We start from the raw sequence: 288,358 nt of genomic DNA, 5'->3' as shown, positions 1-288,358 counted from the left end.
AAACGGTTTCACATAAAATGATCTATCTCCGTCAATTGTTCGAGTTTCTTTAAAACATTTTGTTAAAGCATTCAACAAGTGCATCTTTCAAAAAATTAAATAAAAAAGTTTTTTTTTTTTTTAGTGTCCTGGTGCCTTAATGCCTTATTTAGGATTTGATCAAGGGAACATGGAGGCGTTTGGGGGCCCCCAGGACTAGGGGCCCGGGCGGACCGCCCCCCCGCCCCCTTCGCACCACCCCCCTTAGTCCGCCACTGGTCATTGTCCCAACAATTTAGATTAAAATCAGTAGCTTTTAATGCCAGGTGTTGCTCCTGGCCTCATCGGACTACGGGACTATATTACTGTAAACATACCGCTATATGTAAATTTTGTAAAATTCTTTTGATATAGTTATTATTACATTTTCCTGTTTATTTTTGCTAATTTTATTGGCATTATGTATATCTCTTTCATGTATAATTATTGTTTATAATGATCTACCTTTTTTTCGAGGATGACCTGTAAATAACGCGACAGTATAAATCTATTTCGCAATTTTCTTCTTTTATTGTGTTTTGTATTATTGTTTTTACAGAGTTAAGTGCTTGCTGGTAGCAGAACTGAACTGATTTCTTTTTTTTGTTCTGTCCGGTGTACCCCAACTCTGGGGTGGCATAAGACCTCGTCCGTGCATACCCATCTTGGACGACCATTTCGCGATGAGGGATTGGTGCCGTCGCCTGCCATCAGTGCCTCCCCTGAGGCCAGGAAGGGACTGAGGATGGGCTGATCGTTAATTGGTGACCTTCCGCCCTGCCTCCAGGTTCTCCGACGCTTTCTCCTCATGGTCTTTGGTATCTTCCCAACCCCAACTTACATCTTTCGTCGAGGCACAACCGGTTTCCTGGCTTAGGGGCGCGGAACCTGATCCTCGTGAAACCTATCCAATGCCCTGCTTTCTCTCCCTAGGACTGTCTGGAAGCGGGTGACGACACCCCCTCACAAAAAATGAGGTGTACATTTCACCATTTTCTTTTGTCTCATAATTTTTCATTTTTGCAGGTGGCTGTAAATTATTATTTTTACCCGTTATTGTTGATACCTTGTACCTATGACTTGTTACTAACCAAATAGAGTAGATTTTACCAACAGGTTACTAATACGCAGCACTTGCATACTGCGAATAACATTGTATGCATGGACATTTTGGAGGTCTTGTTTTGAAATTTTAAATGTAGACTCGTTATATCAAAAAAATTAGCGTCCTTGAGAGAGCTCTGAAGGGGTACCATCAGTACCTAAAACAGGGCGGGGAAGTGGTGGGCCTCCTCCAGAATGTCCCAACAATATTTAAAAGAAAACCCTTTAGTATTTTCTTAAACGGAAATATTTTAGTATTGTTTAAAACAGAAACCTTTAAAACATATCAGCTTAACCGGCTAGTAGCTAAGTGGACAAATGCGTTGGATTCCCACTCTCGAGTCGCGAATTCAAACAACTGCTAGCTAAACCCTCCATCATTGCACAAGCAACATTTTCCGCTTAAACAAAAATCTGAATATTTTATAGTTCTGTGTCATCAAGAAGTTTATCATTTTTACATTTAGCCACGACCACCTCCGACATTGGGGCCTATGGAAAATTTGATGTATTTCTACTGTGTTCTCAAAGTGTACCATTTTCACAGCATCAAAAAAGATGAATTTTGCCTAAAAGGAACTAATTTTTAGGTTTAACCTCCCTACCCCTTATATACGGCCTTTCAATTAAAACTTAATTTGAAACATTCGCGCCAATTCTTTGCAAGGGTATGCAGAAAAATCGAACGTCATACTATCATCATACACACTACTCCTCGATTTATCCACACTCTCGTCTTTGAAATGATCATTTGTTTCAAATGTTCTTTCATCCATCGCACGTCGTGTATTCTCCTTGCCCTTCTTATTCGGTATTTCATCCAATATCTACAAATCATCCGAATAATATCGAAGCACATAGCATTTCCGCAAAAATCTGTCAATTTTATATCATTTTTTATTTTTACTAAAAAAGCACCCTTGTGGGTCGAAGAGCCATAAAAAAGAGCGAGAAGAAAAATATTTTAGTTGATCAATAATGCAGCTCACAAGAAAAATATACTTTTTATTTCCATTTTCGATTATGGCAATTGGCCAAGATTATGGTTGGTTTTTCTATGGGTTTGTTTTGTAAAATCAATACAGGATCTTGCGGAGGTTTGACAGGTGTCAAAAATTAAAATGGATTTCAACGTAAAAAAGTTAGTAAAAGAAGCTGGCACAGCTCTCAGCAGAGTGGTTCAGGTAAATATGAATATTAGCTTCATATTCAAATGGTTTCTACGTTACCATAAGTATCAATACATTCTTGTCATTTAAGGCGTAACGAGTGACTCAGAATTTCTTCCTTTATCTGAATTCACAATTTCCCCATTATATTGAGAAACAAACGATATTTATTTAATAGAATCGCATATAAAAATGATAAGACTAAGGCACGAGTTTGTTTTACGTGAAATAAAATCGCATGTTTAATTTTTGCAGCTTACAGAAGAAAAATTGGGTACTTCTGAAAAAACAGAGCTCGATGCTCAGTTTGAGAACTTGGCAGAGAAGTCTGACCTGACCAGGCAATGGACCGAGAAGCTGGTCAGAGACACAGTGGCCGTCCTCACACCAAACCCTGGCAACAGGGTAGAAGACTTTATATTCGAAAAGATTGAGAAGAAGAAACCAAATAGATTGAGTAATCTGGAATATCTCGGTTTGGATATGATTGAGGTTTGTCTACAAACTTATTACTTCACTATTGCCTGTTAAAAAGAATATTGTTTACTTGGAACAGAGATTTTCACTGGTGAATTAAGATTCAGATGAAGTATTAGTATTTATTTATAATATTTTGTGTTATGTAACTTTAGAGAAAATAAATCTGAACATTCTGTGCCGTTCATCCCTGATATGTTATTTGCAGGGGCGTGCAGTTCAGCCCATGGAGGCTGTAAAACTTTGCATAGATTTTTTTTTGTTTCAATAATACTTACACGAAGAATTGTTAATTATCTGTCTTCTTTTCTTGGGGCATGCACAGCTTAACAGCCTCTATGGACTGCAACCCCTTGTTTACATTCACCCATATAGAAGTCACTTCGCAGATTCAAGTTCTAAATATGTTTCCTCCGTCCTACAACAAAGTTCACTTCAAAAGCTAAGATCTCTTCTTCCTCCCTTAAAACACCTTTACACAGAGTCTCCAGGGAAACGAAAATAGTTAAAGGCCCTAGAGGATTTCCTCAGATATTTATTGACCCTTTGAGCTATATTTTAGAAATGTTAATGCTAAACATAATTATATGTTTTTAGGCTGGCAACGAATTTGGCTCGGGAACTCCATATGGAAGTGCCCTGATCAAGGTGGGGGCATACCAGCAGAAGCTGGGTCAGTGCGAGAGAGACATGATTGGCACAGCGGGCCTGTGCTACATACAGCCTCTACGCAAGTTTCTGGACGGAGAGATGAAGACTGTCTTCAAGGAGAGAGGTGTCCTGGAGAGCAAACGGTGAGTTTATACTTCCCGAGTAATCAAGCCATAAAGGTATTATGATAAACATAGAGCCAGTGAGATGGTGATACACTCAACATTAGAGATTTTTCTAATGCGATGGAGTAGGGATGGAGGGTGTTGATAGAACCTTTCTTTTCAGATCTAGTCTTCAATCGTAGCTTTTTTATGTGAATACTGCACAAGTATTAAGGATTAACGCAAATCAAGCAATGTTTCGATTCCTGATGGTGGTCTTTATTTAGTTATTTATATTGTAGAAACAAAACAATACATTAGTTAGAGTAATGAAACAATTTACAGATATTAAAAAAATATTTTTACAGTGGGTACCTATGTTATATTTCTTTGCAATTTCTCATTTGTGATAGGTATATTTAGTAATTACCGGGTGACGTACGCAAGCTGTGTAGTGTATAAGTGTGTTTGTAGGTGTGAGAACTGGTGATCTGTGAGGTGATAGGTATTGAACAGTTTATATCATTGACATGATGCTCCTTTTCAGAGGCAGCTCTAGAATTCCAGAAGTTAAGGTCAATCGAAAAAAAAAGAATATTAAATGTCAATACATATTGCTAATGCGTAGTGAATATTATAAAAACGCCAATGTATGTAATTAATTTCCTGGTACTCGCACATATTCTGAAGCCGGTAGTACAATATTGCTTTATTTAAGATTGTTCATCTAATTATCTACACATATAACTAATTAATGTTTTTTTCTTTTGAAAGATCTTTTCCTCCTGAAAGTTTTTAAATCACTAACTCAATTCTCAGTCCATTGCTTCTAAGTAGATTTAAAAAGTAAACAATTAGAGCAAAAGTACTTATATGTTCATTTTATTGCACCTGCAAAACCACTGACAAAAATTATAACTTTTTGTTTTAAAATATTGCATTTAACCTCATTATTTTTCTCTCTTAACATAAACGAATTGTCACTTTATTTGAATACGTTGGTTATGATTCAATGAATTGTTTGCGATTTCTTTTAATATGATATCCACAGAATTTGACATTTTAAATTATTCCATGCAAATTACGTCAACAATGGAAAACATAATTTTGCAAACTAATATTCAAGTTCAAGATGGCTATCACACAAAAAACTTTCGACTGACATTTTTCCACATCTCCCTCTAATACCTTAATAATCCTAGGTCGTAGATATCTCTATCTCACTGCGGTCATGTCCAAAATGACCTTAAAAATAAATTTTGTGTGATACTAAGCATACGTCAGACATGATATTGTTTACCTCCTTTGTCTCTATAGCCAAGAGAAAGAAAGGCAATTGGTTTGGGTCTAAATTTAAAGTGACCCACGGTAGGTACATACGTACGTATAGCTTCTCATTTGGACGCTAGATGCCACTAAAACGAATCGAAAAAATCGAAAAAAAAAATAATCGGGTAGTTTTTTAAATCCTTTTTTTAATATTAATACTATTGCAGCATATTTTTGGGAGGTCATTGACCAAATGACCTTCTTAGAAGAGCCACTACTGCTCCTTTTAAATATGGGCAGTGATTCTGTAAAATTGACCATGTTAGAGTTTAGACAGTTTAACTAGGATGATAATGATCGTATCGGTTTCATGATAACTCCTCAAAATGACAATTCAACACACCTATAAAAAGTGCTATAAAGTTATGAAAAGTGATGAAACAAAAACTAGGTTAAATAATTACATATTTGAAAAGTGATATGAAAAGTGATGAAACAAAAACTAGGTTAAATATGTAATTATTTAACCTAGTTTTTGTTTCATCACTTTTCATAACTTTATAGCACTTTTTATAGGTGTGTTGAATTGTCATTTTGAGAAGTTATAAAGTTTTAAATATGTAATTATTTAACCTAGTTTTTGTTTCATCACTTTTCATAACTTTATAGCACTTTTTATAGGTGTGTTGAATTGTCATTTTGAGAAGTTATCATGGAACCGATCGTATCTACCACTCTGGGTAAGGTATGTAGTTAAAGTCATTTCAACAATGTTTCGATTCCGAATGGTGGTTTTAAGCAGGGCGATACTGGGCGTATCGACCACTCTGCGTAAGGTAGTTAAAGTTATTTCAAAAACATTTCAATTCTGAATCTTGATTATTCGGGCCATACTAAGTTCTGCAATTTGGAAGTTATTAACTACAATGTTTAATGCAACTATGGTTAATCTTAACCACACATTTTATCCTACATCGAACTTTCATAAGTATTACTTGACTCTGATGTCAGCGAAATAGCCCACGAAAAAGTTATGAAACATGTTCTTACTAACTTCGCTTATCTGGCAATTAATTACCTACAATTTTATGCATTACACAAAATTGAGTCTAAAACTAGCATCACAAAACTAGAGTCTAACAGTCTTATTAAAATTGATGAACTACCGTGTATGTGGAAACCTTGCTAATTTAAACGTAATATAGAAACTGGCATAATAGAGTTCATGGAAAGATGTATAAGATAACACACAGTAGCACGAGGGAACCAATAATACAGTTCCGATTTATCACATAAAATACTGACAGACTTTTGTAGAGCTATCCATTTATATTTTATTATTATTAAAAGATGCAATTATTATTATATTGATAATTTTAAGGCTTAATAACCTGTACTTATCATTTTCAAAACAGGAAGTTTTAAGTATGCCATAACAATAACTTGCTACTACAACAAGGGATAATATTTTTAATGCTGTATACTGATTGGAATTCTGTAGTTATAATAATATTACGTATGTATGGGCATGTAAGCACTTAGTTGAATATTGCATTCCTACTGAATGAACAGTGTTGTGAACAATCGATTGTTGATTTCATATATTTATTAAATGACTTCAGCATTATTGGATAATATTTTCAATTATTTTAAATGCGTCGGATATCTACCCAGGTATCATGCTAATCCTCTTTAATCCCCTGCTAGCTAAGTCCTCCATCATTGCACAAGCCATTTTTTAAGATGATGGCAGGAGGTTTTCAAATATTTTCAGGTTATTCGTAGCCTGGGAATGTTTGTCTTTCTCTTTATCCTCAGCATGGGAGATTACAGTGAGGATATTATTATCTCTATTTGTGTCAAAAAAGAAAGATAATATAATGTTGATTATTATTATTAACAAATAATAAAATGAACACATTTTCAATTTAAATGGAATAACTTTTGAAGGTTATGGGTTTTTTTTTAACGTAATTTTTTATTATTTTTGGAATAACAATGAGTAAAACCTCAAATTGTAATATTTAATTATTGAAGACGATTCTTTGAAGACAGCGATTCCTAAACGAAAATTTGAAACAGAAAAATCTGAAAAAGATACGTCACCTCTAGGACTTGAACTCAGTTGGTAGAGAGGTGCCACGGCAAGGCGAGGGTTCTGGGTTCAAGTCCTAGATGTGATCGTAAATTTGGGAAAAAAATTATTGTGAAGATTAATTTATACTTTGCACAAAAGAAGGAGGGAACCACTTGACTGGACTTAATTATTAACTGGCAGATGACATTATTATTGCTTAATATTTTCAGACTTGATCTTGACGCGTGCAAAAACAGAGTGCGCAAAGCTCGCAGTATGATTGGCCAACAGTCTGTAAGTCTAAATGCTATTTTTTTAATAAATTTTCTATGCTACCTTCTTCATAATTTTTTCTATATCAGCACTGTTTGAAGTAAAAATGTTTCCTATATGTAATTTAAGACCTACCCCAAAAATATTAAAATGATGAAAATACAAAAAATCTGTAATCATTTCATTTGTTAAATTATTTTTTCAAGTTACAGATTCCTTTCGCACTGCCGTGAGAAAAATCCATTCACTGTTCGCGTTTCGTTACTTTTTCCTGATTTTTGCGATATTCCAGAATAAAAAGGTTTTCATTGGTGTTTTTGTAGTTGTGGAAAATCACCAATCAGAAAAAAAAGTTCTGGCGCCACTGAATGCAATTGTTGTTACTAAAATATTATATTGTGACACTAATTGCAATTAGTTATGGACCGTATAAAAATGATTATGGATATCAATGGAAGAGTAACTTCTATATTACCCATTAAACATTTTATTTTTATAACGTTACCATTTTTTTGGGGAAGGCCTTTGAGCTGTCATGTTTTTTAAAATGTTCTTATTATAACCAATGATATTACAAACATATAGACACATTATTGTCTCGCTAAATGTGGCAAGTAACAAACAAACTTACGTTCCTAGTAAATTCTTATTTCATGTAAGACGAAGATAAACATTCAAAGAATATGGGTGTGTGAACGAAATAGATATAGAACCAAGCAGGTTTTATGTATTTAAAAGTTGCATTGAAAGGTACATTCTACATCGACTTCTCCAAAGCTTTTGACACCGTGAATCACGATATCTTACTCATAAAACTTGCCCAGATGGGTTTTTCACTTCGGATGTTAGAGTTTTTTAAAAGTTACCTCAAGAACAGAAAACAATTTGTCACTCACGGAATCTTCCAAGCTGCCGAATTTCTTGTTTTTTCTGGGGTTCCCCAAGGATCGATCCTAGGGCCTCTTCTTTTTTCCATTTTCATTAATGACATTGCTGAAGTCATTCGTTTTTCTCGCTTTCTGCTGTTCGCTGACGATCTAAAATTATTTCTTCTAATAAGAAATATTGAGGACTGCCTGCACCTTCAAGCTGATGTTGATAACATTTCAGAATGGAGTCAACGAAACAAGCTTCATTTCAATGTCATGAAATGCGTAGTTCTGACTTTCACCAGAGCATTTAGTCTCACATACCACAGGTACACTATGCTCGGTCATAATCTCAAACGAGTTTCAAACATAAAGGATCTTGGGATTATGTATGAGAATAAGTTGACATTTCGTCCTCATATCGAAGGGGTGTGCCAGTCGGCCTTAAAAATGTTAGGGTTTGTTCTCCGAACCGTCAGAGTATTTCGGGATACCCGTGCTCTGAAGATTTTATACTTCTCCCTGGTCCGCAGTAGGCTGGAGAGTGGTTCGCTTATCTGGAATCCTCATGAGGCGGGGTGCTCCCTCATGTTGGAGAGGGTTCAAAAAAAGTTTCCAAGATTTCTTTACATGAGGGAGTACGGCCACTATCCATGGCTCTACCCGACGAACTTTCTTCTGGGCATGCTGGGACTTCACTCCCTGCAGCTCAGAAGGGAGGGGTATGCCGCTACCCACTTATTCAGACTGCTGCGAGGCTATATTGAGAACTCAGCCATTTTGGAGCGCGTGAGTCTCTATGTTCCAGATGACTATCTTAGACAACGTCATCATAGATTATTCTATCTTCCTGCCTGCAGAACTAACCTGCCAATGGTTCTCCCGGTAGGGAGGAGTATATTGCTCCTGAACCAAATCTCCTCCGAGATTGATATATTTGGCGTCAGTGAGGAGAGATTCAGAAGGGAAATTCTTCTGATTCTTGAAAGAGTCTCTCCACATTGACGAGATCTTTCACCACTGCCTGAATTTTTTTTGGAAATTCCACATTTCTTGAAATTTCTTTTTCTATGTATAAATACTTAAAACCATCTTTTGTAAAATTTATATAACCTAATTTCTTATATGTATTAAATCCTAATTTGTAATTGTGTAAGAAATTAATAAAAAAATTATTATTATTATTATTATTATTATTATTATTATCACTGGTGTGATTAAGATGACAATACGCTTAAGAGGAACGGTTGCATGGCGTTTTTCATACAAAATTTAAACTTGAATTTGAAGCCAAGATACTTGACTAAACTGAAAAATTGTTTTCTTTTTATTATTAAAAATGTAGCAAATATCTAATGCTTAAAAATTATTGAAAATAAGACAATTTAAGAATTCAGTTTTTCTTGATGTTAGAGCCAACATTGACATTTTTTTCCTAACTGTAATTATTAAATTAATTTTGTCCTAACTTATATGTAAATATAATGAAATATAAAATTAAAAACTATTATAAAAGCATTTTGATGGGCTTAAATTTAAATTACAAACGACCGATTAACTTGGAACACAAATTTGTCACATGTAAATTTAAAATTTCGACCCAAAAATAGCTAAAATAAAATAAAATATTTAATTTTATATTTCATTCTATTTACAGAGGAGGTAGGGTAAGATATTTTTTGTAATAATTACCATTAATTATTATTAAATTGTCAATGTTGCCTCAACAATAAAAAAAAATTGAATTCCTTAACCCCTTCAGTAATCATTTAAAAATTAAAAATGGAAAAAGAAACACCTTTTTTTTTATCAATGAATTTTATTTACTCAAAATACATATCCTCATATAAAAGCCATTTCGGGCTCAAAATGGGACTATTGATGTTGTGGAAAAAATAATTAAATTTTTTTTTTAGTATGAATTCCGAATTCTGGCACATAATAGCCGCCCGAGTATACTCGGGCGTGGTCCTTAAGAGGTTAATGGCCTATATTTTATAATTTGAAACACAAATACTTCTGTGCAGCACATATTTGTACTAGGTATTTGCTATACCTTTTGATTAAAAAATAATTATTTTGTTATTTGATTATTTTGGCTTCAAATCCAAATTAAAGTTTTGTATGAAAAAGGCCGCGCAGCCATTCCTCCTTAACCCCTTCAGTAAACATTAAAAATTAAAAAAAAACAACCTTTTTTAAATTATGAATGAACTTTATTTACTGAACATATATCCTTTATAAAAGCCATTAAGGGACCAAAATGGGATTGAACATTGATCTTATGGTGCTTAGTGTGGGCAAAGAAATTCATAAAATACATTCATTTTTATTTATATACAGGGTTTTCCAATAAGAGGTGTTATTTTGATATTCAATCGTAAAAGATCAGTGTGGCACGTAGCGCCGTCTTGTTGAATGTAAACGTTGTCCAGATCAGTACCATCCAATTCCGGCCATAAAAAATCATTAATCATCTCTCGATAGCGCAATCCATTCGCCGTAACTGTTGCTCCAGCCTCATTTTCGAAAAAGTAATGTCCAATGACTCCGCCGGACCACAAACCGCACCAAAAAGTCACACGTTGAGGATAGAGAGGCTTTTCAACATTAACTCTTGGGTTTTCCGAGCCCCAGATGCGACAATTTTGCTTGTTGACGAAGCCACCGAGGTGGAAATGGGCCTCATCACTCAAGATGATTTACATTTGATTCACTCAAGTGAATTTTAATAATTTCAATGCGTTGTTGAAGCGTGTATCGTTCCATTTTTATTAATGGCGTAGTTTCTACTTGTCAAATGTCAAAAAATGACAGCTTCAAAAGTAACATCTGCCGAAATAGCGGGCTATTCAAAATAACACCTCTTATTGGAATACCCTGTATATTATTATAATTTTTTTTTTTTTAATACACGCAACCTCGCTTCTCAAAACACTGTGCAGTACGAACAATGCGTGTTGTCACCCAATTTGCGAAGATTGGGAGATAGTGAAAGTGGTACCTCGTTTAAAGCATCGCAGCTGTCTTTTGTCTCGCTTCCACTTACCATAAATCTTATTTATTTTCACCAGAGTGGTTTTTTCTGCAGGTAGAGTTTGCCCGAGTTATCTCAGGTGTGGGATTTTTCACACATATATACTCGGGCGTGGTCCTTAACTAAAAAGAATATGGAACACTGTATAAGACTACCTACTGTCAGTAGGTTTTGCTTCTTATACTTATGTGTTGCTAAGTTAGGTATCTCACTTTCTCTAATGGTGCTAAAATCTTCAGGAAACAAATGAAATATTATTTCTTGGCTTTTACTAGTGTTTGCCATGTAATGGAAACACTATCCATTAACACACTTTTTTGACACTCATTTACACAATTTGGTTAGAGATAGCACACAACCTCAGGTGGCACATGACAGTTTAGTACTGAATCGAACGGACGGCAACTAAGCTAATTACCGTATATTTTGCTTGCCACTTTGAGATCTCTTCAACATGTCTTTAAGTTTTGTAATGTCATTGATTATACCTTTATATTCGTTTCAAGTCTTTTTAAATTTTGCATTATGTAAGGTAGGTGCGGCGAAACAGCAACAACGTTTATGAATTTCACAATATACAATGTATGTTTATTGATATGTAATGCAATATCATTAACATACTTTTGTAATGTTTAAAACATTTTTAAAAATTCATCAAGAAAATTTTCAACATGTCACAGTAGCAGAAGTATCTTCAAAATTTAAACTATGCAAAGCATAATTTTGTAGTGAAATTTTTTTGTAATTAAAACTAATGAATTTCTATTTTGTTTTAATGCTACGAGAAGGATGGTATCACACCAGAGCTAATGTTAGAGCAGGTAAATAAATATGTCTGAACTTCGATTAAAGTGCTGCTTTGAAAAATGACTGGCTTTTAGAAATGCTTTATATTATTATTAAAATGAATGTGTTTGTTTGTGTTCCTCTCTTCTATCTCATATTTAAAAATATTAAAGTAAATTTATTAAATGTTTATTCTCTCTCCCTAGTATTATTTTCAGTTATATGCCTTGATGATTTACATTTTTTCTCTACATGTTTATACATTAAATTTATTTCATTCTGAATTGTCTGTCTTGACTTACCTTCTAAATTTAAAGAAATTTCTCGAATCTTGTTAAAAATTCAAACAAACACCGACTCGATATATTATTCGACGATAAAGATACAAAATATTTTTGTTTGGACTGTCAAAAACTCTAAATACTTGTGTTTGGACAATCAAAAACTCTAAATACTTGTGTTTGGACTGTCAAAAATTCAAAATACTTGTGTTTGGACTGTCAACAACTCTAAATACTTGTGTTTGGACTGTCAAAAATTTAAAATACTTGTGTTTGGACTGTAAACATCAAAAAAATCTACATTTTGAGTGTCAATAACACAAAATACACATCTTTTGTTGTCAACTATTCAAAAGATATGTACATATATTTTGACTGTAAACATTGCAAAAGACAAGTCTTTTTTCCTTCAATTATGTTACATATGTATATATATCTTAGATTCATTGAAGATATGCTAAAATCAATAGGAGTATGATACACAGATTTCAAAGAAAACCAAAAACATAATTTTGACTAAGGCATTTTGCCTCCGACGGCTCAGGGTATCTAGCGTGGTCGATCGGTAAAGGATTTTTCGATAAAGTCAATAACTTGTCATTGTTCCCGAGCACAACTGCAGATCGCTAACGCACAAACAACAGTTCTTGTTGAGTAAATTAAGAACACTTAGAAAGGGTTGTTTAGGAGAATTTGAAAAATTCTTCAAATTTCAAAGTTAATTTCCAAGTTCTGTGAAAAAAATGTCAAGTTCTGTTATTATTTCAGTTCTGTCAAGCAACTAAACTATAATGATATAATAATAGAACTTAGATAGGACTTTCGCAGAACTCGAAAATGAACGTTGAAATTTGATGAATTGTTCAAATTCTCCGAAACAACCCGTCCTTAGTCTTTGTGAACTGTTGTTTAATAATAATAGCCATTTTTTTGAAAAATCATCTCAAGGGCGCTGTAAAGCTTGTTCAATATGCAGTCATACTCGGGAACGATGACAAGTTACCGACGTTATCTTTATTACTTTATCAAAGTCTTTATCGATCGACCGTGCTAGGTACCTAGGCAGGCCAATGAAATTGATTCTCTTCTGTTCAAGAAAGTATTTCGATGTTGGATCAATTTCACCCGAAGTAAGTTTAATTTTATCTTATTTCGGGCAAACAGACATGCCCTCAACACACTTCTATCGGTTTATCTCTCAAGTGAGACTGTATAAATTACAACTCTTAACTGGCACAAACTAATACAAAATTGTTGGCTTATTTCAGGCAGAGCGTGACTTGAGAGTAGCACAGTCGGAGTTTGACCGCCAGGCCGAGATAACCAAGCTGCTACTGGAGGGTATCGCTGGCTCCGGGGCCGCCCACCTGCGCCATCTGCACGAGCTGGTGGCCACGCAGGTGCGTCACTATGCGCAGTGCCACCACATACTGCAAGAGTTGCAGAAAGATCTCGTTGCGTGAGTTATAACTTTATTGATGTTTTATACAATATCCAAGGTATTTAGCCAGTCAAAGATCAGCAATAAAAAAATTGGCTTAAGATATAAATCGAATTAACCCGTGGTTTACCTGAGTAGCCATCCAATAAATACCAGTTGCTTGGGCAAGCTTATCACGGCGCCCTTCGCTATGGATCTTTTAGATTGATATTAATCACCAATTATGATAGCTTGTTGACTATGCAAGTTACGTGCATAGAATCAATTTAGTAAATAAATAAATAGTTGAAAAAGGAAATTCGGAAATATTTCTCATATTTTATGGAAATTGGTAAAATTTACTTATTTCAATGAAATTCTCTTACTAGATGATCAGAAAAATTATAAGGATTTCATGGATTCCAAATAATGTAACATTTTGTAGAAATCTACTTTTTATTGATTTTCGGCATTCTTGAAAACACATTAGTAAATACAGGAACTATAATAATCCCTGGTTTCAAGAATTTGTAATTCATGGGCAAATAAGAATGCTCCATTTAATTGGCCATATCTCTGAACCAATCATAATTTGTCCAGTTCAACAATTCTGTGAAATCCATCAGTATCCATCCATCAAATGACTCGAATTCGATTTAACGAATCGGATTAAATCTAAACCACGGGTTAAATCCCTGATTTTATTCCCCCTTTCAATGCATTGATTGACCATAGTCCAGAGTCTTTACACGATAATTGGACGCTAACTGACTGAATTCCTTGAACGTTTAAAACTTAATATTTATATGTGCTTCTTAAGCCATGTACTCATGCTGTAACTGTAGCCAGGCTCTAGTGTGTACATGATGTCCTCACCACTGTAATCGCAATGGCGAGCTGACGTAGAGCGCCCTTTTATTTGCAGCAAAAAATCAATGATAATAGTTACGGGAGAAACATTTATTTTGTTTATAACTTTCAAGTGGTTCAATAAGTTCGTTTACTGTTAATTAAGCGTCTTTACCGTCCGTAGAAATGAATTGTTATCATTATTAATAGCACTTTGTAATGAAGAATTGGTAGTATTTTTGGTTAGTAGGGTTGGGTTAAAAACAGATTAGATCTATATTTCAACTTTTTTTGTTATTTGTTTTTGGGGTGTTATGCCGTGTTGCGCTAACTCCTTCTTTAGCCAACGTTTCGGACAGCATTGCAGTGTCCATCATCAGGGCAGATGTGTTATTTGAGGTTGTGTTAAAATGTGAGCTTAAGTATGAGGTTGAGATACCGTGTTGCCAGCTCCAACCCTCTGAGCTAACATTAATGTATCATTTTTTTTTATTATTATTTAAAATGGTTTTTATTCGTTTAGCTCTGGTGTATCCGTCAATTACCGGATACCAAGAACTATTGAGCTTAGCTCCATCGTCTCTATTAATGTTTACGGGATTTTTATGAATTTCAATGGCTTCCGTAATCAGCCGTGCTCTATAAGTTTTGGGTCTCCCCAGGATTTCAGGAACAAATCCAAAATAATGCCCGGTGTCAATCAAATGCTCGGCAATTGCCGATTTGTCAGGGTGGCCAAGTTTACAAGCTCTGAAGTGTTCTGAAATCCTTTTGGAGATAGTCCGCTCTGTCTGGCCTATATAGACTTTGTCACATCCGGAACAGCTGAGTTTATACACCCCATCTGTTTCCAGAGGAAACTTAGTCTTTGCAGACCTCAGTAAGTCCTGTATTTTAGTTGTTGTTCCGAAGACAGTCTTGATATTTTCCTTTCTCAATAGCCTGGCAATTCTGTCTGTCACATTGTGCACATAAGGCAGGAAGGCACAGCCTTTCGACTCTTGTTCAATTCTGTCTTCGTTTGGTGCAGATTTGGCTCTTATGATTTGCCTAGTCTGACTTGCTGGGTAACCGTTACGCTCCAGTGCATCGGTCAGCTTCGTAAGTTCCGCTCCGATTTTATGTTCTTCACATATTCTGGTCGCTCGGGTCACCAATGTATGGATAAGTCCTCTCTTCTGCGCTGGGTGGTGGTGTGAATCAGCGTGTAAGTACCGATTCGTATGGGTTGGTTTCCTATATACAGTATGCCCTAGGCTACCATCGTGTTTACGCATCACCTCCACATCTAGAAAAGGCAGGATTTTATCTTCGTTTTCCAGTTCCATTGTGAATTTAATTTTGCTGTGGAGAGAATTAAGATGGTCCAGGAATTCGTTTAGTTTCTCCGTTCCATGAGGCCAAATAGCGAAGACATCGTCGACGTAGCGCCACCATACTTTAGGGACAGCCAAAGCTGTGTCGAGTGCCACTTCTTCAAACTTCTCCATAAAAAAGTTGGCTAGTACTGGCGATAACGGACTGCCCATCGCAACTCCCTCCAATTGCTCAAATAGTTCACCCTGAAACGCAAAGTATCCCGTTTTGAGGCAGTGTTCAAAAAGTTTGCAAATGTCTTCCTCATATATCTCCCTGAGCATTGTCATGGAGTCTTCTAGAGGCACATTTGTAAAAAGAGACACGACGTCAAAGCTGACCAGAATATCTCCTTCCTCAGTCTTAACTTTCTTGAGCTTACTAATCAGATCTGTTGAATCCTTAATCCACGATTCGGTTTTCCCAGTTTGCATCTGCAGTAATCTCGAGAGGTATTGGGAAAGTTTGTATGTAGGAGCACCAATAGCGCTGACAATCGGTCTCATTGGGATTTCCTTTTTATGTATTTTTGGGAGACCGTACAGGGCAGGAGTTCTAGAGGCTTTTACAAAAAGCTTAGACCAATCCTCTTTCCTGATGCTAGAAGCTTTCACTAGTTCCCTTGTCTTTATGTCAATCTTGTTGGTGGGGTTGTTTTTAATCTTCTTATAGGTGCCTGAATCGCACAAAAGGTCTTCCATCTTCTTTGTGTAGTCTGCCGTATTAATCACGACAGTGGCATTTCCTTTATCGGCTGGCAGAACCAAGATTTCCTCATTGGCGCGTAATTCTTTTAGGGCCGCAAACTCTCCTTTCGTGATATTGGGGCGGGGTATTTCAGCCCTTTTCAAAATATGGCAAGTCTCTTGCCGGATGTCCTCTGCTTGCACCTCTGACATTTTGTGTACTTTCATCATTGTATGTAGTGCATTCTCTACACCACATACGATGGATTCCACAGGTATCTTTTTGGGGGCCACTGCAAAATTCATCCCCTTTGCCAGCACAGACCTGGACCATCTTAATTCCTGGACCTTTGCCTGGACCATCTTAATTCTCTCCACAGCAAAATTAAATTCACAATGGAACTGGAAAACGAAGATAAAATCCTGCCTTTTCTAGATGTGGAGGTGATGCGTAAACACGATGGTAGCCTAGGGCATACTGTATATAGGAAACCAACCCATACGAATCGGTACTTACACGCTGATTCACACCACCACCCAGCGCAGAAGAGAGGACTTATCCATACATTGGTGACCCGAGCGACCAGAATATGTGAAGAACATAAAATCGGAGCGGAACTTACGAAGCTGACCGATGCACTGGAGCGTAACGGTTACCCAGCAAGTCAGACTAGGCAAATCATAAGAGCCAAATCTGCACCAAACGAAGACAGAATTGAACAAGAGTCGAAAGGCTGTGCCTTCCTGCCTTATGTGCACAATGTGACAGACAGAATTGCCAGGCTATTGAGAAAGGAAAATATCAAGACTGTCTTCGGAACAACAACTAAAATACAGGACTTACTGAGGTCTGCAAAGACTAAGTTTCCTCTGGAAACAGATGGGGTGTATAAACTCAGCTGTTCCGGATGTGACAAAGTCTATATAGGCCAGACAGAGCGGACTATCTCCAAAAGGATTTCAGAACACTTCAGAGCTTGTAAACTTGGCCACCCTGACAAATCGGCAATTGCCGAGCATTTGATTGACACCGGGCATTATTTTGGATTTGTTCCTGAAATCCTGGGGAGACCCAAAACTTATAGAGCACGGCTGATTACGGAAGCCATTGAAATTCATAAAAATCCCGTAAACATTAATAGAGACGATGGAGCTAAGCTCAATAGTTCTTGGTATCCGGTAATTGACGGATACACCAGAGCTAAACGAATAAAAACCATTTTAAATAATAATAAAAAAAAATGATACATTAATGTTAGCTCAGAGGGTTGGAGCTGGCAACACGGTATCTCAACCTCATACTTAAGCTCACATTTTAACACAACCTCAAATAACACATCTGCCCTGATGATGGACACTGCAATGCTGTCCGAAACGTTGGCTAAAGAAGGAGTTAGCGCAACACGGCATAACACCCCAAAAACAAATAACAAAAATACTTTTGGCCGTGAAAATCTTAAATCATATATATTTCAACTGTGTTCAATTATAATTGTATTGTGTGTTGTAATAATTTATTTTCACGACAGACATTTGTATATGTAACTCGATAGTTTTGTGTCTATTATTACATTATGTAAAATATGCTTGGGTTATGGTTTTGAATTTAACACAAATTTTGATTTCATTACTATATTTTAATAACAATGTAGTAACTTTATTTGCACGTAAAATGGATGTCTTAATGTGGAATGGTTATTATTACATCGGTGTTTTAATTTTTTTTTCTCTAAATCATAATGAGTAACAATATAGATTCAAGAACAATTCGCACTGCATGTCAATTTGCTGAGATGTAATTTTATAGAACACCGTACGTTTAGAAAAGAACTATGTATTAAACACAAAAATTTATAGACGGAAAATAACATAATTTCAATCAACAATGTTTTATTTATGCACTGTTTACATGCTTTAATAATAATAAATAATTGATAAAAATGGAGAGTTCAAGAATAATACCATTGCACTTAATGAAGTATTTTTTATTAATAATACATACTGATAATGATAATTGTTTAGCATCGAAGGAAATGTAATGCACTCTTTGATTATAATTGAAGTAAAACGACAATATGCTCAATGTTCACTTTGTATATATTTTCAATGTTATGCATAATTCTTGTATTTGAACAGAATCTAACACAAATTTCACTTTTGCACGAGTGTTTATATCTTCTTATTATTTTTAATGAGCTCTTCTTTCCACCGAGCCATCTTGAAAATGTTTTACGAATCATTTGCTTTTAATGAATATTACATGCGTAGTAAAATGAAACGTCCTTTGCAGTGAGGTCGATGCACCTCGTCTCCGAATCAACAGTGAAGATTACGATTTGGAAGGGAACCCACAACCCACCATGCAACAAGCTACTGACTTACAGGAAGCTACTGACATGCAACAATCTTCTAACAGCAACAACTAACCCCGCATATTAACCACACCTTGACCTAATGCATGTTACCACTAATTTATATTATTTAACCAACTAATTACCTATTGTAACCCTTACTTTTTGCTATAATCTCATTCAAAATTATATGAATTTACCTTCTACTTTAATATGTATTCAACTATCTAAGAATATCTTCGTAACCCTTTAAACTTTTGCCCTAGTTTTTTCCTATTTGTATAAGTGCTTTATTCATTCGAAAAAAAAATTGTCATGTATAAAATTAACAATTTTTGTATCGACTCTTTTCTACTTTTGCATGTTTAGTTGCGTTATTTATGTGTTCAATAGATTCTCTAAAATAAAGTTTATTCATTCTAATGACGTGAATACATTTGCGAGTCGAGCCTGGAATTACGGGAAAGGAACGAAGCAATAGCAAGTGGCTTGAAACGCAGCTTGCAGGTGCTTCGTTCATTTTCCACGATTAGAGACTCGGCTCGCAAATGTATCCACATCGTAATAAAGCTTGCAGCCTGCTAATTGTTCTAGTTTGATGATTTATCATCAAAAAAGTTATTATGACTTGCAAAATCTATTGAAATATTGAAAATGAAACGCTCTTCCAAAATAGTTATGATGTATTCATTTGATTAAGTTAGTGTTTTCTCTAACAGAGCCAGTACACATTATTTACTCAGAAAATTATAAGACTAATTTAGTTGAAGGTTAATGACATTTTCAATACAGTGAAACACTCTTAAGAAGTTTTCCAACGGTCCTGACAAAAAAAACTTCCTAAGTGAGATCCAAATTTGGAAATTTTTTTAAAATTTAGATTTTTTTCTAGTATTCTATGCATAGTTATTAGTTTTCTTTTTTTATAAATATAATAGGTAGAATGAATTAAAAATATTTTATTGTTTCCGGTTACAACAACATAACTTGCATATTTTTTCAATCATAGCAATCACAAAAATTTCGAGCTGCCACTGTGTAACTCGCTTGATCTGCTTCAACAAATTTGTACATTTTAAGTCTTTTGATAAAAGGTTCATTTTTGGTATCTATCTTGTGACACTACTTTCGGTTTATGATGTTTTTACTGTTGAACTTTTAAAACCTCGGATGGGACGCAAACAATAATAACAAAGTGATAAATTTTATGACTTTCGAAAAAAAGGGACCTTATCAGTTATAGTTTTCGTTTGTTATGGATTCACCAACGAACTTTTAAAACTTTTTAGGGGGGAAAAAAATCATGTTTCTTGCAGTTTTTTGTATGGAATTTCGTGTGACAAAAAGACAAAACTTCTTAAGTGTGAAAACTTCTCAAGTACGAACATTTTAAGCGAGCTTCACTGTACATGAATCTCGAGTGCATTGCAATAAAACATGGCCTTGATATTGTTCACCAGTTTGTAGTTGAAAATGTAGTCATGAAATTGGGACATATTATACCATAATTTTTAAGAATTAAAAATTTCATTATAAATTTTTTAAGCATTTAAATGTTGTGAATTATAATCATATATTATACACAATAACCAAATAATACTCGTAAAATTTCTCTTCCTATCTTTAATCTTTATATTATTATTTATTAATATTAATTCTTTGAATCTCAATATTATTGTATTTAATGGTTCAATAAAATACATATTTATATACTGTTGAAAATCTGGCATTTTTATTGCTTCTATTCAATTATTTTTTACTATTTAAAAAAAAACCCTTTCCCTGTATCTCTATATTATTAATTATATCTTACCAATACAATAATTAAGTTTTTCTGAGCCAAAGACCACTAAAATAATTTATATTATAGAGTGAAATTACCATGAAATACAAAAACGCTATGTTTATTAGGAGGGATTTGGTTCAAAATAAGTTCTAGCTCTACTTAATTATAATTTGTGCTTAAAAGTATTTATTTTGAGGTTATATGTAGTGACCTAATATGTATTGGTGGTGATGTATTAATCTTGCATGTGTATGTATTATTTATAAGTAACAATTATTTTGGGTGAAGGAGTTATCTATGAGTGCAAATCAACTGCTCTGAAAGGAAGTACGTGGACTCAATGTAATCAATATAGGTGCAGTGTAACTTTTGATAAATGTACAGAGTGTCCGTGGGTAATGTGCACTAACTTTGTGAGGTGATTCTTTAAGATGGTAGAAGTAAAAAAATAATAACTTTTAATAACCATTAATGTTTTCCCACACAAAAAGATTTTTCCTATATTTTTTTTCATACAAAGATTTCAACTTTTTACATGACAATTAACATTTAGACGTTGGAATTTTGATAAAAAGTTATTAATATTTTTTTTACGTGTACCTTGTAGAATATCACCTCCCGAAGCTAATGCACTTTTTAACAGCATAGAAAATTACACCAACCACATCATTTTTACCACGTCAATAACAAATGTGAAAAAGCTTTTAACATTCTAAAATAAATCAATTTGAAGCAGTCAAAATGGCGCTAATGTATTGAAACATAATTTTGTTATGTTATAAGTTATGATGTACCATAATTTTCTGATATGATAAGGTTCACAAACCGCGTAAGAGGCGTATCTGTGTAGTTATTTGTAGTTCTTAGTGCTATACTAACGATCGATGTGTATTATTTTAGTGTCAGGTTTGTAAAATAGTCGAAAGACAATGTATTAATTTGAATGAGACGATGGTTGGTGGTTGCTGCAGGTTGGGGGGACCACAGCCGTACGCCGCCGTCAATGTGTCGGAGATTCCCGACAGCCCCCCGGGTTCGCCCCGCTCGCAGAAAGCAAGAGTTATCTATGATTACGATGCCAAAGACTCTACAGAACTCACTCTATTTGCAAACGAGGTAATGTTAAACAACTTAAACTAATCCAACTATGTACTCCTGCTTAATATCTGACTTCGCCTGAGTTTCACGCTGTTTCAGCACAAGCCAAAAGAGAGCAATTATTTGAGTAGAAAATTTATTTTAAAAATATTGCCTTTTAGAGGACTCCGCTGTATTGCCGTCATAAGCAAAAAGGCAGCTAGGAATGTGCAAAAGTCAATGCTGTGCAGGCACAATGGGAGCAGTCCGCTCCGGGAGCCAACTTGCCAAGGTGCTAAGGAGCCAAGGTGCTGATAATACCTAACACCTAATATAGCGCCCTTGAGGTTAGGTTCAGGGGAGGCCCTGCTTTCTCATGTACTTTTTGTTATAATAGGTGACAGATCTCGTATTACAGTATGTGACTTTGGCTAATTCCTAGCTGCATTCTTGTAACAGCAGTATATGTAGTAGTTCCAGAGAGGTTGTACACAACATTTCTTTATAAGATGAAGGTGAAAAGAATTTTTATGACCAGATTACACTGAATTTTTCCATTAGCAAGAGTTTTGTGTAAATAAGTTTAGATCTTTAGAGCAGTGTACGTACAGAACAGAGCACACAATAAGAATATGGGTTGAAAACTGGTGAAAAAATTTTGTATTTGACTAATGAATGTTGCCTTATTCAGTCATACAAAAAAACTCAGGTAGGCAGGTACCTACCCAGCATAGCCAAATATTGTGCAGTCTCTGCAACATGAATGTTTCTTTATTCTTTGTTTGTTAAAATTTCAGATAATTTCTGTTTGGGAGTGCATGCTCCCTGATGCCGAGTATATGGTCGGGGAGAGGGGTCTCCAGCGCGGGAGGGTTCCCAAGTCATTCCTCGAACTTCTTCAATCATAATTTAACTATTTTTAATCTCAAATCTCATTGTGTTCTTATATTTTAGTTATCCGTAACATATTCCACCAATACTTAGATATTACTATTTGAATTTCATCGATTCAAACGACATGTTACATAATACCGCTCATTATTTAAATAATATATGTAATCTATATCATTTTCCGAAATATTGATAGCCAAAACACTATTTATAGGAGAACAAAATATTTCAATATGCTTGCTGTAACCACATTGAGTGAATTAATTATTTATATATATTTAATCATTGAAGAAGGTTATAATAATAAATCTAAATAAAAAAAAAGGTCAGTGGTTGAGTTGGCGTCGTGTTTGAGTCCCACCCAGGCGTCGTACGTTCAATTCCTCGGCTGGCTAAGTCCTCCATCACGACACAAGCAACATTTTCCGCTTACTGTGGTGGTAGTAGGAGATTTTCAAATATTGTCAGGTTATTCATAACCCGGGAATGTTTGTCTTTCTTTTTTAAAATAATATCAAACAGAACAATAAAAAAGGTAACGGTCGCGACTGGGAATCACACCCAGGATCCCTGTCTTACCGGGGTAATGTCTCTAACCACTCGGCCATTGTGATCTTTTTGTCATTTTTGTCGATTTCTTGTTCTGTTTCATGTTTTGTTTAGCTTTATTAGTATTATCTTCTTCTTTAATGATTGAATATTACATTGGTGATAATAACCTTCAAAAGTTAAAAAAAAAAAAAATTTGTATATATATTATGTTCAATGTTGTGATCTTAATATTAAATTGAAAAATCAATCAGGATTGCATGGAAATCTGCGAATGATTATTGTTTTATATTAAACGAAGATAAAAAAAGAAAATAAACTTGCTAAATAATTCAGTAAGTAAGATGATAATTTTTAATTTTCAAATTATAATTTTGAGAAAAAAGAAAATAGTATGATTGCAAAAGCTTTATAGTTATTGTTGTGCTTGGTAGATTCAAAATTAAACCAAAATATTGGTTTTGTTTAAAAACACAAACATAAAAAAAAAAGAAAATGGTTACATTTTCTGTATTTGGAAAAAATACATTCCTAACTGTCTGACAATAATACGTAAATATTTGCAATAAATATTATTGTCAGAATGCTAAATAAATACATTATATAATAAAGTATGATTTGTTGAATGTCTCGGGGTGTAATGTTGTCTCTAGAAGAATAGAATGCATATTAATACTAGTTCTAGTTGTAAAATCAATTTTGATGTCAATTCACAATAAGCACCTCTTTAAATATTTTGATTGTGCATTCTCGCATATGCTATGATATTTTTCAAGAATTAATGAATTGAATTACTCATCAATAGTTTATTTTATAAAATTATTTGTGTGTTCCCATTTATAAACTAGTTCTAATCTTATCATCACTTCGACTGCTCCGAACTTCGAATTCAACTATGTGTTAACCGTAGACATCCAAATTAATAGACTAGCTCATCAGAGAAACGGGAACGAACCAAGTTGCAAGGAGCACGGAGAAGGCGTGACCGTCTCCCTTTCTGTAAATTATCGATAAAAGAATCTGACAGTATTCAGGCAACTCGCATTGTAATATCGCCATTTAGTCTGTGAAAATGAATTCTGCTTACGAATCACTAGTCTTTTTTACAATGGCGCGCAAATTGCTGGCTGCTTAAAAAGCTTATCTATAAATCTCAAATCGGGTGAATAAAAGTTCGGGCTTGTTTCCAAAACTGAATATTTTAATTATACTTTAACAAATGTATTATAATTTACCCACCTCGTACATTTTTAGAACCATCGCAACCCGATTTGAAGACGGTTCGGTTTTTTAACCACCAAAGTCCTATATTGGACTGCGCTGCAAAACCGTTGCCTTACTTTGGCGTACTTTACTTTTCTGCACAGAGTCTGGTTATTTGGCGTTCAACGTACGTCTGATATCATTGATTATTTAAAACATTCTCGAACCCTCCAGGTGCCAAAAATATGGTCACATGGTTTGCCTCCAGCTCGTCAAAATGATACCATTTGCAAGTCTATTAATTTGGATGTCTATGGTTTTTAACTGAATTTTCAATTTGTTTAACACTTGTTATGCTGAATCTAATGATATATAACCTGTTATCTGATACTTTTTCTTCTTTGTTGAAAAGTCCAGGTAGCACTGTCCAAATACACAGGAACTAGTGCCACCAGAGTTCTAGTGCCACAAATTAGAATTCTTACCTGGATTTATTAATGCAAAATGTAACTAAATTTATATATAATATATTATATACTTTTTAATTTTATCTATGCGGTTGTCGCATATGCGATCCCCGTACGCAGATATCGCATAATTATGATCCATGAAGTTTCACTGAAACACGTACATATATTGTGTCGAAATGTGCCGTCTGAAGGGATTGCATTGAAAATGTTAAATCTGAATTATTTTTAGCAAACGGCGATTGAGAATAGTTTGGAGTTGTCGACTTTTAAAATAATATTACATAATATAATTGATCCATAAGTCCATCAATTTAAGACCTTTGAAAAGTCTGCTTGTTTATCTAATGGTTACTTACACCTATTCCCAATATTTGCTCATATTTTAGATTAATATTTCATTCCCATTGTTATGTATATTTTTAATAGGAATATTTTATTCCAAGGTTGTTTTATCAACGTGTTTGAATGATAGAGATCTTATATTTATTGATTATATTTTTTAAATTTACTTTTATTAGATGGAGCACCATTATGACTAAATGTGATGATAAAATTTTAGTATATTGAATATAGTCAATTGATCAACAATTTTAATTATTGTGTATTTTAGGCTAATAAAGATAATAATGTGTGTTATGAAATGATGACAATATATTCGTGTTTGAGCATTTATCAAGAATTTTCTGTTAAGATTTTAGTGTTTATTGTCCTTCAAATATGATATATTACTATTCTTATGATTATTACTGCAATATTTTATTAAAATAATTAGGATAAAATACTTATTTCCTATTACTATATAATAGTCAATCTCACTGCAATAACTTAGTAATATTATACACTTGTATAAGTTATATTATACACTTAAATAAGTTATATTATACACTTATATAAGTTATATCTTACACTCATATAAGTTATATTTTACACTTGTATAAGTTATATTATACACTTATATAAGTTGAATTATATACTTATATAAGTTATATTATACACTTATACTCGATTTCTTATAGAAAATCGTTTGCTTTTACGATTTTTTAAAAACTTTATTGATATTAATATATCCCTTATTCAAAATGTAACAATGCATATCTTGTGCTTTCATTTTTTAATGAAACTCTAACAATTAATTACAAGTATATTATAATAATACTTACTTAAATAATAAATTTAATGTTCTGGTTCAATAAATATTTAAATCCATAAAGTTTCTGGTAAACGAGCAAGATAACTTTCCTATTATTGCCTGTTGATGATTAATTGCCTTGGCCGTCGATAGTCTCGCATGGCAAGGTATTGGCCATCAATATTGTCATGTCCCGTCAAATTTGCCGTAATCTATGACAATTTCACAACACAAAAACGGACTCAAAAGAAATTTGTAAAAACTTGAAAAATTATTTAAATATCAGTTGTGTTCAAAATCATGACAGTTTTGGTAGCAAGTAGGTGGCGAACATAGGTGCACATAATAAGTAACAGAGCAAGAAGGAAATATATTATTCGCCTGGCAATACTACCGTTGTTTTTTTTTTTCACATTACTGGTTCATGGAAATAATACTCAAGAAATTATACAATTATAGTTCAAGAAATAATAATAAAACTGTGTGGTTTTAATTTGTTATGTTTTGAAATCTGGTAGCTGAGTGAGCAAATGCTTTGGGTCCCCGACCCAGGCATCGAATCTTGGACACATTGTTTCTTCTAACTTAATTTTTTTTTTTTAAATTTTAATTAACTCCACACAGGAGGCCCTGAGGAATATAATTTCCGCAGGGCTCGTGTCATATTTGGGGATGGTGTGTAAAAGGTATTTTTTAGGAGAGCAAGGTGTAAACACAGGTCTCTACAAGTCCTGTGTTGTAGGAGGGAAGAAACACAGAGGTCAGAAAATCGTTCCATAGCCAAGCTATTGAACTCAAGAAAGAGTTGTAGAAACGATCCATTCTCATATGACAAATGTCAACCATGTACAAATCTAATATCCGTAAAGACAGACTAGAATAGGCAATACACGACAATCTTGACCGAAATACCTTGCCAGCAAGAAATTGCCATAAAAAGTTGCTCATTTACCAGAGCCATAATAATTATATTTTGTACTGTTCACACTGTTTTTTAATGTCTGAAAATACTCTTTATCATCTTTAATATTAAATATCATACTTCTGATGCTACTCCTGTTTACACATTGAACCGTTAACTATTTAAAAATTAATATTTCAATTTGGAAAAATAATGTAATATATTCGTTACCAGATTAATTATTACTGAGATTTGGTGTATTAAATCAATTATTAATCTGTCAATTAAAACTTAATGACTAGAAAGCTGTTAAGAAATTATACTGAATGTGTAGAAGTAATAATGTATGTATCGAGCACCAGAGATCTGAATCAGTAGTGCGCAATATTATATTGCTCTTGGTTAATGGTTAGTATGAATAACCCAAATAAAATGTACCCCTTTATGAATACTGACAATAAATTAATTGTTGGATTGTTTGTATTATTTTTTATTACATTTACACTGAATACTAAATAGCTGGCTCAAGTCTGTAGGAGTCAAGACGATTTTGCAACAATCATGCTGACCTCAGCGGCCGCTTAGCTAATGTGTCAGCCATAGATATAATATTAATAATTAGAGTTTATTTCAGAATGTATGCAGATGTAGTGCGATGCAATATATTCCATATTTTAAAATATCAGACAAATAATAAGAATACATAGATAAGCACAAAAAAATGTGGATGTCTATGGAGGATATTCAAACATCTCCCTTCTCCAGAGGGTTATCAGGGGGACTCCATCCAGGCAACCATGGCAGTGATGATAGTGTTATTTGATTGGCGTAGTCTGCGCCATAAGCTTTCCATGTGGTGGCGGAGAAGCGCTCTGAAAGAGTGCACTCGTCTTCTCTACAGGAACTTTTCCATAGTGCTGCGTTATCTCGGTAGGCGGAATAGTTAGCGATAAGCATTAATATAAACGACTTTTAGCTTATGCCTTAAGGGTATGATAAAAGGGTAAGTTTATTTATCAGAAACATAATATATCATTGAAGAAGAAGATAATACTAATAAATCTACATGAAAAAGAACAGGACAATGAAAAATAAAAAGATAACAGTCACAACTAGGAATCAAACCTAGTTGTGACCGTTTTCTTCTTCTTCAAACATATAATATATCATTGAAGAAGAAGATAATACTAATAAATCTACATGAAACAGAACAGGACACAGAAAAATAAAAAGATAACGGTCACAACTAGGAATCAAACCGAGGATCTCGTCTCACCGGAACAGGCTTCTTAACCACTCAACCATTGTGACCTATTTATTAGACGTCATATGTGTCAATATCAAGATTTGTTTTTTTAAAATTATATATTTGTTGTCCCGATAAGACGAGATCCTAGGTTCGATTAACACATTGTAGTCGAGAGCGTCAAACAATAGACTCTAGCCTATAGCGGGTGTTTTCCGCGATTAGCGCAAAAATATATCGCTTCAGCTAAATCTTCACCAGAATGGGCAGACAAATTATAAGACATTTTTGAAGGGTAAAAGAAAATATCAATTAAATATCAATTAAATAAATTCCACTAAAAAAACACGTCTGTTTTGTAACTCTGTATATCATAACTAAAGCACGTGTATATTAGCGCCACTCTATCTTCACAAGTAACGAGTGCCGGGAATACATCCAATTGCTAAACAATTTTTGTGTTATCTCTCATTCAGGAAATGATTATTGTAATAACATCCTCTGGATTATCTCATAAAAGTAAAGGTCCAATGAATTTATAACACGTCATAAAAATATAATAGGTACTCATATTCCCAGTACAACTAACAAACAATCTTTGAAATTTAACACGGTAAAATTGCCTAATTATTGCAAGAGTATGTGTGTACATTAAAGAAACAACGGCTTATCTTTTTTTGTTATATGTGTGTGTAGTTTGTAATGTCTTCAAGCGTTTAGATTAAATAGTAACGGGAAATAATAATAATAATTTTCCTTCCTCGCCTTTGAAGTGGAGCCGGCGTAAAGGGTATTTTTACCCGTCCCGCCGATAAGCACCAGTCGGCCGCGCAGGTAAAAATACCATTCCCGCTCATAGTGTGTTAATAGTTGAGACTGTTATCTTTTTTTATTCTGTGTCCTGTTCTGTTTAATTTAGATTCATTAGTATTATCTTCTTCTTCAATGGTTATTTAACAGTTGTGTAAAGTTTCAAACATGCTGCTAGTAAGGCCCTTAGTGTGTATTTATTTATCAACCGAATAAAACAACTTGTAATAATTAATTATTAAAAATACTAATTTCGGTTGTGACTCTGTCTGTCTATAACTCCGGTTCAATGGTCTTTAAAGCCTTTGTTTTGATTTTAAGAGTAATTTTCAAGATTTTTGTCAAGTGTAGAATTAGTGTAGAATTCATACAAGCGATAAAGTATCTATCCATAGTATAATATTTTTAACAGAAAATATTTTATTGCCTATTTTAAGACTATCTGTGATTTTTCACAGGTCTGCGCTAGTTCTTAATAACAACTAATATGAACTAAAATACACCTTATTTAGTAACTACAGGGGCTGTTCTTCCCTTAGGTCAATTGGCGTTTGATCCCCCAAAATTATAACACAACAATAATAATAAATTATGTTCATCAAAACAACTGGTCTTATTCTTAATTTATTTGAAATGTACCGCGAAATAGCAAAGCTGCGAGCTGCGGCGGCGATGAGCAGTGACATCTATTGTCTCTAATAGAATCTTTGTTTCACATGTCCATATGATTCGCTGGGCCAATTTAAAGAATGTCCCCGGCTTTGGCATCTTCTGTCCCTATGCGCCCCGTAGAATAAACGAGATGGCACTATGTCTTTCATCTAAGTAAAAATTAGGTACCGAAGAAAACTTAGGTCATGGTCGTGAGGGAGACGGCACGATAAATATTATAAGTTTTAAAGGGTTCCATGATAACTCAACACAGTGACAATTCAACACTCTTTTAAAAAGTGATATAAAGTCAATAGAAACGATGAAAAATAAAAAAAATTTAAACCTAACTTAACCTAATCTACTTAACCCAGTTAATAAAGTTTTTGTTTCATCGCTTTCCATGAATTTATATAACTTTTTAAAGATGTGATGAATTATCATTTTGATGATTTATCCGGTCACCGTTTTAAAGCAGTGGTGCCCAACCGGTAGCTCGAGGGCACCTGGTAGCTCGCGGCCTGTTTTCTAGGCGCCCGTGAACAATATTGGTGAAATAAATTAAATAATCAATAGCTAAATAATCACACCTTAGTTTATTTTTGTCAAAAATCCATTTATCGAAAGCGATGTTTCACAACTAGCTTCGTTGATGGAAACCCATTGCTTCGTTAACAAAGCGAAAGCTGAATTAGAAATTATTACACTTCGCAGTGATATCATCTTTAATAGCACAGACAATTGAAGCGTCGAAGTGTTCACTCTCATGGACCCTGTTAAATACAAAAATGTGAGTAACTGTGCTCTCATCGTTAAAGCATTTTTTGGGTCAACATATCTATATGAGCGTGCTTTTTCTCAACTAAAAGTAATTAAAACCAAATACAGAAGTATGTTAACTAACGAACACGTCAAAAATTGTATGATTTTGGGTTGCACAGAAGATTACCAACCACACTTTAAGAAGCTTTCTGAAAATATGGACAGCCAAGTATCGCATTAGTTTTTTGCTGTTCCGGTCTATTCTGTTTGAAGTGCAGTAAGTGTTAACATAATAAATAAAAAGCGGAGTAATTGTATAATGTAGTTTCCTTTATATCACTTATGTTTTTTTATTAACTCTGCGGTGCCTGCGTGGTGTATCGGGATTTTCAACATAGACCTTGGAGCAATACCAGTTGGGCACCACTGTTTTAAAGAGATGGTAACATAAAAATATGCCGGTTTTTCATTTTAAACGCTTGTCATGTGTGGAACAATCGTTGTTTTTCAATTGGACAGTTCGGGAAAGGTTTGGAATAATTCTTTATTTTGTTATCGATGTAGATTGAAGCCAAAGAATAAAACAAAACAAGAAACGTAAAAGATCACTGTCAAATAGAATCGTAATTCTAAATTTAAATGGAATTGATAAACATCGCATCTCTGCGCCGCACGGAACCACCATACTCTTAGCTTCGCAACCAGTATCTTTGGATACTGCGGACCGGCGTTTTAAACACTTATTTTATTTTCTTTAATGTTGTGCACAACTACATTAAAACGTATCCTATTTAAAATAATTTACCGTAAGTACATGGATTGTGTAGTTATTTCCAATTTACTTTAAGGCGATGCCGTACGCAGTAATGCAAAATAATGTGTTTTTGGTTTGAAAATTTGGTCGCCTAGAAATGTTTCAGATGCTTTAATTAAATACTGCAAGTAGAATACATCTTGGCCTTTGAAATAATCGAGTATTTTTTAGATAAGTCTTTTTATAAGCCCAGAAAAATATAATGTATAAGGCCTATGAAAACTGCTTTAAAGTTCAAAATCTACTACTTACGAACCCATTTTCGGTTATGATTTTATTGTATAATGTGGCAAATTAAGTTTATTATAAAATGATCGAAAATAAATTAAATATTTATGCCTGAACATCCACAAAATAAAATAAAAGGCACTTTTTGGTCTTTTTTTTTCTTGCATAAATCAAAACAGGCAGATGGTGTTAAGCGGGAATTTAAACCTTATCGCTATGTAATGGGCTGTTATTGATAGCGGCTCGATTTAAAATATTACACGACGTAGTGCATCGCCTTAACATAATATTATTTTGAGTAGCGGTCTCATGACGTACCTACCTACAAATTGATATAGATAATAATATATGGGCATTTTTCTAATATCAGATATAGTCATACATTTTTTTCAAATAACCTACAACGCCTGGATCCCTAGAGCCGCCTCTGAGTAACTATCACCAATCCCAGCACTACCGCTGATGTGTTTAAACTTCAATGCCTTCTCTCGATCTCACCTGTGTGTCAGCACTGGAAATTCCTTCACCCAGGTGATAGGCAGCCGCTGGTGAATTCTATGGATCAGCATATTAGCGGACATTGGCTTCTTCAGTTTGGTAGAGAACCTCACGTAGGGTGCGTCCATACTCGTTTATTAACCTACTAAGTACCATACTGATGCGGGACTAGGTGATGCAAGCACACAACGCTCATTGACCGCCTCAAATCCAGTATGTAGATATGTATAATGGACAAATTACTTGTTTTTGATAAAAACAAAGACAAAGCTGAAGACATTAGTAAGATATTAGGTAAGTACCTTTAAAATGCCATTTCCATTTTTTTTAAATAATTAATTAAGGACAGGTTGTTTCAGAGAATTTGAACAATTCATCAAATTTCACAGGACTGTGAAACTTCTATTCAAGTTCTGTTATTATTTCAGTTCTATCAAGTAACTGGCCTATAATAATAGGCAGAGTCGGTCAGTTTCTAGCTTTTTGGAGAGTACACATGAGTTTGAGTTTCTTAAATGTAAAATATGATTTAGGATTTTCATGGTCAAAGTATTTTTATTATTTGTTTCTGAGTTTCTTAAATGTAAAATATGATTTAGGATTTTCACGGCCAAAAGTATTTTTATTATTTGTTTTTGGGGTGTTATGCCGTGTTGCGCTAACTCAGATGGGCAGATGTGCCATGATGATGGACACTGTAACTTTGTCCAAAACGTTGGCTAAAGAAGGAGTTAGTGCAACACGGCATAACACCCCAAAAACAAATAATAATTTTTTTTTAAATGTAAATTTTAAAACAGAAGTTAGTGCGTAGGAATAAGTTCTTGTAATATTCTGGGTGGGGAGGTGCATATGAAAAATTTTTAAGCTCTGTAAAAGTGGTACAAAAAGTAATTATTAAAGTAATTTTGAAAAAACAACCAACATTCTCTTCAGCATCATTGTTCAAAATTTTCGAAGTACCAAAAATTGAAGACCTATATAAAAAAGATGCAATATTACAAATATATAAAGAAACTGTAATAAAAAAACTTAAATTTAACTCATCCTTAAGGCATAATTTTAACATCCAAATTCCTCTATTTTCAACTCAACAAATGCACAATAATTACATTTACAAAGGCATAAGATATTTTAATAGTCTTCCCGAAGAAGTGAAAAAAATACCAGATTTTATTTTATTCAAAAAAAAGGTCAAATTTATCTTTAAAAAAATTTAATATCACCTTTCAAATGTTATAACTTCAATTCATGTTACAACCAAAATTAACGTCGCAATCCTCTTTTAAGTTTATATTTATTGTACTGTATTATGTTAATTACTGATATAAACATGAAATAATTGTGAAATAACTCCTACGCCAAGCTCAAGAGCTAGCACTCTTCATTGGAGTAGAATTTCAATAACATATGTTTTTCACTATTACCTAATTTTATGTACAATGTAACAATGTTATAAGTTAAACAATAAAACAAAAAAAGAATTAAAAAAAAAAAAAAAATAAATAAAAATAAAATTCTGTACGCCGTGAATGTGTTTTATGTGTAAATATTTTTTAGGTGTAGGCAGAGGATAGACTGCCACACAACCTTGTCTTGGCACACACACCTTGCTTTACAAATATTCATACAACGCCTCATACATACGTCTTCTATTATTCTAGCTCCTGACCAAACTCAAGTATTCCTCGCGCAATCCTGCTTATACCATTCACATCCGCAACATGTATCTTAACCGTTTTTCACAAATTTGTCAGTGTGATTTTATTATTCTAAAGAATATTTGCAAGGGTAAAATCGATGGTAAGAAATTATCACCGTTATGTTAAAAATGCATTCTTTGTAAATTTATTCAAATGTTTGTCAAATAAATGAGAAACAAAGTACAGTTAGGACGGGTTGTTTCGGAGAATTTGAACAATTCATCAAATTACAACGTTCATTTTCGGGTTCTGTGAAAGACTTATTCAAGTTCTGTTTTTATATCGTTGTAGGCTAGTTGCTTGACAAAACTGAAATAAAAACAGAACTTGAAAAAATCTTTCACAGAACTTGAAAATGAACGTTGAAATTTTATGAATTGTTCAGATTCTCCGAAACAACCCGTCCTTAGTATTGCATTTGTTCACAAATTAAATTTATTTAATAAGATGCCCCACTGTGTAAAAAGCCCTGGAGTGATTTTTCAGGCGACCGACAGGCTTCGGTTACATTCTTCACAAGACCAGATGGTTGGGAACATGCGAATCGAAATGAACTATGTATTACAATTTATACAAATACAAGCAGGGGTACCCCTTCAGAACATGCGGAATTTTTTAATCATTAGTATGGGGGAGGTTAATATAAATGTAAAAGCAACAACCGACGCCGGAAACACTGGGAAGATTCATAATATGCTGAGGGTGGCCACACTGGACCGGGTGGAAGGGTAGCTAGGTTCTCTACCCTTGGTGGGCAGTCTCTTCTCGACGCAATCTCTGACGAATACGCATCTCTTGATATCACCCGCGATTTTCAAAGTGTAAATAATACACGAACTTCCAAAAGTGTCCAACACTTTAATTTAACCCGTTATATAAATATGAGCAGCTGACAAGAGTCCCACTTGTCCGAAGCCAGTGTGATTATGGCAACCCAATTGAGATTGAATGGAGTCAGGAGTGGAGAGAAAGATATGGCTATGTATTCAGTTCTCATCAGAGTGATACTAAGATTGTCTATCACTCGTAATGAGGTTAGATTGTTTTTCATTGCTAACAGATAGACAATTTACATATCTTGATACATAAACATACATATTGACAGCCTTAAACCAAAGTTTTGTGTTCTATTAAAATCCTTCATTCCATTTGGCAGAATTGTAGTATTTTTTTTAGATTTCACTATATGCAGCCGGTAGCAACAGCTAACAGTAGACCTTGTTTCTTGTTACAAACAAGGGATATAAATATTTGTGTGCGTTACCACATAATCCTAGATATATTCTATATGGGATTGCATGGCAAGCGATAGTGTGAGATAGGCCAAGCCCACATATTCCTCGTGTGTAATAATCTTGATTACGGAGTGCATGAAAGTCACACACACAATTAAAAAATATTCTCGCATTTTGATGGAAATCAAACAAATTAATAACCATATTATGTTATCACACCATGAATGATAAAATGCTCGATTCCATCAAAATAACATTAGAGAAGACAAGCGATTCAGATGTTCAGTGCAAAACCACAAACAGGAATAAATTGAAGCATATAGGAATGAGCTCCAGGTTAAAACCACAAGAGAACTCTTTGAATGTTCCATAGAATTTATGCAGAATAAGGAATACTTAATAATTGGGTTAAATAAAAAGAATCTCAGTATGGTGTAATTTTTTTTTGTATTTTCCTTAATTTATCGTACAAATATTGTAGTTTACTTCTTCTTGGAGACACCGACGGTTCTTCCTCTCCTGCCGGTGGTCTTGGTGTGCTGACCTCGCACACGCAGACCCCAGTAGTGACGGATGCCTCTGTGGGCGCGGATCTTCTTCAGCCTCTCCAGATCTTCACGCATCTTGGAGTCTAGTGCGGATGAGGTGAGCTAAGAAAGAATCATAATTGTGTTAAAGAAAAAACAACAACGCTGACATAATTTAAAAAAATACATAAATAAGTTAGGTTAAATGACACAAAACAGTAAACACATCATCACTGACATTACGATGATTCTATAGACATTTAAGGGAATGAACATAATTTAAAAATATATAGAATCTGAATTGTATTTTACTGCAACATTACGCGTAGTAATTTTTTTTATTAAAGTTACCGAATTCCGCCTCACACAAGTGCAAATATAAAAAATAATAACATTTGATTTAAACTTAATTACTACAAGAAATAACTATTTACGTCGGGGAGATGAGAAACATGCACAAAATATGTTCTTAGTTTGGGTTATTTCTATAACTTAAGGGTATTTTTTAACCATCAAAATTAATTCGAAAATTTGAACTTTAACCTGTTGAAGGTCCGAGCATAAAACAGAAAAATATTAGTGGAACCTAAACATATTATAATGTTCACATGTTTTCCAGAGACCCACGGACATTCCACTGGTTAATGCATCTTTTACTATCTCTCCAAATATAAATAGTTGTTTCTTGTAGTAATTAATTTTAAAACAATATTTTTTTTCTCAAATATTGCATATTAGGGGTGAGGCGGAATTAGGCAATTTTACCAATATTTTTATGGTGTAAATGAATATCATAATCTATATTGCTTGTTTTTTTTTAACCGTTTTTTAAAATAATACATCACTGAAATATTTTTTTTGAAATAATCAGTGGTAGTTTTGTTAGTAATATTGTCGAGAACTAGTTTCACATCACACACTGACCCCTTTGCTCCGTGGCCAGACCGAGATCTGCCCCTCGGTAGGAGGGGGCCGCGAGGCACCACTTCACAGTGGGATAGGGGCATTGCGTGACACTTACAAGCCAACTCTCGTTGATCTAGGGCAAGCTAACCAGTCTGCAGGACAAGATGTATCCAGCAGGCCACATGCTGCACAAATTGTTAGTAAACAGACATACACAATCATTACACCAGACATTAGACGAACACAACGATGGACGGGTCATTTCTAAGCTATAATATAAACATAATCGATAATGAGTGGGTATGATTGGATTGATTCTAGAAACGAAAATAATCTACTTTATACAGTAACTTAAAGGGTGTACAATTGTTTAGAATTTTCTGGCAATTCTTAGAAATACAAGAGCACACAATCTCATTTATTGACAGTATTGTGGAACAGATCAATTGTAACCCAGTAAGTTTTCACACTCAGTTTTCTTATGGACCTGAATGTGTATTTGTGTGTACATGGCCATAACTGACACTATATTTTGTGCACAACACACCTTAACTTGAAAATAATTGCAAAATACTGAAATTTAAACATTTTCAATTGAATTGAAAGAGAGCACAACTCAAACTGCAATTATTATGTTACTTTCAAAGAATGTAGTTTCTTGAATAAAATCTACTTTGGGGCTAATCTAGTGAGCTACAAGTATGATTTGTGATTTAGTTTAAATTAATGGTTTGGGGAAAAGAAGGTTTAATACCTGTGTGTATTTGCCATCAACAATATCCTTTTGCCTGTTAAGGAACCAATCAGGGATCTTGTAAATACGGGGGTTAGACATCACAGTGATGATCTTGTCCACCTAAAAGAAAACATATTTCATCAGAATATAAATCAAAAACAGAATGAACAATATGAAATGTATAAAAATAGAAAGTTTGATTGTCCAATCAGATCGAATTTAGCTTCAGATTTGTATCAGTCGGCAATTCCTATCAAAGAATTAGGATCATCATTTTGGTATTTAGTTATTGTCTCATCAATTCGGTAGTATGTGAAATCTAACCGTAATAATGCTTTGACGAAATTGTAGGAAAGTTAAGAGATCACCTCAGTTGACCTCAAACAGGCAGTTATGGAAAGAAATTATAAGTTGCCACAGCAACACATTTATTTGGCGGTCGCATTTTATAACCACACCGAGTCGCAATAATAAAAAATTGGGACATATTCGATATAATTTAAGTCATAAGTGGAATTACAATGGACAGTTACTAACCTCTTCTTCGGTGCATTCACCAGCCCTCTTGTCAAGATCGACATCGGCTTTCTTCAACACTACGTTTGCGTAGCGCCGACCAATACCCTTGATGGCGGTCATGGCAAACATCACCTTGATCTTGCCATCGATATTCGTGCTGAGAACACGAAGAATGTGTTGGAACTTCTCCGGAATGACAAGCGACTGGAATAAAACGTTTTGAGGTTAGGAAGTGTTTTCACCATATAAACAAACATAGTGATGATGTTTCGAGTAGTCACAGCGAATTACAACGTCAGCCACGAGTTACGGAAAAGAAAACGTTAGATTTACATCAATTTAATGGATTCGCCGAAAACATAACGAAATATACACGAACGGCATGACAAAAGTTTTGACGTTTACGGAGGTTTGGTAAACTGGTAGAAATACAGCACTTTATTTAAACTAAACATATTTTAAAAGTTTTTAAGATATCGATAAATCGTAAATAGTGGCAGATGACGCCGATAACAAGAAACAAACGTTAAAACTACATATGAACCAACCATTGTCGGGCAGGCAACGAACGAAAAGAAGTAAAGGGAAGCGGATACGATTTTGTTGAACCTCAATATTTCTTTTAACTTTGAAGATGATTGGCTAGCGAACTAACCATTATTTTTCGTCGACCAATGATATGGCTTGAATTTCGTCCCGAACGCGATAACCATAGAAACATAGAAAATGATGTAAATGTATATTGTCGATGCCTGTCAAAGTGACAGCTCAATGGTTGACAACTAACAGTTACAATATTTGGTACACAAAGTGTCGTAGGAAACGTTAAATATGTTTGGAAATAGTGAGGTCATGGATGATGATCTCCACAAAAACTTGGAAGACGATGAGGTCCAAAAAGTTCTTCGAACTGGTACGGACCTTAGGGAGTATGCCCAACAGATTGACTCCGAACTTAAGATAGCAGAGCAAAAATCCATACAAGACTACTTAAAGGAAAGTGAAAATATTGCCTCTTTGCATACCCAAATTGAAAGTTGTGATAATATACTTGAAAGAATGGAAACAATGCTTTTGTCATTTCAGGTAACTCCAGTTCATTTGAGATCTCGTACTAATTTTTGATAACCGTTCAAAATAACAGCTTTGTTTTTTTTTTCTCAGAACGATTTAGGAAGTATAAGCACTGAAATAATGACTCTCCAGAAAAAGTCTGTTAATATGTCTGTACAGCTTGCAAATCGTCAAGCATTAAAGGGACCTCTTTCGTCTTTTATTGAGGATATGGCTGTTTCAGAGGCACTTATTATGTGAGTTTTTATTTTTATTTTACGAGTAAATAATAAGAATTCACAACTTAGTGAATGTTCATTTGTAAATTGTAACTCTTATTTGAAAGGTTATTTAGAAGTCTCCAATGCCTTTTTCTTTCTTTTCAGTGGTATTATGGATATTCCTGTGACAGATAAAGAATTCATGGTACAGTTGATTAGTCTCAATCAAAAAATAAATTTTGTAAAGGAACAAAGTTTCAAAGAAACACGGTCAGCCAATGACGTTAAAGACATTTTAGAAAAGCTTAAAATAAAGGCAATGGCCAAGATACGAACTTACCTCTTGGAACAAATCTACAAATTTCGCAAACCAATGACAAACTATCACGTACCGCAAAATGCCATGCTTAAATATAAATTCTTCTTTGAATTTATCTTAGCTAATGAAAGAAACGTGGCTCAGGAAATATGCAACGAATACATTGACACTATAAGCAAAGTCTACTTTTCATATTTTAAAACATATACTTCGAGACTAAATAAACTGCAGTTCGAAGAAGCAGCGACTAAAGATGACCTCATGGGGGTGGAAGACACGGCTGCTAAAGGATTCTTCCACAAAACAACCCTGAAGAATAAGAGTACTGTGTTTACAATTGGAAACCGAGGAGACGTGTTAGCGCAGCAGTTAGAAGCACCGATCATCGTACCACACGCACAACTAAAAAATAAGGTAATAATTGAAGAAATTGGGATAAAAACCTCAAAGGTCCACGTTTTACCAAAATTTTTCAGTTTGTCTATGGGTCCATACAATGGTTCTTGTTAAATATTTATAAAAAAATCACATGTCATTCAAATTGCTGTCAAATAGATGGTACTTTTGTACAAACAGCAATAGTCCACAAAATTAGTTTGAAAACTGGAAATTATTGGCCCAAAGTGCCATTAGATTGCTTTTTACCTCTGTGTGGCACTATAATCACTTACTCTTTGACGTTTGTGAAAACTTTTCATAGTAAAATCTTTTGTAAAAACGGCAAATAATTTCACCGTTGAATTTTCTCTAAATATGTAAAAGAACAAAGTTGCTATCCGCGTCTGTCTGTTTGCGTGCTTAGTTCATCTAAACTACGCAACGGATTTTGTTAGAATTTTCACTATCATTTAGAGAATTTATTCCGGAAGGTTTATATATATAATACATGCATATTATAATTATAGAAAGTAGAGAAAAAAACAATGTTTTGGAAACAAGTCGTAAAAAAAATATTTTCGGGTGCTTACATTGCTTACTTGTGTGATACATCAAAATAATGTACTACGAAATTGTATATCTTAAAATAGTCTACAGAAAAGTCCGCAATGGTCTTAGTCTATCTCCCAAGGATAACCCCCAGCAACGTCGGGTACCCGTCAGCTAGTTAATTAATATTTATTTATACATATTTAATTCATAATATCTGTTAACAATATTCAGTGCTTAAAAGCTGAATTTATGATTTATTATTGAAAAAAAACATCAGTAGAACCATGTTATTCAGTTTAAATTCTCACCTGAAAGATAATCCATTTGTGAAATTGAAGGTTTTTGTCCCAAGGTCTATTGCAATGCATCAAATTTTTTCATACTGTCCTATTCTTTCAACGACTATTATAATCCCATCAAACTTTGCCTGTTTCTCTATAACCCGGAAAACTTTTCCGCTGCTTGAAAACAATGTTCCTAAGCCAAGACAATCTCTTATGATGTACAGCCTTTGGCCAGGGCCGGTTCTGTGCAGGTGGAATTGGAGCAGTCCACTCACTTGCCAAGGAATTTGATAATAACCTAACACAGCACCCCTGAGGTTATTATAGCCAGGCTCCATTTGGTTCAAGGCCGGCCCTGCCTTTGGCATTCTACTCCTTTAATCACCAACTAGTTATTATTGTACATGTTAACCACTCGAGTGATTGGTGTCATATATATACATTAATTATTGAAGACAATATTAGCGATTCTTAAATGAAAATTCGTAACAGAAAAATATGTCACATCGCTAATATTGTCTTCAATAATTAAATATTACAATTAGAGTTTTTACTCATTAAGTTATTCCAAAAATCACATAAATATTTACCATAAAATGTTTTTGCAAACTATATGATATGCCAAAAATCACTTAAGTAATAGTTGTCAGGATTATAGTTTATAATATTATATTTATTCTCTGTACAGTCAGTTTGACAAGTGATAATGTGTAGCAGTGGCTTTTTTCTGTCAGAAAAAAGCCACTGCTACACATAAAAAGAGGTTTGTAAATAATAAAAAAATATAGGTTCTTATTTATAGGATGTTCATTTTATTTCAGTACCCATATGAATCATTGTTCCGAAGTCTCCAATACGCGCTTGTGGATAATGGATGCCGGGAATACTTGTTCTTGGCAGAACTATTCCATGTCAAAGGTTCACAGGCTCAGGAACTCTTTGACAGAGTACTTGGGAGAACATTGTCTTTGATGATTGTAAGTAATTTATTTTGTTATTACATTATTTTCTTTTTTAATGTGAATACTGCACAAGAGTCCCAACTGTTCTCAACCGTCTGAAGCCAGTGAGACTATGTCATCCCCAATTGAGGTATTTTGTGAGGATGAAGGTATTGGGGAGGGGAAGAAGGTGGGAAATTACCTATCTATTCTGATCTGGTCACCAAAGACGGCTAATGCCATTTCAATTCTAAATGGTTGTCTCTCACCATTTAATTTTTAATTAGTTGTGAAACAACACAAATTATGAAATAAAATTTACTTGCGCACGCCGGGATTTGAACCCTTGACCTTCAGATTCTTGGTCAAGAATCTTACCCCTCGACTACTGAGGCCGTCTTATAACTAAATGATTACATTCTACATTCTTGTTGCATGTTCAAATTGATTTTATGTTGAAATGTTTATTTTACAGAAAACAATGGAAGCCTATGTGCTGGAATGCTACGATAGCATAGCCTTGTTTTTAAGCATACAATTAATTTTAAGATATCAACTGATGTGCCACAAAAGAGCCGTACCAGCCTTGGATAGGTAAACAAATCAAATCAATGATTTTTTTAACTTCATTCAAAATTTTCAATGCAATTTCAATTTCGTCACTAATTTAAATGTTATGATTTCAGGTACTGGGATTCATTACAATCAGTTATTTGGCCACGTTTAGAATATGTCTTTAAGTTGAATATTCAAAGTGTGAGGGATTGTGACCCAACAAAGTTTGTGAATAAAGAAATGGGACCGCACTATGTAAGTTGAACGATTATACTTTTTTTAATTAGTTTATAAAGACAACTAACTAATGGGAAGTTTACACAGTGCTTTTTTGTCCAGTTTACATATGGGTCATATTTTCATTTGGATAAGGGATGAAAAAAAGGATGTGTTCTATTTTGGTACTGATTTTCGTACAATTTAAGATGGCAGACATTATTTGACAACTGTTGTCTGTTATTGTTTTACTTAACTATATTATGTGGAAATGTTGCATGTTTATTTAGTTTTGTATTAAAAATATTGATAAAAAGTTTAACCGTTTGAGTGCCAAAAAAATGCATACAGTTGCTTGTAAAATGCCACCAAAAAAACATTATTTTTTATGAAACTATATATTTTTTTAAAACCCCATAAATTCTTTGAATTTTCAAGGATTTCGATGATTTTTTCGGTGTTTTATTAAAGAATATTGGTTTAGAATCACGCGGAGGAGGATCCCGAAGTCCAGGTGTTTCGAAAAAATGAGAATTTTACGTACAGACGTACGCGCGAATCAGAACACGACTGACGCAATCGACGGAAATCGACGATCGGCAATCTTCGTTAAAACACGAATCGACGAAAATCGACAATTGGCACCCAAACGGTTAAATACAAAAATAAATTTAAAATAGAGAGGTGCTTGGGAGCACTTAATAACTGGCCGCTACTGGTTCCGATATAGTTTCTACATGGGGATCTGTATGAAAAAAAGCATTGTGTAAAACTTCCACTAGCCATTGTTTGTAAGGTTCATTAAACTTAACAATCAACACCTGAACACGCAAATATATATATCACATTTAAAAAAAAACCATTACAATGCAGTTTTGCACTGTACGAAAATCAAACTCATAACCGGGCAATAAAATGTCACCTTCGAAGACTATTACACTGCATAAGCTGTTAATGCACAACTTGCTTTCATATAGCTTTGCTAATAAACATGTTTTTTATACACAACTTATACAACTGATAAACAACCATTTACCATACATTATTGGTTGTTTATCAGTTGTGTAAAATTTAAAACAAGTTTATTAGTAAGGGGAAAAGTGTTTATTTTATCTTTTACCATATAATTGAAAAAATTTCAGATAACCCGGCGTTACGCAGAGTTTTCAGCAGCACTAGTGGGTCTGAGTGAACAATTTCCGTCGGAAATATTAAGTTCTTTGTTGCTGGCCCTTCAAGATGAAGTCCACTGTTTTATACTACGCATGGCCGCCATATTCCCGCAGAGGGCTCACCAGCTCATATTCCTGATAAACAACTACGACATGGTACTGGGGGTGCTTATGGAGCGGACCAGAGACAACTCCAAAGAAGCCGAGAGCTTCAGAGAACAGTTGCAGGCCCGGAGCAATGAATATGTAGAGGAGATATTAAGTCCACATTTCGGTGGATTGATGCAGTTCGTCAAGGAAGGAGAACAAATGATAGAGCGGGGACAGTTAGAACAAGTAAAAGCCCAGGAAAGGAAGAGTCTCGCCCTCGTCGCTTCCTTCTCGGCCGAGTGGAAAAAGCGATTAGAAGTTATTAACCGCGAAGTATTACTGTCGTTCCCTAATCTCGTCACTGGTTCAGGACTGCTCCAGCTAGCTTTAACCTCACTCGTCCAATATTATCACCGCTTCCATAAACTCTTGACGCCGAACGCGAGAACACAATTAGTCAATATTCATGTCATTATGGTAGAACTGAAAAAATATAAAACCAACTATTAAATTTGTTTTTGATGCATTAGTTAGTTAATTATGTGAATTTTTAAATTTCCAGAGGATTTGAAATCCATTTTTAGTGACCGTGGCAATATGAAGTTGTGTTCTTTTAATTATAAGGCCTGTTACGTAAACGTGCCTGGAGGTTGAGAGGTAAAAATGTCTCAATTATACAGACACTAAGGTCCAGATGATGAGATTCACGTCAGTCGGCAAAAACTGGCAACACTCGGCAGAATTGTGGACATGCTTTTCAACAATTCATATGGAATCCGTTACATGTCAAGTTGTGCAGTTGAAATATCAATGCGTTTTGCAAGTGCTTCTCGTGCATAGATATCCAAGTACATATTTAATTAATACTTTGTCTTGAAAACGTTTATGTACAGGATCTCAAAGACAATCTCTAGCCTGTTCATGTTGTGATATATCATACTGCATTTTACCTCTCATACTTACTCGGGTTATTGGTGTGAATGGCCTACATTAGCACTGTGTAATATTATTACTTTAAGTTGATATATTAAGTTTTAGACATTCCCTTTTTTCATTCTGATATCAACTTGAAATTATTGTATTATGTAACATTTATCATTGTAATATATTTATTTAATTGACAATCATGTTATTCTTTCAATAAACAACATATTCTTATACTTGTTGCATATCGGGAATTGAATACATTGAAGTCTAAGTCCAGGCAAGTAACAAAAACAAGTAACTTTAGTTGCGGTGACAGTTAGCAACCATTTGAAAATTCGAGTCTCCCTAGTGTCGCGTCACCTCGTGTGCGCACCTCCATATAATATGGATTTTGATGCAGCGACGCAACTGTTGTTCGCCAGCGTATCTTTAAGATTACTATTAAAAAATCAGGTAAATATACAGAAATTAGGGAGACGCTTAATAAGCAGATTTGGTTTTAAAAATACTTTTTAGTAGTTATAAGTAACTTCTTACAGGCAAATAATTTTAAAGAGGATGTGTTTTAATGCAGTTGTGCACACCGATAGTGTCAAAAGTTTCACAAACAAAAATTGGTAAAAAAAGTAAGAGTTTGAAACACCTGTCCGCAGTATCCACAAATGCCCAAAGATACTGGGTGCGAAGCGAAGAGTGTGGTAGTTCCATGGTGCGACGTTTATAAATTCCATTTATATTAATACTTGCGATTCTATTTCACAATGATCTTTTACGTTTGTTTCATTCTTCAACTTCCTAACAAAAACAAAATTATTATTTAAGTATATTAAATTCTTTTATCCATCTAGTACACCACTAAACAAGCAAAGGTCTCTTCAAACTGATTTACCTGTAACTACTCGTAGATTACGATTTAAATGTATAACATCTGCTTAGGTTAGGTAAGGTTGAAAAAAACAACTTTTTTTTTTCTAAATTGAGCTGTTTTTCTAAAGTGATCATATGTAGTAATCATTGAAATTATCTATTTCTTAATGTGCAATCAAACTAATGTGAAAATTTGTCACAAATTACATCGATAACAACATAAAGAATTATTCCATACCTTTCCCGAACTGTCCAATTGAAAAACATCCATTGTTCCACACACAGCAAGTGTGTAAAATGAAAAACCGACTTATGTTTATGTCGCCATCTCTTTAACATATAATATTCATCGTGGTGTCTCCATCACAGCCATGACCTAAGCGTCCTTAAGATTTCTTCAGTGTCTATTTTTACTTTAGACGAAAGACATAGTGCCATCTCGTGTATTCTATGGAGTGCATAGGGACAGAAGATACCAAAGCCGTGGACATTCTTTAAATTGACCCAGCGAATCATATGTACTTGCAATTGTAAAGTTCTATTATAGACAATAGATGTCACTGGTCATCACTCGCCACCGCCGCTCGCAGCCCTGCGTTAAAAAACCAATTGACTTAAGGAAACCACCCCTGTGATAAACAGTGGTTTTTCTGTTAAAAGTGTTTTTTAACTGTGTCCCTATTTTCTGTATATTTACCAAAAATCATTTCTCTGAATATTGCTACTTAGAATATATATTGTTATTATAAATATTATATAAGCACATTATCCAGTAAGACGGTACAATTTATAGAAACATAAATTTGCAAAAAAACAAAATATTACAAAAAAAGACTAGTGCACCGTGAAAATTTAGCATTGGCAGAGAAGAGTCAGACAGAAAGCCTTTCACCGCTGTGACTAGCACTGAGCAAACCAGTTGTCTAGAGGTGCTATTAGGAAAGGACAGTCAGACAGAAAGCCTTTCGAACCGCCCCTGTGATACACGGTGGTTTTTCTATTAAAAGTGCATTTTAACCGTGTCCGTATTTTCTGTATATTTATCAAAAAACATTTCTCTGAATATTACTAGCTACTCTAGGGAAACTACTTAGAGTAAAAACCAGTAATCTGTAGGCACTATTAGGAAAGGACAGTCAGACAGAAAGCCTTTTGCTGCAGTGACTTCAGTTAGCACTGAGCAAACAAACGAGTCATCTAGTGGCACTATTCAGAAAGGACAGTCAGACAGAAAGCCTTTTGCTGCAGTGACTTCAGTTAGCACTGGGAAAACAAACGAGTCATCTAGTGGCACTATTCAGAAAGGACAGTCAGACAGAAAGCCTTTTGCTGCAGTGACTTCAGTTAGCACTGGGCAAACAAACAAGTCATCTAGTGGCACTATTCAGAAAGGACAGTCAGACAGAAAGCCTTTTGCTGCAGTGACTTCAGTTAGCACTGGGCAAACAAACGAGTCATCTAGTGGCACTATTCAGAAAGGACAGTCAGACAGAAAGCCTTTTGCTGCAGTGACTTCAGTTAGCACTGGGCAAACAAACAAGTCATCTAGTGGCACTATTCAGAAAGGACAGTCAGACAGAAAGCCTTTTGCTGCAGTGACTTCAGTTAGCACTGGGCAAACAAACGAGTCATCTAGTGGCACTATTCAGAAAGGACAGTCAGACAGAAAGCCTTTTGCTGCAGTGACTTCAGTTAGCACTGGGCAAACAAACGAGTCATCTAGTGGCACTATTCAGAAAGGACAGTCAGACAGAAAGCCTTTTGCTGCAGTGACTTCAGTTAGCACTGGGCAAACAAACAAGTCATCTAGTGGCACTATTCAGAAAGGACAGTCAGACAGAAAGCCTTTTGCTGCAGTGACTTCAGTTAGCACTGGGCAAACAAACGAGTCATCTAGTGGCACTATTCAGAAAGGACAGTCAGACAGAAAGCCTTTTGCTGCAGTGACTTCAGTTAGCACTGGGCAAACAAACGAGTCATCTAGTGGCACTATTCAGAAAGGACAGTCAGACAGAAAGCCTTTTGCTGCAGTGACTTCAGTTAGCACTGGGCAAACAAACAAGTCATCTAGTGGCACTATTCAGAAAGGACAGTCAGACAGAAAGCCTTTTGCTGCAGTGACTTCAGTTAGCACTGGGCAAACAAACGAGTCATCTAGTGGCACTATTCAGAAAGGGCAGTCAGACAGAAAGCCTTTTGCTGCAGTGACTTCAGTTAGCACTGGGCAAACAAACAAGTCATCTAGTGGCACTATCCAGAAAGGACAGTCAGACAGAAAGCCTTTTGCTGCAGTGACTTCAGTTAGCACTGGGCAAACAAACGAGTCATCTAGTGGCACTATTCAGAAAGGACAGTCAGACAGAAAGCCTTTTGCTGCAGTGACTTCAGTTAGCACTGGGCAAACAAACGAGTCATCTAGTGGCACTATTCAGAAAGGACAGTCAGACAGAAAGCCTTTTGCTGCAGTGACTTCAGTTAGCACTGGGCAAACAAACAAGTCATCTAGTGGCACTATTCAGAAAGGACAGTCAGACAGAAAGCCTTTTGCTGCAGTGACTTCAGTTAGCACTGGGCAAACAAACGAGTCATCTAGTGGCACTATTCAGAAAGGACAGTCAGACAGAAAGCCTTTTGCTGCAGTGACTTCAGTTAGCACTGGGCAAACAAACGAGTCATCTAGTGGCACTATTCAGAAAGGACAGTCAGACAGAAAGCCTTTTGCTGCAGTGACTTCAGTTAGCACTGGGCAAACAAACGAGTCATCTAGGGGCACTATTCAGAAAGGACAGTCAGACAGAAAGCCTTTTGCTGCAGTGACTTCAGTTAGCACTGGGCAAACAAACGAGTCATCTAGTGGCACTATTCAGAAAGGACAGTCAGACAGAAAGCCTTTTGCTGCAGTGACTTCAGTTAGCACTGGGCAAACAAACGAGTCATCTAGTGGCACTATTCAGAAAGGACAGTCAGACAGAAAGCCTGTCGCTGCGATGACTTCATTTAGCTTTGGGTAAAAAAACTATTACGAATACATTCTACACTATTTAATGTAAGTTAATTCCCACAAAAACAGCTTGACTTTGTATGCAGAGAAAGGTTCCAAACCCAACAAAGTGAAGGCATTAAAAATACTTTTTTTTCATTATTACATACATATTATGAGTATATAGGATGCAGAATTAAAATACAGTATGTTTACTGTTCGTCCCATAGTGGAAGATTCTTGCAGTTTCAACCAGTGATTGAATTGATTAATTAAATTAATTGATTCAGAATCGAGAAGTCACTTCAATTGACTTTAACCCTTTTGTCCTATTCTCTCTTCTTCCCATCACCTACTTTCCTTTATCTAATAATATTCCCCAGTGGAATTATTGTGCAATGTCAAAAAAAAGACATGATAAAATGAAAAAATGTTTTTATTTAAAAGTTCTCGATTTATTGTTAAAACTGAAATTGAAATATTTATTGAAAAACTGAAATATTGTTAAAACTAAATTAAAACTGCACTTTTCCTGTAAAGGTTTTTGAATAATGATGACTCGGATGGAAAAAAACAATGAATAATTTAAGCTTAACAAATTTAGCTACTATATTTATGAATATTTTATAGGCAATATAAAAAATATTTTAGCTAAAAAAATATTACAGTTTTCATGATTAAAAATACCTTATTCAATTGCAGAAACAAGTAGTGCAACTATATACCAAAATATACAATAAAAGTTGTTAATATAACAACTTTTTAAACATTAAATACACAAATGGAGTGGCGATTTCAAATATAAGACAAAAACAGCCCTTACCCAAATACATTTTACTTTTTCTCAGCAAGTTTTGAAAAATATTAAATTCCATTTGTTAATAAAATCCGCTTGTCTACGCAAGCTCTGTTCAAAATAAAAGCTTAGTATTGTAAACTGGATAACGAACATAATCAATTTCAGTAATAATTTTTTGTTTTTAAATAAATATTTAAATTACATTTTTTTGATTAACAATACATTTAGACTCGAAACTATTTTACCATCCAGTATGTAAATATGCACCGATTAATATTCATTATTGTTAAACACTTATCCTGTATTAAAAGTTCTAATATTCTTACAGTGGACTAAAAAAGGTACTGCTGTAGCAGAAAAAAAACACTTATTTTACAGCTGAAAATCGTAATTGTTAACCAGTATGGATCAATAGAATCATCATCGAGCCATAAGACAATTACTAAGGACGGGTTGTTTCACAGAATTTAAACAAATCATCAAATTTCAATGTTAATTTTCAAGTTGTTATTATTTCAGTTCTGCGAAGCAATTAGTCCATAATGATATAAAAACATAACTTGAATTGGGACTTCACACATCTTGAAAATTAACTTTGTAATTTGATGAATTGTTCAAATTGTGTGAAACACCCCATCCTGATAGTTTAATGCTGAAAATAATCATATGAAAGAAAATTATGTATGAACATAAGTAGGTTGTTATTACATATTGCTTTCCTGTGACGACTTAAATATTATTACTTAAGCTTAAAAAAAAAATGTCATGCTTAAAAATACCTGTCTTATTGTAATGTCATTCATTTAGACGACACAATACCCTAAAATAAGATCAGAAACTTAACGATGTAAGTGAAGAATGCATCTACAAAAATGTGAGCCGCGAGCAAACCCCCGTTTTTAGAGCCTTGCATCATCTTAAGATAACTTATATTCAAACTTATAAAGAATACAAAATCACATTCTCCCAGCAGAATCAGCTTGATGATGAATCGGATTTAGTGAAGAAATATTGACTTTGTAGCTCACACTGCAAAATGAAATACCTGCAGAAGTGGCGAGATTAGATCTATTGATTTGTAATTGCAAATCATCGGCTTTCTATGAAAACCTTGTGACCATCTTTTAGACTAGCAGAGCAAATTTTTTAGTTGTGTCTGACACAAGGAAAACCCGACATAAAAAGTAAACTTGAAAAATTAATCAAAATTAACCTGAACTATTTTTGAAGTTATTCAATTTTTACACTATGGTAGTGATTTTAAACTACAAAGAGTTGTACGATATCTATGTATATAAAGAACTTGTCCTTCAAAACAAGAGGAGGATCACTCTCTACATGATATTTTGAAAAACCACCCCGTCCCCTTTTCCCACCCTTTAAAGCAGAGCAAAGCCCAGGCAACGCTGGGTCCTTCAGAAAGTATTATACATAATTAGTTTTCCGTTAAGTAAAAAAAGACTAGATAGCATTACAGACATCATTAATAATGAATTAAAGGGAAATATAATACATTCTGCGATGAGTGTTAAGACAGAAGTAAGAAAAAAGTTTTTTTATTTAAAACTGTATTTATACAATCTGACTTCTGACACTAATAATAAGACTACAAATTTACATCCATCTCATTATCTTGAATTTTTTGTTTTTTGCTCAGACTAATGTTATTAGTATTCTTTGAATACGTTTGTACACCCCATTTTTTGGAGTTTGTTTTGATGAGGCGATTCCATTGGCCGTGGGTTCTGAAGAACAGCAATTCGTGGAGCAGACTCCTCGTGTGCTCGGAAACTGGCTGCTTTGGTTGCCATTTCATAATTGAGCCGATTAAAGACAGGTTTGTTTTTGTAAAATACGTCATGCTGGATATCAAAGCGTCTTCTACGAGAGGATCATCTGAAATCAAAATAACACAATCAGTATTATTTATTTACACTAATGAGAAATTGTTTATTTTATATAATCACGCTAAATTAATTAAATATTAATTTATTTTTATATTAACCCCACATGGGAGACCTTAACTTTTTCGCCGCTACGCGCATCAATTCATGCGAAAATAATTCGTGCCCCCAGCGCTACGCGCATCAAATCATGCGTTTGACTTTAGCGGCTGTATACTACGTAAATATGCGACGAATTTAGCAGAAAACTGAACCAAAAAATAGTTCAATCCTTTATCTTACTGACATCTGGCGTTTGCTGGTTAAAATATAATAAATTGTTTACATAAAACATTGTGAAGGCGATGATTCGTTAAATCTTCATTCAGTCATTTGAATGTCGCGCCGCTGAACCGTTGTGTCATCCATAGTATTTCTAAGGTGATCCAGTCTGCTTTGATAGACTTATGCGTCGATGTAAAATATTGACCGATTTCTATTTTGCGAATTTTTTTGTAATTTATTTTTCTGTGGTATATTAGTTTGTTTGTGAACTTAAGTGACGTGAAGTGTTTTAAAAATAGTTATTTTACTCAAGACTTTTTGATTGACTTTCTTTTGTGATTTTATTTCTAAATTTTGTGGACAACCTAAATTGTAATATATCTGTCTATATTTATGGGCTTACCTTTTATATATCAAAATTGAACTCCCTTAAAAATGGCAAACCGCAATCTTACGGAAGACGAAATTTATGAAACATTTTTAGACATTGACTCTGATTTAGAAATAAGTGAAGATGATCAAGATATACCAATTAATGAAGAAGTTAGTGACAGTGAAATAAACGCCCCCGGGACAAGCCAAGATCATGACTCTCGTACACCTAACTTAGACTATACCGTAAATGCAGACTGCTTTTCTTCTTGGACCTCTGGTCCATTTATTCCAATAGTTCATGAATTTGATGAATTTGTGTCAGGTTTTGATCCATCCACTTTATTTTCTGGTAATTCATCGGAAATTGACTTTTTTGAATACTTCTTGAACAAAGAAATAGTGACAAAAATAGTGATCGAAACTAATCGATATTATATAGCCACCATATCAAAAGAAGAACCTTCCCAAAAATCCAGACTTCGTAAATGGGTTGACACATCTGTCGAAGAAATGTACATTTTTTTTGCACTGTTAATGTTAACTAGAAACCGACATCTTACTATCGAAGAACACTGGTCCACTGACCCATTGCTCGCTAGTACAATTTTCGGAAAAACCATGTCTAGGGATCGTTACAAAATTATATTGCGAATGTTACACTTCTCAAACCCCGACACACAAATTCCTGGTGACCGACTTTACAAAATTAAAATCCTAATTGACCATACCCGAAAATTGTTCAAAAAAACTTTGATACCTTATGAAAATTTATGCATCGATGAGAGCATAATTGTTTTCAAAGGGCGTTTAATTTTCAAACAATATATACCATCCAAACGTCACCGGTTTGGAATTAAAATGTTTGTATTGTGTGACGTGAAGACGGGTTTTATATTAGACTTCATTATTTATTGTGGCGAAGGGACTGACATAACTGACTCTGAATGTCTCGGGGTTTCGGGGGCTGTAGTAACGACACTACTTCAAGATTATTTAAATAAAGGACATAATCTTTTTATTGATAATTGGTACAGTAGCCCTCAACTATATGATTTTCTCCATGCGAACAAAACCAATGCGTGTGGTACGGTGCGGAAGACACGAAAAGGCATGGCAAAATTTAATAAACTTAAAAAGGGTGAAATGAAAGCACAACATCGTGGACCTCTGTTGGCTTTAAAGTGGTGCGATAAAAGAGAAGTTCACATGCTAACAACCTTACATGACGACTCCATGGACATGACGGGAAAAGTTGATTGGAAAACTCGTCAACCAATTATGAAACCCAAGTGCGTTCTAGACTATAATAAGTGTATGGGTTCTGTTGACAAAGTGGACTTGATGTTAAGTAGTATTAATTGCCTGCGAAAAACAATTAAGTGGTATAAAAAAGTGGCCTTCCATATTATTGATCTATATTTATTGAACTCTCATATAGCTTTTAAATCAATTACAAATAAAAATGTTAGTTTAGCAGATTTCCAATTAGCCGTAATACGACAATTGTTGCAAAAATATCATGAAACTTCCCGATCTGAGCCTCATTCTCGCTCTTCACACGATCTACCTCTGAGACTAACTGCTAAGGCATTAGCAAAACATATGCCCCACCCAATAAAGGGAAATAATAGTCAAAAACTACACCGAGCCTGCCGAGTATGCGCCATTTCTAAAAAAAGGAAAATGTCCCAGTATAAATGCCCAGAGTGTAATGTGACATTGTGTGTATGGCCATGTTTTAGAAACTACCATGAAAAACAAAATTTGTAAATATTTCTCCTCGTGTTAACTTTTTATTAAAACTTTATTTGTTAGTAGATATAATAATAAAAATAATTGTGTTTTGATGATATCGGCGCAGTGGTCCAAATCCCATCAGACCGGGTAAGTAATTACTATAAACAATATAGCAGTGTGCATGCGAATGGCGACAGTTCTTGTTGATTTCTTGTGATGCGTCACTGTTTATAATATTATATCTGTATCCTGTGGTTTATTGTTTATTTATGTGTTTCAACAAACTTCAAGAGAATTAATAAACCTTTTAAGATAAGCAAATCATAAATCTGTCAAGAAATAAGAGATTTATAGCTGTTTAAAGTGGTAGGTTTTGATTTTCAAAGTGAGTACCGCGTACGAGTGTAATTTTCGGTACATTTGATCGCGGTGAAAAGGTTAAAGAACTGATTTCCATCAGTCTGATGTCATCTTTTCGAATGCTGCCTTTTTCAAGGAAGAAAAGAGTACCTGGGTCTTGAAGAGATCAATGTTGCAGGAGGGAAAAAATACAGAGGCCGACAAATCACAGTCGAGCAGTTGAACACAAGAACAAATTGTTAGCCAGGTACTTCCCAACCATCTTCCACTTATCTCCTTCCTCTCCCCATATTATTCAAGCCTCACAGGATAACCCAATTGAGGATGTCATAGTCTCACTAGCCCAGGTTAGCAGTTGGGACTCTTGTACAGTATTCACATTAATATGGCATAGCATCTTCCATTAAGTTACCGGTAGCCTTGTTCTAGTATCTTTAGGTTTCTAAGACAATTAGTTTTTCTATGGTATTTGTAGATAATATTATGTAATTACCTCCGTGTTGCATGCGATTCTCAAATATCTTGGTGATGACTTGTATGTTGAGGTGCATGGTGTTGGAGAAGGGGCGCATCAGCGGGCCGATGAGGTGGGCGGCCATGGCCCGGCTGCGGGGACTGCCGCTCTCGTCCAGTAGTCTCGGCAGCAGCCCGTTCTGGATGATGTGCTTGTGGCACCACTCCACCCCGAGCCTCTTGCCCAGTAACACAAACGCCATGCTGACGCTCTCGTTGTAAGGGCTGCTTACATTATCTTAAAAAATGCAATATTTAATTTTAAAAACCATCACGCTGTATCCCCGCAGCAGTGGGCAAAGAGAATAGACCACCACACAACTCTTCATACTCTTCCATTGTTCAGACTAACATAATCCAACCCAAGTATTTGATTCACTCGGGCCCAGTTGTTTCGCAGAAATTCAAATGTGACAAAGTATTCAATTGGCATTCAGCACCATTTCGTTTTTTGACATTTGAAAGGTCTCACTTAAACGCAGATTCTAGATGCGCTTCAGCTTTCTATCAAATTGTAATAAGTTGACAAGCTTAACAACATCATGGTCATCCTCTTCTGCTTATGCAATTTGTTCAAAAGTTGAAACAGACTTAGAATCGGCATTTCACAGAAACCTTTCGAATGTCGAATAAATAAAATGGCGCTGAATGCCATTTGATGACTTTTTCACGCATGAATTTCTGCCACGGGCGCCCCGACTGCTTCTAATGTTCATATTCTCCTGGCATTCCTATGCCTAAGTTGCTCTTACACCCTCTAGCGGAGTACATATAAATAAATTGAAGGTTTATGTTACTTACATTTAACTCGTTCCAGAAGCAGTTTCAATATTTCATCATCTGTAATGGATCCTGTTGCATATCCATATTTTTTAAACAAAAGAATTTTCAGGGGTTCTGCACAGAACAGGCTTTTAGTACTAAAGTGGCTCAGGAGGAAGTGCACAATCACTATCATCAAGGGATCTTTCGCTGAAAATTCAAAACATAAAATCGTTAAATCTTTGTAGATTATTTATACTATTTAAACACATTATCTGGTAAGACAGTACAGTTAAAAAAAAATCATTTTGCTAAACGCAAGTAGGTTATTACAAAAATATAATCAGCTGGCGCACGGCGAACCCAAGATTAAAAAGGAATCTGTTACGTCCTTAATTTACCCATTTCAGATATTACTAATTGCGCCGAAGCAGATATCACAGAAATTACAGAAAAATTGTTAACAAAATCACATCACTCGACATAAATGACTAGTATAACAACGATATGATAATGTAATTGTATTGTATCAGCAATCCAATAACATGTAGTGAGCATGAGATAAGCCCTCTCCTTATCTAAACAGGCAGGCTTTAGCAGGGGTGCCTGCTGCGTGGCGGGTCGGATCAGGAGACTGGTAGAGGGAGCCGCTCCGACCTCTCCAACAGGACTCTCTCGACCCATCGCCTTGCACTGCAGTGGGAGGGATGGATTCGTATAGCTTTCACTCCTGGACACATGACCCCCAGATTCCTACCCACCCTTTACACCTTTTTCCTTCCCAGAACTTCCTCTCCTTAAAACGTCCCTCCACATGGAACCACCAAAGATGGCATAGACCCTGAGGGAATGAGTTGTGGAGCTAATGTACAAAAAAAAACAACTATGTAATTTGATTGGTACTGCAAAGACCAATCTTGTGAATTGTATAAAAAAAAAGACTTACCGGCTAGAGAAGTGCTGTGGGGAAATAGATTTGGCCAGGATTGCAGTGCACAAAATACCACGGGGGCAGCACTGAATGACAAACAGTACAATGCATCCATGCAGAAAATCGTTAGTCTGTCTTTTTGTCTTGTGAGCTTACAAAGCAGTGCATAAAAACATGTCAGAATCTTCAAAGTCACAACATGTGGAGTATTGTTTAAACGGAAGGTCTGATATTCTATACCCCTCATGACGAGTTCTATTAAGCTAGTTTCGTAGTGAGGAGGCGGGGAGTTGTGGAGTCTATTCAAGAAGTTCAGGAGTCGGGTTTGGTACTGGTTTGGTACAGTACTATTCATTCCGAATGGTACATCTTTATGCCTATTGTGGTTGGACAAGAACTCTACGATAGCACATCCGATGTCTTCCACCTGTTCATCATAAATGCTTTCAATGAATTCATCAAGGTTTCCTTCTGAATACTGACTTGCAAGATATTTCTCGAGTTTTTCACACAACTTTTCTGGTTTGCAATCTGAAATTAAAGTGAATATGTGAATAAAGATGATAATTCAATTTATTCATCACTACATGGACAAAATTTACAGTTAATAAAATGTATACTTACAAGTTGTTGGTACACATTTCCGACTCTTCTTTTCTTGAATGTAATTCACAAGCATTGTTTTAAAGATTGGATTGCCAACATCTTCGTTATTTTCTTCTGAGATTCTTTTAGTTTTATTCATATTCCAGGAATTGTCAACTGGTCTATTTATATTTGTTTCAAGTCCGGTAGTAGGCACATTAATGATATTTAATGGTATTTCAGTAATCGTTTGGATATCTTCCCTCACATTACTGGCACTGTAATTGTCATTATTGGTTGGTTCTTGTATTGTAACAGGAATTACTGGCAGTTCCGGCTCTGGAAGTCTTCTAATTATTTCTGGTATCTTTTTCCTTATAAAATCCCTTTGTTGAATTGGTTTACTCATATGAAGTTTTGACATAACTATTTTGGCATTCTCTAGTTTTTTAATGTTATCTAAATCAATTTCGGTTACAATATTATCACCTGGGTTTTCCACAGGAGAATTAGCTATCCTATATGAAGAAATCTTCATTTGAGGACAGTCATGCGCATTAATCTTCAAACGCTTTGATGAGGGAGAGGCCACATCAGTTGTATTACAATTGGTACTCAATTCACTCACTGATGCAAGTCTTTGACAAGGTGATGACAATAACTGAGCTGGATTATCAAAGGTTTTAGTTTGTCTGGTGACCCTTTGATAAGTTTCCTTCTCTTCCTGTATTGACAGTGCAGTTTCAACGTGATCTTTTTTACTTGTGTATAGAGAAATCCTTTTTTTACTTTTGAGTAAGTGATTTTTATGGCCATAATTATTAGTATTTACACTAGATTCACTCAAAATAAGAGACTTTTTAGGATCATCAATCACGTCAGCATTTGTCTGCGCAATTGCAACACAAGAATTATTCTGATTGCCAAAAGAAGAACTCGACTGGCCTGACTTAATATTGCTTTTACAACTCGTTCCTCTTTGTATTTTTATTTTGGACAACGGTTCCAGTGATTCAGAAAACTTTCTTTTTCTCTTATTTTTTTCTGGTTTATGAATATCTTTTTCCTCCTCGATTGGGTCATCATTTTCAGAAATATGGTGATCTTCAGTATCTGAGAAACTCCTTAGACCACAAGATTGTTCATCATTTACTTGAGCGCATTTTATTGTTGTAGTAAATTCAGAATCAAAACACTTATCAGTCCTCTGCAGCTCACTTGAGGCATTTTTTCTATTATTAATATAATCATTTTTATCCGAGAAGCTCGTTCTAGGACTTTGTTTTGCTCTGGAAGTTTTAAGCTCCTTATTGCTTACAGTGTTTTTGAAATCCGAATATTTATCTACTTTTTCCACAGTAACTGATGTATTATCTTCCATACTGGGCTTCCTCCTAGATCTGCAGGTTAGTTGATCAATATTTTGGTTACTTTTGTCAGATCTACTAGTGTCAGAATCTGAGTCAACAGTTTCCGCTGACAAAGTTTTCTTTATTTTCTCATTACGGTGATCTTTTTTTACCGGTGGACTTTTCTTTAACCGGCGGTTTTTATTATCAATCTTCTCGTTTTCAGATTGATGAATTATGGAATCAATACATTTACCGACTCTCTCCACCTCGACTTCATCATGTGATTTGCAGGATCGTTGAACTTTCTTTAGATTATATTTTCCAACCCTACGATTATCTGAAAGTTTATGGAATCTTTCTGAGTCAACCGATGAAGAGCGTTCTTCATCACGTGATAAACTTGTTCTTGGACTTGATCTTAGTTGGCGAGTTTGCTGATCATTCGTTGTGTCATCATCAGACTCGAAAAGGTCTTTAGAAATAAATTTATTTGAAGATTTCGTTTTCTTTTTGAATTCATGTGAAGCTGAAGGATAGTGTTTTGGTCGATATTTATCATCATCTTTGGCATAGATTTCACCCAACTCTGTATTAATAGAGGGTCTGGGAAGAGGTTTACTTGATCCAGGAGTAGGGCTAGATTCTTCATGCTTGGATGGTGCTGGAATAGCTGCCGGTGGGGCAATATGGTAAACGGTTCCCGGGGCAGTATTAATAATTATACATCCCGATTGTTCAGGTAATGTTAACTGACTATTGCCCATTGAGTTAGAATTATTTAATATAATAAGTTGTTTTTCATTTTTCTGCGTCTCTTTGACAGGCTCATTATTTTCAGAGTCTCTCTTTTTGGCAGGAGTTGACATAGTAGCATTCATTTTTTTAAGCTCTTGTTTTATCATTGTTTTGGTCATAACTGACAAGTAGGAGATAAGACCGTGGAAATTTTTCTTCTTTTTCATTTTAAATACATTTTCTGGTTGTTTATCTTTGGTTTTCACAGTAGCCTCGACTACTTCAGCTACGGGCAAACTATCCACTTTAGAATCCATGACTTCGTTGAATGGAATAGGTGATACAATTTTGAAGGGATGACTTGCCTTGCTTAAAATATCTCTTACTGTAGAATCTTCTATTTCTATATCGTCCGTCAGTTGTGCAGGTTTCAAATTGTCTGTCTGCAATTCTTTAATGGGACTGGTCGCAGCATTTGCTTTCATAATCTTCCTATCAAGGCAAATTGGATCAGAACCAACATTGGTGGTTTTAATTAGAAGTGGAATTGTGGAGGTAGAGGCATCTGCGTACTGCTTGGGTAAGTATGTAAGTTTGTGGGAAGTGGGCAGTGTGAAGGCGAAGGAAGGGGGCGCGGGGCTGACGCAGGAGTCCCGGGTGGGGGTGGTGGCGGTGCTGGGGTACTTCTCATCATCAGAAGTGCACACGGAGGATCCCAGCCCCATATCCACAGAGGAAGCGCAGCTGAAGGGACCATGGCTTTCATCCACATCTAGAACGCTTGATTCATCCACATCTACATCTTCTACAATGCTCTCTTCTCCAACTGTGTGTGACTTTGACCTTATTAGTTTAGCGTAAATTTTACATTTGTTTAGTTTTTGTTTTTGGGATTTAGACAGAGTTCCAGTGGCAACACTACCTCCAAGAAAAGTAATAAAATCATAGAGATACAGAATTTTCTTCTCATTAGTGGAGTTCAGGCGACATATTGTTTTTTGTAATCTTACATTCTCTGCCTTTGCTTGTGCTAGTTCTTCTTTGTAGTTTGCATTGTTCAACTGTGCATCCACTACGCCTGCTTCAATCTTAGTTTCTAGAGAAGCCGTTAAATTCTGGAAAGAACAAATACTTTATGGTATGGTAAAAAGCCTAAATATGTGTACAATATTTTTATGTATTGAATTTAAGCATGATTTTTATTTATTTATTTTACGCCAATTAAGGCCTTTACATACATATATAACAATATTTACGAAATTATACTAGTAAATAGTGCAGGAAATGTTTAAAACACATATTTAAAAAAATATTGTTGAATTTGATCCACACAGTGTATGTAGGTACAAAATATAAAAATAAAAAATCCAAAATATTTTTATTCTTTCAGCCGATAAAATACTATTAACGTGCAAAATACTGTAATACTGTCAAATTAAATAGCTTTATCAAAATTTTCCCCTACTTGATGAAAAAACTTCAGTAAGGTATGCTTATATAATGAAATTGATGTACTTGATCCTTGTGGTGATTTCTCGCGAAAACAAAATATTATTATTATTACTAAATATATCAACAACATCGGAGTATTTAAAATATAAAAATAAAACTATTTGTAGAGGACAACTATTACAAGACATACCTTTAATTGTTTGATGTGAAAAGCTTGTCCTTTAGCTTTGAGCAGTAATTCATCATATTCAACTTGCATAACTTCATGCTTCTTGGATACCTGATCATAATCCTGAAAATGAATAATAGATTGTCACAAAAAAGGAATAAAACTTTTGTGCCTATTAAATTCACATGTTACAATATTGATAGACTGCAAAGATATCATTGTCAAGCTAAAGTAGATATTTCATTAAAAGAATACTAAAGTTACCTTATTCAAAGCCAAATTTTCAATGAGCGACTTTTGGAGATTTTCCTCATTTGAGGAGTTCTCTTCTTTCAGTATACTGATTTCCTTAAGAAGTGTATCGCGCTCTAATTTAGTTTCGTGATAGAGATGAACGACAGACCTGAAAAATGAACAACATTAATATTTTGAGGTTATCTTTTAGGATGTCAATTAAATTGACTTAACGGCGGGAAAGGACAAATTTGGTTAATTTATATTATTACGGGAATAAGATTAAAGAAATTAAACTTACATAGAGTCCATTATCTTCTTCTTAAGTAGCATAATATTAGTATCTCTCATGTTTATCTGTTCATGAAGACTCTGAAAGGTGTAAAATTAATATTTATTATACAACGTTGATCGTAGGAGGTAACATGCCATTTAAAAATTAATGGAATGAGGATGTTTGAATACAAATCAAACTAAAATCACCACTGTGTAATATCAAAACAAACGATTCGTAACGTTTTAAAAAATAACCTAAATATCGTTTTTTAAAAATGCCGGCACGAACCTTCATGGATTCTATTGCCGAACATTCGGATAGAATAGCATCCTCGATTTCCATTTTTGATGTTACTTAATTAACAGAACTTCACTAAACAATTTAACGATTCATAATAACAAATAATACAAAAACCACCGTCTAAAGACAGAAACATAGGACAGAAATGTCACAAACGCACACTAGAGATGTAGAGATGTTCGCCATTCGCCATCCCTGTTCCGGTTACATATTTAATTTGTCCCAGTGACTTGGCGGTAACTCGATAGCCTAATTTTATTTTCCTGCGGAACCAGTTCCTTTTGGAACTGGAAACTGAGTTGAAGAAATAAATTATAGCTTTTTGTTATGTGCCAGGGAGGGTTCAAATCTTTAAATTTAAAAAAAAAAACAAGAAACAGGAATCATAACTTTTATAACTTTTTGTTGTTTTGCTATTGCCCGTTACTTATTCCACCATTATATTTTTCTGAAAAACACTATTTTTATGAAAAAAGAAGGCGGGTGATTTGGATCATTCGAATCAGACATTGGCGCCAGTGAGTTAGTGGTTAGCATAAATAAATCCCTCACGAGGTTAGTTTGAGAAAGACGACATTATAGCAATACAAATAATAATCACTCGTACAATACAATCAAAACTTGAGTCAACTCACAACTTCACTTTTCAACATCCCTGAGAAAATCGTCGTTTCTGTCGTGTGCCGCCAATCTGCAATTGGCCGACATTATAAACAAACTAAGGCCCGGTCGGGCCCGGTACATAAGTCTGTCCGTATCCTCGCTCAAATTCAGCGGGCTAAATCTGCCGCTCAAGTTTTGATAAGCCGCAAAGTAATTCTCTTTTTAGACGCTAAGGCGCTAGCAGTAACATGTAAAATCTGATATTTTTACATGTACGTGAATTGCTTTTAATAAGTATGAATTATTATATTCACCGAGCGATGAGGAACGTTGATGTTATTTATTTTCAACCTAAAATAGTGTCGTAAGGAATTTTTAAAGTTTCAACGTCAGGGCAGTTTGTTTTCAGCGGTTAATTTCGTGAATAGTTCACGACTCTGTCAAAACAAATACTATTAAAAAATATTATTTTTGTATTTAGCACCATGCTGATTTAAGTGGGGAACTTTGTCAAAAATCAATGTATAAAATTAACCCGCCTAAAAACATTTTAGGTTATACTGCCGTCCTTGACATTTTGAAAGATCGTGTTCTCCTATGAACCTAAAAAGCCTCAGGTCCAGGAGATTTCTCGATTACAAAAGAAAGCACAGATATACCACTCACGTAGATATTAATTTGGTTTTACGAAGAATTTTTTTTTATATACTGTTATAGCCCTATTTTTGTAAAAATCATCTCAAGGGCTTCGTACAAATATATTTCTACAATGATCTGTCTTATTACTAACTATAGACTGGACATATTATCAACTTATGACCAACAGATTGCATCCACCGGTTCGTCGATCACTAATACAAAACAATATTTACAATGTATTTGATCAACGAACGTGATGCTGCTAATGGGCAAATATTAAAATTTATTTACATCCTGTGCATGCAAATAACTGGACAATACTTGAGTTGAATTACCTGGGAGGTCACTTGGAAATATAACTGTTCATTGTCTATTAGAGAAAATTATACACAGTACGCACGCAGAGGACATAACTGGAACACGTGTAATTGGAAATGATTTTATTAATTCCAGAATTTACATTATTAATGTGTATCTTTAATCTATTCTTTAATTTCATGGACAATTCGTGCAATACTCATAGATCTAATAAGCCCAAATATAATGATATTTATAAGGCCTTTTTATTCATGGCAATACTGGTGATATCTAGGCTTGCGACTTGCGACCACGGATTATGTTCCAAGCCGCGCTAAGCTCGACATTCCAATCAAGCCGAGCTTAAAATCAAATAAATGAAAGTAGCCAACTTTATTCAAACCACTTTTAAAAAAAATATCTTCATATTTCAAAATCAAAGGTTTCTTAATTGGGATACAAAGAAAAAAAATCCAAGTCTTTTTCACATTACGTTTGCATTTCAATTTGCAAACAAATTTGCAATAAAAATTTTAATAACTCCTTGACACTAACCACAATTTTTATTTTATTAAATGAACCATTTTCTTTAAATTGCCTTCGTATCACTTAGCTGTCATACCATGCAAATGACCGCCGCCGACCACACCGTAGCCATTTGTCTCGAGCTTTCCAGATTAGATTACCTGCCATCTGTCACGATTGAGATTTTTAAAATTATTTTTCGGTGAGAGATATTAATGTTCGTCAACTGGCTGGAAATATAATAGATCAACTTGGGCTCCTACCCGGTAATACTCCTTTCAGACATGGCGATTTCAGTTGATCAACTCTCTGTTGAATGACACTTGAAAGCTAATACTTCTTCACACAGAGCGATTTTCGTTGATCAAGTCAGAGTCGAATGACACTTGAAAGCTAATCGACAAGTGCGAACAGCCTTTCAACAGAGTTGATCAAGTTTTTAGTTGAACGACGAAAGTTGAAAGCCCGTCTTTTGTTGTTTCATCGTTCGATTTTCCCGCCGAATCTAAACGTGTGAACACATGTTTCAAGTCGCTTGCGATTTTTAGTTCCCTGCGCTCGAAAGTAGACGCAAGTAGACGTTAGACGTCTCTACTGAGTGATTTATTTACGCGTACCTAGTTCCTACCATCATGGCATCTACTTCAATGAAAAAATGCATTAAGTGGTCGGATGACACGATGTCTAGATATGTATGTAAAGGGCTTAATAGGCGTAAAATAAATAAATAAAAATCATGCTTAAATTCAATACATAAAAATATTGTACACATATTTAGGCTTTTTACCATACAATAAAGTATTTTTTCTTTCCAGAATTTAACGGCTTCTCTAGAAACAAAGATTGAAGCAGGCGTAGGGGATGCACAGTTGAACAATGCAAACTACAAAGAAGAACTAGCACAAGCAAATGCAGAGAATGTAAGATTACAAAAAACAATGGAAACGACAATCCGGACTCCAACCATTAAATATTGTCACGAATTCTTCCGTTCAAGATTTTAACATAATTAACTATAGTATTCAAGTTAAATACCCTTAATTCAAAATACAATTGTATTATTTTGTTTACCACGTATTGGAACGCATTTATCTCTCTAAGAAATCCACAGGAAATAAGGGTTAATAATTTGTTTATAATACGACTTACCAATTCATCATCTTAGTGCATTACAAATAATTATAGAAGCAAACACACTCACATGCAGTAAAATACTCATGTTGTTAGAAAAACCACACTTTCTACACTAAATGATTTTAACCGCATTCGTGTCCCGACGATGAATTCTTTGTTGACGCGTCTCCTAACTTTTACTGCCTTGACTATATTCCAAAGCTGACTGATCCTGACTATACTTGATCGTCTTCGAACCTTGAACCTCTGACTCCCTTGACTCTATTCTGTTGTCCCAACCTAGACTCCCTTTACCGTCTCCCCCCGCTTTCAAATCCTGACTATCTTCCCGTGTCTCCTAATCCTGACCGTGTTCCAACCTAGACTCCCTTGACCGTCTCCCCGTGCTATCCAATCTAGACTCCCTTCATCTCCCCCACCCCCTCGTCTCCTCCCCCAAATCAACTCCGCCCTTCGCCATTTATCAATTATCTAATTTATGTTTCCGAATTCTGAAAATTTTGTAAATTCAAGGACAGAATCGCACTAAAAGACCACATATATTATAAACTACGTAACTATAATTCGCGGCGCATTTCCTACGTAATAAGTCACTTATTAACATTGCTTAGCGGAGTTTAATTCTTTCTTATTGACTTTGTTAGGGTTTTTTTTCTATCCGCCCCAACCTGCCAAATTCATTGCGACTGCACTGAAATAAATCTAAGAATTCAAAATACCATCACGGAGGTCTCTGATAAACGCAGTGCATGTTCTTAGTTTTTTGCTAGCATCATAAATTCAAGGACTTTTTTTTAAAATAGCTTTAACTTCAACATCTGGTAACGTCACTATTTCGTGAAATCAACTCAAAAATTCTTTCTCATGACAATAAATCAATAAGGTAGGTGTTGCCTGCCTACTTCAAATTTTCCTCAATCCCTCTGTTTGGTTACATTTCATCCTTTGGCGTAGATAAAAAAAAACGACACGCCCCGGTTCTCTCCAGTTCCCAGTACCTTAACTAGATGTCACTTCTGATCACGTTTTGATTGGAAAAACCAGAATTCATTAATTCCTACAATAAACGGAAAAAAAAATATCCCAAGGCAAGTTCATCACAACGTTCGGCAGATATATGCAAAAACAACCCTCACGTACCTATATACAAACATACATAATTACTACACTAAATTTTATATATTTGCTGAACTCGAAACAATAAAAAAGATTTACTCCAAATTCCTGTAATGCATACTAATTTCGGTCAAAAAATTGTACAATACTCTTCCAAAGAACATAAAAATGTGATACTCAAACACATTTCAAAAAGAACATTATAATTTGGATGAAAAGTAATAATAAAGCCTTTACCGGTGCCCTCACCCAAATTCGAAATTAATGATCCAACAAAAATATTGAGCTGGAACGTATTGGATTAGAACGTTGATCACATCCACACCAATAATATAAGTGTAGGTATATTCATTTGTGTTTAAATTAACTTTTAAAATGACCACATTAACACAAGCTAGCCGCTAGCCTAGTGAGGCAGGTTATGAGAAACCTCAACTTTATCTATCTGTTAACATGTATTCTGAGTTATAGTTGCAAATTTCTTAAATAAATATATTATTAATACTATTGTGCATTTTTACTGCCAAGTTTTCTTTACATGCCTTTCTATACAAAGTCTGTCTTTTCTTCTTAACTACTTCATTAATTTAACTTAATAATTTTCTTTTCTTTTCTCTACATCATACTATTGTGATATTTAGATGTACTTTAATTGCAACTTAATATATAGTACTGCTCTCACGGGCAGAAGCTTCTTGAGAGGCTCGAGGACGATGCTGCGTTTTTACTTATGACAGTAGAGTAACACTATTATGCGAACACCTCAACACAGTTTCTCCTAGTGAGGTGTTCATAAAACATTACGTACTTCTTAATTCTTACATTAACTTTATATGTTTTATAACTCTAGTATTAAGAACATATTTTTAGTATTACTAGCTAACTAACTAACTAACCATCACGCCATTTCCCCGCAGGGGTAGGCAGAGAGGACGGACCGTCAAACAACTCAGTCTTGGCACACACTCCTTGTACATTCACATTCATACATCGTCTCATACATACTCTTCTATTATTCTGACTCATGACATGGCCCAACTCAAGTATCTTATTCACTTGATCGTGCCATGTCTTCCTCGGGTGTCCCCGACTTCAGCTACCATTCGCGTTCGCGTCATATATTCTCCTTACATTCCTTTCTTCGCTCGTTCGCTCTACGTGACCAAATCATTACGCTTACATCAGCCTTGCACTCTTTGCTTTCCATTAAGCTGCTGCCACACGCAAAGCTCACATCAACAGATAATATAAAGCACAATAGCGCTCGCCATACAATCCCATACAGACCCGACACACGTAAAAAGATAACGCGCTATAAGTGTGGTTCTGAACTTCGCTAACCGAATTTATTTTACGTAACCGCTCCCGACGCGATATTTGAAAAGTTATGCGTCCCCCTCTCCGCCGTAAAAAGGAGAGGGGGTCATTTTAATTGCGGAGCTACCGACTAAGTTCCGTGTTCCCTTTGACAGCCATGACATAAGCAGCCTAATAATGCATTTCTTATTTATTATGTTAGCTCATATCGTCATGTGTGCTAGTAAATTTAGAAACATAAAAAAAAAACTTTATTTTGCAAACATACTTAACATATATTTAAAATATAAAAATAATCAATATTTGAATTTGAAGTAAACAAATTTTCGCCCTTTCAAAATTAATCATATTTTTAACTCAGTATGTTTATATGGTAATATCATTCGGTTTTTTGATAAAGTTGGACGGCCTGATACCTACATAGAGAAGCTTCTAGTTTGTTCGTTTTTTGATTGTTTTCAATTGTTTTCCTGGGTAATCTGGTTTGCTCTCGTCAGCTCTCGTGCTCTCTTCTCGTTCCCTGCCCTGGTGTTGGTCCTTGCCGCCTTTGCCTTCGACATTTTTGGAAATCGACTTGAGCTTATTTTACAATAATTTATTATATGTCGCTTTCGTCGATCGGCGTGCGAACTGCGAATTTCCTGATTCGACGGAGAGGTTATGTCAGGTTATGTGAAAATGCGCTATTTACGCGCAGATTGTTTAAAATCTAAAAAGTTTATAAATAGCATTTATAATTATATAGTTGGCGGCATCATCATCTGAGGATGAGCTGTCCAACAGATCCAGCAATAGGCGACAAGTATCATCCATTTCGAAAACGTGCTCAAGCTGTCAGTAAGTAAAGTTGTCACTTTGACAGATGAAATTATGTTCCTCGGCCGCTCTCGAATTCAACTGACCCCCTCTCCTACCATAGGAAGAAATATTTGATAGCGTCGTGTGTCGGTAGAAAAGATGATGCGCTGTACATTAACTTTTGATGTGAGCTTTGCGTGTGGCAGCAGCATTACAAATTCATTGATCCATATCGTATTCATTTGGATTCTTTTTTTGGTTCTACGGTAAAAAGTAACTAAAAAGCTGTAAGTATTTTTCTCTCTCATTTTATTTCAATAAAAAAATAACAACATTCATTGGTTCTTAATATTTACAAACTTAATTATGTGTTTATTTTGTTACAATTAGTATTTACATCATTAAAATTAATATCTTACGCTAAACAAACTAGTTTGATATTATTGTTAAATGGCTGATTAAAATACAATTTTTTGGATTTCATTTTAATCCCTTTTTTAAAGTGAGTTTTTGAGTTGAAAAATATCTTTTATACTATTTGCACGAAGCTTCACTGAAGCCAGATAGATAAATAATGGGATTTTTGGATTCATCAGCTTTTAGAGAAGAGTGTCTACTGCGTGGATGACCCCGTTGGTGGCTGGGATGTTGTGGGTGATGACGTGTCCTGCGTTTACCTTGATACGACCTGAAAACCAAAAAAATAATAAAAAATACACGTACATTATAGATTTTTTTAAATGTGGTTCCGTGCAAGAGTTAAAACTACGATCAAGGCCGGTCCCGTGCAGGCGTAATTTCAGCAGTCCGCTTTGGGCGCCAACTTGCAAGAGCGCCAAGGAGCCGATAACCTAACTTAAGTGTCAGCTACACTACTCGCTTCGACGCTTCGACGAAGTCCTCGACGAAGTTAGCCGAAGTTCGAAGTGCGGGCCCACACACTCGTGCAACTTCGCGAGTAACGCTTCGACTCCTTTGGCTCGGGCGCATTTACCGACAACAATCGGAAGTCGGGCGAAGCGAAGCGAAGTTGCCCGAAGCGAAGTGAAGTTCGTGCCCACACTATCGTATTCGGTCAACTTCGATCAACTTCGTGAGTAGTGTAGCTGGGCTTTAACGTAAATAGATTAACCACTCACTAGATCGATATCTTCGGGCTCTTTGTATGAAACAAATTGGTCCTAAATAACCATAGATATGCAAATATATAGACAATACAATTCTCTACTTATTATACTATACACCAATGAAAAAGTCTGAAAGTTTATTCCATAGACCTTCCACGCTTTTCATTGGTGGATACATTTCACGGTTCCAATTTTCGATCGGAGTTACGCCCCTCTGGTAACACCTAATGCTAGAGCCGAATTGCGAGAATGATGGGAAAGGAATGATGCAACCGCAAATGGCGCGAAACACCGCTTGCAGTTGCTTCGTTCCTTTCCCGTAATTCGTGGCTCGGTACGCGTTTCGGTTCGCAAATGTATACTTACCATAACACAGCGCTAATAGCGTTAGGCGCCGTTTGCATCGGGGTCGGCACTGACTACGAGATACCCAGTTGATGAGCGGTTTTTCAAAATTTTCCCTCTTTCGGGACAATTTGTTTTTTAAATTGCTTTGAATCGAAAAGAATATTGGTGCAAAATCTCAGATATTTACTGTGAGATGAATAATAAATATAAAAAATGAACAATTGCAGAAATTCCGGGACCAACTACCATATGTTTTCCTCTTTGCCCAGAATACTAATGGAGGGAAACAATTAAACCAAGTCAGTGGACATCTTCAATTTATCTTTAAACAAATATAAAATGTTGTTAATGAAGCTATTCAGTTATGTACAATAAAAAAGTATATTTCTTAATATTCAAATGTAAATGCCCGAAAAAGGGCGTTAATGAATTAATAAATAAATTGTGATTTACAGTATTTAATTAATTATTAAAAATTCGGAACAAACGGATCTTGGTAAAACATTTGTTGAGTTTTCTCACTTCGTATGAATGTTTGGAAGAATAGGGATGGCTGTGTGGTGTGGGAAAGAAAACAGGAAGAGCGTTGAAAAGTAACTGATGGGCCTAGATTCTCAACGAAGTCATTCGAGCGGGTCGAACCATTCGTTGTTCGAGTGGAATGACTTTTGACGTTTGGCGTATATAATTATGTACCTTCGACGAGATTCAAAAATAAGAATGTCGACCATTTTTTTGTACTTTCGACACAGATTGCGAGCGGCCTGGATTGAAGAATCAAAACCCTGGTTATTCATTTAGCCTTTAATCGGGCGAGCGGGCTTTTGCAACAAAACAGAACAATTTTATTATCAGAACAATTTAAAAGATATTTTCTGGTTAGGTAGCTAAGCTAGTACCTATGTACCTACGCATATAAAAGTATTTTTTAGTAATGGTATCATCGGGCTGAGATGGTAAAAGATGCATTAAAATTTCATTTTAATTAAAAGTTCAATATTTCTCTCGCTAAACAAATTTTTTTAGTAAGGATTTGACATTTCAAAAGTTTCGTTTCAATCTAAATACGCATAAATTACTTAATTAACTCAAACTAAGAACCTAATAGTTTATTTTGTGCATGTAAATATATGTTTTTTTATAATAATTGTTGAAACGATGTGTATTTTCCATAATCTGTGTTTATCAAAAGTGAGGCGGTTAGGTAAATAATAATTTCTAAAATAATATTTTAATAGTACCTACTACGTATTAAAAAGTGCTACTTGAAATATGTTGATAACAAAAAACGGGGTGTACATAATCCTTAGAAAAGCGCATTCCCAACATAAAGGCCCGAGAAATCAGCTTAAGGCTGCAAACTGGGTCAACAAGTTGTGCAAATTAAAGATCTGGATTTTAGGCAGCTTTTTCGTGAATGCATTTTTCATTTGAAAGCAGGTTGGATGGGCGATGGGAACCTCACCCCGAGGCGTTAAGTTGTAAAGCAACGAATTTATGCATTTATTTAAATTCTTATGGTGAAAAGTATTTACTGGTGATTTATGTTAGGTTAGGTCAAAAGAGATGGATCCATTGGAGTAGTCCGCTCCGGGCGTCGAATTGCCAAGGCGCTGATAATACCTAACAGTCCTAACACATCGCCGTTAAGATTATTTTTCATTAAAACAGCGCGAATGAAATTACAAATAATCAGGCGTTTACTGGTTTTGGCAAGAGCGCCAAAATTAGACTCGTGCCAGGCGCGTTTAACTCATTACACTGGTCGACATTTATTTTTTTAAGTGCAGTCCCTTAAGCATAGCTAATTTTTTTTATATGTGTTTAGTATCCATAAACACGAAATGAATCAAAAAAAAATTTGATAGGTCAGGTTTTTTTAGTATTTACCAAAGTTTTTTGACATTATTCTTCCATAGTATGACGGGTACTTACTTAACAATATGTCAAAACTAATTCAATTTATTTTTTTTTGCTCCTGATTTGCGCTTGTGAGTATCTTGAGAGTCTCTCTGCAGGGTCCAGCAATAGTCTGCTAGCATAGACGGACTCCACTTTCCTTGGTATCACTTTTCCATAGCCGCAATGTCCTGGTGAAATCGTTCGCCGTGCTCCCCACTGACATCTCCCATATTTTCGGGGAAAAAATTCAAATGAGAGTGAAGGAAGTGTATTTTTAGTGACGTATTACATCCCATATTGAAGTGAAACTTCTTTAGGCGCGTAATGGATTTTCGGGGACGGAGTAAAACCGAGTCAGGATCGACACGAAAATGCGGGTACCCCCACCACCGCTCACCGTTCACTGTCCCTCTCTCACCATATGCGCTTGTTGAGGTGGGGGAGCCGCTCACGAACGTTCTCTCTCTTCTCTTCTTTCCTCTCTCTCAGACACCAGCGAACTGCGCCACGCCAAGCATCAGCTGCTTGGTTAGTATACTGCGTCGTGAGTGTAATACGAGTGAAATACGTAATTGATTGTGGTTCATACGGTTTGGTACAGAATTTCAGTGTTAAAAATGAGTAGTGACGAGATAGAGGTGATGAACACATCAGTGGCACAAGAGGAAATATCCCCTGAGAATCACCAAAGAAGAGGAGAGTCTGATTCACACAGTGATGACATTAACATAAGGTAAATATAACCTATAAGAGTTGATAAATATTTCACAATATAGTAGTATAATTATAAGGAGTTAAATTGTCATTGTAATTTCTTTGTAATTTTTAATTGTAATATTGTTATTTATGTAATATTGTATACTTGTGAATAAATTGAAAATTTTTGGAACTATACATTAATCGAACGTCATTCATCTATAAGAAAATATTAGAAAAAGCAAATCCATGCTTCGTCGTTGAATTATTTAACCTCTAATTTTCAAACTAACCTAAGAGAGAAAATAGAGATGATGAAATGAAAATAGAGAGAGAGGAATACTAGAAGTTTCACTTCTGTCTTGCGTAGGCTTGACACACCCACTTTTTTTTTTATAGGCCATGAGCATTTCAGACACAATGCTGATATGGTCTTCACTTTTATGAGTTCCAAGAAAGTTCTCGACAACATTCTTGAAGGCTGACCAAGCGGCTAGCTCGACTGGTCTCAACACTGTTATAAAATTCGGATCAGTGAAGACCTCCCTTATTTGTGGTCCCACGAATATTCCTTCTTTAATTTTTGCCTCGCTGAACTTAGGAAACTTTTGCTTTAAGTAAATCATGCCATTTTCATCCTTAGACAAGCCTTTTACAAAAATTTTCATCAAACCCAATTTAACGTGTAAGGGTGTAAGTAAGATATCTTTAGATTTTACTAAGGGAGCATATTGAACATTCTTCGTGCCAGGCTTAAGGTGCTTTCTAGTAGGCCAGTCCTTCCAATCATAATGGATTTTCTTGTCTCTACTGTCCCACTCGCACAGAAAACAACAATACTTTGTGTATCCCGCTTGCAGTCCTAGTAGGAGCCCTATTATTTTTAGATCACCACATATTTTCCATTCGTATTTAACATATTTATATTTTGTTAACAGCAGCTTGTTGTCATAGTTCTCTTTCATGTTTGCAGCATGACCAAGTGGAATGGATAATCAAAAAATCAAAAAATCAATGATAACTCACGAATAAATATGAATCAATACACATTTTAGTAAAACTTAAAACCCATAAAAACCTGACGTGATAGAAAAAAACTAATCACATATATGAAATCAGCGTGAAATTTTCGTTAAAGGGACAAAAAATGTGTTGACCAGTGAATTATCGGTCCTGGGTATCGATTCTCCAATCCAGGTTGCTCGCAATCGCCGTCGAAAGTACGTACATTTGTGTGAGTCTCGTCGAAGGTACATACTTACATACGCCAAACGTCAAAATTCATTCAACAAGTGGGTCGAACCACGCCGAGTAATTGAACTCACGACGCCTGGATAGGACCCAAATGCGAAGCCAACTCAACCACTGACCGATGCTAGCGACCATTACATGTTTACTTCGGAGCGACGGTAGCGCGAACAACTCCAAACTGCCGCGCAGAAAAGTAAAGTCCAAAAGGAAGGTAACGGTTCCCAGCGAAGTCCATTGTGAGACTTTTCTGCATGGCGGCCTGGAGCGGCGCTTGGTACCGTCGCCCGTCTCACCAAAGTGTACGTGTGGATGAACCTGTACTGATGGAAGATTCTGTACAAACCTGATGTTTTCTGCAGCGTGATGGGTTTTCCCTCCATGATGCTGTCCTTGACCTGGTAGTAGCGCATGCCCGCGCTGAACAACGTGCCGGGGCTGACGTGCTTCATTACCAACTCCTTGGCCTTTTCCTTGTCGGTTAGCGTGCTCTGGAGATCCGCGGCACTGAGACCCGAGAAGGCGCGATCGGTCGGCGCGAACACGGTGAATGTTTTTGCGTCTGGAATGATAAAAGTAATAATACTAATTATAAGACTAGAAAAAGACTAATTACGAACGTATTTTTCCAAATTTTATAACATTATATCAATTGCTCAAAACACTGTTGCAATGAATATTTTTTTCATAACATAAGACAAAGTTCCATAATTATTATTACAATATCTTTAAATAACTATTCCCAATAGGATAAACCTATATATTTTATTTGTTTCGTTTTTCTTGGAAAAATTATTCTTTTCAATTGTAAAGAAAGAACGTAAAAATGTAATTAACCTTAGTAGTTTCGTATTATTTATGTATGTATTTTTGTACGCATTTATGAACCTCCCACGTCTGTCTCGACACAGGCATTTTCTAGTGGGATAGACATGAAAAAAAACTTACAATGAAACGTTGTATCGATAAAATCGTAATAATAATGACAAAAAAAATCGCGAAATAGGTTCTAATTTCTACCTTATTTATGTGTAGAATTTATTCAAATTACCAATGATATTTGATATAGGTACTCTTGCTTTCAGAGGGTCAGGGGGGGACTCCATCCAGGCAACCGCGACATTGATGATTATTGTAATCGTGGACTGTATACATTGGCGTAGTCTTCGCCATAAGTTTAGTATGCGGTGTACGAAAGTTTTGTACATCCAGGAACATTTTGCGTAGCGCTGCATTACCTCGGTAGCCAGAGGAGTTAAGGTAATCTTAGACTACCCGTAGTTGTTATTTACAATTGTAGCGTGATATCAATTGATGTGAGGAGAGGGGACAGCTGCAGCGTGCAAGTAATATGCTGTCAGAGAAAGTGTCTACCCACGCAATACAGAAATAACATTAACGTGCGCTATTTGGTCATGTTGTGTAGGACGAAAATAAAGAGAAACTCAATTCAAGCACACTGCTTATAAGGATTCCGCAAAGTTCCGATGAAATCTTGAAAATTATCTTATTTTGTTGAAAAACGCTCAGATAATAATAACCACTTTTAGAATAAAACCTCACACGCTTAAATCTAAAGTTTATTATTATAAAAAAATGTTTTTAGAAAAATGTTTTTTTTTGTAACTTGGCGAAACTTATTTATATGTGCTTTACTAGTTTCTCAGTACCTACTTATTGTTGTTCAGTATTGTCAAATAGTTTGAACCCCTTCTTTTCTCCACTCTTATGGATGTGATGTGTGCAGATTTATAAGTTAGCAATTAACTTATCCATTCTTAAAGATCTAACCATAAACAAAATATGCTGTTAACTGCCTGCCTACAACTATGTGAAAATATGTGAAAATAAATAAACTTATCCTCAGTTAGTTTGAAAATTCGGACCCTTGAGAAGCTCGTGGTCACCGGCAAAGTGGGAAGGCAGGAGAAGCAGAGGAAGATCGCCGATGCGATGGGCTTCGGTGTCAACAGACTGCTTTACCAGGGTACCTAATTGGATCTGGAGAGAATGTCAGCTTACCGCTTCCCGATAAGGAGTCCGCCATGCCGCTGGAAAACAGCGCCTTGAGGAAGTTAGAGAACCTCCTCTCGCGGTCAGCTTGCAGGGTCTGCACGAGGTCCCCAACAGGCAGCGGGAACATGACGCGGTCCACGGCGTGCGCGATGCCCTGGGGGATGTGGATGTCTTGCTTCTCTGTGATCACGCGGGCACCATTCACTGTGGTCACCTGGTAAAGGAAATTAAGCAAAATTTATTGATTTTACATCAAATTCATCATAGGCACTACAATCCTTGGAGAGTATCACGGAAGAAAGATTCCTACGTGGAGAGTACTGACTGTCTCTAAGAAATGTCTCCTCTTTTGGCGGTCTTTTGTTACTGTGATGTATGGTAATAAGTTGAGTATTTAAGCAATAGATGGCGCTAGTCATAAAGCTTACTCCAGAGTCTGTCAGATAACGATAGAGTTCAACAGATGCTTGTGAGGTTATAGTTACAGGGAACAAGCTTCTCGAACCAGAGAATTACCAACGCTCGGGTAATAAACACTATGAACAGTGTAGCTAAATACAGACCTATTATTTGTAACGTAAATAAACACCATTCTAAGTAGAACCTTTTACTTTTTAACAAAGAGTTCCCAATACCTAAATCTGCGTTCACACGGAACCGTTTAGGTGTAGGCTTATTACGATCTCTTTGGAAGTATAGCCGGCCCTGAGCCAAACGGCGCATGGCAATAGTAAAAACCTCAAGGGCGCTGTGTTAGGTGTTAATACCAGCGCCTTGGCTCTTTGAACCTTTGGTGCCTTGGCAAGACGGCTTTCGGAGTGGACTGCTCCAATTGCATCTTCACAGGGCCGGCCCTGTGGATAGCCCCTATCCTTACCCCATGCTCTTCCCAGCGGAGACGTCCCATAATAAAATATGTCTTTGTCTTCCTTTGTTCATTTGATTTTTCAAAAGGCATTATACATAATTGTGGACATAATATAAAATCAGTATTCTGCGAGAGAGTAGGCAACAACAAATTACAAAATGCGCGGCGGTGTTATGAGGTTTATCTGTAATTAGACGTTTCGCGGTTATTACCGGTAGTTACCGCCTGCAAATTAAAATTTCGATGAATGTTGTTGTATTTATGTCCTTGTAGTTATTTGATACATAAATATAATGGTTCACCTTAATTTCGTTCCATTCCACGTCGTGCATATCGTACTGGTTTACCCTCAACTGTGTTCCAGCCAAAGAGACTCCCGTCATCTCGTCTTGAAGGTTTGAAATTTCGAAAGAGCCGGGAATCACGTGGTGCAATAAAAGCTGCAAAAATAAAATACAGAACAGTAAAAACACCCATCTAATCAATAGGTGGTATTAATTCATAATTTAGTTATTTTATTCAAGTAATGTATCGACGAAAATGTGAGGGGGTTGAAAAATAAAATATTTTCCTAACTTTGTTTTTAGAGATAAATATTTTCAATTATTATAAACTTTCTATTTCAGGTGTAAAATATCGAATAAAAATACATAAACAAAATATCTGAATATATTTCATAAAAAAATATCTATATTCAACAACTGAACTAAAACATTCATTCTAATAGAATTAAGTCTATTCAGAAAATGACGTTAATATTATTTATTATTTAGACATTTTATATTGTTACCATGTCATTTCATAAATGAGAAATTATTAATAAAATAAGAAAATACTTACACCACTTAAAAGTCTGGGATTTTCTTTGAACTTTTCTTCGGCCTTATCCGGTCCTCCTAATTGAATCAACAAAGTTCTGAAAGCTTTATCTGTCGGGGCGAAAATTGTATAAGGCCCCGTTTCATTCAAAATGGTATCTAATCCAGATTGTTTCAAATACTTTGCTGTAGCGAAAAGTCCGTTCTCTTTGAAGATTTCGATCAAACCGGGACTAGCACTGGTGCTGGTGTATGAAACCTGGGATCCAGCAGTTTCTGGCACCGGTTTGGGAGTAGTGGAACGGGCTACTAAGTTGGTGCTCGGGTAGTAAGTACTCGAACTTGGGTAAATAGAAAGTTCATCGTTGCTGTAACTTGAGGAAGTCGGAGAACTCAGATTTGGTGAATATAATGCAGAATGTTCCGTTTTGTGACTATTACGCGTTGATCCCGATGACTGGTCGAACTGGGAAGTCGACGGAGTGTACATCTGATGACTGTTGATAGTTGTGGGAGGGGGCTGCGTGTATGTTGTCGAGCTTGGTAAATTTCTCTCCAGCTTTTCCGCACGACTAGACTTATAGCTATTGAGTGTAGTCGGATAAGTGGTTGAATCATAATCTTCCGATAAACTAGAAGGACTTCCATTATGGTTAATAGAAAGAGAAGAAGGTGATGGTGAATTGTAATATTTCGGCGTTGTTGTAGCTTGAGAGTGTAGTTTAGTGGCTTCGAAGTGGTCAAAAGTACTTTCTTGTCTTCTTGGAGTTGTAGATTTCACATAAGTAGTCGTTGGCCTCGGAGAGTACGCGGTGGTTTTTCTTTGAGAATGTGAAGAACTGACTTCACTTGTAGAGTGTGTAGGTTTAGTTGACCAAGATGATTTGGGTCTCTTTGTAACAGGAGGAAGTTGAATTTCGCCTTCCTTAATTTTTGTCAAGATGCTATCAACATCTGGAACAGCGTCCTTCGAATCTTCATTTCCCTTAACACCCTTTACTTTGTATGTGCCGTCATTTTGTTCTTCAATGAACACAAACGTAACTTTCTTCTCATTTGGCAGGTTTCCAACTTCTTCGAGTTTTCCATTTCCACCTTGCTTTATAATTTCATAGTTGGCTCCGGGAGGTAATACATCTTTGGTCAACTCTTCAAAAGAAAGTTTTGTTTGCTTTGTTGTCTGAGGTGTTCTTATTTGGTTGAGGGAAGACGATATTCTCTGAGACAATGTTGAACTATCGGCAGATAACGGAGTAGCTCCGGCAATAAGATTGGGATCAGTTGTTTTGATGACTTCAAATTTCTCTCCGTTAGGTAATGATATTTCCCTAGACGTGAAGTTTTTACCATTGATTTCGTCTGAGTTTTCAGCTATGGCAAGCTTCAGTTGCTTGAGAATATCTTGTTTTTGAATAAATTGCAATTTATTGGGAGCAACATCCCCTGAATCCACATTGCCATTATTTGGCTCACCATTTTCGTTGAGAACAGATTTTAGTTGTTTGTAAATCTTTTGTCGGTTTGCTTGTATGTATAACTCTTCATTATCACTTTCTGAGCGGGACTTCATTCTTTGACGAGTTCGGCTTTTGGTCGATGGCCTTTTCGGTGCCGGTTTAGTAGTTGTAGTGGGACGAGTAGTTGTTGGATTGAGTTGTTCATGTTGTTTAATAGCTTTCTGGAATAAATCGATTTCGTGATCCAAAATTTCCCTCGGCTTTGATTTTTGTGTATAATCGTATGTTGGTCTGGCGGTCGCAATAATTTCTTCTTGTTTCTTCTTTTGTTTGATGGTAAAGTCTTCATGTAATTTTGCTACCTTTTGTTGAGATTTTTGTTGTTGTCTTTCAAGAAATTGCTTGTGCTTTTGAATAATCTTTTGACGTTCTTGAAGATCTCGGAGTCTTTCCAAATCTTGTTTTCTTTCTTCTTCTAGTAAGCTCTGTAACTGGCTGCCTTGATTCGAAGAAAATAATGGAGTTGCTCCAACATTATTTTGGAAAGCAATGTGAGCATTATTTTGATTTGGGGGATTAACAATATGCAAAGTTTCGGGCACATTATTTGCTGATACTAACTGACTGTTTTGTTGATACCTATCAAAATTGTAATTGTTTGACTGCTGTGTGTCTTGAGTTGGGATAGTTGGGAGGAACGATTGAAGAGTAGGAGTCTGTGGCTGAAGCTGGTGACTCGATCTTACTGATTGCAATTCAATTGGGTTTCTCTGCTGATGGCCGTTTGTTGGTTGATTGAAGAAATTGTTTTCTTTTATCTGCGGAATCTGTTGGTATTGTAGATTTGCTTGTTGTGGTTGTTGGTGTAAGATAGGCTGTTGTAAAAACCCTTGGTTGTTATCGATCAAAGGCTGTTCAAATTGAATCTGGGATTGAGATACGATTGATTGAGTAGCTTGTTGTGGAATAGTCCTGAATTGCACAGGTTGCTGCACATTGAACTGTTGTGGAGTTTGGGAAAATGGAATTGGTTGATTTAAATTTATCGATGATTGTTGAAGAGGGAAATTGTTTTGTGGATATGGTTGTCTAATGAAATCATTCGATGCACTTGATTGCAGACCAAATCTTTGGTGATTCAGTTGAACATCACTCAATATTTGTCCTTGTTGATTAAAACTAATCTGTCTTCTTGGATCAGCTGATTGCTCATTCTGAAACAACAACAAAAAAATTATTAGCCAAATTTAATATACCTACATAGCAAAAAAGTAAATAAGTACACCACCGTGAAAATGTTAAATAGGCAATAATGTTTTTTTTGTGTAATACTTTGAGTAGTTTTATGTTAAATACTTCTAATGTAGGTCATCTTCAAAATTATGAAAATTCTGAGATTAGTGTAGGCACAAGAAGTGGAGAGTGAAGAAATCGTTTTTACACTTTTTTGCATGTTGCGCCATTTGTAGATATGATGCTCAGAAATACAATAATTATAACCGTTTTATATAAGACTAGCAAGAAAAGTTGCTGTGGCTCAGTCGGTCTGTGCAGATAGAGAAACCACAGCGTGTGTTACTTTTACGTCAAGCATGTTTTCCCTATCACATGTGACATCTGAATATATAAAAACACACGCGTATTCGAATGTAAAGTTGTGTCAAAATTCAAAGCAATCGGTGAAGAACTTTAGGAGATTTAAGATTTTGAACAAACGAACATTTAGATTTTTATTTATATAGATGACAACGCGTGGCGATAAACTCGACAAAATCGCTTCGCAACACCATCATTATAATATGTACTAAACATAAATAAACCACTCACGTACTAATCCTATCTAATGTTCAGTTCAGAAAAAATTTCTTAAGTACGTACATTTTAAGTTCAGAATTCCTATTGATTACATTAATAATGTCAGTTTGCTGAAACAATTGCATCTAATAACACTGTCTGACAGGAGAATTATTTCCGTCCTGGTTGTGTTACACAGAGTCACCGTTGTCACTATTTAACTCCAAGTGTCGACTAGGAATACAAGACAAAATATAACATTCTTCTTCAATACATACACGACCGACTATCGGACACACTCACTGACCAATAGGATGCATGATCTGGGCAACAAGTTTGGGGGTGCAATTGATTTATTTATTGACTCCATTTATAGAATTAAGCATAATCTATACAAACACTTTGTCGAATCCTATAAATTAGAGTAGCGTTGATAAATTAGTTTTAATGATTTGTCTTATATGTAGTGTTGTTGTAATTTTCATTTTTACTTTATGTTACTCTTACGTTTTACTAATATTACTTCATATTTAGTTTTTTTTTAAAATTTAGTTTTCTTTTTTAATCATTTCTTAATATTTCCTCGTTATACTTGTAAACACAATTTTACAACTGTGTATTTTGTACCTACTTTACAATGGATTACATCTATTTACCGTCAGTATCTCCTGTATAATACAGATATTCTCCTATGTACACTGCATCATGTATCACTTTTATGTAAAAGCCTTTTTAGGCGTATATATATTTATTTTCACATAATAATATACGGCACAACATGTGCCATTCACATACTAAATTACAGAGAATAGTACAGCAACATAAGGAATGCAACAATATAAATGTAAGTATAATGGTATAATCAGTAAATAGTAGTAAGGTTAAAAGTATGAAAAAAAGAGATATAAATAAAATATAAGTAGCAATCTGTAGTATAGTATTAAGTCAAAGTAAGAAATTATATGCAATAATCTACAATAAAGTAGTATAAGCAAGAATGAAGTGCTTATAAAATGTCTGAAAGGCATTAAGAGTTTGTAAAAAATAGAATAAAAATATTTAGAAAGGTATATACTATTAGAAAATGAAAAGAATAAAATATATACTATTATAATATGAAAAGGAAACAAAAGTAATAAATGGGAGAATCGCGTGTATAATAATAATGTGCGACACTGCTTGGCAGTCCGATAAAGTTTTACATAGTACCTATGATGACTATGATATATACAGAGATTTGCAAAATGGGTACCCAAAACCATTTGAAATGCAAAATGGAAATGGGTCAAAACTTTTCCATTTGAAAATGCAAAATGCAAAATGGTTTTTAGAAAAGCATTTCAAATGCAAAATGCAAAATACCTATTTTCAAAATGCATTGAAAATGCAAAATGGTTTCTCAGGTCAAACAATTAAAATAATTATAGAATTTTTAAACATTTTTTTCATTTAATAATGGACATCAATGTAGAACAAACATATTAGATGATGGTAAATCCAAAAACATCATGACTACAGATTAATTATTAAAACAGAAAAAATTTGCGCGGGACTAATTATGTTATTTAATAAATAATATTTTACGTTGCCAACGTAAAAACATAGAAACTGCTATCTAACATTTAATATTACAGCGTCATGGCCCACAGTGGGCTGAAAATCGCCTTTCATAGACATAGAGACTTGAATTTTCAAGGGTATTTTTTTTGGCTAGAAATGGATTCTGCTGATCATGTTGCTGACATTAAAAAGTGTTTTTTTCAACTATGAGGATTTAAAAAAAAAAATCGCAAGTTGCGCCACAATAGTCAAAAAATTACAAAAAAATAGTAGTATATCTATGTGTAGGGATATAATGGCCAACCTTATGATTCCAGATATAGCCTCATTTTTAATGTCAGTGACATTTTTTTGACAAATTTTTCTTAAAAAAATGATAACTCCTTCATTTGTACACGCAATTGCTTCATATGAAATTTTATAGCATAGTAATGATCAGTAGAATCCATTTCTAGCCAAAAAAAATACCCTTGAAAATTCAAGTCTCTATGTCTATGAAAGGCGATTTTCAGCCCACTGTGTGGCCCCATGTTCAGTATTTGAATCAGTATTTTTTGTAATTGTATCACTCAATTGCCAGGGCTTCTACCAGGGAGCAACTTGACAAATGTAAATTATCTCTCATAGCGAGGTTGAGGACCGACTGATATTTGGGGCTTATGAAAAAAAGATGAGTGGAGATAACGGGAAGAATGTTCCAAAAAAGCATTTAAAATGGAAAATGCATTGAGAAAAGCATTTAAAATGCAAAATGCAAAATGGTTTTTCGAAAAGCATTTAAAATGCAAAATGGAAAATACCTATTTTGCATTTCCATTTGAAATGGATTTATTTGAAATAAAGCACATCTCTGGATATATAATGCACTGATATCAGCTTCTACCTATCGAGTAGGTACTAGTAGTTTTTAATCTGAAGTACATAAACATTATGATGGTATGGTATTACTCGACAATTTTTGTTTTATGCATCTTTTATATGATAATAGACAATCAGCGTGATCGATGTTGGAATATTCATTGCCTAATCTGTGCAAGCGATGGATTATTGAATTTTGTTCTGCGTTAGTTCCAGTATTGTTGCAATAATAAGGTGACTTGAGTCTAGTTGGTCTACAGGGAACATGGTAGTTTATCAACAAAGTTAATTCAGGGGAGTCAAACCGGTGATTGATTATTTTAAATAAAAAATTAGATCATTAAGTATTCTTCTATGTATAAATAAATTTTATATATAAATAAATTTTGGTTCAAAAATGTTACCTGAATTTAATTTGATAATGCGTTTATAAAAAAGCCGTTGTAGGTAATGTTGAATTAAATAAATTATTCTACTGATGTCTTTTCCGAGATCAGATCTTTGATTTTGTAATAAATTAATGATTGGTCTGAATTGTAATTATGAAAATTTGATATTATTATCGCAACAACGTGCTGACATAGATGCTTATTTGGAGAAGCTATTTGAGATTAGCATTTTGCCGACGAAGTTCGTGGATAATTCGTGCACCAAATGCAATATTGCAAAAATTGAGAATGTACTGTTAGAAACGTATTAGTTGATGCCGCAATAGTAATGTTAATCTTAGGAACAAAGAATTTCTGTTCAGAGTTAATGTAATATATTTCTACCTGGACCATCATTTTCACGATTACTTGTAGTAATTAAGACCAATTAATTGTAATGTTATATTGCATTCTATAGATATAGAAGCATTAGCTTGAGGCACTTACGAAATGAATAATTATGATACACAACGAACGCCTCGAAGATTACAACTCGCTTCGTAGAGAAGTAATGATATTTATTGTTACTGACTTTCTTACTGGGAAAAATAATAATATGTATTGAATGCAAATTGTGAACATTATTTGTGTGCATATATTTTGTATAACAACAAACAGCACGCCGGCGTATTATTATAGGGCCATTGTAAATGTGCTATTTATTAATGATTGCAGGTGTTTCATTCGGGTGGAAATTATCTGTTATTATTATTATTTGATCAAACGAGAAGAAATTGCATTCGCAACGCGTCGTATTTATAAACTAGTGTCGAGTCTGTAGTACCTTACATACGAATTACGTCCAACTTGAAAGCATGCTGTTTCAAATAAAATATTTTAATATCATCATTTCTAAAACTTTCACTATAACACAATAATTATGCTGTGTCGATATTAGTTAAGAGAATGAGTAATGACAAAAGTTTTGAAACGGAACACTTTATGTATGATTGATCGGCAATAAACCTGCAATGCGCCGGGCCGGCAGAAAGCTCACAATTTAACACTTAGATAAATATTCCAGTGATTATTAACAATGAGAGTATGTAATTCCTTTTTCAATCCAGTCTATCATTCGCAGAATCAACTCTACGATATGGAATAACCACTTGGAGACATTCTTGCAAAACTAATTTCAATTATCTACAATCAGTACAAAATTCTTTGGTTTGATGACTAGTTCCAAAAAATATTCTTTTTTTTTTCGCAAAAAGAAAGAAAATATTCTCGGATTACGAATAACCTGACAATATTTGAAAATCTCCTACTACCACCCCAGTAAGAGGAAATTTTTTGCTTGTGTTGTGATGGAGGACATGCCAGTCGAGGAATTTAACACACTAGTCTTGGGTGGGACCGAAACGCGATGTTAACTCAGCCACCGACCGGTAGAAATTGAATAGCCATTTTCTTAATAGTTAGTATTATAGTCTAAACCAGAGGTTCCCAAAGTGGTCTATATGGTATGGACCCCCAGGGGTCGACATCGGCTTGCTGGGGTCTATGTCAGCGAGAAAAAATTTTGGGGGTCCACGAGATTCAAATTGGGGTTCATACGACCAGACCCCTATTTACCTCAAGTCAACATTTAAGAGTTCCGTAAATGACAGAATAGACCTAACACAAATATAATAGACTGCGAAATTACTTATTTGATATTTGTATTTTTATATATTCGTAAAGTTGTTAATCGAGGTATATAAACAGAGTCTACATTCATTTTCTCGTCAGAATTAATATATTCAGCAAAACATTGGAAGCCGCGAATTTTCCTAGTTCCCCAACTAGTTTTTGAAAAACGTCCAGGGTAATAATGACGTTCAATATTTAAATGCACTTCACACGAACTTAAAAACTAAAGTTTGAGGACATTTTGACTGTGGAAATTCAACGTTGAAGAATCGGATATCATGTGACAAGAAGAACTGACCGTAATAAGCACTGAAAAAGAACTTAAGGGGCAGTTCTGTAGGGCTAGCTACAGAAAGAAATTCCTGTTGCTTATCCTGCTTCATTTTCATTTGGTGTAATACCTCACAAGGGTGCCCCTGTCTGCACAGTGTAAAGACAGAGCAACTATACCGCCACCCGGTTGTTGGGCAGGCAAGGGAAGGGAATATTCTTACTAAAAAATAAATTATTATCACATGGTACGTTAATAGTTTTAGGAAAATTCAATATTTGGCAGGCAGGAGGTCTACGGAAAAAAAAATTTGGCAAGTGGTCTACGGGGCAAAAAAGTTTGGGAACCTCTGGTGGGTAAGCGTTTAGACTCTAAACGCTTACCCAACTTTCTCTCCCACCTCACAACATTTCCCAATTCAATGCTAAAATCCACCTGGCTCTTGAAAATAATTAGTGTGTGGTAAACACAGAAGCCGGCAGCAGCTCGAGAACGAGTCGTAGAAACGACCCGTTCTCGTGTGACAAATTTCAACCATGCACAAATATTGTGCACGCTTGTCGTGATTACCAACTATGCACTATTGAAATATCAGTATAACAAGGACGGCATTCTCACCTGACGCCTAATGTTTGCAAACCTATCAAACGAGCCGCCCGATTCTGATCAGAGTCAAGGGTTTTTTCAAGAGTTCTGATTCAATTCAATTCAGTTTATTCATTTTAAAAACATTATTTAATTGTTAAATTTTAATGCGTTTTTAAAATACATTTGGTAATAAGAATTCTTACGTTAAGGCAATGCACTACGTAGTAATTCAAAGTCATGTGTTTTTGGTTTGAAAATTGGGTCGCCTAGAAATGTTTCAGATGCTTTAAATAAATACCGCGAGTATAATACATCATGGCCTTTGAAAAAATCGAGTATTTTTTACATTAAGTCTTTTTATAAGCCCAGAAAAAAAAATTTATAAGGCCTATGAAAACTGCTTAAAAGTACAAAATTTCCTACTAACGAACCCATTTTCGGTTTTATTGTATAATGTGGCAAATTAAGTTATTTATAAAATGACCGGAAAACATTTAAATATTTATGCCTGAACATCCACAAAATAAAATAAAAGCCACTTTTGGCCATGTTTTTTTCTTGCCTAAATCAAAACAGCTGGATGGTGTTAAGCGGGAATTTAAGCTTTATCGCCATCTACGTAAGGAGTGTTTCAAAATATTACACGACCTAGTGCATCGCCTTAATATAAACAGTGTGTATATCAACTAAACCAGTAATAATAGAGCTTGCTTTTTAAAGGCAGCTTCATTGATGCTAAAAATGTCGATATCCGAATTTATTCTGTTCAACAGCAAGATTGCTCTCCCCACAGGCATGACCATTGGCAAGTTAGTCCTGCAGGCTGGGAGATAGAATAGTCTATGTTGTCGGTGACGTAGATAACCATTGGGAACATAGAAATGAATGCTCTCCATGATGACCGAGTTTTCAAACCATCCACGAATCAGTCTAAAGAAATGTGTAGCAATGCCCACATCCCTCCTGACCCGTAGATAGTTCATTCCGAGCATACACAAAAGAAAGTCAGTGAGATAGAGCCACGGTAGCCATACTCCCTCATGTAGAGAAATCTCACGAATTAGGAATTAGAGGCTCCAGAACATAGGTGGCTGCCAAACTTAACAGGGAGGCGCCCTCCAAAGACCTCCATTATTGCAAAAGCAACATTTTCCGCTTATTACAATGGTAGTAGGAAGAATTAAATGTAGTTGGGTCTTTCATAAACCGGGAATGTTTACCTTTGTATGACTTAGTTTTTTAAATGAATTATTTATTAAGTATATTTAACTCCGGCCCTGTCTCTTGCATAAATTGAAGATTAGCTACTTCTCTGCATGCCAGAGCGAGAAAGCGCACCCAAAGCAAACAATCAAACAACTCTTCACTCAATTACATTTCAACTGATTCATTTGTTTTCTTCTGACCTTCGTTCTCTTTCGTAATGCTCACTCTCCGAATGTGAAATCGCCTTTTTATTTGATTAATAGTCTCGTGACTTTTGACTCGCAACTTGTACCTACCAGAGCTTCACCAGTGGTTTCTTTTGGCTTCCATGAGTAACATAAATGTTTCACGAATGTTTTTTTATCATGCTTTATGAGTAAACCTATTTGGAAACATTGTTTGCCTTATCATGTCGAATGTAATGACATCAATATAATGTAAGTCTACGTGGGTAATTATTCATGACATTATTTTTAAAGTTTCAAGAACGTGAAATCGACAAATTAAGAAATTTTTAAACAGGTTGTTTTTAGATGGGTATCCTTTTTAAGTGATTTAGTAATGCTTCGAAGCGTGATAAAGGCTCCGTAATAAGCGTTCAAAAAGAAGAAGAAGATGATTTAAAATAGATATGTAATTACGAATGTTAGAGAGAACGCGCTAATTAAAAAAACAAACAAGATAATAATTAAGAAGAGACAATACCCTAAAATAAAGCCAGAATCTTAACGACGTAAGTGAAGCAGCTGTGCACAAAAATATGCGACGCGCGGCCCTAGTGTATTGCAGAGGCCTGCGGTTGAATTTACCCTATCAAATCTAAAATAAAGTTGGAATCTTAACGACATAAGAGATGAAGTCGCCTAAAAACAATATTGTACGAGACAATATACTGTCCGTACAATAGCTGTAGATACGAAGGTAGCTGGGTACACTTTTCAGCGTTTTCAGTCTTGGTAGATGCTGTAGAGGTTTTGTGGTAGAGTTTAAAGCCACGATCAGAGAGGAATTTATTTCCAGATCTGAACTGACGAAAAGAATTTATTACTGGCAAAAACTGAATTTACTACTGAATAAAACACTTGAAAATATTTCTTGAGACTTTTGGAGACTTGGAGATGGTTCTTCAGGAGAGAGGATTCTCTTTCAGAGGTAGTTGTTGAACTGGCTTTGTATGGAATTCGGTTCTCTATTTATAGAACGTTTTCAAATCGAACCCTCTCGGAGGCGTTCTATCCTCTTTCGTGAGGAGTTAAGTGGTTAGGTATTTTTCCTCTCTGCAATTATCTTGTTGAGAGGAAAGTTATATTTTAATATGATACCTTTAACCACGTCAGTTCAATCTACCAAAACCATCTCCCGCAGTCCCGTTTATTTATTTTATAAATAATTATACAAATTTTCATATTGGGTTTGAAGTTAAATATCTTTGGTTTGAACATTTCCCAAAGGGTAACAAATATAGTTAGATATAATTATTCATGTTATTGTATTAGTATATAATCATTTCTTGATGTTGATATTTATTTCGTAGTTATATCTTGCATCATTTTCCCGTAAATCCAGTCTGATGATATCACAATTAATCACATTTGAATCTGTTATCAGTGTTTGATAAGAAAGTCAAGGTGACATGCTGGGCTGTGATTGGTTGGAGACGGCGGCCATCATGGAATTCCATCCGGGGAGTAGTGGAGGGGGTCCTACGTAAATACTGAGTAGCCTTCCTAGCCGCGGTCACTTCGTGGGTTGGTGTGTCCGAGGGAGGTGATGGATGATTATTTTCAGGTGTGTTTCAGGTTCTGCTATTATATTGCTATGTAATTATCTTGATTAATCACATATAACACATCATTTGATTGAGTTATTTTGATGTAAAGCTTTCCAAATGTGTCGGCGACACGGTATCAAGCGGTTTCGGGGTTCGAGTGTTCTTGTGGTTTTTGCGTAAATATGAATTCTCTTGCAAAATTCTGGAGGTCTGGATACGTATGATACAAATATGAAATCGATCTTTCCGTGGGGTTTATTTTAATTATTTCTGACGAACGTATTAATCCCTCGAGATTAATACGATCCCTCGAGAAGTTACTAATTCATCGTCTAGAAAAATAAAATCTGGTGCTTACCGCTAATTTTATAGTTGAAAAATCGTTTTATAAAATTTTCAAATCGTTTTACATAAAATATTTTGATGGTAAGGTTCTGTTTTTATTAATCTTAAACATTTGAGGTTTTAGTAATACGTTCATCAGAAATAATTAATCGAAAATTATGAAAATATACAAAAAATCTCACGACAAATGCCTAAGTTGAATTTAAAGATACACTGTGAATCTTTATTTTTCTACATGGTAAATAACAAAAAAAAAAGTTTTTAATAATTTTCGAATGCTTTACGATTTTTTTCTATCGAGGGAATTTAAAAATAATTACTGTTTCGACTTTAAAAATGAATAGACATTATCTTAAAAAGCAACATAATTTTTGTAGGGAACCTAACAACAAGTGTTCAATAGAAATTTGCTATAAATCAGCAGAAGTTCGGAATGCGGAGGCTTAAAAAAAACGTTTGTTCGAATGCTTGGCCCCGTGGTCCAAGGCGTCGGGTTCACACTCGAACGTCGCGTGACTAATTTTTTATTTTTTTTTAACTGTTTGTTGGGAAAAATTCACGAGAAATCAAATTTTGTAAGGATATTCGTAACCCAGAAAAGTTTATCTTTAAAAAACTTGTGCCTAAACATGTCTAATCCTCACCATGCTCGTCGGTGTTTCTTTGGTTTATCAATAACAATAGATGTAATAACCACGGAATAAATGGTAGAATTATCCGCTGACGTCGGAATAAATATTCGATACTTTGTGGAATTATCATTAAAAATAATATCTGTCTCAATTTGAGAGGTGGGTATGGGTATCGCCGCCCCAATAACTATTTATCGGATAGCCAAAAAATGGGTTTCCCAAAAATGTTTCACATCATTTGATGAATTAGCAGGGGTGCGCGGTTTCATGGGGTGAGGTTTGTCTAGATCTTGGCGACGGATGCGTTTGCCGAATCGGGAGAGACTGGTTGAGGGAGACCTCTCCAGCCGGACTGTCTCGATCTATCGCCTTGCACCGCAGTGGGAGAAATATATTCATACCCCTCATACCTTTTCTCTGTCCCACACCTTCCTCTCCTTTCTGTCTATAAAAAAACCTTCGACCCAGCATCCCCAAGGATGACGTAGGCCCTGAGGATTTTTTTCCTCATGGCCTCCTGTGTGAGAGCTAATGATTAAGATACTACCGCTGAGAGCTGCGTTGTTTGTGATGTGATATATTATATCAGTTTATACTTTATCTAGTTTATATTATTGACATCACCTGCTTTCTATGTAAATACCGTTAGCCTAGTCCATACTAAGCAAGGCCTACCAATTTATTTCTTATTCTCTCACAACTAAAGAAAGTAAATCGGAAAACATAGTACCTATAATTATGCCCATACTTATCTGTTTGTTTACTAAAAAGGCTTGTCCCAAGACAAGCGGTAGGCACCTACCCAATTAGTAAACGCGTACCCCCAGGGGTGTGGACACATAAAAACCCCTTGCTTGCGATATTTTTAACAAGCTCAAATAATGTTTTATTTACAACATTTTGGACGGGAATACGCATGCCAGGCTTAAATTTTTTCAAAGGGTTTAAATAATTAGGATCATTGGTATAACAATTTTAAATGGCAATTCTATTGTAGGTACAATACGTAAAATCGATTCAAAACCGAAATCTATCTCCGTAAACCATTATTTCGAGATAAACTAAGTTGAATTTTTTTGCATTTTTGCACAGGAAAAATTGATTTGAATGCGTCGAAATTTTGTAAATGTCTTTGGAATGGTGTGAGTTAGAGATGTCATAATTTTGCATAAGTATAAAAATTGAGTACCTACTTCTTTTAGACTCTAATTCTCTACTCATTTTTGCCAAAAAGTGGAGATAGATACAATGTCTCAGCATAAGTAGTTCTGTGAACAGTAGACCTCACGTCCAATAAAGTACAATTCTGCTTTGTAAGTAGGTACTTAAACATCTAGGTACTTAAATACCCACCTATTTAATTATAAACAATATTTTATTTTATGTTACTTACTTAGGAATTATAAAATTTGGTCTATAAAAATTCTTTTTTAAAACTTTTTTTAGGCAGATAGGTACCATCATATTACAAAATGCGATTGAGAAAAATCAAATAAACATGATTTGATAAAATAATCTTTACTGAACCATTAAAACGGCCACCATATTGAAACGGAACGTACAAACACACCATATGCAAATCGACCGAGTTAAAACAGGACTTCGCTGTGCTCAATCTATTAAACGCCATTGATATTGTCCCTGTTCTGACTAACGACATTAAACCGATAACTGTAGTTAAAAACAACGCGTAATTCTCAATATGAAGCCATATAAAAAGGTTTAAGGAATGAGAATATTGGCAATTTGACAGAACAAGATCGAATGTGTTAAAAGCACTGAAACGATAGAAATACGCTGTGGGCGTGTACTTGTGCTCGAATTATTTTTTTAAATTTGAAATTGATTAAACATTTTAAAATACCTATCTAAAAAATGGTTTAGGACCGGTTGTTTCGGAAAATTTGAACAATTCATCAAATTTCAACGTTAATTTGCGAGTTCTGTGAAAGTCCTATTCAAGTTCTGATATTATATTATTATAGGCTAGTTGCTTGACAGAACTGATATAATAACAGAACTAGAAAATATCTTTCACAGAACTCGCAAATTAACGTTGAAATTTGAATAATTGTTCAAATTCTCCGAAACAACCCGTCCTTAGTGGTGGTTTTGAACTTACTTAATTATCAATTATGATAGACATTGGTAAAAATACATACTTTTAGACAAAAAAATTGTGCGGAGATAAATTATGCATTACGTTGTAGGCCGTTCTAGTAGACTTACTCTAAAGCTGAGGATCCCAATCTGTGGATGCTGAGCCAAATTTAAAAGAAATCGTTTGTTGTTTTGATGTTTAAAAGATTTGTAGCAATATACTCAAACTGAAATAATACATTTCTTTCCAAAATATACAAATTAATTGATTCTTTTTAATGACATACAATAAATTTTAACTATATTTACTACTAAATACTCTGAATTAAAGATAAGCTAATATTTTGAATCATTGTTTGATAATGTGAGCCTCAATGGGTGCTTCAACCGCGCAGAGGCCTCCATTTTACAATTTAATAATATTAAAAAAAGTAATAATAAATTGAAATTAAAGAAAACAAAACTGCGATGAAATAAAATAAAATACAATAATATTTTGACGTACGGTTGTAAATATAAATATATATATATATATATGTAAGGTTAGGATAATCTAATAATATTTGAATTCTTCCAATTTCCATATTGCTTATGCGATGATGGAGGTCTTAGCTAACAAATAATAGAGTGGGAATACAACGCATTTCTTCACTCTGTTAATCGAGAAAGATTTTTCCTATAAAAAGATGGGCAAAGTGTATACAAAGTTTGAGAGCCTCTGCCAGTGTTAAAAGTTATAACAGAAGGTAATACTATTTGTTATTTCATTCGACGTAATAATAGTACTCATTGTTAAATGTTTTGTAAGAGTGAAAACTGTTCGGTGATAATAAATCAAAATAATTGTTCAAGTCCTCGATTTTCTCATGGCAGAGTGATGCTTATCTTCCCACGTGATACGCAATTATTTAATAGAGTTGTTCAATTTCACCGACTGCACTTAATTTGATTATAAATTAGATTATGTTATTCATGTTGAATGTTATCAATCTACTACGAATTCATACTGGTGATATGGGCTACTCCAAAGCATTTACACGCAACTAAATATTTTTTTTGCTAGTAGTTTTGTGGTGCCAAGTTAGTTAGTCCGAATAGATTAATTTATTTTTAGGTTCGGATGTAATTTAACAATCTCTTAAGCTCTAGGTATTATACAAAAAACGACGTATGTAATTTATTGTGTCCTTGATTATTATTTGAAAAAAATAATAATATATCAGATATCTGTAAAATGTTGACTTTTGTGGTTTCTTTTGTCTGTGCTTTAAGCACCCATTTAAAACTGTTTACATTTCTTAAGCTGTTCATTTCTGGTATAAAAATATTGATTCCTGTTATTACAATTTCGCCCGGCTATGTCAGGATATCTTCAGACTTATGCACGCTTAAAACTTGCGCTAGGATAAGGGTAGAATTTTTGTAATAAGTTCATAAGTTTTTAAATCATTTGCTTCTTATTGGATTGATGAGGTTACTTTATGATGTACTAACTTTACCCCGACACGCGTTGCTGTGGCTCAGTAAGTCTGTGCAGACAGAGAAATAATATCGCGTATTGCTTTTACGTCCAACAGACGGCGCTTTAAAAAAAACAACATGTTAGTCAAACAGAGAGCGCTGTTTGTTTTTTAAAAACATGTTTTTACCTGTCAGGTGACATCTATAAATATAATACAGGTATAAAAAACCACGCGTAATCGAATTCTACGTTTTGTCAAAATTTCAAAGCAATCGGTGAAGTACTTTCCAAGATTTAAGATTTTGAACAAACGAACATTTACATTTATATTTATATAGATAGAAAGATTATTTTTCATTCTATCAATATTTTTTTAATGTTTTATCACTTTGTTAAGGCGATGTATCACGTCATGTAACATATGAAATCAACCGTCTCTTTTGATTTATGCATAAAATAAACATAATCAAAAAGTGTGTTTAATTTTATTTTGCGAAACTTCGCAAAATGAATGAACTCAGACATAAATATTTTAATATTTTACGGTCATTTTCTAAAGAACTTAATTATTAGGGACATTGTACAATAAAACCATAACTGAAAAGGGGTTCGCAAGTCGTAAGAATGAAATTGTTGTTCTACTCGCAGTATTTACATAAAGCATATAAATATTTATAGGGTTATCAAATTTTGAAATCAAAAATATACGAGCCTTAAATGTTCCTAATAAAAAATAGATAAATAAATTATAAAGTGGTGCGTGTTAAGAAGGGATGTTTTTGTTCAATTTTCCATTTCCATGGGTGTAAAATCGTGTCTAACGAATTTATCACATAGCCAATCAGATTAAATTATGCACATATCAATTTGGTATAGGACAAGAGAGTAAACAGAATATTGAAAATGCCGCGATTGGGACTTGGCCAGATCGATAAATCTAACTCTCTTGATAGTTGATAGCTCTCTCTCTTGTAGGGTGTTGTGTGAAACTAGGTGATTTCTATTGTTGTGGGTATCGGCAGTGCAGCGATTTAATCACTAATTCGTGATTATTTAGCTAATTCAGACACATGATGATTTGCACCGGTTGAAAAGCTTGGCTGGAGAAAATTACCGTCGGACCCGTCATGATACGCTGAGCCCGCGGTAGGTATTTATAAGCATAGAATCAACAGATGCATTGTAGGCAGGTTATAACAATGGAGATGCCTCAGAAATGCTATTATTATTTTCACGAACGGCGGGGAAAGTCGTGTTGATTGTCTGGGTTTGCACGTACCACGTACGTAAGAGATAATGTGAAATTCCTTGTGGAGTAGAAGCGATGTTGGAGCTGTGGAGATGAAAGTGAACAGCAAACATTATTGCGTGTTGGCGTCTCCGAAATCACCGCTCTTCTCTCTTATGCGCCTCTGGTAGATTTTAGCAATATTTCAGCACGTAAAAGCAAAATGTTATAAAAATTTTATTTGCCCACTCTCCATACTGGTAATATCACATTCCTAATATGATAAAAACATGCTGATAAATATATTTATATATATATATATATTTTTTAGAGCAAAAGTTCAAATTAATTAATTAGTAGATATCGGATTATATGCTGAATCCATCATAACGAAAAAAAGCATAAATATGCGATAAGCGTATACTGTCTGCGATCAGTAAGAGAAGAGACAATCAATATTTTGATTCATCTTACAAAAAATTCTGACAATATTTTAGACGAAATTTCATTTGAATCGATCGTAAAAGTAATGTCACCATTGAAAATTGCAACTTTAACTCTTTTTTCGTCGATAAAAACACTTAATTTAAAAGTACAAGCGCCTCCATTCAAATCTCGAAGAGTTCAATTATAAATCTTTTGATACGGATATAAGAGTTTTAGTTGCAATGACGGTGTATAATTTATTATCTCAGATGCCATTAGATAATACGTTGATGACTTTTTCCACTTTATTATTATCATTGTTGATTGTTACAGGCAGCTAATGATCTCACAACTGGATGTCGATTGCTTGTAAATGGTAACTGGTAACTTGTATCTCGTCGCGCTCTAGAGGAGATAATAATGGATCAGGAAGTTCTAGAAAGTTCCGCGTGGAAAGGTCTACGACCTTTGAAGGTCACGGAGACGAAAAGAGAGTAGCATCACCAAATAAATGACTGATAATTAAAGAAACCAGTTATTTCGGCTCAAGGCACTAAAATCCCATCCATATCGGGTGATTAGATGTTAGTCCCAAAGTTGTTTCGCTTTCTTTGGTTGTGCGAGTCTAGGCTGCGATGTGGACCACTTTCGTATTTGCGAACCCTCTCGGCGACAAGGAGAATATATAATATTTTTGCACGCATTTTACCAAATTTGCCGGACATAAACATTTTATAAACTTTTTTTTTTCAGACTAAAGAAGTTAATATTGTTTTAATTGTTAACCGATCAACCAACACTTAAATGCATATTCAACATTTTACAAACACACATGATTAAAGGTAAATGTTTATCTCAAAAATATTTAGTAGGATATAAAAGGGAAAACTCATAATATTTGGTATTAAAAAAGTTGTGTGCAATGCCTCTAAAGTGACGAGGACCACTAAAAGTCGACGACTATATTACAATAGTCAAATTGCATTATAATACTTTTGTGTAATGAGTGCAATAGAAAACCGACCATTTTAAAGAAAAAAAATACTTTTTTTTTTTTTTTTTTTATTAGTAAAAAAAAGATACATGATGTACATTACACAATATTGAATATGGTACAGTTATTAATTACATAATATATGTATTTGATGTACCCCCATAAATAAGCAGGGCTTGTGTGTATGGGGGTGTTGTTATATGGAAGTACAACATGGAAGCATACATCATGAAATATTTTAGTAATATCGTTAAAGAAAAAGATAAACAAAATTGGACTAGAGTGTGACCCTGTGAGACTCCACTTGTTGGATGTTTTTTCGGGCAGATTTTATTTTTACAATTTGTTGCCTACCTGTAAGACAGCTTTAAAACCACGCTAATATGTTGCCATGTAAACCAAGTTTTTTATAATTTTCAAATAAGAATTTTATTGGGAACTGTATCAACGGCTTCTCTAAAATGATACTGGTAACATTGTTTTCATAGATATCTAATTAAATAGGAAAGAGTACTTGTGATTGGTTTATTTATGGAGTACTTCTACCTGACATAAATCCAAACTGGTTAGGTCATATTAAAGATTTTATTTGTGTAAAAATATTGTCCAGTATTAGGCTTTTAAAGTTCTATGTACTAACGTTGGACGTCTGCGGACTTTTGTGAACTTCAAATGTATTATATTTCTGGGAATTCAAGTGAAAAAGGATTTAAAAAAGATTTATATGTGAATTTGAATACTTTATTAACTTGATTTTGCTGCTGATTACGCGTTAATGAAATGTCGTATAATACCTATCATATTATACCATTCTCGTAATAAAAGTGAAATGTGTAATTTTAATGCTCCAATAATATTATAAAACTCTCGTATTGTCGAGTTGAAAATACGAATAATTTGTGTTCATTCATTATTTATCAAATCCAATTTTATAAGTAGCTTTACGCCACAGACAATAAGTTTTAATTGGCGCAATAAAAGCACTTAAATAGGTTTTATTGTTTCCCAAATTTTGTAAAACCTTAAAAGCATACAGTTCTGGTAGGTACCCAATAGCACGTAATTTGCTGTATGACGTAAATTCATTCAGGTTTCTTGTCTCCTCTCTTGGACCTATTTTATTATGAAATATTTTAATGAAATAGATTAGGTTTAACCTCATTTCGTTTTAGAAAGATTCCAATGGCATTGAATATTTGAATTTATCCAGAGCTCTTAAACATAAAATTGTTTTCATTGTATTTTGGGTTAACCTTTGTATCAATTTATTTTTGTGCATTACATGTTGAATTGATTGAAAATACATTATGGCCATCATAATATAAAGAATAACACTAGAAGTGAATTCCATACAAATCTTAATGTTCCATTAACACCCAAGACACTGTTGTTTATCTAAAAATATATTTATTTATATTTAACGCCCAGTAACGTAGTACAACTTTTTGGTGACAGATAATTTTGTAACATTTAATTAATTTAATTTAATTTAATTTTTGAAAAAGAAAGACAAACATTCCCGGGTTACGAATAACCTGACAATATTTGAAAATCTCCTACTACCACCACAGTAAGCGGAAAATTTTGCTTGTGTTGTGATGGAGGACTTAGACGGCCGAGGAATTGAACACACTACGCCTGGGTGAGACCCAAGCGCGATGTCAACTCGGCCACCGACAACATAAAAAGATATAATAAAAACAAAATTACATAATTATATATTAATAAAAAAAAACATATATAAAACATATTAATAAAAAAATAGTGATGAAATAGATTTACAAAACACAACAGAAGAATTTATTTTTATGTGTGAACACCGCACAAGAGTACCAACTGTTCCTAACCGTTGGGAACCAATGAGACAATGCATCCCCGATTGTGGTATGTTGTGAAGCTGAAGGTAGTGGAGAGTGGAAGGAGATGGGAAAGAGGAAGGTGGGAGAATACCTGGCTATTCAAATCTGATCATCAAACACGGCTAAAGCCATTTCAAGCAACTGCTGAAATTCTGAATGGTGGTCTTACACCATGGCGATACTGAGAGTATCTTACACTATAGAACGTGCCGCAAGTGTACTAGTATAATTTTCTTGCGCACGCCGGGACTTGAACCTGCGACCTTCGGAGTGGTAGTCGAAAGCTTCACCCCTCGACCATAGGAGACAAAGGAAGGGTTGTTTCACAGAATTTGAACAATTCATCAAAATTAAAAGTTAATTTTCAATTTCTGTAAAGGTTTTTTTCAATATCGTTATTAGCCAGTTTTTTCTGAAACTGGTAAATAACAGAACTTGAAGAGTACTTTCACAGAACTTTAATTATAACTTTAAAAATTGATTAATCATTTAATTTTTGTGAAACAGACCGTTCTTACACTCGTCTGGCATCGTAAATCTCATTGGAATTTTGTAAACACAATTTTTAATTTGAAATTTAATCCTCGATTAGGCAAATATTTGAATCATGAAACACGACCAAATAATATTGTGCCCTATATTATAAGGCACTTCTTGTGTTATTTTTTATTCTATGATCGCAATTTAAAAATTGTGATATTTATTAATCACTCACTTTTCATTTATTTACTCATTTTTAATCATAGTTAAATGATCCATATTGCTACAATTTTCATTCTATTTTTAATAATTATTGTCTTCTTCTCTGGGATTTTCCGATGCAAAAATGTTAAGAACATGTTTTGTTGTTCAATTTAAAATTAAAAATACCTTTATTTGAAGTACAAAACATGTATTAAGTTATCAAAACAAATATTCACGTTTCGTGAAAGTGAAACATTTCAGGTTACGAAGAGCTTTGAACTTTGAACCCACATTCTTGTTCAAAAAATAATATGCTAGATTAGAATCTTGTTATTCAACACAAAGTTCAAGGTAGTAATTAATCGAAAGTTAGAGAAAATAGACATCAACCTTCTACAAGAAAGTGCAGACATTTTATGATTGTTTTAAAAATAGTAATAATTTACGTAATGCATTCAATATCCAATCACGTTTAGAATTTAAATGTTATAAAGTAGCTTTTATTCCACCCGTAACGGCATTTTAAAAATTTAATTGAGAAGAACTAATTGAATCTTTATACATTTATACAGACATTAAACGCCTTTTATGGTGTCAGTGTGGTGTTTAAACAACCGACAACATGTGTTTAATTGAAGTATTAATTAACCGATTGTCCGTTATTAATGTTCTACTTGACAGGTTGGCGTTAGCGATGAACGGGAAATTAGAACTAAACTCCCTGGTTTTGCATTATAATATTATCCTAGCTTCAAGTTATTTTGAACGCCTCACTGATTATGAAACAGTACAATTGTGTGGTTTGCAGTTCAGGAATAACGGAGACGCTGGTAAAACTACAATATAAGCACATTAAGGCCCCGTTTGAAAGATAGATAAGTATGTACGGAAGTTAAAATGAAAATGGTGAAAATATTTAATAAAACACGAATCGTTTAAAATAAATGAAAAATCTCTCGACAAATGCTTTAGTTGCATTTAAAGAAACGCGGTGATTTTTTTCACGCCTATAACATATTAAATAATGGAACAAAACGTGTTTTTAATAATTTTCGGAGCTAACTTTGCGATTTTTTTCTATCGATGGAATTTCATATAGTTAAAGTTTTGGCATAACAAATGTATAGATATTATTTTTAAAATTAACATTTTTTTTGCTTTAGATTTAACTAGAAACTCGTTATAAATCGGTACAAAATGGGTTGCGGGGGCCCAATGCGGTTCACCAACAGGTTCAACAATAACATCCCTTATGTAGATGGCGATATGGTTTAAATTCTTGGTTTACACACGGATAATACTTACTGATATGAAATACTGTTAATTGATTACAAATCTGTTAAAAATGGGGATGCGGGCATTTAACGAATGAATTGAAAGAGTTCCTAACAAAGTATCAGTCAAAAGCAAATGTTTTATGAGAACGACGGAACACGTGTTCATACAAATACTGATATTGATACTGACTTATATTGTAGCATTCCGTCATGATATCTATTAGGAAAAGAACACGCACACTCGATATATTCTGAATGACTAATATTTTATCAGGAAGTTAGCTTGCTGTCACCAGCCGCCGGTTTTTATTTACGCTATACAAAAACACGTCAAAAAGTGTGTTTTAATTTATTTTGCGATGTTCAGGCACAAATATTTAATTTTTTACGATCAATTCCTAAAGAACTTAATTTGACAAATTATACAATAGATATCCGAAAAGGGGTTCGTAATTGGAGATTTCGAACTTAAAATCAGTTTTTCCAAGTCCGACACTTTTTTCTAGACTTATAAAAAGACTCGATTATTTCAAAGGCGAATACGTATTCTACTATTTAATTAAAGCACCTAAAATTTTAAATTAAAATACTAAATTTTCAAACCAAAAACACACGATTTTACCTAACTTCGTGGGGCTCCGCTTAAGTATTAATAGTGTATACACACATTATATGGCAGCAGTTCATTTACAGTTGCTATTTACTGTCTGCGAAACCTCGGTGCAAAATTAAGGTCATTTCCCTCAAAGCCTGCCGCGAAAGGCTGTGTTTTTTAAAAACTAAACCAATTATTTATTAGTTGTTAGTTGTGAGTTGTTATTACGTGTAATTCTAGATGTTCAGAAATGATAACGGTAAATTTTAATATCTAAGTTTCAAGAATATATTGTGTTCCTTCTATAACACACAGAAGGGTGGATTTTAATAGTTAATTCAAGAATTATGAGCCTTCTATAACACATAGATGGGGGTTAAAATGAAAAAAATTGATTATTTAAAGAGGGTGTTTTTGATTTTTATACAAATCTATAGTTCTTTACGAGACTGATGAAATTTGGCACAATTTGATGGAATAATGACGTCCTCCGTAGGGTAGACGTGTAATCTGACAGGAAATTACTTAAATTATCGGATAAGGGTTTATTTTTTAGACGAAACAAAATGTATGCGATGATGCTGTAATATTTTTCTCTGCGTATTTGTATATTATAGTCTCACGAAAGGTAAATCTGATACTGGTTATAGTTAGTAACGCATAACATATGTATAAAAAATACAATCATCAGAAGAGTGGAGTCTTTTTTGATGAAGGAATTATTAAAACCTGCATGATTTATTACATAATTCGAATGAACCTTTCACAAGAGGCTTCCTTCACAAGATAAATTGATTTCATAATAGTAAATCTTTTTTTCAATATAAATAGAACTGACTCACTTGTCTACTCTATAAACGTTGTTGGAGAGCTTATGCAAGCACGCGGTAGAGAAACATTAAATAAATGGTTCATGATAACTCAACACAGTGACAATTCAATACACCTTTAAAAAATTATATAAAGTCATTAGAAACGATGAAAAAAAACGCGTACGAATGCTCCCCTTTACATTTTATTAACCACCAGTATATCGAAATTCAATTTTTATGAAATAAAATATAGTATTACCTTTTAAAATTATTGTGCAGACAGCACAATAACATATTTTTCCTTTTATGACGTATTCTACTTCTAACAAAATGAAATATTTTTATAAAGTCAACATTATAATTAATATTTTATTGCAGAATCATGGTGCGAAAATATAAAAAAAGGGTACGCGTACTCAAGAAGTGGATGAAGAGTCCATGAATTTAGCAATTAATGATGTAATACAAGGACGGTTGTCGTATAGGAAAGCCGCGTTAAACAAAACTTCCATATTTCGAACCTTTTACTGCAAAAAATATTACAAGTGTATTTGAAAAGCCAGGTATATGGCCGTTCAATGAAATGGCCTTCAGAAATGAAGATTTCGCTCTCATTGACGTGTACGCTTCAAATAATTTGGTAAATGTGTCACAAAATCCGGAAACAATTACTGTCGCTCTAGAACTACAACCTTCCACCAGCGTGTCATCGACTGATATGAATGAGTCAGATATTCGTGCCTTCTTCAGCCTTCTGTGCTCCAAAATCCTCAAGACATTGTTACCGGAACTGGCGAACCTTCCACCTTTGCGGCTGAGGCACAATCTGAACCGAGTTCTTATCTTCCCATAACACCAGAAGTCATAAGGCCTTATCCTGCAGCCGTTAGAAATAGAAAAACCAATAAAGGAAGAAAACCGGGTAAATCCCATATATATACAGACACACCTTAAAAAACTGAACTAAAAGAGAGACATAAACGGAAAAAATTGAAAAATAGAAAAGAAAAGGAAAGCCAGAGCCGAAGCAGTGAAACGTAGTTTGAAGGAACTTAATTCAAGACAAAAGAAAATAGAAAGCGATGAAGATTCAGAGAAATCTGAAGGATCACAATTTAGCTTGCGGGAGAGTTCAACATCTCCAGTTGATTTAGAAATGGACGGAGAGACTGATGATCGTGGTATCAATAATAATTTAAATGTAACAGCAGCGAAAATCAAAGATAATTGTAATGTTTCGGTAAAGTTTAAAAAAAGACCTCTGTTGTTTATTACGTCGAAAAAGTTCTGTCATTATTCGGGTACAGAGATGAAAATATCTTATCTTCGGAAGCAACCGGGTTTATCATGGTCATTTTTTTCCCTGATATAGAAGACATACACACTCTGTATATCAGCGATGTCGCCATGATCCTCCCTGATCCTCAACCACGAACGGGCTGATTTATTTCATTTAGACTGATTGTAAAGCTTAGAATTATCGATAAGTAAACTAAGGATGAACGAATTTATTTTTTGTTATTTTTCTAAAGAAAGATTTATCGTCTATGAGTCAAGTCACACATTATTAAATTAGTTCTTTGATAAATAAATATTTCTATAATAATTAATAAAAAATTAACGACTTTAATGGGCTTTTTAATTACCCTGTATGAATCTACCCCATGGCGTACGATAGTACCCCACCTACTGTACGAATGTACCCCGTACGTGGGGTACGTTCGTACAAATATCTTATCGTAGAAAAATGGCTATAACCCTTTAACCTTTTGACATAATAGTTTCGGACTTTTTTGTAACAAACTACAATATATTTGTTACACTTGGGTACATAAATTAGATAAATTCGACAATTAATCACAAAGTAAAAAAATAAAATCTAAAAAGTGTACGAAGGGTGACTACTTTCCCTACAATCTAAAATATGTTGTCTCTTCTACCTACTTCTGATGATACAATCTAAAATATGTTGTCTCTTCTACCTATTTCTGATGATACAATCTAAAATATTTTGGCTCTTCTACCAATGGAAAAGAGCATTCTTATAATTTTATATTAAATAATTTGAAAGCTTATCAACAATATTTCTAGGATAAAAATAAATTGTCCGCCAAACATAGATTGTTTACCATAGTTATTTCGAAAGCTTCTAATTAGGTTCTGAATTACGTTAATTTATTTCCACGCCGGTCAATGTAAAATTTCATATCCTGCCAAAATAGGAATTCAATTTTTAGGCACAGACTGTTAGATCAGACAATAAAATATGAATTGAAGTGACTGCCACGTTACCATGTTGTGTTTAAGCAATTAATTAAGGATACCTACTATTGTGTATCTTAAACTAATTAAAATGGGTTGAATGTTCACACAAATATAATTATTATTTCAATTTCAATTTGGGAGGTGGGTATGGGTACCGCCGCCCTTGAAACCATTCATTGAATAACCTACACCTCTGCCATAGAACACCCCAAATGATTCGCTACGTTTGGTGACTTAGCCGGGGTGCCAGATTCATGGAGTGAGGTTTGACCTCTACAACCGGACTCTTTTGACCCACCGCCTTGCAACGCAGTAGGAGGGATGGTCGCATACGTCGCTCCTGGACATAGTGACAATCAGATTCCAGCCCGCCCCCCCCCCCTTCATGCCATTTTTACTTCCCAGAACTTCCTCTCATTCCTTTCTTTAGAAAGACCCTTCGCACACCATCCGCAAAGGTGAAATAGGCCCTAAGGCAAATTATTTCGAAAAACCGTACAAATTAGCACGAGGAGTTAATACATTGTTATAATTAGTACAGTATATTATGTAAGCGAGTAAAAATTAAACGATTAATCATCATTTTCCAGATAACTGTGCCAGGTGGGATTCCGTCACGCTTTGTCGGGTTTTAGCACTAATAAGACAAGACAATCCACACCAGAGTAAAAAAATATTTGAAAACGTTTGATTACCTTTAAATATTGTAGACATTAAATAACGAATGACGATGTTTCCAATGTTTTGTTACCGATGCAAATTGATTCGCCGCTTATTCGACGGTATGGAAACGTTTCCACCCAATTGGTATGGTAAAAACGTTTCATTGGTGAAATAACCGAAATGGACTCTCATGTAATGACACCAATGCGTGATTGGGTTGGCAAATTTAAGATATCGTCAAATGCAAACAACGAGCAGATACTATTTCATATTTGCGCTGGAGTTATTACGACATAAAGCACTTATCCCCATTCCTGAACGTGTTTATGAGTAAAAATGAACGTTTGATAATAGTAAATTGGTACCCAGCGTTGAGTAAGGTGCATTTTGTTTTTAATTGTAAAAAATGTTGATTGATTGGTTGATTGGTTGTTCACGAAAACAAAATGCAACTAAACGATTACGGAAAATATCGGCGTACTTGCTCTTAGATCACTAATGGAAGAATGTTACAAAATATTGTGAAAGTTACCACGTTTTCAAAACATATCGTCACTTAAAAGCAGCGGTGCTGTAACAGCTCAAATCATGTTTTGAACATCCCCTAAAATCTCTGTCATTGTTATGATACAGCATTTAGAAAAAATCTAACTTTTAAACAATCCATAAACCATCATAAATTAATACTAATAAATGTTTTATTATCTTCATTTTTTGTAACAAATACAGATAATGATGACCTCACTGGAATCTCCCGTGCTGAGAATTTAATTTACATCATATTAAAATTTAGTAGTATGAATAATATAAAGTAATTGTAAATATATTATGTAGTGTTTTTTTTCTTAAATAATTACACATATATTACGCGATGTTGAGTGCAGTCTAGTGGTTTCAGTTTCAGTCTGTATTTGGTGTCAGTATATTTTCTATTTCTGATCTCCCTATGTTTGGTATCCAGCTTTTTATTTGAGATTTAATTGTATTTTTTAATGGGATTTTGTTGCAGAGTTTAGTACCAACGTACAGGAAGCTTTTTCCCTAATGTTTTATTTGTAGTTGCTTGTTGGATATGTTTTTGCCCTAATGTTTTATTTACAGTTGCTTGTTGGATATGTTTTTGCCCTAATGTTTTATTTGCAGTTGCTTGTTGCATATGTTTTTGCCCTAATGTTTTATTTGTAGTTGCTTGTTGGATATGTTTTTGCCCTAATGTTTTATTTGCAGTTGCTTGTTGCATATGTTTTTGCCCTAATGTTTTATTTGCAGTAGCTTGTTTTTGCCCTAATGTTTTATTTACAGTTGCTTGTTGGATATGTTTTTGCCCTAATGTTTTATTTGCAGTTGCTTGTTGCATATGTTTTTGCCCTAATGTTTTATTTGTAGTTGCTTGTTGGATATGTTTTTGCCCTAATGTTTTATTTGCAGTAGCTTGTTGGATATGTTTTTGCCCTAATGTTTTATTTACAGTTGCTTGTTGGATATGTTTTTGCCCTAATGTTTTATTTGCAGTTGCTTGTTGCATATGTTTTTGCCCTAATGTTTTATTTGTAGTTGCTTGTTGGATATGTTTTTGCCCTAATGTTTTATTTGCAGTTGCTTGTTGCATATGTTTTTGCCCTAATGTTTTATTTGCAGTAGCTTGTTGGATATGTTTTTGACCCTGAGATCTAGTGTTTCCAATAAAAGTTCTAGATGTTATTATGTTAAAAGGAGTATTGTTTTAGAATAAAGTTGTTTAATTGACAAGAGGTTGATTGAAAAAAAGAGGCAGTTAAAGACTTTCATAATAATTTTCATTATGGCTTTCAATTGTATTAAAAGTTTTAAAAGGGTCGAACATAAAAATCAACATAGCAACATCCAGACTTGCCCATTCCCAACTCCCAACTGCCCATTGAGATTCCCGAATCACATACAAAATACCACAAATTTTATAAATTAGCTGCTGACCATTCAATCAATTCACACTATTAAATTGCATTCTAAATTCGATCACAAGTTCACTTAGGTAACCTTCTTCTATCAAAAGTACAAGAAATCTTCTATTCGTCTGTGGATAATTATTTTCCACATTTCTATTATATAATTTCCAATAAAAATAAAATTATATGAAAGTAAAATACTCTGTATACACCACTATTTAATCAAAAAAGATCGACATGTTTCGAAACCACTGATTTCTTCGTTGGGATAAACGTATGTTTAATTTTCATATAATTAAAATTACGCTACGGGTAATTATGCAATTACTGAAGAAATAATATTGTAGTTTCAATTAGTTTCTAGAATTATATAGTTCGAAATATTATTAAACAAGAATACATTTTTTGTAGTGTTGCTTGTAGCGATAATATTTCGGTATTTCGTAAACTCCAAATGTTTATTTTTGAATTTCACTCGTGCAGATAATAACATTGATAACTACTGGTATCATTAGTAAGAGCACATAATTCAGTAAGTTTTGTGGTAACAACATACTTATATATCGCACTTATAGGTAAGAAATACTAAGAGCAAAAACCAAATATTTGTCGCGTCTTAAAAAGTAAATTGCTGTGTAATGGGAGTGAAAAACGATAACTTTTTCACCTTTTTACATTTGGTTTTATAAAGCAACAAGAAGTTGGTCGATATAATAAGAAGTTGTCATAAAAATAATAAAACCATTATTATACTCTGTACGTCTTGTCAACTTTCTTGATGTAGAAAATGAAATTGATGATCAGTGTGTGGATCAGTAATTATTCTATATTAAATATGAAAAAAATGTGTTTATAGTAGTCACTCCTCAGAATTGATTTAATTATTTGTCTTTTGGTGTGCGCAAAATCCATTTTATTTATTTTACTGAGAGAGTATTTTTTACATCGACTGCAATCGGATATTATTATTTGGGCTCGAAACTGCAGCGCTTCGGCGACGTTCAACGAAAGCTGCGTTCTAAGCGTTCGTAATGTAAGAACTCCATTATTTGACCATCGACGAGAATATTAGCGATTAGCAGAAAAATCAGAAAAGTTTCTTGGATAAATATTTCCATTTTACTGTAATGAGTGACATCTATTGACTTTTCTGCGAGTCTAGAATGAATATTTTATTTTTGGAATAACTTAATAAGTAAAACCTAAAATTATAATATTTAATCAAGACAATGACTGATTGTCAAACGAAAATATTAATAATACAAAAACAGAAAAAAGATAGTCGCATTTCGGAATCGGACCTATTATTTGAGTTCAATCAACTAAGAAGTACAACTTAGCACGATATTATTATGAATAAAGTATATATTCCATTCAAATTTGTTTTGTTATAGTTCAGTTTTAGTTACATACTTTTCACAAAATAATATCAATAATATAATACCTGATATTCATCACGGACAGATTAAAGCAAGTTAGTTCAAACGCAGTATTGAAACTGTAATATATTTTTATAATTAATGAGACTTTTAAACTTGTATTGCGATAGCCTGAAAAAAAGTTTCTTCTTTCTGATTAAGGGAGTATATATTATATATATTTTATGTTACGAAAGCGTAACACAAACAATAACTCCAACATTGTCTTCCTTATAACTAAAGCAGTACTAGAATCCCTAGCGAAACAAAGAATTCCAATTAATATCCCATTAGCGAGAAGTATAAACTTCTATGAAGCCATCGCTTGCTGTTGTTACTGAGATTATCTTTCTCTATACATCAACTTTCATATAACGTTCAATTGACTTTCGATCGCTTTTGATAAATTCATTATAAAAAAATAACACTAGCGAATGTTTGTAATGAATGTAAAACTTTAATGAGATGTATGATAAATAAATCATTTTACTTTCAACTGTAGAACGAATATATTAATTAGGTTATGCAACGGCATGTTATAAAGATACAATAAATAGTATGAATGGAAATGATAGCTCAAATCATCATTTTTTTTTAAACAGTCGCAAATGTTATTTTTATTAGAATGTGTTGCACGTAAGACCGTAATACAAATGTTTTATTTTATTAATCGTTAATTAATGATAATGAATATTTTATTAATTAAAATGTAATAATTTTAAAGTCAGTTTAACTAAAAAGAATATGTAGTGATTTTTTTCATAAAGAAAGTCAAACACTCTCAGGTTACGAATAAGATGGCAATATTTGAAAATCTCCTGCTACCACAACAGTAATGGAAAATGTCGCTTGTGTCGTGATGGAGGACTGTGCCAATCGAGGAATCGAACTCACGAGTGGGACCCAGATGCGATGTCAACTCAGCCATTTATAAAATGTTAGATTAATAAAATAAATGAATAGTAAATTAATTTGGATTATTTACTATTTTTTGGGTTTTCAGGATCGCTTTATTTTTGTTGTTGTTATATTAAATAATTAAAATTAAACAAGAAATAGTATGGAAACCATAACGTATTTTTTTGTTTTTCATAATATTATTGAAGAAAAAAATATTGATAATTTTCATTTAAAGTAGTTTTTTAGTGGTATTTATTGTGTGGGTTATTTTTGCAAGTATTAAAATAAATATACATATTATTTGTTTAAATTTAATAATGTGTGAAAGCTCACCCTAAATCCTGTAATTCCGAACACTGGCACGGCACAAATCAGGCAAAACAACGCCACATAAAGTTCACACAAATTTCGCATATTCGCCATTTTGTCTCCCTATACAAAAAGCGATTCGAAAAACAAATTAGCGTAATGTCATTCCTCACACATGAACTAAACTGTTAAAAAAAGTTTATAAAAATAAAAAAATTCTAAATTCGAAGTGGTATTTTTTAGAGCGTTCTAGAGGCGTGCGACTGCAGCACTAGCTTCCCGGTGAATGTCGGCACGTTCAACCACCATTCGGTTAAGAACTTTTCTTTACTATGAAGAGTGAAGAGTTTCTTTCTCCGTGGCCTACCACCTCTGAGGTTCGGAGAGCGGCCAGTTAGTAGGCAGGCACTGTATGCAGGCTTCACCGCGCCAGGAGTGTGTGTGCAGTACCTACCTCCGTGTCTCCACGAAATAAGAAAGTGAGTCTCACACACATGCGATGGACATGGGATGGACGCATTATATTGAATTTTGCAGCTTCACTAGGTAGCTGCCTGCTGCGGTGCAAACTGAAGATCGGTTATTGAGGTCAATCATATTTTAAACGGCGAATACTCGTTAAAAATATGTGGTTTGCTGAAATAATCGATGTTTTCAAACAGCTTAACATTTGATTTTAATTGGAATCCCTTTTGGCACAAGCGGATTCACTGTCACACATCATATTAATTTAAGTATTTTGTTGATATCATTAACCAATTAAACTATGAAATATTTAGTACTAACTTGACTTAAGAATACAAAACTTCCATGTTTCTAAAGAGCTTCCTCCAGACTTTATTAATCCAGTTTTATTTATGTAAATTATTGTTTCCAAATTTGTTTAAACTTTCTAGAACATTTAATATTTAATGCACATAATATGGATATTGCGATGGTGATTATTTACGTTGACAGGCTATTGTTGTCACAACTATCACAAGGAATTTCATACAAATTAAACACATAGGTATCTACCTAATCCATAGAAAAAAATTATTCGTGTATAATGTTTTTTTGTTTGTTTTTTTTTTATTATTTATGTTATTTATTTCGTTATTCGTAACTAAAACATTACGCCGCACAGTGTCCCGAAAAGGTGTTTCTGCGGACATTGTATGTTTATGAGTAAACTGTTTGTTATTGTTCGTGAAATTTTCTACGGTCCTTCTAGATAAATGTAGCATTAAGGAAACCAATATTTGGTTCCCGATATTCAGGTTAAGGTAGTGAAAAAGTTTCTGAAACAAGGAAATTTTATGGATTTAAAGATATATTTCCAATTATTATTATTATTATTTTTATTTAGCCTACTTTTAAGAAAGTTTAAGATTATTGTAGTACTAAATAAGTAAGATTATTGTAGTAAAAAAAAAGTTTTTTTTTGAAATTAATGTTTAAATACTGAAAAAAAAACCTGAAAATAATATCAAAAAAATTACCGCAAATATCTGGAAATGAAATTTTGCCACCTCTTACTAGAATCACTATTACATATTTTCTAAATGTTGGTTTCCTGGAGAACCCAGGTGGACAAACTTTATTTAAAAAAATAATATTTATTTGTAAAAAAAATCATGTAAATGGAAAAAAATATATTTATAACAAAAGCCAATAAAAGTATTAAATGTAAAATAAACTATATTCGAGTCTTCGAAATACGCCAATATTAATTAATATTATCAAAATTTATATTATCATAATTTGTCCAAGCCGGTTACATAAAAAAATCGAATCGCATCAAGATAATCTTCAAAAAGTATTTTCAATTCTAAAAAGTGTTAATTTCATAATATCGTCAAAATTCCCGATTTTCCATCGGTTCTATGGGATGAAGACACCCTTCGCCGTTTCTTCGCAGGTGAAGGCAGAGCGAATAGACCCCCAAACAACTCGGTCTTGGCACACACATTCATACATTCCTTTCTGTTATTCTGAATCTCGACATGACCCAACTCATTCGCATTTGCATAATATATTCTCCACTCATACATGGTACTACCACACATTCGCCTGAGGGATATCATTTCTACAGCATTCAATCTAATTTCATCCCTCCCCTCCCAGATAAAACATACATCTGAATGTATCAGCACTCCATTGTGGACTAAACTAAATTTTGCGAACTATAAAACACACAAAAAAGAATTAATTAAATTCGAATACATTGCAGTATTTACAATGAAAGTGGATCATAAAATCACTAAAATTACTTTAGTTATGAAGACATAGTATCCTAAAAAAAATGTAAAATAAAATTAATAAAAAGACTGACGAAATAGCAGCTTATACAACGTGAACCATTAACGGAGAGCGATCGATTTATTACTTATTATTCGAAATATAATATATTAAATGGGTTGTTTTTGCAATGGTCTGGTGGCCGCGAGTTTCGTGTCTAAGCCCGACACGACCATTATTCACCTGTACCTGGTGTATGTTCTTATACACCAGTTTGCCAACATGTGAAGTGTTTAGACTGTACGTATATTGCTATACAATTGTAAACACATTTTAATTGTAGAGGGTGGCTTAGAAGTAACGTATACTGTATTCAATTCTGTTTTTTTTTTAATTAACCCAACACGATGGGATACGTCCTGAGAGAAATTATTTTCTTCAGGGCCTATGTCATCTTTGAGGATGAGTTCTGCGAAGAAAAAAGGTATGAGGGGTGAGTAGGAAACTATGAGTCAAAGAGTCTCCCCAAACAAGCTTCGTCCGATCTGGCCCGCCACGCAGCTGGCGGTCAGGCGCATCCTGAACCCACCTCACCCCATGAATCCGGGGACTCCTGCTAAATCACCAAACATATTGAACCACTTGGGGCGACCTATAGCAGAGGTGTTGGTTATTCAATAAAAGGTTACCCGGGCGGCGGTACCCGCACTCGCCTCAATTGAGATGTCCCAATGAGGCTAAGCTTAAAAAAATTTAATCATTTTTTTTTTATCATATCATGTATCCCTGAGGATTATCTAATATACTCTTCCACATAATCTCTTGGGATATTAGTGCAGAAGGTGTATTTTTGGAGTGTGTGCAGTATATCAGTTGCTCTTTATACTTTATGTAAATCCTTGCTCAAATTTAAGCGGGCTAATTCAGCCGCAGGTTTGGAACTAACGCTCCGGCGCTAGTAGTGACAAATGCCAAATTTTGTATGATTTTTATAAGTATGTAGATAAGTAAATAATTGCAATTCTTGCATTCTTTTCTCTCTCCGAAATTTACGTAAATTGCCCTTTTTCTTCAGTATGAACTTCGACAGTTCATTGGCGATGAGAAATGCCGAAAATATAGTCGATTATATTCAATCTAAAACAGGGTGGCATAAAAGGGAGAACGTGTTGTTTTCAACGGTCAGGTAGTTCTTTATAATTTCATAATGCGACTCCGGAAAAACAAATACTTTTTGTAATTAGGCTCTTGACATATGGCACCATACTGATTGATGTGGGGGGACTCAATCAAAAATCAACTTTTAAATTAAGCTCGCATGAAAATAAAACCGTGATGACGATTTGATTTTGTCATTACGATGACATCTTCCTCTATTAAAATCACAGACAAAAGTGTAATATTGGTGAGATCTATGCTATGACCTATAAAAGATTATGTCCTAAGCTCGCCATAACAACCAGAGTGAAGAAAAAGAGCGACTGATATACCGGCCCTTAGTAAAGGCTGGAAACCATAGAGACATGTCTCAATAAAAGTACCTAAACGGAAAAAAATATGAAGAGTGTTGTTCTTTTGAAAAAACGTGTATAAAACTATATATATTTAGTAAAATCAACCGGGCGATTACTATCTTAGGTTTTTTCATGTAAATGTACGTTACCCGCCTCACTGGACACTTTATTTTCTGAGGCGTGTAGAGATAAACCTCAATGAAAATAAACACAGGTGTTTAAAAGACATACAGAAAGATATATAGAAATGCCGGCATATCTACGACGACTCATTCTTTTGCGGAAAATATCAAATTGGAATGTTCACCGTGTCTCCTGAATGTGTGCATCGATGCCGAAGGAAACCGATTATTCAGATAAAACCTTAGGTAAAACAGACAAAAAATCCTTCCTGTCGACCATGCTTCATCGACTGCACTTCGTCGATGATTGGCCGTTTTTGTAAAAATTCAAAGGTTTTTACAGGTGTCTAGGTCTAGAGTCTATATTCTAGATACTGAAAATTCTACAGGTAAAGATAAGGTAATCAAGTATACTAATTTAGGTTGTAGATCTGTCTGTGATTATAAATACTTTTAAATTTGTTTTTTTTTTTAACGATTGTTTTCCAAATAATTTAACAAAAAATACATATCTACGTTCTTAGAAAAACAATGTACGTACATATAAAATATTAAGTTAAGAGAACCCATTAAGGGCCTGTGTAATAAAATAAAAAAATACTAATAAAATAAAAATTGAAGCATAATTTTTAAATAAAATACTATGGTACAATATCAATAGTTACGGTGTAAATACTAAAATACAACATCAATACAGTCAAAAAACTTATAGTGTAAATTTTGAAGTAACGATGTAATAGTGAAGTATTGTTGTAAAGAAGAAACACAAAATGTCAGGACTTAATGTGTTTTTTTTAAGATAAAATAACAGGTAATACATACATAATAACAATGTATAGATATAATGATCTAAATATTGTTGTGCTACATATTACTGTAGCGAAAAATGAATCGTGAAAGTTTGCACAGAATTTAAAGGAATCGTGAAAGTTTCCAAAAAATTATAGGAATCGTGAAAGTTTGCAAAGAATTTATAGGAATAGTGTTTAAATATCTACACCATTAGGCCATAAATTTAATAATTCTTTGACATGGTATGATATTATATTAATCATTTGTTTTTGTTTTGATAGAAGATTAAACGTACGAGGACCAATAAAACTGCCATATTATGTTTGCATTAATTTAAAATTGTTTTGGGGTGTAAAATAGTTCATTTTAAAAATTGGAACTGATGTGTCGAAATTCAAACACAACCCGTAAAATACCTACATAATAAAACTCTTGTAAAACTTGTATAGTACAGTTTTATGCTATTTCACTTCAAGTTCGCAATATAATAATCAATAATATAATATTTTTCACAAGAAAATTATTTTTTTATTGTATTCAAAATATGCATTTGTTTTGTTTAAATTTCTTGGAATTAATCTTGATAAGTTCAGCCAGATTTCATGATTTTTCAAGGGTCTGCGCTAGTATATGATTACAACAATAGTTTTTGGTCTGTGGTTGAAATTTCTTAGGGCGCCTGCAGACGAGCAATTTTATTTGCGGGGATAGTTAGAATTGGGCACACGAGAGAAATTTTATTTGTTTTTTTTTTTTGATTTTTGGAATAGTCTTCCAACGGTCGCCTCAACTGAAGTCATATGAGGACGCCCTTCCAGATTTCTGTTTCTATTTTGATTTTTGGAATAGTCTTCCAACGGTCGCCTCAACTGAAGTCTGTCATATGAGGACGCCCTTCCAGATTTCTGTTCCTATTTTGATTTTTGGAATAGTCTTCCAACGGTCGCCTCAACTGAAGTCTCTCATATGAGGACGCCCTTCAAGATTTCTGTTCCTATTTTCAAAATATTGTTCTCATTTTCAGTGGATTTTCAATAAGATTCATTTCAATTTTGTTCATATTCATGATTGAGCTTTAAAACTAATTTCAGAGATGCCGCAAGTATTTTTGTTGTTTGTACGGGTACACCCGGTACCCCTTTTCGTATGCAGTACACATCTTAGTATCGAGTACCTACGTGCAGTCTCGCCATGTTGCAAGTCCATTTATCGACATGTACACGTAAAGTAAGTATAACATTCCTTTGAGATAAGTGGGTCACAGTAAAAGCGACATTTAACGCATATTTTCATCGCTAAAAGAATAATATGACCAATTTAATTTTATTATGAAAACTGGTTAACGATGATTGGTAAGTATTATTATTTATGATAATTATTTATTTGATTATCATTTTTATTTATCTTCCCAGTAGGTGAAACATACTCTAGAAATGAAATGTTTATCTAAATCTAACGTAACATAACATTTTAATACTTACTGCTTTGCATTAGAAATGTGAAGTTTCATATAAAAATAATTGGAGTCTTAAAACCCCTACAGACCACTCCATTTGGATGGTTCAACCGTTGAGTGTTAACTTTATCGCATCTCCACATCGTTCAATTTTATGTTCAACTAAACCAGATTGATAACAATCGCTCAACGCCCATTAGATTTTAGTATGTAATTTTTAAAGTCATATAGAATATTATCCAGAAGGCATACGTACTATGTACATGATCTTTGCTTTACTTGTTCTTTTCTTTCATGAGATTTCACGAAAAGCAATACGGAAAATAAATAAACATTCAAAACCATAGAAGAATGATTTGAAACAAAGATATTGCTTATTATTATGTAGACATCAGCATAACATCTATTAAAATATAATATTTAAAAAAAAATCATGATTATTATTTTCATACTTCATACACACAGTAGACATTATAAAAGAAATAACATTTTTGGATGTTACTAAATAGTCAGAAATATGGCAACACCTAGAGCATAACCGTAAATCTGTCATTTGCCTTTGCCGTCAACAATTCATTGAAAATACACGCGAAATTCATAATACCGAATTCACGTTCACAATCAGTAATAAAGTATTTTTTTCAATGTTTTAAATTCGAAACGAACTTTCACGTGATTTAGTTATGTAAATCAATGATAGACGACAGATGTCAAATAACCTTCGCTATCTTAAACTGTACGATAATCGGTACCAAAATAGAAAACATCCTTTTTGTCTCGAGTGCATATGAACAGACGACCCATGTGGAAAATGGACGAAAAAAAGCATCGTGAAAAACGCCCTTAAGACTTCACAGTATTGACGGGCTCAGTTTGCCCAGTTTCTGAGAGGCTTGGCTCAATGTTCAAATAAGAGCATTTTTGCCCTGCGGCTAGAAACGAACCCGCAACCTCTAATGTCATAATGTAGACCACCACGCTACAGAAGCCGTATCTGTCTAGATATCTCGCCTATATGCCTCTGTCTATAAATATTATCTTTCAATGAAAGATAAAATTAAAAATACTATTTTCGGTTAGGATGTCTCTTGTTCGACGAACTCGGAATATATTTGTATTTTTTAAGATTGGATATGATTTGTGTCAATAAGTTAGAAAAGCGATAAAGTGCCTACCCGTAATATAATATTTTTTGACCAGAAAATTATTTTAATTCTATAATTGAAATGCATACTTCTTTTGTTTAAATTTAATAGGGTTAAAAGCAAATTCAGTCGGCGCTTATTATCAATCCTACAATTATAGTATTATTAATTACAATATAATTTTGTTTATGACTTTTATGAAACAGCAGCCATTTAGTTGTATCCATAATTTATAATCTCACCACGGTTAAAAACACACGAATATCGACTTTAACCAAAACCTCCCAAAAGATCACAGTGTATCCATATTTAATTGATGCTGTATAATAAATTATATTAACTCAGATGACTTAATACGCTTTATTACGGCTTCCACAGACAGCCAATAATAAAAATAAATCATAAAAACATCATGTCGCAAAGTCTGCCTTTTTATAGCACTTTTAATTTCGTTTCCGAAAAAAAGAATGCATCCATTCACTCAACAAACGCGGTTTAATATTTGTGCAATTGTAATGTTAGGTCGAATCGCATTTCGCAAAGCAGGACATTTGATCAATTCAAATCATTTTCAATATAAAATTTGATGAAACGAATAACAGACCAAAAGTTAGTAGAGTGGAAAATTGGCCCTCGGTTTTAATACAAAAAAATATATTATACAAATTGCAGCGAACACCCGGATGGAATGGTACAGAAATATGAACCAATTTTATGTCAGATTGTGGTTCTGAGATTAGATTGAATGGCGATTATTTTGCGGATAGGTAAATTGAAATGAATTTCTTGGCTTAAGGCCCCGTAGTAAGCGTTCAAAGATGGTTTTAAAGGGAGATATGTAAATACGAATGTTAGAGGCAGCGTGTTAATAATTAAGCGAAAATGGTGAAAATATCAAAACACGACTCGTCTGAAATAGAGCAAATATAAATCACGAAAATAAAAATATTGACCATCTTAATCTAATTAAGAGATGTATACCAAAACACCGCCATTTTTTTGTATCTATCCGATCACGATGTTCGTGAACCAAAATGTTTATTAACTTTGTTATTTTTAGCGCCAACTTCCAACATAGCAATCAACGACCTCTAAAATACAAGCTTCCATAAAAGCGCGGCTGTAAATAAAGAAAGTTAAAAATATTATTTATACAATTGCGAAACTGTGATGGGAACTCACAACAAAGTGTTCGTAAATAAAACATTATATTACTGGGCATATCGTAACCCATCTGATTATCGCCTATAATGGTCAACAATAGAGTCAATGAGAGGCATTCTCACCAACTAGCAACTGCCTCAAGTTGGGCCGGATGTGAGCTATTTCCATCTCAACCGTCATGACAAGAAGTGGGGAGATGCGCACATAGAGATAAATGTGTATTGCTAATTTATTTAACTTTTAGTAAATTCGTTTTTTTTTTATATTTCGAAGATAATGATAAAAATTACGATGCAAGATAAGAATAAGTTTGTTGATCCTAAAAATATTATAATAATATTTTTAATTATTGAAGACAATATTAGGGATTTCTAAACGAAAATCTGAAACAAAAAAATAAGAAAAGGATACGGTCACATCTAGGACTCGAACCCAGGACCCTTGTCTTTCCGGGAGGGTCCTGGGTTCGAGTCCTAGATGTGACCGTATCCTTTTCTTATTTTTTTGTTTCAGATTTTCGTTTAGAAATCGCTAATATTGTCTTCAATAATTAAATATTACAATTTGAGGTTTATTCTTAGGTATATTATTAAGTTATTCCGAAAAAAAATAATATTTTTACCTAAATTACGATAACTTACTTTATTCATTAAATTTAATAAAATTATCTGATCGCAGAATTATTTCCGATTTAACCTGTTTGTATAAAATCATTAATTCAATGTTTGATACCCCTGATTTATTATATGATGATATCTTTTCATACTCCAAGCAGGTCGGTTACAAGACAGTACCTACCATATTATTGTAGCAATTCTATATCAACGTCCCAATATCACACTCCTATGTGACGGATTCAACAGCTAGGAAACAAATACTACGATGTTGTTGATATATTTAGTACATCAATTTCAATATATAAGCATACCCTATTGAAATTTTTTCATCAAGTAGTGGAATATTTTAATAAAGGTATTTAATTTGATTTGACTAACATATAATAATTTTGTCAACTGAAACAGAAAAATATTTTGGATTTTTTATGTTTTGTGCCTGCATGCTGTGTAGATCAAGTTCAGTGATATTTTGACTTAATATTTATTTTTCTGCAATTGTTTTAAATAGTCGTTTCCTGCACTATTTTAATGTATAATTTCGTTAATATTTTTTATATATATATGTATGTAAAAGCCTTAATAGGCGTGAAATAAATAAATAAATAAAATATAATCCATTAAAATTTTTGTGGCGAGTTTGAGTACCGTCGCCCCAGGAATAACCCGAAGTGATTCGCTCCGTTTGGTTATTTAGCAGGGACCTGCCCTTTGACTTCTCCAACTGGTCTCTCGACCCATCGCCTTGCGCTGCATTTGGAGGGATTAATTAAAATGTCCTTCACTTCCGAACACACTGATCCCTAGATTCCTATCCAACCCTCAAACCTTTTACCTTCATATTCTTGCTTGCCTCCTCCAAAAATACTTTCATTTTAACTAAGTACTTTATAAATTCAACAACAAACCAAATTACATATATAGCATTGAATACTTGAATAACGTGGCATGTTTTTATTGTTGTTGTAATAAAATAACATATACAGGGTGTATCGGCACGTACCCGACAAACTTTAACCAGCTTTTCCTTTCACATTTGGAGTAAAAAATGATATGGACACTTTGCTGTCCGGTAACATTTTTTTACAGTTAAAAAAAAAAATGAAAAAAAATCCACACTCCGTCACTGTCATTGGCATTGTTTCTCGTGTTCAACAGCTGTTATTAGCAAGCGTGTCAAAAAGCGTGTTCGCTCTTTCAGACACACTAAATAATAATAGCTAAAAATGAGACGAATGGTGCCATGCCATTTCGTTGCGATCGTAAAAGCGCGCTAGTAGGTACGTACGTATATTATTCAACGAAACTCGAATAAAATATTGCCAGGTGGGTTTTCAAACTTTGACAAAGAATAAAACAGTGGTGACATGTGGTGAAAATATGAATTGTAATTTTTTTATTAAAAAAAAATGTTACCGGACAGCAAAGTGCCCATAACATTTTTTACTCCAAATGTGCTAAGGAATAGCTGGTTAAAGTTTGTCGGGTACGTGCCGATACATCCTGTATAATAGGTTGGTACGTCGTCTGTTGAGAAGATCATACGGCTTCATATTATTATTAAATTTAAGAGTAGCCGACAACTTTCGATTCTCATTACATTAGCGGCGAGCATCTCCGACCGGATTATTTGCGGTCAAATTTCAGGCCAACGGCATTCAGATGATCCCCGCAGGTGTCCGCCCCGCCACCACTACTTACTCCGGTCGTAAACATCGGCGGCAAACATTCAAAAAGCCTTTCCTATTTATCATACACGCGTTATAAATTAAGTTTGTTGTTAATTAATAAAGATAGTGATGATAAATCAATTCACGGTTTAAAACAACAAATTTTTGTTTTTCCCAAGAAGACAGTTGAAAATTAAGAAGACATATTTTTTTCGTATTATTCCAACAATTTTAGGACGGAATGTTTCAGAAAATTTGAACAATTCTTCAAATTTCAAAGTTAATTTTCCACTTACCAAGGAGATTCTTAGGACGGGTTGTTTCGGAGAATTTGAAAAATTCATCAAATTTCAACGTTCATTTTCAAGTTCTGTGAAAGTTATTTTCAAGTTCTGTTATTATTTAAGTTCTGTCAAGCAACTAGCCTATAGTGATATAATAACAGAACTTGAATAGGACTTTCACAGAACCCGTAAATGAACGTTGAAATTTGATGACTTGTTGAAATTCTGTGAAAAAACGCATCCTTAGAGTGATTTTTCTCCATAATCCAAATACAATTACATGTTACTAATTCTTGCTCAGAATAGATTTATAAAAAAAAACCAGTTAGTCCCAACTGCTCTCAACCGTCTGTAGCCAGAGAGACAGTGGCATCCCCAATTAAGATATGTTGTGGTGCCGAAGGGAGTGGAGTGGGGAAGGAGATGGGAAGAGGAAGGTGGGGAAGTACCTAGCTATTAATATCTAGTTACCAAAGAAGTCTGAGCCAACGCAATTTCAAGCAACGTTTTAATTCTGAATAGTGGTTTTACACCAGGGCGATACTGAGAGCATCTTCCACTCTGGAACGTGTCGCAAATATACTATATATTATTTTTAATTACTGGGATTTGAACCCGCGACCTCCAGCTTGCTAGTTGAGAGCCTTACCTCTCGACCACGGAGACCTTCGAATTTAAGGGATACTTTAGGGTACAGAATATCTGGTTTCGTTTTTACACAAATATAGCTTCGTTTAATTAAAATAATTAGATACCTTGTAGTGCACCTAGAAGGAGTAACCATTTGTTACTTACAACTTACAACAGGGCGGGAAAGCGGTGGGTCATCTCAACTGTATCGTTAATGTCTCGTATCCTACGGAAATGTTTACTTTGACGACTTTACTTTTGAGATGAATACTTGGCTAAAGCTTATCAGTGTAAATATTTCCTAATAAAATATTAGTCCATTCAGAATATATCGGAACACATGCAGTTGCGCTTTTCCTGATAAATATAATGACGAAATGTGACAATATTAGAATTTTTATGAACACGTGTTCCGACATCTTCATAACACATTCTTGTTTTACTAAGTTTGGTAAGAAATCTGTCAATTCATTCGTTCTGCAGCCCCGTTTTTAACAGGAATATGAATAATTTGACCAGATTTTACCGTGTAGGTATAGTTAAAACAACCTTAAGCCGGGCTTAATGCTGGTATAACGAGAGGCGTAAGAATCTAGTAAGTGGGGTGGATTGTGTATGTGTACTACTGAATCCAAAAATTCACAAATATTTATTTATACGTTCACAATAACGTGCCCAATTTTAATAACTTGATTGTGGCAGATGATCGTAGCTCTAGATGGCAACAACATTCCACTTACAGTATGAACACTCCAATATTACTTTTTCATTTACAAATATCTTACAATTTGCCTCATCTCGTTTTCGAAAGCAAGATATATCGTAAATAAGGGTGACTTTGTAAAGTAAACCAGGAGACAAGCAAAAACTTCCCATTGAAGAATGTCATGGTGATAACTTGAAAACGATTTTCGTGTTCAATCTCGTGGAATTTCAAACATACACCTTTTTTGGTGCTCTTTCAAAATATTGCTATTTTGTCATTAAAAGTGTGCTGACCTAAGTAATGATAAAAGGTCGTTCTTTATTAATCTTTATCAAACAAGCAATAATTCTTTGCTTGAAATACCCAAACAAATTGAAAAAACTTTCTAGAAAGAATAAATACCGCCGACGAGAATTGAACCCGCATCCTTCAGATTGTCGGTCATCTGCTCATTTCCGTCAGTTGCATTTATTCAATTTGTATGGGTATTTCAGGAATATAATTATTGTTTATAATAATTTGTTATCCTTTGTGCCATGCATAAAACCTTGTCTTATAAAACTTTGGTTTATCAATAGTTTCAACAATTCCCTTATTTCTCTAAAAAATAAATATTCTCACTTATTCGAATGAGTATTGGACATTGTTCCATTCTTTCTCCCTTTTTAAAATTCACTCTCTTGATCACGTATGTTTGGCTGTCCCTCTCTAAACAAATATCTTCTCTTCTATCACGCCTTATCTAAAATTGTCTCCCCTCTATTCAACATCTCATCTCTTCTATGTCTGAATTTGACTAAAATCTTATATTTAATTTTTAAATTTTCCTATTTAATCAAAATTAATATGTAAATTAACATTCACTCTCTCAATAATTTGAAATAGTGGCCTAGAACACCCTTGGAGGATGAAAGCAAGAAACATAAAAAAAATCCCAATATATTAATATATAGGTAAAATCTTACATACTTAAAAATAAATAGATGATAACTACCATGGTCGAGGTCGTATTTCAAAATTCTCGAGTGTTTTTTGCGGATTAAAAAGATTGCTTTCTCAGTCACATCATAGACAATAGAAACAACTATTATCTATGGTCACAATGTATTATGTTGAGAACTCAACAGTGAACACTAATTTACGTCATGAGTTATGACAGCATAATGGGTACTCGTCACTCTGCCATTTGTTTGGAGATAGTGCAGAATTATTATTCCGAATTCTTTGTCTATATATTAAACCGAATGACTTGTGGATTTGTGAAATCAAAAGTTGTTTCGCTCCAAAGGTGTTTTAATTATCATCTCTTAAACCTTTGCAAAAGTTCCATAAAGTGAAAATTTGTCATATAAGCTTTTGAAGACATCATTAGAAATCGATTCGATGCGAATTAAATTTTATAAATAAATTTACATTTAGGTATGTCATTAAAATAGAAATCCTTATCTTAATATTATGAAGTAAGTTTTTATTTCTCAATCCAATTTAAATAATTCTTCATATAGAATTATTTAGTAAAATTTACTTTCCTTTGACGAAATATTTGCATTAAATTACTAATCTTAGCTTCATGGTTATGAGATTAAATGCACGCCATTACTTTTATTGGATTTAAATAAAAAAATTGTAACATAATATATTTTAATCAGATCAATAACTTTTTTAATCAGTATTTACATTATGCAACTGAAGGTGTAATGTTATGAATCAGAATGAATCGATTTCAATAAAACCAACTTAAAATTCAGTGGCGCGTCAAAACTCGGACATTTGAGCAAGCGTGTAAGCAACTCATTATTTTAACTATACTAATGCAGACCCGTGATCATAGGATTTTCTGATTTCCTGACACATCAGTTTGAACTTTGAAAAACGACAATTAAAATATTTTTTTTGTTAAAATATTAAATTATAGGTATATTTGGTGATGTGGTAAGTACTTTATCACTTCTCTGATTTCTACACAGAATTAGTTCAATATTTGAAAATGACAGTTAAATTCAAAACTAAAATTGTGTTTTGCAGCACTAATTTTAAAACAAATATTAACTGAAGTAAAGTACTTTCAAAAATATTTTAATTGATTAATTTGTGTTTTTTCACGAATCACTCCTTTAAAATAATATATAGTGTATTTGCGACATGTTCCAGGGTGGGAGATATTTTCAGTACCATCATGGTGTAAGACCAACATTCAGAATTGAAACGTTACTTGAAATGATTTTGTCCGTGTTTGGTTACCATGTCTGAACGGCCAGGTACTTCCACGCTTTCCTCTTTCACATCTCCTTCCCCTTCACACTACCTTCAGCTTCACAATATATACCAATTGGAGATGCCATAGTCTCACTGGCTCCGGACGTTTGGGAGCATTTGGGACTCTGAAGTATAAAAACATAAAAAAAACCTATTCGATAATCTCTTTAAAAACCAAAAACCAGGATTTCTTATTTTGTAACTTATTAGGCGTGGAATCGAAATTTTGACTACCTATTTTACTGTACATTATTTCCATCAGAAGCTATGCAGTTTATAACACTTTTTGTGATCTATGTTCGAAAATATACCATTTAAAATAGTTTTCGAAAAAAAAATCACATTCGAGTGACACTAGATTGATAGATAAGATGATATTTTTTTACTTAAGAATTTCTTAATACGAACGTACCTACCTAAATTTCACAGTATTTCAATTAATTTGATATGGTCCCAGGGCTTGCTACGCTACTGTTAATATAACGGGTTAATTGAATGTTTATTCACAGGGCCATGGAGGTACAACCGACAGTTAATGCATCATATTGTCTAATACATAATATGATCTAGTATCGGCATACTTCGAGTTTGAAAATGTAATCGACGTCGGAAACCAAACTGGTTTACATAATATTGTAGTACCAACTGGTCTAGAGGTGACATTGACAACCTACCAATTATAAACTGTGACCTAGAGAAGTGAATACTGGACACTTACAGTGAGCTTTAATGATCGATTTTCAACAATTAACCCTCCTTGAACCTTATAATTACTGGAACCTAAAGATAAAAATAATCTCTTCGAAAATATCTCAAAACAAGAAAAAAGATTTATAACACGAAGATCAAACGAATCATACCATCTTACATAGGTGATTTTATGTCAAATCTTTAGAACTTCGGATGATTGATGTATGACTATAAAATTAGAACGGTTTTGCTGGTAGGAAAAGTTATTAGGTTAAAAGCTGACCACCAAAGTGTCTTTTGTATAATCAGTCTGCAGATATTCGTATTCGTGGGTGGTGCCTGCAGTTTCCAGTTACTAGAGACCTATATAGGACATATAACTGCTTCTTCTTCATAAATAGGTAATAGGTTTGATACAAAAATATAAATTCATAATATGAAAATGTTACCGTACGTCAAACGAAAGTGAAATTATCCGGGTGAGGGGTAATCGGGTTTTGGGTTGTGTATGACCTGGTACGGCGGTTGACGGCACGCGTCGAGAAAAATGGTTGATTGACCCAGCTCTATTTCCAGGCTCTCTGACCGGGTGTGGTACCGAGAACGTGTACACAAACTGCCTTCTTACGGACTACCCACATCCTCGTGTTAGTGGATTGCTGGATTTATGGAGAGGTCGATTCAGACGGTTACTGAAGGTTTCATCCCTTCCTCACATTCAATAAACACTGGCGTCCCACAAGGATCGGTTCTGTCTCCGATTTGTTTTTGTTGCACGTCATTTTGTGTGCACCAAAAGGACCAAGGAGTGTTGGGAGTCCTAAGCCTATGTGGCCGGACTGAGTGGAATTAAGCACTGTATCATTAGACATAATTAATCTCGTGCTATAGCAGGGATCGGCTAGATGCTTTCGAAAGGTAGAGGAAACGTTTGTCAGGGTTCTCCAACGGTTTTTTAATTTATTTAATCTTATAAACGCCTATGGCGCTTTTACAATGGGTACATAAAATGGTTACAATTGTTTTACACAAGGGTTAGTTATAAACAATGGTTGCATAAAAGTCGATAATGATGATGGTTATTCTGTTCCGTCAATTTTAATGTCAGATTTAGTTCAGAAATTTTGTTGCTGTTCAGAAGCTAATAAACAGGCTGTTCTTGCATACTAGTAAGGGAGTTATGGAGATATAACGTTCCACTTGCGGAATTATAGGCAGCTATAGACGTTCTGAGCTAGAACGTCTATATCTATAAATATCATTCTACGTCCACGAGTACGTGGACTAATAAGTTAAGCCGTACTTAGGTGTTTAGGGCACTCCCAGGGCTAGGAGGTCACCGGCCTGAAATAAAAGCGTCCATATTTAGCTGTGTACACAGAGTTATTAATATACCCCCGAAGCAAATAAGGTTGAGTTCGGGGAACGGAGAAAGGAACAACGTGTGAATATTGGTCTATAATTAGAAGCACAATGATTGTAAAATGAGTGTTTTAATAAATTTCCAAGAAAGATTTTTTTAGTTGAGGGCTAATGATCGCATATAATTTAGTATAATTATAGATAGGCAGTGTTGGACACTGCAGCACATATTTGCATGAAAAAGTCGATCGTGTGAACGGTGTAAGTATATGCGTATGCTTATAATACATATTTCGGATCGTTTATTTTTTGTTTTGAATTTTTTAATTCATTTTTAACCCATTTTTATTGAATTCACGGTAGTGGTATGAGAAGTAGATAGTATTATGGCTTTGAGATTATTTGAATACCTCTTGCGAAAGTCAAATGTATATAAGTTTTCCCTTGAGTGGGTTGGTTTTTGCAAATCATTTATTAGTTCAAGTATGAATTTATTTATTAATTGGTATGCACGTGGAAGAACGCATTGATTTTATAGCGGCTTGATGGTTGATGTTATATATTTGCAACTACCTCAACAGAAACTGAGAGTAAAACTTGAACTTCGTTATAAAGTTCGGTTATTATACAGTAAAATGTTTCATAATTTACTTGCTGTGTGGAATATGAATGGAGCAAAATCAGTGTGTTGTAATTTGGAATGTAGGTACCTTAAAATTAGTTAGAACATATCGATTATAATGTCATGCAGTTTATATGACACATACGTATTCTTTTGTTTTTCCATATACACATTCGTATTCTTTTGTTTTTCTATTAACACATACGTATTCTTTTGTTTTTCTATTTACACATACTATTCTTTTGTTTTTACATATACACATACGTATTCTTTTGTTTTTCTATTTACACATACGTATTCTTTTGTTTTTCCATATACACATACGTATTATTTTGTTTTCTATTTACACATACGTATTCTTTTGTTTTTCTATATACACATACGTATTCTTTTGTTTTTCCATATACACGTACGTATTCTTTTGTTTTTTTCTATTTACACATTCGTATTCTTTTGTTTTTCCATATACACATTCGTATTCTTTTGTTTTCTATTTACACATATGTATTATTTTGTTTTTTCCATATACACATCCGTATTCTTTTGTTTTTCTATTTACACATACGTCTGCTTTTGTTTTTCTATTTACACATACATTTAGATTACGTATTTTCCACTTACTTTTACCACCAGCCGAGGGAAACGTGACAAAGGATCTGCTTTGTCCGTACCACCCTTATCATTTAACGGTTCCCAGTGGATTACCTGCCTGGATATTCCTATATGTTTTGTAAAGGAGTTAGGGATATCAAGTCAGGTCGCACTGAAAAGCATCGTTGAACGATTAACCGCTGACGGAATGGTCGATGGTGGGCAGTTATCATTGAAACCTACAGCTTCTGCGTAGGTACTATGTACCTTCGCTAGTTCTGGTCAAGTGCCTTTAGTACATGCCTGCGCGGGCTATCAGCATGTAAGTGGTCAGTAACTACTAACCAGCCATGTAAATGTAAATAGCCCCGTGCCCTACTGCACCGCCCGACCGCTGTGGAACAACTTTCAATTCCATGGGTGAGTACTGGGCAATCTGAGCACCTACTGCAGATGAAAACTGCACTGGCAGACTCGATAATTGCTCGATCACAACCAAAATAACTAGTACGATTCACGTGGGGAATTTCTAATGCTATAACTTAGTTCAAAGGGTCGTAGATCAAAGATTGTAGAAAGCAGTTATATTATATAGGTTATCGGCATAAACACGTTACCATTAATCAATACGATTTTTTTGAATGCTCCTCATAGTCCTTATGGCATTTGTACCGGTTCTTGCAGTGGAAAGGTGAAACATGTGATCTGGTTTCAAAATTGTAAAAACAGGTTAAGAAACGCTAATAAATTTAACAGAATATTTAAAATCTCCCTGTTTATAATTCTTCTGGGCGTGTAGGTAATCATTGTAGAAATGTATTATGTATTTGTACAGCGCATTTGAGGTGATTTTGGAAAAAAACGGCGCTATACAAATCATCAAAATATTATTATTATTTATTGTAATCGTTATCAAAAATATTAATTTCGGTCATGTGTTTGTCCTATTAACTCTGGTTCAATGAACTGTCGAACTCAGATTTGCTTTGAATGTAAGTCTCATTTTAAACTCTCTGATAAAAGACTCGCTTCCGGCTCGACTTTTATTTTTAAAATTTTTAATTTTAGAATTTTAGACAGCCCTGATTTATTGAGCCTAATCAACCTCAAAATACCAACTATCAGGTATCAGAACTGAGTAATTTAGATACTCACTTGTACCTAGATAACATCCAGATGGCAATAATTTGGCAGAAATTGTAGATATTTTCAACTGCGCGGAATATAGTTACAAGAAGGATATAGTAATATACCTCAATAATATTAATAAATAAGCTAAGTATTTTTCATTGAATTTTCGTATAATTAATTCGCAAATTTTTATTTATTGATTAATGTTGCACTAAACTATTTTGTATATCAAACGTTTGTAAAAGCCCATAGGAGCGTAGAATATATAAATAAATAAATACTGGAACTGTTTGCGTGAAGAATTTAGACAAGCGATGGTGTATCTTGGTAGGTAGGTAAGTAAATTAGTACATTATTTTGAAAAAAAATTCTTAACATTCTGCATCAATTTTACTTTCAGCTTCGCAAATCCCACAATTATAATATATTTCACGGGTCTTCGCTATTATAATAACTTTAATATCATTTTAAATTATTCTAAAATTAATTATCAACCAAATGGTTAAAACTAATTATTACAAATATTGCATTGTGAACCTATTGTCTCCAATATTGTAAGTAAATACCTATATGTACGTAAGTACCGATATCGATTTTTTTAAAAATAGAATCTATTGAGAAGGCAGAGAGTTATTGTATTTATTAGAAGTTCAGAATATTTATCAATTTTTTAAAATAATTAATAGAACAATTATTACATATGTCTCATCATGGCTAGAAAGTAATAGACTCTTCTTAAACTATAATAAAACATTTTACCTAACCTTTTCTAAAAATAGTAAAAATAAACCCCCTAATAACCTTAAAATTCGAATACATAACGTTAACTGTAATCAAGAAATGTGCTCATCTTGCTTTGAACTCGGAAAAGTTGAAAAGATTAAATATTTAGGTATTGTTATTGATACAAAATTAAATTGGCAGTCACAAATTAATAATACCGTCTGTAAATTAAGATATCTTACATACACATTTTACAGACTAAAAGAAGTGCTCAATGTTGAAAAACTGAAAATTATTTATTTTTCTTTGGTGCAATCTTCACTCATATACGGAATAATAGGATGGGGCGGTGCGCTTAATGCACATATCAAACCTTTACAAATAATTCAAAATTATATCATCAAAGTTATGTATAGTCGGAAAAGAACATTTTCAACGGATGAGTTATACAAAGAATCTAAACTATTCTGTCTCCGTAAACTATTTATTTTGCAAACTATGAAATACATCTTTAAAAACAAAAATAAATTCGAAATAAATGAAAACAGAACCAACATTAGAAATAATAATGTATTTTATACTCCCCAAACGAACACAAAACAAATGCAAACACACTGCAGTTTCATTGGAGTGATAACTAAACTTCCTCAATATTTAAAAGAATTAAAATTATGGCTTTTCGACACAGCAGTTGAAACTTTTTTTATTTAATTTGTATCAATTTATATTTCTCATAAAATATTCACCATATATTACAATAAACACTTATAACTTCACTATACACTATTATAAACACTTTTTATACAAAATGTAATCTTGTTTTTATTTTATATGCCCACAATTTGTTTATTTCTAGGTACAATAAAATAATAACTTAAATATATTACCCACGCACAGGCTGCGCCTTAGTGGGTTCCCATTATTCTTATTGATTTATATAATATTGTATGTAATTAATGTAAAAATTGGGAAAAATAAAGGAATTAAAAAAAAAAAAAAAAAAAAAAAAAATTACGCTTCAATCTAAGTTGTTTAAAATTTAAAACTGTATTGTATTAATTATTTTAAATACGTTTACTCATAAACCGTTCTGAACAAAACGTTCTAAAAATAGCTTACCGCCAGGGTATTCGGCTCCTAAGTTTATAAGTGGGACAGACAAAAACACAATCAATTGTTTTACTTAAGAGTGATTGTATACCTGACAAAATCAACTATTTAATACCAACGAATACCAACCTACATTTTATTTTAATAATTTGTGTTATTTTACAATGTACATAAGTATTATATTTGCGGCATTTTCCAGAGCGTTAGATACTGTCAGTATCGCCCCGATGAAAGACCACAAATCATTATTTAAATTTAGACCGCAGAACGGGTATTATTTATTGAATAAGTGAATCTACCTGGCTATTCAGATTTGGTCACCAAACACGGCTAAAGCCATTTCAAGCAACGTTTCAATTCTGAATGGTGGTCTTACACCAGGCGATACTGAGAGTATCTTTCACTATGGAACGTACCGCGCATATACCATACGTATATTAATTCATTAATTGTGAATAACACAAATTAACCAAATAAAATTTACTTGCCCATTCCGATATTCGATCCCGCAAACTTCGAGGCGAGAATTTTACAGTATAGTGTACAGAATAGCATAACCTAAGCCAGTGGCCGTTTGGCTTGAATAACTGAAACCGATTTATACGTTGAATATTGGCTTATGACATGGGAAGAGTCAATAGCGAACCATGATAGCGCCATCTGTTGGGATATTTAAAAGAAGCTTTTAGTTCGATGTTCTACCGTATTTAAAATTTCAAATAGGCGCCAGCAGACGGCCTGTTTTAAAAGTAATTTAAAAATCTAAAAGTTCTTTCTTAAATTGTAGTATAAAAAATATTAAATTAACTTTAAAAAATGGAAAAATATAATACCAGTAATTTATCGTTTAGTTTTGTTAAATAAACGTATCCAAAGTTTTATAATCTGCATTTTAAAAACAAGTACAATTAGAGTTTATGAAAAAAATAAACTACGAACCTATTTTATTTATTTTTTAGTTTTTTTTTCGTACGTTTAAAGAAAACCCCTTCAGGTATTTTTTGACGATATTCAGCCTTTAATAGTATTTTTTAAAACGCACGTATTACGGTCTGAAAAAGGTCATATTTTCGATTAGATTTTGATAATTACTAAGCCTATGTTAATTTAAAAAATGTATAAAATTTTTTTTACTTGTTGAAAACACTATCATAATCGATTTGCTTAATAATATAATCATTATTTTAAATTAATAAAAAACTACACTCGGCCTTAAGCTCAGCACTAGCGATGAGTCATGACTCATTATTTTCAGCTCAATATTTTCGTAAGGCTCAAAGAGTCTACTCAATTGAACGACGGCTCAATTGAACGGGAGCCGTGAGCTCAGAGCGTATGAGCAATAAGTAATTCATTATGAATAATCGTACGGCTCTTGGCACGCCACCTCTTAACAAGAGAAAAATAAGATGTTAGGTAGTTAGTAAATATGGGTACGTACCTACGTCCAATTTCAGATGTTGGACTGTCAGACGCCGTTCACGCCTTTAGTGTGTAATAACTAAATATCTCCTGATAAAAAGAGTAACCGTTCAATTGAGCCGTAGTATCAATAATCGGGAATCGAACGAATACGGCTCATAAAAAGAGCTAGATTAATTGTGCGGCTCGTTTATGAACGACTCATCGCTACTCAGCACTTCAGCGCCTGTACTGCAGTGAGTATCTTTTAATGGTTAACAAATCTCCTTTCAATCTGTTAGTCGGAAACGCCAAGATAATTCGAGAAGGTGCTATCAGTCTTGCTCGACGAAAGGAGACCCATCCACCGTGACCATTCCAGACCAATGCCTCTGTCTCCGTAATGTAATGTAATGCTATAATGCGGGGCTTAGCTGTCGTTAGTTGCGGGTTGTGGTCTGTCTTCGGCTACGAACACATAATAATAATGACAAGGCGGTAGACAAAGCTGAAAAAATGACAATTAACTCATGCTCCAATGTTGTTCGATAGAAGCAAAAAGTTTGATGACAGCTGCCTGGAATAAATGGAACTATTGCACCATTTGGAACTATTGCACCATTTGGATCTATTACACCATTTAGAACTATTGCATCCCTACTCCCATTGGAAACTATTAAAAAAATATTAATAAAAATCATCTTAAAAAAGCCATATTACTATCCAACTATAAATGTTTTTCAAGATTTCCCGGTTCCCCCACTTACAAAAATTTATGACAAAATTGCACTTCTACAAATACATAAAGATTTCTTTAGTAAAAATAATTTACCACAATTGAATATTAGCAAAAGAATAATATCTGTTGGAGGACTAACCGTGCCACTAGCACGAACCACAACAGCACAGCATCACTATATATTCAAGGGTGTAAAATTATTTAATAAATTACCCCTTGATATACGATCGGAAGAAAACTACGAAAAATATTAAAAAAAAATTAAATTAAAATACTCTTGTACCACCTCATTACTTTACTTATTGTTTAGAAATATGTTTTTGCCTTTTCAATCCTTTGAATCATTTATTAACTAACCTATATTTTTATTACTTTTATTGTTATTTTTTGTTAAATTACTAATATTTTTTGTTTAATTTAAACAAATGTAAAAATATTTTATTGTCCTCTCCTAAACACAAGCAGCTGCTTTATTAGGAGAGCGATTGAAATATTGGTGTTTATATTGTAACCTTGTTTATATGTTTCAATAAATTTAAAAAAAAATAAAAAAATTTTGGAACTTTTCTGCCATTTCATACAAATTTGGTTTTCTTCATTATTTTAATATAGCTAAACCCATAGGTAAATAGATATTTTTAGTACTTTAACTATTAAATTTGTCCTCAAAGATGATATCGGCCCTGAGAGGAAATATTTTCGTCAGGGCTTCCTGTGTGGAGCTACTGTAAAAAAATAATAATATAGATGTGTACATCGGCATGGTTAACTTTATACTCTGACAAACATGGCTTTTTGGGCACTCATTCTTTATTTATATTTAGACTTACGTTTAAGTTTGAAAGCAAAATAAAAATATTATTAAAAATACAATTGATGTGTACTGTGAAATGAAACGCAGTTAAAACTGTTAATTAAAGTTAACTGCTAAACTGGAAATTGTACAAGTAGGGCGTATTGAATAGACAGATACAACGGAGTTTGATATAATAACAGAGGTAGAATGCGTGATACTAGCGAAGGTACCTACCATGCAAAATATTGTTGTATAAAACAATCCGATGTTAGTTCATGTAATGAGTATTCATTTTAATTATATGGAATCTAGTAAGTTGCGTAAGACATTATTTTTTATTTGCTTTACTTTTCCGAGCAACTTGCATTTGACAATATAATGATTTTAACCTACAAGCGGCAACTTTCTTTCTTTTGTAAAATATCTGAGAGATTATTTAATCTTTTGTTACTCCAATAATTATGCGGCAACATCTTCGTTTGATAGTTTCTTCGTGACTTCAAAAGTAATGTACATCCTAGAATAATAATAAAAATTTTCTCCTTGATATCATAACCGGAGTAGGTACAATGGCTTATCGTGACAAAAATAAAAATATTTTTGGTTGCGTATGAAAACTTTATCTTCTATTGTAATTTTAACGATACATGCGCGTTGCGGTGCTTCAATTCTATTGCGTCACAAATGATAGTGATTTTATCGTCCAGATCTATTTTTTTTACAAAGACATGTAAGATTGTATAATTATTTTTTCAAAATATAATTAGCTATTTTTTGTTTTCCTCGAATTCTTATAAAATACTGGTATAATTTTGTACTTTAATACTGGTATAATCACGGCGGGTTCGGAGGTTGCCGCGTACTAAATGGTTTAAATCACGGCGGGTTCGGAGGTTGCCGCGTACTAAATGGTTTAAATCACGGCGGGTTCGGAGGTTGCCGCGTACTAAATGGTTTAAATCACGGTGGGTTCGGAGGTTGCCCCGTGCTCAGTGGTTTAAATCACGGCGGGTTCGGAGGTTGCCGCGTACTAAATGGTTTAAATCACGGCGGGTTCGGAGGTTGCCGCGTACTAAATGGTTTAAATCACGGCGGGTTCGGAGGTTGCCGCGTACTAAATGGTTTAAATCACGGCGGGTTCGGAGGTTGCCGCGTACTAAATGGTTTAAATCACGGCGGGTTCGGAGGTTGCCGCGTACTAAATGGTTTAAATCACGGTGGGTTCGGAGGTTGCCCCGTGCTCAGTGGTTTAAATCACGGCGGGTTCGGAGGTTGCCGCGTACTAAATGGTTTAAATTACGGCGGGTTCGGAGGTTGCCGCGTACTAAATGGTTTAAATCACGGCGGGTTCGGAGGTTGCCGCGTACTAAATGGTTTAGATCACGGCGGGTTCGGAGGTTGCCGCGTACTAAATGGTTTAAATCACGGCGGGTTCGGAGGTTGCCGCGTACTAAATGGTTTAAATCACGGCGGGTTCGGAGGTTGCCGCGTACTAAATGGTTTAAATCACGGTGGGTTCGGAGGTTGCCCCGTGCTCAGTGGTTTAAATCATGGCGGGTTCGGAGGTTGCCCCGTACTAAATGCGCAGATTTAAAATGTTAACAATATTCTTCCTGAAGTTCTTTAAAAGCGATTAACAAAGCCATCGATTATTTTTAAGACTAAGCCCTAAGAATGAAATAAATCATAGTTTTTGTAAACATTAAAACACAGCATTGTACCGAAATAGATATAAATAAAATAAAGAATAACAAAAGAAATGTCCTGTAGGCGTGGTTCGTGATCCAAATGTAAGCCCAATTTGGGCCAATGTTTCCATACAAAAGTGTGTTTCACAATGATTACGAAATTCAAATGGGATAGCGATATACAATTTCAGAGAAGTTTTAGAGAGACAGATCGCGTGCTAAACTGTTTAGACCCATAGGGTACTAAGTCAGTAGCACATTTGTTTCCATTCAAATTTACATCGAATGCACTAATTTTCTTCTTTTTGCAAGAAGCTATATTAATTTGCAAAAAAAGATAATCTCGGATAGAGAATCTCTAAATAGTATAAAGCAAAGTCGCTATCCGCGTCTGTTTGTGCGCTCTGTTCTTCAAGGGTTTTCACTATCATTTGGAGAATTTCTTCCGGAAGGTTTATATGTATATATAATACACATATTCAATATTTATTGTATTTAGATATGTATATAATATTGAGAGAAAAGTCGATGTTTTGTAATTTAGTCGTAAAAAGGCTAACGCTTGTGATGAATCAAGGTCTCTCCCGAGGTAGATGATATAATCCGTCATAGTAGCGCTATCTGTCGGCACAGTCGCATATGAATTACAGGGAACTGCATACAAAGGTGGGGGAGTTTCCTTTAGGGTTGCGACGAAAGGGGAAGGCGTGACTTTCTGACAGGACAAAGGGAATTACAGATAGGGGGCGTGTTTAGGTTTTGATTTATATAGCATCGACCTTGGAAATATTCCCACAAAATGAATAGGTGAACGAACGGGGCTAGGATCAAGGTTAAATCACTTGACATTCTAGGAGTTCACAACCTTTTTTGAACGCATAACTTCACTCGGACGGAGCGAGATTTGGTGGCAACAGGCCTGTTACTCGAGGTTAGAAGAAGTAAGAGGGTTGCCAATTTCAGACACTTGAGGGTGTTGATTTTGGAAAAATTTCGAACATGGTTCTGCGTCATTTAGTCGGTAATAACCATTATCGAAAGTACTTAATTTTATACGTGGCTTATGGAAGACGAAAATACATTAAAATTAATGTATAAACGTTTGGCAGAGGAATTATGACCGAGTACATACGGGTTTGTTATGAAGGGAACTTGAGACCTCTGATTGATGCGAAACGAGTTGAGGGACGGAGAGAGAAGATAGGCGTGTGACAGAATCATTTGGGCCAACACCCATAATTGCAGGGAGGAATCGTGAAAATTCAGTAATAGTTCTTAAAATGAAACTGGCCAAAGAAATAAACAGGTTATCAAACCGATGCGACCTCGGACGAAAGGCAAAGGGTGAGCGACATGATGTGTACTGGGACATTTCAACTAGAACAAGTACCGAAAAGGCCTTAGGAACTTGGAATAATCAGTGAAAAGTGTGATTATTATACTAAACTACGAAAGGGGAAGGTGAATAAATGTGCAATGTAAGAGGCGACCTTACGCAAGGGACTTATCATACGGAGGAAGGGGAATGGTTGTCAGAAGTGATCGATTCGGGAGGTAAAGGGAGGAACGGACGTGTACAGCATTCAATTCGACAAAAGGCGAGTTGCGAGTTCTATTTCCACACGGGAGAAAGAAGATTAAAGGTAGGCTGTAGGATATATCCACGAAAACGGAAAGTTAAGAGGAAAATTTTGATTAGTTACGCGTAAGAGGACGTCTTAGCGCACTAAAGGAAAGGTCATCAGAACACACATCACGGACCAAATAGGAACGCGAAAAATTTAAATTAGAAAAAACAGGTCAATTTTGACGGATTATAAGGCACCTGCAGGATGGGGCAAACTTCAGAATTTCACCAGTACGGGCCTGTGTTGTGAGACAGCAGATGCCCATTTTTTCTGAGAAACGCAGAAGGGTAAGTCTGATAAGTTTTAAGTCACACAGAGGATATTGTGCGAGAAATATAAGACCGTAACGCTGCAATAAAGGTTGGATCGCAATGACAAGCGTAGTTAATTACTGCTATAAGACATCATGCGCGGGCACAAATCGAGATAGTTCGTCACAAGTCGCCGAGGACCTTTTAAGGGAGTATACGCGCCGCGCTAGGAGAAATTATCACTTTGATAACTTATCCCGGACTTAGAGATTTTCTGGTCAAAAACATACAGTTCAATTCAGTGTTTGAAGAAATTAGACTCAGTGTCCTTGACGTAATAATTAAATTCAGGTTGAAAGGTTTTATTGGTTTAAATTCAGTAATTAAAATTAATAAACGCTAAAAATTCCTTCTCGAATAAAGTTGAACGCGTTTATGTTTTAAATAAAGTCACGGATTATAAACGAGTTGTAATTAAAATTAATAAACGCAAAAAATTCCTTCTCGAATAAAGTTGAGCGCGATTGCTATGGATTCAAATAAAGTCACGGATTATAAATGAATTGTATTAAAATTAATAAACGTTAAAATTTCTTCTCGAATAAAGTTGAGCGCGATTGCTATGGATTCAAATAAAGTCACGGATTATAAATGAATTGTATTAAAATTAATAAACGTTGAAATTTCTTCTCGAATAAAGTTGAGCGCGATTGCCATGGATTCAAATAAAGTCACGGATTATAAATGAATTGTATTAAAATTAATAAACGTTAAAATTTCTTCTCGAATAAAGTTGAGCGCGATTGCTATGGATTCAAATAAAGTCACGGATTATAAATGAATTGTATTAAAATTAATAAACGTTGAAATTTCTTCTCGAATAAAGTTGAGCGCGATTGCCATGGATTCAAATAAAGTCACGGATTATAAATGAATTGTATTAAAATTAATAAACGTTAAAATTTCTTCTCGAATAAAGTTGAGCGCGATTGCTATGGATTCAATTAGAGTCACGGATCATAAACAAAAGATTGTGGCCAAAAGATAATAAACCAAAAATATTCTTCTCGGAAAAAATTAAACGAAAGTGATAAAACTTTAATTGGGGGCTTCAATGGAGCCTCGGATTAAAGTCAAATTATAACTGAAATCTATATACCTAAGTATCTTGCTACCGCGCTTTGGGCTCGATCGAAGCCGTGTTACAACGAAATTTTTCAATAACTACCAGGTTAGGGAGGAGATATCGAAGCACATTCATTACGGCCGGTAGAGAGGGTAACACGATAAAAAAAAATAGGAAAATAAGGTTGAGAATAATCAGGTGGAGGTAAAGATATTATGTATAAGCTCAGGGTAAATCTAGTGATATTCGCGAACACCCCGCCCAAAATGGCAACGGTTGTGTAAAACCCAACCCGGATGTTGTTATTTAGCGGATAGGGGCTGGGTAAGTGTTTTATTTACAATTCAATTCAACCAAATTCCCAGATGGACTTGGAACGCGTGATGCTGATATTTGCCGACTGACAGTTACTACTAATCCACTTTAATATGTACATAAAACCAACATGTCAATTTTCAGGATTCCCCGACAAGATTAATATTATTACCCTCAAACCTTACCTCATTCCCAAATTTACCCCTCGACTTTAAACTTCATAGTTGGTTAATGTCTGATAGCGTCGCTGCAAATCCGTATCACACAAATACGGACTAGACAGAAGGATTTTTTTTCTCACGCTATCACGTGAGAGGGGTTGCCAACGTGGACGAATCAGGCCAACGAAGCGCTGGAGAACTACTCCCTCTAACGGGGCCGTGTAGAGTCAAGGGCGCGAAAGTGGAATGAAAATTATGAAGCCAACTGGTAATGAACGAGAACACGGCCTGCAGTTGGGGCGTTTAGAATGAAGGCACTTTGGACGTCTGTGAAAATCCACGTGGAGGGCGGCGGCGTGAGATGACGTGGGGATAAGCCCGCAGCACTATCACATTATCCAATGATGTCGACCGAGAGGCTGATGTAAGCCAACTGGAACGCTCCCTTGGCGGAATTACAGCAGCTTCTTTGAGGTGAACTGTAGGTCTGACGGCACGTGGGAGTTTGAGCTTCATCAGGCAAAACCTACACGACACACTTATCGCGTTAGTATCATGATATGGGATGCAATTACCTTCCCCATCTAGACTCAGTAAAGTAGCTCGTCCGGAGGAATGGGCGTGGGAGCGATTTCGGAAGTGGCGTGATGACTTAATTCGCTTTCTCTTGGACGTGAATGCATCCGACAGGTCAGGGTACCTTTATGAAATGGGTCGCCAGCTGTGGGGTATAGTGTAGCCACGTCGGAGTCAGCGTTTGATTTCTGATCACCATCCACCGTTCTCGTATTTGGTCAGCGGAGGAGCCAACGTAATTTGCAAAAAAAAAACATTTCGATCACATAGTTTACCCTTCCTCTCCCCCCCCCCTCTCATCCCTTCCCTATAAAAGATTAAGTGTCGAATAACAAAATTAATATATGTAAAACAGAATGAAGGCGACCCCGGAGCTGGGATGACGAAAACCGTCGCACTATGCATGTCAACACCATACTATACTAATTTATGCAATAACGAAACTATTTCATGTCCACGGATTTATTAAAGGTAGGAAAGAGCTTAAAAGGAAAGGTTTACAAGCGATTACCACTGTATAAGAGTTAGGCGTACTGCAGGTGACAGGAGTAGGCTAAACACGCGGTCTTGTAAGAAAGTTTTAAAAATTTCAATAGTAAAGGGATCATTCACTCTAATTTAAACGAACCAGGATTACCACAAATATATGCATTAATAGCCCGTTCATATCTCATATGAATTTCAAAACCAAAAAATACACAACGCTGAAAAAGGGGCATTATTGCGAATTAAATCTTAAGATCTTCTGCCGTATGTTCCATACGGGGGTCGAAAGACTTAGCTAGGGTTTCTTCTTAAGGTAGTCCTCTAAGGGCGCCACCAACAGCTTAGGAAAATCGAAGGGCAATGACCAGGATGTTACAACATTTTGCAGATCAGACAGGAGAAATAACCATTATTTCAATATAGGTATAAATGTAGAAGGATGGAATCATTACACGCTGGCTAAATATTATAAGATATATCAAAATAATGTTCTACGGAATAGTAAATCTTAAAAAGGTCTCAAAAACTCAAAACTTTATAGTTGGTTATTAATAAAGCTCATTTTGTATATATTCTGATTAGGTAACTATTTACAATACAACGTGAATACTAGATGCCTACCTACCAAATAATTATGTGCCATAATATGTATTATCTCGTTTTGCATTTTTTATAAATTTGTTAATTTTATCGTAATGCACCGTAGTGAGAGATTTTTTTTCAACTCTTAAGTATAATGATTCAACTCTTACATTTTAATTACCGTAACCGTAACCAACATCTGTTTTATGATCTCAGTCTCATTACTCATTACGAATATATTTATAGCAGGTTAGAAATTAATGAGCGTTATCGAATTCAAATGTTCAACTATCTATCTATAAATTGGCTGGATTCGCTTGTTTGTATAATTCTTTCGCAATTCGCAACTAGACTAGAAAATATTACACACAATACATACAGATATTATGTACCTATTATTATTTTCAGGAATTCTATCTCTTTGCAAAAGAGAGGTAGGTACATACTCGTTTGAATGAATATCGATTGTGGTTTGGTAAAACCCATCAAGCCACAAAATGAAAAATTTTCAGGAGACGATAAAAACGAATATTACGTATTCGTAAAACTAATTAAAAATCTTAAAATTTCTGTATATGAAAGAGGTTATTTGTTTTTTTTTTTTTAAATTTATTTAATTTCAAATGAGCTATTTGAGGTTTCAGTAATTTTATCTACGGTTTTCTCGAAATAGCCCCTAACAATTTGTTTTTGCTACTAAGTTTAGTTTTTAGTATTATAAATGCTTTAATCAGCAAAATTTAATCTGCCATCTTGTATTTTGAGGACTATTCTATATGAAACCACTGAAAAATAACATTCCCAAAAAATGTGACTTGATGGGTTTTACCAAAACGGTCGATATCTGGTTGGCATATGAGAACATTCCCAAAAAATGATAATTATTCAAATTTATTCGAATCATAAATTACGTATGGAAAAAAATTCTATTATTTTCGGTAATCCCATTGTCGCATCTAGGTTTAGTCAACACAAAGGAGTAAACTTCACCATTTTGTAAAATCTCAAATTAATTTTCAATTGAACTAATTACATGTCTAGACGAGTTCATGGTTTCGTAAACTTCTTGATACATTATACGGTAACATGGTAGCGTGGTAACATAGTAACACGGTAACATGGTTACATACTCCCAAGGAAACATGGTAACGTAGTTACATCGTTTAACGCATAGCGCGGTATCGTGGTTATGTTGTTACGTCGCTACTTTGTGACATGGTTAAATGTTACATTTATATTATTGTTTTGTGGTTACCAAGCTTATGTCCACATATTTTTAATATTTATAAGAAAGATCCTATGGGTTGTAAGGAGCTTTTCTAAACAAAATAAGAATATATCTGTTATTTCACGGTGTGGAGAGGTTGGTGCAATCTCCATGTAACGTTGTTATAAAAATTAATATTTTTACTTAATTTAAATTTTAATTATTTTTATGATGTTTCATTTGATGTTATCTTTAGATAAGTACTTACTTATGTTTTTTTTTTTACGATTTTTATTTTTCTCTTTAATGTAATAGTTATACGGTTCCATGCTAACTCAACACAGTGACTATTCAATACACCTTTAAAAAGTGATTAAAGTCATTAAAAATTATGATTTTTTTTAATCTAACCTAACCTACTTAACCATTAAAAAAGTTTTTGTTTCATCACTTTCCATGACTTTATATAACTTTTTAAAGATGTGAATTATCATTTTGATGATTTATCCGGTCACCAGTTATACATAGGTACATATAATGTTATATGGCAGACTAAAATTCCACTATCTTCCCAGTCCTGCTGGATTAAAAGCTTAAATAAATAAAATAAAAATACTATGATATGATATGCATAAACAAGGTAGAATGAAATTTCGTATACTTTTAATTTTATTAAATATATATTTTTTTACTAAGCTGCGGTCACCACCGTGTTGGCGGTGTTTTGAGGCCATTAGCCGCATCCTGGCTCCAGTGACCCGGTATCTCATCAGGCCGGCAAATCCATTTAGTCCTAATTCCAACATTGTCAATGCGCTGCTGACTCTCCTATATCCTAATATAGTTCTGCAGGCGTTATTATATTGGATTCAGAGTCGTTTCATAGAGCTGTTTCAGTAATGACTCCACCTACAGAATGCACTGAACAATGTTTTATTGCAAGTAAATTATTATCTAATTATTGAGTTAGTGTATGACTACTCGATAATAATATATTGCAGCCGGAATATTATTGAAAATGCGTAAGTAAGGCACCTAAATAACTTAATAATTTCCCTCCAGCAAACCATTTGACACGCAGTACGATTTTGTGTAAAATAACTTGAATTATTGCATTTTACAGCGAGAGTTCGGTGAACTGAGCAGAGTCGAGACAGACACTTATGTAGTATGTATAGAATGTAATATGCATTCATGTGAATTCAAGAATTCCAATAGAAATTTTCAGTTATTCCAACGGGGCCAGTACAAAGTAGCTTTATCTCAAACGTCTTTAGTAGTTTTGTCAAATTAACATCTTTATGAACATCTTGACACCAAGACACGGTTCGTTGACATGATTTTTGTCGCCACCTGGATTTGGAATAAAAAGGTTAAACACATTAATCGTGCGTTTATATTTTGTGTGCTTAACATTTCATTTAAAACCACGCCCGAGGCATAATGGGTTTCCTGTAAATACTTATACACTAATCAGACCTACATTTTTGCAGCGGCGGCATAGTTTCTTCTTTCCGATTTTCCATAGATAAAGTGGTGTAAATATCGATATACATAGAGTTTACAGGTCAATAGACGTAAAGTCTAATTAATACAAAAAATGCTCTCAATATTAAACATGCTTGTAAAGAGTAAAATAATCAAAAGTGCGCTAACTTCGAGTTTTATTCTAAGTGATTTTAGAAGTAAAAAATATATATTATTTTTAAATTCCATCCAACATTTTAAGGTAGTTTTTAGATAAAAAAGTTGAATTGTTGTTACGAAATAACAGGACAGTTGGTCGATGGGTTTGAAAAAATATAACATACTTAAATAATCGCTAACTATGGAAGTTACTAAAAGCACTTAAAAATTTACTTTGTAAATTTAAAATAATAGTTATAAAGTTGAAAATAAACCAGGCGTGGTATGTTACCCTATTTTTTTAGAAATCTATGAAGTGTTTTGAAATTAAAGCAGAAAAGCTTCGCAGATTTCATTACGCCACAACTCACGATAGTTTTATTCGCCATTCTTAATGGTACGTACATAATAGTCTAAGAGTAAAAATAATAACTCAAGAAGTATAAGCTCAATTTAGGCATATTTTAATACAATATAGTGTTTGATGAAATGATTATGAAATTCAAACGCACGGAGATAAATAACTGATAAAGAATATTGAGACATTTCTTCACTATATATTGTCAAAACAAACGCAGGTGCATGAACACGTGTTCCGATATTATTATGAATTTACTAAAAAATATCATCAAACGGCCTGCGATCCTGTTTTTAACCGGATTGCCAATAATTTGAAGAGATTCATAATAAATTAGCAATACTCTTTTTACTCTGTGAGGGATGGCGATATAAAATTTCAGGCAAATATAAGAGAGACAGACCGCGTGCTAAGTGGTCCAGAACTAAAATGTACTAAAGTCAGTGGCACGTTTATTTTCATTCAAATTTATACAAAAGGCACTTCTAGTTTTCTTCTTTTAATATATTTATTCCCTAAACAGTGTTAATTTCAGAGTTTTTTTAAATCGTAATTGATCATATAATGCACATTATTATATGTTGTTTCTCGGTTTAGATACGTTCTAAGAATACCTGAAACTTTCTTGAGCACCCTCGAATAACGAGATCCCTTACAACTTTAGATCTATGACTGTAAATCTCGAAGCCTTCCTCATCTAACAGTGAGAAAAAAAACTGTGTATAATAATTTGTTGTACTTAACCAGTTAATCTCTAACTTCACACTCCACAAGCGAATATTCTTTGCCATAAAATCATTCCTTTCAACTCAGTACATCCACGCACACGAAAAAACCTTTTACTATGAACCTTATAACTTTCTCTCTAAATTATGATTACAGATAAGTTAACGGTGTGTTCAAAGATTGCCATTTACAGGTACACTGTGCGTACCTCAGTACGTTCAGCTCCATTAATAGCTGAACACAAACCGTACGGCAATCTGCATTAATAAGATAAAGAACCGAGTAAGATCTCAAAATACAAATGACTTTATCTCATCATTTATAATAATTTAATATTTTAGGGGAACAAAATGGAATAATTACCAAGCCAAGCAAGTATTGGGTGAGTTGGTTTGGAATGGTCCTTGAAGAGCGGCAACGTCCCATGGAAGACTGTCTCGTTTAGATAACGAATACAAATAATATTTGGCTAAATTTTATAGTTCACAAGCACCCTAGTCGCATTGCAAATCTTGAATATTGCTTTGAACCATACTTAACTACTCACCTCACTCATAACTCATAACCATTCAACCATTCTCTTTATTCATTCATACTGTATTTCAGTTCATATTATACGCTTTGTACTGTGTGATTATTGGAAATAGTCTATTCTTTAGATTATCTCCATACAGGAGGTTCTGGGGAAAATAATCTCAGGGCCTATGTCATCTTTAGAGATGCTGTGTGGAGGTTTTGTTAAGGAAATAAAGGAAAATAAGGTCTGGTGTAGGTGGGCTGACGCATCCGCCGTCAATACCTGGAGAAAAGTATCCCCATGAATCCTGGCACCCCTGTAAGTCACCAAACGAAGCGAACCACTTGGGGTTACCTATGGCACATCTGCCTCCCAAATTAAATTTGTTTACAGTCTCACAATAAATTTAATAAATAAATAATTTTATTTATTTAACGACAATAATGGCCCCACTGCCAAATAAGAGGGTTGGTGGACGGCTAATATCGTTATTGTTAAAAACTACCGAACTTTTTACTGATTTCAATAAATTGGAAATGTAACTTTCTTGAATAGAAAATATCTTAAATATTAGCTAGGGAAGACAATTTGAACTGTAAAAATGATATCAAGCAGTTAACCATCATGCAAGGTATCTAGTATGGTCGACCGATAAAGATTTTAGGGCATGACTGCAGATCTCCAATGAAAAATAACAGTTCGCAATGACTAAGTATTCTTAATTTATTCGTTGTGAACTATTGCTTGTATGGTAGCCATCTGCAGACGTGCTTGGAAATGATGACAAGTTGTGGATATTATCTATAAGTCATTTATCGATTGACCATGCTGAGCGACGAAAGGAAGAGGTATAGATTTTTCTGGTCACCAAACTATAGAAAGATATGATAGATACCTGATTTTGCTAATACAAAAAAAAATGTGGGACAAAAGTAATCACCCTATTGGAAAACGCTATAACTTTTGCAAAATTCGGTTTTGACATTTGAAAGTAAACAAACGCAGAATACAAATCGACAAGACATAAATCGGTTTACCGGAAAGAAAACAAATTTCACAAGCAGTAACAAAGTTAATCATAAAAAATTACAGCAAAAGAACATTGGGTGATTACTTTTGCCCCACCCTGTATAAAGAGAGATTTTCAAGGTTGTTGACGTTCATCCACATATGCACCTTGCGGTATCGCAATCATCATATGTAGAAGATTTTTATGCGACAATGGAAGTATTTAGTTCTTGGCTTTAATAGCAACTCTTTTTATGAAATTAATGATACATAAATAGGAAATTTTCTCCTGTGCTATTATTTAGAGGTGTTAGACAATAATCGTTACACCCACTTCATTGATGTCAATAAATAGTACCCATGCACTTTGCACAGAAAGAGAAATTTTAATCCAAAAAACTGTGTGGTATTACCACAAAGCTGTGAATTAAGTAATAGTCATATTATATTCTTTGGATGCAGTAATACGCGAAGAAAACACCAATTCAAATTCTGTTTTGTTAACCTTTCCTTATCTGTGGTGTGTATTTACTACACATTGCTTCTAATAACTTTAATAACTCTATAAATATAATAAATTCTGGGTCAGATTTTAGGTATTCCTCCGTTATACATTTATGCACTGAATTAAAAAATAATGTTTTACATAGTTTTCAATTTCAATTAAAAATCAGAGATTTTTGTTAAAAATCGGGAACAAATACACCAATACAATCAACCGTGTGATACTAATACGCGAAGAGTGTGCGAGGAAATGACACGCTATTGATGTCCCGCTTTAATTCGCTATGCGGAAACATGAGACATCCACACGTCTGCAGTTGTATTTTGATTTAGACCATCGATACCTACGACCGCACAGCTGTGTTTGTGCCAGCCGCCAGCCGCTACCCAGTCGACTGCGAACCGTCGTTAGATGTTGACCCCTCGCACGTTTCTTTATCATCTGCCGATGATTTTTTCATGTTTTCAGCAATTAAATTATAATTATTATCATTTTTGATATAAAATATAATCGATTAGCTATGAATATTCATATTTTTCCGATATTAAATCGCTTATTTTGAGATGTGTATTGACTACACAGCACCGGAACGCGTGGATTTTTTTAGCACAGTGAGGGAAAGGTTAATATCTTTACATTGCCTTTACATGAGGAAAATGAAAGGTTCCCAAAACGACCTTGATCGACGATTTGATGGCAATCAAACGTCAGGTCCAGCCCTGAGAGAAACGTCTGGCGCCAGTAAAATTTTGAAGTCCCTTGTCAAAACCAGTAGAAGCCTAGGTGGGTTATCCTGTAATCAATAATATTCGAATGATTTTTATATTTGTGAAAAATAATCTCAATGGTGATGTGTTAGAACTTTTAGGTGTTAGGTTTTATCAGCGCCTTGAATTCGGCGCCCGGAGCGGACTGCTCCAATTTGGCCCTGTCAAAACAACCAATCTTAGATTTACAGTATAGAATTATTCACGTTGTTTCATATTCCGTACACATTTATATTTTTATGAAAGAAACTAACTGCAAGAGGAAATAGAACAGGTACACAAACAAATAATGAAATAAATGATATCATTATTTCTATTTGCTTTGTAGTTGCGTTCGCATGCCTGAAAGTTGAAGTGCTTTGTTTTACTGTGAAGAATTGCATTGAAAGTTGCCCAATATCTCGGTTTTTGGAAAATCAAACCAATAAGTACTTAAAGCACTTGTACGACGTTTTTTTTGTCTGAGTCCATTGTGAGAAATTCATAAAATAATCATGAAGATATTTTTATGTAAAAAAAGTAATAAGGTGTCTTCATTAAATTTGTTAAAGTCAAATAGATATTTCAACGCTCCGTAGCTCATGATGGAAATGACGTTAAGAGTTGAAAAATATTGCATTGATTTTGAACACACGATTAAAAAATCGAGCAGTAAAAATATATATTTTTTTTGGTACAAAACTTCTGTTTTCAATTTTCAACCAAGTTGCGTCGTCTCTTGGGCTGGCTGTAGCCAATTTCAAAGAACTTTTATTTATTTATTTGACTTTCCTGAACCTTCTACCCCAGGGGCTGAGGAAAAGGAAATTCAGAGACTGGATCTTTTAAAATGTCTTTTAAAACTTTTTACTGAGGATTGAACCTTCCTCCCCAGGGACTGGAGTCAATACTGCCAACACCTAGGCAAAATCCTTATTGGACAGTACCGACATTTATTTCACGTTTTAACTGCTAAATAAACATCCAATTTAAGTAAAACGCATGCATGAGTGCCACCAAGATTGATAAAATGTACTGTCATCGATAACGAGTCTATCTGGCGAATTTTAGCTCGATCGGATGCCGTGAAGTGTGTTAATTTCCACCTACAAGATTCCATTGCATTCAATCGTGCATTTATTCCATAAAGAAAACAACACTGAAATTCAAATAAATAGATGTGTATAAAAATGAATGTCTATTATTCAAGGCCACCCAGAAAAATATATATAAATGTATTAATCAAGGCCACTCGGAGAAAAATATATATGTATTATTGAAGGCCACTCAGAGAAAAAAAATGTATTATTCAAGGCCACTCGGAGAAAAATATATATGTACTAATCAAGGCCATTCGGAAAAAATATATTTGTATTAATCAAGGCCACTCGGTGAAAAATATATATGTATTAATCAAGGCCATTCGGAGAAAAATATATATGTATTATTCAAGGCCACTCGGAGAAAAATATATATGTATTAATCAAGGCCACTCGGAGAAAAATATATATGTATTATTCAAGGCCACTCTGAGAAAAATATATATGTATTAATCAAGGCCACTCGGAGAAAAATATATATGTATTATTCAAGACCACTCGGAGAAAAATATATATGTATTAATCAAGGCCACTCGGAGAAAAATATATATGTATTATTCAAGGCCACTCGGAGAAAAATATATATGTATCAATCAAGGCCACTCGGAGAAAAATATATATGTATTATTCAAGGCCACTCGGAGAAAAATATATATGTATTATTCAAGGCCACTCGGAGAAAAATATATATGTATTATTCAAGACCACTCGGAGAAAAATATATATGTATTATTCAAGGCCACTCGGAGAAAAATATATATGTATTAATCAAGGCCACTCGGAGAAAAATATATGTGTATTATTCAAGGCCACTCGGAGAAAAATATTTATGTATTATTCAAGGCCACTCGGAGAAAAATGAGTATTGCTAATTTATTAAAAACTCTTCAAATTATTGGTAATCAGGTTAAAAATGGGATTGAAGGCCGTTTCCTGATAAACATTTCGTAAATTCCTAACACATTCGTTAAGGACCTGGAATTCTGTTTTTAACCGGATTACGAAAAATTTGAAGAGAACTGAATTTGAAATTTTTATTGGTATTTTTTCTCCGTGCAGACCTCACCGATAGAGGTTTTTTACGCCGAATATCTGTGTCCTTTTTATGGTCAAAATTACAACTTAATAGTCTAGTTCCAACTATAAATTACAAAAAATCCTTATTTTTAGGTGCTGACCTCACAAATTACTATATACATACTATGATTTACAATTCCTCTTTGATCGATGATCTATAAGGTTTCGATCTATAATATAATAAGTAGTTATCCGTGACATTGCTAATCCAAACTAGGTAGCCATCTTCTCACCATTCTTAAACTCTTCACAAAGCATGCATTAATGTTAGAAACCTGCATAGGTAGGTACCCATTTTGTAAATTAAATAACACAGTGTAAACCAGAAAGAGATTGTTAAAAATAATATTAAGTATGAGTTTTGAACCTGGTCGGGATTAGTAGCAGGTGACCACTAAATATAACACAATTTCAATAATTGTAATCTATACACTATAAATATATATAAAGAAAACAATTTTAAACTTTAATAAAAAAAAATAAAAACTATAGCAGACATAAGGTCATGCGATGACCAGTGTTTTTTGATATAGTGTCCTCTGCGTGCAGTTTTATCTTTTATAAGCATAAACTTTTTAATATAAGTGTGTTTGTCGGAAGTGACTTGCCAGGTAAGTATGTTTTGGTATCTTTTCTAAATAACAAATATAGATCCTAGGAAATAAATTGTACAGCGCCCTTGAGGTGATTTTTCGCAAAAACGGCGCTCTACAAATTATCCAATTATTATTATTACTATACAGTTATACAATTAGAGGCGCTATTACGCACTAATTTCTCGTCAAAACTTGTTCCACTTTCAGAACGCGATAAGCGGTGCGCAAAGTCCGGATTCGGTTGTTTTAGTTAGAGTGTTGGGAGAGTTGGAGGTCAATTAGAGGTAAAAAAGTGAAGCCATTTTTTTCGCTTCATGTCTCTATCTAAAATTAATAAATCAATGACCCTTTACTGATTCAAAAATATACTCATGTTGCCATTTTCCGACTCCTAGACTAATAAAATTTTTTATCTATTTTGTTTGAGAATGAATTTAGATTTGAAAAAATTCAGTGGAAGTGAGCAAAAAATGAGCTTACTTCGGGGCACTAACATGCCCACAACATTCTATTCCATCAGTTTATTATTTCAGTGGTCAATGGGTTTATGTTCATCGTGATTTAAGTAGAAGTTTAGGTATTAGATATAGGTAATCATCTAGAATAAGTCTTTTCAAAACGTTGATGATATCAGTATCATGGAGTATTTTTTTATCAAAAAAAATGTTGATAATTTTTACTTTATAATAAATTATTGCTAGATACATTATAATAGATTTCATTGATTTGTGTGGCGAATTAAATGTGTATTTTCCCACTGAGGTATATATATAGAGCTGACATTGGCTTTCGAAGTATGGCCCAGAAACATCGGTTAATTGTCCGTTTTGAGATACCACGGGCTTCAGTGGGTTGTGGGTGGTTTATTTATGAGTCAGTTACAAACGCTGGCCGGGCATAGATCTCCAGCGATAACTTCAAACATGTACGATTCGTACTGGAAAAGAAGGGAATACCAATGGTATAACTTTTCATCGGTTCAGTTCGTTTAGTTCTTTCGCGATTCGTTCAGGATCCGGACGACATCAACAGCCGCCACACCCCCTTCCTTCTTCCCGCACGGAAACAATATTTTACACTGATTTCTATTTTAATCTCTATTTATATATCTCAATGTATTTTCTAGCGTTGAGTAGCCGTTATGTGTTTCTTTTTAGTAACTCTGTACCATCTGTGAGCTGAAAAAGTGGATTCGATGAATTTCTCTTGGATGGAGAATGTTTGCGTGTTTCTCGTGACCTTTCTATCACCGGCTACATGCATACCATCATACCTCAAAACCAAGCCATCTCTAGCATTTGACTAATATATATTTATGAACAATATAATAGAGAAACCATCAGGTCGCGTATTCAGATATTAATTAATAAAAATATACTGAAAAAAAAACCCAACCCAAACCAGAAATTGAACCATAAAAATTGCCGAAAACCCTTCACCCAAAACCTAGTTCCCCTCAGCACAAGAACTCCTAGTGGGAGGACTAAGAAAATATTATACTTCTTTCTAAAACAAAATAAAAAAATAACGTTTCATGGACCTGTAAAACAGTCTGTAAAACAAGCAGTCGTAAGGAAAATTGATAATAATATATCTGCTCCATAATCATAAGTTATAGCATTCGAATGGAGGAAGGATTCAGGGTTAAACTTTTGGGAACTCTACTTAGACAGCTTATTATTTAAATCACATTAATATAAGATAAAGTGTTAATAATATTGTTTTATTGTCCTGTTCTACACTATTTTTCTATAGTGTAATATTTTATTTTTCCTACGCAATAGGTACCGTCTCCTTCTATACGCCATTGCACCGTAGTAATAGTATATTTGTCATGTACCAAATATAGAATCGCAGATTTACCACTTTAACATTAACCACCAGTCTATCTATCATGCATATACCACAATATCATCATACCTACTTTATCACAATGCCAATATGCCCTTTTCACCAAACAACTATGAATTCCTAACCCATTCTGTTATGTTATATTTGTTTCTTGGGTGGTCGATGGCAGACAGTGCTCGGCTAGCAATCAGATCGAGTCAGAAGACGACAAGGCATGAAGAACAGCTTCTTCATGAAAATACAAACCGTAATTTATAGATAGTACCTATGTCTGAATTCACGCTGTAAATGGCGAAGACGCTTGTTCAGACAATTATTGCGGGACTTGTAGTAGCTTCTTGAATTGAATCAGAAGTAACAGATACGTGGCTGTCTGATACTGGGACACCAGTAAACGTATTAGCACTTTCCTCGTAGAATTAATGACCTGGTATCTCCAGCATAATAAAATTGTTTAGTGTGTGAGTTAATATTCGTCACGAAAATGGGTGTCAAGCACTTGTCAAATGCCAGATCTAAGATGGCTAAGTAAATACTGGCATTGTGCACAAATTGTAATGTTTCCCACGAAAATTCAAGTCTTGTTATTTTTTTTTTTTTTTTTTTCCATTATTTCTGGCTTTCACCCTTCAAGGGTGTTCTTGGCCATCATTTAAAATTATTGAGAAAGGTGTATTGAAAGGTGAATTTAAATATTAATTTTATTTAAATAGGCAAATTTCAAAATTATAATGAAAATTGGAGTCGAGTTCAGACTTAAAAGAGATGAAATGTTGAATGGAGGGGAGGCAATTTTAGTTAAGGCTTGATAGAAGAGAGGATATTTGTTTAGAGAGGGACAACCAAAAAATATGTGATCTAAAGTTCCCACTTCTAGACCACAGAATGTACAATCTGGGGAGTCAAGGACGTGAATTTTAAAAAGATGGGAAGGAACGGAACAATGACCGATCCTCATTCGAATGAGTGAAGAAATTTCTTTTTTGGAAAAATGAGGGAATTGCTGAAACCACGGTTTTGATGGTAAAGTCCTTTGTATTGAGGCATAGCAGGCTCCCTTGGATTGACTAGCAATGTGCCAATACTCTGACCAAACATTGCGGGATCTTTCTTTGATGATGGAAAAAATGTCAGATAAGGGAATGTGGTTTACGAGGGTAACAACAGGGTTGGACGCTCCTTGTTTTGCCAAGGCATCCGCAATATCATTACCCATGATACCAACATGTCCAGGAATCCAAATCAGAGTTACAGATTTACCAGAGCTTTGAATGGATGCTATCATCACTCGAATAAGGCATACAAAATGATCATCAGGATGAAGAAGAGGACTGGATTTAAGTTTTTGGAGGGAACTGAGAGAGTCAGAGAGAACGAGGGAATGTTCAAAATTATTTTTGATTATATATTTGAGAGATTCTATTATTGCAATGCACTCAGCTGAAAATATTGAAAATTGATTTGAAATTGAATGAAATATTCTATCATTAGAATTATTGTGGTAAACGTTAATACCTATACCACAGTTAGGAGAGTCGGGAGATTTGGATCCATCAGTAAATAAAAGAGAAAAGTTGGGCCATTTAGATAAAATAATGTCATTGAACATATTATTGACAGTTCGGGCCGGGTGATTGGAATGACTTTTAAAGATTCCGATCCCTTCTAATATTGTTGGGGATAGGGTGACCTGACTATATTTTAGTTTGTATAAGGGAAGTAGATCATTTTGGATGATGTGGAGCTCTGAGAGAGACTTAAAATTTTTACAAATGTCAGGAATAGGTTAAGTTGAAGCTCTGATTGTAGATGAATGGTTTGAGTCAATGAACAACGAGACGCTGGGGATAACCTGATGACATTTAGAATTTAAACATTTAAGAACAAATTTGTCAGCAAATAGTTGACGCCTTAAATAAAGAGGAGGATCAGAACATTCTACTTGAAGGGAATTGATGGGTGACGATTGCATCGCTCCAGTTATTATTCGCAAAGATTTAGATTGAATTTTGTCTAATTTATTAAGTACATTTTTTGAGGCAGTACTAAAAAGTGGGCAGGCATAGTCGAGATGGCTTCGAATAAGTGCATTGTAAAGCAACTTAATGCAAGTAGGGTGAGCTCCCCACCAAACGCCAGATAATGATCTGATGATATTTAAATTTTTTTCGCATTTAGTAACTAAATTATTAATATGGGAAGACCATTTAAGTTTCCTATCAAATGTTACTCCCAAAAATTTTACTTCAGAAGCGTTGGAGATTGGAGAATTTTTAAATAAAATTTGAACTGGGGGGTTTTTATGGCGGTTTGAGAAGGTGACACACTGAGTCTTTTGGATTGAAAGTTCAAGACCATGTAACGTGAGCCATGTGCAAAGGGCATTCATGGCTTCGTTAAGATATTTGACGGCAAGAGGGATGATTTTGGATGATAAGAAGAAAGCTATGTCATCTGCGAACTCGATAATTTTTATTTGTGGGGGAATAGTGACATGCATATCATATGTGTATATATTATACAGTAAGGGGGACAATACATCGCCTTGTGGTAAACCCTTCCAAATAGACCTACTTTGAGGAGAAATATCTGGAAGTTCAATGAAAATTTTTCTATCTAGAAATAGATTAATAATTGATTGGACAAACATGGGGGGAAGGCCAAGGCCTAGAAGTTTTTTTTTCAGGATTGGGATGGAAACATTGTCAAAGGCGCCTTCTATATCTATAAAGACGGCAAGACAAACTTCCTGTTTAGAAATTGATAAATTAATATCAGTGCTGATGATGGCAAGGTTATCCTGAGTGGATTTTTTTTTCCTAAATCCAAATTGAGATGGAGAGAGAAGCTGTTTACTCTCGACAAAAAATTCTAATCGGTTTTTAATTAATTTTTCATAAAGTTTACTGAGGGTGGATGAAAGAGCGATTGGCCTGTAGTTGGATCCAAAATTTGGAGATTTGTTTGTTTTTAAAATAGGGATGATTATTTGAGAACTCCAGTCATCAGGCATTATACCAGTCTGGAAGATTTTATTTAAGATGCTTAAGAAGTGGTTTAGAACATTATCATTACTATTTTTGATTATGCTGTAAGGTATACCATCTCTGCCTGGAGATGAGTCCTTGACTGTTGATAAACCATTTTTTAGCTCAATTAAGGTGAATGGAGAGTCTAGCCAATGATTAGACATGGGAGTATTATAGATGGGCGTTATTTCATCTAAGTTAGGAACAGAAGGGGGGGCAATTTTGTCCAAGAATTCATCTATCCATTTAGAATGGGACGCTCGAGGAGATGGTGAACTGAAGGAGGATCGAAATCTTCGGATCATAGACCAAACTTCCGAAATTGGAGTGTTCGGAGATACTGAACTGCAAAAGTTGTACCACCCGGATCTTTTTTTTGACCTCAATACCCTTTTGGCATTGGATTCAGCGTTTTTGTATTTAAGATAGTTCTCCATAGTCATATTGTAACGATAGGAAAGAGATTTAGCTTTCCGAATTCTTACTACTTTGGAACATTCCTCATCCCACCAGGGAGTTGGAGGGAGTTTTTTGAGAGATTTAGTTTTAGGGGGAGGATTTGATTTATTTATTGCAGTTATGAGCATTGATTTGAAGTTATTATAATCATCTTTGACGGAAAATATATCGGTGGCGGGTGAATTTAGTAGGAACTTGTCCATATGAGAGTTAAATTCATCCCATTTGGTGTGTTTCGTTTTAATCTTTGTCGAAATATGAGACTTGTCCGATTGGAAAGAAGTTTGATAAGTAATGATGATCGGGAAATGATCACTGGAGCAAGGGTCGGGGGACACCACCCACGAGGAGAGAGAAGCCAGACTAGTAGAACATATCGAGAGATCCACTGCACTGGGGTTTGTGCTGGGGCGTGAGATCCTAGTAGGAGATCCGTCATTCAAAAGGAAAAGGTTGGATTGATCTAGGAAATCCATCACACTTCGACCATCTCGGTCGGAGAAAGCAGAACCCCAGACGGGGGAATGGGCATTAAAATCGCCTAATATAAAGAAAGGAGGGCTTAGTTGACTTACAATTTGCAACCAAGTTTGTTTATTGAAGTGGGCTGTTGGGGGAAGATAGACTGAAATAAAGGATGTGTCCTTTATTTTAGCTGCAACCATTTGGAAGTCAGCATTGGGGGGTTTGATATTATTTATTGGGGAAAATGATATGGATTTCTTAATAAAAAGGGCAGCACCGCCGCCCGAACCATCCGGGCGGTCGTCGCGGAGACAGGAATACCCTCCCACATTAAAGTGGGTGGATGGAGTAAACCAAGTCTCCGAGATAGCAGCCAAAGAAATAAAGTTGGAATTTAATAGGTTAAGGAGATCAGATTTGTTAGAAATAGCACTTCGGCTATTCCACTGAAGTATTCTGACATCCTGAAGAGCCATTTTGAATAAATGATTTTAATGTGGAAATAATAGTAGCAGCGTTGGACGGTAGATTAGTTTGAGAAGAAATAAGGTCAATTAGAAGAATAATAAGAGTTTGGATAAATGAAGAATTGTCTTGGGAGAGTTTTTCAGAAAGTTTAAGAGAGTTCATTGAGGACGGATTATAATTATTTGCACACCCATTTGTGGCATTTGAAAGAGGTGAACCATTGGGATTTAAGAGCAGTGAGTTGTGTTGTTGCTGATCGTATCCAGGAGCCGGTTTAGAGATAGCGTTTTTGTATGTGAATTTAGTTGAACGAGAAGAAGTTGTTGTAGTGGAGGGAAGAGGGTTGGATGAGGAGTTGCTGGATAAAGCCTCAGCAAATGATTTTTTGACAGGCGGGAATAATTTAGAAGCCTGCAGAAAAGACAAGTTCTGAGAGGCCATAGAAATTTTAATATTTTTTTGGCGAGATTGTTCTGGGCAAGATGTGTTGATAGCTGTATGTGAGCCTGAGCAGTTAAAACATTTAGGTGAGGAGGAAGAAGGACATTGGTCAGCTGCGTTGTTTTCTCCACATTTAAAACATCTGGGTTGAGATCTGCATGCAGCTTTGGTATGACCAAAACGGCAGCAATTGAAACATTGAGTGGTGGGATATGTATACATTTCAACTGGTAATGAGTTGAAGAATAAATATATATGGGAGGGAAGAGATTGACCTTCAAAGGTGATAACAACAGATTGGGAGGGCTTCCAGGTAATTATACCCTCAGAGGAGTCCTTGTAATTTAGCCTCCTGGCTTTTATGGGATTGCCAATGTGTTGGGGGGTTGAAAGTGAAGACAGAATTTCTTCGATGGACAGATCGGTCGAGATACCTCTGACCAGGCCCATGCGAGTGACGTTGAAAGTAGGGATATATGCCTTGAACTTTGAATTAGATGAAATGAAGATATTTTTGATGAAACTGTTGGCAGCTGGCCCTGAGAGGAATTCGACGGAGATTCGGAAGCGACCCTCGGCTTTTACACCTCCAGGTTTGATTGAAAGATTCTTGCTATTTGATAGGAATTTGCCAAATTCAAGAGGGTGGATGGTTTTTCCTTGCTCAGTTTTTTGGGCGTATGCTATGAATGGGCCACGGGAATGAGGAGAATAAAATTTTGTTGGAGGAAGTTGAGAAAGTGCTGGTGGGGACAGTGAAGTCGAAGGCGAGTCAAGTTTTATTGGGGAAGAAGGAGTAAATTTCCTTTTTTTGGTAGAAGTCAAGATGACAGAATCACTGTCAGAAATTTCTACATTTTCCCCGTCTGGGGGGTCTGGAGAGGGATCTGGGGGCTTTGTAGGGGGTCCAGGAGGGAAATCTTCCTCCATTATTCACAACAGTAAACAACTACAATAATAGTATGAAAAATGACAGAAGTAAAAAAGTTTATAAATATCTGGAAATCAGCAGCGAAAAGTGACTCCTGGAAGATCAGGAGGGAGAAGAAACCTCAAGGCACAACACACTACACTTTTTTTTTGCCAGAAAACAAAAAAGAATGGTAAAAAATTAATTTTAGATAGAGCAAAACAAAACAACTGATGACAGCCAAATGTTATTGTTGCAATCCAAGTCTTGTTATTGAATGCAAGAATTTCTTAAATATGAATGACAAATTACCCGTTACAGTGGGATGACAACGTTGATTTACGGATGTGTTCTCCTCGACTTTTTGTTTCAAATAATAAATTATGAACGTGAAATAAAATAATAAAATACATTCTTGAAGACAAATTGTTTATTAAGTTTTAATTTACACAATCAATTATTATGACAAAATCTTTATTGGATTGTTGACAGATAGGTGTTATGAATATTTTCACTAACACATAGACTTCTACAAACAAACGTTATTTTTAATGATATGAAACTAGGCAAAGTTTCGATGCATGATCCCATTATTGATTAATTTCCAGGTATCGAAGCCATCTCTCTCTCTATCTTAGGCTTAGTAAAATGCTACTTTTTAAGGAATTAAAATGCGTGATGATGACGGGTCAATTTGGAATGTTTTTGTTCAGAGTATTATATTTTATTTGGAAAATAGCGACTATAGATCGATATCAGAATAACGCGTATTATTTTACCTTAATTTCAACATAAAATAACTGAATATACTTCTATAAACATCTTGTTAACGCCTTACTAGTTATATACCAAACAAATAATATTTGATCATTAAGACAATATAAGCGATTCTCAAATGAAAATTTATAAAAGAAAAATCAGAAAGATGTCGCACATTAAAATAAAAAAATATTTATTTATCCAAGACACTATCTAGATTGCAATTAATTAAGAAAATGAAGGTTCTATTCTTACATGCTACCGTATCTTTTTCTGTTTCAAATTTTCGTTTAAGAATCGCTAATATTGTCTTCAATGATTAAATATTACAAATTATATTTAATTTCCAATGAAACACTGATACATCCACAGTTGATATATCGAATTAGCGTTAGGTACTTTTGCATTTTTCAATGGTAGCAAAGTATTTGTTAAATAAATTTTGATAAGATATTAATTAAAGGAGAGGTCACATTGATATAAGTAATAGAAATGATTTCTACAGTGAGATTACATGATGAGATTGCTAGTCTACTTTTCTTCCATTTTATTAAAAATAATTCTATTTTGAAGTATTCTACCAACCTGAGAACACCATTAAAATGTATGATTAAGCTCAATCTGATTTTCCAAATCCTCTACTCTGCACGAGCACATCTAGCTCTACTCGTTATCTCAGACAAATCCAATTATCGTATGGTCCAATATCACTTCTTCATTATCTTATAATTTACAACAGTAAATCTCTATTCTAAATGAATATTTGAACAATAAATACACAGAGTATTGAGATACGCTAAATACGTTATTATATTAATAGATACAGCCACATAAGTCAGTACAACAATTTATTACTATGGAAATTGTACATTTTTCTACTTTTCATGTAAAGTTATTGAATTTACAACTTGAGTTATCTGGCTTTCTAATACTCGAGCCCCGTTTGTTCGATGCAAGCGGAGCCGCGGTTCAATATAATAATATTATCAGCGGATCAAGTTAATCTCGCATCCAACAATTGGGGTCAAGTCGTCTGTCGTCAGTGAACTTCACTCAATCGGGAAACGGGCAAAAAAGTGAGAATTAAACAATGTTCTTTCGCGAGTTCCGCTGATAAATAACGCAATTTAGATTGCGCCGAGTTCATTAATCTAAGTGAGAAGTAAGAATCCACATTGGGAAATCTCTCAGGGGAATTGGAATAATCGTTAATCAGTGAATATCAGCGTGCGTGCACCATTGCATCGAGAAAGGAAAACACAGGTGTAGGCGGGCGCCTCCGTGAGCCAAACCAATAATACATTTTCTGTGTACGATCACCAACAATGAAACAGGTCTTGACTTATGTATCCCTAGCGAAACCTCTTAGTCCGTAGAAATAAGAAAGTAGACTGGTTATAATGGCAAATGGCTATATTATAAAGAGGTCTCATCCCAAAAGAGTGAAGTAAGAACTAATAACCGCATGAGGCAATCGACAGGAAGTCCAAGTCGCCATCTCGGACTCGGAGAATTTAGTCTTCCGTTGTGTAACAGCCGTTAGCCAGATGAGCTGCATGGGAATCTCCACACACCTTCGTTGTATTCATTCAAGTGTGCAACTTCGTGGTTCTACCGTAACTAATGGGATTATTTCTTAACGCTAACTTTTAAAATTAAATCACATATTGGCCAGTGTAAATCGATGCATTTGATGCAGGCCGTATACTGACTGACATTTTACTAAACAAAGTTACACATTTATTTTTAAGTTAAATCATGGATGACTAGATAAATATTTGGCAATCAAAGATCTCCTAAGCATATCGTAATAAACTAGATGATCTTGGGTATTAAAACCTCAGAATCAAACACACTGAAGGAATAACACCTAGCGATATACAGATAGATATGACAACTTCCATTCACATTGGAATATTGTTTAGAGTTAAATAATATACAATAGTTTGTTATTAGTTATAACATAGATACCTGCTAGGTTTTGCTAAGTGACGAAGAATGGCCATTAAAAATAGTTTGATAAACGCTACACATTTCTATCTCGGAGTAAAATAACATATTAACGAACTTAATCGATCAAAAACATTTCTAAATAATTTCATGCCAACGTAATAATCATCAAAGTGTTTAGTAATAATTATTATTCGGAATCCCCCATATTAGAACGCTCCGAGATAGAAATGGATCGGAAAGAATGGCATTTTTTGCGAAATCATAAAATCAAAAAATGAAATGAGGAACAACTCACAATGCTAAATACACAAACAGTAATACAGTATGTACTATTTCTCGTTCACAGTTTCCCCAGTTTACCAATTCCGAATGATACGATATATGAGTTAAATTATTATTGTCGGCAATTGGCTTGACCTCGAATACAGTAATTTAATGAAAACTTCTAACCTTGTTATATTATGTAACGGCATTAATGCAAATAGCGCTATGTTATCGATTGAGATTATAATAAGTTAGGTGCTGTAAAACGACCGGAGTTCTATGGTTTCATTCTAGATTAAAATTGAGCAACCATCAACTAAATGCATCAGCCAATGGAACCCATCTATTCGCGCAAAAAACCTCAAATCATTCAACCTAATTTCAATAATGTAGAAGATCTAAAAGGACTACATATTTATGTGGTCTTTAAACATTGGTCGAGTTAGATTTAATTTCCACTATAATAGGTAGGTACGTGTTTAGAATAGTAAGAAGATATGGCCAGAAAATGGATTGATGCCAGAGCTCAAATTTCAACGAAACATATTGTTAAATTTGCACTCTGGATCGGTTCTAAAATGAAGGAAGAATAGAAATTGTACATTTTATTTATGATTATATTATTATTTAACGGTACTTTCTACGAGAACTATTACTTTGAGACATTCGATTACACAGCGATAACTTAAACTAGTTTAACCTTCACGTCACCGTCACCCTCCCCCCCACCCCCCTTACGAGCACCAGTCGCCTCCACCTTTCTTCGTTCTAAGTCTCATTATATTTGGCGAGATTAAGAAAGATGACAGAACGGCGCACATAATATAGTATTATTGAGTGTCTACGCTCGCCTCTCTACCCGCGCTATTTCATGTTCTGCGCTCCTTCATCCTATATCTCTCTTGACTCCTCTTGCGTATTACTCATTACAGTAGTCCGACCAAATGGAAGCTATTAGTATCAGTATCGACGGTTGGAGAGATACTGCTCGACCTTTGGGTATCACGCCTGGCCGAACATGGCCGATACATCTCCTGTGGATTGCGAGTGATGCATCGAGCCATGAGGGTGAACGCTGCCAGCTCCGCCCACCCCCAGCTTGTTGAGGGTTTTCTTGCCGTGGTAGAGCCTGTACAGAGAGTACTGGTGGGCGGACTCTAGATCACTGACGCTGTTGGTCATAGCGGAAGCTTTGACTGCTAAGGCTGGAGGGTCCACCTTGTTGCGATTGAGAGCGGTTGCGTTGTCCGTAGCAGCGATGGGCGGCAGATGAGGCGGCGGACGAGGGGCGGCAAGCGGACTGGGCGGCTGGTTTGAAGGAGTCTTCACTTGTTGCGAGGGTTGCAGCCATTCGTGCCTGGTAGCCTGCTCCGGAGTGAACCGCTTCTTGGGATCCCATCTGTTGACAAAAAACCAAGTTAAACACTGCAGATGAGAAAATAGAAATCAAATTAATAACAGTTATACATTATAATCATTCATTTCCTCCGTGAGTATTTAATTCTCACAAGATAATTTTTGTACAACTCAAATAAATGATGGAAAGGTTAACAGAGTTTAATCACTCCGACATTGTGAGACAAAGTAGGAACTTGATAATATGAGACAAGGTGAATGTCAAACCGGATGGAAGATTTATTTGTATTTTATTTCAATGCACGCCATGACATCGTCGAACTAGCCTGGCCACTCTCTTCTCTGCATTAATAGAATAACTAATGGAAAACCTATCAAACGATAAATAAATCGAAAGGTAGTAGAATAATCTAATGGCTATAAGTTTTTACACAAGGAATCTCTACTGCGCATCAATAATTTATTGTGAAACTGTTGTGGAATAATTAATAGAAGTTCATATCAAATAGCAATGTTTCAATTAAGATAATTCGAATTACCTAGATTAAACTACTAATCAGTAAAAGCCAATGAATAATGGGTTAATTTAATATAACATTCTCCTGTTATTATCTATTATCATAATTTAATACTATCCTGTTTCCCAAACTTTAAAGGTCGGCTCGGTAATGAAGTAATTAATTTGTCAAGTTTGTTTCGGCGCAACAAAACTACGATATTATTTGTCCTTTTGAAGCGTAAATCTAGAAAGTTCAGTGGCGTGGGGACATAATTACCCAACCCCAAGGCAAGCTTTTGAGCTTCTAGCCCTTATAAAAAATGATAACGTTTTAAATCTTCATTTAAACATACAACAGGCTTACATAAGAAAAATGTGTTAATGTGATAAAAATGTTATGTACCTAATATGGCGAGGTTGTTAGTACTGTGTAACAATGTCGAAAATACATTTAACACGAGTCGGCAATATTCATTCGCGCATTGTTATGGACAGCAATGACCAGTTCTTGAGATAGTGGTACTTTCACATTGCATTATCAATGGTTCCGTCCACATAACGCCCGCACAATGCGCTAAGCCGTTCCCAACTAGCAAGTAAGTTAATAAATACTTGAACGTTGGTGGTAAGGCCCGTCCTCACCCCGTTGTGCAGGCTGCGTGTGGACGAAAGCATTTACCAATATACAACTTGTGGAGAAGATCACTCAACTTCAAAGCTAAAATTAAAGAGGATTGTAAACATTCCAATGAGTTAAAAATATTTTTGCATTAATTGGTGAGCTCTGATTTCATGAAATTTTCATAGCTTTTCTGTGTAGAATTTTTAGGATACCCAACCATTTCTAGCACACCATGTCGTATTCACCATACCTTTTAAATAGCTCTCGATTAAACTGTCAAAATACAAGAACCTACATTAGAATAGACATACCTAATACATATTTTTCTGTCGTTAATAACAAGAAATATTTACAAAAAAGAGCAGAGAGTCACTGCAAAACGAGACGAAAAATCGAAAAGAGAGTGAAAAATCGCGGGATATTATAATAACAATTTTTAAAAAGACAATTAAAATAATTTTCTGTTAAATCACATTATAGGTAGGTACCTACTTTACTTTATCACTGGTCTGAATCCTTCACACAATCAGTTCCAATTTTGAAAATGTTACTTTAATTCAAAGTAAATTTGAGGTACACAAAACGTCCAAGCCGCTGGTCGTCAGACCAATAAATTCTTCAATGGGATGATCTCGACTACAATAATTCGTTGGTTTCATTCATGTATTCGATGTAGGCACGCGAAAGCGATATCCTAGAAACCAGGCTATAAGTACATCTGTTTCGGGAACTCCTCCAAGTGAGAGACATAGCAAAAACCATTATAAAAATATTACCTAATCAAGTTAAATATAAACAAATATGTTCGACAAATCAAAGCCAAGTTTAATACATGCGATGACCCACGAATGTTTAATACCCTGTTACATGTATTACTTCGAGTGTGCTTACCTTTAGTGTCTGACGTAAATAACTTTACAGGCAGTAAAGTGTACCGAGTAAGTACTTAACCAAGAGGAGTTGCGGTTTCTTGATGATGAGTTAAAGGTTGAAGTTGGGAAACAAATTTAATCATATTAAAAGAAAGTTAATATAAAAAGCAACAATTATTATTTTCTTACGAAACACTTCATCAGGAAGTCATCGAAAAGCTGTTCAAAGTACTTATGAGTGTAATTATTTGGGATTAATTTTAACTTCAAAGATGAATTGGATGTTTGATGATATCGTTTTGAATCATGGAACTATATTATGTGTGTGAGACCTTTGGCATTAGTGCGTAATCGTGTAATTATTTCCGGTATCTATTTAAGTGCCCATTAAGGCCACCCCTTTATAAAATATTAGCTTTACTACTGAACCTCGCCCTGGGTTTGGATTGAAAAATTTGAATGAAACACTTTGGTTTCTCAAAGCTGATGATAGAAATGACTGAAATGCCAGAAAAAATCACGACGCCAGGCTCATTGTTTGAGAAGTGTTTAGGGAACAATCAGATTTTGTGTTCATTGATTTGACTTTTGATACTAACTGATTTAGCTCAATATTTTATCAAATAATTATAAGCAATAATTAGTCATCCGAAATACTAATACAAATTAAAAATATCTCACGAGTAAAAATAAATGCCGCCAACGGGAATAAGATTAATACGGAATTAAGATATTTTCAATTTGTATTAGTATTTCGGATGACTAATTATTGCTTATAATTATTTATTATCCTTTATGCTATGCATAAAACCTTGTCTTATAAACGTTTGTTTATCATAAAAAAAATTATCAATATTTTATTTTAATTTTTCACACAACCCGTCTGTTATTGAAAAATATGAAACAAGCATCAAGGTGTTTTGTGTACAATTAAAAGAGCAATACAAACATGAAGTCATCGTTTTGAGTATGGTAAGATATAAGCATTTTTTTAAGCTTTATGGTTTAAAAAAGTCTTATTTTACACAAAGAGAAATCTTAGAGAAACAGGTCTTATTGATAAAAAATCAATTAAATTGTTTTATCGATTTGCCTTGATAATAATATCATGATGATACAAAGATATGTCGTTGGAATGCAAAAATTTTCGGGTTCTCATGAACACTTGTTAAGGCATCACGAAAATGTATTAATAATTTACTAAAAGTTTATCAGGAAATCTGTTAATTCATTTGTAACGCCTGTAATCCCGTTTTTAACCGGTACTAACAATAATTTGAAGAGATTCATAATAAATTAGCAATATTTATACAAATATAAAATACTAATCACAATAAATTTATGTGAATGGCGAACATTTTATTTGGATGAGATTCAGACTCAGTTAGATTACCGCAATCAACTATGATTTCACGAACTAAATGATTCCCCCGGCGTGAGACGTCAAGCGTCGAGCTTCGGCGTCGGCGTCGCAACGCTTTTTGCCGCTCTGGAATAAATCTCCTCCGCTAAATTTTCATTAGAACCCTCTAAATCATCATTTCTAGAACAATATGGTTTGGTTCATTATCCGGAGGAGCTGGCTTCATTAATCAGAACTCTGAAAGAAAAGTTTTTGCCTCAACGACGCTGAAGCTTACCGTTATTAATTTACTTCTTATTGAAAGAAAGCACTTCTCGCAGTTTATGAAATTGAAATTAAATACAAAAATTTAAGACAAAGTTATTTATATTATCCCTATATAACCAACGTAATAACAGTAAGAGTAAGTTTATTTATTCAAATGAAGCTTGACACCCGGTGGTAGGAAATTATAACTCTTGCAATGTAACTTTATATTCACCATTAATAGTAAGAGCTGAAAAAGATACATGATATATGAATATGTATCTTTTTCAGCTCTGATAAAATCAAACATTTTAATTTCGGTTGTGGGTCAGTCACTCTGTAAATGATTGTAACACTGGTTAAATGAACTCGAATATGTTTTGAATGGAGTCATTTTCAACATTGTAACTGATTTTTTAATAATTCATTTAATTTAATAATTATTTTTTAATAATTCATCTAATTTAATAATTCATTTCATAATTGTTGCTTAGCAACGCTAGTTAAGGCATATGCTTTGAATTTGCTCTTTGATTATTTTTTGTAATATCAGATAGAAAAGAATTAGCTTTGATTCCAAAATATATGAATATTTAAAGAAAAGTGATAACGAAAGATTTTTTAAATATTTATGTTGAGGGATCAGTAGGATTTATAGGCCCTGTTAGGAGTTCTACCGAGCCGAACCCTCAGATATGAAAATATCTGGAGTCGGTGAATTATTTTCCCATTTGATCTCTGGTGAGTTGACGTGTTGTTCTTGTATTGTTTTGTATTTATTTTGCTTATATAATGCACTTGCATAATGTTGATTGACTAGATGATCATTTGTAGAAAAGTGTGTGGAAGGGTTTAGTTTTTCCCGTGGAAAAGATTTAACCCGGACATAAAATCGGAAGTTTAAAAAAAATATATTTTTACTGTCATTTTCAAAATTGTAACTGATTTGTTAAGAATTCAGTCAATCCCGTCATTTTTCACGGGTAGTTATTAAATGATTTTGATTTGAGTCAGCGCCTAATTATTATGAAATAACCTTATTAAAACGAAGACTATCTCACTTTAAAAAAAATTTCTATACACTATTTAGGGATGGTGCTTTCCCAGCTGATTTGAAGTCTAAATGGCTAATTATATTTCCACAAGATCAATACTTGATTTCCATCTACCTAAATTAATGTTCTCTTCTTTCCCAACTTGAAGACAAGTATTCAATATTATCTTTATTACGATTAATTAAGAGTAATATAATGTTTATACGAATATTACTATGTAAATGAAAATATTTATCATAACACCTATGGAGCGCTATAGCTTACCTTTTATAGCGCCGACCATTAAATGTGTGTTGAGTGGGTTGTGATAGTGAAAAGATGTAGTTGGATAATTAATATTTATTGAAAGCACGGTACACTACAACACGAATTTTTATCAGAAGGATTTTATGAGGAGCTAAGAACTGTCAACTGCCAAGTCGGACGTGGAAAACAGGAATGGCCGCCGTTGACCAAAACTGCCGAGAGCTCCATTTTCGTGTGGCGATCCATACAAATGTGTTTCCATCACAGACATATGAATATATAGACTAGAAATTAAAGGTGAGGGGTAAAATCAACTGTTGAAGAACGAAGGGGGTAAAGCTGACTGTGATTCGTCAATAAATCAATCTGACAGTATATAGGCATCTCGCATTATAATATCACTATTTAGTTCTTAAAAGTAAAATCTGCTTTTGAATGAATAGACATTTTTACATGGGAGCGCAAATTACTCGCCACGTTATGAACAAATTTGTGAAGTACAAATTTTTCAAAAAAAAATTTCTTCTATTTTCAGAGTCGAATATTTTGTTTACGTATTTAGTTATTTTATTTATTTATGTCTATTCTTGAATACACGTTTTACAAATTATTACAGTGGTTTATATTGCAGTACAGAGAAAAAGAAGTACAGAAAAAAGGTATAAAAAATGAAGAAAAAAGGTATAAAAAATGAAGAACATAGGTTGATTTAGGTAAAACTGTGTGTGTGTGTGATATTATATGTAACGTGAGCACCTCACTAGGAGAACCTGTGCTGAGGTGTTAACGTGTTTGTGGTTAAGGGTGACAGGTATTTATGTGTTGTGGTAGAAAGTTATTATTATTTTTTTTTTTTTTTCACAGACATATATTGAAACATGAAAACACACTTTTATATGTGAGTGTATGAATTTGTGGATAATTCTTGATGAACGTGTATAATATTAAATTTTACTTGTTATACTTTACTAGTTAAGACACTTATTTTACTAGTTAAGACACTTTTATAAGTGTTCATAATTTACTTCCCAGTAACAACGATACGCACACTTGAGAATCGCTACATTTGACCAATGTTGGCTCGATGTGATAGTATATGTTTCTACAACTGATTCATATTATACGACGTGAATAAGCCTAAAATGATGCTTACATATGGAATGTAATACGACAATTGGGTTTATTCTATTTTTCACATCTATTTTTACAAGTTTTCACATCACAAGCCACTATTTTTCCGTGTTATTTCATAAAATGCCTCGACCATAGCTCGACGCTAGTTCGAACAAGAATGATGACGTCACATTCTCAAGATTCACAGGAAGCCATACGCGAGCCCAGCCGGCTCCAATGGAACCGGTATGGGGAGTGGGGAATAATACGCTTTTAATCACTTAGGGCAGGTCTACTAATATTCATATGTCTATGGTTTCCATATAAAAATTATCATTTGAAGTTATTTGCCAGTTCTTAGCTCCACACACCTAACATTTAGTTCGCCTTTATTCTACGTACAAACTTGTAAAGAAAGCCTACATGTAAATCAGAAAAATCTTTGCTTTTCTAAAATAACGTTCGCGTATTTTACACGGAAAAAAATGAGTAAGTATGGCTGATTTATCAAAATCCTGTTAAAAGCCGTTCCCCAATAAAATATTAGTCCATTCAGAATATAGTGGAACACGTGTTCATGCAGCTGCGCTTTTCCTGATAAATATAATGACAAAATGCGACAATATTAGAATTATTATAAACACGTTTTCCGCGACATCTTCATAAAACATTCGTGTTTAGTGATAGTTTGTTAAAAAAAATCTGTCGATTCATTCGTTAAAGGCCCGCAGTCCCGTTTTTAACAGTAATACGAATAATTGACAAGATTTACAATAAATTGGGAATTTTTATATCAATAAGTTTTCGAAATGAGTACGGCTTTTATTGTATCAAGATATTGTTAAAAATGTGACTACATCACCATTTCCTAATAAAATATTAGTCATGCAGAACATATCTGAACACGTGTTCGCGCAAGTGGCCTTGTCCTAATTAATATATTGGACGAGATGTGAAAAGATTATTTTTTTTCAGAAGACGTATTTCGACTTCCTCATAACATACTCGTGCTTTAATGACAGTTTGTTCATTCGTTATAGGCCTCCAATCCCGTTCTTAACAGGAAAATTAATCATTTATCCAGATTTTGAATAATTCATTTCAGTAAGTTTTCTCCGGGTATGTAAGTAGCTTAGTTAATGAATAATAATGTCATTACATTTCATCGATATTTAATCAGTACTCATCATTATTTATCTCCACAAGGCAAGTAGTTTGAGTAAGTTTCAATCTACCGTTTACCGGCGGAGAAAATAATAGATTGTACCGCGGGTAACGAGTAAGTATTATAGTTTATAGTGGTTAGTGGTTATGTATGAGAGACACATGCCAATCCGCTTGGCCGCTTCTCGACGATATAAAGTGTATTTATTTATCAGTTCTCGGTAGATCGGGGCAAAGCCTGCGGACATTTACATACGCGAATAACTCTGCGGATACGCGATGTGGAAACTGGGAAAAATATAATTTATGTATATTAAGTCTGCCATGGTTTCAGTTTTTATGTGAAATATTTACACTAAAAATGATTATATTGATATTGAGAATTTGAATAGGTGTAGGTTTATATATCTACATCAACGTTATTTAAAAACTCAATATTTATTTATATAACTAAAAATTGTTTGTATCGCACATATTTATTAAATCAACTATTATTATTAGGGCGACTGATTATTGCTTTTAATAATTTACTATCCTTTGTGCTATGTATAAAAACCTTGTCTTATAAACATTAGTTTAAGTCAAAATATTTCACCAACAAATGTAGATATGTCTAGACGCCATCTTGTGGGAAATTTAGCACTAACAAAGCCTTTCCTACAAAAAAAAAAGTTGGTTGTTTACAGGTAGAAAAAATATACTAAGCAGTAATTGTTGAATGAATGTATAGAAGATAATGTATAATATAGTATAATGTCCTATAGAAGACTGTTAGGAATTTCCTGGAGAGACCATATTACAAATGAGGAGGTCCTCAAAAGAATCGAAGGAGGAAGGCACCTGCTCAGGACCTTGTCCGGAAGGCGTGCAAGATGGATCGGCCATGTTATACGACAAGAAGGCCTCTTGCATGTCATAATAGAGGGTATGACCGAGGGGACCAACTCTAGGGGACGCCCACGCCGAGAGTACCTGGAGGACCTGCTGGTGGACGTGCGCTGCTCATCATATGCAGAAGTCAAAAGAGCCGCACAAGACAGGGAAGAATGGACGAGGAGATTAGATGAAATTTCTGCAAACCAATCCCAGGATTGAAACCAGAGAGAGAGTTGAATGAAGTACTAGTACATATTGAATTATTTGGCGGGTCGGAAATAAGCCAACATGGCTCAGTGGTTCAGAGCGTCTGACCGAACATCAGATGGCGAGCGTTCAATTCGGGAGATATTTTCAATTTGTATTGATATTACAGGCGAGTATTTATTTATTGTTTATAATTATTTATTATGAATTAATTTGTTTTGTCGGTTCACACTCTCGAACGGTGAGCTCTGCCATAATAAAGCTTGTAAAGATTGTTCTGTCTGGGATTTCTCTGTCAAAGTAGTAGTGTCTCTTGATCCGGCCTGTCACGCAGTTGGTGGGCAGATTCGGAACCTAACCCCATGAACCCAGACACCCCTGCAAAGGGACCAAACGTAGCGAACCACTTGGGGTGATGGCAGATACATGCCTTGGATACACATGCTCAAGACCTCGTATTATTATGGTAGTAGTCGGTACCCGCTGTCTTGACTGCTAGCCAATCATCCCACCCATTGTTGTAATTAATAATTTTCGACATAGCTTAACCTTTAATTTCCCTCTTAAATCGTCCCTCGTCGTACGGCGATGAGATAAAAGAAGAAGCGATAAATATAAGGAAAGGTAATAAATAGTCCGAGAGCCTCACTGCCCCCGCGGTACCGGTTTCCACGCAGCGAAAGTTCCGGCGAGAGTGAATCTTCTTGACAGTCCCCTCCCCCCTTCACCTTCGTCTGCTCCTCCCCTCCCCGTGTCCTCTCATTCTCTTCTCAGATTTTGCTTGAATTCCTAGACTGACCGTTGGTCATTCACGTTTCACTTCACAAAGTAAGAGGTCCCGAATTAATCAGATTAATATCTGTAATCCAATACCATTTTGACCGTCTTTTTTGCTACGTGTCTCCGTCGATTGTTATTAACCTAGTGCACGCGGCTGAAATTTTTTATTGTATCACAAATCTATCTATTTGTATAAAGGAGAGTGTCAGTGTGTTTGTGGGGGCGGCGAGGATTAGATTTTCATACAAATCTGCAGTTTTATTCCGAGATTGATGAATTTCGCATACTTGGTCTTCAAAACAAGAGGATGGTCACTGTCTACATCTGATTTTGAAATACTTTACGCAGATCCCGGCCAACATCGGTGACTTCAGCTAATATATTTAATGTTCACAAGTGTCTGTGGCGGGCGGCGTGCATGATATTTAATCAAAAATCAACTCTACAGTTTTCTTCTATGTTATTTTGGTCTATGTTATTAGTTAGTCCTTCAATAAAATATTTATTTATTTGTTTCGGAATGCTAACTAACGTCTTCTTCATGTTGATATACTAGTTACGATAAGATGGCTGCTCAATTGACATGCGTTTTTAAATATTAAAATGATACGTAAACACGTGTATGTAACAAATACGTACTACCAATATTGACTTTTTTTAAATGGTCACCAAACAAATAGCCATGGAGATAACCAATCTACGTATCTCCTCGAGAGACATCAATATGAATAAGTGTATAAGGAGGAAGTCATATGTTAACTGGAGAAATTTGATAGAAGCGTAAGACTGTTCATTGTCCAAAGTTGGACGCTAGAAGGCCAGGAAAAAGTTTAAAAAGTTTATTTGAAGTTGTTTCGTTTTCTATTAGTATCATAACTAGTCGAAAATATGACATATATCGAACACCTTTGAATAATAGAAACAATGATCGTCTTTCAAAAATTTGTTTACAATTGCATGCAATATTTAAAACTCGTGTTTTTTCAGCAATTGGTATTCAAAAAGTAATACCATGTAGTGATTGTTTTAACCGAAATTTCCCGCTTCGGAAAGGTTAGGTTTATATCACCTGATAATATTACCTTCTTTGTGTAAGGTATTTGAGATTATCTTATTATGTTGTCCGTTGTTAGCTGTGAGAGTATTGTGGCTATGATTTATGGCGTTCCTTGACGAGGTGATCGACGCAAGGTGGCGAGCTGCCACTCGGGTTATTGCTTGAAAAGGGGGTGTTTCATTTCACAAGAGGCTTTGAATGACGTCAGTTACTGTGAATGGTGACAAAGGTAAAGAGGAAGTTAGAGAAGGCGTTTGAGCATCTCAAAATTAAATAGCAAGTGATTTATTTAAAGACATCATTTTCGCTAAACATTTTCAAGATACTTCATAACACGATGTATTACAAACTTACGATCACGCCTTTTAGATGGATATGCAGAGAAGATGTCCCACAAAACTCTTTAAAAGATCTTATTCAATTAACACTTTTGATTTTGGCCGCCACGGGAACCATTTATTAAATAACCAGCACCTCTGTTATGGGTCACCTCAAGTGTTTAGTGATTTAGCAGGGGAGCCCGGGTTAACCGGGTGAGGTGTGTTCAGGAAGCGCCTGCCCACCAGCTGCGTGGCGGGCCGGATCGGGAGAGGCTGGTTTGGGGAGACCTTTTAACCTCTCCAACTGTTCTCTCGGCCCATCGCCTTGCTCCGTAGTGGGAGGGATATATTTTACCTTCCCAGAACTTACTCTTGTAATGATCTGCCCTTTCTACTTCAAACTTTTCCTTCTCTTCTTTCTACGATACATTTTCCTTAAGTCCCGTAGGTAACTTTTCCATAAGGCTTTGGTTATATATATATCCGGGGTAGGAAGGTCCTCCCTGCCGTCTTTTCTTTATTACACACCCCTTCAAGTGTGTACATCCTAGTTTGTCTACGTGACGTACGACCTTGAACGTACTCATTTCACGTGACGGTTCAGTATAAAAAGGCTTCACCGAACGTTGTGTTGGGTTTTTGTTTCTCGGTTTAGAAACCTAGTTATTTATGTTTTGTGTGGTATCCCTTGGTTCTTTTGAGATAGAGTGAGTTGAATCCATTACCGCTGTTTTTCAAAACCATTTCATAAACCTTATCTTCTAAGTCGCCTGCTCACCCCCCCCTAGCTACTCGATTCTACCTATCGTAGGGTAATGTGAATTAATAAAGTGTTAGATTTTATATATGTGATATACATACGATAAATTTATGGTGTTAGTTGTCGGCGCCATCCATGTATATATTTTGGGAGGGGAAGGAGAGGAAAGGAAATGAATTTTTTTCAAGTTAAGATTGGCTCCTCCGCTTACCAAACAAAACTGATGGATGATAATTTGAGCAAGGCGATCGATATCTGCGTGTCTGGATATCACAACCGGCCGGGTCTCCCCTTGTTCCAAATCGGCAACCTTCACGCCAGAATAAAGAAAACCAGGTCTCTTCACCAATTTCAGAATTGCCCCAATCTCAAACACCTCCAGGATAAACTACTCTACTGAGTGTAGAAGGGGAAAACCATAACATCCCTTTATCACGAATCTAGTCGCGAAAATGTGACACGCAAGGTCCTAAGTTACGTGCCACCTCCAGAAAACGTTGTAACTCCCACGCCGTCGGGGATTTACATCCCTTTCTAGGTCAATACATATATAACACACGACGATCTTGTCGACATTTTGCCCGCTTATTAACGATAGGTTGTGTGCCTACCCATTCAGCCAATTATCATGTGAGATATATGTAAGGTCTACTCGATATGCCAAATTTGGGATGAGGACTGTCTGTATTTTAATATTTGGTTCCAGTATTTATTTTATGAGGTTACTAGCATCCTCGTGTATTAGGTATGGGTAACTCCTACTGAATACCTATCCTCTCAGGTAAGGTATAAACGGATAATTGGTTTGATTTTTGCATTTAATTTAAAGAGGCTGCCTACCTCTCGAAAGGTACCTGTTGAGAAAAGTTGTTCGGTTGGTAGTTTTATTTCGGAGATTACCATCTCCCTCTTCCGACTTTAGATTTGTTTTTGTGCATCCCAATTCGTAACTTAGAAAGTCAAACAATAGATGAAAAGTATTAAATTAGAAAAGTCAAATAACAGAAGAAAAGTTTTCATTTTGTTCCGTCTGGTTGCATCCGAACGCTTTCAATTTGGGACGGCATACGCTAGCAAAACTTCCCCTTTGACTGACTGTACTCCGCGCCTCTCGGCCTATATATGAAAAGTCATTGGCCTGTCTCTCACTCACAGCTGATTGACAATCCGTCTAGGGTATTCCTTTTAATGATAACATTATTTGGGCGGCAGGTGTCGTAAACTTAGTTGTATCCGTCTTTTAAAGGGGGTCCTCTGGAATTTAATAAATAATATAAAAACTCACCCAGTTAGTCACCTCCAAATCCTCGTGTGAAACTTACCTGGTTACACTATATAGCTAAATCACTTTAACTTTCGACCTCCTCCCTACGCTTATAAAAGGGTAATTAAATATTCCTGTAAATAAAATTGTACCTCCCTAATCTGTTAGGATTCGAACCCACAGTTAATAATCTATTTGATTCTCTGGTTTTCGGTCTCCGTGGATAGAATGCCATCTCGCCAAATCAATAACTTAGCCCGATTAAACACTTCCTGCCTTTAAGTACATTCACTCTATTTTAAAACGCAATCAATATTTTTATTATTTTCATGTTTTTAAGACAAGCAATCTAGTTCGAACTGTATACGAAATCACGTTTAAATCAACACAACTTTATAACACAATCGCGATTGCACAACACCTGGCGCCCCTGAGGTGGGTTTTTACAAAACGGCGCTCTACAAATTATCCAATTATTATTATTGTCATTATTATTAATTGTTTTCCCACTGAGTCGAATCACTTTCACTTCACACAAACACCGGATCAATAATCTTTCACTTTAATTCAATATTCCGCAATATTCTCTAATACCATTTGAATTCAATAATTAACTGCAATTTCAAACAACACTTCTGATTTGTATCCCTTTCTCGGGGCTGTCAATCCACCAAAGTTCAAAACTCGACTGTCCTCCGGTCTCTCCTTTCCCGTGGGAATCTGTTTACTCAAGGCCTGTCTGTCAATAAATCTTCCGTCGTTGTTTAAACAAAAAATTTTTAGAGCACGTTATTTTATTATTTATCGTTTATTTTTGTGGATGTCCAAAACATCACACTCTCTATCCTTCCTTAAAAAAAACAACTAACACAGCATCCCAAAAGATGACATAGGCCCTGATGGAAATATTTTCCTCAGGGCCTCCTGTGTGGGGTGAGTGTAAAAAAAATTACCACCTCAGAAGGCACATACAACTGTTGGGAGTGGAAAACACCATTAGATGCAGAATGAAGATACTCCAATTCACCTATGGTGCCAACGTCCCGCCCTGATGCGAACAAGGCTCATATATCCTACATTGTGGAACTACGAGACGTAGCCAAATAACCAATCACAGCCCTAGTGAACTGGGACTAGTTACTGCTAAACGAATGAGGTGAAATGGGAGATAGTACAAGGGGTTTATCGGTAATCCTTTAAATTAAAAGATACCCATTTAACATCACTCACTGACCATGCCCGAATTTATCAACACTCTCACTCACTTGCACGTAATACATTCCTGTATTTCTGTCATTATTTGGTCGATGTATCGTTCTGATACTTCTTTCTTCACTCATAACCTCTAACTGTTCAAATTCATTCTCATTTAGAATGTTTACATTGACCTCCTCCTTCGTATGTAATATTGTCATAGATATATGATTTTATTACACATACTTGTTTTCTTAAAGGATCTTAAATCTACTGCGAAATGTTGATCCGTTAAGATCCATGTAGTCCGTGTTCCAGTTTAATCCAAACATATTTATTTAATGTCTCCGTGAAATTGAACGCAACTTTTTTCACTCTCATTACATTACACGAGTTCAAATTCACGAGCATGTTTGCATATTTTATTTGAACGAGTACCGATAGTAATAGGTAATAAAATTTGTTATGTTCCGATAACTCTCCATGTCGAAATCCTAACACGACGCATTACCTTAGGGGTACATAGCTAGAATATGTAAAAGTTCACGTATTTACGATCTCAACAAGCAATAGCTCTTAAGGCATTCGTTCCATATGGTAATTCTAGCTTTCTTTTTAATGTTGAGAGAGATAAATTTACCTTCAAAAGCAAAAGGTTACCGTAACGTTTATAAATGAGGATTCGGGCAATGCGTAGGCGCGCTGACATAAACATGACGACTTTGTTTATGGGGTTTTATTATGACGATCTTTTTATAACGGAGAAGCAATATCATGCCGTGACAATTCTCGATTAAACTAACCGTTACAATTCGCCTAGCCCGAAAATAATACGATATGATGAACTTCGAAGTCGACGAACTTAACGAGCAGATACGACATTCTATAATCATATTAATTCTCCACGTTTTCAGAAGATGGGAAATTCCGCCAGGAAGTGTTTCATGAGTTAAAAATAGATGTCATGTCTCCGCGGAGATATTGTTTAGAAAGCCAGATTCAATTAATTATAGGTTGCTTATTAGGACAAGCTTCTTATTGTTCTACAGATGATTGACAAATTGACATTGAATCCCTTAATTGGACATCAAATTAAGTCTTTCAGATTCAACGTACAGAGTTTCCTGTTGCGTAGGCATTGGTACTTTAGGAGCGTGTCGTAATTTCGGGTCTTAAATTTAGATTAAGACGTGACAATACCCTAAAATAAATCCAGAATCTTAAATTGAGGTATTGGACAGCTTGCAGTTGAGTTTTCCCCATCAAATCTCTAAAATAAAGTGATGTAGTCACGTAAAAACAATATTCGGTGTGCGGCCTTATGTTCGACTTTGCCCTATCAGGCCTAGTAAATCAATAATTCCCTGGAGTTTATTTTAACTATTTCTGATAAACGTATGACTAAAACCTCAAATGTTTCTAGAGGGATCCCTCGGGAAGTTACTGATTCCTCGTCTAGAAAAATAAAATCTTATGCTTACCGCTAATTTTATAGTTGAAAAGCGTTTTATAAAATTTTCAAACCGTTTTAGATCAAATATTTTAATGGAAAGGTCCTAATTTTATTGATCTTAAATATAAATAACTTACATACGTACAGATAACTCTAGAAACATTTGCGATTTTAGTAATACGTTCATCAGAAATAATTAAAACGTTAGCGTCATATATTTCTACAATGCTCTATGTTATTACTGACTATATATGGAGATAATATATAGTACCATACGTAACTGGTAGGTCACTTAAGATTAACACTTTATTAAAATTAACAATATTTATTAGTTTACTAGCGAAATTTAGATACGGATTTAGGACGCAATTGGAAAATTGGATATAATTGGACTTTCTCTCAGGAATGGTAAGTAAATATTTAATGTAAGGTAAGGCTTAAAATTGTAAGTTTTTAGTTTAGACCTGAATTATGCTGGACTTGAAACCCAGTTATTAGTCTTAAATCTAGAAGATTTTCATGGTACAGTGAATGATCTAAATCAAACATTTGAGTATAGTCTAACAGAATAACATTTGCGTTATATGCACGTGAATGACGAAAGGAATGTGTCACAAGAATACATCAATGGTCACAAGACATTTCCTTTCCCTTTCGAAGATTATCTGTAAATTTGTCAAACATATTATATATCTCAGTTTGTTGCTCCACGCACCACCTTAGATGAAAAACATATCGTAAAAAAGTTAATCGCTGTAGACTTTACGATTTATAAATAATTTAAAAATGACTTCTTAATCTTTGGAAGCTGTATTCATTTTATACTTTCGGATGTCATCGTAAGATCTAATTCCACAATTTAAACTTTCTGATGTCATCGTACGATCTGATACCACAATTTATACTTTCTGATGTCGTCGTACGATCTAATTCCACAATTTATACTATTTGATGTCATCGTACCATCTAATTCCACAATTTATACATTCTGATGTCATCGTACGATCTAATTCCACAATCTATACTTTCTGATGTTATCGTACCTAATGCCAAATTTTATTCTTTCTGATGTCATCGTACGATCTAATTCCACAATTTATACTTTCTGATGTCGTCGTACGATCTAATTCCACAATCTATACTTTCTGATGTTATCGTACGATCTAATTCCACAATTTTTACTTTCTGATGTCATCGTACGATCTAATGTCACATTTAATTGTCATTTATTTAACTGTTACTTTTATTTGTTTGTGGTGTATTTATACCGTTGATATTAAATAAATATAAACTTAAGAAAAATACCGTTTAGGATTAACGTCATCATAACGATAATAAATTCTTATAAAGCAAAAATATTTTATATAGTATTTTTTGGAATTATTTATTTGTATAAAATCTTTATATAAACAGAAAGCGTCATTGAATTTAAATTATCTTTGAAACCATAAAATTTTAATAAAAACAAATCAATTCAATTTTATAGGTTCTTCTAAATATGTACGATGTTGGGTTTCTACCGTTTTACTGGTATTTTATACCTAACGTGAGTAAAAAATGCTGCCATGCTAATGTTTTATTCATAAAGCTGAGGAGGAAAGCAGGCATTTTTTTCAGACCTGCATATTAAGGCGACACAATACCCTGATAACGGGGATTTGCCCCGACGCTCACATTTTAATTATTTCTGATGAGCTTATTACTAAAATCTTAAATGTTTCTAGAGGGATTCGAAGGGATGCAAGTTATTTATATTTAAGATTAATAAAAACAGGACCTTACAATTAAATATAGTATGTAAAACGATAAGTACATTTTATTAAATGTAAAATGTTGTAAGATAAGCGGCAAGTACCAGATTTTATTTTTCTAGACGATGAATTAGTAACTTCCCGACGACTCCCTCACAAAAGATTAGAGATTTTATTAATGTATTCATAAGAATTAATTAAAATAAAAACACTCGCGAAAATCCAATTTCTGGCCAGATATACGAAAAACGACCGCCAGTACTTCAAAACTCTCTATTGTGCGTAGTATATTTGTGTGCGGGTTGACAAGGAGTTACTACGTATTGATTCAGACGCCGCGAAAGTTCCGGCCTGTAAGGTTGTGTATCACCCGGCCCGTCGCTCTGGTCATTTCTTTTACGTATTTTTTTATTTAATCAAACGATTACTTTGAAATCTATTAGTGAAATTTTCTGTTTTTTATAATTTAACTTCTTCCTCAAGTGAGTAAAGGTTTTTTATATAAATAATAAATATAAATAATAACCAATACAAAAGAATACATTGTTAAATGCGTAAATGTGTAGGCACTTGAGAAAAAAGATGACACTAAAGTATTGTCGTTATGTTATTATATATCATTTCTAGCCCAAGTAGACTTTTTTACTATTAATCTTTTTTTTCACGCGACGCGGCTGTCTGTCCGGTTGTCACAACCAGCGGCACAGAATGTTATAGAGTGCCCCTTCACTAGAATCGTTTTCCTAGTTTTATTTATTTACGCCCTACTGGGCTTTTACATTAATTTCTAATTATACAGTCATGTTAGTTGTAACAATGGAATATCTAATAAATTATGGTAAAATAAAAGGAGTTTTTTTACTAAGGAGTGGTATTCTCTTATATTTCAATAAAGTGTTTGTGAAGAGTTCGTTTCATTACTAGGGCAATTAATTAATAGTTTCATTATTAGGACATTAGGGCAATTACCGATTCGCGATCGTAATTATTCCGGTAGTCCCAATTTTTTTATATGTTTTATAAACTGGTCCCCTGATGTAAAATCTGAGTTTCCGACCTTGGCACACCTGTGCTCGCGCCGCCATTTTGAAAAAAACCGGCCGAAATCGCTCCAAAATCTAGTTTTTCCAAAATATCTCATTCCCAATGCAAATTTCGGCTAAATTAGCTAAACAATTAAAGTAGAACATACAATTACTTACTACTTTTGTGCAAACAATTTTCTTCAATCTCTAATAGGTACCGAGGTAGAAAGTCGTAAAGGTGCGTATATTTTTGAAAAAAACAAGTTTTTTGCGCGACTAGCTTTTGTTTTTTGTAAATATCTCGTTTCCAGTACAATTTTGTGAAAAAATTATTGATACTAATTTTCTAGAAAATAAAATTTCATAAAATAAATACGTATTTAATTTATGTGTTTTAACTCTAATATGTATCCAAGCTCTTATCCACCAAAACCAGTTAAATTACCCAACAACAAATTTTTGAAATTCGAAAGTTTTTTTCCATAAAACAAAAACTCTACATCGAAAGTTTTTCTCCATACAGACAATTAGACATATGTCACCTATAAAGTACCTAAAGTCATTCGAATATTAAAAAGAGTCATTAATCTTTTAAGTTTAGATTGTTAGATCATTTGTTGTAGATAGAATTGTGCAATTATCTCCCCAAGTTACTGCACTTACTTACGTTGAAATGATTTTCAAATTTAAGGTAAAATTGAACCAATTTATAATAAATCTCTTGGCTAATATATACTTACGTTTCAGTTAAATATGGGAAAACAGAAGACAAAAGGAGTTTTATCCCGAACAAAATTACGGCACCAAGGAAAATGTTTAACGGAATGGAGAAGGTACTACTTAAATACACACATAAAAATAGATCTTTGGGATACGTTTTTTACAGAACATAATTGTACAATGTCAGCTTAAATAATTTTATATATGTAGATATATACATATATACGCAGTCGATAAACTTCTGAGCATATTGAATTTGGAATATAAGAAGTAAATTAATTTTGATTTCCGGTGACATATTTTTATTTTTACCGAAATGCATTTTTTACACCAAATAAGCTCAGGAATTGTTGGTGAAAGTTTGTCGGGCACGTCTTAATACATCTCTAAATAATTAGGGAATAGAGACAGTATAAATAATTAACAATATTTCTCATTTTAGGAAAAATTCCGCAAGACTTCATCCAGATAATATTGCAAATAATAAAGAAAATACGAGTATTGTGTTAAACACTATACCGACACTCAACATGGTAATTTTTTCACAATTTCTGTAAATATAAAGTAAATAATATTATTTTATATGATTAAATAAGCGCTCTAAAAAAATTAACAAAAACTGACATTATTTTTCAGCACGGACCAGAGATGAATGAACCTGAAAAGTTTTCACTATTTGCTGGCTCTAGTTCTTATGACACTAACGTGCATGCCGTTTCCAGCCCCTTATAGCTAGGTCTGACGCAGGCATGACGATTGTTGTCAACTGATATGTTCTCACAACAATAATTGTTGAAGAAAAATAAAATTAAGGAATGAAATTTAAAACACTTTACCTCTGTTTCAATTTTTGGCCTGGTTTTGGTGGATTAGAGCTTGGATACGTATTAGAATTAAAACACATAAATTATATACCTATTTATTTTATGAAATTTTATTTTCTACAAAATTAATATCAATAATTTTTACACAAAATTGTACTGGAAACGAGATATTTACAAAAAATCAAAGCTAGTCGCGCAAAAAACTTGTTTTTTTCAAAAATATACGCACCTTTACGACTTTCTACCTCGGTACCTATTAGAAATTGTTTTCACAAAAGTTGTAGGTAATTTTATGTTTTACTTTAATTATCTAGCTAATTTAGCCAAAATTTGCATTGAGAATGAGATATTTTGGAAAAACTAGATTTTGGCGCGATTACAGCCGGTTTTTTTTTAAATGGTGGCGCGAGCACAGGTGCGCCACGGTCGGAAATTCAGATTATACATCATGGGATCAGTTTATAAAACATATAAAAAAATTGGGACTACCGGAATAATTACGATCGCAACCCCCTTTTTGGCGCTATGTGTACTGGCCTATAATACGGAATCCCCAAATATATCGACAAAATTCTCACATTTATAACCCAGATAACATGTAGGTACGTTTATAATCAACAAATCAATACAAAAACCGACCAATATCATATAACAACAAAGGCAAAGGCATATGGCAACAAAGAAAAAAAGAACAGGTATCCGCTAGTAAGCAGGGTGAAAAAAATCAAAGGCAGAATAAAGAACACAGAAAAATGTGCAACTAAAGTCTAATGCATCGCCAGGTTTAGATGGAATTACACCAGTGTACCTGAACTTTTGCAAAGATATATTAGCTGACCACCTTGTTTTTCTTATTAATCAATCCCTGAATAGTGGAATCTTCCCAGATCAACTAAAGATAGCAAAAATAATTCCGATTTACAAAGATGATTGCAAAAAAAATCCTTCTAATTACCGTCCTATATCCATCCTCTTTGTCGTCTCTAAAGTTTTTGAAAAGGTTATTAAGCTTAGGCTCACTAAATATCTCCTATCAAACAATTTACTCGCATCCCAACAGTATGGATTCAGAAACCAATCTAACACAAAATGTGCTGCCTTCGATTTTGTATACGCCCTCCAAAAGCATATAGACCAGGGTAAGCATGCTGCAGGCTTATTTATAGATTTAAAAAAGGCTTTCGATACGGTTGACCATGGGATACTACTAAAGAAGCTAGAACACCTAGGCATAGTAGGCACTCCCCTGAAGTTACTGTGTAGCTACCTCTCTAACCGACACTGTCAGACCTTTGTTGGAAAGGGGACAAGCAGCATGGGAACGATAAAATGTGGCGTGCCTCAGGGCTTCGTACTTGGACCATTACTATTTTTAATATATATAAATGATATTGCTAAATGGGGACTTAAGGGTACAATACAACTCTATGCAGATGATACAGTGATTCTTTATCACAATAATGATTTAAACGAACTTGAAAAGGAAATGGAAAGTGATGTAGCTTGCCTGGCAAACTGGCTGCGATTAAACAAACTTAGCCTAAACATAAAAAAAACACATTACATACTGTTTGCAAATAAAAAAATGTATGTCTTAATATAAGTCTTGATAATAACCGCCTTGAAAGGGCTGATGTTACAAAATATCTTGGCCTTTTCATTGATTCACAACTCACATGGAATCACCAATTTAAACATGTTCTATCCAAAATTACTCATATAACTGGTGTTTTATATAGACTTCGCGGGTTACTTCCTCCCTCTCTATTAAAATCGATTTACCATGCTATGATTCACTCACATCTAATATATCTCGCCGGAATCTGGGGATTTGCTACAAAAAAAATGATTTCAGAAGTCCAAGTCGTCCAAAATAGAGCCCTGCGAAATATTTTCAGTTTACCTTGGGACACACATGTCAAAGACATCTACAGAAACACCCAAATACTTCATTTTAATACCATTCCCACTTTTGAAATAACGAAAACTATATTAAAAGTAATTCAACACTCGGCACATTCCAACACTACACTCTATTACAATTACGACGTACACCAACACAACACAAGAAATCACAACAAACTACATATACCAAAAATCAAATCAACAAAATATGGACTAAGATCCCTGGAATACATAGCTCACACAAAATATAATCAACTACCCAACGAGATCAAATGTGCAAGTCAATGTAAAAAGACCCAAACTAACATGCTCAAACTTCATCTTATTAATGACTATCTGAAATAATAATGTTGTGTATGTCCCATCATATGTCCATTTAATACATACAGCTATATGTTTCATGTAATGCGTATCATTCCCGCAATGAGTTTATTAACTCCTGGGAGTACAATGCTTTATATAATATACTATATTCTGTATTGTATACTTTTAATAAAAAAAATTAAAAAAAAAAAAAAAATTGACGTAAATAAAGTAAAAGTTTTGTTTACACAGGAAGAGAAGAAACCCGTTATTCTGGAAGGAAGGAGAATAGAAGACATATTTTTTCTTTAACTGTATTAAATAGAATTTCGCAGCACGACTCTTTTTATGATTGTAATTATCTAACTTAGAGATAGTTGAGCGTATACTTCGAGATGACAAGTTCTGGGAAGAAAAAATGCTTATTAAATTAACTAATTTTTAAATGGATTGCATTCTTGTCGAGCTTATCGATCCTGGAGTCACAAGGTCTATAAATGTTCGTGATCCTCCACATATCTTAGATATTGTATGTAAAGAACGTCAATTTGGAAATCGTCGTTTAGATTTCGACGAAATGCTATTTATTGAATAATTATTTTCGTTTTTTATATAAAATTATTTTTACTATTTCTAACTTATATTATAATAAATGATGGCCTTTATACAAAAAAAGTTGCATCTTATGCTTTTTACATTACATAATTATTTGTTTTATGTAACTTTTTGTAAACGATAATAATAAATATTGAAAATGACTGATATTTTATTTATCTTGTCAATATATTCAGATATAATTATGATCAGATATTATGAAAATGATTCGTGATTGAATACCGTATTGCTTTGACATCTGTCAATGAAGAACACGTCGGTTACGAGTCATAAGTTACTGCCTACCGTCTAGCAGTATGGTTACAGAAATCTGATAAGAATCATAAAATCATGAGCTCCTTCTGCAATAGGTAACGTTTCTATCGAAATTTGCCTAAAACATGCACATTCAACTTAATATTACTATTCACATAGTTTGAAAGACGCCCATTATTAAGCATTTCATGTTCAAACCTTACTCATGGGTACCATCTAGTGGATTTCATCGCTGCTCTGACTTCGAACTGTTCGTGGTGTCGGGTGTTCCCCATTGCAACGTACTTCATTCCCCTGCACCCCGAAATATTATAATATTTAATTCGAGCGGAGCGCGTGTGAAACTAATTTGCTTCGCCCACTTAAATCGCGTTCACGCCCATAACTGATATTTTTTTAGGATCTTATTTCGTCTTAATTTCAAATGTGCGTTTGAAACTCACCACAAATCAGTATCTGCGAATTATCATTGCTTTACTGCTACGCCGACACCATGTGGATTTTATAATTCTTACTGTAATAAAGCTTTGACATTGTTCGAATCTACTGTTTTAAAGAGAAACTTATGATTTTCTGTAAATAGCTGTTCACTTATATCTTCAGCCAATCCTTTTTTTATGTTCCTTGCAACATTTCTAATATAATCTACTCCATGCATTTATTATCCAATGATAATGTAACTTTGCAAAAATACAAAGATTCTTTGAGCTGCCTTTTTATAGGTGGGTATATAAATATAAAATATAATTAACGGTTGCTTAATATATAAGGTATCCGGGGGTAAAATGAACTATCTTCGGGACGTGATTCTGTATGATAATACAAGTAAAAATATACATAACTTTTTTTAAATTTCAACTTTTTAAGGTATATAATATATTCGTCATTTACCAAAAGTGTTTTAGAAAACCCGTTAAATCATTCGTTAAAGTCTCGCAATTTAAAAACAGAATAACCAATAATTTTTAGTTCTTAATAAATTAGCAATACTCATTTTTCTCCTCCGTGTACCTATGTGTGTAAATATATTTTTTTTACTTGTACTATCATGTAGAATCACCCCCGAAGTTAGTGCACTTTACCTCTGGACACCCTGTATAACGGTTGCTACATACATAATGCATGTGTATGTTACTACGCGAAAATGTTTCATGTTCCGCGTTTCTCAGACTGGAATACTTTTGCTTGTCTCTTTATTAAGGTATGAAACTGATTTTTTCTACATATTTTTAATCGAGAAGTTGTTAAAAATAGTACGTAGCATCCTATAAATCTATTTATTTAATGATACCCACCCATCCGCCTCTAGCAACTAAAACGTAGGTTGTCTACAATTCTACAAACATTATTAATACACGCAAGCCATTGCCCATTACAAAGATGGGGTCATCAGAGCACCGACCCTTGGACACGATATGTGAATAAAAATGGAAAATAGCGTAAAATGTCCAATAATAGTAATAAAATAATATGTAGATACATTATAATAATATCATCAGTTGGATTCACTGTCCACAGTCATTTGCCAGAATATTGTAAATGAATTTCAATATTCATTCAAATTAACACTGGTGGTGAGGGACATGTTTACGACTAGTATGGAGATATTTTGGACTGTGGCACGGAAGAAAGAATCTCGTCCACCAGGCGGTCAGGACTAACCGATAATTTAGTTAATAAGTTTTTATAAAATTGTCTTTTCCGGGGACACGTTTTTACATGTGCGCCTCTGGTGACGAAATATCCCGCCCAGACTCTGTGTACGTGATCACTAACAATCCTCTAGTTAAAGAGATAAATTATTTATGCCCACTTAAAAACTCCGACGTGTGCAGAATGCAATAATTGAAGAAATACCTTCGCACTCGCGTCGCTAATAATGGATAATGTGTGACTTTAATGAAAGGTGAAAGTGAGAGAAATGGTCGCGAGTTGAAGCAGCAGTCGGAAGATAAAGGAATTTTGACTTTGAGTAATTTGCCGATCAGGTTTAATATTGATATGCAAGATTTGCAGTTTGCCGCCATGAAGATTGACATTTCACTTTGGACTGAAAGATTATTCAACAATCACGAATATTTAGAAATTGGAGCTATTGAATGTAAAAAGAAATAATGTGTACACAACAGAAACGTCAAATTTAAGTTATGTGAACGGTTCGTATCCTCTTTCATATTAATGGCCCACGATTTGACCGAAGGTTCGAGAGGTCTTGGTTTCGATCCCAAAATATTGAAACAGTGGAATTTTTAAAAAATATTTTACTCAGTATGGTTATTGTCAATCGTCAGCTGTCGTGTTGAACATTTCGGAAATGTATGAATTAAGTATCTCGTGGCCAACAAATGTTCGGATGATGGACTTTTCAAAGATGTCCGAAAATTTTTGAAACGATCAAATGATTCGTAATTAATACTCAAAAGTTAACGAACATTTTAATAAAATAGCTTTGCAGCTGTCATGTCGCGCTGAACATTGTTTAATAAACGAAGGACAAATTATTACCAACAAAATGACAATTTTTAGAGAAATAATTATGTTGATTATATATAGACTTATAAAGATACCTTAATACGCCGCTGCAGCGTTGGTATAGCTATACGAGGAAAAGGGCCGAATACCGCACGGGTAAAAATTTGTACTCAAAATAATATTCATGCAAATATTCTTAGACTGGCCCACTTTGTTCCAAACCTCAAAAACATGGTCTTTTTCGCATTTCGCGTTTTGTTGCTAACTTCACGTTTCTTCAGAAGACATTTGTAATCTCATTGACAGGTCTATTTTGAATTACATCGACATCCGGCCAATTCGATATACGTTCCGTATTCGATTTGGTAAATCGTTTGTCGATTTAAAATATTCCTCTCATAGTGCTGCAAATGGGTATTTCTGCTTTTTTACATTTTCACTGCGCGACCGATCGATATTTGTCAAATAAACCAGATTGTTAACATAAGTCCGTCATTGCCGTCTTACTACGATCGTAATACGTTCATAGGAATAGTCCTGGGGGTCAGCCGGTTTAAGCTGTCAACTACTAATACTGCCGTATTACGGCCGGCATACGCAGTACGCATGCGAGTGGTTATAAGTAACGTTGTCTACTAAACCATTCTTATCCCTTCGTATTATCTATTATTATAAGTATGATCGAGAGATTCGTTTATCTGTAGACTATCACCGATTTAAATAAAGAAAAACACGGGTTTTTATTTTAAACGCCATCAGAGATCGATTTTATAACACCACACCGCGCTGTGTGTAAATGTTCTTAAGACGAAATAAGATCCTAAAAAAATATCAGTTATGGGCGTGAACGCGATTTAAGTGGGCGAAGCAAATTAGTTTCACACGCGCTCCGCTCGAATTAAATATTATAATATTTCGGGGTGCAGGGGAATGAAGTACGTTGCAATGGGGAACACCCGACACAACGAACAGTTCGAAGTCAGAGCAGCGATGAAATCCACTAGATGGTACCCATGAGTAAGGTTTGAACATGAAATGCTTAATAATGGGCGTCTTTCAAACTATGTGAATAGTAATATTAAGTTGAATGTGCATGTTTTAGGCAAATTTCGATAGAAACGTTACCTATTGCAGAAGGAGCTCATGATTTTATGATTCTTATCAGATTTCTGTAACCATACTGCTAGACGGTAGGCAGTAACTTATGACTCGTAACCGACGTGTTCTTCATTGACAGATGTCAAAGCAATACGGTATTCAATCACGAATCATTTTCATAATATCTGATCATAATTATATCTGAATATATTGACAAGATAAATAAAATATCAGTCATTTTCAATATTTATTATTATCGTTTACAAAAAGTTACATAAAACAAATAATTATGTAATGTAAAAAGCATAAGATGCAACTTTTTTTTGTATAAAGGCCATCATTTATTATAATATAAGTTAGAAATAGTAAAAATAATTTTATATAAAAAACGAAAATAATTATTCAATAAATAGCATTTCGTCGAAATCTAAACGACGATTTCCAAATTGACGTTCTTTACATACAATATCTAAGATATGTGGAGGATCACGAACATTCATAGACCTTGTGACTCCAGGATCGATAAGCTCGACAAGAATGCAATCCATTTAAAAATTAGTTAATTTAATAAGCATTTTTTCTTCCCAGAACTTGTCATCTCGAAGTATACGCTCAACTATCTCTAAGTTAGATAATTACAATCATAAAAAGAGTCGTGCTGCGAAATTCTATTTAATACAGTTAAAGAAAAAATATGTCTTCTATTCTCCTTCCTTCCAGAATAACGGGTTTCTTCTCGTCCTGTGTAAACAAAACTTTTACTTTATTTACGTAAATTTTTTTTTTTTTTAAATTTTTTTTATTAAAAGTATACAATACAGAATATAGTATATTATATAAAGCATTGTACTCCCAGGAGTTAATAAACTCATTGCGGGAATGATACGCATTACATGAAACATATAGCTGTATGTATTAAATGGACACATGATGGGACATACACAACATTATTATTTCAGATAGTCATTAATAAGATGAAGTTTGAGCATGTTAGTTTGGGTCTTTTTACATTGACTTGCACATTTGATCTCGTTGGGTAGTTGATTATATTTTGTGTGAGCTATGTATTCCAGGGATCTTAGTCCATATTTTGTTGATTTGATTTTTGGTATATGTAGTTTGTTGTGATTTCTTGTGTTGTGTTGGTGTACGTCGTAATTGTAATAGAGTGTAGTGTTGGAATGTGCCGAGTGTTGAATTACTTTTAATATAGTTTTCGTTATTTCAAAAGTGGGAATGGTATTAAAATGAAGTATTTGGGTGTTTCTGTAGATGTCTTTGACATGTGTGTCCCAAGATAAACTGAAAATATTTCGCAGGGCTCTATTTTGGACGACTTGGACTTCTGAAATCATTTTTTTTGTAGCAAATCCCCAGATTCCGGCGAGATATATTAGATGTGAGTGAATCATAGCATGGTAAATCGATTTTAATAGAGAGGGAGGAAGTAACCCGCGAAGTCTATATAAAACACCAGTTATATGAGTAATTTTGGATAGAACATGTTTAAATTGGTGATTCCATGTGAGTTGTGAATCAATGAAAAGGCCAAGATATTTTGTAACATCAGCCCTTTCAAGGCGGTTATTATCAAGACTTATATTAAGACATACATTTTTTTATTTGCAAACAGTATGTAATGTGTTTTTTTTATGTTTAGGCTAAGTTTGTTTAATCGCAGCCAGTTTGCCAGGCAAGCTACATCACTTTCCATTTCCTTTTCAAGTTCGTTTAAATCATTATTGTGATAAAGAATCACTGTATCATCTGCATAGAGTTGTATTGTACCCTTAAGTCCCCATTTAGCAATATCATTTATATATATTAAAAATAGTAATGGTCCAAGTACGGAGCCCTGAGGCACGCCACATTTCATCGTTCCCATGCTGCTTGTCCCCTTTCCAACAAAGGTCTGACAGTGTCGGTTAGAGAGGTAGCTACACAGTAACTTCAGGGGAGTGCCTACTATGCCTAGGTGTTCTAGCTTCTTTAGTAGTATCCCATGGTCAACCGTATCGAAAGCCTTTTTTAAATCTATAAATAAGCCTGCAGCATGCTTACCCTGGTCTATATGCTTTTGGAGGGCGTATACAAAATCGAAGGCAGCACATTTTGTGTTAGATTGGTTTCTGAATCCATACTGTTGGGATGCGAGTAAATTGTTTGATAGGAGATATTTAGTGAGCCTAAGCTTAATAACCTTTTCAAAAACTTTAGAGACGACAAAGAGGATGGATATAGGACGGTAATTAGAAGGATTTTTTTTGCAATCATCTTTGTAAATCGGAATTATTTTTGCTATCTTTAGTTGATCTGGGAAGATTCCACTATTCAGGGATTGATTAATAAGAAAAACAAGGTGGTCAGCTAATATATCTTTGCAAAAGTTCAGGTACACTGGTGTAATTCCATCTAAACCTGGAGATGCATTAGACTTTAGTTGAGAGATGATACTGAGAACTTCTGTTTTATTTGTTTTGGCCATGTATAAGGACTGGATTGCTTTTTGATCCGTGTTTATAGTGATAGAATCATCTGGATATGATGCAATTGTAGCTGCTAAGTTTTCCCCAACTGATATAAAGACGTTGTTAAAAGTTGAAGCTATCTGTGTTGGGCATGTTATTTCTTCATTCTTAATGAGAAGACATTCAATTTCATCTTTCTGGGGTGTCGAGCTATTTGTTAGAATTGCATTTATTATTTTCCATGTCTGTCGCGGATAACGCAGGTTTTCTTTAAATATAGTCGTGTAGTATTTGGTTTTAGCATATCTTCTATAGTTGGTAACTTGATTTCTTGTTTTATTTCTCAGTGCTGTGAATATATCACTTTGCTGATTTTTTTTCCAGATTTTAAACGCATTGTTGCGCTGTTTGATAAGTGCATTTAATTTTGCATCAAACCATGGAGTATTACCCCTCCGTTGGTCTCCTATGCGTAACTCAGATTTATGTTGGGATGATTTTATTGCTGTTTTGATGTATTCATTAAAATTATTATAGTTTTCATTGGCATTACTGGTGGTTTCGTGTGGAAAGTTGTGGGATTCTACATATGTTTTTAACATGTTTTTATCGGTTTTGGTGTTGTTTGAAAAAGAATGTATTCTATTATTAGTGTGATGTTTCAAGCTGTTTTGGTAATCTAATATCAAAATGTTATGATCACTTAGGTAGGCATCTATATTTGCAGTAGTTGAGGAAATATTCTGTCTGTTTGAGATGATATGGTCTATTAGAGAAGTAGAGGTATCTGTTACTCGTGTAGGATAGGATGTGTTACATATGAAACAGTTGTATGAGTCTAGCGTGTTGATGTATTTAAGAGATGTATTATTTTTTTGAAGAATGTCAATGTTGAAATCACCAAAGATAAGGGTATCATCTATACAGTTATTTAAAATAGATTCATGATACATTAAGAATTCGTTAATGTTTGAGGTAGGCTTTCTGTTTATAACATAAATATTTAACGGTTTAAAATTTCTATTACGGATATATAATTGAAAACAATATGTATGGGAAATATGTATTTGAAAATTTTTTACGACTTCAATACGTTCATAATAAAATTATATGTTTAAATCAGAATTTTTCTCCGGTGAAATCGGTCCTTTCGGCATCGGATTATTGATATATTAAGTATTTTCGTGATTAAATAAAAACAATATTAGAAACATTATGTTAATTCACTTTTCAATCAAATTTTGGAATTATACACACGAGCGTATAAGTACGTATAGACGGGTATATACAAGTGTATAAATTACCTGCTGTAATATAGATAGAGGTGGTATATTGCTGAGTCTAGAAGCAAGCATTAATTGCACATTTTTCTGTGTTCTTTATTCTGCCTTTGATTTTTTTCACCCTGCTTACTAGCGGATACCTGTTCTTTTTTTCTTTGTTGCCATATGCCTTTGCCTTTGTTGTTATATGATATTGGTCGGTTTTTGTATTGATTTGTTGATTATAAACGTACCTACATGTTATCTGGGTTATAAATGTGAGAATGTTGTCGATATATTTGGGGATTCCGTATTATAGGCCAGTACACATAGCGCCAAAAAGGGGGTTGCGATCGTAATTATTCCGGTAGTCCCAATTTTTTTATATGTTTTATAAACTGATCCCATGATGTATAATCTGAATTTCCGACCATGGCGCACCTGTGCTCGCGCCACCATTTAAAAAAAAACCGGCTGTAATCGCGCCAAAATCTAGTTTTTCCAAAATATCTCATTCTCAATGCAAATTTTGGCTAAATTAGCTAGATAATTAAAGTAAAACATAAAATTACCTACAACTTTTGTGAAAACAATTTTCTTCAATCTCTAATAGGTACCGAGGTAGAAAGTCGTAAAGGTGCGTATATTTTTGAAAAAAACAAGTTTTTTGCGCGACTAGCTTTGATTTTTTGTAAATATCTCGTTTCCAGTACAATTTTGTGTAAAAATTATTGATATTAATTTTGTAGAAAATAAAATTTCATAAAATAAATAGGTATATAATTTATGTGTTTTAATTCTAATACGTATCCAAGCTCTAATCCACCAAAACCAGGCCAAAAATTGAAACAGAGGTAAAGTGTTTTAAATTTCATTCCTTAATTTTATTTTTCTTCAACAATTATTGTTGTGAGAACATATCAGTTGACAACAATCGTCATGCCTGCGTCAGACCTAGCTATAAGGGGCTGGAAACGGCATGCACGTTAGTGTCATAAGAACTAGAGCCAGCAAATAGTGAAAACTTTTCAGGTTCATTCATCTCTGGTCCGTGCTGAAAAATAATGTCAGTTTTTGTTAATTTTTTTAGAGCGCTTATTTAATCATATAAAATTAATATTATTTACTTTATATTTACAGAAATTGTGAAAAAATTACCATGTTGAGTGTCGGTATAGTGTTTAACACAATACTCGTATTTTCTTTATTATTTGCAATATTATCTGGATGAAGTCTTGCGGAATTTTTCCTAAAATGAGAAATATTGTTAATTATTTATACTGTCTCTATTCCCTAATTATTTAGAGATGTATTAAGACATGCCCGACAAACTTTCACCAACAATTCCTGAGCTTATTTGGTGTAAAAAATGCATTTCGGTAAAAATAAAAATATGTCACCGGAAATCAAAATTAATTTACTTCTTATATTCCAAATTCAATATGCTCAGAAGTTTATCGACTGCGTATATATGTATATATCTACATATATAAAATTATTTAAGCTGACATTGTACAATTATGTTCTGTAAAAAACGTATCCCAAAGATCTATTTTTATGTGTGTATTTAAGTAGTACCTTCTCCATTCCGTTAAACATTTTCCTTGGTGCCGTAATTTTGTTCGGGATAAAACTCCTTTTGTCTTCTGTTTTCCCATATTTAACTGAAACGTAAGTATATATTAGCCAAGAGATTTATTATAAATTGGTTCAATTTTACCTTAAATTTGAAAATCATTTCAACGTAATTAAGTGCAGTAACTTGGGGAGATAATTGCACAATTCTATCTACAACAAATGATCTAACAATCTAAACTTAAAAGATTAATGACTCTTTTTAATATTCGAATGACTTTAGGTACTTTATAGGTGACATATGTCTAATTGTCTGTATGGAGAAAAACTTTCGATGTAGAGTTTTTGTTTTATGGAAAAAAACTTTCGAATTTCAAAAATTTGTTGTTGGGTAATTTAACTGGTTTTGGTGGATAAGAGCTTGGATACATATTAGAGTTAAAACACATAAATTAAATACCTATTTATTTTATGAAATTTTATTTTCTACAAAATTAGTATCAATAATTTTTTCACAAAATTGTACTGGAAACGAGATATTTACAAAAAACAAAAGCTAGTCGCGCAAAAAACTTGTTTTTTTCAAAAATATACGCACCTTTACGACTTTCTACCTCGGTACCTATTAGAGATTGAAGAAAATTGTTTACACAAAAGTAGTAAGTAATTTTATGTTCTACTTTAATTGTTTAGCTAATTTAGCCGAAATTTGCATTGGGAATGAGATATTTTGGAAAAACTAGATTTTGGAGCGATTTCGGCCGGTTTTTTTCAAAATGGCGGCGCGAGCACAGGTGTGCCAAGGTCGGAAACTCAGATTTTACATCAGGGGACCAGTTTATAAAACATATAAAAAATTGGGACTACCGGAATAATTACGATCGCGAATCGGTAATTGCCCTGGAGTATTAGTAATGAAACGAACTCTTCACAAACACTTTATTGAAATATAAGAGAATACCACTCCTTAGTAAAAAAACTCCTTTTATTTTACCATAATTTATTAGATATTCCATTGTTACAACTAACATGACTGTATAATTAGAAATTAATGTAAAAGCCCAGTAGGGCGTAAATAAATAAAACTAGGAAAACGATTCTAGTGAAGGGGCACTCTATAACATTCTGTGCCGCTGGTTGTGACAACCGGACAGACAGCCGCGTCGCGTGAAAAAAAAGATTAATAGTAAAAAAGTCTACTTGGGCTAGAAATGATATATAATAACATAACGACAATACTTTAGTGTCACCTTTTTTCTCAAGTGCCTACACATTTACGCATTTAACAATGTATTCTTTTGTATTGGTTATTATTTATATTTATTATTTATATAAAAAACCTTTACTCACTTGAGGAAGAAGTTAAATTATAAAAAACAGAAAATTTCACTAATAGATTTCAAAGTATCGTTTGATTAAATAAAAAAATACGTAAAAGAAATGACCGGAGCGACCGGCCGGGTGACACAACCTTACAGGCCGGAACTTTCGCGGCGTCTGAATCAATACGTAGTAACTCCTTGTCAACCCGCACACAAATATACTACGCACAATAGAGAGTTTTGAAGTACTGGCGGTCGTTTTTCGTGTATCTGGCCAGAAATTGGATTTTCGCGAGTGTTTTTATTTTAATTAATTCTTATGAATACATTAATAAAATCTCTAATCTTTTGTGAGGGAGTCGTCGGGAAGTTACTAATTCATCGTCTAGAAAAATAAAATCTGGTACTTGCCGCTTATCTTACAACATTTTACATTTAATAAAATGTACTTATCGTTTTACATAATATATTTAATTGTAAGGTCCTGTTTTTATTAATCTTAAATATAAATAACTTGCATCCCTTCGAATCCCTCTAGAAACATTTAAGATTTTAGTAATAAGCTCATCAGAAATAATTAAAATGTGAGCGTCGGGGCAAATCCCCGTTATCAGGGTATTGTGTCGCCTTAAATACAAGGATGTTTTTTTCACCAGCCGGTTAGCAATATTGCAGCCTAGGATATAACGTAGATATTAATTGAGTTTTCAAAACTAAATGGGTAATACCTACCTAAAATGAAAGTCATTCCGAAATCATGATAATATATTTGTAATTTACGAAAAGTTTATCTGGACACCTGTAATTCATTCGTTAAAGGCTTGCAATCCCGTTCTTAACCAGATTACCGATAATTTGAAGAGATTCCTAATAAATGAACATTATGTACTCAATTTTCGCGATATACGTTGATATATTTTTTTATTTATTTTTTAAATATTTTTTTTGTTTATTTTAAATTCGAGTATAAAAAAAAGGTTTCTTCAAAAAAATATATATTTAGACATTAGTACGTTTAGGCCCCAAAAATTTTCAAGTGTTTCAAAACTAAAAAAAATAACTTTATCTTAAGACCTTAATCCTGCCCTGTGTGAGATATTATAGATGTGAATTATAATTTCCGTATATTCTCACGACAAACAAATTGAAGTATTTCCGGACTATGCTGTGTGTAAGATTTAATTAATTTTGAATTTGTTTTTATCCTCCTCTTGATGCATGTATTTTTAAACGATTGCTAACTCGCCGAGCGACACTGTCACTGAGAATGGTAAAGCCATTAATAAGAGTACATAGAAAATGCAAATTAAACATTTCTTCCGTGGAGATACAACAGCCAACATCAGTCAAAACGATTTCACGAATTACTTCTAATTATTATTCTGCGGTACTTCTAACTGTGGGAATATTGTATATTTACATTTACGTCGGCAGACTTTCATTTTCACTTTACGCAGTATCATCCTCAACATTACTACCTGTACTTCAACAAGTTATGTAACATTGTTGTAAGACAACGACTGTGTGAATATTTTTTCAGTTAATTATAAGTTATGGTTTATGTGCGTTTTTTTGTATGTTGAAATTGTATGGACCATTTTGTTATCATTTTGAAATAATCGTTCCATGGGCGGTACTTACCTACTTTATACAAATAATGGGAATAATAAATTGACAGCAGAGGTGTGAACTAGAATTTACATGGAATCTTATATTGATCAAAGAACGAAGATATATTTCACATTATTTAGGTAGGTACTGCTTTTTGATTGAATATTTTTTTCTCACACAATTCAACATTAATTAATCGCCATGTTTTAATAATTGTGTTTTGATAAATTATTTTCTGTTACACCATTGAAAACAATTCATGTGTGTAAAATGGGATAAAAAACAATTTTTTAAATTTATATTATTTTACTTCATATATAGATAGCTCAAACATTGCTTCGCTCCTTAGTAAGCGTTCAAAAAGAAGAAGAATATGATTTTAAATGGAGAAATAAATCAATGTTAGAAAGAGCGCGCTAATGTAATTAAAAAACGATAGTAATTATGGTAAAATTGTGAAAATATTAAATAAAATAGATCTCATTATTTTTTTAATGATTAACGTTTATAAGACAAGGTTTTAAAGGATAACAAATAATTATAAGCAATAATTAGTCATCCGAAATACTAATACAAATTGAAAATATCTCCCGAGTAAAAATAATTTCCCGCTGGCGGCATTAATTTTTACTCGGGAGATATTTTCAATTTGTATTAGTATTTCGAATGACTAATTATTGCTTATAATTATTTGTTAAAATACATCTCGTTTAAAATACAGGAAAAAACTCGCGAAAAATGCCCACGTTGCATTTAAAGATACACTGTGAATTTTCCATGCACATGACATATTAAATACTAGAAAAAAATGCGTTTTTGATAATTTTCGATGCATACATTGAGATTTTTTTCTATCGAAGGAAATTCCAAATCATTACCATTTCGGCTCTGAAAATCTTAAGATATTATCTTCAAAATAACATATTTATATCATTTTAAAAAGTTAAAGAGTTGAAGAGAAATATGTTATAAATTGGTGGAAATTTGGAACGCACTCAGCCTAAAAAAATATTGCTTGATTTTTCAAGTTGATTGATTAATTTTTCTGTTTTCTGACTTATCTGACTTAACGCCTAACCCACGAATTACTATCATTAGTGTTTACGCAGGTCCCATAGAGATTCTCTTGCGAAATTGTGTAATAAAATTATAGGTCGGCCTAATGATTTGACTGAAATAATAATTTATTGTGATTGTGTTTTTTGAATTGAGCCATGTAACATGTTGATTGATTAAATTTTGTATAAAATTGATCTTTTTCTTCTTTTTTTTACGAAAAGTCGTGAGTAACGGTGATTTTGTAATTGATTGACCAACGAATTTCACAGATAAATATCCTTGTTACTATACGTTTTTATTTTACGATGGAGACCCTGGGTTTTTGGACTTTTTGTGTAGATGTTGTCAGGAAGGTTTTTTCAGCTCTTATGCACGCTCTTAATTTTATAAATGAGTAAAATAAAAACGGCAAATTGACGAAAATTTATGCTAAATCATCATTTTTATTAATCTTTATAATGAATTGGTATACATTATGAATAACGAAAAATATGCTTTAGATAAATAGAAGGTTTTCCAATCGTTTCGCTTTATTAAAATACAAATAAAAAAAATAAATTACTCAATAAAAAATATAAATGTAAACTACAATTTTTTTTCAGGATGAACGCGTATAGGAAACAACTTTAAAAAAATACATTATTATAGCTAAAATTATCTTTGACAGTTTCACTTAAAAAACTTTTTTGCTTTCTTATAAAATTATTTACAAAATAAATTAAAACCAATTTTGTGCTTGAAATCGAACGTTGCTAAACTCCGTTTGTCAAGCGATTTTAATGCCTATTACCTATAATATAAGGTATACCAAGAATATACACATTTTTGCCTTGTAGCTTCCTCTTAATAGCCGAGCTGATGAACAGAAGGACGAGTCGAAAAACGATCCGGTCTGGTTATCTAGCACAGTAGATCGATAAAGCTCTTTATCTATACGATATTGACGAAATCCGTCATCTATGGTCGGTACAGGATTCCGACAGTCGGTAGACAAAAGCCGCTGATATTAGCGCGGCCTGCAAGGTGTCAGATAAGCTGTCAATATGCATAACTTTTTTGATAATGTTCGTTATGCAAAATTAGTGACTTATTTATTTATTTATTCAAAAAACAGTTTTTACATAAAAAACATACTCTGCACATCTCACTAGGGCATTCCTGTATCGAGATGTGCAGCTTTACAATAATATCATTTAAAAAAATACATATATGTAAACTTAAAATAATAACAACATTAAATTTAACCCAAAAAAAGAAAAGCTTATGACACGGTCGTTTCGAGATCGGTAAACAAATATAAACAAAATTTTAGTAACAAATGTATAAAAAAAATAAAAAAATAAAAACAAAAATATCATCAAAAGAAGCATGAATAAGTAAGTTGGCAACAATAATATCCTTCTGAACTAAAGTACAAGGTACCTGTGCTGGCTTATCAGACACAAGCATAGGGTAACCATACTAACAATTACAACATGGATAGTATGAATAATAAATTATAAGAAAAAATAAAATAACTAAATAGGTAAATAATAACCGATAGGTAAGTAAATAATATTATAATAATAATATAATAAAAAGTAAGTTAGTAAATAAATTAGCTAGATAATAATTAAAGTAAATAATAATACGAGAATTAAGTAGATAATAATAATAATAAGTAACATAATAATAAATAACCAAAAGTTATTTTAGAAGTAAATAAGTACATGCGCAGTAAGTAAATAAGGATTGTATTGTATTATTAATTAATGGACGTAAACTAACTAAGCTTTAAGAATATAAATAAATCGTGTACACGATCCACAGACTTAATTAATTCGTCTAAGAAGCGATCAATTGATTCCGTTCGGAAATTTCATTAATGATTCAGTTCCGCTGAAGCTTGGAGAAACAAAAGTTTTTAGTTGTGAAAAAAGACCTCATCAATTAACTTAGTATCAGAAAAGTACATTTGGACTGCCAATGTAATAAGTTAATATTTCAATTCGACCATGTCAATTTATTAATATTTTTAACTTTTACGTAGCTGTAAGATTTGCCAGTGTTACAATCGTATAACGATTTAATTTTATATTTCGTGTCAATATCGGTTCGGGTATCGACGGCGCAACCGTGCTCGGGATATTAATATAAAATTTTCTGAAATTAAGTCTATCGATCCGATATTGTTAAGTTATCAAGATGATCGTGCTGGACCCCCGGATGCGGAAAATGTCAACAATGAATCTTTCATAGAAATACGGGTAAATCTCACACAGCTTTCTCATAAATATTATGTTCTAAAAATTTAAAGGTTACAATCCGTCGTATAGAATGAGAGTTTTTCAGGACGAAGGTGACTATACAAATCATCAGTAGTGCAAAATTGCTACCTATACGGGCAGGATCAGTAGTGATTTATTGTGATAAAGATTTATTTATGGTACTTACTCTAGGCATTTGCTGATGAAGTCGATGAATAGAGTGTCTTCACACCTGATTACTATGGACAGAGTTTTGGAGCCTGGTTTCCGTTTCCTCCCCTTGCTGTTTGTCACACATCGGGGATTCCCTTTGGAATCTGAAATATAGACAAAAACAATTATTAGTCAATAAATGTCCTTCATGCATTTATTTTTAAAGGGCTTTAAAATGTTATCTGAAAATAAAAATAATGAATTAGTAGGAATATTAATATGAGCAAACACAGATATTATACGAACGTAAAGGCGTCAAAAGCAAACTGTTCTAGGTGGCATTTAAAAAGAAAGACAAAATTCCCGGATTACGAACAACCTGACAATAATTTTAAATTAAAAATCTAAAATCTCCCACTGTAATCATTATAAGCGGAAGTAGTTTTTTGTACAATGATGGAGGACTTAGACCTCAGAAGAATTATTGAACCCATGACACCGACGCATTTTTCGACTCATCGACCGATTCAGGGATTTTATTGGTAAGTAATAAGGAATTTCAATCAATATTTAAAAATGAATTTGTAAATGTTAACAATCTAACTTACAAGATTTTTTTTTTACTAATGACGATTTCATAGTTCATAATAATAATAATTTTCAAAGTTTGCATTTTACAAGTCCGCCAAAACGACCGAAATCTGACGGGGTACGAGTGACGTCATGCGTACCTCGGTTTTGTCGGTTAACAGTAGGATTAATTCCACTAGGATTCGTATGAAATCAACAAATCCTAATTTAGATATCAAGATTTCCAAAAATCATAAAATCTTTTGAAATAATTTGTATAACTTTCCACGAAACTGTCCGCATTCTGGTGCACATCACAATGCATTGAAGTTTATTACAGTTTGAATGGGTTTTAGGCTGGCCGCATACATACATTTTCCGTATTCGATTTCCGAATTCGTTTTCCGTATTCGGACATCCGAATGCACGGAATCAGTAGAAAATACATTAACTGCCGCACACGTTCGTTTTAGTTCCGAACGGAACAAATTCCTTACGCACGTTCCGAATGCGAGCAGGCGCGTTCGGAGAAACCGAATGGAAAAAACCTAATGACGTCATGTGGAACGCAGCTATTGCATATCGGAAATTTCCGTTCAGTAATTCAGTGTTGCCAACGGATCTTGACCTAATATCGCCGTTTCTCATACATAAGGTAGCGTAAAGTAGCTGAATTTGCTGTTACGTGGGACAGAGAATTTCAAAAAAATAAAATTTGTCCCCAGAAAATAAAAAAAATTCATGGGGGAGGTGGCTAGAGAATTTCAAGAAAATATAAAATTTGTCCCCAGAAAAATAAATTTCATGGGGGGGTGGCTAGAGAATTTCGGGACATGTTTAAAATTGATGTTTTTGAAGTAGCTTAATTGGCGACCAGTCGCCTTTTAGATTTTTTCGGCGCCGATTCTCGCTCTGAGTAGCCTAAATGGCGATATATCGCCCTCGTTGGCAACACTGGTACTGACGTTTATACATTCCGAATGAAGAAAAACGAACGTTTGCGCTAGTCTCACGGAATTCCGAATACGGAAAACGAATTCGGAAATCGAATACGGAAAACGTATGTATGCGGCCAGCCTAAAATGACAATTTATAAATTCTACGTATAATAAAATATAATAATACTTATATATTCAGAATCAGCGTGTGTTGATTTATACAAATATATGTTTTTGAAGCCATAATATTTTTCTCTCAAGATCCTTAATATGCATTATTTCACATGTTTTTCATGATAATATAAAGTAAATAATGTAAATGATATCTTTGTTATGGCGGTGTGAACTAATACAGATTTCCTCACTGGGTAGGTAATCGTACACACAAATTAAAATATATTCAACACGTAGGTCTATATAATAGAAACTTAGTTACTTTACTATACATTATGCAATAAGTAATACGTAATGATTTATTTAGTATCTACACCTGTGATCAGCTATAAATTAATAAGGTTATCGGACCCGTTTAATAATATTATTAATGCCGTATTCCCGGTGGTACTGAGATACAAGTTTAAGATGCAGTTGTTTGTGATTTGAGGTCGATTGGCCAATTAACTGCAAGTACTCGTATCTAAGCTTATGAAATGCATTTAACTACTAGTAATAAGTCATACGTAACTTCACTTGCTGAAAACTCAAAATAATTTATTGTATCTTACATATAATTAGTTTTAAAATGTTATGGATATTTAATCATGAATTAATTTTCAGAATTAAAATATGGACACATATCCATGATTAATCTTCTCCATATTTAAACACAATCTCAATTGATTTAAGAGTGTGTTTATTAAATTTAGGAGTTAGGTACCAACATAGTTCAAATTTGTGATTTTAAGATATTTAAATATCAACCCTATCAATATAATAAACTAATTATCCTATTTCATTTTATATCATCTGAAAATTTGGTAGTTAGAAATATATATTGGTCAACATTTGAAAAATTCAAGGATAATTTAATAATAAGGATAGTAACTCATTGTGACCGGACTTGCTACACTGATAAAAATACGGATAAAAGTACGGATTTTTTATCAAAATACTGTCAAAAATGTGACTACATGATCATTTCCCAGTAAAATTCGTAATACATCTGAACACGTACGCAGGTGATCTTATCCGAATAAATATAATTGACGAGATGCGAAACTATTATTAATTTGACACATGTTCCGACATCATCATAACATATTCGTGCTTTACTGATAGTTTGAAATTTGAAATTGAAATTTGCTGAATCATTCGTTATACGCCTAGAATCAAATTTTTAACAGGAAAACGAATAAATTGAACAGATTTTTAAGTGAGTTTTTACTATGAAGCACACAAGCAATCGCAGAGCATCAAAAATAAGCACATATTGCTGCAAATAAAAAGATTCAACAACTGTAATCTATGGTATGAAATGTCAATAGCTAAGTATATTCTGTTCTTATAATCCATGTAAATGCCTAGTTGAGGGTAAAACCAAAGATTCAACAACTGTGATCTATGGTATGAAATATTGGTTTAATTTTATTTGGTTTTTCACAACGTTTTTACAACATCAAATAACGTTAAACTGATAACCTAATATTAAACAATATTACTAAAACATAATAAAATAAAATTGAAAACATTGGGCTCCGTAGTCGAGGGGTAAGGCTCTCTACTCGCAAGTCGGAGGTTGCGGGTTCAAATCTCGGCGTGCGCAGGTAAATTTTATTTGATTAACTTGTGTTAATCCATAATCTACTAATTGAAAACAATTTATAGCATATTTGTGGCACGAATCAGATCGGAAGATCCTTTCATTATAGCCCCGGTGTAAGACCTCCATTCATAATTGAAACGTCGCTTGAAATGGCTTTAGCAGTGTTTAGTAACCAGGCACTCCCCAACCTTCCTCCCTCTCATCTCCTTCCCCTCCCCACTACCTTCAGCCTCACAACATACCCCAATCGGTGATGACATAGTGACTCCAGACGGAAGGGAGCATTAGGGAATCTTGTGCAGTATTCACATTTACAAAAATGAAAACAGAATATGCCTAGTGAGCTATTGAAAAATATACACAAAGTTTTTATAGCGTCAAACAAGCGTTAAGGCGATGCCATACGTTGTAATCCAAAATCATGTGTTTTTAGTTTGAAAATTTCACCTATAAATGTTTTAGTTGCTTTAAATAAATACCGCGAGTAGAATACATCTTGGCCTTCGAAATAATCGAGTATTTTTTACATAAGTCTTTTTTTAAGCCCAGAAAAAAATAATTTATAAGGCTTATGAAAACTGTTTTAAAGTTCAAAATTTCCTACTTACGAACCCATTTTCGGTTATGGTTTTATTGTATAATGTGGCAAATTAAGTTATTTATAAAATGATCGGAAAACATTTAAATATTTATTCCCGAACATCCACAAATTAAAATAAAAGGCACTTTTTGGCCATGTTTTTTTCTTACCTAAATCAAAACAGCTGGATGGTGTCAAGCGGGAATTTAAGCCTTATTGCCATCTACGTAAGGAGTGTTATTGATGGCGGCTCGATTCAAAATATTACACGACGTATGGCATCGCCTTAAACTGATAAACTTAATATGAAATAATATTAGTGAAGCATTAAATAAAATATAAAATAAAACTATGCTACATATAAGACAAATCACTAAAACTACATTACCAACACTACTATAATTCGTAGGATTCAACAAAGTGCTGGTAACTAATTGTACCAGCACTTTGTTAGCCTCGGTGCCTAGCTTAATTTTATAAATAGAGTCAGTACATTATCACTAGTACCCCCTAACTTGTTGATGCAATTTAACTGAGAACAAAGCTCGGTCAACGACGAATGCGAAAGCAAGTTCTACCTATGTTTCTTACAATTCATGAGAATAGAATTCAAAGATTACCGTAAATTGCATATTGACTACTAATGTATACCAGTAGATCAACTTACCAACAATCATTGGTGCTTTCTACTTTGGACGCTGCCCTCGTTTAAAGTTTATACTCTACAATGGCCGTGACTTACTCGATTACTTTAAATCTCATTAGTCTCATAGTTCAGTTCTCCGTCAATCCGTTATTATATGACAACGTTTCATCTAAGCTCTATTCACTCATTCTGCATTATTCTTATTATGTACAAATAGCATTTCTTACCATGTCAAACGATTTGAACTGATTCATTCATCTGAGCAACCGCAAAATATTTCAAATTATGTACTAGGCAGTAAATACCATTATGTGCTCTGAAAGCGTTGAGAAATAATACAGAAAAGGACATTATTTGTCATTTTATGAGATGAAATGAATGAACATTGCCTATCACATCACCTTGAGAGCTCCGAAAGCTTTTTTTAAAGTTGAGTAATGTGAGCGGTGACTGCTGTAAAAATTTGTTATGCCAATTATCTACGACAAAATGATCCTTGTAGAAGATTGCCAAACGCCATTTGAGACTATGCCACTTACGACCTGATTGGAAAGTTTGAACAATTACCACCATCTTTAATTCTTTCCTTTCCTCTCCCTCCCCATACCGTCCCTAATATTCTGAACGCATTTATCAACATAATATTTACTTTCATTACATTAAGACTGTGTGGAAAAGACACATCTGTTTTCAAGTCCTCTTAAAACCTGGGGTGGTTGAACGAAATTACCACTTGCTAATATATGCATATGTCCAATGGCAATATACCAAACACAATATGTAGGCTTAAATTAAAGTAAGATTAAATTGTTTGGTTTCGGTTGTCTCCTTATTGTACCTTTTTAAAGTGTCTGCTCAGAAAATTCTCATTTCTGAGCACAAACTGCCTCCTGTTTTATGTTATGTTTTAGTTTTAATATTCGTGTTTTGTCCTGTCCTACTGTTATTGTTATTATAAGTTTTGTCATCAATTTGTATAAAAAGTGTATTTAGTGTTATAATATTAGATCTGTATTGGGTAAGGCACACTGTAGGAATAATTTTAAGAACCATTAATACTGAATTACCATTTTTTTAAGTTTGTTAAACGAGTAATTAAGCGCACTTGAAGTGAAATGACACTAAACTGCGCTATATAAATTCCATGTTATTATTATTATTACTAGGCAAATGTAAAGAATAATGTTTAAGAGATGTTTTTTTTTCAGATTTATAAAAAAATAAACTTTTTTCTATTGAAGTGTACAGTACAGTACAGTAGTAAAAATACACGTTTTTACGCATTTTTAAATAAAGTAAATAACTGGTATTATCCCCGTCGTAAAATTTTGAATTCACCAACAAAAAATTCCAGCTTTGGCCTCGAATTATTCAAAAACCAAAGCGAAAACAAACACGAAAAAGTTATTCCACAAAACCGACACAAAATTTGATGCGGTTTTTCTAGTTTCCCTACTGTACCGTGAGACAAAATACAAAAATACCCCAATTCTGACCCTATACAGTTATAATAATCCCACAAATATGGATATTATTCTCAAAATTGGTAAATACCTACTTGCTACATATACTCGTATTATGTGGAACGCCACCGTCGCGCCGCTGCGTCACCAATCTGTAGATTGCATAAATGAACATTGCACAATGTGAACATTAAACAATATGAACTCGCAGCAGGTAAACTCACCGAAAAACAGCCTCCTTCTCGAAGCGGATATGATAACGTCATCCGGAGGTAATCCCAGAACCTCCATGATGCAGGCCAACTGCTCCACCTCGTTCTCTCCCGGGAACAGCGGGTATCCGGTGTATAGCTCCGCCAGAATGCATCCTGGGAATATAATGGAAATTGAAGATAGTTTTATTATCTATGGTTATTTTAGAACTCGACAACATTTTTAAATAGAAAATAGTAATTATCTTTTGTATTTTTACACATCGATTTCATTTTCAAATATAAGACAGTTATTATCAATGGTATTTTTAAACTGGATATAATTCTCAAATGCACTAAAGTAAATATCTACTGTAATTTTTTAGAACTCGATTTTATGTTCAAATGGAAAATAGTAATTATCTATGGTATTTTAAAAACTCGATATCATTTTCTTAAGATTAAACCTTCCAACTTATCAATGGTATTTTAATAACTCCATATAATCTCAAATAAAAAATAGTAAAATTATGTATGATTTATTAATATAAATATCCGGAATGATTCCGGCGCGCGAAAGTAAATTTCGTCAAATAAAATTGTAATATTTCACATATTCATGTAAACTAATAAATAAATTATATTTACTGTAGACTTGCGGCACGTTCCAGAATGGTATATACTCTTAGTATCTCCCTGGCGAAAAACAACCATTCAGAAATGAAAAGATGCTTCAAATGGCTTTAGCTGTGTTTCGTGACCAGATCTGAAAAGTCAGGAACTTTCCAACCTTCGTCTATCACATCTCCTTCCCCTCCCCTTCAGCCTCACAACGTACCCCAATTAAGGATGCCATAGTCTCACTGGCTTCGGTTAGCAGGGAGCAGTTGGGATTATTGTACGGTACCCATTCACATTACAAAAAAAATCGTTCTTTTGGAACTCGATATCATTTTCAAATAGAAGAAATTATCATTATAATTATTAATTAGAAGTAAAATTATCTATGGTATTTTTAGAACTCGATATCGTTTTTAAATATAAATCGAATGTTATTTCTTGTTTCTCGAACTGTTACAGTAGGTGTGTATATAGGTACCGAACGAAAATGACAGATGAAATAAATGAATTAGATTAATTAATGTCACACCGAGTAGAAGAAATAGAACACACAGTGACCTTAGATAGAAGCACATTATAACCTCAAAAGAGAAGGGACGCATGATGAAGTAGGTACCTGCACCTGTTATTGCCGTGTGTAACATTTGATTAATGGGTAGGTTCCTATTAATGTTTTAAATTTGGAGTGATCTTATGATATCTTGTGGTAGATTATTGTTTATACTTTTATTTTCAAACTAGCGCAGACCTGTGATTTTTTAACGGATGTTCCTTCGTGGGATTTTTGAAGCTGAAAGAATTTACGTAAAAAATGTTTGCCTAAGGGTGTCAGTAAGCTTGAAAAATACAAGACACGTTACATTCGAATCAAAAATGTAGCACCGCTCATGAAAGGGAATAGCCATTCATTTTTTAAGAATATTTATATGAACGGGCCGCTAAAGTATGTCCACTGGACCTAGTTCAATGAAGAATTATTAATTCATAAAATAATGTTGTTACCCACTTTATCGTTTGCGCGACATGTTAAATAGTTTTTATGGTCATTGAACTTGAATAATGTGACGCATTGCGCAGGAATATATCACGTTACTTAATTAGCATGTTTCATAAAGAGGCTCTTTTCGGAAAGTTTGTTTTGTTTTTGTATCTATGGAATATCTATGGGGTAAGTGTTTTAGCTGATATTAAATTTGTATACATCATGAGATATTGAGCTCTGAAAAAGATATTAAGGCGATGCACTACGTAGTACTGCAAAATCATGTATTTTTGGTTTGAAAATTTGGTCGCCTAGAAATGTTTCAGATGCTTTAATTAAATACTGCGAGTAGAATACATCTTGGCCTTTGAAATAATCGAGTATTTTTTAGATAAGTCTTTTTATAAGCCCAGAAACAAATAATGTATAAGGCCTATGAAAACTGCTTAGAATTCAAAATCTCCTACTTACGAATCCATTTTCGGTTATGGTTTTATTGAATAATGTGGCGAATTGAGGTATTTAAAAAATGATCAAAAAACATTTAAATATTTGTGTCTGAACATCCACAAAATAAAATAAAAGGCACTTTTTGGCCATGTTTTTTTCTTGCATAAATCAAAACAGGTGGATGGTGTTAAGCGGGAATTTAAGCCTTATCGCCATCCACGTAAGGTGTGTAATTGATAGCGGCTCGATTCAAAATATTACACGACGTAGTGCATCGCCTTAAATAGATACAGCAGTTCAGTCTTCATTGTTGATGTAATTCACTAAAGTAATTTAATCAGTACTATTTTTATGATGCCCTCATAATTTACCGGCGGCCAATCAATAAAATACATTGGTTTCGCTTTGCGAATAAACTTAAAATGAATTTATTGCATCGTTGCATTGTTCATATGAAAGAATTGCGTACAGTTTCTCGCATAATAATTATCTGTCCCACTTTTAACATGTAAGATTTGCGTGTGGATAACAAATTCACGTAATATATGCGCAGTAAAAAGATCTCGTTTGCTAGTATTTATGACTAATTTCTTATGTCTCAGAGGTGGAAAATTTACATAAGATATGGTTTATTTCTTGGTATTATTTCACATTACGTGGGAAGACGCACTAATCTAAATAATATGAATGAAACGTTATCCGATTTCTCAACGTAACCATTACTACGTTTCAGCCACTCAGTTAGACAGATAATCGTAAAAACATGTTGCTTCTTAGCATAAGTTTGAGAACAATGGATTATTTACTCCGACAAGACACGAATGTTCTCAAAACTTGTGAACAGTTATCCCATTTTGATTCAATGTGTCATAAAATTATTCAAATCGCAGCGCTTAATATTTGATTTTCTCTTTCGTGGAATTCCGGAAATAACGCGCTATTTATATTTTTTTCGCCAAAATAAATTGTAAGAAGGTTTCTCTTTATTTGATTATAAAATACTAGCTGACGTGTACCCGGCGTTTTTTTTATTTTTATTTCATTTGTAAGAAACAAACAACTTTCATATAATATACAATGATAGATCTAAATATACAAGTTAACTGAAGTCAAGCCACAGAAATTTCTTATGCTAAAGTTTATTGGAAATGAAGTTTTAATATCTTAAATTTAATTTGGTGTTAAAGGAAGGGAAGAGGAAGAGGAAAATAGGAAGAGGATAGGAGATGCTCCCGATACATTCCATACTCTCATATTACTAATCGATCGTACGCATTACTTCATATTGATATTTCTTTAGGTTATTACCAAAAATGTCAATGCTGTAAAATTTTGTATTATATTGTATTATTGTATTATTTTGTATTATATTGTACATGTATTAAATACAGAGTGTCCGGGGTAAAGTAGAGCTAACTTTGGGGAGTGATTCTACATGATGGTAAAAGTAAAAAAGAAATTTAACTTTTTTCGAAATTCCAATGTTTATTTTAAATTATTAAATATAAAATTATTTTTCCATTGAAAATAATTTATTCACTTCAACGTTTTTTACCTAAATACCACCCTAAAACATTGGAGTTTCGAAAAAGTGTTTTTTAATATTTTTTTAGGAAGAAATCCGAAAAGTGATAGCGAAAACCCTATTAAAATCCGTTGCTCAGTTTAGACCAGAGGTTCCCAAACTTTTTTGTGTCGTAGACCCCTTGCCATGTTTTTCTGTTTTTGGTAGACCCCCTACTTACCTGATATTGATTTTTTGTAAATTTCTAACTGTAGTGAAGTTTAGTGTTAAAAACTTAAAGTAAAAACACATGTTCAGTTTTATACATTTATTAATTGAATTTAAATTAAAACTACTCAAAATAAAATTTTGTATCTGTTATATAAAATAAATGTAACATAAAATAAACTAAGCAATAAGTAAATATTTTTAGTGGGAAGGATGAACCTGATGCTTTAATAATAAATTATCAACATTTGGCGTCAATTTTGTAAGGTTTAATCTTAAGTCTCCTCGGCTAATGATGTCCAGTCTGTTTTTTTTTTCGTTAGGAGATTGGTAACAGCGCTGAACCCCCTTTCCACTAGGTATGACGATGGAAAGGAAATTAAAAATTTCCTCGCTATATTCCATAATACGGGATAAGTAACGGGTATGTTTTTTTGCAGCCAGAAGTGCTGATATCCGTGCTTAAACTGAACCTTAAGTTCTTCGTTTGTACTTATTTCAGTCAGTTCCCCTTGTTTTATGACATTCGTTTCTTCTATGTCACCATATGGGTTAATTATCCACGGTGGTATTACCATAGTCAAAACATCCTCAAACCTAGTTTCAAAATCTGAATAGAGGGCATTTAAATGTTGAACGTAGGTTGAAACGTCGTCTTCCTGGTAGTTTGTCTGTGACAAATTGGGGAACTGGGAAAATTCGCCCCGTCCAATATTTTGCTTCATTAGTTTAACTCTGGCAAGAAACGCTGATAAGATGGACTTTGTTTTAATCAAATTTAGACTGTCGCCTTGTAACTGCAAATTAATCATATTAAATTTTGTAAACAAATCTGTTAAATGGGCGATGTCTGTTTTCCACTTCATTAAATTGTCTTTTAAAATTTTATCTTTAGTATCCAGAAATTCTAAAATAGTCTCAAAAAGTGCAAAAAAGGTTTGTTTTAAATAGCTTATAAATCCTCAATAACGTCCAACCATGGCAGGTGCTCCATTTGTAGCTACTGACATTATATTTGATAAAGGGATTGCTTTTTCAATGAAGTAATCCTTCAAAACATAAAATATTGATTCACTTTTAGTGTCGGTTAAGTGTAAGTAAATAGGTACTATCAGTTTATGTTGAGATCCACTATCGTGGACCCCCATTTTCATTCCATGGACCCCCAATTTTTTTTTCGCTGACGTAGACCCCTTGCAGGTTGTCATAGACCCCTGGGGGTCGACATAGACCACTTTGGGAATCACTGGTTTAGACGAACTAAGTGTCCAAACAGCAGACGCGGATAGCTACTTTGTTTTGTACTAATCAGAGATTGGATCACAAATTGAGTTTCTGAAAGTAATATATTAAATTTTATTATGTGTATCCGCATGATATGACGGTTGACATAGCATGGAGCTTTTGACACTGGGCCAATGGTCTCGGATTCGAGTGCCGTTCAAGAAAATAATGTTTATTGATTTAATAATCTCCGAAAAAGTCGATTCATTAATTTTCACTGTATGTGTCTTATGTCTTATGTAGAAGAAGTCGTGGACGCCCGAGGAAGACATGGTACGATCAAGTGAACCGGATACTTGAATCTGGCCATGTCGACAGTTGGAATAACAGAAGAGTATGTATGAACGTGAATGAGGCAAGGAGTGATTTGTTTGGCGGTCCGTCTTTTCTACCTACCCTTTCGGGGAATAACCCTTGTCGTCATTAGTTAGTTTTTTGAAGTTTACAAACATTCGACAGGTAATTTTCTGATCTTCTTTTGAAAGGCTGATCCCGATGTTAATATTTTTTTATAAATACCAGCAGCTTCACAACTTCTACAATAATTATAATATCCAGTATTTTTAAAAGTTTGAAAAATTCGAAAATTATTTTTAATTTAAGGTCAAGGAATAAATCTTTCCTATTCTGTTCCAACTTTAGCAACCCCAATAAAGACAACATGCAGTTCATTGTACTGATATTTTAGTCAAGAGTTATTTTCGTGCAACATAAATTTCCAAGAATTTATCCAACTCGAAGCCCATTTTCATGCTCGAACATTTCCCTCCATTCAAATATCGGTTAATACTCTTATCGCCACAATCGCGAACAATAATAAAAAATATATATTCATCTACCTAGATAATAATCTGTTATTACAATCACCAATGCAGTTCAATGGTCTGTAATTTTAGTCTGGAATTATTCTTCTGCGACATAAATTATCATGCATTTATCTATATGTCCATACGTCCAATTCCATTCCCGTACCTTTCCTTCGGTTTGTATATCGACCAGTCGTATCGCATCGATCACCAGCTAAAAACAACCGCCCTGGGGTGTTGACAAGCCCACAGTCGACAACCTCAACAACGAGGCAGATAAATTAACAAATTGCGGTGGAGAATAGTTAATAGATCTTCAGACTACTCATATGTGCAACAAGGCAACAAATTCATGAAAATGCAACGGAGTTAATGCTCTCAATTCCTAGCTTTTCGGTTGATGTTATTGTTATCGCCAAAGATATTGTTCTTCTAATATCTTTGGTTATCGCAATATCCAATCAATGTTTAATGCAAAGAGTGTTTTATGTTTTGTATTATGCTGTAATCGGCTTTTTTGACGTGAACTCTTCACAGGTCATCTGTTGGGATGCTGTGTGGAGGGTCATTTTAAGGAAAGGTCAGAGAGGAATTTCTGGGAAGGAAATAGGTATGAGGGGTGTTTCAGTTTATCCAGTGGCTGACGTATGAATCCATTCCTCCCGCTGCGGTGAAAGACGATGGGTTGAGAGAAACCAGATGAAGAGATCGAAGAGTCTTTCTAAACAGGCCTCTCCCGATCCGGCTCACCACGCAGCTGGTGGCCAAGTGCATTCGCCGACAACACCTGAACACACCTCACCCAATGAACCCGGGGACCCCTGCTAAGTCATCAAACGTAGCGAAGCACTTGGAGAGACCTATAGCAGTGGTTATAAAATAAATGATCCCGGGGCGGAGGTAACAATACCCGCCTCCCAATTTTAAATTGTTAAGAAATTTATCAAACGGACCGCCCGCTTCTGCACAAAGTTTTTTTTGTTTTTAGGGCTCCAGAACAGAGGTGGCTTCCAAATTCAACAGTGGAGAGCACTTGTGGTTTGTACAGGGTGAGCAGTTGTGTATATGCGTGTCCATTTGTGGGCGCTGTACAGTACGCCCGGCCCTCGGTGGACCTGATCTGGTCACTTAGAGTTACACCAAGCATATCAATATATTATAGATCCCGAGTACAATAAATTGAAGAATTGTAGGCTTATAAAAAAACTTTATGGTAGGGATGAACCCAAATTTAAAAAATGTTGCCCAATTTAAACATTTGCCTTTTTCACAATATTATTGTAAAATAATCTGCAAAACTAATAAATAAATGCGATGCACAGATTAGCGAGGTCAAATGTAACACATTAATGAGTGTATTGATATATCTAGCATAAATATACGAAATTTCCATCCAAAAGGGGTTTACGACTACCTGCATTACTATTTTGATTGAAGTCAAAAAGAGCGTATTTCTAACAATAATATATTTTGATATTATATTTATACCTTGCAATATTTGGGGACTTATAAAAAAATATGTTTTACGACTTGATTACAAAATATCATGTCTTCTCTACTTTCTATAATATAATATGCAAGTATTATATATATACAAATTCTCTCAATGACAGTGAAAACCCTCAAAATCCGTTGCGTATTTATTAGCAGAACTAAACGCACAAACAGACAGACACCGAAAGCGACTTTGTTATTTACTATTTAGAGATGTGGCAATAATTTTCAAAAAATGATGTAGAATCAATAGTGAATAGTACCAACTCAAGATGTCAATGGGCTCGGTATATTATTTGATCAAAATTCAATGAAATGGAACCTACCTAGACTCCACATGTCGATGGGTGCGCCGTAGGACAACCCCAGGATGACCTCCGGGGAGCGGTAGAACCTGGACTGGATGTAGGTGTAGACTCGCTGGTGAGTGTAGCAGGAACTTCCAAAGTCAATCACCTTTATGGAGCTACTTCCACGCTGCTTAAGCAGTATGTTCTCCTGGGAAATAAAATTACATATTTCAATTAAATTTGCATTTGGATCAGTAAATATTAATTATTTTAATGAGTACTGATAGTAATTTATGGGCGCCATTTGGAAAAAATGAGCCCAGAAGCATTTATGTTTAGATGACATACGAAGCAAAAAATAGGATTCGCTTTTTTAACTCAAACTGACCTCCAACTATCCGAACGCTCTAACTAAAACTACCGATTCACGTCTATGCGTACCACTTATCGCATTCTAATAGTGGAACAAGTTTCATTCTAATAGTGGAACAAGTTTCGACGAAATATTAATTTAATTATTGAAGACAATATTAGCTATTCTTAAACGAAAACTGAAACACGAAAACGATTTTGTTTTTCAGATTTTCGTTTGGGAATCGCTAATATTGTCTTCAATAATTAAATATTACAATTTGAGGTTTTACTCACCAAGTTATTAAAAAAAGAGAAATTAATTAGTACGCAGTAGCGCCTCAATTGTAGCTCTATGCCCAGAAGATGGAATCCCGTTGTTTATCCTTAGCTAAGGAAAATATCGCGATCGCTACGTTAACTCGATCTAGTTCACAGCAAAAATGGGCGGAGGGGGTAGATATTATCCTTAGCTAAGGATAAATATTGGGAATCAGTCACCCGAACGCAATTTTTTATAATACTTAATGTTAATGTTCATCAAAAATAATCGTCAAATGTACGTTTTATTCATTACCGAAATATTGATGCAAATTCTGTATTCAATATTTTGTATTTTTTTTTCGAAATTATCTGAAACGCGAAAAATATTTGATCTCCTTTTATTAAATAAACTTGTTCATTCAAGGTTGGACTGCCCTGACACTATAAATTTGCTATCTTTACATATACCTCCAAAATATACTAGACGGAATATTTTATTCTACAACAATAACTTCGCTACGAATTCTGTGTTAGAAAGAATACATAGGTTGTGCAATGAACTAAGTGATGTCGCTGACATATTTAATTTAAACTTCAATACATTTAAAGCCAAATTAGTCCACCACTTTTTAAATGTAAATAATGTATGAGAAATCATTATATTTTATTTCAATTTATATTTTTTGTTTTATACTGTTGTTAAAAATGAAATTTGTAATTGTTAAGTACTTAAAAGCCCAATAGGGCGTCAATAAATAAATAAGTAAAAATACCAAATAACTTTTAGTGATCACAAGAATTTTGATTAAGCGCTAACAAATAATGTTAATTTTACAACAGAATCTTTAGGACTATAAAGTGAAATCTGAAACTAGTTGCGTTGACCTAGAATAACCACACGGATAAAACCTACTTATATTATATCCTGTTAATTTATTAAAAATCTGGTCAGATTATTAACGGGACTAGAGGCCTGTATCGAATGATTTGACAAATTTCATAACAAACTATCAGTAAAGCACGAATATGTTATGATGAAGTCAGAACACGTGTTCATCAAAATAATGATATATTTGCGCATCTCGTCCATTATATTTATTTGGACAATTCCACTTGAGTTTTATTGCCAAATGTCATGCAGTCACATTTTTAACAGTATCTTGATAAAATCCGTACTCATTTTTCTCGAAAAAGCTGTGCATACTCGTATTCTCTTGCCTCGTTACCCATCGGCCGAGTTTGTAATCCTGGGGGACTTCAATGTTCATAATGAACAATGGCTGAAGTTCTCGGGCCCAACAAACTCTGCCGGTAGATCTGCGGAATCCTTTGCCCTTATCCATGGACTAAGCCAACTCGTAGAATCTCCGACCAGAATACCAGACATCCCATCACATCGAGCCAACCTACTCGATTTGTTTCTCACTAGTGAGCCACTCGGGTACAGAGTGGAGGTGACAGCGCCCTTAGGATCCTCTGACCACTGCCTGATTACCACCTCTGTCCCATCCTCCATGAACCGTCAACCCGACAAACATGTAAAGAGGAAGGTATGGCACTACAGGGCAGCAAAATGGGACGGCATGCGGTCTTTCTTCGGCGCCTTTCCTTGGAGTACTGTATGCTTTAGCTCCGAGGACCCATCAATTTGTGCACGCGAGGTAGAAGAAGTAATCACATCAGCAATGGATTGCTACATTCCCTTCTCCGTCAAATCCTCTGGAGCGGGCACAAAACCGTGGTTTGACCATCGCTGTGCTGAAGCTGTCAGACTCAAAAATACGGCTTTTAATGCACTCCGGAAGATTAGCTCCATGAATAACCTTTCGGAATACCGAAAACGGGCAAGGGATTGTAAGAGAGTTCTAAATAGAGCTAAGAGCGATCACGACCAGAGAATTGCGAAAAAGCTGGCTGACTGCCCCACTGGTAGCCGTGCTTTCTGGTCACTCGCTAGCTCGATCGGAAGAAATTTCTGCAGAACCACTTTCCCACCTCTGACCAAGCCTGATGGTCGGCTGGCTAACTCGGCCCGCGAGAAAGCTGAATTATTAGGCAAAATTTTCGCGGAAAACTCAACTCTTCAAGATAACGGAGAGACTCCCCCTTCCATTCCGCACTGCGGTTTTCAAATGGAGGAACCGAAGATCCGGAACAGAGAGGTTCTCCGAGTCTTGAACGAGCTGAAAGCTGAAAGTCGACAAAGCCAGTGGGCCGGACGGAATACCTGCCTTGGTCCTCAAGAGGTGTTCTGCAGAAATGACTCCAGTGCTCGCGAAATTATTTAGGCTCTCTCTCAAGGGTGGAAAGGTGCCAGATCTTTGGAAAAAGGCAATCGTCCACCCAATCCCAAAAAAGGGGGACCGTTCCGACCCTTCTAACTACCGCCCCATAGCCATCACTTCCATACTCTCGAAGGTATTAGAAAGGGTGGTTAACAACAAATTGCTCACATATCTCGAGAATAACAATATCCTAAGCGATCGGCAATATGGATTTTGTCAAAACCGATCGTGTGGCGATCTACTCGGATATGTAACGCATATTTGGGGGCGGTACATGGAACGTTTTGGTGAAACCCAAACCGTTGGGTTGGATATCTCCAAAGCCTTTGACAGAGTCTGGCACCGGGCGCTTATCGGGAAATTACCATCGTATGGGATCCACCCAACCCTGCATAGTTGGATTGCGGACTTTCTGAGGGGAAGAACAATTCAAACCGTGGTTGACGGCTCTTCTTCCTCACCGCGCCAAATCAATGCGGGGGTGCCACAAGGATCTGTGCTGTCTCCGACGCTGTTTTTATTGCACATCAACGATCTCGTTGAATGTGCACCAATTCACTGCTACGCTGATGACAGCACCGTTCACGAGGGTTATCTTTTTGACAGGCCCCCTTCCACCTATGATGTCCGAACAGCTCGGGAAGTTTTGAAGCAAAAAATTGACCACCACCTAGAGATGGTTCGTGCCTGGGGTAAGGCCAACTTGGTCAGTTTCAACGTCTCAAAAACCCAAGCGTGTCTGATTTCGGCAAAGAGGGAGATCAATGACTGTCTGGTGCAATTTGATGGGAGCACTCTCCCCAATAAAGACTCCATTGAAATGCTTGGAGTTACTATATCAGACCAGCTCAAGTATCGGGGATCCATAGAAGCCCGAGTAAATCAGGCCTCCAAAAAGTTGGGCGTCTTGTACAGGGCTAGGAGATTCTTCAACAGTGACCAGCTGCTGACCCTGTACAAGTCTCAAGTCCGCCCAACTATTGAATTTGGGAGCCACCTTTGGGCTGGTGCCCCAAAACACTTGATAAACCTGCTTGAGTCTGTGGAAAGGAGAGCGATCCGTCTGATTGACAATCCGTTGTTAACAGACCGATTGCCTTCTCTGATGCATAGACGCAATGTAGGCATGCTGTGTCTGTTCTACAGGTATTTCAATGGAGCCTGCTCCAAGGAGCTAGCAGCATTGATTCCTGATGCACCGGTGCACGTGCGCGAAACTCGACGGACACGAACTGAACACCCGTTCACGGTTGACGTTGGCTTCATGAGAACGGGCCGTTTTTACGACTCGTTTTTGTGTAAGTCGGCTCGTATGTGGAACGAGCTACAGGCATCTGTTTTTCCTCCCTCCTATAATCCGAGCCTCTTCAAGGCCCGCATTAACAAATCCCTTCCTACAGCCCCTACCTTACTCCGCCTCACAACGCCGCCCAACCGGGTGGTGACATAGTTCCCCTGTCTGTGCACTGCACAGGCAGGGACACTCTTGTGAGGTGTCACATAAAAAAAAAAAAAAGATCTTCTTATTATATAGATTCTGCTTCACGGATAAGTTGGTATTTGTATACAATAAATTGAAATCATTACAATTAATTGAAAAGCATACTAAATAAATAGAGAACAAAAATATTTTTTAAATATATTTTTTTGAGTTCCTTTAATTAATTATTCAGATCAACGGGTTCCATTTCTTGCTATTTGGATTAACACAGTACTGAAACTAATTTATGGTAATTTAGACACGGCTGTATTAAACGCCATAACAAAGCGATGAATTTTATCAATCCGAATTCGGTATTGTCATGCAATCGATTTCAACTGAGATTAAATATTAATAGATCTTTCAATTATTTCGGATTTAAAAAATTACATTGTTTTATACATACTTCGTTGAAATTATTTCTGCCTATCATATTTAAAATCTAGGTTATTTGTTGCTCGATTATACAAGAATACAAGGTGATAGGTACTAAATGCGAAATATGAGTATAATGTTTGTACATTCTATTCCAATTCCAAGTAAATAAATACATGTAATATGAGCAGAGATGTGCTTTATTTCAAATAAATCCATTTGAAATGGAAATGCAAAATGCAAAATGGGTATTTTCCATTTTGCATTTTAAATGCTTTTCTCGATGCATTTTCCATTTTAAATGCTTTTTTGCAACATTCTTCCTACTATCTCCACTCTTTTTTTTTCATAAGCCCCAAATGTTAGTCGGTCCTCATCCTCGCTATGAGAGATAATTAACATTTGTCAAGTTGCTCCCTGGTAGGAGCCCTGGCAATTGAGTGATATCATTACAAAAAATACTGATTCAAATACTGAACATGGGGCCATGACGCTGTAATATTAAATGTTAGATAGCAGTTTCTATGTTTTTACGTTGGCAACATTAGTCCCGCGCAATTTTTTTGTGGTTTCATAATCTGTAGTCGTGGTGTTTTTTGATTTACCATCATGTAATATGTTTGTTCTACATTGATGTCCATTATTAAATGACGAAATTTTTTATAAATTCTATAATTATTTTAATTGTTTGACCTGAGAAACCATTTTGCATTTTCAATGCATTTTGAAAATAGGTATTTTGCATTTTGCATTTGAAATGCTTTTCTAAAAACCATTTTGCATTTTGCATTTTCAAATGGAAAAGTTTTGACCCATTTCCATTTTGCATTTCAAATGGTTTTGGGTATCCATTTTGCACATCTCTGAATATGAGATATATTAAGCCAACAAGTTCGTGTAGTTACTTGGTATATTTTCAGTAACGATTGAGATAGTAAATAGGGAAAATGGTTGAAATCTTTTTTTCCGAAATTTGCTGATTTTGGAAAAAAAAGTAATGGAATAATTGTCCGCATCGGTGCGGAAATTCAATTTCGGTAGGGGACTTTGGTAGATAATGGTACATCGATTTAAGAATATAGGTACATATCATGTATAATATTATGTTTATCTATTTGAAGCCTCAGTACTTGCAGTTTGAGACTATTTGGAGATGGGGCCATCAATATCGAATATTTATAGTTATAATCATGCTTTTTCCATGTGATTATCAAACATACCAATTTAGGTTGTCTGTGCTAGTCTTGTGTGAAATTTGGTTTAATGAACTCAAATTTACTTTGTCATTTTCAAAATTGAACTGATTTGGCAATATTTCAGACTATTCCGTGACTTTTTACGTGTCTGATCTCTAAATAAACTTTGTTGAGAATTGTCCATAAATATTGTCTCCCTTATTCTATCAGGTCATTCAATATTTACCATGAAGTGACAGTCACCATGTATAACATTATTATTTATCTGCTTTGAAAAATCACTGAAGCATAGAATGGCAATACATAATAACGTAATAATTAATAACACATTACGCATAATATTTTTGCAATGTATCAGACATTAAGTACGCACAAATGAATCGAATACGCCAGGATCACTTGAATAATGGAAGGTGTCGTAACGAATTGCAAGGTAAGTTACCGGTTTTAGGTCGCAGTGAATGATGTTCTCAGCTTGCAGCAGTCGGAGGCACTTCAGCAGAGAGCTGGCGAATCTCCTGATGAGACTGAGGCTGAATCCCTGGTAGTTGTTCTTCTTGATAAGCTCGTAGAGGTTGATGCTGCAAAAAAGAAACACATTCAAGTACTCCTAGAACCAGGGATGATTTAAAACAATGTCAGTTTCGAAAAATAATATCTCAAGTATTTCAGTGAAGAATTCTAGGATTCAATCAGGGCTAGATTAAAGGTTTAGCAAAATAGTTACACTCTTTGGGCGATGAGAGAGAGTCAGAATCACGTAAATTTTTATATTCTAGATTTTTCATGATCCATTTATTTGTGATGCAAAACTGCGAATACATCAAGTATTCAAAAATAAAGTTTCCACAAAGCAGAATAATGGAAGTTTACAATAATATAACTTTCAATAATTCCAAAATTAATTTGAGGCCTCATTTGAATTGAAATGAAAATAACCAACTTTGTTTTAAGTAAACCTGCTTTGTATTCTGACGAAAAAACCTAAGGCTTTAAAACAGTTGATATTTTTCATTAAAAATATTGGTGTAAACAAAGTTTGTTAATTTCATTTAGTAATTGAAAGTATTCGTTAAATATTTAATTGCAAAATAATAGCCATTTTTACGTGTATACGCGGGCACCATAATCCCTGTGTTTGAGCTTTTAAAAGTTTTATTGCGAGCCTTGTTACAAGTACAGTGCTTTTTATATAGTTTCTTTCTATGAAAAAAATGTATCAGAAAGCGAAAACTATTATTTTCAATGCCGCGAGCCTTTCTATCAACACTGCTTTTAATGTAAAAAATGCTATTTTTTATGTACCTATGCTTTTTGTAGACTTTTTGTTTTGTACCTTGAACAAAAGCTTGTATTGAGCTTGCTTGAAGTTTAAAGGGCTTGCTTAATTTTGGTTATAAATTAAATATTTCATTAGTAACTTATTTATTTTATTATATTTTTTTTTATTTTTTATTTACCAATATAAAGTTTTCAACATCTTCTCGTCTTTCTGGTCCAGTTTGTCTTACTTCACGTTGATTACATTATATTATTTGCAATCTCCACTCTGCGTGCAAATTACTTATAAATAAATGTAAAAATTTCACACAGCACTTTACTTAAAACGTGAGACAGCGTATCACCAAATGACGCAAGGTTTTCGTGGCTACGTTCTGAACAAACGCCAATTCGCCTCACTGTTCTACATATTAAATTACTTTCTTACTCTACTTAAGACCCCCATTCCAAATTTCCAACATCTAACACACTTCTCCTGAATATTTTAAATTTTTAAAGGTCTTAAAAAATGTATATGTTACTAGTGAGCCCAGCACTGTTTCGCTATTGCTAATGTCTTTCTCGGACGTATCTGGAAATCTTAAATACCACAAAGATATTGATATTTTTCACTGTACCGTTAAAACGCTTAAAATCAAAATTACCTTTAAATGTACTTAAATAAAAAACTGTTTTTTATTTTTTTTAAATTTTACTTAGCAAGTACATATCAAACTTTTAATGTGTACTTGCTTCCTAATCTGTAGCCATAACAAAAATTATAAAAAATGGAACTTGTCTGGTTTATGTTATGTAATATACATAAAACTGAATGCTTCCCGAATATTTTAAATAAACAAAAAAGATACCAGAAATCCCTCGATAGAAAAATTGCAGACTACGCCTCGAAAATGATTTTAAAAAACATGCCATAGGAATGATAAAATTTACAGCGTTTGTTTCGTTTTGTTTTCCGCCTGTTAATTATGATCATTTTTTTTATATTAGAGCGCTCCCTTTATCAATCGTATACGTCTCTACTTTAAGCCATATTCAGTAATCTTCTTCTTCTTAAATTTCACCTTTACTAGTAGATCGGTATCATTTCTATCAACATTCATATGTTTATAATATTACATTTATGAACGTAAAAGAAAACTCATTAATTTCAATCCCACATCTCTAACAAAATAGCCGAAGCGAAATGAACAAGGTTGAGAATTAGACGCTTTGATATTTTGAATATTTACAGCGGATGGACAGAAAAAGTAGTGTGAGAATGTTTTGAAGAAGTGGATGGAAAAAGATGATGGAGACGTCTCATCCAGATATAATTAAGGCTAATAATATATTAGACGGGTCCCTACAAAACAGTATGAAAGTGGATGAAGCGAGAAGCGGATAAATTTAAGGTTTGTTAATTATTTTGTGCCCAAATGGATTAAATTATTGAAGTCTTCAAATACGGTACGTTAACGTACCTTATTATGGAAGCTTTACGCCAAAACGTCTTAGTTTCTACAAAAAGGTTAAACTTTATTGATAAATTACGTAAACTAGTTTCGCTGTATAATTTACGCATTAAAGTATCGTCCCAGTTCATCAAAATCAATTTTGAACTTAAATGAATAAGCTAATAAATCTATTTCCCGTCCGTCTGAAACATTAAAGTCTTATTTTTTCAAGTTTCCTAGGCGCCAGCTTTCGTGAAATTCAAAACAAACTCCGAGAACATCCACCAATCACCATAAATTGATAGGCTAAATATTTTACGGGGCTTCGATAATATATTGTATATTCATAAAGTACGTAATGAAAAACATAAATAGCGTGACTGAAAGACCGCCATCGACCTAATGCATATTTCGGTGACAAGCTCTAAATGGAGAATACGAACCAAAATTAAGTTTACAGAAGAAAACGCCTTGATCAAATTTGTTAAATGAAAAACGATTGATTGACAGATGATATCAAACGGTAACTAACATCAGTCACTATGTAATACTTTTTTATCCATAAAGCGGTAAAAACAGATAAAATGAAAGAGTTTTTATATGAACTTTAATAATCGATGATCGTTAGTCATCATTTCTGTAAATATGTAGTTCATTTTAATACGTCATTGCGCTCTCATGCAGAAAGTAATGTTGTTTTTTAAACCTAATTGCGTAAGGATCACTAGGTAGGTGTGAGTACACTTTTCCGTGTTATTTCGTGGAGACAACTGAGTAAATGATTTAAGGTATTAATAAAATGATTGTGACAAGTGAGGCATTCCTTTTTCGGAAAGTTTGTTTCAGTGGCAATTCTAGGAAAAAATATGTCATGCTCAGTCCAAAAAAACACGGTGGTATACAGGTCACGTACTAATTTTTACCACGTAATTTGTTTGACGCTTAGCTGTAACCCCCGAAGTAAAGAAAAATACGATAATTCGTTTTACGGATTATTTTGAAAACTGCATGTTTACAGTAAAGTTTAACTCGCAAAACCGCTCTGGCAGGAGAAACTGCATTTTCGAAACGTTGTTTTAAATAGTTTCAACACTGTTTATTGACCACATTTGAGAATCCAATAAATTTTCCTTCTCTTTTACCTCTCTTATTATCTTAACAACATTTCCTAAATGGAAATGCCAACTGGCTTCACTCAATTGAAACATTTGAGCAGTCGGTATCATAAAAAATAATAAAATCATATTTCTCTAGTCGTTAATGGTTTATTCAACTGACACAGATTACATGTATGTCATACAATGTAAAATACAGGTCCGTTTAATGCCATTGCTTTTTATGTAGAATCTAGACCACTAATGGCGTTATTCAATCATTTAAAAACATTGAAATTAACTTCTTACTACCTATCAAATGATATTATGCTAAATGCCCAATTCAAACAATGTCAACTGACATCAAATACAAGCGTCCCCCGAAACTTTCGTATCCAAAACCATCGAATAATAATTGGAAACTAAATCGCTGGAAATGCACCGTATTAAAAGAGAATACGAACAATTTGCCGAAGTAATAAATTAATATTATCAATGCAGGGATCACGATATTGTTGGGGACTTTTCCGGGACACGCAATCCAGGCCGTAACTAAAGGGAGCAGGTTAGAAACCCGAAATTACGAACTATCCTACTTTTACCCCTACAACCGGCATCTCGGACAAGGTACGGCACGAATCAATAACCCCACATTTTGTGACTCAATAAAAAAAGGATAAACTTGACGAATACTTTTTTACGACAGAAGTAAGACCACAAATTACATTTTACCCTCGTATTTAATAAAAGAACTGAAAGCAAAAGTACGTTGTTGACCGAATGGATAGAAAAAAATCATGCATAGAGTGATCAAGAATCTTTTATGGGCAATCACATCTCTTTACTCGTACGAGGGAAGCGTTGCACATATCAAAGTAAACGATGATTTTGTGAAGTGATTTGATATCATTAAAGGTGTTAAAAAATGCTGTGTTATGTTACCGCAACTGTTTAACCTGAGCATGGATAATTGTAATAACTAAAATACGTCGCGTCGTTTGTAGTATGCTTATGATGTGGTGCTTACACTTAATAGTGTGAGAGATCTGCAGTCTCTCATGATACAAAAACACTGCGAAAGGTTATTTAAAAGGTTTTTGTATTTGGCATTTTTGTTCTTGAAAACCTAGAAGGCTGATTGACATTGGACATCGACGAAAGTTCAATTAATTGAAGAATGACCGTAACAGAAACTGATGAAAATAAATTGTTGAAAAATAAACGCAAGGATTGCGGTCAACAACAGAGTTTGGACATTAATACTATTACATTTAAATTAGGCGTGGAGCTCACAAAATAATTACGGTAGCAGACTAAAAGCAATTGATTAAGATTCTGTGTGAAGGATGAAGTATTCGCATATAAATTAGAAGATCCAAACAGATTAACACTAAGAAAATAAAGCTTAAATGGTTCGGGCATGAACAGCGGAGGAAATAGGGCTGGGAGAATATGTGTCGCATTAGTGTATGGAAGAAAAAGTCTTTAGTGAGTAGTAAGTCTTAAAGTAATTAGTGTATGGAAGGGACGTCTTAGAATACACCTTAGTGGACTCTACCAAGAGACAGAATAACCGAAGCTAACTAACTAACTAACCATCAAGCCGTTTCACTGCTAGGGTAGGCAGAGAGGACGGACCGCCAAACAACTCGGTCTTGGCACACGCTCCTTGCCTCATTCACATTCATACATCGTCTCATACATACTATTCTATTATTCTCGAGTATCTGATTCACTTGAGGTCTTCCTCGGGGGTCCCCGACTTCTGCTACCATTCGCACTTGCATCATATATCCTCATTACACTCATTTCTTCGCTCATTTGCTCTATATGCCCAAACCATCTAAGCGTCCCTTTCTTAATCTTACTCATTACGCTTATATCCGCCTTGCACTCTTTACGGATCTCCATATTCCTCACACGATCATACACAGTTTTACCACACATTCAGGGATCTCATTTCAACAGCAATCAATCTACTTTCATCCTTTCTTTGCCAGTTCCATGCCTTACTTCCATATATCAGGGTAGGTAACGGCACTCCATTGTGGTCTGCTAACTTCGCTTCTTTCGACAATTTTTTGTTAGTGCCAACTGCTTTCAGTCCTTCATTAATAAAGTTACTTGCAGTTACCCTTCTTTCAATATCTCTGTTAGCCTTCCCATCTCTTGTAAACATAACAGAAGCATATAATAAAATTCTCTTACGGCAATACATGAATGTGAATAAGCAGCAAGGAGTCTTTGCCAAGACAGAGCTATGAAATTGCGTGATGGTTAATTAGTTATTTAAATAATACTCTTGTTATTTTTTTAAATTCCTGTATTATATTTTCCCCGTTAAAAACGTGAAGTTGAATTACCAAGCGCCCGCATGCGGTCTCGTTACGCAACTAACTGCCGCAGCATCGCCCGCGTTGCTGAGAAAATATAAGAAAAAACGCACTGATAAAACTGAGAGTCAGATAATTCTTTAAACAATACCACTTAAAAATTTCGCAAGAACTCTATTCACAGAATGTTTCCTTAGATAAACAAGATAGATTTTTTTTAGTTAAACATGAACATAAAAAGTATGCAAACATCGCCAAGATAATACAAACCAATCAAGAAAAATGCATAAAATGAAATAGAAAGCAATGACGACTGTCTTTTTAACCCACTGTTTGTATTGTTATGAATATATTTACACTATCTTTTCACAAAAGTGTTATGTGATTATTTCAAGCACAACTTAATTTGGAATAAATAAACATTGAAAAGAAAACAACGATTTGCAGCGCAGTTCGTTGTAGGACTTTTCTGCTCTAGACGAAATGACAATTTTCATCTTTAAACGAACCGCCTTCAAATCAAAATCCTTCAAGTTGCGTAAAACCTCTAAAAATATGTGAGCTGGGTAAATTATAACACAGTTGCAAAAGTGTCTATCTAAATAGTGTAAAAAAATGTTCAACTTTGGAAATAAATCCGATCTTTTGTTTACCCGTTTTGGGATTTGTAGTTACTTAAGGCGAAGCTTAATGTTAAATGACTATTTTGATCAATCTTTATAACGAATTTGTGTAAATTGTGAATACCAAAAAATATGATTTAGATAAATTAAAGGTTTGACTATCGTTTCGCTTGAGTAGAATACAAATAAAAAAAATAAATTACTCAATAAAAAATATAAATGTAAACTACTAAAAAAAACATTTTATTTTTTATTTTGTTGTTTATTTACATGTTCTCTGTAAAAAATAACATGTAAAAGCCCAGCCGGGGGTGAATTTATAAATAAATAAATAAATGGTTAAATCAGCAGCATGAAGATCCAAGAAAATAAGAACCAGAACAATATGTCATGAATGTTTGAAATACTAGGAAAAACTACCTTTAAAAATACGACCAGAATATTTTCCAACCAGCGTAAAGTTCCCTGCAGTGTCCCTAAACGAATAAAAAGAACATCACTATATCCCGATACGCCTATATTTTCCTCCACATAAAAACTTTCCGGCATTATATTGCGTATGAACCTACCACCGAGAGTTCCGTTAAAACCTCTCCTTCTATTAAAAGCGTCGTTTATGAGAAAGAGGAAAAAGTTATAACGTATTGTATGTCTACGTGCTTGTAGATTTTATTCTACAGCTTGTATAAAAATGAATTTAAAAAAAGATAAGGTCACTCAACTCGCTTGTCATTCACCCTCCAAAAAATAAATCGCATGGGATTACTTTCAACTTTTTCACGTTTTCAATTAAAAGATTATCTTGGTTTCTGGGTGGGCTGATGTAATTGGGTAGTAATAAAGAAGTCTGATGGATATATCCACTGGAAATTCGTGTAAAATGGATTAAGCATTTATAAAATATGTTTTTTAAGAGCCTTATCCAACTCGATCGGCTCTGGAAGACAATACGCTCGATTCAGAAACCTGTTATTAAATTAACGTTAAGGCGATGCCGTAAGGTTATAACGTAACCTTAACGTAGCAGTGCAAAATCATGTGTTTTGGTTTGAAAATTTGGTCGCCTAGAAATGTTTCAGATGCTTTAAATAAATACCGCGAGTATAATACATCATGGCCTTTGAAATAATCGAGTATTTTTTAAGTAAGTCTTTTTATAAGCCCAGAAAAAAATAATTTATAAGGCCTATGAAATTGCTTTAAAGTTCAAAATTTCCTACTTACGGACCCATTTTCGGTTATGGTTTTATTGTATAATGTGGCAAATTAAGTAATTTATAAAATGATTGGAAAACATTTAGATATTTATGCCTGAACATCCATAAAATAAAATAAAAGGCACTTTTTGGCCATGTTTTTTTCTCGCCTAAATCAAAACAGCTGGATGGTGTTAAGCGGGAATTTAAGCCTTATCGCCATCTACGTAAGGAGTGTTATTGATGGCAGCTCGATTCAAAATATTACACGACGTAGTGCATCGCCTTAATCCCAATTGCGTGAAGGATTTTAAGGATGTTATTACGATGAAGGAGGATGGCGTCAGAAAGGATAAGTGGCAGAGGAACTATGAAAAATTATTAAGCATTCAGATCTAATATATATTTTTAATTTCTAAGTGAGTCCCAAATGCTCCGTCTGGAGCCAGTAAGACTATGGCATCCCCAATTGAGGTATGTTGTGTGACTGAAGGTAGTGGGGAGGGGAAGGAGATATTGAAGAGTAAATTGGAGAAATACCGGCCTATTCAGATTTGGTCACCAAACACGGCTGAAACCATTTTAATCAACGTCAATTCTGAACGGTGGTCTTACACCAGTGCGATACTGAGAGTATCTTCCACTCTGGAACGTGTCGCAAATATACTACATATTATTTTAAACTTATAAATTGTAATATAACACAAGTTTTTCAAATAAAATTTTAATGTTCGAGAGCTTTACCCCTCAAAAACGAATGTCGTCATAGAAACATATAAAATGAAGGCCTCAGCACGGGCAAGCCACCCAGTGAGGCCAACATTACTGGAAAACTTTGAAATGTAAAAAATTTTTTACCAAATAAAAATAAAAAAAATAAAAAAACGTATAGTTGTAGATGCGTTTAAATATTATTATAATCATGCACATTTCAATTTTAAATGTTGATTTTACACTTCGATACTGGGAAAAACTTATTATTTATTTCAAGAGGTGTAATAACGTGTTCAACTTATCACTTATTTAAAGATATTAACGAATGATTTATATTATTTTTTGCAATTATTAAAAGCATTTAAATACATTATAGTTTGAGTTTTATTTTTCTGGTGTTGATAAAAGCTCCGCGATCGCGTGATAGCAAATTCGTGAAGTTTTTGTCGGGTAGAAAATAAACAGACGAAATGCATCAACTGTTACCTACCGCGGGGAAATGACGCTAAGTAATGCGTTTCTGCATTTAACCAGCGAATGAATGAGCTCAAATTTTTCGAGTTTTGTTCCCAGGACAATCGAGTGGCGTGTTGTTTCAGGGGTGGGACTTACTATGGAGATTGGCACTAGACATAGACAACCCCTTGGATGTATGGAAATTTGATTAAAAAACTGACATGAACGTCGTTAAAATAATTTTTAATACATTTTAGCACTCAAAGATAATAGTATGGGAATTTAGGGTGAGGAGTTTTTTTTAATAAACACAATCGGGACGCAAATGGTTGTTACAAATTTTGTAAATTAACACTGGCAAAATAATTATTACTGAGAATTGAATGTTGGGATAGTTCTTTCAATGGAAATGACTTTTTTAGCGAAATGCGATTCTAGCGCGCTGTAATTTCTGCTATTTTTTATACAGAAGTTTATGTAATACATATATATACAGAGTATTAAGGGACGCTCTTGAATTACTTTAACCCATGATTCCTGGCAATATTTAGACTAAAGTATGTAAATGACATTCGGTTTGACTTTTTTCACTTCAGTGATATTTTTTTTAATTAAAGAAATAAAAAATTCTTTAGGATTAGACAGCCAGGGTCAATGTGAGGGGTTTTGCGGTCACTTGGCTGAGTGACCAGTGACGAAATGTGGAAGAATAAAATAAAATGGTTTTGAAAAATTAAACAAAAAAATATCAAAATAGTCACCGGAGATCAAAATTTTGCCTACATTTTTTACTCAAAATAATGTCAGGAACCACTGGTTAAAGTATGTTGTACGATCTTCAAGACCCTGTATATATATATATATTTTGTTACAAGCATTTGAAAATTTAATCATTCATATAGGTCGTTTGTAAAAACAACCATTTTTATAAACGCTAAGAAAAAACATAAAACTAAGAAAAACTTATTTAGAAAAAAAAAAATTATATATGTGTACCGATTTAATAAAAAAAATCCCTCGTAGGCAAAACCATGCACTGGGTGTACTTGCGGGAAGAAGTTTGTTTAAATCTATTTATTATGTACTAGCTGTAACCTGCCACGCATTGCTATGGCGTAGTCTGTATGTGTAGATAGAAAAAAACAAATACGTATAAAAATAATCCAACAGATTATGCTGTTTTTTTCAAAAAAGTTAGTTTTTACCTGTATATAATATAGGTTTATAAAAACACACGCGTATTCGAATGCAACGTTAAATTTTATTTATATAGATTGTGCATATCGATATTTTATTTCCACATATGTATATTTATTTACATTTACATTCTTTTTATAAATTTAGGTATTTTTAGAGAAAGGCAGGAGTGAAACTAGGTCGTACAAGAAACCGTACTGCGGCAAATGACAAATGTGTACAAGAACTGCTTTACTTATTAAACAATAATCGAAATATGTCACATGATTATTGATTCAATAATCATTATCGTCAGTAAAATAATCACTGCGTCATTTGTTTTCTGTTTTAAACTTTAAAGGGCTTCTCACGTAGATATATGTTTAAATGATAAAGGTTACAACGCAGTACGAGCATTATTTCAAGTTCACGTAAACGTTCATTTGAACGGCTTCAAATCAGCAATACGTTTATAGAATACGCCATATTATGGACGATACAAAATATATTGCTACGATGTTATGTGCTTTCTATTTGGTAATGCGTAGTTCTACCCGTGGGTAAGGTAATTTAGTTAAATAAGCCTTTGTAAATTATAATATTACTTTGAAATTATAATGTTCTTTTCTGATTATAACGTTTAACAACAAAACATTTACTATTACCCAACTGCTCAGTCCATTCAAATTACAAGTACCTAATCATTTTCAATTTATAAATTTACTCGCTCGTAAACTGTGGAAAATACCAGAAACCATTTAATTATTTTTCAGAGTAACATGTATCCTTTTACCTGTAATACAAAGAAACATTTTATATTTGAAAAACAGCTTTTTTGAACATTTATAAATTCTCTACAACTCGTGTAAGGACTGGTGGACAAATATATAGTATTTTTCAATGAGAGTAATCCCTAATTCTTTTTATCTTTATATGATAAAATTAATGGGCGGCTCATATTGCGCAATTCATAAATCAATATATTATATGTATTTTGAGTTTCGTAAGAAGTACTAATAGGTACATGCCTTTACTACATTTTGTGAAAAGTAAATACTAGGTAGCGTACTTACGTGAAAATTCGATATTTATTATATTAATGAAATAAAACAATTTTTTTTTTTTGTTCAAAACCACGAATTTTTATTAATTTTAAGACCGACCGGTTTCGCTTCACTCGAGCATCGTCAGGGTACAAAATTAAACTAAAAATAAAAATATAAAAAATAAAAATAAAAAATATTTATTATATTCATATCGATATTCAAAAATCGATTATGTATCAACCTTGGTTATTTTTTTTAGCATGACAGCTGTTTTCTTTTTTACGGAGCTTTTATAGGTCAAATCAAATTAATCAGAAAAAAATTATTTTCTCGTTACATTTTTCATGTACATGTTACAATATTAAGTGTGAATAAATTTAAAGGGGATAAATTTAAATTTGGAAAGAAGGAAAGAAGGAAAGAAGGAAAGAAGGAAAGAAGGAAAGAAGGAAAGAAGGAAAGAAGGAAAGAAGGAAAGAAGGAAAGAAGGAAAGAAGGAAAGAAGGAAAGAAGGAAAGGAGGAAAGAAGGAAAGAAGGAAAGAAGGAAAGAAGGAAAGAAGGAAAGAAGGAAAGAAGGAAAGCAGGAAAGAAGGAAAGAAGGAAAGAAGGAAAGAAGGAAAGCAGGAAAGAATGAAATAAGGATTGATAATGTACGTTACCTCATCAACTCGAAACTTATGCAGAGATGATTCCTGAAGTAGAAGTAATCCAGCATGTGAATGACGTTGTGCTGGCCGTCCTTGTCCTTGGTCCGGAGGTGGTCCAGTATGCGCACCTCGATGAGCGCCTGGTGGTGGAATCGCTTTTTGTTACGGATGATCTTGATGGCGACATGCTGGTTGGTGCGGTGGTCCAGCGCCCTGATCACCTGCCCGAAGCTGCCCTTGCCGATCACCTCGAGTATCTCGTAGCGGTAGCAGATGTGGTCGTGGGCAACCTGGACACCAAATTAAATACAAATGTTATTTATTTTACCTTCTATTTACAACCACCTATAATAATAATTTTAAAAATAATCTATCTGCATTATATTATGGTGCTTAATGTTTCAAGTAACTTTGCCAAATATGTGATCGCTAAAAGAGAATGTTTGTCGATTTCTTGGCTTAAAAATGCTGAAACAATATTTTGGCTACCACATCATTTATGTATTATATTTTGAACAGACATGGTAACTGACCCTCCAACTCTCCCAACGCTCTGACTAAAACTACCAAATAATTGAATTAATCTTGAGCATTTGACGAAGGTATTTATGGCTTTAAAATTAAGGTCTTTTTGGAGTTCTTTCTGGTACCTAAATCAACTTACCGAATTGTGACATAGAAACTTCGAGCATTGGTGTCTCAGAGTGGGTTTACTTTTTTAAACATATCTACCTTTTTTTCCGAGAGTGATGAAATTTAGCACACTTAACCTTCAAGGCGGAAAAAAGGTCACATGTCTACATGAGATTTCGAAAAACCACTCCCACCCCGTTTTTTCACCTCTCAAAGCAGAATTCGGATTCTCTTTGATGAAATTTTTCACACTTAACTTTCAAAAAATAAGGAGAATAGGATAGCGCCGGGACTTCGGTTAATTCTCATATAAAATAAAATATAATTTAACCCATAATGTAAGAAATTAGGTATAATATTTACAAAACATTTGCAAGCAGCGGTGAAAATAGTGTGAATGTGGAGAGATATCAAGAATCAACTTTATTTCCCAGTGGCGGTCGGTAACTTTTCACCGACCTATAAAAATTCAACATTTATGATTTCGCTGTAGCAATTTTTTATTTTTCAAAATTTAAATTTTTGTATGAATATTCTGAGAACTTTGGGGATGCTGCGCTTTCCCAGACTGAAATATTCGAACAAAAACACGAACTTGGGATTTTTTTTATCTACAACAAAATCATAAAAGTCGTATTTTTCAATCTTACCACTCTAGCTTACTGAAGTCACGGACCGCCACTGGTAAACATGTCTTTGAAACTGCAACTTCACAAAGTTATTTCAGGTACATTTCAGAAAGCCCACTTTTTACGTTCATATCGTGAAACGATTCATGATAATCCAAGAAAAAAATGGGCTATTAAATTGATTTTAATTTAAAATGTCACTATTTTTATGTGAACTTATTTTTACATTTATTTACTAAACTAAAATAGCATAAATCCTAGTAGCTCGGGTTTCCACAATATCTGGGAAGTGGGGGGGGGGACTTTTATACATTTTTTGTTAACCAAACGCCAGCAAAAAGTTATACTATCTTGTTTATCTTAGCCGAATCGTTTTCCTTACTTTTGTGTATAAACGCTTCGTGGTTTTGGCTTGAAACAATATGCATAGTATACGTATAGTATGCAACGACTCAGTTTTAAAATACAGCAATAAAAACTATTCCATTTAATTATATAAAACTCTTGCAAAGTTTTCCTTTCTCTTACATAAGAGGTAAGAATTTTTCAATAAGAAATTTTCTCTTAAAGAAAATCATTTGTCAATGTTTAATACCATGGAAACTTTTTATCACTGTTCACGGGATAGCATTGAACGAAGATGGTTTTTAATCACTGTTCACGGGATAGCATTTAACGTGGATGGTTTTTTTTATCACTGTTCACGGGATAGCATTTAACAAGGATTTTTTTTATAACTGTTCACGGGATAGCATTTAACGAGGGTGGTTTTTTCACACGCATCTAATTTTCAAACCATTAATCAAATTATTGCGAAATGAATAATTACTTTTCTTCGCTAACGAGAACTTGTTGAAATCAATCTGCTTGGAAAGTGGACGTATTAATGATGCATCTTTAGTCATGTGTCCACTTCCGTTAATCATGACTCAACCATGTTACGTATTAAGAGGAACTATCAATTATCTCTGATGATGAATTGGAAAAGTCGTAGACTCTTTCTTGCATAACAAGGTCGAAACACTAAACCGCCTGGTAGATACATACAGTATAGTACCATTGATAAACAACTTTAAGAACTTAGAAACTGACATATAACTGCAATGGATATATACAGCCAAAGAGGGTTGTTTCGGAATATTTCCAAGGTATTTTAAATGTGCTACATATTTCTTCTTTTTGAGGTTGTCGCAAATAAAAATATTTTTGTATTTTAAATACACTTATACATTTATGAATTGAAATATTTTAATTTGAACAAAAAAAATGTTTACTCCAAACGTCGCTAAATTGTAGAAAATGTGAAATTTTGAAAACACTTGCCTTTTATTTAAGGAATTTGCAAGAAAACTGTCTCTTCACTTTTTATCTAGTTTGTAGGTATTGTAAGAATATAACAAATTCCAAAATTATAAGGTCTCTATTTAAAATTTGGACATGGAGGATAGATATTTTGGCTACACCTGTTGGTAACGAAAAGGTTCATCAAAAATGATGAAGTAAAAAATATTTAAAAAAATTATAATTATAGTTAGATTTTCTCGAATAAAAAATCCAGTGATTTTTTATTACAACACTACAATACATGATAACAATGCTCTTGAGACATTAACACAAATCAAAGACTTAGGCAATCAAATCTTTCATTTGTTAACCACATAACAGAAATCTCTAATAATGGCTTAAAATGTTGGGATTTATAACTAGGCTAACCAGAAACTTTAACAATATAAAGTGTATTAAATTGTTATATTTTGCCTATGTAAGAAGTCAACTTTAGTACAATTCTCCTGTCTGGAACATGTACAAGCTGTTGAAAGAATACAAAACAATTTCTTATGTTTTATAAATTTTAAATTGGATATTACAGCAATTATGTTGATCTACAACATTCTAAATGATTTAGTTAGTTAATCTATAAAATTCTAAATGATTTAGTTGATAGTCCGGTGTTGCTAGAATTGATAAACTTCTGGATTCCACAATGTAATACTAGAAGTCAGGATTTATTTCAGTGCAGAAATTCTAGGACTAACTACCATATGTATTCCTCTTTGCCCACAATACTAATGGAGGGAAACAAATATACCAAGTCAGTGGAAATCTTCAATTTAATCTTTAAACAAAAATAAAATGTTTGTTAATGAAGCAATTCAGTTATGTACAATAAATAATGTACATTTCTTAATATTCACATGTAAAAGCCCCGAAAAAGGGCGTTCATTAATAAATAATTATAGTTCACAGAGAATAAAAAAAATACATTTTCATAAAATGTGGCATCAGAAAAAATATTTCAAAGCCGTTTTCATCCCGAGCTACGACACTTTGAATTTTCCATTGAAAACGACACCCATGTAAAAAAATAAATACGAAATATATAATAATATAATACGAAAGATTATTTATATTTTATTAAAGATTTCCAATCCACAAAAACCTTCTCTGAATTACAACGTAGTACAAAGTTATTAATTATTTCATTAATGGACAATATTATGTCATAGTGTCACAGAGCGGAACATCGAAAACACCCATAAGTGCTGGCAGATAAAAATAAATCAACAATAAATATGGCGTATCGTATATTACACGGGCTAAACAAAAATTATTTCGTTATTTTCATTTACAATTAAAATGAATAAATAATGAGGTATTTATTTAATTACGTTACGTCAACCGACGCCAACATTGAATGTCAATATAAATAATAACTTTTCGATAAAGTAACGAATGTTAGCGAATTCTTCCGGCATGCGTGGAAATATTGGTCATGGAGTTATGCAACAGTGAAATCTAAGATAATATCTGTTACATGTATTGGGTGATAGCTCTTCACTCTGGTACAAACGCCGTATCGGTGATGCGGTCTTTTCTCACGCTCGATCGATAAGGCTTCTTTTATTAACCGGAACATCTCCTACTCGGTGACCTAACAATCTTTACGCGTAGACTTTTTTTACGTTGAGCACGGAGTGAAGTTTTAAAATGTTTTTGTAATTACAACTTAGAATCCTCGTCGCCTCATCAAAACAAAACATAAGTGAAAGCGAACACAGCGTATTGATTAAGAGCTCTTTGAAATAATGTCACTTTCCGGAATTGCGCTTATTGGATGCAGATAAAACCACTAAAGAAAAGCAATGCGCAAAAAACATATAATAAAAAGTTTAATTCTGAATACTCGTTGTTTGCAAAAAAGGTTTTTCGACGAATTGCCCACATTCCGTGTTATACACGAGGGTTTGAATATTGACATGGTCATACAATGGAATAAGCCGAGGCACAAATCCCCGGGGATTGCACTGGGAAGCATTTTGCTGTTTCGTATCTAGGTAGTAGCATGCATTAAATATAACACCTGTTCGATGAAACTCGGAGTGCCGAAAGAGCAAGAGAATTGTGCATTCTGATTTTGATGTCATCTATGTAAACAGTTTTGACCAAGATGATCATCCTATCCAAAATAATTCAACAATTTTTATTTTTTAAACAATCGACGATATTTTTTTTAACAAATTTATATCTACAACCCAACAAATGCTTTGTATCTTTGGTACTATTTATATTTTACCAAGATATATTGTGAATCTAGTATTATATTTGATCGCAATTGTATATTTTTAATTATACAGTTTCTCAAATGGTAATAAAGCACAAAAGGAGAATATGTATAATAAAATATTATTTAAAGTACTCAATAGTCAGCTCCATTCTGATGGCAATTAAATCAAATGATTAACTTTACAAATAATATTATAGAAGGAGAATGAAGGTTTTAGGATAGGCATTGCATAACATACGCACCCTTGAACAGAGAAGACTAAATATTGATTTAAATGTTCTTTTCAAAATTGTTAATACTTTAATAAACTGCCCTTTTCTACTTCTTCAAATCATGTTCAACGTTCCTTGAATTGGTTCCCGACTTATAAATTATATTCCATTACATATTAAAAAATATCAAACTAATCTGGGGTACCTTTACCGAGAATGTGCCGTAATTTTAACGAGACTTATAAAAGTCATTCCATTGATTTGACAATGTTATCATTGGCCATATTCAAATCAAATGTTTACAAGACTTAAAGCTCTCTATTGTGTTGTTCTAAAAACTAATTACTGTTACTGTTATGAAATGTATATGTAAGTGTATGTATGTGTGTGTGTATACATGTATTCATGTAGGTGCATACATGTACATTATTCTTTACTTACAGTGTTCTTGTTGTAATATACTGTGAAGCATATTATCCATTATGTCATGAATGTTGTGTTTGTCTGTAATTAGTGATAGTATCAACCATGTTAAATGTAATTGTATTTGCGAGAGCTTTGATATGAATCACTGTTGACAGACCTAAAAAAATATATACGTAAATATATAAACTTCAAACGTAAAATGTAAAAATATCAATGGCGTAGTTACTGAAGAAGTCAAAAAAGGTGAAACAAATAAATTTACAAAGTTTTTGCAATCACAATAGAACTAATTAATATAATTTTTTCATCATCAAATAAACGCTGTATCGTAAATATTTGCATGTAAATTAGTTTGCCGTTAAGGTAGGTATGTAACGAATTATGAACAAAGTGACATAAAAAACACTGACTTTAATGTGTTGAGGTGTTCACAATTATGTTTATCTTTGATGGACAAGCCTATTGTTTTTTTTTTCATTTCCGTTGATTGACTGACGAATCAAATCATTCACGGAAAATACAGATTACTACTACACGACACAGACGCACAACGTTGCAATGAGTTACCTATCTGAGAAAATCGTTCTATCTCCGGCATTTCCTTAATCAGTCAACGATAACGTTTTTACGAAATAACACTATTTAATTAATCTTAATCGATGAAAAACTGACTTCCGACCAACTCTGTCGATAAAACTGCGTGCAAAAAATTCACGAGCACTCGGAACCCTGTCAAACCAATATTAAAAATTACATAATTCGTCTAACTAATTTAGCTTCAGTTGTCTTTTTACAGCTTTGAGATTTTTACTTCGTTTTTAGTTAGATTGCAAACATCAATACTACCAGTGCTTTTTAGTAGATTTATTTCTATAGGTACCTGAGAGACAAAGGACATCATGTTCATTTATACAGCTATACGGGAGAGAAGAAAAATGGTTATTTTAATACAGTTTTTAATTAGGTTATATTGTATTACTGTTATAGGTTATTAACGATGATCAGGTAAACTTTCAATAAAACCACAAGTAAGATAATTGGGTTTATTAAACCGAGTACAAGATTGCGGATACTAGCTTCTGGGATATGAGAGAAAGATCTACCTACTACATTCAAATTTATAACTGTGTCACCTGACACTGACAGAGTCATCCACACTACTACATTCATATTTATAACTGTGTCACCTGACACTGACAGAGTCATCCACACTACTACATTCATATTTATAACTGTGTCACCTGACACTGACAGAGTCATCCACACTACTACATTCATATTTATAACTGTGTCACCTGACACTGACAGAGTCATCCACACTACTTATTTATTGTACAGGTCGGAAGAGAAAAATGTCATAATATATAATGTAACGGCACATGGTGTCACTGGAAAAAGGGTTTAGATTAGAGGTTTACAGCAATAATGTATATGCGTATTATTTATAGTGCTATAAATAGGCTCCTAAACGAAAATATTATCTGAAGTGTAAAATTTAATTTTAAAACAATCTGTTATCATTTTAGTTTTTAAATAATGCTAGTAAAAGTGTAGCTATGTAGATTGTCAAATTGTACGATAGTTCTGTGTAAATTTATTTTTTGTAAAAATAAGCATGATGTACTATACCTCCGAGGCACAGATTTCAAAGTTCATATTATTGTCAAATTGATTCCAGTAACTCTCTCAATTCGAATCCTAGATATTTATTGTTTGATAAATTGAGTTTCTCCGTGTTTTTATCGGTGTTTTTTCATGAATCATGTCGAAAAAAAAGACAAACGTTTATCGATTTGGGAACAACTCTCTCAAAAGTATTTGTTCTAAATTATTTAGTTCACTCGGTCAAAAGTGTAACAGTTTTTGTTATGTTCTGCACATACAGTGTTACGTCCGATTACGAAAGAAGTTCCCAAAACATTACTCGGATTAGCATTCATGAGGAAACGTTGAATGTACGTGAAAAAACACCGGTATTTCGTATTATTATCAACGGCAACAGTTTAGCGAAAAATTCTCATATATATGTAGGTAGGCTTAAATTAGCTTCGATGCGATATTGATATATTTTCCAAGGGCAAGGGTTATGCAAATTATGTTTTTAAACCTTAGCTTTCGTCCTAGCCCCTTGCTTAGAGTGATAAGCTTAGAGTAAACTGAATATAATAATGAACATTTTCTGAAGCTGGTTGCCTACAATAGTTATTGGTTAAGTGCTACTCTTATATTGTTTGCGATGCCTGTGATATCATGTTTTCGTGTATCATAATTTTAACATAAAGCTACACGGAGAAAAATATGTATTGCCAAATTATTAAGAATCTCTTCTAATTATTTGTAATCCGGTTACGGGATTGCAGGCCCTTAAAAATAAATTGAAAGGTTTCCTGATAAACTTTTAGTAAAATACAAATGTATTATCACGATTTCGGAACACGTGCTCATAAAAATTCTAATATTTTCGCATTTCGTCATTATATATCAAAGCATATGCAGGTACATGATCACGTGTTCCGATATATTACGAATTTACTAAAAGTTTATCAGGAAATGGCCTACAATCCCGTTTTTAACCGGATTACCAATAATATGAAGGATTCTTAATAAATTTATTATCGATTTGAATCGATATTGATGAAATTTACAAGCTTTAAATGTATACAAAGCATTAAATGTTCTCATATCCTGTAGGATGTTAGGGATCAAATAATAATTAATGATAACAAACTGATATCGCCTTAACGTTGCGAGGTACATAGTATTATATTTATTAAAAATTTAAATTATTTCTTCTCGGGAAATAGAATCCATAGGCGTTAATGGTTCAAGTTTCAGATGATACGTGTAAACTTTACGCTCTCATTCTAAAAGGTTCAAACAAAAATTTTACACAAACTAAATTCGATAAAACACGTTTTACGAAAGCGTGAATATATTATAAATATTTCAAACAAAAACATCGTTGTAGCAGGGTGTCCCACATACATATTTCGAGCTGCGCATACGATTTTAATGAGACAGTGTGATTTAATATCACGATTTTTTTAAATGTGACACCTTTCCCACGTACAACATGCTCTCCGCAGCACAGATACTCAAAGCTGGGCGTGTCTCATAATTAGATTTTAAAACTCGTTTCACCCTTTATATCTCTAATGGGGAGCGGGAGGAGAGCTGGATAGAAAACTCTTCCCAGAACACTCTACTCTATGTACCGTGCTGTGCTGTGATATCTCTTTCCCCTTTTCACTCCCCCTTTACCTACCCAGCCTCCGGCCTTGTCCTGAAACTTTATTCATTTGGTGGCCTCCGCAATGTTGTTAACAAGCAATTTAAATATTTATTCAGTTTTCATGAAAATGTTGCCACTGCTATTTACTCCCTGCGGGGTTTTATTTTGTAAATTTTCGTAAACTCCTATTTGAAATGGTAGTGAAAATATTGAAAATGTTATCACTCGTGCAAATCTAGGATATGGCAGTGTTTTCTGAGGTGAAAAAAAAACAGTAAATATATTCCTACAAACAGGTCTCCAACTCGTCGTGGAAGGAGTTTATAAATAAATGGTTCTTTTAGATTAATCAGGGATTTAATTAATACTTAGCGTATTATAATGGTAACTCGGTAGTCGACATAGCTAGTAGCTGGCTAATTGGAATCTGACACAGTAAGTTTCTCTGGGAGCCTTACCACTGGCCATGGCGACTACTGGCCACTGGTTCCATCTTGCGGACTTCCACGCAAGCTCTATGCACTGCCATCTGTGCGTGCATCTATGAAGCTCTTACTTCTCAACATATTTTAAAACAATATTCCTCTGTATTATTTTGATTGTATTTAAAAATTCTGCTTGTTTGTCGATTCCACACCTGAAGAAATCCGGTTGTTTGGAAGTAAAAGAGTGGACAAGCCTTCTTTCGGATAGCAGTGTCTTTACCGTAGAAGGCTTCAATGTGATTATTTAATGGAGGATAGAAAATATTATAATAATCAGATCGTTTTATAACGTAGCAGCCCGATGGCATTATTTCCGTAAATGATAAAAAAGGATCTAGTGGCCTCAATGGTGTCATCTTTATTTTTTCTACTTTGCACTTATTTAATAAAACATTACTGTTGGCATGTAAAATAAGTTTTAGGTTTAAGTAAAAAAAAAAATGAATTAATCTCTTTTTATTAAATGCAACCATTTGAATTTCAGTTTCGTTTTAGGGAATGAATGCATTATGGAAGCGGAAATTGACCCACTTCTCGACATCCGATCGAGCTGACACGGAAGATAGACTCGATGTCGAAGACAATGAATTCTATCAACTTTTGATGGCAATCATGTACGCACATTGGAAAATACGCATTTCTCTGAAATTTGATTACGTTAGAGCAGTTAATATACGAAATAATTGACGGTCCCACCCGATAGGCATTATGGCGATCTTGTTAGCGATATTGACTCCAATCTCTGGGAAGGAAGGTAGAATCCTCAATAAAACCAAAAAAAATTTTAAAGACATTTGAAAATAGATGTATTATAGCAAAAACACTTGTTTCAATCTCTAAATAGTATAAAACAAAGTCACTATCTGCGTCTGTCTGTTTATGCGCTTAGTTCTTCTAAACAACTAAACGGATTTTGATATGGTTTTCACTTTCATTTAGAGAATTTATCCCGAAAGGTTTATATATATTTATAATACATTTATATTATATTTATATAAAGAAGAGAAACATCGATGTTTAGTAATCAAGTCGTAAAAATATTTTCGGGCGCTTATATCGCTAACACTGGCTAAACCTTACGAGATACCTCAAAATAATGTACTACGGAATCGTATATCTTAAAAAGGCCTACAAAAAAATCTGCAATGGTATTATATGTCTATTTCCTAAGGATAACCCCCAGCAACGCCGGGACACGTCAGCTTGGTATTCAATAAGAAAGCGTATTATAATTTTGAAGTAAAAATAAAGTTTCTCTCTTATAACGTTTTATCACTAGTTTATTTTTTAATGTAAATAATTTCAAACAAACATCAAAAGGCAGAATTAATCTGACCTAACATAACCTGTATATTCTTGTAGCTATTCTAAATTAATTGTCTGTGGGCGTCATTGAAGAACTACATTTTTTTAACCACCCAAACAGTAGTTTCAACAAAAGCAACGTCAATAATGTTGGTATTTCGGTACGACCTTTAATTTATTTCTTGTTTTGAACCCATTAAATAATATCTAATTATATGACATGAAGCTCTCAGGCCCATGGGCAAATCTATTAACCCTAACCTTGTTACAGAAATGATAATTGAATATTTTTGGTTTGTATGAAGCACCATATACATATATATTTTTAATACGAATACCACACAAGAGTCCCAACTGCTCCCAAACGTCTGGAGCCAGTGAGATTATGGCATCCCCAATTAGGATATGTTGTGAGGCTGAAGTTAGTGGGGAGGGGAAGGAAGTGGTGAGGAATGTGGGGATTTCTGAATATGTGGGAGGGCTATTTAGATCTGGTCACCAAACACGGCTAAAACCATCTTAAACAATGTTTCCATTCTGGATGGTGGTCTTACACCAGGGAGATACTAAGAGTCGGCAGGCGATACTTACAGGGGATTGCAGTGCCACTAGATGCGAGCTCATATGTGAAGCTTATTTCATACTATCCGCTAACGTCGTCATTAAAATTTACGTCAGTCTTTTTAAATCGCTCTGCCTCGTGACCTACTGGTTTGTCACTCACCTAGTACCAGGCGAATGTAACCCGCGGTTTTGGATACCTCGTTGTATATTTTCATGTTCATTCAAGAAAAAGCAAAAAAAATCGTCTCTGTTTACAGAGCCTAACTTCTTGCAAAAAAAATATCAAAATTATGCCACTTTATGCCATGTCCAAAGAAACGTCACCCAAGGTTCTTACAATAATTCTAGGATCTTGAACGTCACCATCCCAGTGACAATTCTTTTTTCAATCTTTCTTCAGGTCGGTACGATAATATTGATTATCCCGATTTGACAGATCGTAGTTGGAACTTGGAACCATTATCATGCTGATTTTGGTGGCATTAAAAGGTAGTATCCAACACGACAACTATTTTGAACCGGAAGCGGAAAGTAACAAAAAAATAATAGACAATGCTGGGGTAAGCAGTTCTAGAAGCAGTGTCAGGGGGGCGTAAAACTTCGATAAAATATTGAAATCGAAGAAAAGACACGGTAATCTCTATGGTTTAATACGTCACATGATCAGCTACCCTAATCCACCAATGAAAAACTCTAAATGTCTATGAAAAAACTGTTTACAGATGAGTGATATACCTATGGTGGTTTGATGTCTTCAGGGGGGTATAACTCCGATCGAAAATTGAAACCAAAATATTGTGACGTCATATGATTGCCTAACCAATGAAAAACTCTGAAAGTCTATGGAATAAACTTTCACAGTTTTTCATTGGTGTATGGTATAATAAGTTGGCTCCGAATGAGAACTTTACTGTCTATATATTGGCATATCTATGGTTTTTTAGGTCCAATTTGTTTCATACGAAAAGCCCGAAGATATCGATCTAGTAAGTGGTTTATGTATGGATGTCTTCATTGTGTCGTAGAGATTTAGAATTAAATTGTTTATCTGGTTTTATCGGGATACCCGTCAGTTTGTGGCTCTCATATCTCAATCGGAAGTAAAGGCCGAGTGGCTCGTTAAGAAATTACACGTTGCCAACGCTTAATCTTCTCGATATCTCGAACACAGAATAGAACCCGTTAATGTAACCAAAAAATTGATCCGAATCTCTCTTTGTTTGTTCCGAATTTGTAACAGCCTTAACTAAACTTCACCGCAGAATTGAATCTATTTTCTTTTTCGGACCGTTTTCGTTGTACCATCAAGATATAAGCAGAGAAATGTTAAAATTCGATAATGTCATAGAAAAAAATACCACACCTAGTCGAAAACATTACCCCTCGACCACGGAGGCCATCAAGAGTGGACCAACTAGTTTCATATAAAAAGCAATGAGTTATTAATCTAGTGAGTAGTATATTTATGGGCAGTGTGAAGAGAGACTGGTCATGCATTGTACTAATCGTCGAAGTAGTCCCTTTAGCACAGGCACATCGATAAAGTGGTAATTTGTCATTGTTTTCGAGCTTGACCATAGATCGCCAAAGAACTAACAACAGTTTACATCGACTAATAATATCTTGAAGGATGTGCTTTTGATAGGTATGTACATCTTAATTTATGTTCCCAAATTCCTCTTCACTCAATATGAACTAGGGATGTCAAAAGGTTCGTTACCCATACCTCCGACCATACTGTACACACGTACTCTACGGATTTCAGATACATCACACTTGGTATTCGACCCGAACAGCTTTTACGTAATGTAATATCACCGCGTGTGAAGTCCCCGTGAAGTGCAAATTTAATTACAGCCGCCGGAGACACGTGTAGGTCGTGTAGGTACTGAACCGAGTTAGCCAATAGCCAATAAATATTCCTAAAAGACAATAAAACATCACATCCCCCGTTAAAGGCTTCATGTTCCGCGATGTTAATGTTCTGGGGAACAATAAAATAATAATACGCCATTCACCCTGAAATATCGTTAAATGCCTCCTTTCAGGGGGAAAGGCTGCGAAATGGAATCAATAAACTTATATAGATTTTTTGAAAGATGAACCTTATTATTTATTGTTGTTGCTAAGCCATATTATTTTAGCAATTTCTCTTTTACTATCAATTATTGCTAATCATATTACTTGTTGATTTTAAGAGTGAAGAATTACATATTTTTTATAGATACCTTCCTATCATAATCAAATATTAACGATAATTCTTTCTATCTGCTTCAGCTTTCTTCTGCTGTGACGGCCTCCGTGGTCGAGGGGTAAGGCTCTCGACTAGCAAGCTGGATGTCGCGGTTTCAAAACCTCGGCGTGCGCAAGCAAATTTTATTTGATGTAATCGTGTTATTTCACAAATTACTCTTTTAAAATTCTATTTTATAGGAATACTCTCAGTATCGCCCTGGTGTAAGACCACCATTCAGAATTGAAACGTTGCTTGAAATGGTTTCCGCCGTGTTTGGTGATCAGATCTGAATAGCCAGGTACTTCCCCACCTTCCTATTCTCTATCTCCTTCCCCTCTCCACTACCTTCAGCCTCACAGCATACCCAAATTGGGGATGCCATAGTCTCACTGGCACCAAACAGTTTCGACAACTTGGGACTCTTGAACGGTTTAACATAAAAATTAAAATTAAATAAGATATCGGACAAACTTATTTTGTGGCACCGTTTTAATAAAAAAATCAAAACTTAATTTTAACCACTTTTATTGTTTAAATACAACCAATATGTTTTGTAATCAATGTTTCTTCTTCAGGTTTGAATTGAAGAATGAGTAGGAAATTAGACTATGTAATTAGTGGTATCCTTTTAGATAAACCGTACGTTTTAGAAATTAGAAAGAGTGTAAATAAAAAAATTAATATTATCGATAATCGAAAAATCTGTTTAATTTGTTGCCATTGTAAATTACGCCCGAAATTATTCACGACAGTTATGGATCAACATCGGTATTATAGAAACATTTGTTTGTGTTGTAAAAAAAAACACATTACCTCCCAAGTAAAGTCAATGTGTATTTAAACCTACGAAAGAATTCCGTATTTGCTTATGCAAGTGTCACAGTGTTCCGATAGGCCGGTATTAACACATTTCCCTACTTTGAGAATAATATAATGACCTACCAACTGATATTGAAAATGTCAATAACTTTTAATGGGCCGTTGAAATAGTGCCTAATTCTTATTGCAATGTTACATACGCTACTTTGGTAAAAAAACATCGAATTCCTACAAAATTCTTATTCAATTCGAACCTTCCAAAATGATCGAATCGAACATTCTAATTTGTTGAAAATTTTGAACACTACAAAAAACAAATATTTAAACGAAATTCTCAAATGGTTTAACATATTTTAATGCCTACCCACAGTAGAACACCGAATTGGCTCCGCGCAAGTACTGTTGCTTGAAACAAACAAACTATTTTGTGTCTGAAGATTCAACTTGACTCTACCTGCCATGTAAAAGGCTGTATTTGATGTAATAGTGTCTGAAGATTCAATTTGACCCTCCCTACATGTAAAAGGCTGTATTTGCTGTAATAGTGTCTGAAGATTCAATTTGACCCTCCCTGCATGCAAAAGACTGTATTTGCTGTAAAAGTGTCTGAAGATTCAATTTGACCCTCCCTGCGTGTAAAAGGCTGTATTTGCTGTAATAGTGTCTGAAGATTCAATTTGACCCTCCCTGCGTGTAAAAGGCTGTATTTGCTGTAATAGTGTCTGAAGATTCAATTTGACCCTCCCTGCATGTAAAAGGCTGTATTTGCTGTAATAGTGTCCGAAGATTCAATTTGACCCTCCCTGCGTGTAAAAGGCTGTATTTGCTGTTATAGTGTCTGAAGATTCAATTTGACCCTCCCTGCGTGTAAAAAGGCTGTATTTTCTGTAATAGTGTCTGAAGATTCAATTTGACCCTCCCTGCATGTAAAAGGCTGTATTTGCTGTAATAGTGTCTGAAGATTCAAATTGACCCTCCCTGCGTGTAAAAAGGCTGTATTTTCTGTAATAGTGTCTGAAGATTCAATTTGACCCTCCCTGCAAGTAAAAGGCTGTATTTGCTGTAATAGTGTCTGAAGATTCAATTTGACTGCTGTATTTGCTGTAATAGTGTCCGAAGATTCAATTTGACCCTCCCTGCATGCAAAAGGCTGTATTTGCTGTTATAGTGTCTGAAGATTCAATTTGACCCTCCCTGCGTGTAAAAAGGCTGTATTTTCTGTAATAGTGTCTGAAGATTCAATTTGACCCTCCCTGCATGTAAAAGGCTGTATTTGCTGTAATAGTGTCTGAAGATTCAAATTGACCCTCCCTGCGTGTAAAAAGGCTGTATTTTCTGTAATAGTGTCTGAAGATTCAATTTGACCCTCCCTGCGTGTAAAAAGGCTGTATTTTCTGTAATAGTGTCTGAAGATTCAATTTGACCCTCCCTGCATGTAAAAGGCTGTATTTGCTGTAATAGTGTCTGAAGATTCAATTTGACCCTCCCTGCGTGTAAAAGGCTGTATTTGCTGTAATAGTGTCTGAAGATTCAATTTGACCCTCCCTGCATGTAAAAGGCTGTATTTGCTGTAATGGTGTCTGAAGATTCAATTTAACCCTACCCGCTAAGTAAAAAGGCTGTATTTACCGTAATAGTATCTGAAGTTTCAATTTAACCCTACCTGTCGTGTAAAGAGCTGTATTTGCTATAATATTGTCTGAAAAGTCAACTTCACCCTACCTACCGTGTAAAGAGCTGTATTTGCTATAATAGTGTCTGAAAAGTCAATTTAACCCTGCTTACCGTGTAAAGAGCTGTATTTGCTATAATAGTGTCTGAAAAGTCAACTTAACCCTACCTACCGTGTAAATAGCTGTATTTGCTATAATAGTGTCTGAAAAGTCAACTTAACCCTGCCTACCGTGTAAAGAGCTGTATTTGCTATAATAGTGTCTGAAAAGTCAACTTAACCCTACCTACCGTGTAAAGAGCTGTATTTGCTATAATAGTGTCTGAAAAGTCAACTTAACCCTGCCTACCGTGTAAAGAGCTGTACTTGCTATAATAGTGTCTGAAAAGTCAACTTAACGCTACCTACCGTGTAAAGAGCTGTATTTGCTATAATAGTGTCTGAAAAGTCAACGTAACCCTATCTGCCGTGTAAAGAGCTGTATTTGCTATAATAGTGTCTGAAAAGTCAACTTCACCCTACCTGCCGTGTAAAGAGCTGTATTTGCTATAATAGTGTCTGAAAGGTCAACTTCACCCTACCTGCCGTCTAAAGAGCTGTATTTGCTATAATAGTGTCTGAAAAGTCAACTTCACCCTACCTGCCGTGTAAAGAGCTGTATTTGCTATAATAGTGTCTGAAAGGTCAACTTCACCCTACCTGCCGTCTAAAGAGCTGTATTTGCCATAAGAGTCAACTTAGCCCTACCTGCCATGTAAAAAGGCTGTATTTACCGTAATAGTGTCTGAAGTTTCAACTTAACCCTACCTGCCATGTAAAGAGCTTTATTTGCTATAATAGTGTCTGAAGAGTCAACTTAACCCTACCTGCCATGTAAAAGGCCGTATTTGCCGTAATAGTGTATGAAGATTCAACTAAACCATACCTGTCTGTACAAGGTTGTATTTGGCCATATGATAATTTACTTAAATTTGCGTATTTACTTACTATAATAAATTTATAGGATTTTTTAAGCTTAAAGTTTTTGTAAAAAACATATTTGCCTCAGGATAATTGCCTTTCGAAAACAAACATTGCTAACTATAAGACGGTCAGAAATATTCATCTTCCGAATGAACTCCGTTAGCATACTTGAAAAAATACGACATCTCTAAAAGTTTTAACAAAAAGGACATTTTCATAGATAATTATTAATTAATCATTTAGGTGCCTACATTATCGCTTGTCTGAATTTTTCAAACAATCTGTTTCAATTTTGAAATCACACTTAGATTCAAAGCAAATCCAAGTTTTATAGTTCATTGAACCGGAGTTATAGACAGAAACGCAACCGCAATTAGTATTTTTAAATACTGCTTTTATTTTAATAGCCAATGTGACGTGAAGTAACTGCCTCGTCACGATTACGTTACCAGGACTCCAGAGTGGTGATGGAGGTTCACTTCGTAATGACCGACTTTGTAAACTGACGTTACGCAAATATCTGTCAAATAAGGTCGGACAAGATACTTTAAATAAGTTGAGCTGTTGAGATAAAGAAAATATTTCACACAGCAGAACTTCTTCGACTTAACTTAATACGCTTTACCTAACCGTAAATAATATTTACAGTAAAATTAAACTGTTTTCGTATATGGCAAAGAGATTGTTGATGAATTGGTTCTTTAGTAATATGGAAATTTAAGAGCACGTACTCACAACATCTTTTCAATTTAGATACTGATTTCATCACGAGATACCTGATAATTAATTGTTAATTTAATGATATCTCTCTAAAATATAATTAAATCCCTTAGACGTTATCAAACCCAAAAGGATTCATTTCAATTTCAATGGTATTATTTCATTAGAGGATTCAGGTATTTGACACATCAATATATCAGTTTTCTTAATTTTCTTACATTCTCGTATTTATACACCAATACAAAGTATAACCAATACAAAGCGGGGGTACTCTTTAGATATTAACTGTCTCACTAATTAGATTACTACACGACAACGAAGGTGTGGTAAAGCCGGCTTTAACCCTGGTTTAATACAGTTTTAACCAAACAAACGCGTGGTAATAAGTCAAGTTTTTCACTGTTCTGACCCCTAGGTTCTGCCTAAGCACAGATTTTCACGATTTAAAATATTTGTTTAATTTATTATTATATTCGAAAACAAAACGGAATATAATTTTATTTCAACAAGAGATTTAAATTATTATATGGATCGGTACCATTGACATGTCCTTGTGAAATATCATACATTTACCGGGCGGGGCTAGTACTTGCTAGCGAATTATTAGAGGTAGGGTTAAAGTTTTGATTTTTTTTAAATGACCCTATGTTGCAGCGGTAAGTTGTGAGTGCAGATTGATTAAGGTTACGAGTAATGATTTTTCAAATGACGTCAAAATTTCGAGTATTAAGTTGGGACAAAGATTATTTGATGTTTGGATAATACGGGAAATTAGTTATAGAATCATTGAAAAGCGTTAAACAAAATATTTGGCTTCTTGTCTTATCTTTCTGTAGGTTTGTAAATTACATGTCAAAGCGATGCATTAGATAAGTTAAATATACAGTGTTCCGTACAGAAAAACAGCTTTGTATGAAATTCATAATGCCCAGTCACACTTCAAGTGTTTTTTGTCTGCTTCATGTTACTATTGCATAACAAAATCTCGACTAAGAACAATGCAAAGTTATTGGTGCATTATATTCAGATGAGAGGTGAAACGAAAAAATAGGTACAATTTTTTTACCTCCAATTGTCCTCCAGCGCTCTAACTAAAACTACAGAATCCTGTCTATGCGCACCGCTTTTCGCGTTCTAATATTGGAACGTTTAGACGAGATGTTAGTAAGCAATAGCGCCTCTAATTTTATAGTTCTATGTGCGAAATAATTGAAAATAATTTGTTTTTTACTTCACATTTATGAAAATTTGATCGCCTTGAAATGTATATAGATTATATATCGAGAAGATCGCGCATTTCTTGGGTGTTTTTATAAGCCTAGAAAAATATGAAGTATCAGGTCCATAAAAAATTCTTGAATGTGTAAAATCTATATATGTGGATAATATTTAAATGTGGTTGTTGTATAATATGGAAAATTAAGTACTTCAGTACATGATGTGAAACATAACAATATATGTGCCAAAACTTCACACAGTAAAATGTAACGCGCATTCAGGTGATGTTGTTTTTTTGTTGCCGGTGTTAAAGGGGAATTATCGCCATCTGCTTAAAGAGTACGCGATTTTGCCTTATTTCGAATGTTACACGTCGAGATGGATCGCCTTATAGTACGCTTTCGAATATGCATATTTATTTAATCTCAAAGGAATCAGACATTGGTCAAGTCTGGACGAATCAGTCGTTGATGAAGTTATCATTTTCAGCACAGTTGGGAAATAATATTTAAAAAAAGATTTATTTTTAATTCTTACCTTATTGTAGCTGCCATTATCATCGTCATATCCCGAGTTCAGGGGCGCGCCCGGTCTGCCCAGAACCTTGGCCGAGTCTAGCCCCAGGTACCAGATTTCAGGGAATTTGTCGATCTCTGCCCTCTCATACTCCGTCAGCCGGCTGCCGTACACTTTGAGAACCTCTGGAAAAAAAATAAAAAATATTAGAATATTAGAAATACGCTACAACGGTGAGCACTGGCATCAGGAAATTTCCACAGATTTTCTGTTAGAGATTTCTGGATCAACGTAACGTTTATTCAACAAGTATTTTTATTCCAGGTGCAGTAACGTTATAAAGTTCTTTTTCACACCCATCAGCACCGGGTATGGGTATTGATGCCCGGAAACCATTTATTGGATGACCAAGACCTCTGCCATAGGAAACCCCAAGTGATTTGCGACGTTTGGTGACTTAGCAGGGGTGCCCGGTTTCACGCGGTGAGGCTTATCTAGGTTTTGGTGGCGGAGCCGTCTGTCCACCTCTGTGTGGCGAGCTGGATTGGGAGACAATGGTTAAGGGAGATGTTTTAAGCGCCCTTGATCTGATTTTCTCACGAAAACGGCGCTATATAAATAATTCAATCATTATTATTATTATTTAATCTCTGATGAGTAGACCACAATGCTACGGATTCCGCTTATGCAAGTGTGTAATACGATGTACCGGTACACATTTCCATACTTTTAGTATTATTTATGTGGGGAATACCAAATCCCACACAAGGATGTAACTAAGGAGCTTTGAAATTTCCTCCTTGCTATCAATATTAAGACAACCGTCATAAATATACTACCTAGTTTTTCCATACTTTCGACTTGTTCAATATGAATATTGTTGAATCCGGGTAGAAACTAGTCAAGAATAAAAATATGAGATAACGCCACCGATTCTATGAAGTATATTGATACTGACAGGGGATCACTACCCTACTCAATGTGATATATTATAAAATATTGACATGTTATTTTATGAGTTGTATAAGTTAACAGGAAAGGGTACAAAGCGGTTTTTAAGGTTTCCCAAAAATATCTATGTAAAAATGATATGAAGTTTTTGGAAAATAAAATTGTAGTCATAATTAAATATTCCTTATCATTTTTCGAGTTATCTTAAAAATACTACATAAATACTCGGAAAACTAATATTGATATTAGTTATTTATCTTTGTTAAAATATACCGAGTATAGATTTCATAGCGCCTCTATCCACAACAAAATTTTTTTTATTGAATTTTATCGTCTCGCAGATGTTTTGAATGCTAGTCTTGAGAGAATGTGACATACTTCAATCAGTGTTTAATGCAGCAGCACGGCTCATAACCGGGCTTTCAAAATATTCGCACATTTCAGAACACCTTCGTAACCTTCACTGGCTCAAGTGCCCTGAAAGAATCCAGTACAAACTGTGCTGGATGGTGTTTAAATGCATCAATGAAATGGCCCCACCCTACATCTCTGAAATCTCAGAAAACACTGGTCTGAGGCAGTCAACTCTTAGATCAGCAACATCATCAGCTGTAGGCAGACTGATAGAACCTAAGCGCAAGCCAAATACTAAGTTTGGTGATCGCGCTTTCGGTGTATCTGGGCCGAAGGCTTGGAATAAACTCCCTCCGGAACTAAGGTCCATAATAAGTCCAACAGAATTCAGGTCTAAACTAAAAACTTACATTTTAAACCGTGGTACCCTTAGATTAAATATACCATTCCTAAGAGAAAGTCCAGTTTTATTCAATTTTTCAATTAAGTCCTAAATCTTGTATCTAAATTTCGCCAATAAACAATTAGATAATGTTAATTAAGTGTTAATCTCAAGTGACCTACCAGGTAAGTATTGTACTGTATATTTTCTCCATAAATAGTTAAGTAATAACATAGATCACTGTAGAAATGTATTATAAGTTTGTACAGCGCCCTTGAGGTGATTTTGCACAAAAACGGCGCTATACAAGTCAACCAATTATTATTAAAAATGACAAAAATTCAATTCTTGGGATATTTAGACACTTTTCCAGCTTTTCTAAAAATTTCAGAAATCTACGACGGATCAAGAGTTTTTTTGTTTAGAACAACTTCGTGGAAGGATTACGTTCGAAGCTAATTATTTTACCTAGAAATTTTTAACAGAACGATTAGTAAAAATTCATTAGGCAGTAAATAATTCATGTAACCACAATTGAATTCTGTAAATTTATTAAAATTATTTATAAATCAAGTTTTTTTACAAACAGTAGGCCCTGAGGAATAAAATTTCCCTCAGTCCCAATGTCATTTTTTTGGATGCTGTGTGGAGGAAGGAAATGAAGGAAAGGAAGTTTTGATAAGGAAAAAGGTATGAAGAGTATCTGTCCAGGAGGGATGGACGTATGAATATATCGCTTCCGCTGCTGCGCAAGGCGATGTGTCAGGAGAAACCAGTAGGAGAGGTCAAAGGTCTCCCCAAACCCGCCTCTCCCGATCTGGCACGCCTCGCAGCTGGTGAGCTGATAAGTCACCTTACTTGGCGATGCCCTTGAGATGAACTATGGCAGAGGGGTTGGTTATCCAATAAATGGTTCCCAAGACGGCGGTACCTAAACCAACCTCCCAAATTATTTATAATTGTTATATTATTCCTCGAATATTCAGTGATCATCCTTTCTTCGCACTCCACGTGACAGATATATAAAGCTTCGTTTTATGTTTAGTATATCCGATCTTCCAAGCGGAATAATCTCGGGTAGGTTGCCCTGGCAACAACCTCCCTTGATCCGCTCTCATAAAAGCGTATTAATAAATGGTTACACTATCTTTCCCACAAAAAGCTTTAACCTACCACATATTTTTCTTTCGTGACCTTACAAAAACCTCATTTATCTTATTTCGTTTGCCATAAAATAGGATGGGTGAGTTTTTAGAGAAATATTTCAATAGCACGTATTCCTAGGTTCGTTTATCCAGCCGAAAACATCTACGTGAGTACTTTACTAATGCTATAAGTAACAGAAGTGTTTTATTTTTACATGCTAATTGAAATAGGCTTAATATGTTTTTACGTTGCCATTAAAAGGACACAATCATGGAGATTATTTTAAAATGTATTTAACTCTGAGCTATTAAAAATCTCAATAATGGTTATATTTATTGAAGTGCAAGATATACTAATGAATCTAAGGATCTCTTGTCTTATCGTGAAAACGTCTTTAACCATTCGGCCATTGGAACCTAATTATTATACGTCATTTTTGTCGATCTCATATTTCAAATTTAATATTATCTTTTTTTGTACTAGGCAATTCACCCTAAAGAGTGTGCTTTGTGCAATATTATCTTGCAACTAATTTTTCCCATATTCTTGGCAGCATCTTTCTAATGAATACCAATTTCTAAACAATTGGTTTGTAACCTAGATAGTGTCTTGGATAAACATATCGAATAAATGGAACACCTAGTGACTTTTTTTACAAGTCTAACTTAATATTCAATTTTAATTGGAATCCCCATCAATGTAATATATTTGTCTTAGAAGCGGTAACCAGTTTTTAACTCAAGCTAATTTTATCCTTGTATAAAAATTTTATTTTAAATTTTAACCCAGACTTTGTGTCAACAAACAAAAATCAAATAACCATTTCGCTCTTAAAAAATATTAAATAGTCCGTGCACGCCAACGACAGATAAGCACTAATTTCAAAGAGCTCATAATAATTATAGTTAGATGTAAGATTACAATAATTATAGTAAGATGTAAGATTACAATAATTATAGTTAGATGTAAGATTACAATAATTATAGTTAGATGTAAGATTACGATAATTATAGTTAGATGTAAGATTACAATAATTATAGTTAGATGTAAGATTACAGTAATTATAATTAGATGAAAGATTAAAATAATTGTAGTTAGATGTAAGATTACAATAATTATAATTAGATGTAAGACTACTATAATTATAGTTAGATGTAAGATTACAATAATTATAGTTAGATGTAAGATTACAATTATTATAGTTAGATGTAAGATTACGATAATTATAGTTAGATGTAAGATTACAAGATCCTAAAAGTTTTAAAGATTCGTAATACTTACGATTTCTTTTTGTAAACGCGATACTTATACGCAGATATCATAAAATTACTAAAGAAAAACGTTAATGGGCGGGAATTTGTTTTTTATATGGTTTAGATTTCCGTAATATTATTATCAGGCTTTTACCACGTAAACGTATGAAATAGATATGCAATATTTTGTCAACAAAATAATCAACGTGTCTCGTGTTTGTGGCTGAGTAAAAATACATAAAATCTGTTTTTACCGGAAGACATCTTATTTTATGAAGATATTATTCTAATATGTGGCGTATCTCATGAAAAATCTCCCGTGTCAAAATGAGAAAATGAGCCTATGCTTATTTTTCCGACCACCGAATCTGAAAACAGAATTCTATTTATGCTTCGGCTTACTCGTATGATATTATGTGAGTGAAGAATGCATACATTTCAGTAATGTCTTATTTTTCCGCCGATTCGAAGCCTTATTTCAAAATCATAATGGTCAAAGGAAAGATATCATCAAATCATTTTTAAATACAGGGTTTTCCAATAAGAGGTGTTATTTTGATATTCAACCGTAGATGATCAATGGTTTCGTTGCTTGTGTGGCACGTAGCGCCGTCTTGTTGAAAGTAAACGTTGTCCAAATCAATACCATCCCATTCCGGCCATAAAAAATCATTAATAATCTCTCGATAGCGCAATCCATTCACCGTAACTGTTGCTCCAGCCTCATTTTCGAAAAAGTAAGGTCCAATGACTCCGCCGGACCATAAATCCACCAAACAGTCACACGTTAAGGATAGAGAGGCTTTTCAACAATAAACTCTTGGGTTTTCCGAGCCCCAAATGCGACAATTTTGCTTGTTGACGAAGCTACCGAGGTGGAAATGGGCCTCATCACTCAAGATGATTTGCATTTGATTCACTCAGGTGAATTTTAATAATTTCAATGCGTTGTTGAAGCGTGTGTCGTTCCATTTTTATTAATGACGTAGTTTAAACTTGTCAAATGTCAAAAAATGACAGCTTTAAAAGTAACATCTACCGAAATAGCTGGCTATTAAAAATAACACCTCTTATTAGAAAACCCTGTACATCTATGTGAATTTCCATATTGTTTTTTTGACAGAAGCAATAAATTACTGAATGAGTGAAATGGAATCTTGGAAATGACAATTAACTTACTCTCCGACACCCGATCGAGTTGAAACTCGGCAGAGACCCTCGTTGTTGATGACGATGCATTTTAGCAACTGATTGATGTTGATATTGGCGGTACTCACGCACACACACGCGCGCATAAATTTTTTCAGAAATTGGATGACACTTTATTTTTAAAATTACAACAGTTGCTAAGAAATAAACCTCGGTACTATCCAATTAGGATTTGGCTGAGACGTTAGCGGTATTGATTCCAATCTCTGGGGAGGAAGGTTAAGTCCTTATTCAAACCAAAAAAAAATCCTTTTGAAATGACTTCTAGCCGGCCCAAGAGATGACGCAACTTGGTCTAAAATTGAAAATATATATATTTTTTAAACCTAGTTTTTACTGGTATATTTCTTAGGTCGATAGAAAAAATATGTTGATGGAAAATAAATTACTAAATAAACAATCCTCAAGGTTCTGCGGTTTTTATACATTTGTTGGCAAATAAATTAGATTGTGTTGAATTAATTATCGATGTTCGATATTATTAAGCCTCTCTTCGTGGACCAATTAGGTGGAAGAATTATTATTCAATGTATTTCGGTACTCTTTCCTGTTCATGTTGCCAAGTCAAAATTTGAAAATGCCTTCGAATGGTGACATATCTGGCACACATTAAACTAGTAGAATCAATGACGTTACAATATATCAAGATGTAACAAGTAAAAAAACACTCCGTTTCCAGTAAATTCTAAATTCAAAAGTTGCTCATGGATGACAAAAATAAACATTCAAAAAATATACGTGTATGAACGGAATAAACGATATTTCGAGGCGACAAGCGAATTAGTCAGCGCCGCGCAATAATAGAGCAACGACAGTTTGCAAATGGCCGTGCTTCTTGTTGACACTCGGAGTCCCTTCTGATTTTTATGTTGTTTTACGTAAAAATTGGAAGGCATATAAATAAACAAAGTGATTAGACTATTTGAACAGCGAAGTTTAGTTGGTGCAAGCAGTGACTTTGTAAATTGATTCTTGCGCATCTAGAACACTGCGTGTTTTCCGAGTAATTAAAACAGGGCATTTTGGCACTTTTTAAAGATGTTACACTTCCCTTTCTAGCCCATACAAAAAAGACACCCAGGAAAAAACAATTTTCTACATCGAATTAATTTTATATTGCATTCTAGACGGTAAAAGCTATGTCTGATTATTTTTAAAGTTTCGCTACATTTAGTATTAACGTAAACATTTACTGTCAAATATGTGTAATTTATTAATAAGAAAATATTATTCAAAGAAAATATGTTGCTCACTCAGTTCTCATAAAGAATAATAAAATTATATTTACATATAGACATAGCTACTCCTTTCGAAAACATATTTTGTTTTTTAAATAACAATTTTGTGAAAGTTTCGATTTAGAAAAGGGTTGTCTCTCAGCGAGATTTCTGTAGGTAAATTAGTAAGTTGGCTGTGGTTGTCTATTTCGCTCATTTTACGGGTCAGAGATAATCAGGGTGAAATACCTAAAAGCTCCACATTTTACGCAAAGTCTAGCCTCTTAAGGCTAATTACTTAGACATAGCGCACGACCTTACGTGACACGTGACAGACGAAAATCGGAAGTACTCCAACTGACGTACTTTTTGCTTGCCACTTTGAGATCTCTAGAGCGTGTATATTGTAACGTCATTTATGAAAATTTTATACAAATATAGTACAGAAGTATTTATAATGCATGGATGGTACTAAAAATTCTCCATATTTAGAAATGAATTAATGAACATCTCGCACCAACCGAACACTCAAATTCTTAGATTGCTTTGATTCAACACATGATTTCTTTAAAAATTCAATAAATAATAATGTAATCAACATTTATTTTATAGAGTTCGGGTACAACTACCAGTAAAGATATATATTTTTTTAATTTTCATAAAATAAGTCTTTTTGCTATTCTTAGCCAGAAGGTTCAACAAATTTAATAATTATTTATTTATACATTGTCGGGAAATCGACCGTTTACATTTAATCAATTTGTAAATAAGTATTACATAGTAAAATAAAACCAATTATGGATTTCCTCCTTGTGACTTTAACTGAGACCGCATAATATGGAATAGGTTATTTAAATTTGTGAGAAAGGAATATGAATAAAAAAAATTATACAAAACAAAACATTAAAAAGAGAGTTACTAAAGTGTCTAATTAGTTTCTTGGTAAATACATCCATTGATATAAATACTTTTGGTTAATTGTTGCTATAATTTGCAGCTAATTGATGGTTCTAAGTTCCAAGTAGTTAAAGGTTTATTTTACAAGTGGGCTCATTACCAGTACGCTTTACAAGAACCTTTGAAAAGCTAACGAAAACACGCAGTCATGAATAATTACAACATTGCCACAATTGTCAAATCTGTCAATACGTTCTAGAAGAGAAAAAATATAAATCAAGTTAGTAAATACCTGTCATTAGATATGTAATAATTGTGTAATAGGAAAAAATACTCTTAGTTTTGACAATGACAACTACTGTACCAAAACAGCCTTTCTAAATTATTATTTTCAACAAGACCTAAGTTAATTACACCGCACGTCGTGTTGAATAATTAATGGTGTTTTATTATCTCGGAGGAAGCAAGGTATGAAGAGAAGTATCAAGATAAATAACTGTATGGTACAACGGGGAACATTTGGTTATGTGTCTTGCCATTTATGAATACGTGCTTCGAATGCAAATTCTCGTGTCATCGATGTTAACTTTCACTGGTAGCAATATTACACTTTTGACTAATGGATATTACGGACAATATTCTCAGATCTTTGTTTCTTTTAGTTTTAAGAATTCTTTTGCAGACTTATAACAGATTTCTTTCAAGATAGTGGTGGAGTATCACGCTGTGGATCTTAAATTAGTTTTAATTTTTTACTTTTGTGAAGACATTGTTCGTTGAAACGTATATAACGTACGAGATCAGATTTCGCAACTTTTTTGCAAGGTATTCATTTATCTTGCACGTCGTTAAAACCTAAATGTATTGTACGCTTCGAAGAGAAGCGAATAACAAAGTACTATACTCGTCTAGTGCGCAATTTAAAATAGGCTTTCCTTTGCCAAGATTTTTACAAAGAAAACTGTCGGTAAAAGTATACACAAGAATATTATACGTAAATAGAGAAAAATATGACTTCCATAATATTCTAAGAAATTAAACAAATCAACTAATTAAAATAGCCACAAAAAATGTTCAAAAACTTTTGAAACTGACAAAAATTATTCTAAAAAAAAATACCCAACTGAAGGTCGAACAATTTAAAGTTTCTACATTTTAAGAATTTTTTTGTAAAAAAGCAGTTAAAGAAATTATAAAAGAAAAATATAAAAATACTCATTCATTAATAAAAATCGTACTAGACTTAAATAAATATTTGCACACCCCAAATTAAACACTTCTTTACCCAATATAGGAAAATGTTAAATTACCAGAAAATCCAAAGAAAAAGTATTAATGATAAAATACAAATATTCAACTGTCAAAAAATATTTTGAAAACAACAAAACCGCTTACACTATTTCCACCAAAAATCATAATAATAATCCAAATTCCTGTAATATTCAAAAATCTGTTAATGAAAAAATAAGAAAATACACAGATTTAGGAAATGAGATACAAAGAATTTGGCATTCTCAGACTATAAAAATATTACCATTTGTTATTTCGGCTACTGGCATTATACCTAGCTCTCTCATTAAAAATTTAGACGTATTAGATTTATAAAAAAAATTATATATATAAAAATGCAAAAATCAGTCATTTTAATTTCATGTAGGATCGAAACGAAAGATTTATAGGATTTATAGGTCCAGTTAGGAGTTCTACCGAGCCAAACCCTCTGACATGAAAATATCTGGAGTCGGTGAATTATTGGAATTATTTTCCCATTTGATCTCTGGTGAGTTGACGAGTTGTTCTTGTATTGTTTTGAATTTATTTTGCTTATATAATGCACTTGCATAATGTGGATTGACTAGATGATCATTTGTGGAAAAGTGTGTGGAAAGGTTTAGTTTTAGCTATGGGGAAGATTTAACCCGGGCATAAAGTCGGAAATGAAAAATGTTCTATATATCCTCCATTATTATTTTTTCTTCTTTCTAAATAGATAAATATGTATTTACATATAAATTATAAATGTGAATATTTATTTATTTTTTAATTCTTTTTAAAGTTTATTTAATACTTTACAAAATTGTGTATCTACCATTATGTTGTTATAATGTTTTTTCATTAATATAAATTCCTCTGCTAAACAAGACTAAACATAAATTAAACGTAAATTAAATAGAGAACAAAATTATTTAAAAAAATAAAAATCTCGTGGCCAGTCAGAGAAAATTTAAACGTACAATTATTTTATTTGTTACATCGAATTCCATATTTTATAATTCCAGAGTTCTGCTGATGTAAAACGAATTATCAAAATATCATTTGGATAGTATTTATTACGAATTTAGTTTTATAATAATATAAGTGTTAGATGGCTTCTCATCGTGACAATAATTGAAGGTGAAAGTGATATGTAGTTTAACTCTAAGCTATATTATTAATGCAATATAACATGTTATGTAAGTTTATTATTATTAATTTGTTACCTAATATCCTAGTGTATTACAAGACGAAATTAATATTGTCAAAACCCCGTACATTGTTTCTGGCACTAAATAAGAAAAGACATTTAAAAACTTACAGAATAATACAAATTATGCATTGATTTTTAATTGATTTCCTGCAAATTAAAGCGATAAAATGATATAAAATAGACTATAATTGAGAGAATGTTTGAGATTGTAACGTTACTTGCAAAATACCAAAACACCGAAAGTCAATCATCTTGGAAATGTTTTAACAATTTCACTTTTTTTTAATTGCGAACGTAACAATTTGAGGTAACAGTTAAATTTCTACAAGGTTAGACGTCTTACGAAGTTGTTTTTTTTTATACAACGAGAACATTGACAGGGTCAAAGCCACTTTTTTGCGCGGATATCATATTCCATTCTGTTCCCCTAACGTTTTATTGGCATGCCAAAATAAAATGGAGATATCAGTTTCATAAGGAAAATTATTGCGTCATAGGAAATTGCCTGAATACATATTTTACATTGTTTACGCAAAACAGATGACGTCATCAATCATCCGTTTCCTATGCGTGCCAAACGAGATGATGCCGAAGGAACTGAAGATATGACGATTTTATTGAATTCTATCGGTTTTACGATGGAGCACGTAATGACTAAAGTACTTATTCATGTAAAAGAAAGCAGGTAAGACATTTCACATTATTACGAGCTGAAAATTACGAACCACTTTTTTGTAATTTTTCACACGTATTCAGAGGAAAGTTTAAATTTTTCTAGGAGTTGGGGTAACACTCGGTAAGTACTAGGAAAATCAACGCTTCAGTTATTATGTTAGTGAGAAAGCTGATATTGGAAAAATCTAAAACAGTGGATCTTAACCTAGATTCGATCGAACTCCAGAGGTGCGATGAGTCAGTTGCACGGGTTCGGTGAAGGTCAAGACACACCCCCGACTCGTGATATGATTTCTTCGCAGGTCTCAATCATCTCAATAAACAGATGCAGGGCGATGGAATCAACATCATCGAAGCGGAAGAAAACCTGAAGGCTTTTCAAAAAAGCTACCGTTATGGAAACTACGAACAGAGAACGATAACTTTCCCCTGCTAGATGACTGTGTAAGTAAGATGGAATATGTATCTGAAATCGGAGACATTTCTGCACCGCGGAACCAAAGCAAGCAATTGCCACGCACTTAGATGAGCTTGCAAAGTCTGTTGACGGATACTTCCCTACAAGAGAGTCATATCCAGCATGGGTGAGACAGCCGTTCACGTTTAGTGTCGAGACAACAGATGTCAATGACGAATACCTCGATGAAATCATTGAAATTCAGCAGAACCAGATCAATGGCAACTCTTCAGAACAACAACGCTCTCAGCGTTTTGGTGTCAACAAAAAATGGTAACGTACCCTGTTTTTGCTAAGAAAGCTCTGGAGATTTTTATACCGTTTGTTACAACATATCTTTGGGAGCAAGGCTTTTCGAGGATGCTGGACATAAAAAACAAAGAAAAGGAACAGACTTTGTTGCGAAAAAGAGTGGCAAAGCTGCGCATTTCTGAACTGGTCTCTGAAAGGCAACCGCAGAAGTCACACTGATTTGCAGTAAATATTCATTATTATGTTTTTGTTTTGTGTGAAAATCATGTTTTAATGGTTCTGTTCTTTGTTCTTAATAGTTTTGTTAATTTTTTGCACCTATGTAATCTATTCCTATGTATAAATATATACCTATGTTTTGAATTTGATAAAATCATATTTTATTTTTCCAATTAAGAAGGGTTCGGTGAATGCGCATATGAAGCTGGTGGGGGTCAGTACCTCCAACAAGGTTAAGAACCACTGATCTAAAAACTATTGTTTATGTATTTCAGGGAAAGACAGATAAATTTAAAGAAAAAAGAGTTCCCGGAAAACTCTCAAAAAATATTTCTATGGAAAATAGGTCAGAAACTGTTTGGTTCGGTTTTCATCATGCGAATAGATATTACAATCGGAAATGTTTCTTAGACGGAATGAACGGAGGGTTCCGAACATTTCATTTCGGTACGAAAATGTCCTTTTGTTTATGTTTTCCTCTAGATGTTGTTTTTTTTTATCAGCGCTGATATCAAATGTTTAAATATAGATGTTTTTTAGATAAAATAAAATAAATATTTGTGTCTTACTGTCCTACAGGTCCCATCATTTAAAACTATGGCATAATTGTATGACCTTTAAGGAATTAGAGAGAATAAGTGAGAGAAGTGGTCGAGGTGGGTCGGGAATAATCCAGCTGTTCAGATCTGGTCACTAAATATAGCTAAAGACTCAAGATTTTGAGATAGAGTTTGAATATGTGCTTCTATCAGGTGTACTACTGATAGTTTTTTTTTTATTTTTTTTTTTTTTTATTGAAACATATAAACAAGGTTACAATTTAATGACAATATAAACACCAATATTTCAATCACTCTCCTAATAAAGCAGCTGCTTGTGTTTAGGAGAGGACAACAAAATATTTTTACATTTGTTTGAATTAAACTAAAAATATTTGTAATTTAACAAAAAATAACAATAAAAGTAATAAAAATATTGGTTAGTTAATAGATGATTCAAAGAATTGAAAAGGCAAAAACATATTTCTGAACAATAAGTAAAGTTATGAGGTGGTACAAGAGTATTTTAATTTAATTTTTTTTAAATATTTTTCGTAATTTTCTTCCGATCGTATATCAAGGGGTAATTTATTAAATAATTTTACACCCTTGAATATATAGTGATGCTGTGTTGTTGTGGTTCGTGCTAGTGGCACGGTTAGTCCTCCAACAGATATTATTCTTTTGCTAATATTAAATTGTGGTAAATTATTTTTACTAAAAAAATCTTTATGTATTTGTAGAAGTGCAATTTTGTCATAAATTTTTGTAAGTGGGGGAACCGGGAAATCTTGAAAAACATTTATAGTTGGGTAGTAATATGGCTTTTTAAGATGATTTTTTAAAAATATTTTTTGAATAGTTTCCAATGGGAGTAGGGATGATTTATATGCACCCCCCCAAGCCACGATTCCATATTGTAGTACAGAGTGCGCAAGTGCATAATAAATATCTTTTAGTATTTTTAATGATACAATATTTCTTAGTCTAAAAAATATATAGATCAGTTTTCTCATTCTGTCTACTGTGGAATTTATTTGACTTTTCCATTTGATGTTATTATCAATAATTATTCCAAGATATTTTATTTCTTCTTTACTACTTCCGTTCAAACATCTCATATTACGTACAAATGTAAAGGAAATATATGGTACAACGGAATTCCCAAAAGCAAGATAAGAGCTAGTATTTACAAATTGAAAAAAAATTGGAAAATGTTTAATATATTACCTTGTGGATTCAACGGCACCCTATTGGGGGCGTTGTTCCTGTTGGGCTCCTGCACGGAGGGGGGCGACGCGTCGTTGTTGTTGTCCCCCCGGGGGCCGCCCCCCCTCGGGGGCCCCGCGCCGCACACGCCGGACAGCTCCACGCTCAGCCGAGGCCCGGACAGCGCGCCCAGCGCCCCTTTCTCATTCTCTATCTGCAACTGAAACATCAAAACCAAAGGTTACTATTGTTAAGGCGAAGCTAAATGCTAAATTACTATTTTGATTAATCTTTATAACGAAGTGGTGTACATTATGAATACCAAAAAAGTGCTTTAGATACATTGAAGGTTTTCCTATCACTTCGCTTGAGTAGAATACAAATAAAAAAATAAATTACTCAATAAAAAATATAAATGTAAACTACTAAAAATTTTGTTTCCCAATAAAATGTATGAACGCGTAAAGAAGCAGCTTTAAAAAATACATTATTTTAGCTAAGATTATCTGTGACAGTTTCACTTGATTAAATTTTTTGTTTTCTTATAAAATTATTTACAAAATAAATAAAAACCAGTTTTGTGCTTGAAATCGAACGTGCCTAGACTCCGTGTGTCAAGCGATTTTAATGCCTATTACCTACAATATAAGGTATACCAAGAATATACACATTTTTGGCTTGTAGCTTCCTCTTAATGGGGTCAATTTCAGAATGGAGCTTTTTTATGCAATTTGCGAGTTATCATAATTCTACACTTCTATTCATTTAACTGTTCGTGTTTAATATGGAACCAGTTTTGTGATTTTTCCCCTGTCCAATGTCCCATTCAAAACTTTATTTCGTTTCGTTCCTTTCATTTCTTCAAGAACTCAAGAAAGAAGACCGACACGATTGTTATTCACTTATTGCCATTTCCTTTTGTTCCTTTCATATCAACAAGAACTCAAAAAAGAAAACCGACACGATTGTTATTCACTTATTTTCGATTCTTTTTGTTCCTTTCATTTAACAATATTTCAAGAAAGAAGACTGATACGATTGTTATTCACTTATTGTCATTTCCTTTTGTTCCTTTCATTTAAAAATATTTCAAGAAAGAAGACTGATACGATTGTTATTCACTTATTGTCATTTCCTTTTGTTCCTTTCATTTAACAATATTTCAAGAAAGAAGACTGATACGATTGTTATTCACTTATTGTCATTTCCTTTTGTTCCTTTTATTTCGATAAGATCTCAAGAAAAAAGATTGACACGATTGTGATACACTTATTATTAGCACACTTATGTGTCATTTGTTTAATGATTCGAATTTTCGTCATAGTTGAGAGTGCATGTTATTTCGCTGCTCGTAGCAGTAATCTCTTGAAAGGTCCATTAAATAGTGCAATTTTCATCCCCAATTCAATATTGGCTTCTGGTAAATGAAAATGGAGTTCATGTTGTTAAAAAAATGACATTAATGTTGATTGTATTAAATGTAGACGTACATCTAGATACTATTAGGATGGGTTGTTTCAAAGCAACGAAAATTTTCAACGCAGATGTTTTTGTGAAAATCCTTTTCGAGTTCTGTTATTATGGTATGGTATGGTATGATAACTGAATTAGTAATAGAACCTTCACAGAACTTGAAAATTGAAATTTGAACAATTCATCAAAATTCAACTTTTATTTTCGGGTTCTGTGAAAGTCCTATTCAAGTTCTGTTATTATATCATTTTAGGTTTGTTGATTGAAAGAACTAAAATAATAACAGAACTCAGAAATTCGCAGAATTTTTCAAATTCTCTGAAACAACACGTCGGAATACTCAAGATACCAGCAGGACTAAAAAAGAAACCAACATCATCACCAGGTAAAGGCTTCCTTTTTTTCTCTCCTTCTATTCCTTGTTATAATAACACGATCGATTGATCTTCTCTTTTCATGTACATACAGTTCTTTTTTAATGCCAATCGTGCATCAATGTGTCCGCTACCGATTTATGAAAAGGGTCAGTAGGCCTAATCAGCTATCTGCAACCGTGAGTTATAACCATTCTGGCATCTGCAAATGAAACACACATACTGATTGGAGTTAAGTTTTCTGAAACCGTTAGTTTTCAGAATACTGCAACCGTCAAATGTCATTATTCTAGAATCTTAAACTGAAACATTGCACGACCAGTGCCACTTTGTGCTACCAGTAGCCATACCTTATATCTACAACTGTAACATGAAACGATAAGTTAGTAGGGTGTTCTAGAGAAAGAAGTCAGTTTTCGGCAACCGTGAGTAATCGTAATTATAATTCTAGTATCTGCAACTAAAACATAGCACGCTCAGCCAGGGTCCGGATCGACCGGCGAGTTGTCATCATAGTTGCATCTGAAACAAATGGGTCAGCAGGCTTTCTACTGAAACCTAAGACTAATTTAACCACATTTTTATTATTATTAAATTATACCAAGGTTACCCTACCAGAGTCGATTTTTCATGAATAATTAATTATTGTCGAGTTATAATGCGGATTATATTATTTACCAATTGAGGGAAACCAAAAACTGGTTGTTGTTTCCGGCATTGCCATGAAGAACATTTTAGAATCGGTTTAAAAAATACTAAAACTGTTATCTTTCAAATGTGGTATACGTGACCATCTTACATCATACATTGAATACTTCAAGATTAGTACACTTAAATTAGAAGACAATTGACTTATCTAATATGTTTATACAAAATAATTCACGGCCATCTTGACGTTTTAGTAATATTGAAATAAATATTTCCAATTCTGACCCAAATGTGTTGTTTATATAATAAGATAAAATGTGCGGAAGTAGAAATTTTCATCGATAATTCATACGAATTCAGAAAGAATATTCTACTGTTGCAAAAAAATATATGTGGCGCTAATTATATTATGTATTACTTGTGTCTCTATTTGTGTCTCTTTTGTCTCTTTCGTCTTTTTGTAATATTTGAGTGAGCTTTAGTATAATTTTTTTAATTTGAATATTATTATTTGTTTAGTTTTTGTTAGTTATTCTTTATTGAGATGTATGCAAATTAATGTATGAGTATCCTAAGTCTGAGTAGATTTTTGTAATTGTTCTTACATATTTATGAATTCACTGAGTTTTTCTCACGCAAGTGAGATCATCTGTAAGAACGCAGTATAAATAAATAAATTATGTGCGTGGAGGTTGGAGGGGGAGGGAGTGGGGTATAAAAACATTCCCTTGGGCTCGTTATCGCCTCACCACTGAAAAATAACTTCAACGTGTTGGTATCTGGGGGTGAATTAATTAAAATGAAGTTACTCCGAAACTGAAAATACGGTACACCCACCATACTCGTATTTTCAACTTTCAGAACTTCATACTAAAGATAACGCCAATCATCTTCTGTTACTGATAATAATATCAAACTAGACTTTTGAGTTATAAAGTTCCCTACTCAAATATGAGATTAAAAGAGAGACATTATTTTATTAATGTGCAAGTGAAATTTATCCTTATCAATTCATGTTCTGTGTCTGAAAGTGAAATGTTAAAAATGTAATTCTAATTATTCATTAATTTTAGACATAAAACTAAAACTGCTGATTTTTAAAATATTTATTTACTGAAAGGGGAAGGTACTAGCATCCCTTACTAATAAACGTATTTTAAATTTTTCTTTTACATATTAAATAATATTATATTTAATTTACTAAAAATGAGTTATTTTATAAGGTGTTTCCAAATAACTTTTACAAGTTTAACGACCTCTTGTCAAATTTACACAATACAATAAATAAGGGAAACGTCGAATCGTAATTATTTATAAACTTTATAATTTCCGACATTTTACTCGGAAATCAATAATGCCATAGGTAATACAAATAAAAATGAAAAATTTCACTTTAAGTACATATATGGAAATATTATAAGTAAATCGTCTGTAAGTGGCTCACTTCAGTTTGATAATGCCTTCAGAAGACGAAACAGCTGTCATGCACAATAATAATTACATAGCAGAACTTTTTAATAAATAAACATTTTTTTGTTTTCGTAAATTAAATAACAATATTATTGAATCGATAAAATATAAATTACATTCTACAAACTTGATAATAATAATAAATAACGTGTTTAACATTTTACACAACTGATTAATAACCATATACCCTTCATCAGTAGTTTAAAATTGGAAACAAGTTTATTAGTAACGCCCTAGGTGATTACTCCGTGCTGTCCTAGTAAGGAAGAAAGGGATTTCGTAGCCTAAATGAATACAAAAACGTGATAAGAAACTAAATTCCAAAAGCGCGTGGAACCGGAAAAAAAATTGTTTTCATTACGTACGTTGGTACGTGTTTTATTTTATTAAAATGTTACCTCCGTAGATGAAAAACATAGGAAAATAGGATAAATCTTTCCTTCACTGCCAGGATACAATTCTTCTCACCGGTTCAGTTCTATCGTCCTTCTTTTTTACAATATATTTTCATTCTTTCCGATACGCAATATATTTCAACAATGAGATAAATTCCAATTCTGACAAGTTAGGGCATTGAAAAGTTTAAATTAAATGATTTAAAAAAATCTTGCTTTCGTATTCAGATATGCATGAACATAGAATTTTAATAATCACCTACGACCTACAGTTTTTCAGCGAAAATATAAGAGGATGTTTTTACGGTGAAATTTCATAGATCTGAAAAAAAATCTTCACGTTATAATTCTAGGTTTAAATGCGTAGATTTCATGTTAATTTCACAGAGAATTTCGAGGAATTACGATAAATTGAGCGGATTTTGAAAACACAGATTTTTTTGTTAAAACAAACATTTGATGGATATTCCATTTTCCTATCCGATAAACTGACAGCTACTTAATGGATTATGAGATTTATTTTATTTTGCCAGGGTGGGTTTTTTGCTACGAGTATGATAATTGATATTATTTAAATTTTAAAATACTTATTCTGATAAAGAAACCATTCGTGCAGAAACGATTTGACGTCCTCTGTGGTTGAGACCAATCTAAGCAATGCGAAGATCGCAAGTTCAAATCCCGGCGTGCGCAAGTAAATTTATTTTGATGAATTTGTGTTACCTCATCATATATTCATTAAAAATAATATATATTATACTTGCGGCACTTTCCAGTGTGGAAGATAATCTCAGTATAGCCCTGGTGTAAGAAGACCACTATTCAGAATAGAAACTTACTTGAAATGGCTTGAGCCGTGTTTTGTGACCAGATCTAAATTGCCAGGTACTCCTCTTTCCCATCGCATTCCCTTTCCCACTAACTTCAGCCTCACAACATACCCAAATTAAGGAAGCCATAGTCTCACTGGCTTCAGGCGGTTGATAGCAGTTTGGACTCTTGTGAGATATTCACATACAGGATTTTCCAATAAGAGGTGTTATTTTAAATAGCCCACTATTTCGGTAGATGTTACTTTTGAAGCTGTCATTTTTTGACATTTGACAAGTAAAAACTACGCCATTGATAAAAATGGAACGATCCACGCTTCAACAACGCATCAAAGTTATTAAAATTCACTTGAGTGAATCAAATGCAAATCATCTTGAGTGATGAGGTTTGTTTCCACCTCGGTGGCTTCGTCAACAAGCAAAATTGTCGCATTTGAGGCTCGGAAAACCCAAGAATTATTGTTGAAAAGCCTCTTTATCTTCAACGTGTGACTAATTGGTGCGGTTTATGGTCCAGCGGAGTCATTGGACCTTACTTTTTCGAAAATGAGGCTGGAGCAACAGTTACGGTGAATGGATTGCGCTATCGAGAGATGATTGATAATTTTTATGGCCGGAATTGGATGGTATTAATCTGAACAACGTTCACTTTCAACAAGACGGCGCTACGTGCCACACAAGCAACGAAACCATTAATCTTTTACGATTGAATATCAAAATAACACCTCTTATTGGAAAACCCTGTTTTTAAAAAAAAATGTTTTTTAACAGTTCCATTATTTTGATTAAATAGGTGTGTACACGAAGCGTTTTGTTTTCATAAAATTAACATAGATATTACGAGTATATCATATTATATTAAAATTATGCTTTCGTACGATAAAAGTCAGCGAATGTTTGAAAGTAATTTACCAAAGAATATCTTGAATTAATCTATATAATACACGTAATTATTAAATTAGTTACGTTGTTTAAGCATATTCAATTGAAGAAACGCTTTTATCTGAAATTAGATTCATTCCATTTAATTCAATTTCACGAAGATAATTTCGCTTTGTTCAATGAAAGTTTGTTAGAAATAGTTTAAATAGTTGGTTTGGGATTTACCGAAACTCTTGCGGAGTTCAGTTTTATAGTTTGGTTGAAGTGCTTAAGATGTCTTTTTTAGATTTTATTTCATGCAGCTAATAAAGTTAATTTATAAATAATTTTTTATAATCAATTCTTGTTATTCTATGGTTAGCATAATGTAAATAAGACATGAAACAAGAACTAAAACTTGAAGATCCAAAACTAAGTTCAGTAAAATTTACCTTTTCGTGGGGAGAACTCCTTAAATTCTGCAGCCCTAATAAGTAGGTATATGAGTTTATTGCGATATTTTTTAAGATATTCTCGGAAGCTGTCAGATTACTGGATTCAGATAAATGGAGGTCTCACAACAAATTCACCATACTGAATTCGGATAAATTGAGGTCGCACGAGAAATTCATCATACTGAATTCGGATAAATTGAAGTCGCACGAGAAATTCATCACACTGAATTCGAATAAATTGAAGTCGCACGAGAAATTCATCATACTGAAATCGGATAAGTTGACGTCGCACGAGAAATTCATCATACCGAATTCGAATAAATTGGGGTCGCATGAGAAATTCATCACGCTGAATTCGGATAAATTGATGTCGCACGAGAAATTCATAATATTGAATTCGGATAAATTGGGGTCGCACGAGAAATTCATCACGCTGAATTCGGATAAATTGAGGTCGCACGAGAAATTCATCATATTGAATTCGGATAAATTGACGTCGCACGAGAAATTCATCAAACTGAATTCGGATAAACAGAGATCGCGCAAGAAATTCATCGTTCAGATAAATAATAAGTGATGTCACTTCAAGGTAATTTCTCACTAACAAATTTTATTTGTGATAACATTTTTCAAACACTTTCTATGCTCTCGTCTATGTGTTTCTTTCTAGCGATGTCCCTGGGACTGCACTAGACTTGTGGATATTTATTATGTGGATAAATAGTTTAAACACAAACCATTCAAAAAATTGTTACAAAATTTATTTTATGTTTCTTGCTCATTTTTAGAACATTTAAAATATATCAGTTTAATAAAATTACTGTTTTGTAAAATAAAAATATATTAGTGTTAATTAGACTAACTACAGCGAAAAATGGGCTCTTAAGTCAAGGTAAAAATGTCTAGGAACTGAAAATGATCTCGTAATTCTGTGCATCGCCATAATGTTTCCAAAATTAGGTTTTAATATATATATATTTTAAACAAACTTTTTCTTTTTCTGTATGACCTTAAAAATTTGTATAATTTAAAAAATAGATCATTAGAAATACAATTCGTTTATGAAGATCGCATGTCAGCAATCTACATAACAGATGAACTGTAATGAAAATTTTAAAAAGCTTATGCAAATTTGCATAAAATAATGGAGTTCTAAGTTTTAGGAACACGATGAAAGAACTCCTCGCCTAACCTTGACTTCCGACATTGCCGTGAATAATGGCGACACGCAAGATGTCGCCAGCCCAACAGCGAATAAGTAAATATAATATAAAGGTAGGAGCACCTAGACAATTTATTTGCTGAAATCGCAGTCTAATTGATTTACGGAGGTTTAAATTTCAGGCTAGCGTGCTGTTGCAATGGCCCGCTGCCGTCGAGTTATTGGCGATGTCAGTGACGGAAGAACTAACTTACTGGACCCAAGGCAAATCCTCACCTCTTGAATACAACTATTCCTAGTATGAAGTTACATAATATTACACATTGAAATATTTACGGTAACATAGAAATAAAAGTGGATGTACAAAATAGTTCACAATAATAATTGTGAAGGAAAAAGATTGTAAAATTTTTAGAAAGGATAAAACTTGCTATATAACCAGTAGCAATAACGTTTGTGCTATAAATGCAACATGACCGATAGGTACAACATAATAATATGTCAAGATTTGAAACTACGCAATAAGGAACTCCAGTCCCCTTTTATCAATCCGTCTAACTTATATTGCAGTATTTTTTATTGTTATGCTTACATAATGTTAACAGTTAAAATAATTTTAACTTTTGAGACATGTGCAGTCACCAGAACCCAGTCTCAAAAGACTACATTTTTTTTAACCGGCGCCATATTTTATATAAGAGACGAGACGTTTTTTTTATTTTTAAGATTACCCACTTTTAACATTGAAGAACACTAGGTACAATATTAGCATCACTAGTACACTAGCACAGTCACTAATGTTATTGTATTGAACCAAAGTGCAAAAATATATCCATTACCGCACCTGGTAAAAAATTAGCCTGTGTTTAAAAACCTGCATTACTTAGAAAGAAAAATACAGTGTATATTATAGACATACTGTGTGTTTTAATGTGATTGTGTTTTATTCGTTTTTAAATAACTATTTATGAATTCTACGGATAAATAATATACAATAAAACATGTATATTCAGAATCAACGTTTATTGATCTACATAATATTTCACGGAAGTTTCTTTTCCCCCAATCACACCAACCGGCTTATTGTTCTCCGGCGCACCGACATAAACAAATTAAACATTTAAAAAAAAAAAAAAAAGAGTATTAGCATCAGAAACAAAGGAAAGCGAATAAATTATCACAAGATGTCAATATTTATTGTGTGTTTTAATGCCCCTTCGCAGGCCCTGGAAAGTTTGCCGAGGTTGTGTAAGCGGTTGCTACGCCATTGGGTTTTACGATTTATTTTTGACTGCCGAAATTCTATAAAGTCATTATACCTTTCTATGGAGTCGCCGGTTTTGAAGAAAAATGAAAATACTCCTCCGGAATAGGTAATGGATTACATAATATTTTTTAAAACGCTGAATACATTAATCACGAGTTAAAATAGACCGTTCATTTATTTTTAGCTAGCTATAATAATAATACGCTAACAACCGTGAAACATATCAACCATTTAAGCGGGTAATGGATATTCGACATTACTTCAACTGAGCTTAAGCTAATGAAATTCTTTGGAAATATTTCATTTTTCATTCATATATCATACTACATTATTTCAACTTTTTTTATATTAGCTCCACTGAGGCACTGAGGGAAAATAAATTCCACAGCTATTTTATCTTTGGGGATGCTGTGTGGCGGGTATTTTTAAGGAAAAGAAAGGAGAAGAAGTTCTGGAAATGAAAAAGTTATAAAGGGTGGGTAGGATTCTAGGGGCAGTGTGTCCAGGAGTGACGAACGTATTAATCCATCTTTGCCACTGTGGTACACGGCGATGGGTCGAGAGAGTCAAAGGATCTCCCTCAGCCAGTCTTTCTCGATCTGGCCCGCTACGCAGGAGGAGAGTGGACGCATCCGCCGCGGACAAACCTCGCACTATTAACCCGGACGTCCCCTGTTAAGTCACCGACCTACGGCGGAGGCTGTTGGTTATCCAATAAATGGTTCCCGGGGCGGCGGTATCCGTACCCGCCGCCCAAATTGATTGTTTCATTATAATTTGAAACTACACAGCGTGTTAAGGATGTACTTGTATTACTTTGACCTGTGATCCATGACATTATTTTGAGTAAAAAATTAAACAAAAATTTGATCTCCGGTGACTTTCTTATGATTTTTTTCCAAAATTTTTTTTGTAAATTTTACATGTTGTCACTGGTCGCTCAATCCATCAGTGACAACAACCCATTATATCGACCATAGGTGTCCACGCCTACTGAATTTACGTTTTTAGTTGAAAATAAAAAAAAAAATAAAAAAAACATCAAAAATGTCACCGGAGACCAAAATAATTAAAAATATAATTTTTACTCCAAATAATGAGAGGAATCACGGGTAAAAGAGAGTCAAGTACACTCTTTACCACCCTATACACTTTTATAAACATTTTAAATACCTACCCATTAAACGGACCCAGTTCAGTGCTCACAGCGTATGGTTGACTTAAGGCGTCTAGAACACAAGTTTATTCTTGGTTATAACTATAGGCTAAACTATAAAGCTTCATTCTTTAGAATAAACCTTACATAACAAGTGATTTGATACAGGAAGGTTTCTAGGAGTTTGCCTTAATCCCTTCTTCAACATAATTATACTAAGCAACTTGTTAAAATTTTCAAAAAAAAAACGCTCCACAAGCAACGTAAATTTTGGGATGTTTAGTAATATTTAAATTTATTAATTTCTCACGAAACAAGTTTGTGTGGCCTAAGCCCCTAGAATTTGGTCCTAATGACCTAATGGATTGATAAACAGGATCCAAAAATACAAGACATGGTCTGTAAATTTACAAACCAATAATACATGGCTATTAATCTAATTGCGCTTGCAAATTTTTTTATAACAAAACGTATTTTTATTGTATTGAAAACACGTGTAACGGAAATAGAATGTCACCACTGCGTATAAGGGAAAAACATTAACATATTTATAGCCCTTTTCTGTAACGGTTACCATTCAATAAACCGTTCTAATTTTGGCAAATTCTCGTAACGCACGAATAAAACGTTTAATGACATTCCTAATTGTGTGTCTAAAAATACGATGTTACGTTTACGGCGGGGTATTTTTGAAATCGCAATAATTTAAGTCGCGAACTTCAGTTTAGAATCTAGATAACGTGTCGTTCTTGCTAACACCATATCTACTAACTGAGGAATATGCAAAATATACATTCAAGAAATGCAAACAATTTAAAGCTTTTCACTTTTACTTTTTATTTATCAGCTAATGTCTACCACTTGGTAAAAAAGGTTTAAGTAACATCATTCGGGTGAGAACGGCGAGGAGCAAATACTTTTCCCTTAATCGATGCCGTGGCCTTACTACTAATAGATGCATTTAAGCATTGAGAACAGTTTTAACGAACTTTTCCCCTCATAAAAAGCATTTTCTATAAATAGGTAATGAGACAAGTGGACATATTTTAAAAATGGAATCTGATTCTAAGCTATGTGGTATTTAGATCTTTGATGGTGTAATGCAAACCATAATCATCAGTTAATCTGCGCCGCTTTGTCAAAAGGCTTTAGTTAAATCATTATGGCTCGAAAAGCAAAGAACAATACTTTTCTTGGACGATATCGTGGCTTATTACTAAATGTATAAATTTACTTAATTACAAGTGGGCGTATTTTAAAATTGGAAACTGGGTTTCTTCACCCAGAATCCTTAATTAACCACTGTTAGCCACTTAGTTAAAAGGCATTAGTCACATCATTCAGGGTGATAATAGCAAAGAGCGAATGCTTTAATTTATTGATTCGTGGTCTTATTACTTAACGTTTTGAATGAAGACCTTTCTTTGCGCATTTCCCCACCACTGGTCTGCGCTAATACAACAAACTTTTTGTCGCATGACGTGCCAACTGCCACGCTATCGTGACTTCATTTTATTTTTACTTTCAATAATTAATATTTAATAAAAAAATATCTATAAGACATTTATTTATACTTATTAATATTAATAATCTAATGAAAAACATAAACATTTATTTATTTTCTTAACATTAACTTATTTATCAGCCTTCCTGATATTTGAACAATCTTTCCATGAAATATTTTTCCTAGGTTATGAACAAATAAACAATAATATGCCATTTTGTCTTAGGACGGGTTGTTTCGGAGAATTTGAACAATTCATCAAATTTCAAAGTTCATTTTCATGTTCTGTGAATTTTTTTTTGTTTGTTTTTATTTCAGTTCTGTCAGGCAACTAGCCTATAATGATATAATAACAGAACTTGAATAGGATTTTCACAGAACCCGGAAAATAACGTTGAAATTTTATGAATTGTTCAAATTCTCCGAAACAACCCGTCCTTAGTATTTTACAGTAAAAGTTTCCAATCTCCATAAAGCCTGATAGACATGTTGTATTGATAATTAAAACAAGTACATTGACCTAGAAATGTCAGACGGAACAAGCATATTTTCTCTTCGTAAAATACTGAAAATTATTGAAAAATATACCTAAACAATATGTAAAATCAATCAAATTATTGAAAACATGGTTAATCGTCGTAAAACACGTATTAGATATTCAATTAACAATTTTGAGACCCGTAATTCACTCACTTATATAATGGAAATGCCAATACGAATTCAAAACAGTGCGTTGATCTAAATATTCAACATAGAAAAAGCTGTGTAATTTGCAACACCCCAAAGTTCACAGTGTTAGTTTACCTGACCAGCAATTACCAATAATGTATATTTAAATTTGCTGAAATGTTATTTTAATAATGAAAACCAACTTATACAACCCAAATGTCTACCATCAATCTAGTTATTTCTACAACTTGAATGCTGAATGCATAAACCATAAAAACCACGTGAAATCTAGTAAAAACGATCCCGCATTTGGAAACAAAGTACAAAAACTTAAATGATCGTAAAAACATGTCGTTTTACAAAATTTCTGACCATTGCCAGTTGCTTAGACTTAGGATAAAAACCTACAAGGAGATACTTCCATTTTGGGTTCGATACAAAAGAGTACTTATTTCGTGGTACCTACCTATCTGGGTACTGGGCAAAGATATTAGAAGAAACAATATCTTTGGTACTGGGTAATACTTCTAAGTAATTGAGAAATTTGCAATCACTTTTAGTTTAGAAATAAAAAATATTTTTAACACGCTTTTCGCAGCCATTGGAACTCATACTGTGAAATTATTAGAAAATGTATTATGCAACTAATAACGAAGATATATAAAAATCATATCCTTAATAAACTTATTTTAATAACTCACCTATGGATTTTTTGATTCACAGACTATGCAAGAAACACGTTGATTCTTCCCCCCTCTTGAAAACACCCATTGCACTGATATCTAGGTCGACTTTTTGTAGCAAATTAGCTCAAACTATAAAAAGGAACTAATGTATGTAATATATTTGCACATTTCAGAACACCTTCGTAACCTTCCCTGGCTCAAGTGCCCTGAAAGAAACCAGTACAAATTGTGCTAGATGGTGTTTAAATCCATCAATGAAATGGCCCCACCCTACATCTCTGAACTATGCGTCCCGGAAAACACTGGTCTGAGGCAGTCAACTTAGAACAGCAACATCATCAGCTGTAGCCAGACTGATGGAACCTAAGCGCAAGTCAAATACTAAGTTTGGTGATCGCGCTTTCAGAGCATCTAGGCCGAAGGCTTGGAATAAACTTCCTCCTGAACTAAGATCCAAAAGTCCAACAGAATTCAGGTCTGACTAAAAAATTACCTTTTTAACCTTAAATGAAATGTATCATTCCAAGTCCAGTTATATCCAATTTTCCAATTATGTCCTAAATCTTGTATCTAAATATCGCTAATAAACAATTAGTTAATGTTAAATAAGTGTTAATCTTAAATGACCTACCAGTTAAGTATGGCACTGTATATTATCTCCGTATATAGTTAGTAATAACATAGATCATTGTAGAAATGTATTATATATTTGTACAGCGCACTTGAGGTGATTTTACACAAAAACAGCGCTATAAAAATCATCTGAATATTATAATTATTAAAAGGATTATTGCTAAAAAGGACCAACTTTTAAGAGCAACTTAAATTCGTAGTATAATAAAAAAACATGTTATTTATGCTGAAGTTTTTTCAACTTTACTAAAAAACAAACAGAATCGGTAGAAATTTTTTCACGAGAAAGCTTGTAAAGAATATTCCGAACATAAAACGTTTGACGGTAATAATGCCTTGAGATTTATAAAAAAAGCTTTTAAAGTAGGTACACAACAAGCATCATTACGTATTTGTAAACATGAAAAAATAATTTCTTTGCACGAATGTTTATTTTTCGTTACAAACGAAATAAAAAATTATTTTGACATACTCGTAAGACTTCGTTCAAAAATTGTTTACCGAAAAATTATTAGTATTGAAGCCGATTTCAAGTATCTAACATCCATTTGTATTCTATGAAAATAAATTGTTGTTCCGACCTTAAGGTACCTAATTACTAAAACATGGCATGTTTCTAATTCCTATTTATTCCATCATATATCAATTGTTGCTGCTTTGAGTGACATTTAACGACTTAGCGTGTACGTAAGTAAGTTTAGTGGAATATCAAATATTTGAGAAATAAAATGGCCTTCATAATATTGAAATTACCTTCAATTAGGTGTATTGTTTGCTAAAGGTACAATATTGTTTTTTATTAGAGACATTATATTTTTACTAGCAGTTAAAAACCCGCTCCGCGGGTTTTTTTCTGAAAGGCCCTGCGGGCGGCTCTTGCTTGGGCTTCGCCCATTTTAAATGATATTAACAACAGTTACATTTAATAGATAGATATTAGGACATTCACAGAGAGAGGGTGAGTATATATATTGTTAAAACACGGAACAGGAAGGAGTTAATTAATAATAACATGCTAAATTTACGCATAATAAGAATGACAGTTGTTTGAATAAATGAAATTTTACGTATTTGTGATGGATTATTTCAAATTAAACACTATTATTGACTACATATCTACAACTGATATTAACTGTTATCTTAGGTACCTAATATAATTAGCTCATAGGAGACTTGCAGTGCTTAAATATGTGTTACAACCGTCAATGTCTATAAGTTGAATCAATATCGTTTAGTTTGTCACAATTAAAGATAGTTATAACAAAGTTGACTTAAATAATAGATTATTACATATTGATTAATTGTACCCGTGTTTATGAATAAAAGGAGGGTAATTGTGCGATGAGATTAGCAGTCGGTTTAATTAAAAGGTGTTAATTTTACTCCAACTGGTGGTAATTCTTTGCCTACAACTGTTACTGTTTCTAATAAAGTTTAAAGTTAGATTATATATACAACATCATCAGGAGAGTAAAAATCTATATATAAAGGTAGATTATTACAATATAGCGCCCCTGAGGTGATATCTCACAAAAGCGGCGCTATGCAAATTGTCCAATAAATAAATAAATATAATGTTTACATTTTATTGTGTATACACCGAAGTCAAAAATTAAATATAGATTTCAATTGGGAAATAAGAAGTGGAAGGAGGGGGGAGGGGTAAGAGTAGGCTGGGTTTATAATAATTAGGAATTACAATATCGTTAGACGGGAAAGACCAGTTGAGTGGGAAAATATTTAAAATAATTAATTTTTGAATAATGATCACACTTTCGATAAAAAATTCAGGTCTTAAAATACTTCACTCAGGATATAAAGCATCGCAAATAAATAATTTTGAAATTTTAGAAATTAGAAAACATGTCAATATAAAATCAAATATAATTAATAAACAAAAAAAATATAAATAATAATGAAAAATGCCATTACAAAGTGATAAGCTTCCAGAAGAAATCTTCTTATTAAACGCTTGTTAATCGTAAGTAGTCAAATATTGTGAGCTACATATTTAAATATTCGCGCCATTCATTTGGTTCGTTTTTATACCGCCAGAGGTGCGCTCTGTCGGCCATCTATAGCCGTGCGTATCGGCCATTGAAGGAACGCGTGATTTTTTTATAAACGTCAAACATAATCACGTAACTGTGGATAATTTTCACTGTAATATAATTAATCCAATGGATTATGAACTTTCTAAAACATATTTTCTTCGATATTATCCAAAAATTATATGAGCAGAAACGATGCTTTTGAAGAAATCTCGTATTATTATGAGGCGATCCTATTTTAGTATGAAATCGTGTCTTAATTTTCAAGATAGCTGAATTTACCCGAAACAGACAATTTTAATTTGACCAATCAGAGGGCCTACATCGTCCAGACGCTAGGACAATAATACTATCAGATTCTGGAAAAAAACAGTCAAATGTATAAACGTAATATTTTATACATCAATGAAGTTCCATTAAAAGAATCAATGCTATTTGGGAACTTGTACACTTCAAAATTGATTATTAATTTTTTACAGATTGATTTGCAATAGATCACTATTTGTGGAATAAATTCTCTAAATATTTAACTTTTTTTACGTTAGCCCCACAAAAGAGGCCTTGAAGAAAATAATTATCCTCAGGGCCTATGTCATCTTTGGGGATGCTGTGTGGTTTTTTTAAGGAAATTAAGTAAATGAGGTTCTGGGAAGGAAAGAGGTACGAGGGTTGGGTTTGAAACTGAGGGTCAGTGTGTCCAGGAATGACGGACGTATGAATCTATCCCTTACACTACGGTCCAAGTCGATGGGTCGAGAGAGTTCTGCTGAAGAGGTAAAAACGTCTCTCTCAATCAGTCTCTCAAAAAAAAATGCGGCCAACGCATTCGCCTATAATTGCACAGTAATATATTATTAAACTGATATGTTTTCCAAGGTGACCGGATAAATCATCACAATGATAATTCATCACATCTTTAAAAAGTTACATAAAGTCATGGAAAGTGATGAAACAAAAACTTTATTAACTGGGTTAAGTAGGTTAGGTTAGGTTAGGTTAGGTTAAAAAAAATTGTCATCGTTTCTAATGACTTTATATCACTTTTTAAAATTGTGTTGAATTGTCACTGTGTTGAGTTATCATGGAACCGTTTTCCAAATGTATACGTCTCTTCCATACACAAGCAAATTTTTTTTAATGGAAGAGCAGTATAAAACGTAAGATGCAAACTTACCCATTGTAAATCTAATTATTATGTTTTGTACAAAAGTTTTATTAATAAATAAATTAAAAAATATAGTTTAAAAGTACATACCGACTTTAATGTTCAACTATTGTTTGATATTTGCCTGAGCTTGCTTAGGTCATCCGTTGCAGTGTCAGGACGGAGCTAACCATGTAAAAATGCTATTTTCCCAGCCATGTACCTACTGGTACTGAGTGGACCAATGACAATAGATCTTTGGAGCACTGTCCATTGAAATACCGTCAGCACACATACTAATTAATACTTACTAAAAGCTATTGGAATGCAGCATCCATTGGTGAAAAAATCAAATTCAATTTATTATGAAGTTGTTACAAATAATTATTTCAGTGTGTGCGCAAAGCATTGTTCCGCTACATTACCCACCTTATGCAAGCCGTACATATTTATATCTGATGTTGTTTATACGGGTTCCTACTCGTAATAACGTGTCAGTAGTTGCCAGCAATACATGTTCTGGAGTTTAAATATTCCCGCCGCAAAAACCACCCCACCCCCAATTCCCACCCCCTCACTACCCTTGACATTCCCCCTACCCCTCCCCGCCGTTATCCTGTTGATCCTGTGTGGGGAGCGGATGACGCAGCAGATCGAGGGAGGACGAGAGACTGTACTATAACGGAGGCAATTGATCTGCCCCACGCCCGTTACTTTCTGCTCTCCCGGTATACAATATTTAGAACTCCACATAAAATGTATACCTTCCATCCGGCCACACAAAATACACAATCGAGACTTCGCTACAAATTGCTAACTTATTCCTACTTTCCTCGCATCAATTCATATAAGGAAATCGATCAGTTTTCACCATTATGTAACAACTCACATAATAATATTTATTTCATCCAGTACTGGGTCAAGTCTTCATACCAATTAATTAATGACTTCGCCGTGTTAAATAATTATATTATTCGCGTAATAACGTTTAAAAATTACGTTGATATTGACCATCTGTTAATTATTTTATAATAATGGGTTTTCAAATAAGAGGTGTTATTTTGATATTCAATCGTAAAAGATCAATGGTTTCGTTGCTTGTGTGGCACGTAGCGCCGTTTTGTTGAAAGTAAACGTTGTTCAAATCAATATCATTCCATTTCGGCCATGAAAATACATTAATCATCTCTCGATAACGCAATCCATTCACCGTAACTGTTGCTCCAGCCTCATTTTTGAAAAAGTAAGGTCCAATGACTCCACTGGACCATAAACCGCACCAAACAGTCACACGTTGAGAATAGAGAGGTTTTTCAACAATAACTCTTGGGTTTTCCGAGACCCAGATGCGACAATTTTGCTTGTTGACGAAACAACCGAGGTGGAAATGGGCCTCATCACTCAAGATGATTTTCATTTGATTCACTCAAGTGAATTTTAATAATTTCAATGAGTTTTTGAAGCGTGTATCGTTCCACTTTTATTAATGGAGTAGTTTTTACTTGTCAAATGTCAAAAAATTACAGATTCAAAAGTAACATCTACCGAAACACCGGGCTATTCAAAATAACATCTCTTATTGGAAAACCCTTTATTACTAGCTTTACCCTACCACGCGTTGCTGTAGCTTAATCTGTCGGTGCAGATAGAGAAACAATAGCGCGTGTTGCTTTTATATCAAACAGATGGCGCTGTTTTTCAAAAAGCATGTTTTTTGTGTCAAAATTTCAAAGCAATTGGTGAAGAACTTTCGAAGATTTAAGATTTCGAACAAACGGAACAAATACATTTTTATTTATATAGATAACACATCTCTTCACGTGATATTATAACATGATAAATAAGATGAACGTATTACCACCATCAGAAACCACATAACATTCAACTTATAGGTTTCTCACTAAAACCGGTAAAACCATCGGAGAAATATATTTTATCTTGTGGGCGGTTCTGAAAATATTAAAGTACAGAAACTTTTCATTTTTAATCCCTTGTGGGAAGGAAGTAAGGCAGATAAAGGATTAAATCTTTATTCAAATCGTCCATTAAGCCTATCAATCAAATTATTATTCTTCTTTGAGGTTCAATTAAACCTTTATTCGTAAATCGTAATTATTTGAAACGGATAATATCGAAAATCGTCAATGAATTGTTTGCTAATAATTAAAGGTAGTGTTTTGTATGACGTCAGTTAAAATGATGTGGGCGCTGGACTGGCATTGTCTCGTTTGATTTATTGTTAAAAGCTTAAAGCATTATAACAACGATTTTGACTCTCAGCTGTTAAAATATGTTTAGCTTTAAACTGCGTAGGTCTATTTATAGATTGGTTAATGGATTTTCACGTAAATACATTGCTCTGTTTGGGAATTTGTAATGTTATTATGTGTTTTAAAGTTTTGCTAAACTTTAAACTGTTGCTAATGATAATAATGTATTTAAGAAATTTCGTTAAAGTTATTTTTAATTTACGCAGGTTAAATTATCTCTTGGGCAATATAGGGTTTTCCAATAAGAGGTGTAATTTTGATATTCAATGGTAAAATATCAATGGTTTCGTTGCTTGTCTGGCACGTAGCGCCCTCTTGTTGAAAGTAAACGTTGTCCAGATGAATACCACCCAATTTCGGCCATGAAAAAGCATTAATCATCTTTCGATAGCGCAATCCATTCACCGTAACTGTTGCTCCAGCCTCATTTTCGAAAAAGTAAGGTCCAATTACTCCGCCGGACCAAAAAACCGCACCAAACAGTCACACGTTGAGGATAGAGAGGTTTTTCAACAATAACTCTTGGGTTTTCCGAGCCCTAGATGCGACAATTTTGTTTGTTGACGAAGCCACCGTGGTGGAAATGGGCCACTCAAGATGATTTGCATTTGATTCACTCAAGTGAATTTTAATAATTTCAGTGCGTTGTTGAAGCGTGTATCGTTCCATTTTTATTAATGGCGTAGTTTCTACTTGTCAAATGTCAAAAAATAACAGCTTGCAAAGTAACATCTACCGAAATAGTGGGCTATTCAAAATAGCACCTCTTATTGGAAAACCCTGTATTTAACGATTGCAATACCTTACTCAAGAGTTTCCATTAATTTAAGTGTTATTTTTTCTTTAAGAATTTAGTATGTACCTTCTGTTATGTATTGCTGCTTGGACCACATATTCTCTGCATAGCAAGATATGAAATTGGATATAATTAATCAATGTCATCACAGCACTTCAAATAACATTAATAATTCAAATTCTTCAGAACGGTTAACCCCCTGAGCCTCGGAAGGACATTACTAGCCATCGTGTTCTATTAGAGAGCCTCTGAAGGTCAGATCTGGCCGGGGAGACCACACTTTACAAAAGTTTTTTTCTATAATGCGGAGATTTGTGATTTACTCTTCGTTGGAAAGAAAAATAATTTTTCATCTCAGTTTGTCTCAAATACTTAAGCTTAAATCCATCGATAAAATCAAAAAAAAGTGTGTGATTGCAAATTGGAGGGAATTTTTCGTTGACATTTCGAAATTCAAAAATTATTTATATTTTTTTATTGAATAAACGACTAAAAATGGAAGTGACAATTTTCTTACTAATTCACCACGGAAAGGGAATGTTTCTTAATATTTTATTCCTTCAAAATTATGAAATTTTCAAAATAAAGGTGCCCTACACTCAAATGATGTCGAAAAGTTTAAAAAAAATCAAGCGGTACCTTTGCATGCGAGAAATTGGGTACTATCGTTTGTTGTATCAATCATTTTTTTCGCTGAAATATTAGTACATACTAGTTTAGTTAGAGAAAAATTGCAATAATGTTAATAACACATAAGCTGCTCAATGAGCACACTTGCAATCCTTATATCCTGGAACGTATTACGCTTTATGACCCCGATAACTTCATCAGAGCTAGGTAGCTTAGGTTTTTTTTTCCAAGAGGCAGGACCAACCTACCAATGATCATGTGTTTAGGGAGAATGACTACACTCCAAAACCTTTCTTCTGAGGTAGATATTTTTCATTTAAACTTTAGTTACTTCAATATTGCAATAACAAACACAAAGATGCGTTTCTAATAATGTAATTATTTATTTATTAATTGATTGACGCACTTTTATGGGGTTTTAATGGAATGGTAAAAACTATACAGTACATTTTTACTATACATAACTCAACTGCCTCAGGAATGATCCTTGGTATTTTTTAAGTGGTAAATGAAAGATAATTATTTCCCTGGGCAATGTGGAATATATAAGGTAGTTAGTCCCCGAATTTCTGGACTGAAATATATCCCGACACCTAGTACTACGTCGTGGAATCTGAAAGCTTATCAATGCAATCAATTCTGGACTATCAAATGCATCATTTAGAATTTTATACAGAAATTCAAGTCAGTGAAAATCCTTCCGTCCGACAATTTCATATTCATTTCATATTCAGAGTGTTGTAGTTTCAACAAATTGAATACCCATATTAAATTTATTAATTAAAAATAGATTACTTTGTATTCTTTCAATAGCTTGTGCATTAATATTGTAAAGTGGGGTCCAGACCTGAGAATTGTACTCAAGTTGAATTCCAGCATAGGCAAAATGTAGTAATTTAATGTTCCGTTATGTGGTTAACAAAAGAAAGATTTTATTGATGAGTGATGCCTAAGTTATCTAATTTTTGAGAAATGTTATTGGAGTCAATGTTTTCACAGTAAATAAAATACTAGGCATTCATTATAAATGAATAAATACATATAGGTACTAGGTATATTATAATTTTAAAATCTATGAAACTAATCTTATATGTAGGTATTTAATGCCATAGACGGTGATGGAGTTATTTAAATGCGCCCCTGTATTTGGATGCCAAAAAGTTTTAAATTATTCATGCCAATCGTTTTCCATGAATATCCGAATGTTCGTGAAATAATTAGGTCGAGAGCAAATAACCCGCTGTAAATTGTGATGGGTCTAGGTAAGTACTTTGGACATACATAAAATACCTATAAATAAAATGATTGTATTTTTTATAACACAGTAGCGTGTATCTGGGTGACTTCCTTACACCATGGCGTCAAATAGACTAGTATATTCTTTTCCTAAGCTAACGAACATATTTGATTTATTTAGGGGCTTATTATTTATTTAGAAATATCAAATCAGTGAAAACCCTTCTGCCTGACAATTTAAAACATATTCAGATTAGAAAAAAGTCTTTTAGTTCAAGAAAATTGTTAGAATATCCATTTTAAAACTTAGAAAATGTAAGGCTTTATTTTGTACTAGCTGACGTGTTCCCCGCGTTGCTCAACTTTTCTTAACTTTCTATAAATATAATTTGCATGCATTATAAGCTTGCTTGAAACTCTATCAAAATGCGTTTCGTTGTTTAGAAGAACTAAGCGCAATAACAGACAGACGCGGACAGCCACTATGTTTTATAGTATTTAGAGATTAGAGATTATTTTATTATATTGAATATATTAACGTGGGTTCCAGACGGGAGAATTGTACTATAGTTGACTTATAACAAAGGCAAAATATAACAGTTAAATACACTTAACATTGTAGAAATTTGTACAGGGTTTTCCAATAAGAGGTGTTATTTTGATATTCAATCGTAAAAGATCAATGGTTTCGTTGCTTGTGTGGCACGTAGCGCCGTCTTGTTGAAAGTAAACGTTGTCCAAATCAATAACATCCAATTCCGGTCATAAAAAATCATCTCTCGATAGCGCAATCCATTCACCGTAACTGTTGCTCCAGCCTCATTTTCGAAAAAGTAAGGTCCAATCACTCCGCCGGATCATAAACCGCACCAAACAGTCACACGTTGAGGATAGAGAGGCTTTTCAACAATAATTCTTAAGTTTTCCGAGCCCCAGATGCGACGATTTTGCTTTTTGACGAAGCCACCGAGGTGGAAATGGGCCTCATCACTCAAGATGATTTGCGTTTGATTCCCTCAAGTAAATTTTAATAATTTAAATGCGTTGTTGAAGCGTGTATCGTTCCATTTTTATTAATGGCGTAGTTTTTACTTGTCAAATGTTAAAAAGTGACAGTTTCAAAAGTAACATATCGAAATAGCGGGCTATTCAAAATAACACCTCTTATTGGAAAACCCTGTAGTTAAACTAATTATAGATACCAATATTTGTAAGTCCTTGTTACCTTGTTACAGATTTCCATTATGTTAGTTACGGTTAATATGAAAGATTTGATTGAAAAATGATGCCTAAAAGTCGTTAATTTGTGTTGATGAAAAAATCCTTAGTAGTGTTTTAAAGTACCGTTGTTTTAGTTCAGAAAAAAAATTATTATCCATCACATTTATTATAACATATATTACGTTTTCTAAAAGTGGATACAAGTACAACATGACATGATTAATGTACATACAAGCAAAAAAGTATAAATAATAATTTTGACAAATATCAAAAGTTATTCAGGTATAATCAATCATGCGAAAAAGAGCAGGATTCCAATCATGTGACAGATAACAGAATATTCGTTTTTGATGACCCCGCCTACAAATGACAAATTCAAATGTCAAATTACCTACTATGCACACACACAATAACATCCAACTCAACATCCTAGTGTTTGTATAAAGTACCTACTCAAACTACCATCCCAGACGAAGCATTTTCCGCAGCGATAGGAGTTAGTAATGTTGTTACCTGGCATATTTAAGCATTTTACATACATATTTTTTAAATCAGTTATTTGTAAACATTTGGTGTCTTACAGCCTGGTTTTAAATGTTAGTTATCATATTAGTATGTTTACACTGTAATCCTATTTTTCTAAAAAATGTTTTATTCTGTATTTAAAGGCTATACCATAAATAAATAAATATAAATGAAAATGAAATATTTTGAAAACATCACTTTTAATCAATAATAATCTACATGTTTCAAAGCCAAGAGCTTCTTCGTCAGGATAGTGAAAATTGATAGGTAATTAATACAGAGTATTTAATTTTCACACAATTAAAATTTCGCTGTAAAGTAATTTTGCAACTATTTAAGAAATAAATATATATCACTTTTATCACCATAATGCTAAGAATAATTTTCGTTATGTTTACATGAACTTTTTGTTTTATATGTTTCTTCTATTTTGTTATTAAATATCTCCCATCAAGTACCAGTCACCCTGTAAATTTGTAGGCATCTACCTGAAGTCAAAGAAGAAAGGGTATCCAACTTTTACGAAACCTATTAAGTATATTATTAAGAGATGTATTTTTTTTCGTTTATATGTATGGTCGATGTAAAGACGAAATTTCTACGACAATGCAAGCCATTTTAAGGCATCAGATATCATCAGTGTACCTACTCAGAAATTAAACATGGTCAGATGTTATTTTTACTTTTGATATTTTAAAAATGTGATAATGATGCAGAAAAAGTCTCAAATAATTTCTAAACGAATTTAAAATTTGTACTTATAAAAAATACAGTGTGTGGCAAGCCTACGCACGACGGAAGTGAAACTTTAAGTATTCTTCTCTCTCTCTTTTCATTTCACATTATTATTATTCAGAATGCTGTACATTATAGTTTTAAAAAGCATAAATTTATTTATAGGCGTGTTGTTAACAAATGAACGTTTAACTAGATTCCTAATATTGACATATTTATAAGTAGCATGTGATAAAAAAAAATTAAAAGTTATAAAAATTGGGATTCGAACCCGGGTCCTGCATAACGAGTGCCGAACGCTCTGCCTCTAGACCGCGAGGAGAGGTATCTCGCGCGACGAGAACCACATATACAACGTGTACTTCTCAATTGACTTGTCGTTTTTCAAAATATTTCCGTATATTTGTCCGTTTTGGAAAAGATCTATCGTGTTTTAACAGTCTCATACCCGTATGGAGTCTAAATTTGAAAAACGTTTCTAAATTTTGAAAAACTCACTTACGGCTGTGTTTTTTATTAAAAAAACTTGTCACGCACGTCTGCGAGGGTAATTAGTCGCGTTATCGGTCTTGATTAGTAATTTTAATGATTCAAAATAAAAATTATTAATCAAAATACCGAGCGACTCTACCGGCTCGATTTGTAAGCTATATTTCGACCAAAATATCATATAGGTACCGACCGTTACTTCTAGCCAATTACTCGAGTGAACACCTGCCAGTCTAAAGTCTCACTAAATGGATTTAGACATTTCGAGAGACTCTCGGTTAAAATTAACAATTTTTTGTAGTTTTTTACTACATTATTACAAATCATGTAGATATCTTCTTATATGTATGCCTGACAAAGTCGCAACACGAGAGCATTTTATCGCTTTTCTCGTATTAAAAAAATCACAAAAAGAAAAAAAAAATTAGCTAAAGCGGGGATTGAACCTCGGTTCTTCACGACGACAGTCGGGCGCTCTGCCTCTAGACCGCGAAGCTGAGTTTGGAAAGTGACCTAAACTAGGCATATAATATTAGCTAGGCTCCTATAGCGAAATGATCACGGTTTTTCGTGACAGTCATGAGTCGTTTTTACTCCGGTCCTCGAAAATGCATAACGCGCATAAAGAAGTTTCACTTCAAAAACAAGTATAATTTATTGTGTAATGGTTTCTCAATATAATTTGATTTTCAATCATTTTAATAATCATTATAACGCAGTACAAAAATACATCAAAATTCCATTCGAAATGACCCCAATGTCCATGCAGTATTTACACACCCTTGACCTACATTGTGGTCATACTATCAATAATTTGCATAGGATACGAGTAAAAATATCTAAACGGTGTACATGTTCAGTTTGTTAGCGCTTAAATTTAATAAACATTATGTAAGTATATATGTTCATTCGTAAACAAAGTCTTTTGGCGCACTCTGATAAATTCTGACAGCTGATATAAATTTCTTCTTTGTGACAGAGAAAGCATAAGTAAATTAGATTGGAACAATAAACTAGGAAAGTGCGGGTGACATTTTGAATGTGCTTTTACTATACTGAACATTGGTTCAAATTTAATTTAGTTGGTTGAACATCATGAGTTCATTGCGTGGGTGTTTTCATCTCACAACAAACACCGCACAGATGAGATTGGATGCAATGTGAGTTTTAACAGCGTGGTTAGGAAATGAGATGTGTTGAGATATATATGTCAGAATGGGAGTGTATCTGAAATGAGACGTACCACTTTAGGCTTATCCAGCATCCTGCAAACTGCCCTACATGGCAGCAGGGCCTCGGGGGGCGCGGGGGCCCGCGGAGGGGCCTGGCCCCAGACGGCCCGGAGCAGCGAGAGCCACCCTTTACCGCACGGTACCTTGCACTTCTGGGTATCAATTATTTCACTTTTGACTAGCGACCGCTCGGAGACCGCCGCCCGGGAGAGACAAGAGCGGGAGGTACGGACCGAGCGGACCGTGCGGCGCGGCGGCTACGGGCTACAGGCTACGAACCTAGGCGCTACGGAGCTACGAGCGTAGCGCGCGCTCTCTCCACGCTACGGACTACGGACTGAGAGACTCTACGCCCAGCGCTCAGTACAGAGCCTGTACCTACTCTACTACCACCCGCACTACCCTCACAGCTACTGTAGACTGTACGCCGTACAGTGCTCGCACACAGCACCCACTGTGCGAAGCGAGACAGCAAGGGGGGCGATTTCTCATTAGCACCACAACAAAAACCATTCAAACAATATTTTTAAAAAAACCTGCAAACATTTTAAACATCATTCTACAAAAAACTTCATGAATATTTTGTAACAGTATGATTTTCGCTATCCATCTCTGTCTAGTGGATGGTTTAAGCGCGTTTGGCGGTGATGCCATCTCACTCTTTACTACAGAATTCGATCAATATCGTTCCCTGTATTACATTACCTTCCTTTAACTCGCAGACTCCGAGGATTGGGGAGGATATCGCCTGGTGAGCTGTGAATCATTATCAAGCCCTTATTAAAAGGTTTTCAATAAATCTGTACCACCTAAATACTTTATCTATAAAATTTAAATAACTTATGTTATATTTTTTTGTGGGAGGGGTTTATTAAATTACAACAAGGCAAAATTATGTTTACTT

General features: G+C 34.1%; 6 protein-coding genes and 1 long non-coding RNA gene across 9 annotated transcripts; 2 read left to right on the top strand and 5 right to left on the bottom strand.

Annotated features, from left to right (window-relative positions):
• The first annotated feature begins 2,187 nt into the window (after positions 1–2,187).
• EndoB (SH3 domain containing GRB2 like, endophilin-B) lies at positions 2,188–25,330 on the top strand. 3 transcript variants are annotated; one of them, XM_089631439.1, is made up of 8 exons: positions 2,188–2,306; positions 2,547–2,783; positions 3,366–3,562; positions 7,100–7,163; positions 11,837–11,869; positions 13,384–13,574; positions 21,535–21,679; positions 22,438–25,330. In XM_089631439.1, the coding sequence occupies exons 1-8, from the start codon at positions 2,244–2,246 to the stop codon at positions 22,546–22,548; spliced, it is 1,041 nt and encodes a 346-aa protein (XP_089487565.1). In that variant the 5' UTR covers positions 2,188–2,243; the 3' UTR covers positions 22,549–25,330. The 3 variants fall into 3 exon arrangements, with proteins under 3 accessions (XP_089487565.1, XP_089487566.1, XP_089487567.1); XM_089631440.1 differs by lacking the exon at positions 11,837–11,869; XM_089631441.1 differs by lacking the exons at positions 21,535–21,679; positions 22,438–25,330 and adding an exon at positions 18,717–20,440.
• A 9,828-nt stretch (positions 25,331–35,158) lies between these two features.
• RpS18 (ribosomal protein S18) lies at positions 35,159–38,077 on the bottom strand. Its single transcript, XM_089630901.1, has 4 exons — positions 37,967–38,077; positions 37,437–37,622; positions 36,918–37,019; positions 35,159–35,380 (listed from the first exon to the last, which is right to left on the bottom strand). Exons 1-4 carry the CDS (start codon positions 37,967–37,969, stop codon positions 35,213–35,215), a joined length of 459 nt encoding a protein of 152 aa, XP_089487027.1. The 5' UTR covers positions 37,970–38,077; the 3' UTR covers positions 35,159–35,212.
• An 89-nt stretch (positions 38,078–38,166) lies between these two features.
• On the top strand, positions 38,167–44,399 carry Vps52 (vacuolar protein sorting 52). The gene is made up of 7 exons (XM_089630900.1): positions 38,167–38,504; positions 38,583–38,728; positions 38,858–39,425; positions 41,047–41,202; positions 41,642–41,760; positions 41,853–41,976; positions 43,080–44,399. The coding sequence occupies exons 1-7, from the start codon at positions 38,250–38,252 to the stop codon at positions 43,707–43,709; spliced, it is 1,998 nt and encodes a 665-aa protein (XP_089487026.1). The 5' UTR covers positions 38,167–38,249; the 3' UTR covers positions 43,710–44,399.
• Positions 44,400–50,297: 5,898 nt separating this feature from the next.
• On the bottom strand, positions 50,298–60,850 carry LOC149424606 (uncharacterized). The gene is made up of 9 exons (XM_089631438.1): positions 60,711–60,850; positions 60,447–60,517; positions 60,176–60,314; positions 59,933–60,034; positions 56,243–59,405; positions 55,634–56,149; positions 54,727–54,897; positions 53,906–54,163; positions 50,298–50,668 (listed from the first exon to the last, which is right to left on the bottom strand). The coding sequence occupies exons 1-9, from the start codon at positions 60,762–60,764 to the stop codon at positions 50,379–50,381; spliced, it is 4,764 nt and encodes a 1,587-aa protein (XP_089487564.1). The 5' UTR covers positions 60,765–60,850; the 3' UTR covers positions 50,298–50,378.
• A 6,809-nt stretch (positions 60,851–67,659) lies between these two features.
• Positions 67,660–82,628, bottom strand: LOC149424605 (uncharacterized). Its single transcript, XM_089631075.1, has 6 exons — positions 82,617–82,628; positions 76,197–78,632; positions 75,659–75,796; positions 74,495–74,702; positions 72,819–73,034; positions 67,660–67,839 (listed from the first exon to the last, which is right to left on the bottom strand). The coding sequence occupies exons 1-6, from the start codon at positions 82,626–82,628 to the stop codon at positions 67,751–67,753; spliced, it is 3,099 nt and encodes a 1,032-aa protein (XP_089487201.1). The 3' UTR covers positions 67,660–67,750.
• Positions 82,629–156,264: 73,636 nt separating this feature from the next.
• On the bottom strand, positions 156,265–287,852 carry Dyrk2 (Dual-specificity tyrosine phosphorylation-regulated kinase 2). The gene is made up of 9 exons (XM_089631437.1): positions 287,466–287,852; positions 261,564–261,762; positions 248,337–248,500; positions 229,133–229,410; positions 217,563–217,701; positions 211,206–211,377; positions 203,544–203,687; positions 197,395–197,524; positions 156,265–159,648 (listed from the first exon to the last, which is right to left on the bottom strand). Exons 1-9 carry the CDS (start codon positions 287,484–287,486, stop codon positions 159,252–159,254), a joined length of 1,644 nt encoding a protein of 547 aa, XP_089487563.1. The 5' UTR covers positions 287,487–287,852; the 3' UTR covers positions 156,265–159,251.
• On the bottom strand, positions 190,432–192,923 carry LOC149424604 (uncharacterized). Its single transcript, XR_016302121.1, has 3 exons — positions 192,320–192,923; positions 190,973–191,058; positions 190,432–190,643 (listed from the first exon to the last, which is right to left on the bottom strand). It is a non-coding gene; the product is annotated as an uncharacterized LOC149424604 (long non-coding RNA).
• Positions 287,853–288,358: the final 506 nt, after the last annotated feature.

This window comes from Hesperophylax consimilis, chromosome 4 (assembly GCF_061612785.1).
Source record: "Hesperophylax consimilis isolate HC1 chromosome 4, BYU_Hcon_1.0, whole genome shotgun sequence".
In the NCBI taxonomy this organism is placed as follows: Eukaryota; Metazoa; Arthropoda; class Insecta; order Trichoptera; family Limnephilidae; genus Hesperophylax; species Hesperophylax consimilis.
The sequence above is the reverse complement of the archived record's forward strand: the minus strand, read 5'-3'. Positions and strand labels throughout refer to the sequence as shown.

What these genes read in the sequence shown, in the direction of transcription:
- EndoB (XM_089631439.1), top strand. Translation starts at nt 2,244, where the DNA reads ATGGATTTCAACGTAAAAAAGTTAGTAAAAGAAGCTGGCACAGCTCTC. An exon ending in CAGAGCTAATGTTAGAGCAG is followed by an intron (nt 11,870 to 13,383) that starts GTAAATAAATAT and finishes GGCTTATTTCAG; the next exon opens with GCAGAGCGTGACTTGAGAGT. An exon ending in TTGCAGAAAGATCTCGTTGC is followed by an intron (nt 13,575 to 21,534) that starts GTGAGTTATAAC and finishes TGGTTGCTGCAG; the next exon opens with GTTGGGGGGACCACAGCCGT.
- RpS18 (XM_089630901.1), bottom strand. An exon ending in GTGAATGCACCGAAGAAGAG is followed by an intron (nt 37,020 to 37,436) that starts GTTAGTAACTGT and finishes GTTTTCTTTTAG; the next exon opens with GTGGACAAGATCATCACTGT. An exon ending in TTGATGGCAAATACACACAG is followed by an intron (nt 35,381 to 36,917) that starts GTATTAAACCTT and finishes ATTCTTTCTTAG; the next exon opens with CTCACCTCATCCGCACTAGA.
- Vps52 (XM_089630900.1), top strand. Translation starts at nt 38,250, where the DNA reads ATGTTTGGAAATAGTGAGGTCATGGATGATGATCTCCACAAAAACTTG. An exon ending in GTTTCAGAGGCACTTATTAT is followed by an intron (nt 38,729 to 38,857) that starts GTGAGTTTTTAT and finishes CTTTCTTTTCAG; the next exon opens with TGGTATTATGGATATTCCTG. An exon ending in GCCGTACCAGCCTTGGATAG is followed by an intron (nt 41,761 to 41,852) that starts GTAAACAAATCA and finishes TTATGATTTCAG; the next exon opens with GTACTGGGATTCATTACAAT.
- LOC149424606 (XM_089631438.1), bottom strand. Translation starts at nt 60,764, where the DNA reads ATGGAAATCGAGGATGCTATTCTATCCGAATGTTCGGCAATAGAATCC. An exon ending in CGGCAATAGAATCCATGAAG is followed by an intron (nt 60,518 to 60,710) that starts GTTCGTGCCGGC and finishes TACACCTTTCAG; the next exon opens with AGTCTTCATGAACAGATAAA. An exon ending in AAAATTTGGCTTTGAATAAG is followed by an intron (nt 60,035 to 60,175) that starts GTAACTTTAGTA and finishes ATTCATTTTCAG; the next exon opens with GATTATGATCAGGTATCCAA.
- LOC149424605 (XM_089631075.1), bottom strand. An exon ending in ATCCCAGACTTTTAAGTGGT is followed by an intron (nt 75,797 to 76,196) that starts GTAAGTATTTTC and finishes TTATTTTTGCAG; the next exon opens with CTTTTATTGCACCACGTGAT. An exon ending in TGGAATGGAACGAAATTAAG is followed by an intron (nt 74,703 to 75,658) that starts GTGAACCATTAT and finishes TTCCTTTACCAG; the next exon opens with GTGACCACAGTGAATGGTGC.
- Dyrk2 (XM_089631437.1), bottom strand. Translation starts at nt 287,486, where the DNA reads ATGCTGGATAAGCCTAAAGTG. An exon ending in GGTGCCGTTGAATCCACAAG is followed by an intron (nt 248,501 to 261,563) that starts GTAATATATTAA and finishes TTTTTTTTCCAG; the next exon opens with AGGTTCTCAAAGTGTACGGC. An exon ending in ATAAGTTTCGAGTTGATGAG is followed by an intron (nt 217,702 to 229,132) that starts GTAACGTACATT and finishes TCTTTTTTGCAG; the next exon opens with CATCAACCTCTACGAGCTTA.